Genomic DNA, 243793 nt, shown 5'->3' on the forward strand with positions numbered 1-243793 from the left:
CTTGCTCCATTGCTAGCACATCCTTTCTTCAATATGGGACGCAAAAGTGCATATATTCCAGTCCTTTGGAAGTGAATGTTAACATCGCATTTGTTTTCCTTACTACCTGCAAGTTAACCTTTGGGGGATCCTGCACTAGGACTCAAGTCCCTGATAAGGGTCTTGGCCCAAAACATTGACTATTTTTACCTCTCCATTGATAGTACCCGACTTGCTGAGTTCCTCCAGGTGGGCGGGCAGGCGGGTGTGCGTGTGTGTGTTTCAAAATTTTCAGCATCAGTAGAACCTGTTGTGTTTATGATTTGCTGCTCCATTGCAAAGTATTTTTAAGGTCTGCCTACCCTGAAAAAGTTTAAACCTTTTTGCTTAAGTGTATGAGACTGAAACTTCAGCTGTTCATTTTTCCATAGATGCTGCATGTTCCTCCAGTACTTTGTGCATGTTTCCCAAATTCCTTTGCACCTTCGGTTTCTGAATTTTCTCCTCATTTAGAAAATAGTCCATGCCTTTACTCCTTCTACCAAAGTGCATGATCACACATCTCTCTACCTAGTATTCCATCTGGTGCCACTCATTTGCCCATTCCCTGAATCTGTCTACTGCAAGTCTTTTTGCAGATTCCCAGCTTCCTCAACACTACCTGTCCCTCCACTTATCTTTGTATTGTCTGCAAACTTGGCCACAAAGCCATCAATTCCATCATCCAAATCATTAACATATAACGTGAAAAATGTTCCCAACACAGACCCCTATGGAATAACACTCGTCATTGGTAGCCAACCAGAAGAGGCCCCTTTCTTCCTAGTTTGCCTCCTGACAGTCAGCCAATATCAGAATCAGAATCAGGTTTATTATCACTGGCCTGTGACATGAAATTTGTTAACTTAGCAACAGCAGTTCAATGTAATACATAATCTCGCAGAGAGAGAAAAAATTAAAAATAAGATTTAAAAATAAATAAATCAGTTACATATAGATTTTTTAAAATGTGCAAAAACAGAAATACTTTATATTAAAAAAGAAGTGAGGTAGTGTCCAAAGATTCAATGTCCATTTCAGAATTGGACAGCAGAGGGGAAGAAGCTATTCCTGAATCACTGAGTGTGTGCCTTTATGCTTCTGTACCTCCCACCTGATGGTAACAGTGAGAAAAGTGCATGCCCTGGGTGCTGGAGGTCCTTAATAATGAACGCTGCCTTTCTGAGACACCGCTCCCTAAAAATGTTCTGGGTACTTTGTAGGCTAGTACCCAAGATGGAGCTGACTAGGTTTACAACCTTCTGCAGCTTCTTTCAGTCCTGTGCAGTACCCACTCCATACCAGACATTGATGCAGCCTGTCAGAATGCTCTCCACAGTACAACTATAGAAGTTTTTGAATATTTGTTGATATGCCAAATCTCTTCAAACTCCTAATAAATTAAAGACGCTGTCTTGCCTTCATTATAACTACATTGATATGTTGGGACCAGGTTAGATCCTCAGAGATCCTGACACCCAGGAAATTGAAGCTGCTCACTCTCTCCACTTCTGATCCCTCTGTGAGGATTGGTATGTGTTCCTTCATCTTACCCTTCCTGAAGTCCGCAACCAGCTCTTTCATCTTACTGATGTTGAGTGCTAGGTTGCTGGTGTGGCACCATTCCACTAGTTGGCATATCTCACTCCTGTACGCCCTCTCATCACCATCTGAGATTCTACCAACAATGGTTGTATTGTCTGCAAATTTATAGATGTACTTGTGCTATTCCTAGCCACATAGTCATGTGTATATACAGAGTAGAGCACTGGGCTAAGCACACACCCCTGAAATGTACCAGTGTTGATCGTGAGCAAGGAGGAAGACTGTGGTCTTCTGGTTGGGAAGTCAAGGATCCAATTGCAGAGGGAGGTACAGAGGCCCTGGTTCTGCAACTTTTCAATCAGGATCGTGGAAATGATGGTATTAAATGCTAAGCTGCAGTCAATAAACAGCATTCTGGCATTGGAGAGCCATTGAGATTGCGTCTGCCGTTGACCTATTATGGCAATAGGCAAATTGTAATGGGTCCAGGTCCTTGCTGAGGCAGTCTAGTCATGATCAACCTCTCAAAGCATTTCACCACTGTTGATGTGAATGCTACCGGGCGATAGTCATTTAGGCAGCTCACATTATTCTTCTTAGGCACTGGTATAATTGTTGACTTTTTTGAAGCAAGTGGGAACTTCTGCCCATAGCAGTGAGAAGTTGATAATGTCCTTGAATACTCCCACTAGTTGGTTGACACAGGTTTTCAGAGCTTTACCCAGTACTCCATTGGGACCTTCAGCCTTGCGAGGGTTCACTCTCTTTAAAAACAGTCTAACATTGATTTCTGAGACTGAGATCATAGGGTCATCAGGTGCAGAAAGGATCTTCACAGCTGTAGTTGCGTTCTCCCTTTCAAACCATGCATAGAAGGCGTATCCCAAAACTTCATCCTTAATAATGCATCTACTAACCACTGAAGTCTGGCTAACTGACCTATAATTTCCTAAGTTTTGCCTCCCTCCTTTCTTAAAGAGTGGAGTGACAACTGTGATTTCTAGCTCTCTTGAACCACTCCAGAATCTGTTGATTCTTGAAAGATCACTAGTAATGCCTCCACAATCTCTTCAACTACATCTTTCAGAAGCCTGGAGTGTAGTCCATCAGGTCCAGATGACTTAACTACAGTGCCTTCAGACCTTTCAGCTTCCAAAGCACCTTCTCCTTAATAATAACAACTACACTAACTTCTGCCCCCTGATAGTCTTGAATTTCTAGCACGCTGTTGGTGTCTTCCATAGTGAAGACTGGTGCAAACTATTTATTCAATTTGTCTGTCATTTCTTTGTTCCCCATTGCTATCTCTCTAGCATCATTTTCTAGCAGTCCAGTATCCACTCTTGCCTCTCTTTTATTCTTTATATATCTAACAATACTTCTGGTATCCTGTTTTATATTATTGGTTAGCTTACTTTCATATTTCATCTTTTCTGTCCTTAATGCTTTTTCATTTCCCTTCTGTTTTTTTTAAAGTTTCCCATTAATTTTTGCTCTGTTGTATTTTGCTCTTTTGCTCTTAAGCTGTTTTGACTTCCCTTGTCAGCCACAGTTTCCTCATTCTCCCTTTAGAATGCTTCTTCCTCATTGGAATGAACTGATCCTGTGTCTTTTGAATTATTGCCAGAAACTCCATCAATGCTGCTCTGCCATTATCCTTACTGAATGTCCCCTTCCAATCAACTTTGGCTTACTTAATTAAATAACTAACAATTAGTTGTTATTTGGTATCCTTTTAGTTAACCAAAAAGTCTTACCTGTTCTTATCTGTGCCTCCTTGCCTCAGCCTTGCAAGGCAACACCTCAGGACTCAGGACTCCTACCCTGGCCCAACTCACACAATGGCTGCTCCAAAATGGCCTCTACCTCTTCTTGCCAAAGCCTCAGTTGCCCACTCTAACTATAATAACTTCCACCACGGCTGCTCTACTTAAACCTAACTTCTTTTAGATTGGCCCTTGCCAACCCAAATAATCTCAAACTCAGCAGAAAGTACTGATGGGCCCCGCTTATTTTTTTAAGTTTGGCATTACTTAACAGGTAATGGTCCCCAGCAATCTCCAAATCAGAAGTATTTTGAGTATATGTAAGACTGGGATTGAGTAGACTCAAAAGGAACCCTGTAATATAGGCATTTGGCAGGAAAGTGGCGGAGATGCAGGACGAACAGTTATACTGATTTGCACAACAGCTAGATAGCTATTCTTTGTATCTTCTGGTTCTTATCTAAATAATGCAGAACTGGGAAATTACAAGCCCACACATTATAAATACAACTGCAGACAGCAAAGGCCATAAGACCATAAAGTAAAGGAGCAGAATTAGGCCATTTGGCCCATTGAGCCTGCTCTGCCATTTCATCATGGCTGAACCATTTTTCCCCTCAGCCCCAATCTTTTGCCTTCTCCCCATATCCCTTCATGCCCTGACCAAACAAGAATATATCAACCTCTGCCTTAAGTTTACATAATGACAGCCACCACAGCTGCCTGTGGCAATGAATTCCACAGATTTACCACTCTCAGGCTAAAGGCAAGAGAAGATGGAAGTTATTTGCTTTATCTATTGAGAAATAAAGACCAAAACAGAAGGAGGACTAGGAACTTTAGAAGTTACAAATCACTTGTACATGAAATTTCTCACGTTGACCAGGGATGCTGAACTAAATCCTAGAATAGCTAGAGTGGGTTAACCAATGAAAACTTAGCATTATAATGTTTAATAAAACCTCTTCATTGGTCAATAGCTAGGCGAGAAATTTGGATCATGCTGAACAGGCTGAGATTTACTTCTCAGCAACTTATCAGAAAATTCTTGGGCATAACACTGAGTGAAAACTTTTTTTACACAGATGTCTGGATGAAGTAAAAGAAACATGCACATTAACAATAAACAGCAGCTCATAGGATTTAAGATCATACTAAATCCATTTCCCAAATATTCCAGATCTAAGCTTGATTTCATCACAAGCAAAAAGAATTCAACAGGTCAAGCAGCATCTCTGAAGGAAAAGGAATAGTCATGAGGACTGAATGTGAATAGGGAAAATAGCCAGCATATTGAGGTGAGAAAGAGAGGGGAGTCAGAAGTATGTGTTTAGGTGAAACCAGGTAAGGGATGGATGATGGACTAATGGAATCTGATGAGGAAGGGGGAGGGAATGGGGAAAGCAAACCAAGTGAGATGAAACCCAAGCATCTCTCCCTTATCCTAGACCAGCCTCTCTCTCTACCCCCTCTCACTCTAACTTCCACTCTTTTCACCCTCCCCCATCTGATTCCATTCAGCCTCTGTCTTACTCTTCCTTCTGACTTCTATACAATGATAATTTTTTCTTTCCACTCTCAGTCCTGCTGTAGGGCTTCAACCCCAATCATCAAACACCCATCTGCAGTCTCTTCTATCTACATTTCAGTTAAAAAGAATGTTCTGTACTTAAGAGCCAATGAACCCAGCAACCCAAAGGATAAAATTGATGGGCAGATACTGATGTCAAAACATTATGAAATGCTGCTGATAGTTGCAATGTTGATAAGTGTTCTGTTATGTTAATGTCACATTCCACACAATATAAGCTGCTTTATTCTGCCATTACCTTATTTTCTCCAGGGTATCAATTACATTATCCTCATCAACAAGTTTAACTTGTTTAAGTACTGGCTTTGAAAGAAAATTTCTGGAACTTACCCTAACTATTTCATTCCTATTCAAAACTCTGCAACTGTAAACAAGACTCGGTTCGTTAGCTTTACAGAATAAACTCACTATTGTATTTAAGAACAATACTTCCAAGACCAATATAGAGTGAGACATGACAAGATATATGGAAGGTGATACTTTTTGGCTTGTGGTTAAAAGGCAGATTCCTCGTGTTTTCTTGCAGATACACTATTAAAAAATACCACTACTCTTTTATGCAAATATTGAAAATCTGCAAACTGTAACAAATAAATTGAGCAAACAACAGCAATTGATTGGAAATAATTTCACGCTGAAGTGTCACTTGACAGGTCAAGACCTTTAACAGTACATTAGCTCATCAAATGGTAATTTGTCTAACAATTTGAATTACCTACATTTGATAGTCATAATCAAAGCTTCACAGATTCAAGCCCTTCTGCCCAACAAGTCCCTGCTGACCATCGTGCCCACTGAGCTGGTCCCAGTTTCCAGTGTTTGGCCCATATCCCTCTAAGTCCCACCCCTCTGTGTACCTGTCGAAGGGCTTTTTAAATTATACTACAGAACCTGCTTCTACCAGTTCTTCTGGCAGCTTGTTCCATATACTCACCACCCTCAAAAAGTTGCTCCTTAAATCACTTATAAATCTTTCCCATCTCACCCTAAATCTATGCTCCTGGTTTTGGATTCCAGTACCCTGGGATAAAGACTGTTAACGTCCACTTTATCTATGCATTCCATGATTTGATATATTCCTGTAAGGCCACCCCTCATTCTTCAACGTTTCAAGGAAAAAGGCCCTAGCCTGACCAACGACTCTTTACAACTTAGTCCTGGCAAAATCTTCATAAATCTTTTCTGCACTCTTTCCAGCTGAACTACATTTTTCCCATAAGAATAACCAAATCTGTACACAGTGTAGTCTCACCAACAACTTGCACAAGTTCTAATTCCATCCTGAACAATGAAGGCTAAATGTCTTTTTCACCACCCTGTCTACCTGCGACAGTACTTTCAACAAACTATAAACTTGTACCCCTAAGTGATTCTGATGTGTTACACTCCCAAATGCACTACCATTCATAGTACAAATTCTACAGTGATTTAACTTTCCAATATGCATCATCTTACATTTATTTGTATTGAAATCCATTTGCCTCTCATTGGCTTACTTCCCTAAGTGATCAAGATCCCCTGGTAGTTTATGATAACTTCCTTCACTGTCAACATCTCCTAATTTTGCGTCATCCATGAACGATGAGTGAGAATGCTGAAAACATAAATGATTAATCCACTGTCAAGGTGTATGAATGTTCCACATCACTCTATACATTACTATTTTTCTTTACAGGTTCACAACAGAGAATTGTACTTCATATCCTAATTCACACAGACCAATACCTAACCCATCAAACTGACAGTCAGTGATTGGAATTATATAATCTGTTTCCCATCCAGATACACTGTGGAGACTTGTCATACTGGACTGACAAACTAGATTTTATGTATCAGGCACAAGCTGTTCATGATGTCTTTTACTAAACTTCAGGGTATAGAGATTAGTTTGTCAACAATAAAATCAGTTGCCTAAGTCAGGTGCACTTGAATCAACCTGAAAGCTGTTAATATTTGACAAATAGTTTTGATGAGACTTGGGAGAGATCAAGCTACTCTTAGGAGCTTTCCTCATTGAAAAATCAAAATACTGCAAATGGAGAAAACAAGAGATAAAAACTGAAAAGGCTGAAAACACTCAATAGGTCGGGCAGGATCATGCAAAGAAACAAAGTTCATATTTCGGGTTGAAGACCCATCATCAGAACTGGGGAAGTAAGAAAACTAGTCAGTTTCCAGAAAGGGTGGGGATAGAATAGAAAGATAAAAGTTCATATCTCTAGCGGGGTGAAACCAGGAATGCCAAGGTATTGCCTATGGAGTAACACATACAAAATGCTGGAGGAACCTTGGAGATCAGGCAGCATCTATGGAAGGGAGTAAGCAGTCAGTGTTTCAGATTGAGACCTTTCATCAGGACTGGAAAGGAAGGGGGAAGAAACCAGAATAAGAAGGTGAGGGAGGGGACAGTGTACAAGTTAGAAGGTGATAGGTGAGGCCAGGTGAATGGCAGAGGGGGCATGAAGTGAGAATCTGGGAGGTAATAGCTGGCACTTTAAGGAATCTAATAGGAGAGGATAGTGGACTATGTGAGAAAGGACACCAAGGTAAAAAGAGAAAAGGGAAGAGGGGAGCCAGGGTGGGGAATGGAAGAAGAGGGGAGAGGGAAAAATTACCAGAAAGAAATTAATATTCATACCATCAATTTGGAGGCTACCCAGACAGGATATGAGTTGTTGCTTCTCCAATCTGAGAGTGAACTCATCGTGGGAGTAGAAGAGGCCATAACCGATGTGTTAGAACGGGAATGAGGATTGGAATTAAAATAGTTGGACACTGAGAAATCCTGCTTGCTGAGTATGGAACAAAGGTGCTCAACAAAGCAGTTCCCCCAAACCACATCAGGTCTCACTGATGTAGAGGAGGCCATATTGGGATACAGTAGACAATCTCAACAGATTTGCAAATGAAGTGCTGCATCATCTGGAAGAACTGTTTGGGGCCCTGAATGGAGGTGAGAGAGGAGGTGAATGGGTAGGTGTTGCATTTATTCTGCTTGCAGGGATAAGTGCTATGAGGGAGATTGGTGGGGAAAGGACAAATGGACAAGGGAATTGTGGATAGAGCAATCCCTGTGGAAAGTAGAAACGGGGGGGTGGGGGAGAGCTAAAGATGTGTTTGGTGGTAGGAACCTGTTGAAGATGGCAAAAGTTTGTGGAGAATGATGTGCTGATTGTGGAGGCTCATACATTGGTGAATAAGAACAAGAACTCTATCCTGGTTAAGAAGGTAGGAAGATGGGGTGAGGGTGGATGTCTGGGAAATGGAGGAGATGCAGGTGAGGGCAGCATCAACGGTGAAGGAAGGAAACCCTATTTCTCCAAAAAATGGAGAAATAGAACATCACTGATGTTCTGGAAAGGTTAGCCTCATTCTGGGAACAGATGCGGTGAAGATAAAGGAAATAAGAAAGGGAATGGCATTTATATAGGTGGCAGGGTGGGAAGAAGTACAGTCAAGATAACTGTGCAAGTCAATAGATTTATAAAAGTTATCAGTAGACAGTTTGTCCCTAGAGATGGAGACAGAGATTGAGGAAAAGGGAGTGAGATGTCAGAAATGGACCAAGTGAATTTAAGGGCAGGGTAGAAGTTGGGAGCAAAGTTGATGATATTGACGAGCTCAGGATGGGTGTTTGAACTAGTACCAGTGCAGTCATCAACGCAGAGCAAAAGGAGTTGGGGACCTTGAAGGCTTGAAACATGGACTATTCCATGTAGTTAATGAAAAGGCAAGCATAGCTGAGACCCATGCAGATGCCCATGGCTAAATCTTGGGTTTGGAGAAAATGGAAGGAGATGAAGGAGAAGTTGTTGAGTGTGAGGACAAGTTCTGTCAGACAGAGGAGGATTATGGTGAAGGGGAATTGGTTGGGTCTGTTGTCAGGAAAGAAGTGGAGTGCTTTAAGGCCTTCTTGATGGGGAATAGAAGTGTATAGGGACTAGACATCAATGGTGAAAATGAGATGATCAGGGCCAGGGAATTGAAAGGTGTTGAAGAGATTGAAAGCATGTGAGGTGTTGCAAATGTAGTTGGGAAGGGACTGAACCAAGGGAAATAAAATGGAGTCAAGGTATGTGGGCATGAGTTCTGAGGGCAGGAGCAGGCAGAAATAATGGGCCTACACAGACAGTCAGGTTTATGGATCTTGGATAGGAGGTACAAACAAGTAATGCGAGGTAAGGGAACTATGAAGTTGGTGGTAACTGATGGGGGATCTCCAAAGGTGAGGAGGTTGGTGAGGTCCTATTTGAGAGGTAAGTAAGAGGAGGTGTCTGTGAGTTGCCTATGGATGTGAAGTCAGCTGGTTAAGAGATTAGTGAAAGCAGTAAAGGAGAAAATAAAAAAAACACAAAAGGACAATATGAAAAGCAGGTCAGAGCTGTGGCTGAGACTTGAAAACAGAAGGACTTTGTCTAGGAGGACTCCTGGGTCACTGGATAGTGGGAAGGGAAGAGATAAATGAGTAGGTGCTGCAACTTCCTTAGATGCATGGAATAGTGCCATAAAATAGGGAGTGAATGGTGGGCATAGAAGAGGACCAGAGAGACTTGAAGGGAATAGCCCCTTCGCAGTTCTAAAGGAGACGTATTATTAAAGCTGGGAAAGGTAGGAGAGGATTGTTCCTGACACCAGGAAACCAGGCACTGTGCTTCATCACCTCTCCTCACACAGAATTGCAAGAAATTATTGATGTAACAGAGGTAGGAAAATGTAAGAAAAATTAAAAGCCTGAAATTACTTCTATAAATGTTATTCTCTTGACAGCATTTAATGGAGGGCTTACACTATTTTAAAATTGCACACCTTTTACTACCTTTTACTGTTACATGCTCGAAAGAGGATTCTTGGTTTTCCATGTGCAATATCTGGTACCAGATACGTTAATTGTTTCAGCAAGTTCAGAAAATTGGTAAAATTTATCTTCAGAGCTCTTACCTTGAGAGTAAACCCTTACAGCGGATTGCACACAATAGAAGTTGCACTCATCCAAATAGTGGAAGGATTGCTCTTCAAGTAAGACTGCTGCAGTGATGGAAGGGAGGGAGAGAACTCTCATGAGTGGGCTGCACAAGCTAGTGGAGGGAATTACTCCTGAGACACGAGTCTTTTGCCATTGATAATAGTCTCATATTAGGAGGCTACCAAAATGGTCACCATAAAAACTAAAATCTATAAATGTGCTCTACAAATTAGTGCACTGGTAGCAATCCCTCAATCAGCCTACTGGCATAGTACATTAAGATTTCTCTCCTTGAGAATGAAGCTAGGGTGACCTCCCAAATGCAGCAGCAAGCAGCAAATTGTAACACATGGCAACAGGTCAGTGGCATCAAAAACAGCCTAGATTAATCCTCAGGCTACAAAATTGAAAGCAGCTGTAACCTTAACTTTGACCACAAGAGTAATCCAGGCATGTTTGAGAGCCTGAATTCGTCATTACAGAAGATCACAGATCTCAATGTGGTTTACCTTACTGCAGCTCAGCCTTTGAAATGGCTCCTCAAAAATCCCATCTTTGTGTATCCATGAGCACTGGCTAAATAGGCTTTTGAAATCATTCAACACTAGCATACTAGCCAAGAGCTAGGCCTCAATACCTCCTTTTGCAACTAGATCCTCAATTTCCTCACTTCCACACCCTCATCAGCACAGATTGATTACAACATCTTCTCCATAATCACCACTAACACAGGTGCCCTTATTCTGCTCCCTTTATATTTATGAATGTGCAGCTAGGTACAGCTCCAATGGCATACTTAAGTTTGCTGACAATACCAATGTTGGATATATCAAAGGAGGTACGAATCAGTGTATAGGAAGGAAATGGAAAATCTTGTAGAATGGTACCAACTACCTCACAGTCAATGTTAGCCAAACCAAAGAGCCAATTATTGACTATAAGAAGAAGAAATTGGGAGTCCATGAGACGGTGGATTGAATGTGGAGGGGGTCAGTAACCTTAAATTCCTTGGTGTCATCATTTAAGAGGATCTGTCCTGGGACCAGCATATTCTGAAAGTGCCATCACAAAGAAGGCACAGCAATGCCTCTACTTCCTTAGAAATTTGTGCAGATTTGGAATGTCATCTAAAACTTGGACAATTCTTTACAGATGCACAGTGACAATTATCCTGACTAGTTGGATCATTGCCTGGTTTGGAAACACTAGTGCCCAAGAATGGAACAGCCTGCCATAATTGGTGGGCACAGCTCAGTCCATCACAGCCCTCCCACTATTCAGAACATTTACAAAAAGCACTACCACAATAAAGCAGCATCCATCATCAAGGACCTCCACCATCCAGGCCATACACTCTTCTTGCTGCTGCCACTGGGAAGGAGGTACAGCTCCACAGCACCAGGTTCAGGAACAATTATCCAACCATCAGCTCCTGAACCAGCATGGGTAATTCACTCACCTGAACTCGTAAGTTGATTCTGCAACCTATGGACTTACTTTTAAGGCTTCTATAATTCATGTTCTTCATATTATTTATTTATTTGTACAGTTTGTCTTCTTTTGCACATTGATTGTCTGGCTTTGTGTGTGGTATTTCACTGATTCTATTGTATTTCTCTGTTCTACTGTGAATGCCTGCAAGAAAATGAACCTCAAGGTTCATATACGTACTTTGATAATAAATTACTTTGATTTCAGATGATGAGTGTTTCTACATTTCACCACCTTAGTCCTGTGGCTGTCTTTAATGCCTTTGACTCCTCTGGTCCATCTTTTTTATTTATTATTTATTGAGATACAGCGCAGAATAGACTCTCCTGGCCCTTCAAGCCCCGCTGCCCAGCAATCCCCTGATTTAATCCTGGCCTAATCACAGGACAATTCACAATGCCAATTAATCTACCAACCGGTAGTCTTAGGACTGTGGGAGGAAACCCACACAGTCACCAGGAGAACATACAAACTCCTTACATGTAGCAGTGGAAGTTGAACCCAAGTTCCTGGTACTGTAAAGTGGTGTGCTAACCTCTATGCTACCATACTGCCCCAAGTAAGTTTTGACTGGAAAGAAGATGACTTCTTAAGCATGAGGAGTCTACAGAATAACCAATAAGGCTGAATACTGTAGTATAACTGAGTAAAAAAGATTAGCTTTATTTATCACATGTGCATTGAAATATATGGTGAAATGCATCATTGGCATCAAATCAAATCAGCGAGGATTGTGCTAAGCAGCCTACAACTATCGCCATGCTTCCTTCACCAACATAGAATGCCCACAACTCATTAACCCTAGCTGTACATCTTTGGAATATGGGAAAAAATTGGAAGCGCCCAGAGGAAACCCACATGGTCAGGCCAGAAGGCACTGATATGTGATCAATGTGATTCACTAACTACAAAACTATCATGCCATTCCCATTGGGACTGATGAAGGGTCTTGGCCTGAAATGGTGAATGTTCATTCCCCTCCAGGAATACTGCCTGGCTTGCTGAGTTTTGCCAGCACTTTTTTGTGTGTTTTGCTCAAGGAGCTGTTATTTTTCAGGCCAGGCAGGTTTAAAATCACATTGGAGTTAAAAATCGGGCAGTAAGTTAATACTGATAAGGTTTGGGGGAACTTTAGTCCAGAGCCATTTCCAGCTAGTTTCTCTGTGGCCACAAATGAGACTCTACGATGGTAGGTTGCCTCCTTATGTCAGGACCAAAGATGTTTCAGAATGGGTCCAGAACATTATGAAAGTGGGCAGCCGGTGGACGGATTGAACCTAAACTGGAGGGGTCCACTATCCTTGCAGGGAGGCTTGCTAGTGCTACATGGAACTATTTAAATAAGGGAGGAAGCATGTGGGAAGTCAGAATGATATGCAGAAAAAGGACAAGCCCAGTAGATAGGACTGGCAGAGACAGATAGGCATGACATGTCGATCATATTTCAGAAACACTACCTTTGTATTTCTCTTCAAATATAATGGCTAATCTGCTGAGTATTTCCAGTACTGTTTTATTTCAGGGTAGGAGCTCCTGTCCCAACTAATATCCATTGATCATCCTTCCCATAATGGCTAACTCCCAACACCCACCACAAATGGAATTCCAAGCTTCATCCTGCAACAACCAAAGCACGTCTTCCCCAAAGCTGCATCGGTACTAACCACCCTCTAACGCAGTGCTTACCAGGCCTACAATGATGAAGATCTAGCCTCCTTCCGAAGACCAACAAAACCCTGATGCACCCATTCCACACTACAAACCACAAGAATAGTAATTAAGAACCTTCATCAGAATTGAAAAAGGAAAAAATTATAAGTTGCAAGAAGGAGGGATTGGACAAAGGAACATCACTGTTAGGGTGAAGTCAGAGATGACATGGGAATAATTTGTCGACGACAATAATCTACCTCCACATCAAACATTGGTCTTACCCAATCAGAAATATTCCCCTTGTCTTATCTATTCCTCTCCATCTTCTCCATGTAAAATTAACTTGCATCCTTACATTCCTACTTGAGCTGAAGCATCTTTTGCCTGAAAAATTAACTTCACTTCTCTTTCCATAAATACTGCTGACCTGCTAAACATTTTCAGCATTTTCCATTGTTCTACCTCTTGTTTGTCACAATTGAAAGCCTGTTTGATTGGAAAACCCTGGCCTGCCGGACTAATCTCTACCTTGGAGGAAGCAAAAGACAGGAAGTTATAGGCCAGTTAGCCTCACCTCATAAGTTAGTAAGATTTTGGAGCCCATTATTTAATTTCAGGTAACAAGGTACTTGGAAACACATGATAAAATAGGGTAAGTCAACATGCTTTCCTTAACCACCTTGTCTGACAAACCCGTTGGAATTGTTTGTGGGATTAACTGGACAACGGAAAGTTAATGGGCTTGGATTTTCAAAAGACTTTTGACAAGGTGCCACACATGAGACTGTCAAACAAGGTAAGAGCACATGGTATTAAGTAAATGGTACTAACTACCAACCTGCCCACAAATTTATAAATTCAATTTCTGATACTTTTGTCCCTTTCCTGGATCTCAGTCTCCACCTTAGGGGCTGAGCTATCCACTAACAGTTATCATAAACCCACTGACACTCACAGTTAAACTACTTCCCTTCCCATCCTGACTTACTTCATTATAATCTTGTGCTTATTGTCTACCTGCACTGCACTTTCCCTGTAATCGTAACACTAGAATTCTATGTTCTGTTATAGTTTTAACCTTGTACTGCCTCAATGCACAATGTAGTAATTTGATCTGTATGAGCAGTTTGCAAGACAGACTTTTCACTACACCTTAGTATATGTGACAATAACAGGCCAATTCCCATCCTATATTTTGTAAGGATTACAAGCCTTGTCCTAATGAAGGGTCTCAGCCCAAAACATTGACTACTCATTCATTTCCATAGATACTGCCTTTGCTGATTTTTCCAACATTTTGTGTGCATTTCATCCAGTTCTCCCAATTTATTTGTCACCACCATACAGTATCTACTCTCAAATGAGGCATTCCATTCATCTGAAAAGTCCTCCTTTTTCACAAAATATAGCTACTATTCTACCGTAGTTGACAGGACTCTCAATTGCATTTCCTCCACTTTCTAGATCTCTGCCTTATCTTCCCATCCCTGAGATAAAAGAGTGATAAAGTTATCTTGGTCCTTATTGTTCACCTGACCATCCTTCATCATTTTCACCAGCTGCAATGAGATCCCACCACCCATCACATCTTCCTCTTCTTCAACACTACCCCCACTTCTGCTTTCCAAAGAGACTATACTCTCCATGTATACCTCCTTGTATCCAGCACTTTTCCTTGCAAATGTAAAAGATCCAACGGTTGTCTCTCAACCACCTCTCTTACCATCATCCAGGGATCTAAACAGCCTTTTCAAGTCAGGCAGAGATTCATGTGCAGCTCCTTCAACCTATTCCATTTCACTTGATGTATGGATATGGCCTCCCCTACAGCAGAGAGACCGTGTAGACTAGACAACCATTTTGCAGAGCACCTGCACTCTGCCTGTAAAGACCATCTTCAGCTTCCAGCTGCACTTCCTTTCAACCCTACTTCTCATTTCCACATTGTACTCGAGCTTCTCCACTGCCACAGTGAGGTTAAATGTTAACTAGAAGAACAATATTTCATTATCCACTTGGGTAGTGTACAACCCAATAGTATGAACACTGTTAAATTTTCTGGTAAAGCACACTACATGCTCCTTTCTCAGTCTGACTAATCCACCTAGGTTCTCTATCACTTTGTTCATCCTTTACTTTCTACACTTACTTTTGCTGTCGTTATGCAAATTTGTTACCCTTCCATATTTGGTTCCATCTGCCCACCACCATACATGGATTTCTTCTCCTTTGACCTTTGGGTCCATCAGTCTATTGTTCTTCCCTTATGTGGTTCTACTTATAAACTTCCAGTCTCCGACTCTTCCTTTCCCCTTCCATTCTCCCAGTTGAGTCCTCTGCGTATAACTTTTTTATCAACTATTTCCACCCATCACTCAATCCCCCACCTCACCTAGATCTTACCCCTTCCTATCACCTTTCTATACGGACCAACTTCCCTCTGCACTCTCAGTGCTGATGCAGGGTCTTATCTCAAAACATCATCATTATCCTTTTGCCTTCACAGATGCTACTTGAACTGCTGAATTCCTCCAGTAGTTATTTTTTAATCCAGATTCTAGCATCTCTTTTTGTGCAGAATTTTATTTCTTCACCGATTTCAGTTATTATAAGATGCATTTATACATTGCAGATAGTCCTGTTTATTTTGAAGTCTATCTAACTAATGATGTCATCCTTATCTGTTAACGCCCATCATCAACTGTATCTATGTAATATTAAGACATGAAACATGAACACAAATTACATAGAGAAAAAGCCTATTTCAGGAGATATCAGAATATACAGTAATAAAGACCTCCACTACTGCCAAAATGCTGAAATAATTTACATATAGCCTTTGCAACGATATATCTGTTGTCTCTCCTAGAAAAATAATGCTTTTGGAAGTTCCTAGATGAATCACTTTGTTTTTAAATATATTGTCAGGCAAGGAATGACAGCAATTTCTTTCTTTTTTTTAATCACTAATTTTTATTGCAACACCAACAAATTACATTCAATACAACCAGTTGCCAATTACATTTTGACTGTTTAACCCAGCCACTCCCCAACCCTTATTGCCTTCCCCCCTCCATCCCTCATCCTCATCCCCCCTCCCCCACTCCACCAACTAACTGAATAGCAGTGCATACACAGACAGAGCATTCCTATTTTAACAAAAGATCTTTTAAGTTAGATATCAAATTTGTCCACATTAAGATTGTGCTTGGTTGTGCATCATTTATACTTGCTGATGATAGCTTCAGGTAAGAAATGTCCAAAAAGCCCCGAAGCCAGTGAGTACTTGAAATATCATGGGGAGGTTTCCAACGCTGGACTACATCTTCTTAGCTGCAGTCAGGCCTGACAGCCAGATTTTGCATGTTTTTTCAGTAAGGGAAAGGTGGGAGTCATCATTTAGAAGGTGTACAACGGGGTCCATTGGTAATTGTACCCCCATTAGTTCTGTAAGAGTACTGATAATCTTCCCTCACAAACCAAAAACCCCTGGACATTCCCATACAACATATATAAGCTGCAGAAGATCGTGAACATAGCCCAGCACATCACACAAACCAATCTTCCATCCTTGGACTCACTTTACACCGCACGCTGTCAGAGCAGTACTGCCAGGATAATCAAGGACACGCCCAGCCAACACACTTTTTGTCCCTCTTCCCTCCGGTAGAAGGTTCAGGAGCATGAAGATTCGTACGGCCAGATTTGGGAATAGCTTCTTTCCAACTGTGATAAGACTGCTGAACAGATCCTGACCTGGATCTGGGCCGTACCTTCCAAATATCCGGACCTGACTTGCACTACCTTACTTTCCCTTTTCTATTTTCTAATTATGATTTATAATTTAAATTTTTATTATATTTAATTTGATTTGTATATCAGGGAGCGCGAAGTGCAGAATCAAATATCGCTGTGATGATTGTACGCTCCAGTATCAATTGTTTGGTGACAATACAGTAAAGTATAAAAGAGCCAACAGTTACGTGGGGGCAAAATAAGCAATATGGGTCAGGAACCAGTCCCATTTGATGTCAAATTCTCGGTGTTAAATATGCTCTATGACAAAATTTCAACTGTATATACTGATGATTTGGGTTTTTAGAAGCACCAGCGGCATTATCTCAAATCGCATCCCAGTCTAAGTCTTGTGAATGACAGCAATTTCTAAACTAACAGTAATTAAAGAAAAGTACACTCCTTTTTCCTTCACACTATCACAAAATTCTACCACTCTTTCCATCGTCCAGCTACCTGATTCAATGGTCAGTCTTCATACAGGAAGTGAAAGGACCAATCTATCTGTCTGTGGAGATTTTACAGCTTAACTGATCTAACCTTTGCTTGAAGTCCACATATGAATCCTTAGCAATAGGGTAGTCACAAGGTACAGACATTACTGAAACACAGAGGTAAATGATTAATATTTAAAAATGAGAATACAAATCTGAGTGATGAAATTGCAGTTACTGAGGGGAAAAAAAGATTTTTTTTGGCCAGCTTTTTAAGCTATTCACAAGTTAATGGCCTGAATTGTGATGTCTGAGTGAAGCCTATTTGAATGTAACTGCTGGCTATCGATCAGCTAGTTGCAGGTGAAACCCTCCACAGATCCCTTTTCCCTTTACTTTCAATGCTCTTTCAAAAAAAATTGTTAACATTTTCTTGTCTTCTGATTGAATCACTTCGATAACCCTTTGGAACTTATTTTGATCCATTTTAATAGTTTTTAAGCATCTCTGGCTATCAGAGAGTCTGAAGAGCCTTTTGACAGTTGCTTCTCAAGACATTCAGGGGCGAGACTTCAAGATTCGAAGCTTAAAGCCTATCCAATGTTCAAGCCTGCGCCACAATACTGAACAACTATTGGGTATAGAGGGTCAGCTCATCTGGCCATTGGCATCTGGAGATAGTGATAGAAATTTTCCAAGCATGCCTACACAAAGTGTTAATATGGAGAGACTCTGGACTAGGCACAGGGAGATGATCAGGTTCTTCCTTTCTGGGAGTGCTTTCAGGTGAAGCAATTTCTTCAATGTTGTCATCAAACCAATCTTAGTCTCTATGTTTAATAAAGCTAGGTACTTCTCTGGAGATACTATATTCAGCTTTCTCAGTGTTCAGTGCGTATCTTCAACATCATTCATTTGTTGCTCGAATGTAAGGAATGTAAAGCAGAATAACTGGTTTGACCTGAGGACTTACTTCAGGTTTGCAGCTCGCTTAACACAGATATGGAGATCAGTGAGGGCATGGACATTGAATGATCTGACTCAATGAGACAAAGTCTTAATGAGAGTCATTGTTGATTTCTTCTTTGCTGCATGCTTCAATAAACAAGTGACTGTGGACTAACAGAAGTGGAAGGGATCATTTCCCAGTACAGTTCACGTCAAATCTACAATATTCCCAGTTGGAGAGTGATCCAGCACCTGAAAAAGTCAGTTCTACAAATCATTGAATTTGTTGCCCAGAACTAACACCAAAAGTCAGTATAGCTTGCATGCAGAATTTTAGTTGAGTTTTCCTGTGACATGCTACCTCTGTACATATTACTGCTAGTCAAACACCACTACTCTGGCAGTGCAGTATGAAATCTGTTGCATGGTATCTGAGAACTAGTGAACAGCGTGGATTACTGTGTGGTCAGCAGTCTAGCTGTCACAGTCACTCATTGCCACAAAATTTTGTCCACTGATGAGGAACATCTCAATAGGAATTGTAGGTCTGAGTTCTAGCATGTTGACAGGTGCTCAGATATTCGAACTAAATCAATTAACGATCAAAATGACAGTCAAGTATCCTGGGAAGTTGATACATGATAGTGCCATAATATTTCTATGAGCTACATAAATCTACTGGAATTCCTCTAGAATTAAAACATTGAGACAGGAGCAGGCATTTAGTCCATTGACAATGATCCACCTCGAAAAGAGAATGGCATATTAGAGGCCTAGTGTGATCACCCATACAGGCTCATGAATTCCATTTTCCAAATATCACACTCAACTTTGGAAATGGAAGCAGAAATGATGCTGTTCTAGAGAAGTGGATGCATTGTCTCCCATCCACCAATACCATCAACTCTCATGACTGTAAGCTGCACAAATGGGAAAGATGAGCCTATTCCTTTACTTATAGAGATATTCCAGTGTTACCAATCTTACATTTACATACAATAGCAATGAATCAAACAATTATGCCACACTCAGTCATCCAATATATACATGGTAACTATGATTGTATTTCTCTAAGGTACTATTGATGATTTTCCCCAATGGGTAATGGAAGAGTAAGTATATGAATGTGTTCAAGACAAGAAATATTTCCCTCTTGGCTGTCTAGGACTCTGCAAAGAGAAGCTTTATAATTTTTTGCTAACTATACTCCAAAAGTATATACTTACAATTGACCATGCCTAAAAAAATTAATTGGAGTCACCACCAAATGAGAAGACTTATTGAACTATGTTTTTTTTAGGAAATATTAATCTTAAATATTAAAGTTTACTTATTGGGCTTGGACGTTATCCTTACTACCTCCATAATGCATTTTATTAAACTTTCTCTATATTTATGGAAGGAAATTTGATAATGTTTAGGCAGGAAAGGAGCAAATAGATACAGCAGTACAACTGCAGTGACAACTGCTGTTCAAATTGGAGACACTGTCAGCACACCCTCAAATTATGGGTTACACGGATCACTGGTCTTTAGCATTTGTCAATGTTATTTGATTGTACGTACCGTTCCTGCATAGTTGAGTGATTAATTAACATTCTAGGCCATGGTAGAAGCCAAAATTCATCACCATGGGATCTCTACAAGCAGCACCAGGTCTGCTTACTTGCCCAATATCATTTTAAATAGGATGTAGACAGTTACATCTGAAAATTACAGAAATTACAGAGGCACTTTGCAATTTTATTCCTCTGAGTATTGATCTTCTTTCTTTTAGTTCATAAAACACTACATTCATGCCTATATTCAAGAAAACTTGAATTTATTCAGTGACATAGATAGTGAATGAAACTATTCTTTACCTGGAATTCCTCTCCTCCAATTTGGTTCTTGTTCTTGAGTGAAAGTGACAAAGCCCAAACCACATCACACTTTTTAAAGAACTACCACTTTGTATTTATTTGCAAATAGCCTACCAATAAGAAAACATAGCATATTCCTTCATATTCTGCCTTTTATGACATCAAGGTTCTCATCAGTTATTATATCTGTTGAGATCGTTAAGAGCACCAAATTTCTTGGTGTTCACCTGGCGAAGAATTTCACCTGATCCCTCAACACCAGCTCCATAGCCAAGAAAGCCCAGCAGCGTCTCTACTTTCTGCGAAGGCTGAGGAAAGTCCATCTCCCACCCCCCCCCCCCCCATCCTCACCACATTCTACTGAGGATGTATCAAGAGCATCCTGAGCAGCTGCATTACTACCTGGTTCAGGAATTGCACCGTCTCGGATTGCAAGACCCTGCAGCGGATAGTGAGGTAAGCTGAGAAGATCATCGGTATCTCTCTTCCCGCTATTACAGACATTTACACCACACGCTGCACCCGCAAAGCTAACAGTGTTGTGAAGGACCCCACACACACCTCACAAAAACTCTTCTCCCTCCTGCCATCTGGCAAAAGGTACCGTAGCATTTGGGCTCTCACGACCGGATTGTGCAAGTTTCTTCCCCCAAGCCGTCAGACTCCTCAATACTCAGAGTCTAGACTGACATCTACATCATTTATTATTATATTGAAATTTGTCCTCTATTCTGCCTATTGTCTTGTTTATTAATTATTGTACTGCTCTGCTCTGTTTTGTGTACTTTATGTAGTCCTGTGCATGTCTGTAGTCCAGTGCAGTTTTTATGTTGTTTTACGTAGTTTAGCGTAGCCTTATGCTGTCTCACATAGTCTAGTGTAGTTTTTTGTGTTATTTCATGTAGTACCAGGGTCCTGGAGGAATGTTGTTTCGTTTTTACTGTCTACTGTACCAGTAGTTTATGGTCGAAATGACAATAAACTTCACTTACTGAGAAATTTATGGTAATCTGCTAAACCAATGAAGTCCATATAGTGTAGGCATGCCAAAAGTTGTAGTAACAATACTGCCTTGGTCTGAGAAATGTTACATGAGGAAATCTGCAGATGCTGGAAATTCAAGCAACACACAGAAAATGCTGGTGGAACACAGCAGGCCAAGCAGCATTTTGTGAGTGTTGTCTGAGAAATGTTCCATGTTTTTGGATAGATGACAGATAATGTAACAATGATGAAACAGAAAGACTAGGCAAAGCTTGTTTTCTTTTATTACACCCGCATGATGACAAGTCAAATACAGTCTTGGTATAAAAGACAGTCAATTTCACCTACTTGCAACTGACTTTGAAATGTACAGTATTTCATTCTAGTTTCTGTAAACTCTCATGAAAGGTTAGGTGATAGTGACCACAAGATTATTTTCAGCATTGATGGTTGAAAGATAAATATTGGCCAGGACTTGGTGCAATAGATGTTAAATTATTTGTCAGAACAGATGGTGATTCTGTTAATGCTGTCTCTGAAAAGCAACATCTTTAACTGTGTAGATCTCCTTCAGTACTGCATGAAAAGTAGCAACAAGAAAATCCCATTCATAAACTCCTAATGCTCTTGATTTCGGTTTTATGCTAGACAATTTATACTTTACATACTTAAGAGCACAGATGATGTCATTTGATTCATCAAGTGCATGCCAGCTCCCAGCAAAGCAATCCCATCAGTCCCATTTCTCTACCTTTTTCCCCTGTAGGCTGCAACTTTTTTCTCTCAATACCCTTTTGATTCTTTTATAAGGGACAAATCACAATAAAGAATTAACCTACCAGCACATCCTTGGGATGCAAGAGAAAACTGAGGCACCCAGCAGAAATCCATATGTCACAGGGGGAATGTGCAAATTCCACACAGTCAGCACCCAAGATCATCATGGAACTAGATACCTGGAGCTGCAAGGTGAATATAGAAAATCCTCTAAATCTCAGCAGGTTACACAGTATCTGTTAATTGAGGAAAAAGTCTAACATTTCAGGTCCCTGGTAAGAATTGGAAAATTGACCAAATAGCAGTTCTTATGAAAGGGCACTGATTGGAAACACTAATGGTATTTCTTTCTCTATTTGTATTACTCTGCTCAGAATTTTCTATTTATTGCCCATAACCAGCATCTGCAGTTTTTTGATTTTATCTAACAGTAACCCAATGCAATATCAGAAGACTGTTCAATATTTATCCAGAAAGACTGGGAATTTTATACAACTCTGGAAAACGATCATTAAACCAGTTGATTTAAAGTGAATAGAAAAATTGTTATGTTATATCTTCTACAGATAAATGATGAGGCTTGTTACTATAAAACCATTATTTATGAAAAGCTATATCCACTGGACTGAAGAAATAAAGAGTGAATCTAAAGTGTTCAGTGAGGCAAAAATCAAATGCATTTATACAACAACTTTTGGAAAACATGTAACAATTGCATTGGAGGGCTCCAATGCAGGCTTCTTGCATGTAATCATGCTGTCAGTGGCTGTTGCACTGCCTAGGCTCGAAGTTCAGAAACAAAGTAGAATTTCTTTCTCCTTTTAAGGCATTCCTCAAACTCCAGCTCTTTTAATTAGTCCCTATGTGAGCAACACACATAAAATGCTGGAGGAACTCAGCAGGCCAGGCATCACCAATTCCCCCGGCCTTCACATGCTGCTCCAATCCCTGATCCTCTCCCTTCTACCATGAGTGCAATCCTGATTTCCGATAACAGTCTTCCCCACAAATGTCATCTCACCATCAGCTAAGTCACATCAATGTTCCCTACCCATTCACAACTATAGGCTTGATGTAATTGTACTCAATGTCCTGAACCCAGCTTTAAGACAAGAGGATTTTCTGGCATAACAAATACATGAAATACCTGTTAACTTTCAACTGAAGACACGTTGACATAATGGGACAAAGAACAAAACAGATTCACCTTGAAATTGCAGTATATATGGATAAGTGATCAGTTAATCTATTTCTTGAATTTGCTCTTCACCACTGAAGCTGCTTGACCAGAGCATGTTCTACTTCTTTTTCAGATTTCCAACATCTGCATTATTTTGCTTTAGAACTCTTCCAAATTTTTTTTGTTTGAAGGATAATGCTGGCCTTTTCCAATATTCTTTGAACATGCCACAATCAATTCTACATTAAAAACTGACTTAATTTTACATCCATAACTCAATGCACAGAATAAATACGTGTTGCTTATAATAAGTAGAAAAACTAGATCAGTGGCGTACTGTACAACTCTCCGATTTACATTTCCACAAAGCTAATAGAAATGAAAATACAAAGCAACATTACAGGTAACTGAATCTGGTGCATCTACTTTAACTGTCAAAGGCAAAATCAATCCCAAGGAGTGTTCCATTGATAGAGATATAAACATGTAATTCCATGCTCCCATTAGAAAGCAAATAGTTACACTAGAACGTACCATAAACAAGTTATCCCACTAAACACATAACTAATTTCTTCTAGGAGAAAGGCACATCAAATCTGCATGGACTGGCTCTGACCCAGGCCTTCAAGTTCATTTAAAACACACAAAGTGGGATTGTACACATTTTTGACAAATTGTGGAAAAATCTACAATTACTTCACTCCCAACAATGCAGAGACCTTTCACCCAGCCTCCAAATATAGCCTTATCAGGAGTTTAAGCTGTCCCCTAGGAATACAGTCGTCTGTAAGGAATGACAATATAACATCTTGTCAAGGTTTAATCGCTCCCAGTCAGCCACATTAAAAAAACGCTAAAAAAAGAAATCCATCTGGCACCAAATATTTTCCATCCCAGTACACAGCAGACTGTCAACAACAAACATTTTGTAGAATTTTAACTCATTAGCTTTCATTAAATCGTGCATGTTTCATGGTAGGGGGGAATAGGAGAATTCCATTTGAGAAATGCACATGAACAATTAGTGTAAAGGGCAGGGAAATGAACCCAAAAATGAACTCTAAGAAGCAAACAAGAGAAAACCTGCAGATGCTGGAAATCTAAGCAACACACACAGCATGCTGGAGGGACACAGCAGGCCAGGCAGCATCTATGGAAAAGAGTATAGTCGACATTTCGGGCCTTTTCGGACATTTCAGGAATCATGAAGGGTCTCAGCCCGGAACATCGACTGTACTCTTTTCCATAGAGGCTGTCTGGCCTGCTGAGTTCCTCCAGCATTGTGTGTATGCTGCTCTAAGATGCATCCAGTTTTCTTTACACATATTGAACTCTCCTCTTCATCTGGGAAGGATAGTTCAGAAGCATATCCAATTAAGCTTTCAATTTCCTTGTCAGTCAGGGTAAAGGTCCTATAGAATCAGAATCAGGTTTATTATCACTGGCATGTTACGTGAAATTTGTTTACTTAGCAGTAGCAGATCAATGCAATACATAATCTAGCAGAGAGAGAAAAATAATAAAAAACATAATAAATAAACATGTAAATCAATTACATATATTGAACAGATTTAAAAATGTGCAAAAGCAGAAATACTATACATTAAAAAAGTGAGGTAGTGTCCAAAGCTTCAAAGTCCATTTGGGAATCAGATGGCAGAGGGGAAGAAGCTGTTCCCGAATCACTGAGTATGTGCCTTCAGGCTTCTGTATCTCCTACCTGATGGTGACAGTAAGAAAAGTGCATGTCCTGGGTGCTGGAAGTCTTCAATAATGGACACTGCCTTTCTGAGACACCGCATCCTAAAGACGTCCTGGGTACTTTGTAGGCTAGTGCTCAAGATAGAGCTGACTAGATTTACAACCTTTTGCAGTTTCTTTAGGTTCTGTGCAATAGCCCCTCCATATCAGACAGTGATGCAGCCTGTCAGAATAGCAGGTCATCTGGTTCATTGAGCCTGCTCTAAAATTCAATAAGATCATGGCAGATCTGACCATGACCTCAGCTCCACATACCTGCCTTTTCCTCATAACTCTTAATTCTCTTCCTGTGCAAAAATCTACCTGTGTCTTAAAATATATTTTATGAAGTAGTCTCTACTGCTTTCCACACAGTTACTACTCCCTGAGAAAAGTAGCTTCTGCTCACCCTTACCCTAAATCTATTCCCCTGAATCTTGAGGCTATGTCTCCTTGTTCAGGTCTCACAAATCAGTGGAAATAACTTTCCTGCCACTAGCTTATCTATCTCTTTCTTAATTTTATATGTTACTATAATTTCATATAATTTGACAAAATCCACTCTCATTCTAAATTCCAGTAAGTATAATCCCAAACTCTCCTCATAGGCTAACCCCAGGCATGGGCAAACTACGGCCCGCGGGCCATATGCGGCCCGTTAAGCTTTTTAATCCGGCCCGCTGAACTTGATGAAATTATATTAATAAACCTTGTTAACGTTTTTCCCCGCAATTCTGGCATTTTCCCAATAGATGACGCACTCTATATACCTTTGTGGCGACCCATTTCCTGGCACATCCGAACCAGCTTACAATTAGCCAGCATTCCGGCTAAGGGAGATAGCCTGCGGGGATTTGCGAGCACAGAGCTTTGGAGCCTCTGCGCCACGGGGGGGGCAGGTTGAGGGAGGCTTAAAAGTGAGGCTGGGGATTTTGAATAAAGTTTTTTTCTTCGACTGCAGTTACCGACTCCGTGTCATAATTTTAGCGCTGCATGTAGCACACCACTACACATTGACCTTTGTTGAGGTGCAGCGTATTACACCACATTTGCGCTTTACTCTTTGTTCGGCTCGACCTATTTGTGTGAACAGGCGTTCAGTGTCATGAACATCAACAAAGCCAGCCACAGATCCAAGTTAACTGACCAACACCTCAGATCCATCCTGAGAATCGCCACAACAAAACTAAATCCAGACTTTGATGCGCTGGCTAAAAAGGGAGACCAACAACACTGTTCCCACTGAAATTAAAAATAAGTTTCTTCGTTGTGTTATGTAAAAAATGCATTTGAAAATATTTTTTTCAATAAGCCTTACAAGTTACATGTCATTTCTGATAAGTGATGGACATGAGTAGTGCGCAGGTGCACGTACGTTCTCAAAATAAAAAATGCGCTCCAGATCAAATAACACGCTCCGCATACTGGCGTGCTGTCACTGTTCTGTCCTTGTGCGGGTCGTTGTTGAGTTTTGGCACAGGGGACAATTGGATAAGAAGGAGCAGGACAAGTAGACCTGCATCTCCTACCGTTTTTGAAATAAAGACAGTCAGGAGGAGAGTGATGATGATAATATCTTGAAGGATAACAGAATTTTCAGTGCTTTAAAATAATAACTGTTACTATTTAAAAAAGCTGTATTTTATTCATTTAATTTTCAGTGTTTTAAAAGTCATTTCAATAAATAGCTAAATACCATGGGACTTCAAAGACAGATATTTTGTTGTAATGCATTTGTTCATTTTCAATTGAAATTAAAGCACATGTTTTCTACATATCCCATGATATTTTATTTTCTCTTATGAGGTGTATTACCAAAACACTCCATCCATCTGCTCCTGGTCCGGCCCCCCTGTCAAATTTTAGAACCCTTTGTGGCCCACAAGTCAAAAAGTTTGCCCACCCCTGGGCTAACCCCCTCATCTCTGGAATCAACCTCCTCTGCATCACCTCCAAAGTCAGTATATTTTTGCTCAAGTAAGGAGACCAGACCTGTTAGTAGTACTCCAGGTGCAGTTTCAGCAGTACCCTGTACAGTTGCAGCATAACTTCCCTGCTTTTAAATTCAATTCCTCTGGCAATGAAGGCCAACATTCCATTTGCCTGCTGCACCTGCAAACCATCTTTTAGGATTCATGCACAAGCACTCCCAAGTCCATCTGCACAAAAGTATGCTGTAATATTTCACTACTTAAATAATAGTCAGCCCTCCTATTCCGTGGGGGATTGGGCCCGTGAATACCAAAATTCGCGGATGCTCAAGTCCCTTATTTCACATGCATCAGTGCGGTGGTCTTTAGGACCTAGCGGAACCCCGGACTTTATTTAACATGTCTCCACGCGGTGAACCTTAGGACCTGGCGGCACAGCTCTGAATCTGCAGTGTTTCTGTTCATGAAAACAATCACGATCACGATTGAAATTAAGGTGGAAGTAATAAAGCGATTGGAAAGAGGTGAAACACCTTCGGTCATTGGAAAAGCATTAGGCTACAGTCAGTCAATGATCAGAACAATTTTAATGGAGCATGTGAAAGGCCCTGCCCCGATGAAAGCTACAATTATTACTAAGCAACGCAGCAGTTGAATTATTGAAATACATATGTTTCTTAAGAGCTTTATATGCATAGAAAGGTAAAATATGTACTATATACTAAGAAAAATGTTTGACTAACTGATGCTAAATAATACCAGATGTACCTGTTCCGACTTCAAATCCGACTTAAAGGCAGACTCAGGAATGGAACTCATTCATAACCCGAGGACTGCCTATACTTTTAAGCCATTTCTAGATTACTTATAATACCTAATACAATGTAAATAGTTGTTATATTGTATTGTTTAGGGAATAATGACAAGAAAAAATAGTCTGTACGTGCTCAAGCAATGAATGCTGGAGAGAGAACTTCCGGGTTTTCCCGATCCGCAGTTGGTTGAATCAGCGCAGACAGAATCCACGGATAAGGAGGGCCAACTGTAATCTGATTTGCTATTTTTCTTTCCAAAGTGGATGACCTCACACTTACCAACGTTGTCCTCCATCTGCCAGTCTCTTACCTACTCACTTAACCTAATTATATCTCCCTGCAAAGTCTCCAACTTCTCTGTACTATTTCCTTTTCTACTTAATTTAGCCCCCTCTTCCAAATCATAAATGTATAATCATAATCAGTTGTGTGCCCAGCACCGACCCCTGCTTCACTCTGTGTGGTGAACTACATATACCTGTCTGGACACGCCCGCTGCTGACTGCTCCTGTGGCTCCTCCCACAGACCCCTGTATAAAGGCGATCAAGGCCTGAGCCCGGCCTCTCAGTCTCCAGGATGTAGTATGGTGGTCACTCACTGCTTGTTCCTTCTTCCAGTCAATAAAAGCCGATATCTTGCCTTAAATCTCAGAGTGAGTGATTGATTGTGCATCACTCTGCTCACCACTGACTGACAACCAGAGAAACATCCATTTATCCCTACTCTATGTTTTCTATCGGTTAATCAATTATCTATCCATACTAATACATTACCCCAACTTCATACATTCTCATTTTAAGGACAGGTCCTTTTTGGAGATCCTCATCAAATGCCTTCTGGAAATCCAATTTTACAGCATTTATCTGTTCCCCTCGATCCACTGCACATTATATTCTCAAAGAACTTCAGTAAGTTTGTTAAACTGGACTTGCCCTTCATAACTCCAAAGTTCAAAGTCCAAAGTAACATTTATTATCAGAGTACATACATGTCACCCCATGCAACCTTGAGATTCTTTTTCCAATAGGCATACACAGCAAATCTATAGAGCAGTAACTGTAAACAGGATCGATGAAAGAGCAAGAGCAGAGAAATGCAAATATAAAGATGTAACACTTACCCAACAGGCTGGTATATGTCTAGGGGAAAAGGAGATCCAGCCACTCACCAACCCCACCTCCCGTACACGCAGGTGCTGTGAGAATCAAGTTTATGCCGCGCGTACCACACAATATCAAACTCACACCAGATACCATTACAGAATACACTTTAAATATTTTACTAAAACTAAAAGAGTACTATGCAATACAATATATATGAATGAAAAGAAAATAAAGCAAAAGGCGCCAACTTATCAAAGTTCAGTTTAGTGCACATCGTTGGAGCTCAACCATCGAACCATTCGACCCCTCGTCACTTGCCTCCGACCTCCACGTCCTCGCACCTGGGACCACCCGGTGGTCGACTGAGCAGTGCAGCGCACGTCCACCTTCCTCGGCGTCTCCTTCCCGCCTCTCCTCAAAAGACTGCGAAACCCCCCAAGCTCCCAGCCCCACAAGACAAAATAACATTCCCCATTGGATAACAAATGAATACAATCCCCATATCAGTAAGTCCAAAGCTAAACAACTGCGAGAAAAAAACACTTATCAGACATAAAAGCATTCCTACTCTAGCAAACCAAAGAAGCCATTTTGATTACATACACAGTAACCATATAACAGTCCTTCTCCATAATTATATTGAAGCTAATGCTATTGTGATCACTGGACCCGAAGTGCTCCCCAACACATACATCTGTCAGCTGACCTATCGCATTCCCTAACAGGAGATCCAACACTGCCCCATCTCTAGTTGGTACTTCTATGTATTGTTGCAAAAAACTATCCTGCACACATTTCACAAACTCTAAACCATCCAGCCCTTTTATAGAATGAGCTTCCCAGTCTACGTGTGGAAAATTAAAATCTCCCACAATCACCACCTTGTGTTTACTACAAATATCTGCTATCTCCTTACACATTTGCTCTTCCAACTCACGCTCCCCATTAGGTGGCCTATAATACACTCCTATCAGTGTTACTACACCTTTCCCATTCCTCAATTCCACCCAAATAGTCTCCCTCGAGGAGCTCTCTAATCTATCCTTCCAAAGCACTGCCATAAGATTTTCTCGGACAAGCAATGCAACACCTCCTCCTCTGGCCCCTCCTACTCTATCACACCTGAAGCAACTAAATCCAGGAATATTTAGTTGCCAATCACACCCTTCCTGCAACCATGTTTCACTAATAGCTACATTGTACAAATAAATAGCAATATATAACAAGAGCAAGAAATAACAAAATAAATAGTCCTTAAAGTGAGATCATGGGTTGTGGGAATATCTCAATAGATGAGTGTAGTTATCCTCTCTTGTTCAAGCGCCTGATGGCTAAGAGGTAGTAACTGGCTGCTGTGCTTCGTGTCTGCAAAATTTGCGGTGATTTACCCTGCTAATACGATGGACTGAATACCCAAGCTTTGGGCCTACTCCGGGCTACTCTGTGGATTTGGACCTAAGGACTCAATTTGGTTCGGAATGCTGTTGTTGCATGATTTCTCTTTCTCTATGCCCATGGAGGGTTGTTTGGTTGGTCTTTTTTAAATTGGGTTCCTTTGGGTTTCTTGCTTTGTGGAAGCAAGGTTGTATAATAAATGTACTTTGAATTGCTTGTACCTGGTGGTACAAGTCCCGAGGACCTGTACCTTCTACCTGATGGCAGCAGTGAGAAAAGAACATGACCTAGGAGGTGGATGCTGATTTTCTGCAACAATGTTTCATGTAGATGTGCTCAATAGCTGGGAGGACTTTACCCTTGATACACTGGGCCAAGTCCACTACCTTTTGTAGGATTTTCCACTCAAAGGCACCGGTGTTCCACTCACAGGCCGTAACGAAACCAGTCAATACCCTTTCCACTACACATCTATAGAAGTTTGCCAAAGTTTTTGATGACATGCAAATCTCCGCGGTTTCCTAAGGAAGTAGAGGTGCTGTCGTGCTTTCTTTGCAATTACATTTATATGATGAATCCAGGACAGGTCCTCTGAGATAATGACACCCAGGAATTTAAAGTTCATGATCATCTCTACCTCTGATCCAGTGATGAGTACTGGCTTATGGAACTCTGGTTTCCCTCTCCTGAAGACTAAAATACATACTGTGTCTATTAGAGGAACCACTTCTACGTAGATGTCTCATTATTTCTTCCTTTATGATACTTCAAGCATTTTTCTGACCACAGGTGTTAAGCTAAATAGCCTATAGTTTCCTGCTTTTCGGCGACTTCCTTTCTTTCTTTAAAACATTCGTTATCTTCCAATCCACTGGGACTTGCCCAGAGTCCAGAGAATTTTGGTAAATTATCACAAATATATCTGCTATAAATTCAGCTATTTCTTACTGTACCCTGGAATGTATCCCAGGCAACTTGTCTACCTTTAGGCCACTAGTTTGCTCATAACTACCTCTCTGTTGACAGCAATTATATTGAGGTCCTCACCTCCCATCGCATCCATAACATCTTTCTTAGACATGCTGGACATGCTCTCAAACATGAAGACTCTCACAAAATAGTCATTCAAGGCCTTGGACATTTCCACATAACCCAATATTAATTTCCCCTTCTTATCTTCCAGGGGACCTACATTCACTAGCCACCTTTTCCACTTTAGTAAATATAACAGCTTTTAAGGTATGCCGTTATTTTTTGTTCTAGTTTATTTTCATAATCTATTTTCCCTTTCCTTATTGTTTGCTTAGTTCAGTTTGGGAACGACAGCTAGGATGCACCCAGCTAGTTTCAAAGTGAATCCAGGATGCCTGGGAAATCATTTTCAGATGAAGCCTGGAAGGTACTGTAGATTGTACTGCATCAAAGGAATGTGGACGTCAGCCAAAATGAAGTATTCAAGCTGATGGTGGTTATATCGAAAGAGATGACGGTTATTTAGAAAGTTATGCTGATTATCCTATCAGTCATTATGTGCAGACCATACTTCATCCACCAACTGCACAAACATCATCAATGATAATTAAGGGATAAAAGCAAAATGGTGCAGATTCTGAAAGTTGTATCAGTGGCAGGAAATTTTAAAAGCATTAAGCAAACATGGACAAAGAAGCAGACAACCTAATATTTAAGGAAAGAAGAGAATACCAAAGCACAATTCCTGATAATTTTAGTGGTTTAAACGCTATTATTTTCTTCTATTTCCCAACCAAAACCTGGCCAAACTGATAACCTTGCTGATGGGGAGGAGTGAATGTCAGGTCACAACTGGAGTCTTTTAAGTTGATCAATCTGGAGGGTGTTGTTTGGCCTTCAGGGCATCAGGAGCAGAGAGAGAATATTCAGCTATGTGTGCAGCAGGGAGAGAGCAGGGAGGGGTCAGAAGTTTGGCTACAATCTACCAGTGGTAGAAAAAGGACATTGAGTAAGGATCAGCACTGGCCCATAAGAAATGCTGAAAAGCTTTAATTTGTAGAGATTGCAGTTCCTGGCTCACTTTCATTTCATAGAGATATCTACATATTCATCATTAGAAAATCTAACTGTGTTCCTAAATGAACTTTAGAAACCCAAGTTAAATATTCTAATCAAGTAGCTGACATCTACACAGAAGGAACAGCAATAGAAATGTATTACATCAGCTACAATTGCATTCCCAATCCTTTTCACTCATCATGACTCCTGAAATATCATTCCTCAGAATTCAAAAACCTTACAGATAAACCAGGAAAAGAAACAATGAAAAAACCCAAACAAGAGAGCTGTGCTTTTTTTTTGGTGGGCTAGCATGATTAAGTAACAAAAAGCAATAAAGCAGCTCATAAAAGACAGAAGCAGACAAGTACAAGTCACTCAACTAAGATATTTTTTGAGGGACTTGATGTTGTCTACATAGACTTTAGCAAGGCATTTGACAAGGTCCCACATAGGAAGTTGGTCAAGAAGGTTCAGTATCTCAGCGTACAAGATGAGGTAGTAAATTGGATTAGACATTGGCTTTGTGGAAGAAGTCAACGGAGTGGTATTAGATTTTGATATGCCCCTTATCTCTCTGACTGGAGGCCTGTGACTAGTGGAGTGCCACAGGGAACTGTTGTTGCTTATCATCTATATCAATGATTTGGATGATAAAGTGGTTAACTGGATCAGCAAATTTATAGATGGTGCCAAGATTGGGCTGTAGTGTACAGCGAAGATGACTATTACAGCTTGCAGCAAGATTTGGACCAGCTGGAAAAATGGGCTAAAAAAATGGCAGATGGAATTTAATACAGACAAGTGTGAAGTGTTTCACTTCGGTAGGACCAACCAGGGTAGGTCTTACACAGTGAATTGTAGGGCACTGAGGAGTGCAGTTCAACAAAGGGATCTCGAAATACAGATCCATAATTCTTTGAAAGTGGTGTCACAGGTTGATGGAATTGAAGGCACATTGGCCTTCAAAATATGGATGTTATATTGAAGTTGTATAAGACACTGGTGAGGCCTAATTTGGAATATTGTGTGCAGTTTTGGTCACCTACCTACAGAAAAGATGTAAGTAAGTTTGAAAGAGTACAGAGAAAGTTTACAAGGAAGTTGCTGTGTATGGAGGACCTCAGTTATGTGGAAAGGTTGAATAGATTAGGACTTCATTCCTTTGAAGCTAGATGATTGAGAGGAGATTTGATAAGAGTATACAAAATTATGAGGGGTATAGGTAGGGTAAATTCAAGCAGGCTTCTTCCACTCAGGTGGGTGGGACTACAATTAGAGATTATGGGTTAAGGGAAAAAGGTGAAATGTTTAAGAGGAACATAAGGGGTAACTTCTTCACTCAGAAGGTCGTGAGTGTTTGGAATGAGTTGCCAGTGCAAGCGATGCATGTGAGCTCGATTTCAATGTTTAAGAGAAGTTTGGATAGATACATGGATGGTAGAGGTATGGAGAACTATGGGCCTGGAGCAGATCGATGTGAATAGGCAGTTTAAATATCTTGGCATGACCCAGATTTTTTTTCTGGTCAGGGTGGGGCCAGCAAAAAACAATTCCTCAGGAAACATCTTCCAGAGAAATGTCTTCAATTATTTCACGTTTTCTATGCCTTCTGTTTGTTCTTTTTGTCTTGACTGTGTTTGGAAGACTGTTGGAGCCTGTGATGTGCAGTTGGAGCTCAGTCATGCAATCTGGCACTCTGCTGTCTCCACAGAGGACCAAAAGCACAGGATGCCTCATGCAGAAGACCTGAGACAGGGCATGGAGCCATGATCAACTCCACTTTGAAGCGCCGAGGAAGTTTGAAGCATCAAGAAGGCGGAAGAAGTCAACGGTCACTTTCCACGGACGCCACGCATCAATGGAGGTTGATAGTGGCTGCTCTCCTCAGTTCTGGTGAGAGGATGTTTTTGAAATTCTAAGGTGTATGTGATTATTGGACTGTAGTTTATATTGCTCTCCTTCAGTTTTCTGTGGTGAGCTACGTGTTAGTTTTTGTGCAAGGAAGAGGTTGGGGAGTTAGGGTCTGATGTTCTTGTTGGTTATTCTGTGTTAGCAGTCTGCTGGTTTTTGTGTGTGGGAGAGGGGTTTGACAGTTTGGTGCTGCTGTTGTGGTTCTCTTTTTGTGGGGGAGGGGGTTGAGGGTTTCAGTTTTTTGATGTTCTGGCTGCCATCTTCCATGTAGGTGACCTGTTAGTTTTTTTGTGCGAGGGAGGGGGTGGGGGGGTGGGTTGGGTTTGTGAGTTTTGTTCTTTTTCCTTTTTGTGCAGGGGAGGGGTTGATGTCCTCTCTTTCAATGACTCCCATGGTTTTTCTGTATTTCATGGCTCTCTGGAGAAGACGAATATCAGAGTTGTATTGTACATGCATACTTTGACAATAAAATGAACCTTTCAACCTTTAGAGAGGCTGATGTGCCTGATTCTGCACTGTACTTTTCTAAGACTCTATGACTATCAGCTCAGCATTTCCTCTGCACTCAACTACACCAAACAAGTCCCTGGTATTTGAGAGAAAATGAAAATGATGGTAAAAGCAAAAGTTGTTAAAAAGAAATTAACATTATAAGGGTGCAAACTACCTGACAGAAAAATGAAACATTCCATAAACATGAACTGAGCTTCTTTGGAACCATTAGCAGAATAACAGAAGAAAATAAGAGTTCTTCCTGCCTTTCAATATGATAATGACTGATCTAAAGACGTATATGTTAGCAGGTTAATTGGTCATTGTACATTGTATGGCCATTAAGCTAGGGTTAAATTGGTGGGTTGCTGAGCAGTGCAGCACTCTGTATCTCTAAATAAAAGAGGCCTCAATTCCTCTTCCGTGCCAATTCCCTATTACCTTCAGTTCCTCTACCTTTCAAATATTTACCACCACCTTAAATATATCACCTCCAAGGAGTGCAGAATACCAGAGATTCACTACCCTTTAACAAAGTGTATAAGGACAGAGAGGCGAAAGAAGGAGTGGCATGAAATGACAAGCAATAAGAAGCTCGAGGCCATGCTAACCAACTAAATGGTTACCGTTCAGCAAAGTGATCAGATCACCTCATTACTTCATCTTCCAGGTGATGCAGAGATTCACTTCCTTCAACCTTATCTACTGCATTCAATGCTCTTAATGTAAACTCTTCATCAGTGAGGTCAAATGTAGACTAGGTGACTGTCTTACAGAGGATCTGCACTCTGTCCACAATAACCATCTTGAGCTTCCGGCTGCATGCCATTTCAACACTCCTGAACATTTCCACACCGACATACCCTTGGCCTTATGCACTGTCAAGGTGAGGCCAAATTCAAGATATAAGAACAGTAAAATTCACTTGGAAAGTTAATGAATATTACATTTCTAAACTTCAGGTAACCCATACCTTTGTTTTGCTTTACCAGTCCACCTAGGTTCTCTCCACCTTTTATTCATCTTTCACATTTCTACCCATACCTCCCATTACCCAGAGTTCTTCCACTGCTCCACCTGGTTTCATTAGTCAATCACCCACACACCTATTCACCTGGATTTCTTCTCCCTTAGACTACCTTACCTATCCACTCACCCACCTGGTTCCATGTGCACGTCGTCCCTCCTTTACTGATACCTTCCAGCTGTAGTCTCTACCTTCCCTCTCCCCTACCACCACCTGCTCATTTTATTTCCTTAACGTGTTTCTACCTATCACACCAACCTCTTTTCTCAAGACTTTTCCCATCCTCTCTCATATGGCACTACCTGCTGATCATTCCTCACCTCACCTGATGTCACCAATTATCTATCATCTCATCTCTTTGTATATTCTCAATCTCAGTACAAAATATCACCCATCTTTTTGTCTCCATTGAATACCTGAAATACTCCAGCAGTTTGTTTTTCACCTCCACAGTTACCTTCATTGTAAAAATCACAGTTCATGGAAATCCTTATCTGAGCAAAATTAAGTTATTTGCCAGGAATCATAGCTTTAAGGTCAGATTACTAGCCTAGTATCAAGTAACCAGGAGACCCACACTCAATTTCACTCTAGCAGCTGGAGAGTTACAAACCAATCTGACAAAAATTAACATGAGATATTGTTCTAACAGCACATGTATATTAATACTGTTCTCTAAGAAATCCAATGACCTAACATTGACTCTTGGACAAAAGTCATGTAGCTGACTTGACAGTTCTCTGAAATGTTCAAGTATGTCACTCAGTTACATTGTGCTACTTATCACCGGGTCTGAATTCTGGGACACTCCGAATAGTGTGAATGAATGATGAACTAATGAATTTCAAAAAGATAGAGCACCAGTAAATTTTTTAAAGGATGGTTACGGATGAGTAAAGCTGACCTTACCTCTGTCAAGGATGTCATCATCACACATGAATGACATGAGACAAACTGCTGCAGGGAAGCAGATTTACAGATTTGGTAAAAGGGACAGAAGACATTGTGTTGTATTGTGTTCAATTCTGGTCACCTCATTATAGGAAGGATGTGGAAGCTATGGAGAGAGTGCAGAGGAGATTTACCAGGATGATGCCTGGTTTGGAGAACAAGTCATATGAAGCAAGGTTAGCAGAGCTGGGACTTTTCTCTTTGGAGCGTAAAAGAATGACAGGGGACTTGATAGAGATCTACAAGATTATGAGAGGCATAGATAGGGTGGATAGTCAGGACCTGTTTCCCAGGGCACCAATAGCAAACACCAGAGGGCATATGTACAAATTTAAGGGAGGGAAGTTTAGGGGAGACATCAGGGGTAAGTTTTTTTTTTTACACAGAGGGTAGTGAGCGCCTGGAATGACTTGCCAGGGATGGTGGTGGAGGCTAAACCATTAGGGGTATTTAAGAGCCTCTTGGACAAGCACATGGATGAAAGAAAATGGAGGGCTATGGGATAGTGTGGGTTTAGTACTTTTTTTAAAGGATTATATGTGTCAGCACAACATGGAGGGCTGAAGGGCCTGTACTGTGCTGTAGTGTTCTCTGTTCTATGGTTCTAAACACCAACTACAAGTGAGTATTTTAACAACTTACTAACAACACAGCTCCAAAAGGACCACAACCTTATCAAAGGTTTTGGAGGCTTGTGTGCCTTAATGACCCGGAAAACCATGTTAGCTTGATTCAGGGCTTTATGCCTGGGCTCTTGGTAAGGTCTCCCATGTCAAACAGGTCAAAGCATAGAGGCTAGATTTAGGGTGGTCCACTGGTCCTCCAGGTTTGGGGGTTCAGCTCAGGGCTAACAATCCTGACTAGTAAAACAAAATTGTTATGGAAACAGCAATGAAGAACTGTTCTACATCTGAGTATGATAGTACGTCTCCATCACAAAGGCTATAAGATTCATTTCCCAGGACAGCCTGGCCGTATTGTATTAGGGAAATGCTATCATCCAAAACCTTTCTGCCTCTGCGGTATGCCTTTTACTACTCTGACCATAATGGGCAGGATACTCATTCTGGCCGCTAAGATGATACCACATAACCTAGATATCAGAAGCCATACCACCCAAGGAGAACTATGGGTGGGCCGGGGGCTGCATATCCAATGAGCACCATTTAATGTCTAGGTAGTGCCCACCTTCACAGCACTATCGTTCACAGACACCATAATCCTAAAATACTGTTCCTGTTCACAAACAAAATATCCCGCAGACTGATTGGACCTGTGCTCAACTTTGCAACACAGACAAAGTGCTGGAGGAACTCAGCAGGCCAGGCAGCACCTATGGAAAAAAAAATGTACAGTTGATGTTTCGGGCCGAGACCCTTCGCTGTTCCTTTTTGCGAGGGAGGGTTTGGGGTTTTATGCTTTAGCTGCCATTTTCCATGTGAGCAATCTGTTAGTTTTTTCTGTGAGGGAGGGGTGGGGGGCTTGGGGTTTGTGAGTTTTGTTTCTTTTTCTTTTTCATGTTGGGGCATTTGATGTCTTTTCTTTCAACAACTTAGGTGGTTTTCTGTATTTCATGGCTGTCTGGAGAAGTCGGATATCAGAGTTGAATTGTACATGCATACTTTGACAATAAAATGAATCTTTAATCAAAAGAAGGAAGAAAAATTAACACAATTTTCTGGTTTAGGACAAGAGCTGCTGATATACTTGGAATGTGCTACAAAAGAGAGCAATAAGGTTTATGTTATACAGTATTTTTGGAAAATGGTCAGAGCCTCTAATTTGGAGGAAGTGAATAATATTAAAGGAACTGCATAGTGCAAGACCAAGCTCAACCAGATAGAGGAGTTCATGATGCATCCCTTCAAAGAATAATTAGCATACTTATGGATGAGGAGGATGTGGAAGAACTAAATGGCTGACCATCCATGTTGATAAAGAAATAGGTTGGGCCACAAAGGTAATTAAGTAAAAGTGAAGAACAGCGGAAAAGTTACAAATGTATGAGAGATGATCTTAAAAAATGTTGATTTGAGATGCAAAGAAATGTGTTGCATTAGGCAAGAAACCACCAAATTAATAGTTTAATAGTCCAACATGTGGATCTTGGGAAATAATTCAGCTCCAGGGACTTTTTACTGCAATATGCTAGATAATTCCGCAAAGACAATGGGTCAGTTGGAAAGTTTAACTCTGCTACAGAACCAGTGCTGAGCATGACTGCAAGGTAGAGTCATTCCAAACATATTTTCAACTTCTCCTCAGGGCATTTGATTAGTCTCCCCACCCTGAGAAGCAAATTCACCTCTATGTGGCCAAATTGACTACATGACATTTGTCTAAATGATGTTTGTTTTTATCTCAGATAATACTGTGTCATTCTTTGTTTCTGGATTGTCAGGAATTTCTTGATTACAGACAGAGAATGAGAGGGCTTTTTGTCCCTGGCATCTGGCTTTAAATGCAGCTTTGATCTACGGGATAAAAATCTCCTTCATTCTACCTCCAAGCTCTTCTCTTTTAATCATCTCCTGGCTATCCTCTCACCTTCCATAAACCCAAACTCATTCTGCTGCTAATCCCGCAGGGTCTCATACCACATTAACAATAACCCAATTGCAATTGACATGTACTTTCATACCCTAAACAAGCTGTACAGGAGCCCAGCTTTTTTGCTTTCTCAACCCTGTGCCCAGACATTGACTTGTCTCCCCATCCAATATTCCCTTTGATACCAAAGGAAGATAACATCCTAGATTTTCTCTACTCGCAAGTACTTGCTTTTTCTTCAAAAGCATCATTAAGATCTCAGTACTTGCAAAATAGCATTTCATCCTCAGTTGCCCTATAACATTCTGAATCATACTGATGCCTTTGAAATCTGTGATCATACTTTCTAAAGCTTTTGAACTCTTTGCTTCAGGTGCCCCCTTCCCATTTCAGTGAAATAGAATTATCCAAACCACAGTCTAGATGACTGTGCCAAAAATGTATTGTATTTTTTAGACTGTCTGCACCTTTTCAAACTATACCACCCTTCTGTTGTCTATTTCCAAAAAGCTCTGCTCCCCAGATTTCATCCCTACCAACTTAGTCCCAGTAATGGTCACAATCTTTTGACTTTGCTTCCTGTAGTTCAGTTGTTACTTCAGGAGTGATACCTCTCCTATTATCTTTGAATTTCTTCTATTTCCATTAATATAACCATAGCAATTTCTACATGTTCTCCCTCAGTAACGTGAACATACAGCTATTACTGCTTCTCGAATTTGCAGCATTTTTCAACTAACATTATTTCAGTAATGGGAAGTCCAAAGCTCTGGCATAACTAGCTTCCCTTGTTCCATTTCCATTCTTCTCTCCACCAGTAATATGCAATTCAAACAGACTATTTGAACCACATGGGTACAAACAAAGAAAATGGGTATTGTGGCGACCCATTTCCTGGCACATCCGAACCGGCTCACAATTAGCCAGCGTTCCGGCTAAGGGAGATAGCCTACGGGGGTTTGCGAGCACAGAGCTTTGGAGCTTCTGCGCCACGGGGGGCAGGTTGAGGGAGGCTTAAAAACAAGGCTGGGTATTTCGAATAAAGTTTTCCTTCGACTGCAGTTACCGACTCCGTGTCGTAATTTTAGCGCTGCATGTAGCACACAGCTACAATTGGTGACCCCGACGGTCCAAACGATTTTTGGACCAGAAATGACCAACGCCGCCTCTGTTCATGCGGTTTCGTTGAAACTGCCGGGTTTCTGGACACAGCGACCGAACCTGTGGTTCCAGCAAGCTGAAGCCCAATTCCACGGTCAGCAGATCACCTCAGAAGCCACCCGCGACTACTATGTGGTGAGCTCCCTCAACCAGGACACAGCGGCCCAGGTCGCAAAGTTCGTACAGTCGCCCCCAGCAGACGGCAAGTACACGGGAATTCAAAGCCCTGCTCCTCAGGACTTTCGGACTCTCACGGCGCGAGTGGGCTGCCCGTTTACTGCACCTGGATGGCTTGGGAGACAGACCTCCATCGGCTTTAATGAATGAGATGTTGTCTCTGGCCGACGGACACACACCCTGCCTCATGTTTGAGCAGGCATTCCTGGAGCAGCTGCCCGAGGACATATGCCTGCTGCTGTCCAACGTGGATTTCAGTGACCCCTGGAAGGTGGCAGCCCAGGCAGACTTGCTGTGGAATGCCAAAAAGGTGAGTGGGGCATCCATCGCACAGACCACCCAGCCACGCTCCCAGCAGCAAACCAGTCCAGGCCCGGCCGCAGAGCCCGCCAACCCCAGGGGCAGGGGTGGGGGGCCCAACGAACACTGGTGCTTCTACCACCAGCGGTGGAGCGCAGAAGTCTGCCGTTGTTGCCCGCCCTGCAAGTTCCCGGGAAACGCCAGGGCCAGCCGCCGCTGATGGCTACGGCGGCTGGCCATCGGGATAGCCTCCTGTATGTGTGGGACAGAAGGTCGAGACGCCGGTTTTTGGTCGACACCGGTGCCGAGATCAGCGTTTTACCTCCGACAAGTTTCGACACCTGCAGCAGGGCACCGGGTCCCCCCCTGAGGGCCGTGAATGGCAGCACAGTAAGGACCTATGGCACCCGTCAGGTGCAGCTACAGTTCGGCTCCAGCCAGTTCACGTGGGACTTCACACTGGCCGCCGTAGCCCAACCGCTTCTGGGTGCGGATTTTTTGCCGGCTCACAGCCTACTGGTCGACCTGCCCAGGAAGAGACTGGTACACGCCGAGACCTTTCAGATGTTCTCCCTGGGTGCAGCCCAGTTGCCAGCCCCTCACCTCGGCTCCATCACGCTGTCCGACAACGACTTCACCAGGGTCCTGGCGGATTTCCCATCGGTTCTGGCACCGCAGTTCACAGCGGCCATGCCCCGACACGGCATACAGCACCACATCCCGACCCAGGGACCACCCCTCCACGCCCGCGCTTGGCAGCTTCCCCCGGACAAGCTCCGACTGGCGAAGGAGGAGTTCAAGAGGATGGAGGAATTGGGGATCATCCGGCGGTCCGACAGCCCATGGGCCTCCCCCCTGCACATGGTGCCCAAAGCGACAGGAGGCTGGAGACCGTGCAGCGACTACCGCAGGCTGAACGAGGCTACCGCACCGGACCGCTACCCTGTGCCGCACATTCAGGACTTTGCAGCAAACCTGCACGGCGCATGGATCTTCTCCAAGGTAGACCTCGTCCGAGGGTACCGTCAAATCCCGATGCATCCTGACAACATCCCCAAAATGGCTCTCATCACCCCGTTTGGCCTTTTCAAGTTCCTCTGCATGCCATTCGGCCTGAAGAATGCCGCACAGACGTTCCAGCGGTTAATGGACATGGTGGCACGGGACCTGGACTTCGCGTTCATCTATTTGGACGACATCCTCATAGCCAGCAGCAGTCGTCAGGAGCATCTGTCCCACCTCCGTCAACTCTGCACCCAACTGAGTGAGTACGGTCTAACAATCAACCCTGCCAAATGCCAGTTCGGACTCAATACCATTGACTTCCTGGGCCACAGGATTTCTAAAGACGGGGCAACCCCTCTGCCCGCTAAGGTAGATGCGATCCGCCACTTCCCCCGACCCACCACGATCAAAGGCCTTCAGGAATTCGTAGGTATGGTCAATTTCTACCACCGTTTCCTCCCTTCAGCTGCCCGGATCATGCGCCCCCTATTCGCCCTGCTGTCCGGTCTGGGCAAGGACATTACCTGGGATGAGGAGTCCGCCGCCGCTTTCGTTCAAACGAAGGAAGCTTTGGCGAATGCCGCGATGCTAGTACATTCCAGAATGGACGCCCCTACCGCCCTCACAGTGGACACATCTAACACGGCAGTCGGTGCAGTACTGGAGCAACTCATCACAAGTCGCTGGCAACCCCTGGCATTTTTCAGCAAACACCCGAGCAGCCACCCGAGCTCAAGTACAGTGATTTCGACCGGGAACTGTTGGCGCTCTACCTGGCAATCCGGCATTTCAGGTACTTCTTAGAAGGTAGGCCCTTCACCGTGTTCACGGACCACAAACCACTTACCTTTGCGTTTACGAAAGCGTCCGACCCCTGGTCATCCCGCCAGCAACGCCACCTGTCCTACATCTCTGAATACATGACGGATGTCCGGCACATCTCGGGTAAGGACAATGTCGTGGTGGATGCGCTCTCTCGCCCTACCGTTCATGCCCTTTCCCAAGGAGTAGACTTTGAGGCACTGGCAGAGGCACAGCAGGCAGATGAGGAGATTCCAAGTTACAGAACCGCAGTCTCCGGTTTGCAGCTCCAGGACCTCCCCATAGGCCCAGGTGAGAGGACCCTACTCTGTGACGTCGTCCCGGCACCTTTGCAGCGACACGTTTTCGACTCATTCATAACTTGGCGCATCCCTCCATGGTTTCCAGCAGGTTTGTTTGGCACGGACTCCCCAAGCAGGTCAGTGAATGGGCCAAAAAGTGTATGCACTGCCAAACAGCCAAGGTGCAGCAGCACACCAAAGCCCCACCGCAGCAGTTCCACCCCGCCCACCGGCGTTTTGACCACATTCATGTGGATATCGTGGGCCCCCCGCCAGTGTCACGAGGAGCGCGGCATCTCCTGACTATCGTGGACCGGTTCACAAGATGGCCGGAGGCGATCCTGCTCACCGACACCACCTCCAAATCTTGCGCCCAGGCACTGATCGCCACCTGGATATCTCACTTTGGTGTGCCGGCCCACATTACCTCCGACAGAGGCGCCCAGTTCACCTCCAGCCTGTGGTCAGCCATGGCCAGGCTTTTGGGGACTCAGCTGCACCACACCACTGCCTACCACCCACAGTCGAACGGGCTAGTGGAGCGTTTCCACCGTCACCTGAAGTTGGCTCTCATGGCCTGCCTGCGAGGAGCTAACTGGGTGGACGAGCTTCCCTGGGTCCTACTCGGCATCCGCACGGCGCCCAAAGATGATCTGCACGCCTCGTCGGCCAAGTTGGTGTATGGCGCGCCCCTGGTCGTCCCCGGGGAGTTCATACCAGCCCCAAGGGGGCAAGAGGAAGAACCCACAGCAGTCCTGGGCCGACTACGCAAGAAGCTCGGTAACCTGGCCCCCATACCCACTTCGCAGCATGGGCAGAACCCGACCTGCGTACCCAAAGACCTGCAGAACTGTAAGTTTGTGTTTGTACAAAGGGGCGGGCATCGGCTACCGCTACAGCGGCCCTATGAGGGGCTGTTTACAGTGCTCCGGAACAACGGGTCCACGTTCGTGCTGGACGTTGGGGGGAGAGAGGAGGTTTTCACGGTGGACCGACTCAAACCGGCCCATGTGGACCTGGCGCAACCGGTCGAGTTTCCGGCACCGCGGCACAGAGGCCGACCTCCCAAACAGGTTCCGGCCCAGACTGTGGACATTGGGGGGTGTATCGCCGGTTCTGGGGGGGGTTATGTGGCGACCCATTTCCTGGCACAACCGAACCGGCTCACAATTAGCCAGCGTTCTGGCTAAGGGAGATAGCCTATGGGGTTTGCGAGCACAGAGCTTTGGAGCCTCTGCGCCACGGGGGGCAGGTTGAGGGAGGCTTAAAAGCAAGGCTGGGTATTTCGAATAAAGTTTTCCTTCGACTGCAGTTACCGACTCCGTGTCGTAATTTTAGCGCAGCATGTAGCACACCGCTACAGTATGACTAAAGGGCATTTACAGAGACATGGTTACAGAGGGATCAAGATCCTATCAAGCATTATTTTTAAGTTCATAGGTTGCCAAAAAAAGGGATTTAATTTCATCTCAGCAACACACACAAAATGCTGGAGGATCTCATTTCATTTCATTTTTCAATCTTTTTTATTGATTTTCAAATAAAGAATATACAAATACAAATCGAAAGAGGAGTTTAACAAGTAGGTAATATAAAAGACATATAAACAGCAATATTAAAGACAAAAAGCATATAATATCAAACTCAAATAGGCAATATATTATGCTGTTATATATACAATGGTCAGAGAGAAATTACAACTTCTCATTGCAATCGTAAAAAATAAGATTGGAAATTTTATTGACAGAGAAAGAAAAACCCCACTAACTAAACTAAAACAAAAAAGAGAGAAAGAAAAAAAGAAAAAGAAAGATTGGGCTGTCCAAATGAGGATAAACTTAAAAAAGAAAAAGGGAGAAAAAAAAACACATCCTTCTCGTCATCTCTGAACCTTCATGGACAAGGATATTCTCCAAAAGAGAATAAAGAAAACTAAATAAAGATAAATTAAATCATGTGAAAATATTGAATAAAGGGTCACCAGACTTGTTCAAAATCAAAAGATATATCAAATGTCCAGCTTCTAATTTTCTCCAAGCTTAAACATGACATGATGGAGGAGAGCCAATAGAAAACAGTGGGCGAGTTAGATTCTTTCCAGTGTAGCAAAATAGCTCTCCTAGCCAATAAAGTTGAAAAAGCTATCACATGTTGGGCGGAGGCAGACACTTTGCTTGCTTCCTCTGGGAAAATCCCAAAAATTGCTGTAAGTGGATTAGGTTGAACATCCATATCTATAATTTTAGATAATATTCCAAACACATCCCTCCAAAAATTATTTAAACTTACACATGACCAAAAATATGGGTTAGAGTAGCCACTTCTGCATTACATCTATCACAAATAGGGCATATATTAGGAAAAATATGCACCAATTTTTCTTTGGACATATGGGCCCTATGTACAATCTTAAACTGAATTAAAATATGGCGTGCGCAGATAGATGAATTATTAACTAAATAATAAATTTTACTCCATTGGTTATCTGAGAGTGAATGTTGAAGTTCTACTTCCCAGGAGCGTTGAACCCTATCATTAGGTGATGTGTGAGGTTTCATTAACCATTTATAAATGATAGCTATTAATCGTTTTTGAAAAGGTTTAAACTGAAAATTAACATAAGCCAAATTTGAAGAGCAGATCAAGGGGTAATTTGGTAAAAAATCATGTAAGAAATTTCTAACCAGTAAATACCTGAAAAATGTGTATTGGAGATATCATATTTATCCTTAATTTTCCATGTTAGAAAAGCCTTATCCAAAGTTGATGGTTTAAAAAAGAAATTAGAATAACTATTACTAGAAAGTAAAAAATCATTTAATTCAAAAAATCTACGAAATTGAAATCAAATTTTTAAAGTACGTTTAACAATAGGGTTAAGAGCTTGTTTACCTATTCTGGAGAACGAAAACGGAAGAGGAGCTCCTAATAAAGAAGCTAACGAAAACCCCACTACTGAATTTTCCTCCAGCTGTAACCATGAAGGGCGATCTTGATCGTCTACATCATAAGTCCAAAAAGTAACATAGCGAATATTAATTGCCCAATAATAAAATCTAAAGTTCGGTAAAGCCAGTCCTCCATCTTTTTTTGATTTTTGCAATAAAAGTTTATTCACTCTAGAGCTTTTATTATTCCAAACACAAGACAAAATCAGAGAGTCTATTTTATCAGAAAATGTTTTTGGAACAAAAGAGGGAACTGCTTGAAATATATATACAAATTTCGGTAGAATAACCATGTTTATAGCATTTATTCGACATATCAATGGCATCGACATAGGTGACTATTTGGAAAGTGCCTGTTGAGTATATTCAACTAAAGGGAAAAAATTATACCTATATAGGTCTTTAAAATTTTTTGTAATTTGATACCAAATTTTTTGTAAAATGGTTTCTGGCAATATTAAAAATTTGATCATAATAATCAAAATAATTATTAATAGGAAAAATTCACTTTTATGTAAATTATGTTTATATCCAGAAAAAGTACCAAATTCCATAAATATAGATAACATAGAAGGAATAGATTTCTTAGGATTTGAAATGTTAACTAATAAATCATCTGCGTATAGCAAAACTTTATGTAATTTATCCATTCTCCTAATACCCTGCACAGAATTAGAATCCCTAAGAGCAATAGCAAGTGGTTCTAAAGCCAAATTAAATAATTATGGGCTAAAGGGACAGCCCTGACAGGTACCTCTATATAATCTAAAGTAAGGAGACTTTTGGTTATTAGTGAGAACCGCAGCTACCGGGGCATGATAAATAAATTTAATCTAGGAGATAAATCCTGGACCAAAATTGAACCTCTTCAAAAGCTGAAATAGATAAGGCCACTCCACCCTATCAAAGGCTTTCTCTGCATCCAAAGATACAATACATTCAGATTCTTTGGTTGAGGGGGAATAAATGATTTTTAATCATCTTCAAATATTAAAATGTGAGTACCTATTTTTAATAAATACTGTTTGATCATTTGAGATAGCATTAGGCAAGATACTCTCAAGCCTATTTGCTAGAATCTTAGAGAGGATTTTAAAATCTACATTCAGTAAAGAAATAGGTCTATAGGATACACATTCCAGTGGGTCTTTCCCTTTTTTGGAATCAATGAAATCAGTACTTCATAAAAAGTTTTAGGAAGGTTCCCAGAAGATATAGGATCAGTGAACGTTTGATGAAGATGTGGTATAAGCGTTTCGTGAAAGGTCTTATAAAATTCTACCGTATAACCATCAGGTCCTGGAGCTTTACCTAATTGCATAGAGGATATGGCCTTGGCTATCTCCTCTTGTTTAATAGGTGCATCTAACATATCAACATCTTGAATCGAAATTCGAGGTATGTTAAACCTTTGCAAAAATCTATTCATAGTGATATTACTATCAGAAAATTCAGATTTACAAAGATTAGAATAAAAGTCCATAAATATAACCATATAACAATCACAGCACGGAAACAGGCCATCTTGGCCCTCCTAGTCCGTGCCGAACCCTTAATCTCACCTAGTCCCACCTACCTGTACTCAGCCCATAACCCTCCACTCCTTTCCTGTCCATATACCTATCCAATTTTACCTTAAATGACACAACTGAACTGGCCTCTACTACTTCTACAGGAAGCTCATTCCACACAGCTATCACTCTTTGAGTAAAGAAATACCCCCTCGTGTTTCCCTTGAGCTTCTGCCCCCTAACTCTCAAATCATGTCCTCTAGTTTGAATCTCCCCTACCCTCAATGGAAACAGCCTGTTCATGTCAACTCTATCTATCCCTTTCAAAATTTTAAATACCTCGATCAAATCCCCCCTCAACCTTCTACGCTCCAATGAATAGAGACCTAACTTGTTCAACCTTTCTCTGTAACTTAATTGCTGAAACCCAGGTAACATCCTAGTAAATCGTCTCTGCACTCTCTCTAATTTATGGATATCTTTCCTATAATTCGCTGACCAGAACTGCACACAATATTCCAAATTTGGCCTTACCAATGCCTTGTACAACTTTAGCATTACATCCCAACTTCTGTACTCAATGCTTTGATTTATAAAGGCCAGCGTTCCAAAAGCCCTCTTCACCACCCTATCTACATGAGACTCCACTTTCAGGGAACTATGCACAGTTATTCCTAGATCTCTCTGTTCCTCTGCATTCCTCAATGCCCTACCATTTACTCGGTATGTTCTATTTGGATTATTCCTGCCAAAATGTAGAACCTCACACTTCTCAGCATTAAACTCCATCTGCCAACGTTCAGCCCATTCTTCTAACCGGCATAAATCTCCCTGCAAGCTTTGAAAATCCACCTCATTATCCACAACACCTCCTACCTTAGTATCATCGGCATACTTACTAATCCAATTTACCACCCCATCATCCAGATCATTTATGTATATTACAAACAACATTGGGCCCAAAACAGATCCCTGAGGCACCCCGCTAGTCACCAGCCTCCATCCCGATAAACAATTATCCACCACTACTCTCTGGCATCTCCCATCTAGCCACTGTTGAATCCATTTTTTTACTCCAGCATTAATACCTAACGACTGAACCTTCTTAACCAACCTTCCATGTGGAACTTTGTCAAAGGCTTTGCTGAAGTCCATATAAACTACATCCACTGCCTTACCCTCGTCAACATTCCTCGTAACTTCTTCAAAAAATTCAATAAGGTTTGTCAAACATGACCTTCCACGCACAAATCCATGCTGGCTACTTCTAATCAGATCCCGTCTATCCAGATAATTATAAATACTATCTCTAAGAACACTTTCCATTAATTTACCCACCACTGATGTCAAACTGACAGGTCTATAATTGCTAGGCTTCCTTCTAGAACCCTTTTTAAACAATGGAACCACATGAGCAATACGCCAATCCTCCAGCACAATCCCGTTTCTAATGACATATTAAAGATCTCCGTCAGAGCTCCTGCTATTTCTACACAAACTTCCCTCAAGGTCCTGGGGAATATCCTGTCAGGACCCGGAGATTTATCCACTTTTAAATTTCTTAAAAGCGCCAGTACCTCCACCTCTTTAATTGTCATAGGTTCCATAACTTCCTTACTTGTTTCCCACACCTTAGACAATTCAATATCCTTCTCCCTAGTGAATACCGAAGAGAAGAAATCATTCAAAATCTCCCCCATCTCCTTCGGTTCCACACATAGCTGACCACTCTGATTCTCTAAAGGGCCAATTTTATCCCTCACTATCCTCTTGCTTTTAATATAACTGTAGAAACCTTTCGGATTTACTTTCACCTTATTTGCCAAACCAACCTCGTATCTTCTTTTAGCTTTTCTAATCTCTTTCTTAAGATTCCTTTTACATTCTTTATATTCCTCGAGCAATTCCTTTACTCCATGCTGCCTATATCTATTGTAGACATCCCTCTTTTTCTGAACCAAATTTCTAATATCCCTTGAAAACCATGGAGCTCTCAAACGTTTAACCTTTCCTTTCACCCTAACAGGAACATAAAAATTCTGTACCCTCATAATTTCACCCTTAAATGACCTCCATTTCTCAATTACATCCTTCCCATAAAACAACTTGACCCAATCCACTCTCTCTAAATCCCTTCGCATCCCCTCAAAGTTAGCCTTTCTCCAATCAAAAATCTCAACTCTAGGTCCAGTCCTTTCCTTCTCCATAATTATATTGAAGCTAATGCTATTGTGATCACTGGACCCGAAGTGCTCCCCAACATATACATCTGTCAGCTGACCTATCGCATTCCCTAACAGGAGATCCAACACTGCCCCATCTCTAGTCGGTACTTCTATGTATTGTTGCAAAAAACTATCCTGCACACATTTCACAAACTCTAAGCCATCCAGCCCTTTTACAGAATGAGCTTCCCAGTCTACGTGTGGAAAATTAAAATCTCCCACAATCACCACCTTGTGTTTACTACAAATATCTGCTATCTCCTTACACATTTGCTCTTCCAACTCACGCGCCCCATTAGGTGGCCTATAATACACTCCTATCAGTGTTACTGCACCTTTCCCATTCTTCAATTCCACCCAAATGGCCTCCCTCGAGGAGCTCTCTAATCTATCCTTCCAAAGCACCGCCATAAGATTTTCTCGGACAAGCAATGCAACACCTCCTCCTCTGGCCCCTCCTACTCTATCACACCTGAAGCAACTAAATCCAGGAATATTTAGTTGCCAATCACACCCTTCCTGCAACCATGTTTCACTAATAGCTACAACATCATAATTCCAGGTATCAATCCATGCTTTAAGCTCATCCACCTTTCTTACAAAGCTCCTAGCATTAAAATAGATACATTTAAGATACTCTCCATCTCCTCCTCTCTTTCCATCCCTAACAATGCATTCAAATTTATTATCCTTTTCTTTCTTCTCCCCTACATCTTCGGGCTGAGCGCATCCCTTCTCCATCACCTGCCTTTCCTCTCTCACACACTGTCTATTTACTTGCTCCACTGGTGAACTAACCTCCTCTCCCATAGTCTCCTCAAATAGTCTCCCGCCCCCCCATCTTACTAGTTTAAAGTCCTCCCTGTAGCCCTAGCAAACCTCCCCGCTAGGATATTGGTCCCCCCATGATTCAAGTGTAACCAGTCCTTCTTGAACAGGTCACTCCTGCCCCAGAAGAGGTCCCAATGATCCAGAAACTTGAATCCCTGCCCCCTGCTCCAATCCCACAGCCTCCACCTAATTCATCCTCCACCTAATTCTATTCCTACTCTCACTGTCGCGTGGCACAGGCAGTAATCCCAAGATTACTACCTTTGCGGTCCTTCTTCTTAACTGCCTTCCTATACTCTCGTTTCAGGACCTCTTCCCCTTTCCTTCCTATGTCATTGGTACCTACATGTACCACGACCTCTGGCTCTTCACCCTCCCACTTCAGGATATCTTGGACACGATCAGAAACGTCCCGAACCCTGGCACCAGGGAGGCAAATTACCATCCGGGACTCCCGGTCACCTCCACAGAAACGCCTGTCTGAGCCCCTGACTATTGAGTCCCCTATTACTATGGACCTCTTTCTTCTAACCCTACCCTTCTGAGCTACAGGGCCATCCTCTGTGCCGGAGGCTCAGCTACTGTCACTCCCACCAGGTAGGCTGTCCCCCCCAACATGAGTACTTATTGTCAAGGGGTACAGCCACTGGGGTACTCTCTAGTACCTGCCTCTTCCCCTTCCTGACTGTAACCCACCTATCTGCCTCCCGTGGTCCCGGAGTGACCACCTGCCTGTAACTCCTCTCTATCACCTCCTCACTCTCCCTGACCAGGTGATTAATTAATATCTTATTAATTTCATAAGGATCTAAAGTTTCTGTTCTATCTGGTCGATGAATTTTTTAAATCTGTCTTCTGACCATCCCAGTCTTTAAGTGACCCACTAAAAGTTTAGTAGATTTTTCCCCATGTATATAAAATAAACTTTTAGATTTAAAAATTTGCTGTTCAATGGGAAAGGTCAGAAGTAAATCATACTGTGATTGAAGTTCGACCCTTTCTTTATATAGGTCTTCAGTAGGTTTAACTGAATACGCTTTATCTATCTGTTTAATTTTATTAATAAGCACTGACAATTCCACTTTAGTTTTCTTTCTCAAGGCTGCTGAATATGAGATTATCTGTTCCCTAAGAAAAGATTTCAAGGTGTCCCATATAACCAGATTTGACATTCCTTCAGTTGTATTAAATTCAAAATATATAGAAATTTGCTCCTTAATAAAATTAACAAAAGCTGGATCCTGTAACAAAACTGAGTTCAATCTCCACTGTGAGATTTTCAAAAATCTATCCGGGAGCTTAAGGGTTAACTTTAAAGGCGTGTGATCTGAAAGCGCAATGATGTCATACGCACATTCAACAACGGAGTTTAACTGACGTGTATCTAAAAAAAAAGTAATCAATTCGGGAATATTTGTGATGGACATGTGAAAAAAAGGAGAAATCTTTATCATTGGGGTGTTTATATCTCCAAATATCGACAAGGCCGTATTCTAATAAAAAAGAATTAATACAAGCTGCCGCTTTATTAGGAAGTGATGGATTGGTTGATGACCTGTCAATCACCGGATTTAAGCATCAGATAAAGTCACCACCCATGATCAGCTTATATTCATTGAGATTCGGTAACTCTGAAAAAAGTTTCTTAAAAAAATCAGAATTATCTACATTAGGTGCGTATACACACACCAAAGCTACCTTTTGCTCGCATAATAAACCAGTAACAATTAAATATCTTCCAATCAAATCAGTAGTAGTATTAAGGTGTACAAAAGGGGTTTTGGGACTAAGAAATATAGAAACGCCTCTTGTTTTACTATCCGACAGTGAGTGAAAAAGAGGCCCTTTCCAAAAGCGAAAAAACCTATCCCCATCCTGTTTTCGAATATGATTTTCTTGCGCAAAAATAATATCAGCATTAAGTGTTTTTAATTTCTTAAAAATCTTTTTATGCTTAATGGAATTATTGACACCATTCCAATTCCAAGATATTATATTAATTTTATTAACATCCATGTTTAAAATTGAGTTTAATATTATATAAAAGAAATGTTACGCAAGTCCAGATTAAACCAAAAGGCGCGGGTACAACCAAAAGGAGTGACGCATTTACGAAAGAGAAATCCATCAAAAGAACTACCCAATCAAGAAAAAACCTATTCTAATAGACCCCTCCCCCCCCACCCAATAGATAGAAAGGAAGGAACCAATAGGCTGGTCCCATGCTAACTAATCACCTTTGACCCTGTTCTCCAACTTGCAGCTCCATATATTAAAAAAAAGCAAAATCCCACGGAAAATAGCCATAATAAAAGGCACAAACAGAATTCAACTACTATAATGTTGTGTCTAACATTAATAAAAACATAATCAACAACGGCCATCTTAGAATCAGCTAAAGTAGCTTAAACACATATTCAAAAGAAAGAGTAAATCCGAGCAAATAATGTTACAAAGAATATTCTTTCTCTCGAAAAAGAAAAAGAAATGAATACTGCATATAACAGACCTAAAACTATAAGTATTGAAACAAATAAAAAAAATAAAAAGATTAATACACAACAGGTCCTACACGGACCACTAAAGTACAATACTATAAAGGTTCCCTACAAAACAGTTATATATGTATTAATTATTAATAAGGTAAAAAAAATTAAATCGACCATGTCCCATACCAGAGAGTGGAAAAGTATAACATGTGCTTAACTCAAAAGCTCCATAAACAACTCATACAGCAGATACTTCAAAATTGGCTATTGAATAATCGATGTAACTTTAATATTTTATTCAGTAGGCTTAACTTTAAAATTTTTAATATACTCCCATCCCTCCTGAGGAGAGTAGATTCTCAATGGTTGAGATTTTTCAGGAAAAATTATCAGCTTTGCTGGAAAGCGAAGGGAGGGATTTAAATCTAATTTATACATTTCACTCATAACTTCTCCATATTTCTTTCTGTCGGCAACAATTTCGGGGGGATAATCTTCAACTATAGGAATGTGTGTTGAATTAAAGAGTAATTTCCGTTTCTTTCTGGCTTCTCGAAGAATAGCTTCTTTAGTCATGTAATAATGCAAAGAAAGTACAACTGCTCGAGGATGTAATTCGGCTCAATGCCGAGAGAATGGAATTCTGTGAGCTCTGTCAATTAAGGGGCTAGCTTCGAGGGTCCCATTGAAAAGTGAATACAGTGTATCTGAAAAGAATTTTAAGATTGTCAGTTTCAGTATTTCCAGGCAGTCCCAGAATACACAGATTCCTCCGACGCCCTCTACTATCTAAATCAACCATTCTTTTCTTCGTTTTAGATAGTTCCGAGGTAATTTCATTGATTTTCTTTTCCATCCAAGATACCTTCATTCCTTGCTATTAATAGTTTGTTTGAATAAATCATGCTCACTCTCGATTCGGGTTGTAGTCTGCTGAAGTGTTTGAAGTTGAGAATCCAAGTTTTCCAGCGAGTCTTGAATCGTAGAAATAGCTTTTTCGAGCTTCCCGTTTGAACCAGTCAGCCTATCAATTTTAATATTAAGTGATCCGAATTCCGACTTCATGTCTTGTATTGAAGAAAATATTCCCGCTAGTGTAACAGGTTCCTCTGTTTTCTTGGTTTGTTCCGTTTGCTCCATTTCGGGGAAAGTCTTGCCGCTTCTTAATTCAATACCAGAACGATTTTTTTCAGCCATTGTAATTAAGTCGTAAAATCCTTCAGTAGTAGTAAGTCATTAGAACTAAAAGGGATCCGTTAGTGAGATATAAAATATATTAAAAGAGAGAGAGAGCTGCTAGAAACGCAACCTACTCCATATGCTGCAAAGATGGAAAGGGAGGATCTCAGCAGGCCAGGCAGCATCTATGGAAAAAGAGTATAGTCGATGTTTCAGGACAAGACCCTTCATCAAGTCCTGGCCTGCTGAGTTCCTCCAGCATTTTGTGCGTGTTGCTTCGATTTCCAGTATCTGCAGATTGTCTCTTGTTCGTGATTTAATTTCATCTGTAGCTTTTTGACATACTCCCATTTTTACCTAAGTTTGATTCCAATCTCTGTAATCAGAAAGAGTTTTTCTTTATTTATTTCAGTGATTCCCAATGGGGGTGGCTATGTGTCCTAAAGGAGTGTTAGGGGTGTTATGAATGTACCACAGCTCTGAGGGGCTGAAGGGTGCGGGGTAGCCCCCTCCTTTGTGAGAATCGCAAGAGCATTATTGGGTTGGATCAGAGGACCCAGGAAATGAGAGAGAGACATGGCCATTGTCTCCTGGAGACAACGTTTGTGGATTGGGGACTATGCTACGTGCAAGCCCTCGGGCAAAGTGGGCTGGTTGAGAGAGAGATTGCATCACCCCAACCTGATTGACATCTACTACCCTGCGAGTTAAGATAAAAGAGGGGCTGTAGGCACAGCTCCTCAGACGCACCAGAAGAAACGCTAGCGATCCCGTAATAGTGGGAAGCCATTTGAAGGAAGCCACGAGCGTTCAGTTCCCTTGCCTGGGGACTGGTGGCTGGTACCACAGAAAACGACTTGGAACTAACAACGGGGAACCAACTCCCCCGACTCAACGGATTGGCCTCATAAAAGACCCGGGCAAGTTTAAAACCGTCTCTCTTAAACCCAAAGAGCTGCAGCTTGAAAGGACAGTGACTTTTATCTTTCCATCGGACAATACAATATCCCCTAGACAAACGATAGAGCTACTGCTTAATTGATGATTATTATTATACCCGCATTTTTAGATTGAGTATTGACGACGTATATTATCTGAATGTCTGTATTAATCTTATTTTTGTGCCCCTTTATAAATAAAGACTTTTAAAAATAGTACCTTCAGACTTCTACGGACCTCTCGATCTTTGCTGGTAAGTGACCCAGTTACGAGGTTCGTAACAGGGAAAACATTCAGGGGCTGTGGTGAACTATGTGCCTGTCGGGACACGCCCCTGCTGACTGCTTCTGTGGCTCCTCCCACAGGCCCCTGTATAAAGGAGATCTGCGGCCTGACGCTCGGCCTCAGTCTCCAAGACATTGTATGATAGACACTCACTCCTGGTTCCTTCTTCCAGTCAATAAAAGCCGATATCTCGCCTTATGTCTCAGTGTGAGTTATTGATGGTGCATCAGGGGCTGTACAAGATTCTTGGGTGAGGGTGGTAAGTGGCACCTAACTTGATGCACAACACCTGACCAAACGTTAGTAGAGCAGGAATTTCCAAAACAAAAGGATGAGGTATTGGAACACAGGAAGAACCATTGCTCTGCAGGCGGTGAGCACTCATTATCACAACAAGTCTGAAACATGGCAATCTCATCCAACCTTACGAACCAAACAGACATTATTGGGAATGCATAAATTAACAACCAGTGTGCCCAGAAGTTCCCCCTTGACTTGTGAGATGGAACAAGTTCATGCAATTTAACAATTGATAAGTCAAGTACACCCTCTCAACTTTCTCTACAGATCTTTTTTTTTTGAAAATTTTTTTTATTGCATTTTTAAGTAGTTACAAAATGAAGTATGAAAAAAAATGTATATAACCCTTCCCCCCTCCCCTTAACCCCTCCCCCCTAACTGCCCTATAGAAAAAAAAGAAAGAAAGAAAGATTGTCTGGTTGTTGGAAGATCTCCACATGCTCCATGGAATTCGTAAAAACTTTAATATGTATATTTATTTCTTTCCCCAAATGACCAATTGTTTCATCTTCAGAGCATCTATAGATTTAATCCTCTTTTGTAAATAAGGGCTCCAAATTTTCAGAAATGTTTCATATTTATCTCTTAAATTATAAGTATTTTTTTCTAATGGAATACAACCATAGATTTCTTTCTTCCAAGAGTCTATACTTAAATATGTATCCGATTTCCAAGTAACTGCAATAGCTTTTTTGGCTACTGCCAGTGCAATTTTTATAAATTCTTTCTGGTATTTATTTAGTTTGAGTTTTGGTTTTATCCCTTCAATATCACCTAATAAGAGTAATATTGGATTATGAGGAAATTGTGTTCCTGTAATTTGTTCCAATAAGAGTCTTAAATTTGTCCAAAAAGGTTGAATTTTAGAACAAGACTATGTAGAATGTAAAAAAGTACGTTTCCTGGTTACATCGGAAACACTGATCCGATAAATTTGGATTTAATTTATTTATTTTTTGTGGTGTAATATATAATTGATGTGGAAAATTATACTGCACTAATCTTAACCGAACATTTATTGTATTTGTCATACTATCAAGACATAGTCTTGACCAATTTGTTTCTTCAATTTTAATATTCAAATCACTTTCCCATTTTTGTCTTGACTTATGGATTCCTTGTTTAATTGACTGTTTTTGAATCAAATTATACATACAAGATATAAATTTTTTAATATTTCCTTTTTGAATTAAAATTTCTATTTCATTAGGTTTCGGCAATAACATTGTTTGACCTAATTTTTCTCTTAAACAAGCCCTTAATTGAAAGTAACAAAATAAAGTGTTATTTGATACTTTATATTTATTCTTTAATTGATCAAATGACATTAATATACCTCCTTCAAAACAATTCCCTATATATCTAATCCCTTTTTGAATCCAATTATATAAAAGTTGATTGTCCATTGTGAAAGGAATAAGTCTATTTTGAATTAAAGATCTCTTTGCTAATAAAGATTTTTTTATCTCATCATCAACATTTATCTTATTCCATAAATCAATCAAATGTTTTAATATAGGAGATTCTTTCTTTTCCCGTATCCATTTAGATTCCCATTTATATATAAAATCTTCTGGTACGTTTTCTCCTATTTTATCTAGTTCTATTCTAACCCATGCCGGTTTATCTTTCTCGAAAAAAGATGCAATAAATCTAAGTTGATTTGCTTTATAATAATTCTTAAAATTTGGAAGTTGTAATCCTCCTAGATCAAATTTCCAAGTTAATTTTTCCAACGATATTCTTGACATCTTACCTTTCCAGAGAAATTTCCTCACATATTTGTTTAACTCTTGAAAAAACTTCTAGGGTAATTGTATTGGTAATGATTGAAATAAATATTGTAGTCTAGGGAATATATTCATTTTTATAGTATTTACTCTACCTACTAATGTTATTGGTAATGCCATCCATTTATCAAGATCTTCCTGAATTTTTTTCAAAAGTGGTCAATAATTTAATTTGTATAAGTTTTTCATGTCATTATCAACTCTTATACCTAAGTATTTTATACCATTTGCTGGCCATCTAAATTGAGTTATTAATCGACATTGATTATAATCTCCTTTAGTAAGAGGTAAAATTTCACTTTTATCCCAATTTATTTTATAACCCGATATTTTCCCATATTCTTCTAATCTATAAGATAATTTGCGTAGTGAATGTAATGGATCTGTTAAATAAAGTAGATCATCAGCAAATAAGTTAATCTTGTATTCTTCCTGATTAACTCTGAAACCCTTAATATCTGGGTCCATTCTAATTAATTCAGCTAGTGGTTCTATTGCCAACACAAACAAAGCAGGTGATAATGGACAACCTTGCCTAGTTGATCTTGTTAACTGAAATGATGTTGAAATTTGACCATTTGTCACTACTTTAGCTTTGGGATTAGTATTTAAGGTTTTAATCCATTTTATAAATGATGTTCCTAATCCATATTTTTCCAATACCTTAAATAAAAAATCCCATTCCAATCTATCAAATGCTTTTTCTGCATCTAAAGCAACTGCCACACTCATTTCCTCTCTCTTTTGCGCTAAATGGATTATACTAAATAACCGGGTTACATTATCTGCCGATTGTCTATTTTTGATAAATCCTGTTTGATCCATATGCACTAATTTTGGTAAGCATTTAGATAATCTATTAGATAAGATTTTTGCTATTATTTTATAATCGGGGTTTAATAAAGAAATAGGTCTATATGATGCTGGTTTTAAAAGGTCTCTATCTTTTTTTGGCAATACTATTAAAATAGCTGTTGAAAAAGATTCTGGAAGTTTATGCGTTCTTTCCGCTTGATATATTAACTCCATAAAAGGAGGAATTAATAAATCTTTAAACTTTTTATAAAATTCAGGTGGAAAACCATCTTCTCCTGGAGATTTATTACTTTGAAGTGATCCCAAAGCTTCTTCAACTTCCTTCAATGTAAAAGGCGTATCTAATCCCTTCTGTTCTTCTGTATTTAATTTTGGAAGAGTTATTTGTGATAAAAATTCTTCTATCTTAACATCATCATTCTTTGATTCTGATTTATACAACTCAGAATAAAAATTCTTAAAAGCCTCATTAATTTCTAGAGTCTTATAAGTAATTTCATTCACTTTTGTTCGAATTGCATTTATTGTTTTGGAAATCTGATCTGTTTTTAACTGCCATGCAAGAACTTTATGTGATCTTTCACCTAGTTCATAATATCTCTGTTTAGTTCTCATAATTGCTTTTTCTGTTCGATATGTCTGGAGTGTATTATATTTTAACTTCTTATTAATAAGTTGTCTTCATTTTTCTTCTGTCATATTTCTTTGAGATTCTTTTTCTAATTTTATGATCTCTTTTTCCAATTGATCTATTTCTATCATATATTCCTTCTTAATTTTAGAAGTATAACTTATTATCTGGCCTCTCAAATATGCTTTCATTGCTTCCCACAATATAAATTTATCAACTGAATGTAAATTTGTATCTAAAAAGAACTGAATCTGCGTTTTCATAAAATCACAAAAATCTTGATGTTTTAGTAGAATTGAATTAAATCTCCATCTATAAATTGATTCCTCTTTATCTATCATTATCATTGTCATTATTAAAGGAGAGTGATCAGACAATATTCTTGCTTTATATTCCACATTTTTCACTCTATCTTGAGTATTTGTTGATAATAGGAAAAAATCTATCCTTGAGTATGTTTTATGTCTATTTGAATAGAATGAATAATCCCTTTCTTTTGGATTGATCCTTCTCCATATATCAAATTTAAATCTTTCATCAATGATAGAGTTAATTTTGCTACTTTTGATTTTGTAATAGCCTTTGTTGATCTATCTAAACTTGGATCTAAACAAAAATTAAAATCTCCACCTATTAATATTTTATCATGTGCGTTAGCCAAATTCAAAAAGACCTCTTGTATAAATTTTACATCATTTTCATTTGGTGCATAAATATTCATAAGAGTCCATAGTTCTGAAAAAATTTGACAATGTATAATTAAATATCTTCCTGCCGAATCAGTTAATACATTTTGTATTTTAATTGGTAAATTTTTATTAACCAAAATTGCAACTCCTCTCGCCTTTGAGTTAAATGAAGCTGCAATAACATTTCCAACCCAGTCTCTTTTTAATTTCTGATGTTCTATATCCGTTAAATGAGTTTCTTGTAAGAAAGCTATATCTATTTTCATTTTTTTAATATATGTTAAAATTCTTTTTCTTTTTATTGGTCCATTAATCCCATTAACATTAAAACTTAAAAAATTCAATAGATTAGTCATTATTTTTAATTATGTTACTCCAATCTATAATAATACCTAATCTTTCAACTTTCATTGTATCCTGGGAAATCTTTTTAGAAGTCTCCATGTTGCTATCTGTGTCCCCACCAATCATCCAGACAAAAGAATAGAAGAAAAATAGAAAATAAAGAAAAAAACAAAATACCCCCCTACTAATGCTGTGAAAGAAAAAAAACACAACATTACCCCCCTCTATTGTACAGGTCATGGCAATCGCCATGATTACACACGTGAATCCCGTAGTAACCGATTCAAAGCTCCCCAGCCCCCCCGCAACATAAAAAGTATATATAAAAAAAAACATACTATTCTCAGTTATTATTTCTAAAATTTTACTTTTCTCCCTTATATCATCCTTAAATGTCCATCAGTTCCATTCGCTATCTCTGTCTTCATCTTTAACCATTACATTTAAAAGTCTCTACGTTTAATTAGCGAAGAGATGGGAGTTTTTGTGCGAACACCTCCACTTCTCGATAATCAGGAAAAAATCTTTTTCCCTCCTGCAAAAAAATTATCAGTGTTGCTGGGTGACGCATTAAAAACTTATAACCTTTTTTCCATAAAACATTTTTAGCTGGATTGAATTCTTTCTTTCTCTTCAAAAGGTTATAACTTATATCAGGATAAAAAAGAACTGGTTTCTCTGCTATCATCAATGGACCTTTTCTTCTTTTAGCACCTTGGGCAGCCGCCCTCAAAATCTTTTCTTTATCCTGGTATCTTAAACATCTTATCAAAATTGATCGCGGATTTTGATCATCTTGAGATCTTGGTCTTAAGGCTCTGTGCACCCTTTCAATCTCAATTAAAGTTTCTTCTCCCATTTCCAATTTTTCAGGAATCCATTTTTGAAAAAAATTTATTGGGTCTTCTCCTTCGGTACCTTCTTTAAGTCCAACAATTTTAATATTGTGTCTACTAAAATTTTCGAGCTTATCAATTTTTCCCACGAGTTGTTTTCTTTCTGATGTCCAGGCATCATTATCATCTTCCATCTTCTTCATTCTTCCATCCATTTCTTCCACTTTGACTTCCAAATCTGTAATTTTCTTTTCCATTTTTTCCTGTTTCTTTGTCATTTTATCAAACATAGCCTCCATATTTATTATTTTTTCTTTAATTACTTTTTGGTTACTTTTAATTACTTTTAATGCATTTAATTTATGCATTATTTGCCTCAATGTCTTTTTTGTATTTTCAGAGGAACTTTCATCTCCATCTTCGTCTGATTTTTCCAGAGAGTCCGACTCTCTCTCAGACTCACTTTCACTGTCGGTTTCAGTCGTTGCTGGGTTTTGTAGTTCTGATTGCACTCGTTTGCACATGCTCGTTCCTTTGCGCATGCGCAGTTCTCGTTGATCCTTTCCTTTAGAAATGGCCAATGCTGCCGCGGTCTCCTGTTCTGTTTCACCGGTGGTGTACTGTACCTGAGTCCGCGGTTCTTCGGTAGAAGTAGGCCTTGATTCTGTTCCAACTTGAGCGGTCTTCGCGGAAGTAGTTTTCTTCATCCTCTGTTTATGAGGCATAGCTTAAAACAATCCAGAGTAGTTTATGAGTAACCTTAAAAAAGTATTAATTGACTTTTCTTCACTTAAACATTAATTTATTAACTTTTTTACGGGAGGGCTGAGTTCCAGCGTCTCGATCCTACGTCATCACGTGACGTCCCCAACTTTCTCTACAGATCTACGGGAAACAGGTTGTTCAATGATAAAGCACTGGCCAGGACCAAACGGTGAAATAGAACCAATCAGTAAACCTAACCCTGAGGATTCTTCTTGAGATGTTCGAAGCGACCTTGGCTTCATATGTGTAGTCAAGAACCATCTTTGGGGATTATGAGTCTTTATGTGATTGGTCAATTGTGCTAACTGGAATAGTATAAAAGTAGCTTGCCGAACACCAGCTCTATTCCAACTGACATTTAGTTTCCAATCTGAATCCTTGTCAATGTAATTTTCACTGTTGTGGTTGTCTTCATCTTCACTTCACCAATCCTTTGCATGCCACTACCATCATTCCATCCATGTCAACTCGTTGCCATCATCAACATCCAACAGGCATTCCCAGTTTGTTGAATTTTTGATCTAATGAAGCCATGAAACCATCAGGATTGCAGGAACACTTCCACAAAAGACACCTGAAAAGACTACTTATGGTATTACTCAGTTCCAAAAATGAAAGAAGCATTTGAAAAGCATTGCAAACTCAAGTCATTTGCCAAGAAAGCTAAAAATGACCTTGATAGTGGTCTCGTTGCTTCTTATAACATTTCCAAAATGACAGCGAAATGTGGAAAATCTCATACAATTGGTGAAAGATTAATAATGCCTGCTGTATCAGAAGTACTCAGCACTGTTCTCAAAATGGATACCAATATTTTTAAATCAATTCCTCTCAGTAATAACTCTGTAGTTGGTCATATTGATGAAATGAGTGAAGACATTGAGTATGAACTATGCACAGAGCTGCAAAGAACAGAATTTGGGATATTACTGGATAAGTCAACTGTGTGAGACAATGAGGCATTGCTAATGGTATATGTATGCCTTAACAAAAATGGAAAAATTTATGAGGAGGTTCTCTTTTGTAAAAAGTTATAAACAAATATCAATGGAGAATCAATCTACAAGCTCAAAATGTATATTGAGCATAAAAGTATCCTTTTATGGAACATGATTTCTTGTACAACAGATGGAGCACCATATGTGACAGGTCACCATGCTGGTTTAGTGGCATTAATGGAAAAATAAATTCCAAATTTGTTTGCATCCATTGTGTAATGCATTGTCAATATCTCGCAGCCAAAAACTTCAGCCAGTTACATTTTTCAACCATGACTTTTGTAATATCTGCTATCAACAAAATTAAAGCTCATCCATTAAAGGGCAGAATATTTTATCAGTTATGCCAAGATTATGATGAAGAGTTTGAACACTTGCTTCTTTACATTGAAATGCATTGGCTGTCAAAAGGCTGCTGCTTAAAACATTGCTTTGATCTTTTTGACACGGTTGTTAAGTTTTTGCTTAAATTCGATAAGAGCTTGGGAAACAAGATTGAACTTCTACATGGAGATGTGACATACCTAGTCAACCTGTATGACAAGATGAACATCGCAAATATGAAACTGCAGGGTGAAAATTTCAATTTAATCCAGACAAAAAGTGCTTTGTCCACTGTTATCAGAAAATTGGAAATATATAAGCAAAATATTGGGAGAAGAATGTTCTCACAGTTTTCCTGCATGGAAAGTACTGCATTCCCTTTCACAGACAGCAATTTGCAAGAGTGCTGCTTATACCTGCAGTCACTGAAGAAGGATCTTCAGAATCGATTCAATAATTTGAACTAACTGGAAATTCCAGATTGGGTAACTAACCCATTTCATTGCAAGATGGAAGAACAGAAAGAGAGCTTGCATGAAGAAATTATCAAAATTGGGAATGATGATGAAGCAAAAATGCTTTGCAAAAATGTCGGCTTTTGTGGTATGTAGTTACACTGAGATACAAAGCTTCCTGGTCTTTGGAGAAGAGGCTAGCTGCTCTTCATTGCATTTCCATTCTCCTTGTGGAAAGAGGCTTCAGTGTAGTGAACTATATACTCACAAAAAACAGAAACCGCTTGGACATTGTGATACGTGGGGACTTATTGCTGTCACAACTTGAACCATATATTTCAACTCTTGCTAAAAACCATTAAGGTTAAGGATCATATTGATAACAAAGCTGCTGCACAGTGCACAGGTACTGTGTAAGCTAAGTTTAAAGAGAAATAAAAAATTAAAGTAGAATCATTTTTCTCATGTTAACATATGGCAGACAAGTTTTACACAATGGGGGTGCCAGAAAGTTTATTGTGCCTAAGAGGGGCATTGGCAAGTATGCAGGTGATTTAAGAGGGCTTTGGGAAGTATAAAAGTACTTTAGGGGGTGTTGAGCTAAAAAGGTTGGGAAACCTATTCTGAGATCTACCATGATGAAGTTCTTCAAGAGGCTGGTCTTGGCCAAGCATCCCTAAACAGGTTCACAGTGGACACCATCTCCTCTAGCCACCTGTCACTACACTTATCTCCGGAGCATTGTACAGTAAAGACACCAATGTTAGACTATTGGTCATTGACTGCAGTTCTGCCTTCTATACAAAAACTCCAAGCAAACTCATCACCATTCTCTGGACCCTGGGAGTTAATGCTTCCTGCGCAATTAGATGCTTGACTTTCTGACCAACAGACCATAATTAGTAAGGAAGGCAATAACATCTCTGCCGTGTTTACAGTGGTGCTCTACAAGGTTGTGTCCTCAGCCCCTATAATCTAGTCCCTATAAACTCACAACTACATGGCCAGTTTCTGCTCTAACTCCATCTGCAAGTTTGCAGATGATACCATTTGTAGTGGGCCACATCTCAAATAATGATGAGTTGGAGTACAGGAAAAAGAAAGAGAACTTAATGACGTGGTGTCATAAAAACATCCTTTCCCTCAATGTCAACAAAAGACCTAGTAATTTGCTTCAGAAAGAGGGATGATGCACATGCTACTGAATACTGTATGTCAATGGTGTTAAGGTTGAGAGGGCTGAAGGCTTCAAGTTTCTAGGCGCAAACATTACCAATATCTTGCCCTAGTCCAATCACATTGATGTCACAGCCAAGAAAGCTACCAGCACCTCTACTCAGGAGAAATTCAGCATGCCCTCGTCAACTCTTACCAACTTTTATCAATGCACCATATAAAGCAATCTGTCTGGATCCATAATGGCTTGGTACGGCACTGCTCTGCACATGACTGTAATGAAACTGTAGAGTTGTAGACACAGCTTCACAAAGAAACCAGTCTCTCTTCTATGAACGCTGATATACTTCACGCTAACCCAGTAAAGCAGCCAGCATAATAAAAGACCCCACTCAGCCAAGGCATTCTTTCTTCTTCCATCTCCCCTTGGGCAGAAGATACAAAAGCCTGAAAGCATATAGCTCTAGTCTCAGGGACAGCTTCTATCCCACTGTTATCAGACTCCTGAATGGACATCTTGAATGATAAGATGGACTCATGACCATACAATCTACCATGTTATGATATTGCACTTCATCTAAAGCCTCCAGTGCCAAAATTTGCTTCTTTCCCCTTCCTTCAACCAATAAAGAACAATATATTAGAAAGAATTTTTGAACACAAATTGCCTACTCCAAAATAAACAGTTTAAACTTCCTACTTTTCTAAATCCCAAAGAAGACCAGTTCCCACTCCTGCAGACAGCTCCCAACCCCTTAGAGTTGGCTGTGACCATCCTCCAAAGCAAGCTATTTTCAGAGGCTGTGTCTAAAAGTAGAAGCAGACCGGAAAGAATCCAGGACTAGAAATCGTGGGAAAGAACTACAAATAGAAAGAGTTTTATTAATAGAATCTATATACAGAACTTAAAAGGTGGAAAATATGTGGCTCGATAATGATCTTTGTGATGTTTAAAGGTTTTGTGAAATGCACATATAATGCTCTTACAGACTGTGTTAGAAATGCTAAATATAAGTTTATTCTTTTGATGAGGACATGGCAGTGAATGTACAAATAATAGAAGTAACAATAGGTAATGAGACTTACCATGCAATAAGATCAAGTCTTACCACCATTTAAAAGTTTTCTCCAAGCCACAAACCACCCTGACTTGGAAATAAATTGCTATCCTGTCAAAATCCTGAAACTTCCTCCCTAACATCATGACGGTATATCTACACCTCCAGGACTGTAGTAGATCAAGAAGAAAGCTTACCAAAACCTTTTAGGACAATTAGGTAAAGATAATTAAAGGTTGACTTAGCCTGCAAAGCCCACACACCTTGAATTAAAAAAATACAATTTATTTCTAAATCCCCCCCTAAACTCATGGTTCTTACTGCTCAAAACTATTCAAATTTAACTTAAGAAGTCAGCAAAGTACATATCACATTCATTGAGGAGCAGGCAGTGGAGGAAGCGACCAGCTTCAAGTTAAGACCTTAAAATATAGGAGCAGAATTAGACCATTTGGCCCTTTGAGTCTACTCTACCATTTCATCAAGGCTGACACAATTTTCCTCTCAATACCAATCTCCTACCTTCTCCCCATATTCCTTCATGCCTTGACCAATCAAGAATCTATCAACCTCTGCCTTAATTATACATAAAGGCTTGGCCTCCACAGTGGTCTGAAGCAAAGAATTCCAGAGATTCACCACTCTCTGGCTAGAGAAATTTTTCATCTCTAATCTAAAAAGACACCCCTCCATTCTGAGGCTATGTTTCTGGTCTTAGACTCTCCACAATAGGAAACATCCTCTCTACATTCACTCTATCAAGGCCTTCCACCATTCACAAAGTTTCAATAAGGCCACCCCTTATTCTTCGGAATTCTAGTGAATACAGGTCCAGATCCATCAAAAGCTCTTCATATGTCAAGCCATTCAATCCTGGAATCATTTTTGCGAATGTCTTTTTAATCCTCTCCAGTTTTAGCACATCTGTTCTAAGATAAGGGGCCCAAAACTGCTCATGATACTGCAAGTGAGGCCTCAGAAGTGCTTTTTAAAGACTCAACATTACAACTTTGCATTTATATTCTAGTTCTTTTGAAATGAATGCTAGAATTGCATTTGCCACGGACTCAACCTACAAACTAACCTTCAGGGAATCCTGCACAAGGAATCCCAAGTCTCTTTGCACCACTGTTTTCTTTTGTATTTTCTCTTCATTCAGAAAATAGTCAACTCTTTCATTTCTTCTACCAAAGTGCATAACCGATCACTTCCCAACACTGAATTTCATGTCACTTCTTTGTCCATTCTCATAATCTGCCCAAGTCCTACTGTAGCCTATCTCCTCAAAACTACCTGCCCCTCCACCTACCTTCCTATTATCTGCAAACTTTGCAACAAAACCATCAATTCCATCAACCAAATCACTGATATATAATATAGAATGAATAGCTCCCAACACAGACACCTGTGGGATATGACTAGTGATCAGCAGCCAACCAGCAAGCCTCCTTTGTTCCTATTTTTTGCCTCCTGCCAAACAGCCACTGCTTTATCCATGCTAGAATCTTTCCTGTAATACCACAGGCTGGTAGCTTGTGAAGTAGCCTCAGCTGTGGCACCTTGTCAAAGGCCTTCTGAAAATCCAAGTACACAATATTAACTGTCCTTTGTATATCTTGCTTGTTTTTCCTTCAAATAATTCCAACAAATTTGTCTGACAAGACTTTCCCTGAAGTAAAACCATGATAACTACAGTCAATTTTATCATATGCCTCCAAGTACCCTGAGACCTCACCCTTAGTAATCAACTCCAACATCTTCCTAACCACTGAGATCAGACTAACTGGCCTATATTTTCCTGTCTTCTGCTCTTCTCCCTTCTTGAAGAGTGGAGTGACATTTGCAATTTTCCCGTCTTCAGGAACCATTCCAGAATCTAGTGATTCTTGAAAGGTCTTTACTAATGCCTCCATAATCTCTTCAGCCACCTCTCAGAACTCTGGGGTGTACACTATCTGGTCCAGTTGGCTTATCTACCTTCAGACCTTTCAGTTTCCCTAAGAACCTTCTCCCTAGTAATGGCAACTTTACACACATGACCCTTGACACCTGGAACATCCACCATACTGCTAGTGAAGACTGACACAAAATACTCATTCAGTTCATTTGCTATTTCGTTGTCCCCCTATACTACCTCTCCAGCATCGTATTCTAGTGGTCCAATATCTACTCTTGCCTCTGTTACACTTTATGTATCTGAAGAGACTTTTGGAATCCTTTAATATTATTGATTAACTTACTTTTGTATTCCATCTTTACCTTCTCAGTGACTTTTTAGTTGCCTTCTGTTGGTTTTTAAAAGCTTCCCAATCCTCTAACTTCCCACTAATTTTCGCTTTATTATACGCCTTCTCTTTAGCTTTTATGTTGGCTTTGACCTCACTTGTTAGCCATGGTTGTGTCATCTTTCCTTTAGTATACTTCTTCCTCTTTGGGATGTATATATCCTCTGCCTTTCAAATGGCTGCCAGAAATTCCAGCCATTGTTGCTCTACCATCATCCCTGCTAGTAATTCTTTTCTAATCAATTCTAACCAACTCTTTTACCGTAAGCTCTCCGATAGATTCTAGTTCACTGTGCAACACCCAATCCAGAATAGCTAATCCCCTAGAAGGCTCAACCATGACCTACTCTAAAAAGCCACCTCATATGCATTCTAGGAACTCCCCCTCCTTGAATCCAGCACCAACCTGATTTTTCCAACCTACCTGCATATTGAAGTCTCCCATGACTTCATTGCCCTTTTAGCATGTACTGTGTATCTCCTATTGTAATTTGTAGGCCACATCCTGACTACTCTTTGGGGGTCTGTATTCTGACCCCATGTCACCTTTCTAATGATTTGATTTCCATTTTTACCAACAGAGCAATGCCACTCCTTCTCCCTTCCTGCCTGTACTTTCAATACAATGTGCATCACTGGACATTAAGCTTCCAGCTATAATCTTCTTTCAGCCATGATTCAGTGATGCCTGCATCATACCTGCCAATCTGCAACTGTGCTAGAAATTCATCTACCTTATTTGGTGTACTGTGCACATTCAAATACACCTTCAGTCCTGTTTTCACCCTTTTCAATTTTGTCTGCCTTTTACATTGCAATTCATCCTGTGGACTGCAATGTTGCCGATCATCAGCCTCTCCTCACTACACATTGCTTCAGATTGTAAACCAGCTACTTCACCTTCAGCTCTATTATCCGCCTTTCCTACGATACTTCAGGACACTAATCACACCATGCTTAACCTTTTGATTCCTAACTTTGTCAGAGGTCTTACCAACATCTGCCTCCACAACCTCACCACTAACTGTTGTGGCACTCAGGTTCCCATCCCCCTGCATCTCTAGTTTAAACCCCACCGTGCAGCACTCACCACCTTCCCACTGGGATACTAGTCCCCATTCAATAATCTAAAAATCTTATGTCCTCCCTCCTATACCAACTCCTTAGCAATGTATTAAACTGTATAATTTTCCTGGTTCTGGTCTTACTAGCATGTGGCATGGGTAGCAATCCTGAGATCACAACCCTGGAGGTCCTGCTCTTTAACTTAGCACGTAACTCCCTCAATTCGCTATGCAGAACATTGTCACTTATCCTACCCATGTCATTGGTACCTACATGGACCACAACTCTGGCTGTTCACCCTCCTACTTAAGTTCTTGGGTATCGTATCTCAGAGGATCTATCCTGAGCCCAACATATCGACATAATCATGAAGAAGGCATGTGAGCAGCCTTCATTAGGAGCTTGAAGATATTTGATATGTCACCAAAGACTCCAGAAAATTTCTATAGATGCACTATGTAGAACACTCTTGACTGGTGCATCACCGCCTGGTATGGAGGTTCCAATGTACAGGAATGAAAGAGGCTGCAGAGGGTTTTAGACTTAGCCACCTCTATCACAGGCACAAACCTCTCCACCACTGGTACCTCAAGAAGGCAGCATCCATCATTCAGGACACTCACTTAGAGGGACATGCATTCTTTCATCAATATTGTAATGTATGGATCTACTTCTTTTAGAGCATTGACACCCCCTCCCCCACTCACACAACATTATGATCTGTTGTTTCCACATGTGCTGTTCTTTACGCATACACATTGTTCCCTCCCACTGCAATGTGAATGCACCAGTTAAAGCCATCTCCCGCATGACTGCTTTTACTTAATATATATGTAGTTGTGCAGACACAACAAATTGGAGACAAGTACAAACCTGAATGTCAGAGAATATAACAAACTGCACTAACAGTTACGTACAAAACAGCAAGAGTTAAACAGCATGAGAAAGCCGAAGGACACACGAGTAATAGTGAAAGATGAGCTGAATTTAAAGTGGAAATAATATGGCGATGTCTTTGGTCAGGAAAGTTGACAAATTTGATTGTGCTAATGAAGGCTGGAAGTGTCATGTTGAGAGGGTTGAACTGTATTGTAACGTGAACAACATGAAGGAACAAAAAATAAGTTCTCTGCATTACTTAGTTTAATAAGTCCAAGGATGGCCCGTCTCTCACACATCTTAGTAACCCCTGAAGAGCCAGTAAGCAAGACGTTCGACAAAATTGTTACAATTTTATAAAAGGAACCAATCAAAAGATGAAAACATTTCTGAACACACTGCTGAACTGTGCAAATTTTCCCAGTACTGTGACTTCAGAGATGGACTTCCTGATGCATTAAGGGACAAGCTTGTAAGTAACATGCATAATCCAAGCACTCAGAAGAGGCTACTGATAAAAAGAGACCTAACCTTAGAATGAACATTGACCATTGCAATATCATTAGAGACTGCAGCAAAGGATGCAGTAGAACTACAGAAAAGGAAGTTTGAATGTCAAATGCAGGAAATGTCTCTGAATGGTGCAAAAAGCCAAAAATATTATCAACGTGACAAATACTCCCAATGGAAGAAGAAAAGGCTTCATACTGTGACCCAGCAGAACCGTCCCACACCACGTTAGTGGACCCATTGCCAGTAAATAATTCTGAAATACAAAGGAAACAAGGGATGATCCAACAATGCCAAAAGTCTATGAAATCACCATGCATGGATGGCCAGGTCATAGTAGCCCTGTTTCCAGAGTTCTCAGTGAGATGAGACCAATTGTCAGTATGTCAAAGAATACTGATATGTGGATCTTGTGTTGTGGTTCCCTCTAAACTGAGCACCAGAGCGTTAGAAAATCTGCATAAAGGACACTTGGGTACAGTCAATATGAAGAGTCTCACCCGGAGCTACTTGTGGTTGCCAGGAAGAGATAAACAGATTGAAGATTTGGCCAAAAGCTGTTCAGACACCAAAATTTCAAAATGCACCCACAAAAGCACTGTAACACCTTAGGAGTAGCATCCTCATCTTGGCAAAGAATGTATATTGACTTTGCTGAGCCATTCATAGACTCCGTGTTCCTGACTGGTGTGGATGCTCATTTGAAGTGGCTGGAGGTTACACCAATGAAGTCAACCACCTCAGCAAAGACCATCTCCATCGAGGACTATCTTCACTAGAAACTGCTTACCAGAACAAATTGTGAGTGACAACAGACTACAATGCATGTCAGAAGAACTCAGACTGTTCATGAAGAAAATGGCTTCATATTTCAAGTCAGCTTCTCACTACCCAGCAACAAAAGGGTTAGCTGAAAGACTTATCCAAACCTTGAAGAAATCCATTAAAGCTATGGACAAGAAGGGCATTTCTCTACAGCACAAGGTGGACAACTTCCTTCTTGTGTATTGGAACTCAGTTCATGCGATAACAAATCAAACACCAGCAATGCTGTTCATGAACAGGAATCTGAGATATCCTGAAACCAGATCTAAGGAGGGAAGTACAGAATAAACAGAGCAGCCAGTTGCCAAGTGAAGCAGCAAGGAGCTTCAAGTCCTAGCACGTGATTAGTAAGTAGACACCCAGTAGGATAGCTACAACAATTGGACTGCTGACATACATAGTGGATGTTGGAGATGTCTTGTGGACCAGATACTGGATGCTCAACCGAAGAACACACCTGAGTCAACTGCAGCCAACAAGATGGGCACAGTACAATCACAGTACTGCTGCTACAAAACAAATTTCAAAAATATGTCAGTGATAATAAACCTCATTTTAATTCAAATTAACAACCAAGCATCATTGGCTCTGTGGAATAAAGAATACCACAGATAGTCAATTCTGAGTGAAGGAACTTCTTGTCTCATCAACCCAAAATGGCTAACCACTTATCTTGAAACAATGACCATGATTTTTATACCTTCTACACATGGCATTGCAAATCTTCTTAAGAATTTTTAATTTTCTAATGTGGGTATCTCTCTTTCTTCAAATCTACAGCTAAGTTAGACCCATTGCACTTGTTCTCCCCTTATAGAATAAACCTTTCATATCAGTAATCAATTTAGAGAACAATTGTTTAACCTTCTCTAAATAAATGTATCTTCCTTATTCAAGTCCAAACTCAGAATCATTACACCTAGTTTGCTCTCATCAAAATTCCATACAATGACAATTAGGCTGGAGCTCAGAATCCTTATGTTTACTACTTAATTCCACAGGGACTTTATTTTATGAATATGAAAACCACAAGGAGCTACCCTTATTGCAAGATGGGTAAGTTGGGTATCTGTGTAATAGCTCAGGATCAGAGGCAGCAGATGGGAGTTAGATTTGTTCCCTTAACTGCAAAGATAGATGAGCTGAAATACATTGCAATCAAGTATATATACTCCTTCGAAGACATAAAGATTATTAAACTATTGTGTGATGAACACCTTAAAATGTTTTCCATAATAAAGGAATGCACAAGTTCTCTTTTTAGAGGCATCGTAACAAGAGACATTCACCTGCATATTCACAAGATACTTGTTATCTTTGGTAACCTATTGACCTGTCCAGCACCATTATTAAGAAATTCATATTCATGTTTGACACACCTTCCACATTCCAGAAAAGGTTTACAATGATGGTATGTAGAGTACAAACTGTACTCTTACTGGGGAGACACAGAAGCCAAAGACAGCAATGAAGGGCAGAAGAAAGAGTGAGCATTTAATTTCTTCACATATTTTCTCAATACAGAGAAAAAGCTTACTGAAAGGTAGAACCTAACATTTATATTACATGCTTTACATCTTCCTGACTATCTAAATTTCTTCAGTGCCAATGAAGTACTTTGAAGCTGTATTTACTGAAGTACTTTGCAACTATTATATAGCCAAAAACAGCACAGTAAGCTCCTGAAAACAAGAACGTGATTTTTTTTTTGTTTTAATTATGTCTGAATGGGGGATAAATACTGTTAAGAACAACACAGGAACAATAAAAAAGAACTCTGAAATTTCCATACCACTTCTCAATATTAGGAGTTATAACAGCGAGACCAGATCATTTCATCTATTTTAACATTGATTACTCCAATTGCACAAAAAAATCCTGTAATTTTGTAGAGACCACTAGCAAAAGTTTCTCTAAATCAAACTGAAGCCAGCATTTTTTTTTTTTTTTGAGGACAACGGTACTGAGACAGAATCAGATTTTAACAAATAAACTCTGCTTGGGTTTTTAGCATGTTAAACAGCCTCTTGTGTGGCAAAGGCCTTCTGAAATCCAAGAACACAATATTCACTGATTCTACTTTGTCTGTCTTCCTTGTTATTTTTTGAAATAATTCCATCAGATTTGTCAGGAAAAATTTTCCCTTAAGGAAACCATGCTGAACATGGCGTATTTTATCATGTGCCTCCAAGTACCCCAAAACCACATCCTTAGCAATTGACTCCAACATCTTCCCAACCACTGAGATCAAACTAACTGGCCTATAATTTCCTTTCATATTATGATCATTGAATCCAAAAGGTTCCTTTACCTTAAGCTCTGTAATCAATTCTGGTTCACTGCATAACACCCAATCCAAAATAGCTGACCCTCTAGCATGAGCTGCTCTAGTAGGTATTCTAGAAATTCCCCCTCTTTCGATCCAGAACCAACCTGATTTTCCTAATCCACCTGAATATTGAAATCCCCCTTAACTCATAACATTGCCCTTCTGACATACATTTTCTATCTCTCATTGTAATTTGTAGACTTTACTACTGTTAAGGGGTCTAAATATAACTCCCAAAAGGGTCTTTTTACCCTTTCAGTTTCTTAACTCTACCCATAATGATTCAACACCTTCTGTCACCTCCTTCTAATTATTTGATTTTTTTTTAACCAACAGAGCCATGCCACCCCCTCTGTATTCCATATATAGTGCACATTCAATACAGCACCTTCAATCCTGTATTCACCATTTCAATTTTGACCACCTTTTACACTGCAACTCATCCTGTTGACTGCAATGTTTCCCTGTCATCAGCCTCTCCTTGCTAAGTGTCTCACTACACACTGCCTGTTTGTAAACCAACTACCTATCTTCAGCACTATCACTCAGGCTCCTATCCAGAATGATGAGCCTTTTCATTTTACTGTTGGGTTCTCAGCAATACTATTGCACCAAGCAAACTCCCTCAAGCAACAATTTATAATGACTAGATAATTACTCTCAGTGATACTTATTAAAGGGTAAATACTCCAGATCTAACTCTTCCTTTTCTTTGAAATAGAGCCAAGGGATTTAGCCCTCACTAATGGACTGTGGTATCAGTTTAGATCCATGTGCACCCTCTCTGGAGTGGAATTTAACCTCTTAAATCAAGCAAAGAATGCTACTCACTAATCTATAGCCAGCACAAGAGTCAACCTGCATAGACCAGTTCCGAGACTTAGCTTTTACTCCTTTGACTTCTAAAAAGGCTTTTAATATGGTTAAAGAAATGACTTGAGCAGCTGGAGGGACAATTTACTCACAACAGTGAGATAAGAAAGTGCTGAGACATTCAGGGGTTATTTCGGTTTGCATTTCTTCATCCAATGAGCACTAAAGGTCTGGAATTCTCACCTCCTCCCCACAAGGAACTACTGGGGCTAGGTCCAATTATCAATTTCTAAATTATGGTCTAGGGTAAAGGAACTAAGACTGACAGATGGTGACATTAAAGGTTGGCTCTAATGTGACTAAACTGTGGGAGAAGCTTGGAGGCTTAGCAGGCTTTACTTATTCCAATGGGAGATCAAACAAGTAATGAGTTAAGGCACCATAGGATTTACATAGATTGTCTCATTCCATTCTTTTCATTTTTCTCGTGATTCTGCAAAAACAGTACTATCATGTTAAAATATTGGTCTGTGATCACAAAAGGCTAACAAGCTGAGTCAGACTTTCTTCATTTAGCCAGACCAAGAAAAGTTAGAATATTTTACAGCTAAGTCACAAATCTAGGTTCCAAAGGTGAATAGACAGTTTCCACAGCCCAAAACTCTTCCAATGTTGCATTTTTCCTTTTTGTTAAAATATACTGATTCAAGATAAGTACCTCAATTGTTTGAAAAGCAATTTGTTTCAGAGAAAAGATTTTTTAACTAGTTTTGCAACATTCATTCAATAGCTGAGACAAAATATGTTGAAAGAAAGCACTTAAAACATCTACTATACAATTCAACTTTAAAATCTGCTTTGGCCTCAAGGCTATTTTACGGTTTTGTAATGTTGAGGCTATGTTTAAAGAATGTATAACGTGACACATAAACATTTCTGTTTCATAACCTTCAGCTCAAATTAGATCAGTTATCAATTATTTTAATATAAGCAATAAAATAATAAATGAAATCCATTATACCTAAAGAAAAACTAGACTTCCTGCATGTGAATTCCATGCTATGCCCTCACACATTAACAGCCAAAAGGATAAATGCTGTCCTGGGAAATGTTTATTTAATGTATGTTTGTAGTACAGAGGAATATTTTATTTGAAAGAAGTGATTGGGAAGAAGTTTTGCCTGTTTGTATTCTAAGAGAAGGGAAGATCTTAAGAACAAACATTGTTTATCAAAAAAATTTTGGAGAGGCTTTGTCCAGTAGAGAAATAACTAATGAGAAAATGCTTGAGTTACAGTAAATCTACAGAGGACGGTTGGTGCAATACTGCATAACAGTGAAAATGTACATATATTATACAAAGGAAGTGAAGGAGTGAAATTGCAATTCCTTTTTGATAGATATAAGCCCAAGTTCATTATTGCCCAGATTGATTAATTGCTCTAACCTCTACACCTGTGCCATCTTGTGGTTAGTATCTGATTACACACAATAATTGGCCTCTTTCTCAGTGTTTTCTGCTTATGATACCTAAGCAAAGAGTTGATACTCTCTCATTTGACCACACTTCCATCTAAAGATACCCATCTTAACATCCATTATAAGCTATGCTAAGCATTGTAAGCTATGCTTTGTAAGATGCTACATTTAATTTTTCTTCTTTTATCAATATCTTCAATGTCAGTTGATAACATCCCTGTCCAAGTCCAAAGCAATAATGAATGGTTTGCCATAATCTGTTTTGTGTTGGGGGGTGTCTAAACAGGTCAAGCCTGGTGCAAAGCTGTCTCTTTATCAGTGCAGTGGCTGGAACCATTTTGATGGTGGCATGAGATGCTGAGTACTGTTTGCTTCCATAAAAGCCTTTAACTTTTCAGACAGGAGTTGTGGGTGATTGTCACTTACAAGCTGTTGAGAAAGTCCAAAACAGCTGAAGATGGAATGTAGCTCCTCAATACATTTTTCAGATGTAGTGCTCTTCATGATGGCAACCTCAAGCCATTTGCTGTATGCGCCCACTATGAACAAGAACATTTGGCCTTCTACAGGTCTTGAAAAATTATGTGAATTCTTTGCATGGTTCTTCAGGCCATTCCCATGGTACAAAGGACAAATAGTTCTCACTCCCTGACAATGTGGCATGTTTTGGTTTTCTCTTCCATCATTACATTGTCCTAATCACCAGAAGTAGCTGCAATGCAAGTTCTTTCATACGCATTATGCCACAGAGTCCTGCATGTAGCTTGTCAAGCACTTGCCTTCTTAGTTGTGGAGGAATGACATACAGTAGCTCCATAGCAAGCACCCTGCCTGAACTGCGAGCTCCTTCCATTGAGTCCGGTAAAGTTTCAATTCTATGGTGGCTCTCTTTTATATTTGTGTTACCATGTTCAGCATTTTAGATTGAACAGGGTCAGTATGTGTGTGTTTCAGGTCTTGAGCCACAGCTATCAGAGCTGTAGGTACTTCCTTGAAGAAAAAGATCTCTTACAGGGATGGCTCTGGAGCTGTAACAGTTAAAGGAAGTCTAGATAGTCCATCAGCATTCAAACGGTGCTCAGACCTCCTGTGCTTTATATCACACTGAGATAGTAACAGAGCCAAATGTTGCATTTGACTAGCAGCCAGGGAAGAAATGCCCACCTGTGGACCAAAAGTTGACTTCAAGAAGTGTAAATCATCAACCAAAGAGGAACCAGTGGAATTTCTTAATTCCAAAGACAACTGCGAGTGCTTCCCACTCCATCGGGGCACAGTAGCTTTCTGCCTTGCTTAAGCTGCTTGATTTGAAAGTAATTGCATGGTCTTCACCTGTACAACAGGATGGTCCACATAACACAGAAATACAGTTGCGTCAGCATGAATTAATCAGTCTGATGACCTGGTGGAAGAAGTTGTCCCAGAGCCTGTTGGTCCTGGCTTTTATGCTGCGGTACCATTTCCCAAATGGTAGCAGCTGAAACAGTTTGTGGTTCGGGTGACTCAACTCCCCAATGACCCTTTGGGCCCTTTTTACACACTTGTCTTTCCGATTCAGATTCAGATTAATGTCATTTAGAAACCACAAATGCAATGCAGTTAAAAAAATGACACAACGTTCCTCCAGAATGATATCACAAAAGCACATGACAAAACAGACTACACCAGAAAATCCACATAATGTTTGGCAATCCCCAATCCAGAGTCCGGAGAGGCTGCTGCATATTAATATCGCGCTACCATCTTAGCGCGTTTCCCGGAAAGGAGCTCCATTCCCACCAGTCAGAACAAGACCAAAAACTAAAGCTACATGACCTACACAAAACCACATTGTTACAACAGTGCAAACAATAGCATAATTGATTAAAAAAAAACAGACCATGGGCACGGTAAAAATAGTTCACAGATGTTAAAAGACTATAAGTTCAAAAGAAACCACCACACAGTTTCCACAAGTCCTCAGGGCCCTGATACACTCGTCATCTCATGCTGATGACGGCAGAAGGGAATACCCCCGCTATGGGCTTCCACGGCGCTGCCCAACTCAGCCTCGCAGACACAGCACACAATGAAAGCTCTGTCGAACCCAGCCTTGCAGACACAGTGAAAGCGATCTGACTGCAGCAGACTCCGAGTCCGTTGAACCTCCATGCCTCCGACCATCCCCTCAGGCACAGCTTCTCCAAGCACCATCCTCTGCCAAGCGTATTAAGATGCCCCCGCCAACGGCCATCGGCAACGCAACCCCGAGGACTGGGGGCCTGTTCTTCCCAGCAGAGACCCGGACCTCACAGCAGCAACAAAGAAGATCTTCCTGGAGATTTCCAGATGTTCCTCCATGCTCCCACATCCGCTTTTCATCCAATTATGATTGCCCACGGCACCCCGCTTCACAAATAACAGATAATCAGCTCCAGAGTGACCGCTGCAAGCTGCGTCACGCCGCCATCTTGGATAAGAAGAAATGTCCTTAATAGTGGGAAGTTCACATGTCCAGATGCGCTGGGCTGTCCACACCACTCTCTGCAGAGTCCTGTGATTGAGGGAAGAACAGATCACATATCAAGACAGTGATGCAGCCAGACAGGGTGCCCCTGTAGCAAGTTCTTAGGATTTGGGGGCCCATACCAAACGCCACCTTTGGTTTGAAGGCATATAGAACAGGTTTTGCCTTCAGGCATTTAGGTATGGTGTTGGGCATAACAGCCAACTTAACAGTGATTCCTATTACCCAGTTCTTTGTTGAATACTTTTCTTCAATGTTTTCATTAATACCTCACCAATCAAGTGAACTTCTTGCCAGTTGAGTTTGAGCTGTTCCAACCACAAGCAGCCCAGAAGTGCTGGATAACTGCCTTTAACAATGTACAACATAAGCTTATTTCTCTGTTTGCTAATCTGTACTGTAACATGTATTACTCCCCCTCACTGGCAAAACCTCACCAGAGTAAGCCTTTAAAGTCAACCTTACCCATTCTGGGGTGAGATTTTAATTTCTCTTTATTAAATACAATTTCTCCTTGTAAACTGTCTCTGGCACCAGTGATACGACAGCAGCCATGTCCACCTGCTTCCTCACTGTGACTCTCTCCAACCATGAGGGCCATCCAATAGCTGTCTTTGTATCCTAAAACAGATCAAACATGCAAGGCTTCTTCAACCACGGAGTGAGAATCACTCAGTCCATCCTCAGTATGCTCCATCTTTGTTCATGTTTTTCTTTTTCCAAAAAGTTATTTTTCTTTATTACAGTGTTTTTGCTTGACAGTGTCATTTAACTTTTACAGCTTCAGCAAACTAAATCCTTATACCAACATTCTTTTGCTGAATGTCCAGTTTTGCACAACAGTAACAGCTATTGCCATTAAGTACTGTAACTTATTCTCAAAGTCAGTAGAAGTTTTATGAACGTGGGAAAATGTGCTTAATAGCTGAGCTTCTTTAGCTATCTTTTCCATAGATGTACTAATCTCAATTACCTTATAAAATTTCAGATTATTTTCTGTAACAGGTGTTTCTGAATTGCCTCACTACACAGACTATTCAAGTCTATTGCAAAATGTCATTCAGCGCTGCCCAAAATCAAAGTGATCAGACAATTGCTTCAGCACCGCCACAAATTGTGAAATAGATTTGCCTTCCTCATGATTCCTTTTATGCAACATAAACCTCTCAGCAATAATCAAAAATATAGGTAAATAGTGGTCCTTTAAGACTTTGACTGTGTCCTCATAAGACTTATTGCCAAGCTTAGCAATTTGCACTGGACTGTGTAGTAAATTAAATGTTTTTGCACCCATCAGTCAGAAAAGTTGGACCATGAATATTATCTGAAATTCGATTTGCCAATTCAAAATATTCAAATACAAACTCCATTGCTTTGTTCATTCTGCCCATACTTCCAAACATTGTTGCCATTTTCAAACACAATCATGTTTCAGAAAAGTTAACTTGTCTTATCTGTCTGTGTGTGTGTCTCTCTATTTAACCATCCAGTTCTCTCCCCTTGGATTCTTCATTCACCACACTTCCTGCGGCCATCTTATTTTCATTCGCTCTCATTCCACAACCATCAATGCTGCACATTGACTTTTCTTGCTGAAGAAAACAAAACAATAAAGATCACGTGAGGACTTGACACCTCACTACCAATTGATATGTTTGAGGTACTGGAAAGCCAGGTGGTCATGAATAACAAACATGAAAGCTGGAGAGGTGAGGAAATATGTGCTGCTGTTTATTTTACTCGTAAGTCATCCACCCTTCACATGATGTTCAGTACAAACACACAGGGAAGTATGACAGCAACCCATAAAGGTCAAAATATACAAGAATACATAACAAAAACTTAAAGGAGATCTGAGGGGCAGATTTCCCTCCCATACAAAGGGTACTGAATATCTGGAATGGGCTGTCAATTAATTGACAGAGGCAAATACAATTGCTGTGTTCAAAAGGCAATTGTATGAGTACTTGGCCAGGAAAGGCAAAGGGGATATAGGCCTAAATCACACAAACAGAATTATGTTCAAGTTCAGTTTTAATTATCATTCAACTATACAATTATTTTTGCCAAACAAGTGTTCCTCCATAGGTATGTGTTAGCACAGATAGTATGAACAAGGTGGGCAAATGTGATACATTTTAATGATTAGCCATAATAGACAATTGACAGTAGGTGCAGGAGTCGGCCATTCGGCCCTTCTAGCCAGCACTGCCATTCACTGTGATCATGGCTGATCATACACAAACCCTGTTCCTGCCCTCTCTCCATATCCCTTGACCCCGCTATCTATAAGAGCTCTATCTAACTCTCTCTTGAATGCATCCAGAGACTTGGTCTCCACTGCCTTCTGGGGCAGAGCATTCCACATATCCACCACTCTCTGGGTGAAAAAGTTTTTCCGCATCTCTGTTCTAAATGGCCTACCCCTTATTCTTAAACTGTGGCCTCTAGTACTGGGCTCACCCATCAGCAGGAACATGCTTCCTGCCTCCAGTGTGTCCAATCCCTTAATAATCTTATATGTTTCAATCAGATCCTTCTAAATTCCAGTGTATACAAGCCCAGTCACTCCAATCTGTCAACATATGACAGTCCTGCCATTCCGGGAATTAACCTTGTGAACCTATGCTGCACTCCCTCAATAGCAAGAATGTCCTTCCTCAAATTTGGAGACCAAAACTACACACAATACTCCAGGTGGGGTCTCAGCAGGGCCCTGTAAAGCTGCAGAAGGACCTCCTTACTCCTATGCTCAATTCCTCTTGTTATAAAAGCCAGCATGCCATTAGCTTTCTTCACTGCCTGCTGTACCTGCATGCTTGCTTTCATTGACTAATGTACAAGAACACCTGGATCTCATTGTACTCCCCTTTCCTAACTTGACTCCACTTAGATAGTAATCTGCCTTCCTGTTCTTGCCACCAAAGTGGATAACCTCACATTTATCCACATTAAACTGCATCTGCCATACATTTGCCCACTCTCCCAACCTGTCCAAGTCACCCCGCATTCTCATTAACATCCTCCTGACATTCCACACTGCCACCCAGCTTTGTGTCATCAGCAAATTTGCTAATGTTACTTTTAATCCCTTCATCTAAATCATTAATGTATATTGTAAATAGCTGCGGTCCCAGCACTGAACCTTGCGGTACCCCACTGGTCACAGCCTGCCATTCTGAAAGGGACCCATTAATCACTACTCTTTGTTTCCTGTCAGCCAGCCAATTTTCAATCCATGTCAGTACTCTGCCCCCAATACCATGTGCCCTAATTTTGCCCACTAATCTCCTATGTGGGACTTTATCAAAACCTTTCTAGAAGTCCAGGTACACTACATCCACTGGCTCTCCCTTGTCAATTTTCATAATCTTACTGAACGTGGCTGAGTAAGTACGGGGGGGGGGGTGAATGGCCCAATCCTGCTTCTATTAAATGTTTTACCTCCTTTAGAAGCTAAAATCCTTTAACTCATCAAGTTATTGCTCACCCTTTAACAGTCTGGACAAACTACCTTACATTTTTCCACTGTTTCTGTACCAAGAGTGATCTACTTGCAAGTGCATGGAAACAAAATACAACTTAATTTGAATACACAATCTTGAATACCAAATATAACTGCTTCAATGTATTTGTTCTGGTAACAAATCCTGTTCACCCCAGGTTATAGGGATGCTGAGGAACAATTTAACCAATATCACTTCGAAATTAGGAAAAAGGCAAGGGCTTAGGCGTGATAAGATTGCCAATTGAACATGATACTGCATATTTAAACACCTAGTTTTTTGACAAGACATCCACGATGTTGCTTCATTAACCTTTTAACAGCTGGATCCCTTCAGGTGAGTATGTTCTTTCGTGATCTCCATCAAAGTTTCTCCCTCTCTCGTCCCGGCTCGTCCCCAGCAGAAACACTGCAAAGGTGACCTGTTTCTAGTATTTTCTCATCGTTGCACGTGATATTTGGCGGGAGAATACGCCGTCACCGCTATTTTGCAATGTGTTATGGGAGTTGTAGTCACAAGTCCCTCAGTACCCGGTGGTAACCTGCTGCGCAGAGCATGTTGGATGTTGTAGTCCACTTTGCTGGAACTCTCCATTTTCATCGTTTGGTCTCCATTTCCCGGCGTACCCTGGGACCCTGCCTGCCCTGACGGCTGCCGGTGGTGTGTTGTTGGTGAGGGTTCTGGTGTTTCCTTGAAAGGAAGTCGGAAGTGGCGGGCACAGAGCTTGTTATCGATACCTCTGGGGCCATGGAGGGGAAGTCGAAGGTGGCCCCCAGTGTGGATTTCGACCACAGCTGCTCGGACAGTGTCGAATATTTGACCCTGAACTTCGGGCCTTTTGAGACTGTGCATCGCTGGAGGAGGCTGCCGCCCTGCGATGAGTTCGTTGGAGCCAGGTAACGAGAGGCGGCGGCACTGGCAATAGTCGGCTTAATTCATTCAATCAGTGGTTTATTCCATGTTCCTCACCTAATTCTGTCCCTTCCGTACACCCGAACCCGACTGTCAGTGCCTGCACATCCACTGAAATCCAGCAATAACTCCACAGAAACCTCTCGAAAAGGACATGTAAACCTATCTTTAAACTTGCAATACTGCTCGTTACCAAGGAACAACCTATGTGGACATCAAACAGACCGAGGAATGCGTATATCCTTGAAACATAGGCCATTCAGCCCATCGAGTTAAGGAAGCCCCATTTCTATTATTTTTTCCCTCTAACCTAATCCTCCAACATTTCCATCAGCTCTCCCCAGATTCTACAGTTTACCTATACACAATGGACAATTTACAATGGCTAATTAGCCTACATTTTATGTACTTGCGAACTTCATACAGATAGCATTGGAGGTCAAGATCAACTGCGCTGTCCATAGGATACAGTGAGATGTGACTTATACTAATTGAATCAGGAACATAATGTAAAGCGCAAAGATAGTTAAGAATTTTGACATACTGCAGTCAATTACTTGATTAGCTTTTTGCTGCAACATTAGGGTACAGTGCCAGATCTGGTACTAGAAAATTAAAAGCTGCTGCAAATGATAAGAATTTTTAAGGAGTAAACATATGTGAAACAGTAACGATCATATTAAACACAGTAGGTATGGTGCAGATAGGAAGCAAAATACTTCTCTGCAGAAGAGGCCATTTTAGTGAGTTGACAAGTGTCCAGGAGAGCTTGTATTTTAAAAATTAGCATGTATTGTAAAATAGTAGGGAATTACTTAGAAGTAGAGTTTTAATAAATTTGGATAGTTTTCACTGAAGCATTGTAAGCTGAGGAATGACCTGATAGAAGTACATAAAGTTATGAGAGGTACATATAGCATTAATAGTGTTTTTTTTCTATGGTGGAAGTGTCAATTACTGGAGGGTGTTAAGGAGATAGAGGAAAGTTTAAAGGAGATTTAGGAGGGAAGATTTATTATTTTTACAGAGAATAGCAGGTGCCTGAAATATGCCACCAGGGAAAGTGATGGATTTAGGAATTATAACAACATTTAAGAGGTAAGACCATAAAACATAGGAGCAAAATTAGGTCATTTGGCACAATGAGTCTGCTCCGGTATTCAATAATGGCTGATCCTTTCTTCTCCTCAACCCTATTCCCAGCCTTCTTCCTGAATCCTTTGATGCCATGTCTAATCAAGAACCTATCAATCTCTGCCTTAAATACACCCAATGACCTGGCCTTCACAGCTGCCTGCCGTAACAAATTCTACAATTTCACTACCCTCTGACTAAAGAAATTTCTCTGCATCTCTGTTTTAAATGGACATCCCTCTAAACTGAGGCTGTGCCCCTTTGTCCGAGACTCCCCCACCATAGGAAACATCTTGTCCACATCTACTCTGTCTAGGCCTTTTAACATTCAGTAGGTTTCAATGCAATCCGCTCCCCCCCCCCCCCAATCCTTCTAAAATTCCAGCAAGTACAGACCCAGAGCCATCGTATGGTTCCTCGTATGGTAACCCTTTCAGACAGACATACTTTATTGATCCCGAGGGAAACTGGGTTTCATTACATTCGCACCAACCAAGAATGGTGTAGAAATATAGCAATAAATTCATTTGCGGAATTATCCTTGTGAACCACCACCCCTGGACCCTCACCAATGCCAGCACATCTTTTCTTAGATGAGCTCAAAACTGTTCACAATATTCAAGGGGCAGCCTCATGCATGCCTTTATAAAACCTCAGCATCACATCCCTGGTCTTGTATCCCAGACCTCTTGAAATGAATGCTAACGTGCATTTGCCTTCCTGACTACTGACTGTACCTGCAAGTTAACCTTTAGAGTATTCTGCACAAGGACTCCCAAGTGCCCTTGCATCTCAGATTTTTGGATTTTCTCCCCATTTAGAAAATAATCTGCACATTTACTTCTATACCAAAGTGCATGACCATGCAGTTTCCAACGTTATATTTCATTTGCCACTTTGTTGCCCATTTTCCTAATCTAAGTGATTCTGCAGTCTCCCTGTTTCATCAATACTACCTGCCCCTCCACCCAATCTTTCTATTATTTTCAAACTTGGCAACAAAGCCATCTATTCCATCAGCTAAATCAATGATTAAACAGCATAAAAAGAACACAGACCCCTGCGCAACACCACTAGTCACTGGCAGCCAACTAGAAAAGGATCCTTTTATTCCCACTTTCTGCCTCCTATCAATCAGGCAATGTTCTATAATACCTTGGGCTCTTAACTTGGTAAGCAGCCTCATGTGGCCTTCTAAAAGTTCAAATATACAACATTCACTACGTCCCCCTTATCTATCCTACTTGTAATCTCTTCACAGAATTCCAGCAGGTTCGTCAGGTAAGATTTTCCCTGAAGGAAACCATGCTGACTTTGTCTTATCCTGTGTCACCAAGTACTCCATAACCCCATCTTTACCAATTGACTCCAACATCTTCCCAACCACTGAGGTCAGGCTAACTGGTCTATAATTTCCTTTCTGCTGCCTTCCTCCTTTCTTAAAGAGTGGAGTGACATTTGCAATTTTCCAGTCCTCTAGCACCATGCCAGAGTCCAATGATTTTTGAGAGATCATTTCTAATACCTCCATAATCTCAACCACTACCTTTTTTAGAACGCTAGGGTGCAGTTCATCTGGTCTGGTTGACTTGTGTAGCTTTAAGAGGCATGAGAGCAATGTATTAATGAGCACAGATACAGATGCAGATGGGATTAGTTTAGACTGGTATCATGGTCAGTACAGATACAGTCATAAAGTAATGCAGCATGGGAACATGCCCTTTGGCCCAATTAGTCAATGTCGACCACTGCATCCTCCCCGCTAGTCCTAGTTGTAGTATTCAACCCATGACTCTCTTAACCCCTTCCCCTTCATGTAACGATCCAAATGCCTCTACCACTTCTTGCAGCTTATTCCAGGTACTCACTACCCTTTGTGTAAAGAACTCATCTCTCAGGTCTGTTTTAAATCTCCCCTTTTGTATCTGTGCCCTTTAGTTTTAGACTCTTCAGCCCTGATTCATGCTCCTCATCATTTTATGAATTTCTGTGAGATTACTTCTCTTTCTCCTATGCTCCAAAAAATAAAGATCCTGTGTGACCCTCTAGTCCAGGGCAGCATTGTCATAAATCTCTTCTGCACCCTCTCCAGCTTGACAACATATTTCCCATAATTGTTCTATAGTTGTGCGGTGACCAATCAACAGGGATGCATCATTAGAAAGGGCGAACTAAAGTAATACAGGTGCAAGCAGAGCAGCCATTCTTTGATTGGCCACTCTTTTAGCTGGTCTTTAGAGTGGCTTTGACCCATCAGGCTCGGGCGAGATCATGCTTCAGTGAATTAATATGCCAACTTTTTCTTTTTGTTCTTATTTCTTCATTCCTGGACTGCTAGGGCATAGTAGCACAGTGTGAAAGGCTCCAAGGGCAGTATTTTGTAATGTGTGTGGGATGTGGGAAGTTGGGAGACCTTCAGTCTCCCAGATAAACACATCTGCACAAGGTGCACCAAGATGCAGCTCCTCAGAGAATGTAAAGAAATCGGTACTGCAGCTTGACCTTCAATTCATAATAGATGGGAGCTACAGGGAGGTAGCCACCCCTAGATTGTAGGAATCAGTGACTGTCAGGAGAAGGAAGGGAAATGCACAGCCAGTGCAGAGGAAACCGTTGGCAGTTCACCTCAATTATTAGTATACAACTTTAGATATTGTTGAGGGAGATGATCTACCAGGAGAGAGCTACGGTGACCGAGTCTCTGGCACTGAATCTGGTGCTGTGGCTCAGAAGAGCAAAGAGGTGAAAAGTACTGCAGTGCTGATAGAAGATTCCATAGTCAGAGGAACAGGGATGAGATTCTGTAGGCATGATAGAGACGCCTGAATAGTATGTTGCCTCCCTGGTGCCAGGGTCAGGAATGTCTCAGATCGGGTCCATGGCATTCTTGAGGGTGAGCAAGTGGGTCTTTGGCACCAATGAGGTAGGTAGATAAGGTGAGGAAGTCCAAAGGAGAGATTTTCGGGAGCTAGGTAGAAAGCTGAGGAACAGGACCTCCAGGATAGTTATCTCTGGATTGCTGCCTGTGCCATGTGCCAGTGGGGGTAAGAATAGGATGATTTGACAGGTGAATGTGTGGCTGAGGAACTGGTGCAAGGGGCAGGGGTTCAGATTTATGGATCATTGGATCACTCCAGGGGAAGGTATGACCTGTGCAAAAAGGGGCAGATGGCACCTAAACCCGAGGGGATCCAATATCCTTGTAGGCAGCTTCGCTAGAGTTGTTTGGGAGGGTTTAAACAAATTTGGCAGTGGGATGAAAACCAGAGTGACAGTGCTGAGGATAAAGGCAATCTGTAATAAGATTTCCTAGCAAGGTGAGGCTGATGACAGGACTCGATTACAGTCAATAAATGAGTTGCAATGTAAAAGCCAGACAAAACTGGAAAGGGTGAATACAGGACTGAAGGTGATACATTTGAATGCACACAGTATACAGAATAAGATAGATGAACTTGTAGGATAGTTACAGATTTGCAAATATGATATTGTAGGCATCACTGAATCATGGCTGAAAGAAGATTATAGCTCAGAACTTAACGTCCAAGGATACACATTGCATCGAAAGAACAGGCAGGAAGGTAGAGGGGATGGCATAGCTCTGTTAGTTAAAAAATGCAATCAAATCATTAGAAAAAGATAATATAGGGTTGGAAGATACTGAATCATTGTGAGTAGAGCTAAGGAACTGCAAGGATAAAAAGACCCTGATGGTAGTTATGTACAGATCACTAAACAATAGTAAGGATGTGGTCTACAATGGGAGATAGATAATGCATGCCAAAAGGGCAATCTTACAATAGTCATGGGGGATTTGAAAATGCAGGTTGGTACTGAATCCCAAAAGGGGGATTTTTTTTAGAACAGCTCATGGTTGAGCCCACTAGGGGAGCAGCTATTCGGATTTGGGTGTTGGGCAATGAACTGCAATTGATTAGAGAGCTAAAGGTAAAAGAGCCTTCCAATCATAATATGATCAAGTTCACACTGAGATTCAAGAAGCAGCTAAAGTCAGATGTATCAGTATTATAGTAGAATAAAGGAAATTATAGAGGCATGAGAAAGGAGTTGGCCAGAATTGATTGGAAAAGAACACTGGTGAGGGATGACTGCAGAGCAGCAATGGCTGAAATTTCTGGAAGTGATTCGGAAGGCATAGGATGTATGCATCCAAAAAAGGAAGAAGTATTTTAAAGACAAGATGACTCAACCATGGCTAACAAGAGAAGTCAAAGCTAACATAAAAGCCAAAGAGAAGGTGAGTAATAGAGCAAAAATTAATTGGAAGATAGAGGATTGGGAAGCTTTTAAAAACCAACAGAAGGCAACTTAAAAGTCATTAAGAAGGAAAAGATAGAATGCAAAGTAGGCTAGTCAACAATATTAAAAGAGGATACCAAGAGTCTCTTCAGAGACAAAGTGTGAAAGAGAGGTGACAATAGATATTGGAGCACTGAAAAGTGATGCTGGAGAAGTAGTAATGGGGCAGGGGGGACAAGGAAATGGCTGAAGAACTGAATAAGTATTTTACATCAGTCTTCACTGTGGAAGATGCTAGCAGAATGGTAGAAGTTCCAGAGTGTTTGGGGTCAGAGGTGTGTGGAATTGCTACTACTAGACACAAGGTGTTTAGAAACTGAAAGATCTGAAGAATGATAAATCACAAGGACCAGATGGTGTTACACCCCAGGGTTCTGAAAGAGATTGTAGAAGCATTTGTATTGATCTTTCAAGAATCACTAGATTTTGAAATGGTTCTGGAAAACTGAAAAAATTGCATATGTCACTCCACTCTTCAAGAAAAGAGAGAGGCAGAAGAAAGTAAACTCTAGTTAATCTGACGTCAGTGGTTGGGAAGATGTTAAAATCAGTTGTTAAATATGTGACTTCAGGGTACTTGGAGGCACGTGATACAATAGGCCGTGGTCAGCTTGGTTTCCTCAAGGGAAAGTCTTGCCTGACAAATCTGTTGGAATTTCTTGAAGAAATAACAAGCAGGAAAGACAGAGGAAAATTGGTTGACGTTGTGTAATTGGATTTTCAGAAGGACTTTGACAAGGTGCCACGCATAAGACTGGTTTAGAGCCCATGGTATTACAGGAAAGATACTAGCATGGATAAAGCAGTAGCTGATTGGTGGGAGGCAAAGAGTAGGAATGAAGGCAGCCTTTTCTGGCTGGCTGTCGGTGAGTAGTGGTATTCCTTAGGGGTCTGTGTTGGGACTGCTTCTTTTCACGTTACATGTCAATGACTTGGATGATGGAATTGATAGTTGCAAAGTTTGTAGATGATACGAAGATAGGAGGAGGGGCTGGTAGTTTTGAGGAGTAGAGAGGCTACAGAAGGACTTGAATGAGAAGAATGGGCAAAGAAGTGACAGATGGAATATGGTGTTGGGAAGTGTATGGTCATTCACTTTGGCAGAAGAAATAAAAGGGTAGACTATTTCTAAATGGAGAGAAAATGCAAAAATCTGAGACAAAAAGGGGCTTGGGAATCCTTGTACAGGATCCTGCAAAATTAATTTGCAGTTTGAGTCTGTGGTGAGAAAGGCAAAGGTCTGGTAAGCATTCATGTCACAAGAACTAGAATATGAAAGCAAGGATGTAATGTTAGATTTTATAAAGCACTGGTGAGGCCTCACTTGAAGTATTGTGAGCAGTTTTGGGCCCCTTATCTTAGAAAGAATGTGTTGACACTGGAGAGAGTTCATAGGAGGTTTGCCAGAATGATTCCAGGATCGAATGTCCTGTCATATGAAGAGCATTTGATGGTTCTGTGTCTGTATTCTCTGGAATTCAGAAGAATGAGGGGAAAACCTAATTGAAACCTATCAAATGGTGAAACAGCTTGATAGAGTGGATGTGGAGAGGATGTTTCCTTTGGTGAGAGAGTCAAGGACCAGAGGATACAACCTCAGAATAGATGGGTCATCCTTTTAGAACGGAGAAGAGGAGGAATTACTTTAGCCAAGAGTGAAACTGTGGAATTTGTTTCATAGGCAGCTGTGGAGGCCAAATCTCTATGTACATGTAAGCAGAGATTGACACATTCTTGAATGGTCAGGGCATAAAGGGATATAGGGAGAATGGAGGAAACTGGGGCTGAGAGGGATAATGGATCAGCTGGGCCAAATGGCTTAATTAGGTGTGGCCAAAACACTACACAATGCTCCAAATATTGCCTCACCAACATCTTTATGTGCCATGCATTATGACAGCAGAGGAGGCCATAAACAGACATGTCGAAATGGGAAGTAGAATTGAAGTGGGAGGCCACCAGGAGATCCTGCTTTTTCTAGCAGACAGAGTGTAGGTGCTCAGCAAAGCGGTCTCCCAATCTTCGTCTGGTTTCACTGATATACAGGAGGCCACTCCGGGAGCACTGCAGACAGTAGATGACCCAAACAGACTCACAGGTGAAGTGTTGCCTCACCTGGAAAGACTGGGGCTCTGAATGGCAGTGAGGGAAAATATGTGCTAGACGTGGAGGCTAGTGGGATGGTAGGTGAGGACAAGAGGAATCCTTTTCCTGGTGGAGTGGCGGGAGAATGGAGTGAGGGTAGATGCGCATGAAATGGAAGAGATGTGGGTGAGGGCAGCATTGATGGTGGAGGAGGGGAAACCCTTTGAAGAAGCAGGACATCTCAATAGTTCTGGAACAAAAGGTCTTATCTTGAGAGCTGATGCAGCAGAGACGGAGGAACTAAGTTCTGGAATGAAAAGTCTCATCCTGAGAACAGATAGTGAAATGTAATTGGTTGCATAAAATTGAGGGTCCCGAACAGCACGGGAAGAAGGATCCTTTACCTTTTGCTGAAGTTGAAAACCAGTTGATGTAGATTTGCTAATTGGTAGAAAATTTGAGGGGCTTTAAGCAAAATATATTTTGTCAAAAAATGACAGATCTTTGGAGCCCAATCTGCAAAGATGATGGAGACAGAACCCTTCATCACTTTAAGAATGTGGATGACCATTGTCACCTACCAGGGAAGTGAGAGGAATGCTCAGATATAATGAGGAAAATTATGCCCTCTGCATACATTTTTGATTTGATGAAACCCTATACTATATACAAATCCATCAATAATTCCTTATAAATCCATCTTCATATGCATATCCTCTGTGTAAGCCAGGCACATGCTGAAATCAAGCAGTCTGCTGAAAGAACTGTGTAGCCTTATCAGGGTTTTGGCCCATGAGTCAACAGTTCCTTCCCCAACACCCCACAGGTGCTGCTCCACTAGCTAAATTTCTCCAGCAGACTCTCTGTTGTTTCACATAAATTTCTTTTTTTTTTACACACACCAAGCTTCCAATAACACTTAAGTACTTTCTCTCTTATGTTTTAAAAAAAAACACTCAGAAATCTCTCCCTATTTTGTAAAAGATCATATGTGCAATATATTAAAATGGTTATCCAGTACCTTACATATGCAACAGATCAAAGTTTATCATAAAATGTTGTAGACATCAATCAAATAAAGTTGTTGATGTGTATTTCCTTTTTCCATAGGCGAAGTAAGCATACTGTTGTGGCCTATAAGGATGCAATCTATGTGTTTGGAGGAGACAATGGGTATGTACTGAAATAAGTCCTTTAAGGTATCTAAACTAATCATTATATTGCATTGTGATTTCCACAGGATCTCTCCAACAACAAAATGCACAAGGGCCATTCTAAGACTTAAGGCTAAATCTTTGTAAATAAAGCCATTGTAGTGTAAGCCTAGGCTCACTGAGGAGGATGGAATAAGCTTTAGTTTGTCAGTAGTTCCATGCAGAGGAATCGATACTTGTCAGCGCTAGTACTGTTACTTTACATTGCAGTTTCATTATGCAAAATCTATTAAATGAAGATACTTCTTTTCATGTTTGATGCAACGGTCGGACATCCTGACTTACTGTTTGAACTCCACCAGTGAGTTCCTGTCTGTATTTCACTGGAGTTCAGTACTGAGACCTGAACTTGCTCCAATTGCCCCTCCCTTGCACTTTCATACTCTACAATCTGATGAATGGGGATAGCATGGCTGTCGGAAGAAAGGTATTTTTAAAAAAAAATTATTTGGGTCTTGTGTTTTTGATTTCTTTGAACAGCAATCTTTTTTTTGTTTGCTTTTCCCCAATTCATTGTGATGGATGACAAATTACTGCTCCATCTGCTACAGATTTTTGGAAAGGTTTTGTGAGCAGGTTACTATTATTAGAGGTCCTGTCGCTGTCTAGGCCTTCACTGCCTTGCTGCTGAGCTACATGAGGTGGCAAGACTGGGATCGGATTAAGACAGGTTAAAGTAAAGGGCAAGTGGCAAGTTCTGGAGGCAGGCTCACCTCAGGAAAGGTCCCTTGTGATTTTCCCTTCATATACCATGTAGTTGAAACCATTTTGTAGAATGTATAATTTGAAATAAACATAATAAGATCATAAGATATAGGAGCGATATTAGGCCATTTGACCCATCAAGTCTGCGTTGCCACTCTGTAATGGCTGATTGATTTTCCTCCTCATTGATTTTCGTGCCTCCTCCAAGGAACCTTTGATGCCCTACTAATGAAAAACCTATTGACCTCTGCTTTAAATACCCACATCATATCACTCAGTGTACATTTGCTATAACACTTTAATTTCACTTGAATACTCCATAACTAAATATATACTGTATACCATTAAGTATTTCATTATTACCAGTTTGAAAAACCTTTTAAATAGTATAGGAGAAAGTATTTTTTTTACAAATGGATTCTAATAGTTCTTGTTTTAATAAAGCTACAATGTAAAAATGTTTATATATGAATAAATACATTTTCTAGAAACTTTCCAGCTAATTCTGGAGGCTCAGTATCTGTTCTAAATTGGCCGGAGTGCACATAACCATAATGTTTTGGTATTAAGTCATTAAGAGATGTATACCTTGTTGCAGTGCAACATTATTTTATATTGTGGGTATATGAAAGTGGTATATACTTCAATTAATCATGATTCTTCCTATAGGAGATGAATAAAATATGAATAAAATGTGTATGCGCACATTCCACAGTGATTCACCACATTGTGTTATGGATGCACAGCTACCAGAGGGAAAAATGCCAGTCATTTCACATTTTGCTGACTTCAGAAAGGAACATGGGATTTATAACAAATTCTCAAATTGTTGAAGATAAAACACTATAGCACAGGAACAGGTCCTTTTACCTACAATGTTGTGTCAACAGACAGACATACTTTATTGATCCCAAGGGAAATTGGGTTTCATTTCAACCAAGAATAGAGAAGAAATATAGCAATATAAAACCATAAATAATTAAATAATAATAAGTTAATCATGCCAAGTGGAAATAAGTCCAGGGCCAGCCTATTGGCTCAGGGTGTCCAACACTCTGAGGGAGGAGTTGTAAAGTTTGATGGCCACAGGTAGGAATGACTTCCTTTGACGCTCAGTGATACATCTCGGTGGAATGAGTCTCTGGCTGAATGCACTCCTGTGCCTAACCAGTACATTATGGAGTGGATGGGAGTCATTGTCCAAGATGGCATGCAACTTGGACAGCATCCTCTTTTCAGACACCACCGTCAGAGAGTCCAGTTCCACCCCCACAACATCACTGGCCTTACGAATGAGTTTGTTGATTCTGTTGGTGTCTGCTACCCTCAGCCTGCTGCCCCAGCACACAAAAGCAAACATGATAGCACTGGCCACCACAGGCTCATAGAACATCCTCAGCATCGTCCGGCAGATGTTAAAGGACCTCAGTCTCCTCAGGAAATAGAGACTGCTCTGACCCTTCTTGTAGACAGCCTCAGTGTTCTTTGACCAGTCCAGTTTATTGTCCATTCGTATCCCCAGGTATTTGTAATCCTCCACTATGTCCACACTGACCCTTGGGTGGAAACAGGGGTCACCAGTGCCTTCGCCCTCCTCAGGTCCACCACCAGCTCCTTAGTCTTTTTCACATTAAGCTGCAGATGATTCTGCTCGCACCATGTGACAAAGTTTCCCACCGTAGCCCTGTACTCAGCCTCATCTCCCTTGCTGATGCATCCAACTATGGTAGAGTCATCAGAAAACTTCTGAAGATGGCAAGATTCTGTGCAGTAGTTGAAGTCCAAGGTGTAGATGGTGAAGAGAAAGGGAGACAGGACAGTCCCCTGTGGAGCCCCAGTGCTGCTGACCACTCTGTCTGACACACAGTGTTGCAAGCACATGTACTGTGTTCTGCCAGTCAGGTAATCACCTGCATCACTGTCAGCTTCTCACCCAGCAGAGCAGTGCGGATGGTGTTGAACGCACTGGAGAAGTCAAAAAACATGACCCTCACAGTGCTCGCCGGCTTGTCCAGGTGGGCATATACACGGTTCAGCAGGTAGACGATGGCATCCTCAACTCCTAGTCGGGGCTGATAGGCGAACTGGAGGGGGTCTAAGTGTGGCCTAACCAAAGGCTGGAGCTGCTCTAGAACAAGTCTCTCCAGGGTCTTCATGATGTGGGAGGTCAATGCTACTGGTTTGTAGTCATTGGGGCGCTGGGGCAAAGCGTCTTCAATACAGGAACGAGGCAGGACATCTTCCACAGCACAGGAACCCTCTGGAGACTCAGGCTCAGGTTGAAAACATGGTGAAGTATTCCACATAACTGGGGGGCACAGGCTTTGAGCACCCTGGGGCTGACACCATCCGGACCTGCAGCCTTGCTTGGATGGAGACATTTCAGCTGTCTTCTCACCTGTTCAGCTGTGAAGCCCACCGTGGTGGTTTCAAGTGAGTGAAGGGTGTAGTCACAAGAGCAGAGTGGGGGGCTGTGAGGAGGGGTAGGAGGGGAAAGTGGAGTATGTGTTGGTTGGGGGCTGACAACAGATGAATCATGTGGGGGATGACCAGGGGCTACAGTGTCAAATCTATTGAAGAACAGGTTAAGTTCGTTGGCCCTGTCCACACTGCCTTCAGCTGCTCTGTTGCTGGTTTGCCGGAACCCAGTGATGATCCTCATCCCACTCCAGACCTCTCTCATTATATGCCTAATTAAACCAATCCCATCAAGCTTATGTTTGCCTATCTGCTCTTGCGAACTGATTCTCAACTAATCAATGTAATATTCCTAACTTGATGGAGCATTTTCCTTTGCCATGAGCAAAATTAGATAAAGGTGTAATAGTGCTTGTTGCTGACAACAAATATTGTATTCTATTATTTTATGATGAATGTTGATCAGTGACATTTTAGGTAGCAACAATATCAGCAGCAATATACGATCCACTCGCTCTCCTCTTCTATCAGCTTCTTTCCTCTGTAGCTCTTTATCTTTCCTAACCACCTGGCTTTCTTCCTCCACCTTTGTAATCTGGCATCTTCCCCCACCCTTTCCATTCCTGAAGAAGGGTCTTGGCCAAAATGTTGACTATTTATGTATTTCCATAGATGCTGCTTCACCTCCCGAGTACTTCCAGCATTTTGTATATCTTTCTATGATAACAATGGTCATTTAAGTTCAATATTTTATGGCTGCTTGGCTTGAGAAATGCATTGTTTTGTTTCCTACTTTTATCTCACTTCTAAATGTTCTCTACTTTTTTGAGGGTATGCCATGATTTTTGTGCAAAACGAGTAAATGTCCACTCTTACCCACTATAATTTTGTAAGAAAAACAATACAACTTGGATTGCAATAATTACTATGGCATCAACAGCTGTTTGTTGACCACTTAAAATGTTAGATAATATTTCCTGTCTCTTTCAGGGAAAAAAAAGATCGTTTTCAAGCTGTTGCCATTCTGTTGAACCTGAAATAGATTTGTGGTATATACTATGTGCATGAGCAAAGTCTCCTGAGTACGCTGCCTGATTGAGATTTGAATAGCTCAAGAATCCTGTAGGTTTTTGCATTATGTTGAATTACTGGAGAGTACTGGGAATTAAATATTTGCCAACAAAAATGAGGTGAATACAAATTGAATGTTTCAACTCAAGATGTACATGGGCATTAGCAGACTGTTATATGGATCCTTGGCAAAATTCAGTGATGATTTTTGTGTCTTGGCCACAGGTGTCAACGAATTCTTTAGATGCCCAAAATATATATTGCATAAAAAGGGGAAATGCAATGACAGCAAATTAATCTTCCATGAATGATGCACCAACTTTGTTTTTCTGCAGGAAGAACATGTTAAATGACCTGTTAAGATTTGATGTGAAGGACTGCTCTTGGTGCAGGTATGTACAAAGACAAAGTTATTAGAACAATTGGAATGAAAAAACAAACTCCAAAGTGCTTTATGGAAACAATTTCTGACCCAGGACTTGAAGGATACAGAGGGATGATCAGTGATGTAGAAGAATAAATGGGCTTTGGTTAAATTCTATTACAATGGGTGATTGATAAGTTGGTGGTCTAAGGTAGAAGGAGTCAATTTTAGAAAACCTAGCACATTTATTTTTCAACATAGTTTCCTCCTACATGTACGCACTTAGTCCAGCGGTCGTGGAGCATATGGATCTTGGACCTCCAGAAAGTGTCCACAAGCAGGGGTAATTGATAAGTTTGTGGCCTAAGGTAGAAGGAGATGAGTTATTAACTTAAAACTCTTGAAAAATAAATGTGCTAGTTTACCCCTCGTAAGTGGGAATGTAGGACTAGTATGAATGACAGTTATGCTGTGATTGTTATGAGAAATGGGAGCACACAAATAATAGATGATGTATTCTGTGATCCTTGAATTAAAATAACAAGTATAAATATTTTGGTGCTGGTCTCATCTTCCTTATTTACCCAGTCATATTCCACTTGTACTTTTTTTTTTAATAAGTCCTTTGGTCCCATATTGAAGGCATGACCATTTCCTCACTTTGTCTAATACATTTTGAACATTATGCAAGACTGTTGGTCATGTTCTAGTGTAAAATTCAATCTTTAACTATGTGGAGATAGTGACTTGACTAGGATATTTTCACAAACTAATTTTAGATTTTTAACTTAATTGTGCATTTAGTGGAGGGAAAAACAATATTGTTGATGGAATTCTATTAATCTTGATTGACTACAACTGACAGGTGCTTTAATGGTCCTTGTCTGAAAACCTCCTGTTTCATAGTGGTTAAACCCATCAGACTTTCTGCACAGAGCACAGAAGTTTGATCGGTGTTTTCCACTTCTGTCATATATTGGTGAACATGCTTGAGGCATAACAGTGTATCCATATCCTTTACTCTACAGTGTATAATTTAGGAGGCTGGCTTCATACAGACGATTTTTATTTTACAAAAGAGTGACAACAAAAATAATCTTTGTTTCTAATTTTCTTGATCAGAGCTTTTACAACAGGGTCTCCACCTGCGCCCAGGTACCATCACTCTGCTGTTGTGTATGGAAGCAGCATGTTTGTGTTTGGTAAGTCATGGCAGAGTTCTGAAGATGATTCCATTCATTTGTGCATTTATCTTTTATTTATATTCAATTATAAACTCTAATAACTGTTTGAAAGCTAGAGAATATGATCTAATTAGTACCATGTTACAGTCTACATTTTTATTTAACTACTTTCTTTCTGAGGAGGAATTTCCTTTGGCAGAGGGTGGTGAATCTGTGCAGGCCAAATGATTGAATGTATTTAAGGCAAGGATTGATCAGTTCTTGATCGGTAGAATGGTTAAGGATTAGCGGGTTGTGAAAATAATCAGCCATCTTTGAATGGCAGAGCAGAGACAACAGGTCAAATTATCTAATCTGCTACACTTTATTGCCTTCTTTCATGTCCCATTCTACATTAGAGAATGCACAACTCTGAGCAATTGATGGAAAGTAGATGTGCTTATTTATTGTGGTCATTAAGTTATTTTGCACCAGATACATTTTAGGTAAATTTCAGTCCAAGTTCATCCCCTCTCTGAGAGTACCTTTTTTAAAGCTTAATTTCTTGTACAAGTAAATGCCGATGAAATTGGGCTCTTATATCCTTATTCCTGAACTGTGGAAGGATTGCATTAATTTATTTTTTGTGAAGTTCTAAACCTTTGTTGTTACAGTGGCATGCAAAAGTTTGGGTACCCCTGGTCAAAATTTCTATTGCTGTGAATAGTTAAGTGAGTAGAAGATGAACTGATCTCCAAAGGTCATAAAGTTGAAGATGAAACATTCTTTTCAACATTTTAAGCAAGATTTGTGTATTTTTGTTTTGTACAATTTTAGAGTGGGGAAAAAAGGAAAGGAGGACTGTGCAAAAGTTTGGGCACCCCAAGAGATTTGAGCTCTCAGATAACTTTTACCAAGGTCTCAGATCTGAATTAGCTTGTTAGGGCTATGGCTTGTTCACAGTCATCATTAAGAAAGGCCAGGTGATGCAACTTTCAAAGCTTTATAAATACCCTGACTCCTCAAACCTTGTCCCAACAATCAGCAGCTATGGGCTCCTCTAAGCAGCTGCCTAGCTCTCTGAAAATTAAAATAAATGATGCCCACAAAGACTATAAGAAGATAGCAAACAGTTTTCAGGTAGTGGTTTCCTCAGTTCATAATGTAATAACCAAGGAGTAATCCTTTTTTGTTTGAAACTGTAAACGATAGAAATAAAAAAAGTAATCTTGCTTAAAATATTAAAGGAATGTGTCATCTTTAACTTTATGCCTTTTGGAAATCAGGTCATTTGTTACACTGGCTTAGCTATTCACAGTAACAGAAATTTTTACCAGGGGTGCCCAAACTTGCTACTGCATGTCACACTATCAACAAACCAAATAAAGTCCTAACTGTACATTGAATAACTTGGTCAAATTGGGTTTGTGATCTGACATTTCAACAATTTGTTTTTTATGTAATTGGGACTGGACTTTTGATTAAACTAATATTACAGGGCAGCAATGAATTGAAACCCTCAACACCAAATCCATAACCAAGAAAGCCCAGCAGCGTCTCTACTTTCTACAAAGGCTGAGAAAAGTCTATCTCCCACCCCGCATCCTCACCACATTCTACAGAGGATGTATCGAGGGCATCCTGAGCAGTTGCATCACTGCCTGGTTTGGAAATTGCACCATCTCGGATTGCAAGACCCTACAGCGGATCGTGAGGTCAGCTGAGAAGATCATCAGGGTCTCTCTTCCCGCCATTACAGACATTTACACCACACACTACACCTGCAAAGCTAACAGCATTGTGAAGGACCCCACGCACCCCTCATATAAACACTTCTCCCTCCTGCTATCTAGCAAAAGGTACCAAAGCATTCAGGCTCTCACGACCAGACTCTGCAACAGTTTCTTCCCCCAAGCCATCAGATTCCTCAATACCCAGAGTCTAGACTGACACCTACATCATTTATTATTATATTGAAATTTGTCCTCTGCTCTGCCTAATGTCTTGTTTGTTAATTAATTATTGTAATGCACTGTTTTGATGCACTTCATGTAGTCCTGTGTAGGTCTGTAGTCTAGTGTAGTTTCTGTGTTGTTTTACATAGTCTAGTGTAGCCTTAAGTTGTCTCACATAGTCTGGTGTAGTTTTGTGTTGTTTCATATAGCACCATGGTCCTCCTGGAGGAACATTGTTTTGTTTTTACTGTGTACTGTACCAGCAGTTTTTGGTTGAAATGACAATAAAAAGCAACTTGACTTGAAAAGAGACAAATAGTTTCTTTTGGATTTGGATCTTATGTACCTGTAGCTTAAGAGCAGAGATTGATTAAAGGAAAGAGTTTTCACTTTTATGGTCTACGTGCATGAATTCAATGAAATCTTGATTTTAATAAACACAGAATATAAGTTCTGAAAGTATACCTGTACACTTGCTGTTAAATAGCTAATCTGCCAATCACGTAGTATCAACTCAATGCATAAAAGCATCAGACGTGGTCAAGAGATTCAGTTATTAAGACCAAACATCAGAATGGGGAAGAAATGTGATCTAAGTGACTGTGGAAGGATTGTTTTTGCCCAACAGGGTGGTTTGAATATCTCAGAAACTGATGCTCTTCTGTGATTTTCATGCACAGAAGTCTATAGAATTTACAGAGAATGGTGCTAACAACAAAAAAATCCATTGAGTGGAAGTTTTGTGGGCAGCTTGTTAATGAGATCAGAGGAGAATGGTTCAAGCTAGCAGAAAAACAACAGTAAGTAAAATAACCACATGTTACAACAATGGCGTGCAGAAGAACATTTCTGAGTGCACAACATGTTGAACCTTGAAGTAAATGGGCTGCAGCAACAGAAGACCACACTGGGTTCCACTCCTGTGTGTATAAAATGCTATAATTGCTGAATGAGAAACAACTGAGAGCAAAATACACCTGAATCCTCCCTTTACTTGCTAATTAACAAAGTAGTGATTTTTGGTAGGCTATCAATTGCTTGTACATTTGTGTAAATGTAGTAATGTGAGTTGAGATGATTCATTGCTTTGAATGATAGAAACCCTTACAATTGCTTGCTCTGCTGAGATTTTCAGTAACCCAACAATAGACTCACAAAAACTAAAAATCTCCTGCCAAGAAAAATCCAGATATAAAATATGCTGTTTTAATGACTACAACAAATCAAAAAATTGCATAATGCTTATTGTGATGATGCTTTCAATGAAGTGTAGGCACTATCATCATGTGGAGTAAAGTTGTGGGATCATCCTTTGTCAGGATACCAGGAAAGCTCTTTTGCACTCCCTCACATAATACAAGGATATCATTTGTATCAACATGAAAGTGCAAAGAGCAACTTGAGACTATATGCTCTCATCTTTGGAGTTTATCTTGGCTCATAACCACTTGGGTGTTATTCCTAAACCAAATATATAGCTAGATTTAGAAAATCTAAATGAAGAGTAACATGTAGCCCAGAGAAGGAAGCTATGATATGTTGCAGGTGGAGTAGTCAGGGTTATGAGGTCTACTTTGCCTGTTGGTTAGTGAACGCAAGTTACCTTGCCTTTTATAGGTGGCTACACTGGAGATATTTATTCCAATTCCAACTTACAAAACAAGAATGATCTGTTTGAATATAAGTTTGCCACAGGCCAGTGGACAGAATGGAAAGTAGAAGGCAGGTAAGCTTCGTCCATTAGGTTGAAGATTAATATTTGGCACTACATTTTGTGTTTGTGATGGGCTGCATGGTAAAATAATGTATTGATGCTTTATTTTTCTGTTCTGTGCCAAGTTTTGCTCTGGATAAGCTCTCAGAGATCTTTAAAACCTCTTTTATTACCTACCGATAATCTAATATACAAGGGCATGAACATATTGACACCCTTGGAACATAATGAAAAGTGATATGACTTCAGCCAATTTTTGCAGATGATATTCTCACAGGTGCTTTTTTTTTAAAAAAAAAAAATTGAGTATAAATTATTTTTTAATTTGCAAAACTATTTTCATTCCAGTGCATCCTGTTTCCAAACCCAGAGGCTATTTTACCATATTCTGACATTGGCATTGTGTAATTAATTCCTTATATTCTTGCCCCAGTCTTTATAGCTGAAATTGAAAATAATGTAATGCAAATCCAAGCTTTCATTATGTATTTCTCATTGAATTTTGAATTTTTTATCAAATAAATATGCCTTTTATAATTAACTGTAAAGGCAGGTAATATTCCACATCTAATATATGGAGTAGTCTTGTCATTTTTTTTGTCTGCCTGGGCACACGGAATTTCAAAATAGAATAAAGGAACCCACAAGGAAAAACGCATATTCAATATTTTTCATGTTTCTAATGTCTATTCAAGCCTCTTGTCATCATATGTTGTCTATTAGACTCTCAGCTTGTAGCCTACACTTTAATAATTATTGTCCCATTGGAACCCTCTGAGCTCCTCAGTTGATTAAATAGTCCATTAATGGAAGTTTCTCACATTCTGTACATTCTACTAAAACTAGATTACTATAATTAGCTATGTAAAATTTTTAGTTGCAAAATGTATTTGTAACGCAGGTTGCCAGTTGCAAGGTCAGCTCACGGAGCCACGGTTTACAGTGATAAGCTATGGATCTTTGCCGGCTATGATGGTAATGCAAGGTAAAGTGAATATTTAATGAAAATAGTTTATTATCTTGCTAACTATTAGTTCAATTGCAATGTTGACCAGAAATTGGAGTCAAATGTTCAACTACAGATTATTCTTGTCAGCTGATAAATTAAAGTGGTATGCAGATCCACCACATGCAGACTAAGGTTAACTAGTGACCCAATGATGTCATATTATCCTTATTAATGTATGTGGACAATAACACTTTAATAGTGTAATTGCCTTTAATTGTAGACCAGACGTTCTGTGGAGATGTAAAAAAAAAGGGGGGGGCTTTATTAAAAGCATAAGAGATTTTCTAGATGTTGGTTATCCTAAGTTACACACACAAAGTGCTGGAGGAACTCAGCAGATTAGACTGCATCTACGAAGATAAATAAACAGGTGACTTTTCAGGCTGATGAAAGGTTCTGATGAAGGGTCTTGGCCCAAAATGTTGATTGTTTATTCCTCTTCAGAGATGCTACCTGACCTGCTGAGTTCCTCCTTTATTAAATGTGCAGGTTGGTAGGAACTTTCTTGCATCAGATTCTGTGTATTACATTATATGAAATGATAGGTTACTCCTTGGTTTTTAGGCTAAAAAAAGTAAGAAACAAAAATACATGTTTTAGCTTGAAAGGAGTTGAATAAAAGAGTATCTTTTTAGAAATACTTGATTACAGTACAGTCACCAGTTTGAAAAACCACATTGTGGTGATATTATAGAACATAAAATAGTACAACACATTACAGGCCCTTCGGCCCACAATGTTGTGCCGACCCTCAAACCCTGCCTCCCATATACCTGTCTAGTAGTCTCTTAAACTTCACTAGTGTATCTGCCTGCACCACTGACTCAGACAGTGCATTCCATGCACCAACCACTCTGAGTGAAAAACCTTCCTCTAATATCCCCCTTGAACTTCCCTCCCTTTACCTTAAAGCCATGTCCTCTTGTACTGAGCAGTGGTGCCCTGGGGAAGAGGCGCTGGCTGTCCACTCGTGTCTATTCCTCTTAATATCTTGTACACCTCTATCATGTTTCCTCTCATCCTCCTTCTCTCCAAAGAGTAAAGCCCCAGCTCCTTTAATCTCTGATCATAATCCATACTCTCTAAACCAGGCAGCATCCTGGTAAATCTCCTCTGTACCCTTTCCAATGCTTCCACATCTTTCCTATAGTGAGACGACCAGAACTGGACAGTATTCCAAGCAACACACACACAATGCTGGTGGAACACAGCAGGCTAGGCAGCATCAACAGGAAGAAGCACTGTCGATGTTTTGGGCCGAGACCCTTCGTCAGGACTGTGGTAGCAGAGGAATACCCTGGAGTTATCAAAGCAGTGCAGTTAAATACCTAAGTTCATGTTCTTTATCTTTTTTGTAGATGAATGGCTGAAATAGGGCAACATTGTTCTGCTCAATACATCACAGGATATAGATTGCACTGGAGAGGGGCCCGTGGAGACTTGCCAAAATTGGCAAGTTATTAGTTACAAAGGAATATTGGATAGGCTGGCAAGAGGAAGCTGAGGGGTTGTTTCAGATATAAAAATGTCATGAGGAACTGGGAAAAATAAAGAGTTATTTTAAAAACTGGTGGTAAAGATTTGTAGTAATTGATGAAAGGATAAGAGGAGAAATGGACAGAGTGTGATAGGGCTCTGAAGGTGTAGATAATTGCACAGTGATCATACTCTATGGGTGCAGTCATTTTCCACATACACACTTTGGGTTGCTCTTGACCTCTTAATTTCTTTATTTTCCTCAAATGTGTAGTAAATCTAACCAGTGTTTTTATTTTTATTTTGCCTAAGCAATCAGAGTGTGACAATTTAGCATATTCTCAGCAGATTACTTGCCAAATTTACATTATATTGGTCCAGTCATCTGTGGAGGGAAGGGGATAGAAAGTTAAAATTTAAGGTCAGGTCTTCCATCATCATTATCCTACTTTGTTTTTAAGTTTGCAACTTTATTTTACCTATGGGGTTTGTTCAGTTTACTGCCTTCCCTTCTTGATAGCTGTATTTAATTTTTAAGGGCACTTCATGTTTTTTTTTGGCTTTTTATTTGCTTTCATAAAATTATATGGCCATGAAACAGGCCCTCCAGCTCAAATTGTCCATGTTGACCAAAACAGCTAACTAACTTCATCCAATTTTCCTACATTTGCCCCATATACCTCTGAATTTTTCCTATCCATGTACCTGTCAAAAATACCTCTGACACCTCTCCTGGCAGTTCAGTGTACTGTATATACCCACTGTCCTCTGTATGGAAAACCATTCCAATCTTTTCCCACTCATCTTTAACTATGCCCTTTTAATATTATATTCCCCTACCCTTGAAAAAAGACTGATTATCTTCACTATCTATGCCTGTCATAATTTTATTGAACTTGCTCCTCATTCTCCACTGTCTTGCTTGAGTGAGTCTAATTTCCTTACAATGATTCATTAGAAACTTGTCATTTTAAAATTCTTTCATATGCAGTTTCAGAATTGGATTTAATATCACGGGCAAATGTTATGAAATTTGTATTTTTGCAATAGATAATCATTTTTTTAAATGGCAGAAAATAAGCTATCCCTAAAATGTTGAGTATGTGTCTTCAGGCTCCTGTATCACCTCCTTAATGATAACAATGAGAAGAAGGCATTTCTTGGGTGATGGGGGGGGTCCATAATGACAGATGTCAATGTTCTCAGACCCATGATGGAGCTGGCTGAGTTTACAACTTTCTGCAGTTTTTTTCACCCCCCAATCCTCTGTAGTGGCCCCTCCATATCAGATGATGATGCAACCAGTTAGAATGCTTTTCACAGTACATCTGTAGAAATTTGTTTGAGTCTTCAATGACATAGCATGTCTCCTCAAATTCTTAATGAAACATAGCTGTTGCTGTGTCGTCTTTGTAATTGCATGTTGGGCCCGGGATAGATCTTTAGAGATGCAGTTTTTAATTGACTTACAGAATGTGAGTACCACAAGCATAGCTAGTATTCATTAATGGTGAATTGCATTCTTCAGCTGCTACCTTCTTTTAGTGAAGGCACTCCCTCTCTGCTGTTGGATGAAAAGTTTATGATTTGACCTCTGCCATGAAGAAAGAATAGTGGCATATTCTCAAGTCAGAGTGGTGTATGACTTGGAGGGGAACTTGCAGATTGTTATGTTTCCCATGCACCTGGTCACCCTGTTTCTTTAAGTGATAGAAGTCCTGAGGTTGGGAACTGCTGTCTAGCTAGCTGAATCAAGTAACCATAAAGCATTTTGTAGATGGTGCACAGTGAAACCAGTAATGCAGAGAATGAATGTATAATGTGGTCGATGGGTTATAAGTCATGATGACTACTTCATTTCAGATGGTCTTGAGCTTCTTGAACATTCGTGGAACTTTACATCCAGGAAAGTGGACAATATATCATTACATTCCTGAAATACATTGTAGTTGGTAGAAAGGCTTTGTGGAGATGAATAGTGAGCTGGAGGCCATGGGATACCACCTTCAATAGCTACTGTATTTATGTGAATGGTCTAGTTAACTTTCATATCAATGGCTAGTTTTTTTTTTCCAGAAAATGTAGAATCCATCTTTTCAATATCTTAACTTTAGTTTTGCTTTAATAATCAGAACTAAATATTAGTGCCGAGGTTTGAAGACTGATCAATCCAATTTAAATGTCAAAGTGGTGGTTTTACTTTGTCTCATTGCAGATGGTCATTGCCTGGCACTCTTGTTGTATACATTTTATGATTTGCCAACCCACTTAATATTGCTAAATGCAGATATTGGCTGGTTCATTCCCCTAGGAGTTGTGAATGGAGCTTGGTTATGCATTCACCAGCGGAAATCCCCAGTTCTGACATTGATTCCAAAAATATTTGCCTTATCCCCAAACTTAAGTTTTCTTTCTCTTGTGTGGCTTAATAGCACTGTGCATCACTTGGATGGAGAGCAGACTACTGTTAATTAACTGAATTGGATTTATTCAGCTTTTTGTGAACCTGGGCATTTTTCCACACTGTTGGATGGATCTCAATGTCCTAACTGTACAGAAACCAAATTTTGGACAGCATATTCAGAATGATATTGAGGTGCTGTGTGTTTATGAAATTGTTAAATGTGATACTTTTCCTTTCAGACTGAATGATATGTGGACCATAGGTCTCAATGACAGAGAGATGGCATGCTGGGACGAGGTAAGAAGTTGCAAATGTGGCAAAATCAAAACTGTTGTGAAAGCTTGAAATAAATGTTGTTGTTTTGTTTGGTTTTTGAAATAAGTTTCATACTGTTGTATGAATTGGGAAGTGTTTGCTCTTCATTAGAAGGGTCAGAGGCGTGTGTGTATGCCTTGCATGGTGTACATTATGTTTAGAAATTGTGAAGTGTAATATTTTGCAATCGCCAATGAGAGCCAAGGGTGAATCTAAGAAGATTTGATTTGTTGAATTGAATCATAGAACATTTCACAACTTTTCCTCATCCACAGCATGGAGAAGTAGACGTTTCCTAGCATTTGGTTCTATGGACACAAGCTGTTCTTGTATCTTTATTCCGCAACTCTTAGTCTGATTGGTGTAGTTTGTGCATTAGCTATATAATCCCTGGAGGCATCATATGATCATAATCCACTTCACTTTTGCTAAATTTTCCAGAAGGATGGAAAATCCTTTCATTTTCAAGTTTCAGGACCATGGTGCTACATGAAACAGTACAAAAACTACACTGAACTACATAACAACAACACAGAAAAATACTACACAAGACTACAGACCTACCCAGGACTGCATAAAGTGCACAAAACAGTGCAGGCATTACAATAAATAATAAACAAGACAATAGGCACAGTAGAAGGCAGTAAGTTGGTGTCAGTGCAGGCTCTGGGTATTGACAAGTCTTTTGGCTTGGGGGAAGAAACTGTTAAATAGTCTGGTCGTGATGCCTTTTCCCAGAATGTGATGAGGATAGGGGGTGGGAGATGGACTTTCCTCAGCCTTCACAGAAGGTAGAGATGCTGCTGGGTTTTCGTTGCTATAGAGCTGGTGTTGAGGGACCAGGTGATATTCTCCGCCAAGTGAACACCAAGAAATTTGGTGCTCTTAATGATCTCTACTGAGAAGCCATCGATGTTCAGCGGGGAGTGGTCGCTCCATGCCCTCCTGAAGTCAACAACCATCGCTTTTGTTTTGTTCACTCTCAGAGACAGGTTGTTGGCTCTGCACCAGTCTGTTAGCTGCTGCACCTCCTCTCTGTATGCTGACTCGTCGTTCTTACTGATGAGACCCACCATGGTCGTGTCATCGGCGAAATTTATGATGCGATTCAAGCTGTGTATTGCTGCTCATGGGTCAGCAGAGTGAACAGCAGTGGACTGAGCACACAGCTGTGGGGTGGGGGGGGATTCCGTGCTGAGTGTGATGGTGTTGGAGATGCTGCCTCCGATCTGGACTGACTAAGGTCTCCCAGTCAGGAAGTCTAGTATCCAGTTGCAGAGGGAGGTGTTCAGGCCCAGTAGGCTCAGCTTTCCAATCAGCTTCTGAGGAATGATTGTGTTGAATGCTGAACTGAAGTCTATGAACAGCATTCGAAAATACGTGTCTTTTTTGTCCAGGTGGAGGATGATGGCAATGGCGCTATCTGTTGAACGGTTGGGACGGTACACGAACTGCAGGGGGTCCATAGAAGATTGAGGGGGGATCTTATTGAAATGTATAAAATTCTAAAGGGATTGGACAGGCTAGATGCAGGAAGATTGTTTCTGATGTTGGGGAAGTCCAGAACTAGGGGTCACAGTTTAAGAATAAAAGGGGAAGCCTTTTAGGACCGAGATGAGGAAAAACTTCTTCACAGAGAGAGTGGTGAATCTGTGGAATTCTCTGCCACAGGAAATAGTTGAGGCCGGTTCATTGGCGATATTTAAGAGGAAGTTAGATATGGCCCTTGTGGCTAAAGGGATCGGGAGTATGGAGAGAAAGCAGGTACAGGGTTCTGAGTTGGATGATCAGCCATGATCATACTGAATGGCAGTGCAGGCTCAAAGGGCCGAATGGCCTACTCCTGCACCTATTTTCTATGTTTCTATAGAGTAACATAGCATAGAAAGCCCTTTGGCCCAACATCCATGACCAACCTAGATGCCCATTTAAACTAGCTCTTTTGCCTGTATTTAGTCCTTATCTCTCCGAACCTTCCCTATCTACCTATCCAAGTGCCCTTTAAATGTTGTCAGTATATCTATCTCAACCATATTCTCTGGCAGCTTGTTCCACATATGTATTACCCAATGTGAAGAAGCTACCCTTGGGTCCCTTTTTAAATCTTTCTCTTCTCACCATAAACCTATGCCCTCTATTTTTGATTCCCTTTCCCTGGAGCAAAAATGTGTGCATTCACTCTACCTATATCCCTCAGGATATAATGAAAAGGGTCCCTCAGTAAGTCAGAATGCCTCCCACCTAGGCTAGGTACGTTTTCTACTTTGAAAATTGCCTGTCTTCTATATGCCTGTGGCTTTTCATTTTTAATCCTTTTCAGTGTAATTGATACTCTCCTTGCTGCAACATTGACCTCATCTTCATAATAAATATGCAAAATATTCATTTAATATGTTAAATCTACCTTTTGCTTCTTTGGATCTTGTTTATGGCTTTTAAAAGTCTGTCCTTTTATCTTTATGAACCTTTTCCTATCATCTTATAAAGCTAGGCTCTTTTTCTTTTGTGTTCATCTATATTCCTACTGAATTCTTCCACTGATTGCTCTGCGTAAATTCTCCTCTGTACTCTTGGTATTCATTTTCACATCTCCTCGATCAGCTGTGTAGTTGTCTAAGCGGTTCGGTTTCAAAAACACTTCTGAAGGCTGTAATCGCTAATAAAATCTGCTGTATGTGTATTTTCTTTTTAGATTGAGCAGAGTGGCGAGATCCCTCCATCATGTTGTAACTTCCCTGTGGCTGTCTGCAAAGACAAGATGTTTGTTTTCTCAGGACAGAGTGGAGCAAAGATCACCAATAATCTTTTTCAATTTGAATTCAAGGAAAAAGTGTACGTGCTCTATCATTATTCTTTCTAATCACTGTCATCCTTAATAAACTAATGTAATTCTTATTAGAGTGCCAGAGGTCCTGAGGAAAGGAAACTCTGCTCAGGAAAGATGTGATTTGGAGAAGGAACCATTGTTTTCTCATCAAATGCTGATGTAGAAGTTCTCTGCCTTACTCAACAATGTGTGTTCTGTGATGATGGCCACTTGGGAGTTATTTTTTTTTAAATTGTGAGCACACAGCATTTCACCACAATACTACATCAATGTAAGACATAAGAGCAGAATTGAGCCATTCAGCCCATTAAGGCCTGCTCCACCATTCCATCATTACTAATTTATTAACTCTCTCAATCCCATCCTCCTGCCTTCTCTCCGTAACCTTTGATGCCCCAACTAATCATGAACCTATCAACCTTTGTTTTAAATATTCTGAACGACTTGGCCTCCACAGCCGTCTGTGGTAATGAATTCCACAGATTCAACACCCTCTGAGTAAAGAACTTCTTCCTCATCTGTCCTCAGTGGATGTCCTTCTATTTTGAGGCTTTGTCCTCTGGTCCTAGACAACCTCACTATCGGAAACATCTTCAACACATTGAAACTTTTCAATGTTCAATAGGTTGAATGTGATTTCACCCCCCCCCCCCCCGTTCTTCTAAACTACAGTAAATACAATCCCAGACCCCCCAGACCATCAAATGCTCTTCATGTGTAACCTTTCCATTCCCGGAATCATTCTTGTGAATCTCCTTTGGACCCACTCCACTGTTAACACAAGAGGACCAAATTGCTCACAATATTCCAAATGTGGTTGGATGAAAGCCTCAATGTTAATCCTTCCTCTGGTATTCTAGTCCCCTTGAAATGAATGCTAACATTGCAGTTGCCTTCCTTGCCACTGACTCAACTTGTACTGAATTAGCAGCTTTACACTTTACTAATTCGGTTCTCCCTCTGAAATTTAGAAGTAATTATATGATGACATGATCCAGATATTCTGAACCACTTTAGAGATACAGCACTGTAATAGCCCCTTCTGGCCCAACAAGCCCCCTCTGCCCAGTTACACCTATGTGACTAATTAACCTACTAACCCATACGTCTTTGGAATGTGGGAGGAAACACATGCGATCACGGGGAGAATGTTCAAATTCCTTAGACAGCGGTGGGAATTGAACCCCAGTCTGGCACTGTGAAGCAATTGCTAATGTCAACATCATGCAGACAATTGAAATTATTAATGCTGTCAGAACGCAGATAGGCAACTGTCTTGTGATGTCTGATTCGGTGAGTTAAAACCTGCTTTGCTCCTTTATCAAATGTTCCTTCTCCAGCTATTCCAACATAAGCAATTTTTTTTGTGCTTTTCATAAGGTGTCCTACAAATAGAATAGCTTACTACTTTCTAGTTTAGATTGTCTTTGAAGTGTTTCTAGAATAAATATAAACCAGGTCTTAATATCTTGACATTTTCCAGAAAGTCTTCAGTAGCTGCTTCAATCCTTGAGCTACAATTGGATGCTAATCAATTCTGAATCAACTAATTAGAACTTGACAAGAGGATTGGGTCAGTGATTAGCCACCTAATTGATGTACACCCATGATGATAAACAGTAACATGTAATTGGTAATCAACCTGTTAATGAGCCTCTGAGCAGCTGTTCCAAAATCAAACTTAATTTGTTTTTGCATTGGTGTCTTGGGCAGGCTAAATTAGCTTTCCAACTGTATCCCCTGTGTAGCATCAAAAGGCACCTGATCAAATTATAATCACTGTACCTAAAGACTGTGATCATGATGTGATAGAATTCACCCTGCAAATTGAGAAGGAGAAATTAAAATCAGATATATCACTAATACAGTTGAATAAAAGTAAGGACAGAAGCTGGCCAAAGTTGATTGGAAGGGGCCTAAGCAGCAATGGCTAGAGTTTCTGGGAGTAATTCAGAAGATGCAGATCACTTCAGCCAAGGTAAGGAGAAGCATTCTGAAGGGAGGTTCAGTAACCATGATTGACAAGGTAAGTCAAAATGCAAAAGAGAGGGCATAAAATATTTCAAAAACTATGTGAAATCTAGAGGATTGGGAAGCTTTAAAAAAAAAGCAGAAGAGCAATAAAGGAAGAAAAGATTAAATATAACAGTAAGCTAGCCGACAATGCAAATTAGAATATCAGAAATGTTTTCGGATACACATTCAGTGGCCACTTTATTAGGTACACCTTGTTGATGCAAATATCTAATCAGTCAATTGGGTTGCAGCAACTCTGTATCACAATTGGTCAAGAAGTTCAGACCAAGTACCAGAATGGGGAAGAAATGTGATCTAAGTAACTTTAACCATGGAATATTTGTTGGTGCCAGACAGGGTGCTTTGAGTATCTCAAATTGCTAAAATCCTGGGATTTTCACACAGAACAGTTTCAAATGTTTACAGAGAAAAGTGTGAAAACAACAAAAAAAATTGTAGTTCTGTGGGCAAATATGCCTTGTCAATAAGAGGGGTCAGAGGAGAATGGCCAGACTGGTTCAAGCTGACAGGAAAGTGACAGTAATTCAAATAACCATGTATTACAACATTTCTGTGCAAAGGAGTATATCTGAATGCACAACACATCAAACCTTGAACTAGATGGGCTACAGCAGCAAAAGGCCACATCTGGGTTCAGCTCCTGTACCTAATAAAGTGGCCTCAATGTATATATGGCAGGCCTGATCATTTTGAAGTTTTTAGCACAAGAAGTATGTAAGGGGGCAGAAGTGAGTGTAGTTGTTATTACTAAGAAGGATGTACTTGGGAATCTGAAACATCTGAAGGTAGTAGTCACTAGTCTTGGACAGATGATCCCCATGGTTCTAAAATAGGTAGCTGAAAAAGCTGTGGGGGCATTGGTAGTAATCTTTCAAGCATTGATGATTTCAGAGGGCTGGAAAATCACAAATGTAAGGGGAGAGGCAGCATCAGACATGAAATTACAGGTTGGTTAGCCTACTTCAGTGGTTGGTAAGATTATAGAACCATTATTAAGATTGAGGTTCCAGAGTACTTGGAAGCACAGGATAAATAGGCTGAAGTCAACATGGTTTCCTCAAGGGGAAATCTTGCCTGACAAATCTGTTGGAATTCTGAGTAAGTAACAAGCAGGTAGCCAAAGGAGAGCCAATGTATGCTTACATGTATTTTCAGAAGGTCTTTGGCAAGGTGCTGCATTCAAGGCTGCTAAGCAAGATGGGAACCTGTGGTATATTACAGGATAGGTACTAACATAGATAAAAGATTGCCTTCTGCCAGTCAGCCAATTACCTGAAATAAAGGGGGCCTTTTCTGGTTGGTTACCGGTGACTAGTGGTGTTCCCCAGGAGTCAGTGTTGGATATGCTAATTTTCACATTGTATGTTAATCTGGATGATGGATTTGATGACTCTATGGCCAGGTTTGTGGATGATAGATGAGTGAAGGGGCAATTAGTGCTGAGGAAGCAGGGTATCTGCAGAAAAACTTGGACAGGAAGGCAAATGCAATGGTAGCATTTGTTTAGAGAGGACTAGAACATAAAAGCAAGGATGCAATGCTGAGCTTCATTAGGCATTGGTCAGACCACATTTGGAGAATCAAAAGCAGTTCTGGGTCCCACATCTAAGCAAAGATATTTGGTAAGGGAAAAGGTCCAGAAGAGGTTTTAAGAATGATCTTGGAAATGAACAGAATAATGTACGAAGAGAGTTTGATGGCTCTGGGCCTGCACCACTGATATTTAGAAAGATAAGGCGGGATCCCATTGAAACATATCATATACTGAAAAGTCTGGATAAAGTGGAGGTGGAGAGAATGTCCTCAATAGTGGGAGAGTCTATGAAAAGAGCATAGGTTCAGAATAAAAGGACATCCCTTTAGAACAGGTGAGGTGGAATCTATGATGGCAGTGAATCTATGGAATTAATTGCTACAGACAGCTAGGGAGGCCAAGTTACTGGGTATATTTAAAGTAGACATTGATCTTGATGAGTAGAGAAGGCCGGAGAATAGGGTTGAGTTATAAGAATAAATGAGCCATCAAATGGCATTTATGATCTTAAGTATGCCCAGATCTTTGGTTAAATTAGTTTTCTTTATTTTTAACTGTACAATATATACAGTGGATTCTGGTTAATTGGGCCATTGGTTAATCAGGGTAGCTGCTTTTTTGGGACAACTCATAAAGTACAAAAACTAATTGAGAAAGTTGACAGGATTCCCTTCACTTATTGGGACACTTTGCCACTTAATTGGAGAAGGAGACTGTTGTTGAACAGGTTTTAACTAGCATCAGTTGTACACACTACTGTGGCTGTTAGAATGTGCACCATGCTTGGAGAGAATCTGAAGTGAGGAGTCTGCAAGTGAGGAAATCGTGAATCCAATTATGAAAGGAGGTATTGGGACCAAGATCTTGAAACTTACTGGTTAGGAACTAATCAATATTATTCAGTATTATTAATTGGGAACTAATATACATTTCTATAGTACCGTTGGTAGTCTAATTTGTTCTGTATTTCATTTAAGGACAGAATTTGATATTCAGTTTGTCCTTTTTATCACGAAACTTCTGCTAATTGGGGCAGCCGCATAATTGAGCCAAAATATACTGGTCCTGATGTGTTCCAATTAAATGGAATCCACTGTGTTTGGAATAAAGCTACTTTTCTCTCTACACTCTCCTTTCCCATTAAGAGGAATATACTAGTATAAATAAAAATGACTTTTTATTACATTGGCTTAATGTTCTAAGGCTGTTCAAACATTTTGCTACTTGAATTTATTTTTATTTAAATTATAATCATTTAAATCTGTTTTGCATTCTTGTATAGTTGGACAAGGATTCCCACCGAACACTTGCTCCGAGGTTCTCCTCCCCCACCTCAGAGGCGGTATGGCCACACCATGGTAGCATTTGATCGACATCTATATGTATTTGGAGGTGCTGCAGATAATACATTGCCTAATGAATTACATTGCTATGATGTGGACTCCCAGACGTGGGAGGTCATTCAGCCCAGCCCTGACAGTGTGGTGAGTTCAGTTCTGTACACTGCTAAGCATGCATGTTATAGAAATTAAATAATTTTCATAGCATTTTGACATTTCATTGACATACAGTAGCTTCATTTCATTGATTTTTTTTAATTGGCTTGATAAATATTGAACTCAAAGAATTTCAAATGGGAAAAGATACTCTATGAAAGTTAAAATAATTAGAATGGCTTTTAGCAATCATTTGAATAGAACCTTACCACCCCTACATTTGTTTCTTTTCCTCCTAATAGTTTTTTTTGTATAAGTAAGAGCATATTGAGTGCTAAAAGATGCAGAAGGTAACAGGAATGACTGCTTCACTATTGTCATTATGGGGTATTTGTTCTCTCAGCCTTTGAGGTCTGTAACAGTGGGAGCTTTATTTTCAACATTAACCTCTGATCAAGTTCACTTTGTTAAATTGTGACCCTTTTTCAAGAGGTTTCACTTTAATTCATAAATCATGATTAACACAGAAATTTTACATTGTCTCATAATGTCATTTCTAAAGAAAAAAATACTGCTGAGATGTCAAACAAGAGATTCTGCAGATGCAGGAACTCAGCAGATCAGGCAGCATCTACGTAGAGGAATAAAGAGCCAATGTTTCAAGCTCTTTATTCCTCTCCATAGATGCTACCAGGCCCGCGGAGGTCCTCTGGTATTTGGTGTGTTACTCCTGAAACATCAGTGGCTTTTGCATAGGTTGTTCCTCTGTCCAATTCTGTCCAGTTACTCAAGTTGTTTGCTATTACCTGAAGGATGCTTTGCTGAGATAGTTATTAATGAGATTTTATAGTTTACTCGAAACCATATCGCAAGAAGTCCAATGGAAGTTAATGCAGGAATGACACGTAAATAAAAATGCAGTATGTCCATTTCATCAGAAGAAAATTAATATGCAAGATGTTTTCTCCCTTTTTAAAGAACTGACTTATCAATGTATCTCGAGCATTTCATTTTGCAGCACACTAATTGGTGTAGTTGTTGAATCAGCTAAATTAAATAGCATTCACCCCCTGCAGAATATTTCCTGTTCTGTAGTCAGAAGCTCCTCACTGTGATTGTTCTGTAGTATGTGTGCATCTATGCTACAAGGTTGCAAAGATCTAAACTATAGTTCAAAAAAGTTTCCAACATTTGTGTACCTGCAAACTGATTATAATATCACATAGAAACTACACCACATAAGCAAGTAATTCAACGTGTTCAAAGTCAAGGTTCTTACAGGTGTTCAACACGCCTAGTCCTTAAGTTTTCAGTGTCCTCTCATTCTTTTGATGAAGGGTCTTGACTGTTTATTTCCTTCCATAGATGCTGCCTGACCTGCTGAGTTCCTCCAGCAGATGTGTGTTGTTGCTCTGAATTTTGTTGGTGTTGCTGTGGATTTTCAGCATCTGCAAGATCACTTGTGTTTTTGATTTGCTCCTCGTATTCTATTTGTCTGAAATATTTTATCTATTGTGCTCTGTACTTTGTGCCATTTTTTAAAGTACTGTTTGTTATCGGTGAATTAATCTCACCTTCATTCAGTCTTATTGCTTTCAAAATAGGGGAGCAATTTGTACACAGAGGCAACGTATGATCCTGATTTTATGGTAAGTTTAATCTATTACTTCCACCTTTCATTTTGTATAAAATTTGAATTTGTGTTTGATTCACATTTCCCAAGGAAGTTACACAATTTGAACAGATTAAGTGATAGCAAAGGGAATCATTTTGTGCTACCAGTTTGCAAATTGAGAAAGGTTTGCATCTTGGGAACATGGTACACCTTTCCCACAGGTAAAGGAAGTTTGTTCACTTATTGGGTGCCAGTATTGTCGACCTTTTACCAAGTACTTCCTCTAGAAGAGGAAGAGCAGCTATTATCTGTAACCAGCAAAGAAACCTTTGTTTTAGGTTGCCACTTTCATTAACAATGGGCCGTTCCTTGAGTGTGGAGAGACAGAAAGCTTGCAAATGTGTTTATTTTTGCCTTGTGTCTGGGGCACCCTGTGTAATTACAGTACAGAATATTTATTCAAAATTTTTGGATTTGAGGCTATGATTTCATTCATCAGTTACTTTATTGCATGGCATTTAACAAAAGTTAACACAATATTTAAAAAGAAATTAACCAGTGATTTCACTGTTCTTAAAAATTTTGGTATTTTAAAGTGTGTGCAAATTGGATAAGGGAAATTGAAGTTGAATATGGATGGCAATGAGTTCAAATGGTAATGGTTCAGAAAGTGTACATCATAGAGTGTATATGCACCTAATACAAATGTATTTATTACTGCAATGTGTTTGCTTTTTAAGCCAAATTTAATTTTTTTTACTAGTTTTACTGATCTCATAATGTTCACTCAAAAACAAACCAAAATAGAGAATTCAAAGGTTTCAAAGGTACATTTAATGTCAGAAATATATACAATATACATCCTGAAATGCTTTTTCTCACAACCATCCACGTAAACAGAGGAGTGCCCCAAAGAATGAACAACAGTTAAACGTTAGAACCCCAAAGTCCTCCCTAGCTCCCCTTCCTCCCACACATAAGCAGCAGCAACCAACAATTCCCCCCTCCCCTTACCAGTACCTGCCACCAGGCACTCAAGCATGAGCAAAGCCACAGTAAAGATACAGACTTGCAGTTACCCCAAAGACTACATTGTTCATCCGGCATTTGACATACCACTCCCTCCTGAATAAAGGAGAAAGAGGTGTCTCCGTTTTCACAACAAGCAGGGAGACATAACAAACAACTTGCTGGTTTACAATGTTAAAAGTCCATTATATCACTGTTTTTGAGCTCTGTGCCCAAAGATTTCAAGTCTGTGGGCACACAGCCGAAAATATTCCAACTCCCTTGACGATACACAGCTCTCCTACCATGACACTGACCTTCCATCCGCCGGTCTCCAGAGCCTCAGATCCTAGGCCTCCAAAGCCGAGCTCGACTCTTAGGCCAAGCCCTTGTGTGCCAAACAGCGGCCAGTTATGAAACCCCGAGAGTGGGTCCCATTCCTGCAAAGAACTATAGTCAGCGTGTGACTCCAGGTCAGGGTCTTCAAAAGAACCCTGAAAGGGAAAAATAAAGATATTGAAGATGGAAATCGAGCTGTTTCCTGAAGATGCAAGCAAAAGAGTTGCCATTTAGCGTCATCATCACTTCAATTAATTCCACTGAGTGTAAGTGATCCTGCAGTTTGGATTTTTACAGAAGCAGTCTATCCATTGCTTTCTGAAATACGGAATATCATAAATCATTCAGAAATTTCAGTGGTGGAATAAGCCTACAATCCACTGTATCTTCTGCATTTCTCCATCCAAATGTGGACACAACTGTGAAGTGCAATAAATCTAGTTAAATTGTATAGCTTTCAGAACTTTGGTATTTTCATAATTAAACAGTAACCCAGAAAGAATCAAACTTAGAAGGTTTTTTTTACATAAGCGGGTTGAGGTTAATCACTAAAACTAATTGCCAAAAGCAACAACTATTAAGAGGTTTTATAAAACTTCCTCTTTGAAGGTCGAGGTTCAACAAACTGCTTTGAGACAATCTCTGGGAATAATGATGAGAAAGTATTATGATGTATTCAGATTAGATTATTGTTTTGGCACATTACAGCTTCATTTGGCAGGATCTTAGATCGCTGTCTTTGCTGTTTTCAACACTGATTTTTGATCTGTGACCTTTCATAAAAGGAAGGCAAAATGTAATTAATGTGCTATTAACTGCTGCTCCCCAGTCCACACACAGTGGCACAGCTTTGTTTCAGGTCCAATTTAAAGCTTAGCTCTGGACCTGTAGATGATTCAGAGAATCCTTTAAGATAAGATTAGCTTTATTTGTGTCATGTACATTGAAACATACAGTGAGATATTTCTGTCAATGACTAACAGTCCACGGGTATGTTGGGGCCAGCCCACAAGTGTTTACATGCTTTCAGTGCTGACGTAGCATGCCCACAACTCACTAACACTAACCCAAGTGTCTTTCTGAATAGCAAAGGTGCATACATCAGGATGTTCTTTATCTACTACAGGTCACATTCAATACTATCAATACCTCAATAACTCCTTTTGCGATTGGATCCTCCATTTCTACACTTGCAACAACATCTCCTCCACAATTTCCATCACAGGTGCAATACAAGGCTCTATACTTAGCCCATGCTCTACACACTTAATACTTCTGGCTGAGAAGCTAAACACAGCTCCAATGTTGTGTTTTAAGTTTGCTGACTGTCATTGACTGAATCAAAGATGGTGATGAATCAGCATCAAGGAGGGAGATTGAAAATCTGGCTAAGTGGTGCCACAACAATAACTACTCAGTCAATGTCAGCAAGACCAAGGAGGTGATTATTGTCTTCAGGAGGAGGAAACAGGAGATCCGTGAGCCAGTCCTCATAAGGGAATCAGAGGAGGAGAAGGTCAGCAACTTTAAACTCCTCTGTGTTAGCATTTAAAAGGATCTGTCCTGGGTCCAGTGCAATTACAAAGAAAGCATGGGAGCACCTCTGCTTCCTCAGGAGTTTGTGACAATTCGACATGGCATCTAAAACTTTGACAGACCTCTAGAGATGCGTTGAAGAGTAAAGTAAGTGGTCGCATCATGGCCTAATAGGGAAATGCCAATGCCCTTAAATGGAAAATCCTACAAAAGGTAATGGATAAAGCCAAGTCCATAATGGGTAAAGCCGTCCTCACCATTGAGTACATCTACACACAGCAGAAAAGTAAGCATACATCATACTTTCTTCTCAGTGCTGCCATCAGGAAGAAGGTACAGGAGCTTCAGGACCTACACCACCAGGTTCAGGAACAGTTACTACCCTGCAAACATCAGGCTCTTGAACCGCAGACCATAACCAGTCAACTTCACTTTTCCCATCACGGAAATGTTCCCACAACCTTTGAGCTCACTTTCGAGGACTCTTCACCTCATGTTCTTGATATTTATTGCTTATTTATTATTATTTCTCTTTTAATTTTATTTTTGCAGTTTATCTTTTGCACATTGGTTGTTTATCCTTTTGGATGCAGTCTTTCATTGATTCTATTGTGTTTCTTAGATTTACTGAGTATACCCACATGAAGATGAATCTCAGTGTTATATGTGGGAGGGAACTGGAGCACCTGGAGGAAGCCAATGTGGTCATGGAGAATATGTAAATTTCTAGCAGGCAATGGTGGGAATCGCTGTAAAGCACTACATTAACTGCTAAGCTACTGTGCCACTCCATATTTACCATGCTGCCTCATTATATTATCTAGGCTTAATTTTTAAATCATCTGTTTAAAGATTAATTCCAATAGATCTTGATCTCTTTGGCATGCTGCTATGTGGAAAGCTTCAGCATTTCTATCCCTGCTTTACTTGGACTCCACAATCAAGTCTGGGTTAAAATTACTGATGAATTGGGATAGATGCCCCTGAATTTTCCATTCAGCAGTTTCAATTCTCTGAAATGTGCAATGGCACGAAAATATTAGACTCGAAACAGTAATATTTGACTGGTTAGCTCTTTGTGTAAGATGATTGATGTGTCAGGACTGCTGTTTCATCAGCAAAAAGAAACAACATAATATTTTCATAAACAGCTTTATCAAAAAAGCCAAATTTGTTCCTTGCTGTGCTATTTCTCATAAATGAAGAGAATGCATTAAGCATTCTCCCATATTAGTCATTCAAGAAAGATAGGTTGAATCTTCAATCTACGTTGTAATGGATCTTTGATCAATAGTTCATATCCCAGGTTTTAAAAGGTAATAAAAATTTGCTTTTACCCAACTACTGGCCATACATTTGCAGTTACCTTATCAGAATGATTGAAACCTTAGAATATTTGAATGTCTGCACATGTTATTTGCTTATGGATTAAGGTCTCAGACCAGGAGCAAGTGCAACAACAACGTAGCCATCAGTATCACCACAAGGGACCCCACAGTGTGTACCTGAGCCCAAAAATAGTTCACCGTAGCCATGAGCAGGGAGGGCTCAGATTGTTAATCCCTGAACTCAAATTAGCTACGGAGATGAGACTGACATCTCTAAACATTTGTGTTGTGAAGGGCATTGTTCGATGTGATAATGCCTTGCAATACTTCGCCAAGGTCATGGCAGAGATGACTTTTTCCACAAGAGTGTGTGCTGTCACACCACCACAACCATCAAAGAATGTCATGGTGTTGTTTCCAGGGATTGTCTTTAGGACTGGGATGGAATGATGGTCATGCACTTGGTCTGGGAATTCTACTGCAGGGAGGGAAATTCTCTATCACTGAAGTCAAAGAAGTGGTGGGAGGGAATCTCCTTATGGCCTTCACAAGCGCTGGAACAATATGCTTCAGTTAATCAATGCATATGCCTTATCCATGCTGAATGAACAGCTAGCTATTGTCCAGAATCTCCCACTGTTGCTGGTGAAGTCTATCGGTCTCTCTGGCTTGTTACTTCAACTGTATTATTGATGGCACTGCAGCAAGAAAACTAGACACCAGCTCCAGACTCCTGATGGAAACAGTTAAATATGCAAAGCTGTGCAACACCTTCAACACCCCTGCAGGTGAAGCTAAGTCACAATATACTTATGGGCAGTAGAGTAGCACAGTGGTTGGCCTAACACTATTACAATGCCAACAGCACTGGTTCAATTCCTGCTGCTGCGTGTAAGGAGTTTGTATGTTTTTCCTTGCATGGGTTTCCTCTGGGTGCTTCAGTTTCCTCCTGCATTCCAAAGACATACAGGTTAGTAGGCTAAGTGGTCACGTGGGTGTAATATGGCAGCGCAGGCTCATTGGGTTGGAAGGACTTGTTACTGTGCTGTATCTTTAAATAAAATTAAAATTAAATACTTGGACCACAATGGACAGCTCAATATGGTCCTCTTCATATTCAAGACCGTCACAGTCAGAACCACCTGCGTTATGCCAGTGTTCTTTTCTGACACTAGAAGCCTCCTGTCACCTACCGGAGGACCAAAAGGCGACAGGAGGATATGGATGTTGAATGTCAAGCTGTTGATTCTAGATGACATCAGGGAACTAAAGAGGAATTACACAGGTTGGAGAACCATGAAGCAGTTAATTTAAGAGCCTTGCACTGCTCTGTGATACATTGCCCAGATTCAGGACAAAGGGATGGATGATCAGCTTGGACCAAGACAAGGGCTTCAATAAAATATCTCACACGTATGTGATTGACGTGTTCTCTAAAATGGATTTTGGGGAGGTAATAAAAAATTGGGCCCAGCTGCTCTACACAGATATCTGTAACAAAATCCAAATTAATAGATGAGAGATAGTTTCCCCAACAAGTGTAGAGTCAGGCAGTGTTGTCCACTCTCCCCTGTCTTGTTTGTATGCTGTGTCAAACCCTTTGCTGAATCCATCAAGAAGGATGAGGGCATAAGGGAGATGACATTTTGTGGTAGAACCTTCCTGTACGTGGATGACATGCCTGTCATCTGCTCAGATCCATGATCAGTTCACAAATTGATTAGCATTTGAGTTCCAGTCAGGGACCAGAGTCAACAACAGGAAAAGTGAGGCCCTGCTCTTTGGCAGCTGACTCAATTGTAACAATGTCCCTTTCACTATATAGTCTGACTCCTGAGGTGCTGGGGATCTGGCTAAAGCATTTAGCAAGAATTGAATGGACTGAATTGGGAAGGTCAATTGGTCTGTGGCAATGCTGTTCTCTGCCAATAAATGGGATGAACTTGGTCATCAGGTGCAATATACTCTGAGAACTGCCTCACTAGGCAGAGGTGTGGCCTGTTCCTCACATCTCTGCTTTGGCAATAACCTGGGACATCTTTCTGTTTATCTGGGGGTTCAAAATGGTGCAAATTTGACCAATCAGGCAGCACAAGTCACTGGAGGATGGAGCAAAACTGTACCTAACATTGCTTTTGTCCTGATGACCACCTTCATTTGTGGCTGCATCAGATGGAGTGTGCCTTATTCCCAGAATTGATTTCCCCCACCAACAAATACCCAGACTGAACTGGAGATCCTGTTTTTTCCCTCCTGAGATCTCATTCATCTGAGAGCCTCCTATCACTCCACTCTTAAACATTCAGCTGGGTTGTCGAATGGTAGGAGCTTCCTATCATAAATGCAGGGAAGGTCTGCCTCCCATAGGTAGAGGCTAGTCAAAAGATTCCCAGTGCACCAAATGACAAACCACTCTGCCTGTCCAAACAACACCTAACTGAAAATGGGGATTCCCATAACAGATAAACTGTTACTTTTCCCCAGCAGTAAGACTGATCAATACCTCCACCCACGAACTCCATCACTACTTGATTATTTCCTGTCAGTCACCATATATACTGCATGCCGTCACTTTATGGACATAAAATAAATATATGTATATAATCTACCATATGTACTTGTATTTATTGTGTTCTTTATCTTGTGTTTTTTTTTGTGCTGAATCTGAGTAACAATTATTTCATTCCCCTCTACACTTGTGTACTGGAAATGACATTAAACAATCTTGAATCTTGATGGAGAGTAGGTCAGATGATCATGCCCAGTAAGTGTTATACAATCTGCAGTGAATTTCTGACCCTGTTGATGAATATTTTCTCTGAATGCAATAATTCTGCTTAATAATTTTATATAATAATAAAACTCCTGTATGCACTATATGAGAGCAAAATCTGCTGCCCAGACTGAGAGACTTTATGATGCCGTTCCATAGGGGCTTCAAGGGCGAAAGCAATTAAAGATTCATTCCTTCTGGTTTGTCTTCTAATATAATCGAAGGCTATTCTCTTGATGTGAAGACAGCTAAGCTTTTCCTCAAAATAAGATACCTGTGTCAAAGAAAAGTGAACTAGAATAGGACACAAAGTGATCATATTCTTTGTGTTTTCTTACCCTACCCCAAACTCAAAATGTTAGATTTAGGTAGTATTATTAGTTGTGTCATTTAAAGCCATTTGTTGTCCTTTGTTTTGATTAAACTCAACCTTGTAGTCCATATTGGATAATAGACTGCATGTTATTTCATGTATTTCCTTCCAGCATTGGAGGGAGGCCTTTGGCCTATTGAGTATAGGCTTGCTCTTAGAGCCATTCCATTTCCTTCGTATGTCTTTCCTTAATCTAAAAATGAGCCAGTTGATTGCAGATTGTTTCCCAGAAATCTATATCGATTCCTATTAGTGCATTTTAGTATTTATTTATTTACAGAAGTTCCTCATAATAACCACCTTTCCATGTGAAGCATGTTGGCACTATCTAGTGGCAGGAAAGTAACACAGCATTTATATTATCGCAGCTAGCCTCAGCATTGTGTAGTTTTCTTGACCAAATAGGAAAGTGTTTTTCGCAAGCATACCCGAAATCACATTCAGTAGTGTGCTTGTTGGTTAAGCAGGAGCAAAGATTTATCTGCTGTGGGTACAGTGGAGACTTTTGATCTACAGAGTCTGTGATCAGTTTCTGAAAAGGAGGTTGTTTCTAGGACTGCACATAATGGACAAACTCACCTGGTCCCTCAATACTACCTCCTTGGTCAAGAAAACACAGCAGTGTCTCCACTGTCTAAGGAGATTGAGGCAAGTGATACTTTCCCCCCCCCCCCAACCCCCACTCCCATTCTAGCCATTTTTTTTACAGGATCAGTATTGAGAGTGTCCAGGCCAGCTGTATCATTCTCTGGTATGGAAATTGAAAGGCATCTCTCTGCAACACCCTACAGAGGATTGTGAGGATGCTGAGAGGATCATTGGGTATATTTATCAGGAATGCAGGAGACACAGGGTCCTTAGCATTGTCAATGATCCCTCCCATCTGTCCAATATTTTCCAACTCCTCCTACCATCAGGCAAGAGGTACTGCAGCATTAAGACAAGAACCGTTAGTATGGGAAATAGGTTCTTCCCGCAGGCCATAAGACTACTAAACTCCCTCCCACCACCCAGGTCTCATCATGTGTGACATGCCAGTAGTGTAATACTGTTTACTTTTTAACATGTGTTGTAAGTGTATCTCATTAACTTATTTGTGATAATTTTACTTTGTGGTGTGTGTGTGTGTACTTTGTTCTTGAGAAACATTTTTCTTTTTGGTATACGTGTACAGTTGAATGATAGTAAACTGAACTTGGGTGGAGTATGTGAAGTATCGGCTTGGTAATTTCATCCACACTGCTTCCTTATCCAGAATGCTTGTATGGACAGGCAATGTGTTCAAACAGCAGGCAAGATCCAATGCAGTTATACCTATTAAGTTTTTGAATGAAGGACCTGACTGACCATTGTGGTCACAGGCGGAGGGTGACCTTTATTCATTAGTAAAGCGGCTCATTTTCATAGCTGAGCAAGTGCACATTTATTAGAGTTCTTATCGTAATAAGCATATACTTTTGTAATTGAAAATGTGTTAAATTAAGGACAAAACTGAGGTAAGTTATTTACACCCAGAATTTCAATGTACTTTTATTTCATAATATTACTTCACTATCTTTTGTTTCTTAGTTAAGAAAGTTTCTGTGCAGATCACTATTATTATTTACTGGTGCAGTAATTAGTTTATTATTACCATGTGTATTGCGATACAGTCAAAAGCCTCTGTCTAACCTAAGGACCAGTAACTAATCAGTTTGTCTCCATTACTGACTGAAATTGATTTGCCATTTTCGAAAATAGATTCTGCATGGGGCATCATGGGTGCAAAATGAATCTTATTTCTTTATAGCAATGAGTCTTTTAATAATGTAATTGTGCTCAGAATTGCATAATAGGACTGAGCTCATCGAAAGCACCCAATCCTAACTTTTCAGTTTTAGGTGGAAGGGTACTTGCATGTACAATTGTGTATGTGTACTTGATAATCCAGGACTATTCTTTACTGCATTCACGGCATCATTTAAAAGTCTTTGCATCACAAAAAACAAGCGACATATGTGACAACAGCATTTCACTCCCAGTTGAGCCTTTTATGCTCACTTTGATCATTAAAACATGAAATCACCTTTATGAAATCCCACAACCGTTTAAGGCCAACGTAAAAGCTTCCTTCAGAAAGGTGAACCCATTGAAAGCATACACCATAGACAGGGTACCTGGCCACGTACTAAAGACCTGTGCTGATTACTGGAGTGTTCACCAATATCTTTAACATCTTGCTTCAACTGTCTGAAGCAGCCTTCAATTATACCAGTGCCTAAGAAGAACATGATATCCTGCTTCAATGACTATCGTCCAGTAGCACTTACATCCACTGTGATTAAGTGCTTTGAGAGGTTGGTGATGAAACATCAACTCCTACCTGAGAAGCAACTTGGATCTGCTCCAATTTGCCTACCATTACAACAGGTCAACAGCAGATCCCAGTTCAATGGCTCTTCGCTCAACCCTAGAACACCTGGACAGCGAAGGTGTATACATCAGAATGCTCTTCATTGACTACAGTTCAGCATTTAATACCATCGTCCCCTCAAAATTAATCAATAAGCACCAAAATCTGGACCTCAATACTTCTTTGTGAAACTGGATCCTCAATTTCCTCACTTACAGACCTAAGTCGATTCAGATTGGCAACATCTCCACAATCTCCATTGGCACAGTTGCGCCACAAGGCTGTGCGCATAGCCCTTTGCTCTACTCACTTTATACTTCTGACTGTGAAGCTAAGCACAGCTCCAATGCCATATTTAAGTGCCGACATCATTGTTGGCTGAATCAAAGGTGCTGATTAATTAGCATTTAGGAGGGAGAGTGGTGCCACAACAACAACTTCTCACTCAGTGTTAGCAAGACCAAGGAGCTGATTATTGACCTCAGGAGAAGGAAACTGGAAGTCCATGAGCCAATCTTCATTGGGGGATCAGAGGTGAAGAGGGTCAGCAACTTTAAATTCTTTGGTGCTATCATTTCAGAGGATCTGTCCTGGGTCCAGCACATAAGTGCCATTATGAAGAAACCATGGCAGCATCTCTACTTTCTTAGAAGCTTGCAAAAATTCAGCATATTATCTAAAACTTTGACAAATTTTTGTGGATGTGTAGTAGAGTATATATTGACTGGTTGCATCACAGCCTGGTGTGAAAACACCAATGCTCTTGAATGGAAATGCCTACGTAGTGGATTCAGCCTGGTCCGTCACAGGTAAAGCCTTGCCCACTTTTGAACACGCCTACATGGAGTGCTGTTGCAGGAAAGCAGCATCCATCATCAGTGAGCCCCACTGTCCAGGACATGTTCTCATCTTGCTGCTGTTATCAGGAACAAAGTACAGGAGCATCAAAACCCATATCACTAGCTTCAGCAATAGTTACTGACCCTCAATCATAGGCTCTTGAACCAGAGGGAATAACTTCACTCAGCTGCCCCCATCACTGAACTGTTCCCACAACTTATGGACTCATTTTCAAGGACTCTTCATTTCATGTTCTTGATATGTACTGCTTGCTTGTTTGTTTGCTTGCTTGTTTGTTTGCTTGCTTGTTTATTTGTCTGTCTTTTTGTATTTGCATAGTTTGTTGTCGTTTGCACATTGGTTGTATCATGGACTTCATGGTAGCGTAGAAGTTAGCATAACATGATAACAGTGCCTCCTTTTGTCTATTTTTGGGTTTTTTTCATATATAATTATATAGACTTGATTGATTAATGTACTTTTTTTTGTTGATGTTTAATAGGATATTATTATCCTATTACTAATGCAATTTCAAGTCTATTGTATTTATAACCTATTCATTATTATGTTATGTTTTTTCTTATATATATATATGAAACTCAATAAAAAGATTGAAAAAGAACAGTGCCAGCAATCTGGGATAAATTATGCCCTGTGTGTAAAGAGTTCACATATTCTTCCATGACCACGATCTTCCCTGCCATAATGGTTCTCTGATTCTCTGATGGTGTTCACTGAACACTAGGCCTCAAATTCTAAACTCGCTGATGTCTGAAACTTGGTCTTCCAGGGTGACAAGATGTCCACAGGATACTGCCAACCTGCATATTCCTAAGGGGCAGCAGTTAGGTGCGATGGGATGCACTGAAGCTCAATGCAGCCACTATAAATAGTTTGTGGGGAAGCTTCCTGCCACCACTGAAAATGAAGGAATCTTAAATTTCTTAACACTAGCATTGTTTAAGAGGAAATATGACTGAAACTGGCATGTTCTTGGAAAATGTGTTGTTACTGATATAGCAAACGAAAAGAGAGATGGTACATATCACAAGTAGTGTATAATCCATTCATGGTTTACCTGACGTTTAACTGAATAGAGAAAACTTTATCTTTTATCTGAATGGGGTATTTGTTGAAACTGACAGAATGAATAAAATTAAATGCTTTTTATTTCCATTTGCACCAGGTGCAATCCTCTTTCACATGTATTTCAAAGATCTAGGATCAGCTTACTCGCTATAAACACTTACATGCATTAGAAAATTGCTGTAGTGTGTTTGTGCTACATGCAACAAAAAATAACATTCAACAATTGTGCAGAATAAACAATTACATAAAACTGAAGTTAAAACTGATATGGAATAAAATGTGCATAAATACAATACCAGGATGTATTTACAATATAAACAGCATAAATTAAAGTGCTAACAGTGCAGTGAAGTTAATAATAAACACAGGAGGGTGGGATGGGGGGTGTTAAATGGTTAATCAAATTAACTGCCTGGTGGAAGAAACTTTTAAGATGGGTTTTTGTTTTAATAGCCCTATAGCACTTCCCAGAAATGGGATTTTGGAAAAGGCAGTTTGCTGGGTAGGTAAATCCTGCAATGATTTCCATAACCACTTCTTTGCCCTGGGTACATATAAGTCCTACAGTGAAGGGAGACAGCAGCCAAATGACCTTTTCTGCTGGCCTGACAGTTTGCTGTAGTTTTTTGTATATTGTGACAGGATCTTGTACTAAACCAGACAGTAATGGCTGATGTTAAGATGCTCTCTCTGTGATGGCAGTGTAGAGTTGCACCAGTATACTCTAGTTTTTCAATCCTAGTTTAAAAATAAAATCATCCACAACTGAAATGTATTTAAGTTACTTCAGCACTAAAATACTTAAATTTTTTTCAGATGCCTAGTGGAAGACTTTTCCATGCTGCAGCAGTTATTTCTGATGCAATGTATATCTTTGGTGGAACAGTGGACAACAATGTAAGAAGTGGAGAAATGTATCGGTTTCAGGTAACAAATCTTTTATTTGTGCAGTATATGCACAGTTACACATGTCAAAGACTATTTTATTCATAGGTGATGCCAGCAATACAAACTAAATCCTGAAGAATATCCAGTCAGGAATCTACAAGTAGGCTAAAACGCCAAAGTTGATTGCAACTTTAATTTGAAAAATGAAGCTACAGATGTTTTGGCATATGGATAGAAGTTCATCTTTTAACACTGTTTTTGATTACACTTTGTGTAATATTTATCTCTAAAGAAAATTGCCTATGAATCCCCAACAATTCCACAAAGTAAAAACTCGAGTGTAATTCCTGAATCATTTCTCTCTTTACATGATGGTAGGGGGTTTGGATCTCCCTGCCTGAGAGGGTGGGAGAGACAGAAATCTTTGCCCCATTTTCAAAGTGTCTGGATGTACACTTGAACAGAATGAAAAATTGAGCTAGTATATACTTATGGACACAAACATCATGGCTTAAATTTTTATTAAATAGTGTGGAGGAAAATATTGAGAGTTAAAAATTTTGACAAAGAGTTAATGTTGGCTTTTTTGAGTATGGAAATCAGTTTTGCAGTTTGGGGTGTAAAAGATATGGCCTTGGCTTTTAGCAAAGACATTTCTTTGAATAAAACAACACACACAAAATGCTGAAGGAACTCAGCAGGCTGGGCAGCATCTATGGAAAAGAGTACAGTTGACTTTTCAGCTGAGACCCTTCATCAGGACTGGAGAAAAAAAGAGGAGGAGTCAGAGTTAGAAGGAGGGAGGAGGGGAGAGAGAAACAAGGTGATAGGTGAATGTGGGGGTGTGGTGAGGTACAGATCTGGGAAGTTGATTGGTGAAAGAGGTAAAGGGTTGAAGGGGGAATCTGATAGGAAAGGGCAGAAGGCCATGGAGGAAAAGGAAGGGGGAGGAGATGAGCAGGTAAGGAGATAAGGTGTGAGGCGGAATGGGGAATGGTGTGGTGCGGGGGGGGGGGAAGTGGCATTACTGCAAGTTTGAGAAATTGATGTTTATGCCACCTGGTTGAAGGCTATCTAGACGGAATATAAGGTGTTGCATCTCCAATATTAGAGTGACTTCATTACAACAGTAGATGAAGCCATAGACTGCCATGTCACAATGGGAATGGGTGGCCACGTGGAGATCCCACTTTTTCTGGCAGTAGGTGCTTAGTGAAGCGGTCTCCCAATCCACATCAGGTCTCTCCAGTATACAGGAAGCCACACCTGGAGCATTGGATACAGGAGATGACCTCAATGGACTCACAGGTGAAGTGTCACCTCATCTGGAAGGACTGTTTGGAGCCCTGAATGGTAGTGAAGATGGAGGTGTAGGGGAAGGTGTAGAACTTGTTCTGCTTGCAAGTATAAGTGCCAGGAGGGAGATCAGTGGGGAGGGACAAATGGATAAGGGAGTTTCATAGGGAGTAATCCCTGCAGAAAGTTGGGGAGAGAGAAAGATGTGCTTGGTGGTGGGATCCCGTTGGAGATGGTGGAAGTTACAGAGAATTATATGCTGGATGTGGAGGCCGGTGGGGTGGTAGATGAAGACAAAAGGAACCCTATCCTTGGTGGGGTGACAGGAGGATGGGGTGAGAACAGATGTACGTGAAATGGAAGAGATGAGGTTGAGGGCAGTGTTGATGGTGTAGTAAATACTCAAAATAAATACTTGCAGTAGCTTAACTTGTAAGAATTGGCCTCAAGGATATGAGACAAACTGTCTGTTAATACGAAGTTGTACACAGGACTGAATTTTTAATTTTGGCTGTGCTTTGGGTCTCGCTTATCATAAGAAAAATGCATGTGAACCTAGCTTATCATTTGTAGTTCACAATGTTAATCAAACCAACTTTGCTTTTGCAGTTGTTTTGTACAAAAAAGGAGCTGTGCTCTCTGTATTATTCGGAGTTCGAAACTTACTGTTAGTGATTGATTCCATTCCCTGCGATCTCGTGAATAAAGCTCTCCTTACTTCGAAGTCCATGTCTAATTTATTTGCTATCAACTTTAATCATATTTCCGTAGCAAATTAATTTCCTTAACTAATAGCAATACAGTGCAATCTTAGCATAAAACTGATGTTGTAGGCAACCTTCATTCCCATATTATAAGCATTTTACACTTGATATATATGAAACTTGGAGAAGATGGAAAGGTTTTGAAAAGCACATAAGAGATCTGTTTAAATGATTATAGGGATGAGAGACTTTAGTTGTGAGGATGGACTGGAGAATGTGCTTGTTCTCCTTGCTACCTCCACTGTATAAAAGAGACCCGATAGATGTATTTTAAATAATAAGTAATGGTCGAGTTGCTGGAGAGAAAATACTCCTTCTTGCAGAGGGTCAAAAACTAAGTGACATAGAAGGAAAAAGATTAGCAAAAGACCCAAAGCTAAAATAAAGGTTTTATTTTGTGAATAATAAGTGTTTAGGGTCTAGAATGCCTGGTCGAGGGTTATTTTTTTTTGGAAGTTCAAAGGCTTCATTGTATTTGTCTTCTCACAAATATTATCCTTAGATAGGGAAATCAGAACTGTATTTATTTCACGTAGTTCCTCTTGGGGCCTATGTGAATGAAGCAAACTGGTTCTATCCTTGTACTCAAGGATAGGGGAAAAATTGAATTAAAGTAAGTGTATCTGGATGTATATTCAATTAAGACAGGTAGTGCAAAAACAAATTTTAAAAAGTAATAAAGTCGTGTTCATGTGTTTAATGTCCAAATAGAAATTGGATGGCTGAAGGGAAGAAATTGTTCTTGAATCACTGAGTGTGTGCCTTCACTCTTCCGTGCCTCCTTCCTGATAGTAACAACGAGAAGAGGGCATGTCCTGGGTGATGGGAGTCCTTGACGATGAAAGCCACTTTTCTGAGGCACCACTCCTTAAAGATATTTTGGGTACTGCAAAGGCTAATACCCATGATGGATTTGACTAATGACTAATTTTATAACTCTCCACAGCTTACTTCGATCCTATGCAGTAGCCCCTCACCCCCCACCAATACCAGATAGTGATGCAGCCAGTCGGTTTGCTCTCCACAGTACATCTGTAGAAATTTTCAAATGTTTTAGGTAACAAACCAAATCATCTCAAACTCCTGATGAAATATAGCTGCTATCTTGCCTTTTTTATAGTTGCATCGATATGTTAGGACCAGGTTAGATCCTCAGAGGTACTGATACCCAGGAACTTGAAACTGCTCACTCTCTCCACTTCTGAAACCTCTGAAGAATGGGTTGTGTTCCCTCACTGTGACACCATTCAATTATCCGGTATATCTTGCTCCTGTATGGCCTCTTGTCAACATTTGAGATTCTGCCCAATAATGGTTGTATCATCAGCAAATTTATAGATAGCATTTGAGCCTAGCCACACAGTCATGGGTATAGAGAGGGTAGAGCAGTGAACTAATCACACGTCGGAGTTGCACCAGTGTTGATTATCTGTGAGGTGGAGATGTTATTGACCATCTGCAAAAATTGTGTCTTCCAATTAGGAAGATGAGAATCTGGTTGCAGAGGGAGGCATAGAGGCTTTTCCATCAGGACTCTAGGAATGATGGTGTTAAATGCTGAGCTATAGTCAATGAACAGCATTCTGACATGGGTATTTCTATTGCCCGGGAGATCCAACACCGTGTGGAGATCCATTGAGATCACGTCGGGTGTTGACTATCGTGGTGATGAGCAAATTGTAGTGAGTCCAGGTCCTTGCTGAGACTCTTGAGTGGTCTTTGGATATACCACGCTCAGAATGAACAGTTTTTAAATAGCATCAGTTGTGTCTGTTTGTGTTCAAAAAGCAGTGATAGTTTTGTCACTGATAGTTGGTAAGAAATAGGCAGTAAAACAGTTTGCAACGGTTTTGCTCACTGTGGTTTCAACCATTCAGGCTTAGAAATGCCAGAATGGCCAGGAGTGAAAATGAAATGATTTCACTACTTCAGCAAGTTAGGAACTACGATGAATTTGAGGTTATTGACAATCATCTTGAATGTTACGATGAAAATGAAAATTTGGAGGATGCAATTGTCAAAAGGATTTTATGAAGACAGTTCAGTACCTGCATTAGGTGTCTGTGCCGATCTTGTTCATTTACAGTCAATCAAAAGAACACAGCAGTGTACATTGGATGAATTCCTCCGACAACCGTTAGTACTGTAATAACATAGGTTGTATTCTAATTTGTTCTGATTTCATTTGAATACATAATTCATTACTCAGTTAAATGGTAGTTTGTCTTTTTATACCTTTTCTAGCTATTTCCATGAAACAGGCTAATTGGGGTAGCCACTTAATTGGGCCAAAATGTACTGGTCCTGATGTGTCCCAATTAACCGAATCCACTGTACTTGGAATGGGAGGAGACATTTAAGCGAAAACACAACATGGGCTCGTGTGTATGTTGTCTGCCTGCAGCATCACATAACATATATGTACATCTGTTTTTCAATTCCAGTTTTCATGCTATCCTAAATGTACTTTACATGAAGATTATGGGAGGCTATGGGAAAACAGGCAGTTCTGTGATGTGGAATTCATTCTTGGTGAGGTAAGAAATTTAACATCAATCTCCTGATTGGCTTTCTGATGGTCAGAAGGGTCACAAACATTTAGAGAAACTTCCAGATTAATGCCAAATTCATGATTTTCTGTGTTGTTGCAATTTTGTTAATGTGGGAGGGCATGACTTAAAATAGGTAGCACTGTCATCTGAAAATGTTATTCATTTAAGTAATGGAGTGCACTTTGGTGATTCATATGACCTGTTGTCATTTTAGACTTAATTTACCCAAGTTAATAATCTGTCTTCAGTTGAAATATTGATTGTCATCATATTTGATTATGCACCAGAAAGAAGAGCATGTTAAAGGGCATATAGCGGTTGTCACAGCTCGAAGCAAATGGTTAAGGAAGAAGATTGCTCAGGCTAGAGATTGGCTGAAGCAGGTGGGTAACCTGTGAATGAATATAAATTCTACAACACTGCCGAAAAGCCACTGTTCTTGCTATGTTTTGCAGAACAAGTCTTCTTTTAGTTTAAGATTGCAACATTTGAAAGAGAAATGGGGATGTAACACATTAAATCTTGAGTAACGTTGAAGCCAATAGATGGAGAAAATAGGGTATAAAAATGAACTGCCTAAATTACTGAGCCTATTTCACACTAGTGGTGAATCAACTTTACCTCCACATTGTCAATGTCACCAGTTTACCACAGGGATTATACAGTATATTTTAATTGCTTTTCTATATTGTCTGGATATTGATGCAAATTTTTCATTGAACTCTGTTTTCACTGCTTGCTTCCCTTTTGAATATTTCTTCCGGGTATACAGTGTATTCCTTTGCTGTTTTATCTTAGTGACAGTTATACATGGTTATTATCTTAATACCAATTAACATTGCCAATATTTTCCAATATCATAAATTTAGCATTGATCTGAATATTTTCCCTAAATTTATACCTTCTTGACTACCAGAAAGCCAAGCAGGAGATGGGGGTTGAAGCAGAGACAGCAGGGACAAACCTAAACCTGACTGGTTCCTTGCTTCAGCTGGAGGTCGTGATCCGTGAGGCTGAGGCACAACCATTTGAGATACTGATGCAGTTTCTCTACACAGACAAAATCAAGTACCCACGGAAAGGTAACATTCCTATAACGTATTGGTAAATAAACGACCATCTAACATGCTGGGTTTTTTTTAATGCATGATTAATTTTGTGATTGCTTCAGAACTACCACACTTATCCTTCTAAATGAAGGCAAGCCTGGAATTTCCATGCACCCAATGTCAAGGAAAGGGGTGGGGATGGAGGAAACAACCAAATTGAAACTGTAGGTTTAAAAGTATTATTTATACTATGTTCCAAATGGGTAAAAATTTGCTTACATTGCCTACATTCTTAAATGTGTCCGGTTTTTAAAGCCTTTACCTCTGAGAATATTAAAGTTCACAGTGTTATAGTTTCTTTTCTTATACAGATACGTTGAAAAATAAGTTAACAATTGAGTGATTATCATTATGGGCTGTGTTGGTTGTGACTGGCATTTTCCCCTTTATATTTTTTTATGATGACTGTAAAAGCTTGGGCAAGAAACTGTATGGGTGAGTCACCAACCATGATTATACTGTTTAGACAAAGTGTTAAAATACTTGCACTGAATTACTCTGGTAGGTCACGTGCAGGATGTCTTATTGATAATGGATGTTTACAAGCTTGCCCTAAGCTTTCACCTGGCTCGACTGGAACAGCTGTGCTTACAGTACATAGAGGCCTCAGTCGACCTTCAGAATGTACTCACTGTGTGTGAGAATGCCAACAAATTACAGCTGGATCAACTAAAGGTAGGCAAATACAGAGTGAAGACAGAACAACCAAATAGGCTTTCATAAATGTGTTGTTTGCCATTTTAAAGTGGCCTGGAACTTGAAGTTAGTGACCACTAAACAGGAAGATCTGGTGATCTTTGGACTTTCCCTTTTGCTGATTCGAAGATATCATTCAGAGCTAATAACGGTGTCAAGTTGACTGAGTTGCAATTCAGAAAGTAAAATCGACATCTTTTACCTAATACCAAACATTTTATAGCTAATAAAGATTGGGACATACAAATCAGACAAACAGAGGTGAAATGTGTCTTTAAAATGTTTATTTTTTGACATTTGTCATCAGCGATCAATTATACTCTGAAAAGTTGCACTCAATTCTCAATCACACTTTATTTACTTGTGCATAAGAAGAACAGTATGAGTCCTGTCACTTCTCTCGCTCTCTTGCTGTCCTCTTGCAAGATGACCAATGTCTACTGAGCTATTTTAACCCTTTGCTTAACAGGACACCTTTGTTTTATTTGTTATTAATCCTGCTCTTTCTTTCTCAATCTCAGCTACCCTAGATAGGAACCTTTCCAATATTCACTTTGTCACAGGTATCATTGCTCCACTCATACCTTAGGTCCCATACCACTGGATTCAGTTATTACCCTTTAACCATCAGGCTCCTGAATTAGTGTGGATAGCTTTATTAACCTCAAATCTGAACTGATTCCACAACCTGTGGACTCATTTTCAATGATTATATAACTCATTCCTCGGTTTTATTTATTTATTTATTTATTGTATTCGCGCAGTTTTTTGTATATTGCTTGTCTTTGTGTATAGTTTTTCATTGATTCTATCACATTTCTTTGTTCCACTGTGAATGCCTGCTAGAAGATTAATTTCAAAGCAGTATATGGTGGTATATATGTACTTTGATAATAAATTTACTTGGAATGTAATTTAGCTTATTTTTCTCCAATTCCAAATTAGCTCTTGAGAACCACCCTGCGTCCTGTTCCCAACCCATTTTCTGACTTTCACACTGCAAGAGATGTACACATTTCAGCTTTGTTCTTTATCTGCAGTCCACAGTGTTTGTAATTTAATTGGCCATCATTCTCTTCTTGGCCTTAATCCATGTTAATACTGAGTTAATGTATTTTGTCATTGTTTACAATACTTGCATATTGAGTTATAGATTAGATTAAATATATACCATAGTTGAGTTAACAATACATTTAGAATGTTACACTTTGACCATAATGACTAAAGTATTTAGATTAGCTTTATTTGTCACCTATACATCAAATCACAGCAAAATGTGTCATTTATGTCAAATCAAATTAGTACGGATTGGGCTGGATAGCCCACAAGTGTCACTCCACTTCTGCCACCAACATAGCATGCCCACAACTCACCAACCCTAACAGTGTAGAATGTGGGAGGAAACCCTTGTGGTCATTGAGAAAATGTACAAACTCCCAACAGACGGTCAAACTCTGATCTTACAGTTGGTACTGTGAAGTGTTACGCTAACTGCTATACTACTGTTTCACACACATTATTTACCGTGCTGTATTTAGATACTCTGCAAATGTGTTTACTTAAGCTAATGAATTCAAAGTATTATACCATCAGTTCAGGCTACTTTCTACAATTTCCTAATATGGGGGAACAAAAAATAGCTTCTGGATCTCCAGACAGTTTCATTGTCATTGCAACGACAAAATTCCTTTAATTTCACTGTTCTTACCACTAAATTAATATTTTCACCCACCATATTGAATTTAATTTATCTTAATTGGCTTTGGTTCAGTTAGCATATTCAGCTCCTGAATCAAGTTTCACCCGTAAGACCAGCACCAGTTAACACTTCAGTTTTATGAACCACATCTCTCTTGGTGGATATTAGCTCTTAGGAGCTGACAGCACAGTAGTGTAGTGTGTAATGCTCCTACAGTGCCAGCTGTAAGATCAGGATTCAATTTCATTGTTGTCTGTAAGAAGTTTGTACATTCTCCTGTGATCACGTGGTGTTTCCTGCAGGTGCTCCAGCTTCTTCCCATGCCCAAAGACGCATGGATAAGGTTTAGTGAGTTTGTGTGCATGCTATGTTGGTGCCACAAGCGTGGTGACACTTGCAGACTTCCCAGAACAAACCTTGCTGATTTGATGCAAATAACGCATTTCACTATGTGTTGATGTCTGTATGACAAATTAAGCCTATCTTAAAATCTTTTTGTGCTTTTGCAGTATTTCAAAAAAGAGCAGAGGAGAAATTTTCACTATGCAGGCTAATTTTTCTTCTTGGGCCATCAGAGAGGGTGAGAATGTGAATGTATTTGTAAATTAAAGGTTTGTCACCACCTTCCTTCATTGAACTCGCTCCTAGTAATGAAGATTTATTATTAGGGCTTCCACAACCCTTTCAGTAAGCTGGTGGTGCACTTGGATGCAGCGGCCTCTCCGGGTCCAATTAAGAGTGTAATTGTTCGTCTTTTTTATGATTGAAAGGCACTGCTGGTTATTAGGAACATCAGGTACTACAGGTCGATCCCACTAGTGAGTTGCTCAATGTGGTGGAGCTGGACTTGTTGCACATTGTGTTGCAGTCTTCTTCAGCTACCCAGGAAACAGGTGTCAGAGACTGTGTGTGATCCAGCAAATTGTGAAGAGTTGTGTGGATGTTTTTCTTGTGATTGCAAGACCCTGTTGGACATTGGAAATATAGAATACTGCAAATTCGTGTCACTGGTTCATTGGCGAGACCAACATTGGGCTATAACAGCTAGGTTATAGAACAGACCAAGGCCCCGTACCGCAGAGATGCTTTTGCAAGTGCTCAGGGAGGTAATATGACATGGTGACCCATCCTGGTTTTGGGACCAGCCCCTCCCGTCAGTGCTGCACTCCCGTGTTTGCTCACTGGAGGGCAAGTGGATTTCATTTGTCTGTGGCTGAACTAGTGCCTGATGATTAGGCTGCTGCAGTCTTGTTCTTGCCAACAACATCCCACACACCATCAATCTGCACAGCATAACACTCAGGGACTTGAGCTATATAATTTTTTGCTGTGACTGTATAATGTATTTACTGCTATCTTATGTGTGCTAGATTTGCCTTGAACTGTGTCCGAATGTTGGTATTGTGTTTTGTGCCTCAGCTCCAGAGGAACATTTTTTCATTTGGCAGTATCAGTGTTTGGTTGAGTGACAAATTTAAATCTTGAACTTGAAGATTCACAGCAAATCTCTGGAAGCCTTGAATCACTTCCATACCTTGGTAGTCACCTCTCAGGAAAAAAAGGGCATCAATAGTAGGATTCGCCATTGCTTTCAAGAGTGTCAGTAAAGCATTTGACTATCTGAGAAAAAAAGGCATTGACAAGATGGAGTCAAAGATCAAAGTAAATTTATTATCAAAGTACATATTTGTCAACATATACTACCCTGTGACTTGTTTTCTTTCATTTTTCATTTTCAATCTTTTTTTATTGATTTTAAACAAAAAAATACAAATCAGAGGAGAAGTTATAGCAAACACAATATAAAAAACGTACAAACAACAAAAGGGATGTATACTGTCAAAGTCATATAAATATAATATTAAGCTATTGTATATAAACAAGAAACCAGAACTCCTCTTGTTGGCAAATCATATATAAAAAAAAAAGACTGGGAATTTTTGTAATAGAGGGAGAAAAAAAACCCACTGAACTAACCTAAAACAAAAAAGAAGAAAGACTGGGCAGTCCATTTGAGAATAAAATTAGAAAAGAAAAAAGAAAACATCCTTCTGGTCAGTTCTGAACCTTCGCGGATAAAGAGGAACAAAAAGAGAAAAAAAATTAAATCATATGAAAATATTGAATAAAAGGTCGTCAGGTTTGCTCAGAATTAAAAGATGTGTCAAATGCCCGGCATCTAATTTTCTTCAAACTTAAACAGGACGTAATGGAAGAGAGCCAATGAAAAACAGTAAGTGGATTAGAATCTTTCCAGTATAACAAAATAGCTGTCCTAGCCAGTAAAGTTGAAAAGGCTATCACTTGTTGAGCGGAAGCAGGAACACTTCCTGTTTCCTCTGGAAGAATCCCAAAGATTGCCATAAGTGAGTTAGGTTGTAAATCCACATGACTTTTGATAACGTTCTAAAAACATCCCTGCAAAAATTGTTTAACTTTGTACAGGACCAAAACATATGAGTTAGAGTAGCCACCTCAGCATTGCATCTGTCACAGGTGGGGCTTATATTAGAAGAAATATGCACTAGTTTATCTTTTGACATATGTAGCCTGTGTATTATCTTAAACTGAATTAGGGAGTGATGTGCGCAGATAGATGAATTATTAACTGGATAATAAATTTTACTCCGTTGATCATCTGCAAGTGAATGCTGAAGTTTCATTTCCCATGCACGTTTAACCTTATCATTAGGCATCAAATGTGCATTCATTAACTGTTTATATATAATGGCTATCAATTGTTTTTGAAGTGGTTTAAGCTGAAAAATAGCATGTATCATATTTGGTAAATGAACAAATGGATAATTCAGTAAAAAGATCCATGTAAAAATTCATAACGTAAGTATCTAAAAAAAAATGTGCATTAGATATATTTATCCACTAACTTCAAGAAAGATATTTAATGGTTCTCTAAAAACAAATCTAAAAAAGATTTTATTTCCTTGGTTTTCCATATTAAAAAAGCCTTATCCAGAGTTGATGGTTTTAAAAAAAAAGTTAAAATGGATATTACTAGAGTACAAAGTTATTTAATTCAAAAAATCTACGAAACTGAAAATAAATTTTTAAAGTATGTTTAACAATAGGACCTTGTCTACCTATCCTGGAAAACAAAAAAGGAAAAGGAGCTCCCAATAAAGAAGCTAAAGAAAACCCCCTTACCAAATTCCCCTCCAAATGTAATCATGAAGGACAGTCCTGGTTATCTATAACCATGAATCCTAAAGGTGATATAACGAATATTAATTGCCCAATAATAAAATCTAAAGTTTGGTAGCACCAGTCCTCCATCTTATTTTGATTTTTGCAATAAAGATTTTTTTTATATAAAATTAAATTTTTTTTATAATATTCACTCTGGAGCTTTTATTATTCCAAATGTAAGACAAGATCATAGAATCTATTTTATCAAAAAATATTTCCGGAACAAAAGATGAAACCTCTTGAAATGTATTTAAAAATTTCGGTAGAGTAACCATTTTTATTCATTTATTCGACCAATTAATTACATCGACATAGGCGACCATTTAGTTTGTTGTGTATATTCAATTAGAGGAGAGAAATTATACTTATATAGGTCTTTAAAATTTTTAGTAGTTTAATACCAAGGTTAGTAAAATAGTTTTTAGCAATATTAAAAGATACTTGATCATAATAATTAGAGTAATTATTAATAGGAAGTAATTCACTTTTATGTAAGTTTAGTTTATATCCAGAGAAAATACTAATACAACAACGCAATGATGTCATATGCACACTCAATAACGGAGTGTAGCAAGCGTGTAAAAAGAAAAAAGTAATCAATTCTAGAGTATTTATGATGAACGTGTGAAAAAAATGAAAAATCTTTGTCATCAGGATGTTTATATCTCCAGATATCAACCAGGCCATATTCTAGTAGAAAAGAATGAATACCAGCCGCCGCTTTATTTGGAAGCGGTGGATTGGTTCATGACCTGTCAATCGCCAGATTCAGACAGCAATTAAAGGCACCGCCCATGATCAACTTATATTCATTCAGATTTGGTAGCTCAGAAAAAAAGCTTCTTAAAAAATTCAGGACTGTCTAAATTAGGTGCATATACACACACCAAAGCTACCTTTTGACCGCATAATAAACCAGTAACAATTAAATATCCTCCAGTCGAATCAGTAATAGTATTTAAATGTACAAAAGAGATTTTAGAGTTAACAAAAATAGGTCCCCTCTAACTTTATTAGTCGATAAAGTATGAAATAAAGGTCCTTTCCAAAATTTAAAAAACAGTCCTCATCCTGTCGTTTTCTTGCAAGCACAAGAAACATAATAACATCAATGAAGAAGCTACAAACAATGCAAATACAAAACATAAAATAATAACAGCAAATAAGCAATAAATATCGAGAGCATGAGATGAGTTCTGGCAAGTAAGTCCATAGGTTAGTCCATAGTTCATTTTTTGGGTTAAGTGAATTTATTCCCCCTGCTTCAAGAGCCGAATGGTTGAGGATATTAACTGTTCTTGAAACTGGTGGTGTGGGTCCTGAGGCTACAACAGTGCCTGTATCTCCAAAGCAAAAAGTACATGAGTGGCGAAGAACTTTGGAATTAGCCAAACCTATAAAATGTGCCATAATCAACACAAAACTTATTTCCCTTATTTAATTGATTTTCCTATCTTAGTTATTACAGTTGAACCAGACACTGTTTGATTTTGGTTTTTGCTGCATAGACATCTCTTCCACTAATATTTGGTATTAGCTGAAGTGAGTTCCCTGACCATGCAGTTTTCATTAGAAATTTTTTTTGTTCTTTCTGTTATCCGTATGGGCGGGATTATTAAAAGGTTTTTACATAGGGTGTACTGGTGGATGGAACACCTTGCCAGGAGGTGGTAGAGCCAGGTGTATTATCACTGCCTCTTTAGCCAAGTAAGCTCAGCAATATCTCCACATCCTGGGGAGATTGAGATGAGCGAGTTTCACCCCCTCTCTTCCCCCCGTCCCCAGCATTGTAACTGATTTTTTTTTGCAGGAGCACCATTGGAAGTATCCTGATCAGCTGCATCACCATATATCTGACCAAAAAACCCTACAAAGGTTTGCCAGGATTGATGAGAGTATCATTGAGGTCTCTATTCCACCCATCAGAGATATTTATCAGGAGTGTTGCGTACACAGAAACCCTAACGTTGTCAGTGGTCCCTCACCTCCGTACAACAATCTCTGTGACCCCTACCAGTAGGTACGGGGTACAATAACAAGACAAGGATGTAAAACAGCTTCTTCCCTGAGGCCAATGGAGACTACTGAACTCCCTGCCACCATCCAGGTCTCATCAATAGTGTATGCTGTTTGCTTTTTGAGTTGTGTCATAAATGCACTTTATTTATTAATCTATTTGTGGTAATATTACCATCGTGTTATGTGTGAGTTATATGTACTGTGTTGTGCACCTGGTCCAGAGGAATGTTGCTTCATTTGGTGGTGTGTGTATATATGTATGGTTGAATGACAATGAACTTGAGCTTGATTAGGTACATTTAAGAAACTCTTGGATAGGGATAGAAAAAAATGAAAGGTTATGTAGGAGGGAAGGGTTATATTGACCTTAAAGTAGGTTTCATCAAGGGCCATAGGGCCTGTGCTGTGCTGTAATGTGATTTTTCAACTTAAGGGAAACTAAAGTTATTTCTTTTTGTTACAGGAGTACTGTTTGAATTTTGTGGTGAAAGAATCACACTTTAACCATGTAATAATGACTAAAGAATTTGAGCATCTTTCCACTTGCTTAATTGTGGAGATTATAAGAAGGAAGCATCAACCCCCAACACGGATGCATTCTGATCAGCCTGTTGACATAGGTAAAAATAAACTTTTCTTATACTTAGTTCTTTCTAATGGTTGCTCAATAGAATTATAATTCTCTTCCTTTGCTCTTCACCATTCCCCATTGTAAAGGTTAACAAAACATTAAACAGGCAGTGCGTGAGACCATTTGCATTCAGCAGCCCATAACTGGTATAATTGTTTCCAGGTTAAGCAGTTCATTTGCATACTGCATTGATAAGAGATACTTTACATTACCTCTTCATATTTCTTTCTTACTGTCTATCTTAGTATAGGTTGGAAAGACTTGGTAAGAAAGACATTAGGAGAGAGAAAATGGAATGGGAGATATGGTAGTCAGGAAGAGTGAACTTTGGTTCTAAGCATGAATGGACGGGAAGTAATAAAACATGAGACAAGCACAATTTGACTAAAAGCACGTTGAAACTCTGGCACTATTTAGACTGGTTGGAAGCAGAAGTAGAGTGTTTCTATTCCATTATATAGTGCACTTACTGGTAAAGCAGCCAGTCATTCCTACATAAAACTATTATGGGTTTTGTTTTAATATCTGAAACTATTAAAATAGTCGAGTATTTGAAAAGATACATTTCCTATTCAAATAGTCTACTATATTAAGGCTGTGCCCAATTCCTGGAATTTTGGAGTGTCTTCACCAGAGCATAAAAACAGCTCCAGAAAGCCGCTTGCTACTTTCTACAAGGGCAGTTGGGGAAGGACAATATTTTAAAAAACTGGCAAGGGCCAGAGACACTCAGATCCTGGAACTAGTACGATGTAAGTTGTATAAATAAAGGTAGACCCTTACATGTTGCATCCTCCCCTAATATGAACACATAGATTTTCTCCAGGTGCTCCCACAGTCCAAAGGTGCACCAGTTAGTAAATGATTTGGTGGTTGTAAATTGTCCTATGATTAAGCTGGAGTTGGATCAGTGGGTTGCTGACTCAAAGGGCCAGAAGGGCCTGATCCGCACTGTATCTCTAAGTAAATAAAGAAAGAGATTTCAAAGGAAATTATGAAGAAACCTTTTGGTAGGAGAGCGGGATATGGAATTTGCTGCCACAAGGAGTGAATAAAACTGAACTTATAATGCTAGAAATTTAAAATGCAAAAAAAAAACATTTAGCAGGTCAATATGGAAAACGAAACAACTAACATTCCAAATTGAAGACCTTTCTTCAAAATTAGGATAGAGGAAATGTGTTACTTCTAGATTGCAGAAAGGATGGGGAGAAGTGGCTAAGACAAAGGAAATATCTGTGATAGGATGAGCCCAGAATTACTAAGGGAATACATTCGGTGGTCACTTTATTAGGTACACCTGTTCATTACTGCAAGTATCTAATCAGCCAATCACGTACAGCAACTCAATGCATAAAAGCATACTGGCATGGTCAAGAGGTTCAGTTGTTGTTCAGACAAAATATCAGAATGAAAAATAAGTGTCATTGTGGAATGATTGTTGGTGACAAGGTGGTCTGAGTATCTCAGAAACTGCTGATCTCCTAGGATTTTCACACAAAACAGTCTCTATTAAAGTTTATAGAGATTGGTGTTAAAAACAAAAAACATCCAGTGAATGGCAGTTTTGTAGGTGAAAGTACCTTATTAATGAGCGAGATCAGAGGAGAAATAGGCAAACCTGTATCAAATGTCTTACAGATAAAATCATGCTCATGGGGAGAGGAGAGCTGAGCCAATATTACAGGTGGATGGTCTGAGAGAATTGGCCAGTTCTGATAAAAACAGGAGTACTTCAGTGAGTGTAGTTACTGGGGGAATCTAGTTAAGCACATGGGGGTAAATGGAATAAAATGTTCTGTTGATGAGTTAGATGAGGAAGGATAGAAACTTGTGTAGAGCATTAGCAATGAACCATTTGGACCATATGAACTGCTGTGTGCATTAAGTACAAAGTTCAAAATAAATTTATTATCGAAGTACATATATGTCATCATATACAATGCTGAGAATCATTTTCTTGCGGGTATTCACAGTAAATATAGAGAAACGCCATAGAATCAATGAAAAACTGCACACAAGACAGACAACAACCAATGTGCATAAGCCAACTGTGCAAATGCATAAACAGAAATATAAAAAGAGAGAGAGAACATGGGATGAAGAGTGCTTGAAATTGAGTCCATAGCTTATGAGAATAGTTCAGTGAGTGAAGTCATCCCCTCTGGTTCAAGAACCTGATGTTTGAGGGGTAATAACTGTTCATGAACTTGGTGATATGGGTCCTGAGCCTCCTGTACCTCCCTAATGGGAGCAGTGAGAAACGAGGATGACCTGGTTGGTGGAGGTCCTTAATGATGGATGCTGCTTTCCTGCAATGCTGCATTTTGTATTTGTGCTCAGTGGTGGGGAGAGCTTTACCTGTGACAGACTGGGCTGTATCACTACATTTTGTAGGCTTTTCTGTTCAAGGGCATTGGTGTTTCTATACCAGGCTACAATGCAACCAGTCAATGTACTCTCCACTACACAGGTATAGAAATTTGTCAAAAGTACAGATGTTATGTCAAACATTTGCAAACTCCTAAAGAAGGAGAGGCGCTAGCATGCTTTCTTTGTAATTGCACTCATAATGGGTCCACGACAGATCTTCAGAAATGCTAATGCTGAGGAATTTAAAGTTGTTGACCCTCTCCACCTCTGACCCCGATGAGGATCATGGACTTATGGTTTCCTCCTCCTGTAGTCAATAATCAGCTCCTTGGTTTTGGCTGACATTGAGTGAGAGGTTGTTGTTGTGGTACCACTCAGCCAGATCTTCAGTCTCCCTCCAAAATGCTGATTTGTCACCACCTTTGCCAATGATAGTGGTGTCAGCAAACTTAAGTATAGCATTCAAGGTATATTTAACGATATATTACTCACTGTTATCAAAATCAGGTTTATTATCACTGACATGTCTTGAAATTTGTGATTTTTGAACAGCAGTACAGTGTACTATATACTATAAATTATAATAAGAAATATACATATGAAAGTAACTAGTTCAAAAATAATGAGCTAGTGTTCATGGGTTTATTGTCCTTTCAGAAATCTAATGGCTGAGGGGAAGAAACTGTTCCTAAAACATTGAGTGTGTGTCCACAGGCCCCTGTACCAGGTGATAGTTATGAGAAGAGGGATCCTTAATGATAGGTGCCACCTTTTTGAAGCATTATCCTTTGAGTGAAGTGCTTGTGGCTTATTACATTCATTTTTGGATGACGAGACAGCCTACAGGGATGAGGTCCAGCACCTGGCCGCTTGGTGTGCTGACAACAACCTAGCCCTTAACACCCAGAAGACCAAGGAGATCATTGTAGACTTCAGGCATGCTAGGAGCCACACTCACATCCCCATCTACATCAATGGAGCTGTAGCGGAGCGTGTATCAAGCTTCAAATTCCGTAGTGTCTACATTTCCGAGGATCTCACCTGGTTACCTGGATGAACTCCTCCATCCTGATCAAAATAGCGCAACGGCGCCGTTATTTCCTGAGGAGCATCAAGAGAGCTCACCTCTGTCCCAGGATACTGACGGACTTTACCGCCGTACCATTGAAACCATACTCACACTGCATCTCAGTGTGGTATGGCAATTGTCCCGTATCGGACCGCAAAGCACTCCAGCATGTGGTGAAAACTGCTCAGCGGATTATTGGCACCCAATTGCCCACCATTGAGAACATCTACCATAAACACTGTCTGGGCAGGGTGAAAAGCATTATCAAGGATGCATTTCGCCCTAACCATGGACTTTTTGCTCTCCTCCCATCCGGTAGGCGCTACAGGAGCATCCGCTCCCACACCAGCAGGTACAGGAAGAGCTTCTTCCTTGAGGCTATGACCCTGCTGAACCTCACATCACAGCGCTAAGCAGTATTTCACCCATATTGTACTGTCTCAGTACTTTTATATTTGTGTGTGTAGCACTTAACTTTCTATTCGCAGTTATTTTGTAAATAACAATATTCTTTGCATTTCTGGTTAGATGCTAACTGCATTTTATTCGGCTTTGTATCTGTACTCAGCACAATGACAATAAAGTTGAATCTAATCTAATCCTTAATGGGGTAGGTGCCACCTTTTTGAAGCATCATCCTTTGAGTGAAGTGCTTGTGGCTTATTACATTCATTTTTGGTAGACCAATTTTTTATTACATATGTCAGAATTCACTAATTATTGTCTCTTGACCTTTTTATCTTTTATTTTACCATTAGGCACATCTCTAGTCCAGGACATGAAGAGCTATTTGGAAGGGGCAGGCATGGAGTTCTGTGACATAACACTGCTGTTGGATGGTCACCCCAGGCCAGCCCATAAAGCAATACTAGCTGCCCGGTCCAGGTCAGTAATAACTGACATATTAAAACCATTTCTTCCTTTGCTGGTCGCACCTCCTCTTAGATGTTGTTCAGAACTGAGGCTGGATCTGTTTGAATTTTGTATCAGTAAGTCATAAGATATTTTGGATATATTTTTAAAATTTACAGCACAATTTTTGAAATTTTGCTTCTGCAATTCCTATTCCTACCCCACAAACGAAGTTTCCCTGCCTCTATCAGAAATTCTTTATTTTTCCCAGCATGTGTCACTATGTTGAAACATTTTTCCCCACTGAGCACAGCTGATTTCACGACCCATCCGCATGTTCTTCATGTTGGGAATAATGACTGGCACCAATGTTACTTGCATTACCTCAGTTAACCATGTGCCTCTGAAGAAGGCTGGACTGTGTGATCTAAATATTAAGCAGTGCTGTCTATTTAAACTAGATAAATCCCCAAACATAAGCTCAATTTTGATTGAATTATATCAAAATTGATTATTTAACTTTTCAATCACTTGCCAGACTTAATGATACAATTAAACTTTTAACATTTTTCCAAACACAATGTGCTCTCAAAATATTCTTACTATTTCAATTCAAGTCTATTATCTGACTTAGTGTCTTGTACTGGATCGGTTGATTACTGTTATTTATGCATTTATATTTATTAGTTATTTTGAAGCCATGTTTCGGTCTTTCATGCCTGAAGATGGACAAGTTAATATTTCTATTGGAGAAATGGTACCAAGTCGACAAGCTTTTGAGTCACTCCTTCGCTATGTGTACTATGGTGAAGTCAATATGCCTCCAGAGGACTCTTTGTATCCTTTAGTCCTAATTTTGCTTACATAGCAGCAATTCCATCTTCTGTCTGCACTACTAAGCAAGCAGTGGCAATATACACTTTTGCTAATTTAGTCATAGTAACAATACTGATTCAAATCTGTTATTCATCATACGGAAAAACTGATTACGCTGGTCACGTTCTCAGTTGTTTTGAAAAGGTATGCACAGAAAATTTGAGTAAATATTGGATTACAGTTATTAGGCTTGTGGGATAATGGGAGAGAGGTGAAATTATATGGATAATATATTTTTACTATAGTAATTTATAACATTTTTGTGCATTGCACTGTATTGCTGTGGCAAAAACAACAAATTTCACAACATATGTTAGTGATATTAAACCTAATTCTGAATAATAAGGAACTCAACAAGTTAGGCAGCATCCATGGAGGGGAATAAACAGTCAACGTTTTGATTCAAGGTACTTCATCAGTTCTGGAAAGGAAGAGGGCAGAAGTCAGAATAATGGGTGGGGCGGGCAAACGGAGGCAAAGGAGTGCAAACTGGAAGATGATAGAGTCCAAGCGAGGAGGAAGGTAGGTGGGTGAAGTAAGAAGCTGGGAGGGGCTAGATAGAAGAGGCAAAGAGCTAAATTTTAAAGTTTAAACTACATTTATTATCAAAATATATATACAAAATACAACTCTGAGATTCATCCTCCCACAGGCAGCCACAAAACAATGAAACACTATGGAACCCCTTCCTAAAAAAAAAAAATCAGACATCCAACATGCAAAAGAGGAAGAATAAATGTGCAAATGACAAAATGTGAGCAAACAACACATAGAATATCAACATCAAACCAGAAATTCAGGAGTATTCAGTTCAGCTCAGCTCAGCGCCACTAACTGGCTACAGAGCCAGACTTGCCCAAAGCACTCCAGTTCACACCAATCACTCCAATCAAATTGCCCAAGAACAGCACAAGACAGTAACCAGAATCCAGTAACACATGAAACATTAACCTCAAAGTCCCCCAAAATGAGTCCATAGCCACGAGCCTCACTGATCAATCCCTACAATGTGTAACACAAGACTCCTGCACTTTCCTCTGACAGCAGCTAGAGAGAAGGAGAGGAAGACCGGTCAGACACAAGCAGACAGCACCTGTCCATCTTTCGATCTCGTCTTCGTCAACTTCAACCTTGCTCAACACCTCAATCAGAGAGAAACAACGGAGTTGATCATGGGTTTGCAGATTTCCAGGCCATGCACTCTGTTTCCAACCTCCCTGAGCTCACTTAGAGACAGAAAAGTGCTAGATCGCTCAGTCAACCCAAAAATACACCATCAAAATGTTAATCAGAGGTTCCAATTGCACACAGCTCAGTAGTAGAATCATAAATGAAGAAGAAAGAATCTAATAGGAGAGGACAGTGATCCATGGAAGAGAGGGAGATGATAGGCAGGGGATGATGGTTAAAGGGTACCTAGTGGCATTGTACTTGCAGTAGCAATACAGATCAATTCCATCAAGCAGGTCAAAGACAGCAAGCTGATGGGAGCAACACCACCTTTCCTTAGATTACTGGAAATATATCACTGTCCTTTCATCCTCATCAAGTGTACCCCAGCAATGAGAAAGCACCTTCTCCACGAACAGTTTAAGAATATCTTACTACCAACTTCTCAAGGGTAACTAGGTATGAACAATAAACGTTTTTTTTCATTGAAGCCAAGGTCTCAAAAAAGAGAAATCCAAAGAGCAAGGATGACTGATTGACTAATTGTGGCAGGAGTTTAACATGTAGGTATATATCTACATTTAATTGTGAGTTAAGTTTCCTTGACATCAGTTTTACAGATACTTGTTTTCAGCACCTTATTATTATGGCTTCACAAATAATAGACTGCAAGCATATTGTAAACAGAACCTGGAAATGAATGTGACAGTGGAAAATGTACTGCAGGTGATTTGTCTTTTAAGTTCATTGCAAATGTGCCATCAGGTCCTATTTGGAAAGTCATCTTCACACTTCAGATGATTTTTTACTGGACTCTTCTGGTGATATTGCAAGTTAACAATGCTTTTATCTAGATGAGATTATCTAAGGTTTGTCTGTTTATTTTCTAATGAAAAGTTATTATTCCTGTGTGCAGAGATGAACTATTTTAAGTGTTTTAGCAAAGTGTCTGAATTCAGAGTAGTAAATATAAAGCAGCAGATCTGCTTATCAAAATACAGAAAATTTTCTTTTTTTCTTAAAGGACAATTTTTATATTTTCCTCAATTAACTTCAGAATTTCTATTCTCGCAGTGTATTCAATGAAAGTTTTATTTGAAGTAGGTGCCAAGTATATACAAAATATTACTGTACCACTTAGTGTGTCCTTCTTTGATTTAAAATCATATCTCTGCAGAAAAACATCCTGACTACACTCCAGAAATTAACTACAATTCAAACAAGATGCTTATGTCGATCATTATCATAGTTAAAACCTTCAATTAAAAATACTTTCCTTCGTGATCACAAAACCTCTGCCTTGGTGCTTTTTTTTCACCTCTATTATCAGAAGGCCATGGTATTACTCTTTAATATTTTACTCTGCCCATAGTCTCCAATGCCCTCTTATTTCTCAAGATTTAGTTTCTTATCGTTCATGTACAGCATTTGCATTTGCTTTTAGTTATCCTGGTTTTCCATTATCTCCCTAAATTCTAACTTCAAAGATTATGCCTTTAAAACCCATCTGTTCAACAATTTTTTTTGATTATGGGAGGAAATGTCTTTAATATTTTCTTAAACAGTACCTTAATGTTCAGTCAATAACATTACAAATAATCATAATTAATAAATTAAACAGTTCCCCTTTCCCTACAGATTCTGGAAGCAGCTGATAAGACTCAGGCCTTGGATATGAAGAAGCACTGTCTTCACATTATTGTACATCACTTTACCAAGGTAGGTAGGGTCCTGTTTGACTCAATGAGAGTCTGTTGTCCTTTTATACCATCTTGACTATAGCTGGAGAAGTCTTATCCTTTCATTTGAGGTTAAGACTAAGAAATTCTTAAACAAATTTGTAATGGATATTACTGTGTTATGATTGCTGTATAGATTATCTTGTGATTGCAATATAGTTTTAAGGTTTGTTTTATATATTCCCCTTCATCTTTCTTTTGTGCTTTTCCAACTGCCTGCTCTGTATCAGTTTTTGAAACTTAATATAACTTGAGTGCAAATTATTGGGCTTCCACCAATTTCTGGGAATGAATCCTGTCGATGTTGGCTGGTTACTAAGTTTGAGTTCAGTTGTTCATATTCTCATGGTTTTTGACACTCAGCATTTTACTGCACTATCAATCTGGCAATGACACCATCTTTAGCGTACTAATGTTACCAGCTTACCTTCCAATCTATCCTACTTTCCTCGCTGCACTATGAAAATGAGAGCTTCGTCATCTCAAGGATTGATTTCTCCACCATTGTCTTTGGCACTCTCTTTGTATCTGCGCTTTGCTAACTACAGCTGATGCAGAGCTCCATGACTAAATTTCTGTGGGCTTTCAAAGCCCATTGCCATCGAGGAAGATTCTTTATGAAACTCAACAGCACTTGTAAAAGGAAAGAAATGGTCGCATTTGTGTTGTTCAAGCATGCCTTCATGCAGCCCAAAGATGAAGTTCCTTCCTTTTTCTGCACAGACGCACAGAGGAAAGACTTGTGATCACAAAACATCACTATTGTTTTATTCAGGTGAATGCAGCAAAGATTAATTGAATATTAATAAAAATCTGTTAACTTGGAGGTAAATGGTTTACACTAATTCCTCGTACTGGAAAGGAATGTGAGGGATATACATGGTACATGGTGCAAATACATAGTTCTGTTCAGCACAATTTAGTCAATATTGAAATTTTGTAAGTTTTCTTTTTGTGCTAATGCCTGATCAAAGAACCTTGTTGCGCGAATGCAATGACAATGTATTCTAGATGTTTTTGTCTATTTCATGTGATATTGTAATATCTGCACTTAATGTGAAATAAAACATCAATTATAAAAGCTGAAAGCTTCAACAATGCATAAAAACCTGCCTTGTTACATGATCGAGCAATCTGAATTTTTGACCAGTGAAATGCTGTAATTAATTTCTATATCTTCATAGGGTGTGTGTCTATGTGATGTAAACCTTAAACTGTTTAATTTAAATTGATTTGAGAGCATATTATTTTGGCATGATTAGTAATTTTTCTTAATCTTTGGATCTTTGCAATTCTGTTTTTTTTTTAAAAAGTATATCATCCAGGCAGAATCTGGCAATAATGCTATTCTTCCCTGATGAAAGGAAACCCTATTTTTATTTGTGGCCTCTTGTGTTTGTTCTTTCATTATCACTAGATTCTAGTGGTAGAAGTTCAATGCAACTTTTCCAGGAAGTACTGAACATGCCTGCCAGATTCACAGCCTATTACATCAAAATAAAAATATACTTTTACATGCAATAATATGTTGTAAGAAAACAAAGCAGTTAACATTTCTCTTAAATCACTTATGGCTTTGAAATGATGTCCTTGTTTTGATCAAATGTGTCCCAGCCAGGGAATAAAACCAAGTGGGGCATTACAGTAATCACTCAGCAATTTGAGACAGGATAGAAATATTAAAGGTGATATGGTTGAGTAAAGAGAAGGAGGTTATAAAAAACTAGTTTGCCAAAGGAGAATATATATGTAACGTACACTCAATGGCCACTTTATTAGGTAAACCCACTGCTTACTGCAAATATCTGATCAGCCAATTATGTGGCAGCAACTCAATGCGTAACAGCATGCAGACATGGTCAAGAGTTTCAGTTGTTCAGCCCAAATATTAGAATGGGGAAGAAATGTGACTTTGGCACCAACAATCATTCCATGGTCACACAGGGTGGTTTGTGTATCTCAGAAGTTGCTGATCTCCTGGGATTTGCACATAACAATCTCTAGAGTTTACAGAGAATGGTGCAAAAAGCAAAAAAACATCCAATGAGCAGCAGTTCTGTGGGGGAAAAATGCTTTGCTAATGAGAGATATCAGAGGAGAATGGCCAGACTGGTTCAAGCAGACAGGAAAGCAATGATAACTCAAATAACCATGCATTACAAGTCGTGTGCAGAAGATCTCTAAATGCACAATGCTTCAAAACTTGCAGTGGAAGGGCTACAGCAGCAGAAGACGACACTAGGTTCCATTCATATACCTAAGGAAGTGGCCACTGTGTGTACATTTGTTCTGCTGCTGGATACTTATCTAGCCTTGACCCCCTAACCCCCCCATCTAAAATGTTCAATTTCTAGTCACTTCTTGTTTCACAATGTATAATTTTTACCCAAATCAGTGTGCAACTTCCTTGCTATCCCAGGTATGAATCTTTGCTACAAAATTTGAAATCACAGATTTATTGAAACTTCCTTTAAGATTGCATTCAGGGCTTGAGGAATGATTATAGCCTTTGTGTCATTTGCCATACCATCCTATATCAGTTTCTATCTGCTGTCAGTTTGATGAGTAGGATGGTGCTCAGGTGAGTTACAGCTACTATTCCCACTCATGTAGTTAATTTTGAACTCTCTCCAGAATCTAACCTTACTGTCCTTCTACTTAAAGAAAAATGGTGACTGCTTTCATGTAGTTTTGTCTTCTACTGTGTAGCTACTAGCCGTAGAATTCTTTCCCTCAATCTGGGGAGATCCGGAGTGTAGTGGTTAGAGTAACTCCATTACAGCGCCAGGAACAATTCCTGCTGCTGTTTGAGAGGATTTTGTACATTCTCCCCATGAGTTGTATGGTTTCCTTCCGGTGCTATTGTTTCCTCCCACATTCCAAAAACTATGCACATTAGTAGGTTAATAATTTACATAGGTGTAATTGGGCAGTGTGGGCTTGTTAGCCAGAAGAGCCTGTTACTGTGCTTTTGCTGTAAAAAAAAAGTTTAAAAATCTCACTATCTCTCATCTTTAAGAAACCCTTTAAAATATACCTCTGACCAAGTTGTAGATCATTTTCATTATATCAGCATGCTTTGATGTCAATTTCTATTTAAAGGTATGGTATGCATACTGTATAAATGGAAAGTATTAACCACAGAAGTTAAGCATCTGAATCACTGACGACTTTCAATTGTTCATATTACTGTATCATGAATAATAAATGTTATGTCTTGTTAACAAATTCTTGGCATTAAAGATTTTACAAGTTTTTTTAATAGTCTAGATCATACAGAAGTTGTACGCTGTAGTCTTACAGTTATGTAAATTATTACATCATTCCAGTACTGTGGTAGGCAATAATGGCTATTTGAAGTCTCATTTCTATGAAGCAAATTAACAAACTATTATGTCTCTTTCTAAAAGTGTTGCATTGAATCATAATGAAACTTCATATCACATCTATACAATACCATTGTCTACAGTGAATGATTATTGCACACCATTTGCTGCACTAATGAGCCATCAGATTCTCAGTTTAACATTTTCCTCTATGGCTCAAGTATTCCTTGAAGGAATCTTCCTCTACCTAACCCAATGCCCCAATCCCGAATAGGAGACAGGGACTTTCACTTGTGTGTTGTGGTCTGATGGATTTCTGTTGCATTTTGTACTTTCTTGACAAGGGGTGTTGGCCCAAAACATCAATGGTTTACTCTACTCCATAGATGCTGCCTAACTTGAATTGAATTGATTTTATTCCTTGAATCCTTCATATACATGTGTAAAAATCTTTGTTATGTCTCCATCTGAATGTGCAGTGTGAAAGTTATAGCAATTTGTAATTGTACGTACAGCAAGATACTCAACAGAATGGTCAATATAGCTTAAAACTTGCAGAGTTCCATCATTGTTTTGAGTGTGTAAAAATTTTTGCAGGTTTTGTGTTGACAAACCAATGAACAGTCATCATGTTAACTTCTGTTCTTTAAGAACCCTCAATCTTGACCCCTGCCCAACAGGCAAGGGATTCTTGCAGCATGCATGGATTAGAGCAGGATCAGCAGGGAGGAGAAGCTAGCTGATTTTGGCATTTTTTTAAACATAAAGAGCTTCTATAAGGTTCTGAAACCTGTTTTGACATTGGATTATTCAATGATATGCACCAATTTTACATCTGAATTTGTTATTCTTCTAAAAATTAACTGCTGTACTGCAGTTTAGTAGTGAATTTTGCTGATATTGCTTTAAGATTAATTTAATTTAAAAGCTTGCTAACCTTTATGCAAGTCCCTTATATGTTAAATTCATTTTTTTTCTTCCATCTAAGGTCTCCAAGTTGCCCAACCTACGATCTCTAAGCCAAGCCTTACTTCTCGACATCATCGAATCATTAGCCAATCATATTTCAGACAAGCAATGTGCAGAGCTGGGCTCGGATATGTGACAATTAATTTTAAACACTGATTCTCAAATTGTCTTAGCAACTTTGTTGTCTGATGCAGATGAGTAATAATTTATTTATTGAAGTAATTAATTTTATTTTAAGTTAGACAGCTCGATATTATGCTAAGGCTATTTTGAATTACTATATTTAAATCAAGCCTTTTGTTAAGAGTAGAATATATTGCTGTCTGTCTTTTGTTTGCTGGTTCAAGCAGAATAAGGGAGTAAGCAATAGTATTATTTTCAAAAGATAAAGCACTTAGTAAATGACTATTGGAGAAATATCAGCATCACCTATACAAAGACTTGTAAAGTTTAATCATGAGGTTTAAAACTAACAATATTATTTTACTTATTCTTCTTCACTTCCTGATTTTAAAAATGAATAGTATGAATGACTGCATTTCCACAGTAACTTAGTGATCACAGGTTTGGGAATTTGTTTCTGTGGCTTAATTGGCCAGCATTCCTGAGTTTATCTAGTTCTCTACTGTTGTGTGATAACAAGAGACAGTATGTGGGACTGCATGTTATTCATTGATATTAATGAGGCACACAATAAATATGTTAATACTTTCTAAATAGTCTTAGTAAAATTTGATATTTATATTTATCTCATCAGGCATTACAGTTATTGAATATTTTAATCAAAACATAAAAATTGAATGAGCCATGGCATTGATTATCATGACTGTTGTAGTAGAAACCTTGTGCAAACACATGTAAATGCTACATATATAATATGATAGAATTCTAAGTATAGAATTAATGTATGAAGGGATTTGTGAACAATGAACACTAGGTTTGCCTAATATTCTCCGAGCTGCAAATTGCTTTGAATCTTTTGTCTAGATTTTATTTCTATTATTATTGTCAGTTTGCATCCGTATTGAATGCAATGTTAGATGAAAAGATTTATTTATTGTTCACCATGTGGAAGATAGATACTATTATCACTAATTGTAAAAAAAAATGCAGCAGTTACTTGTGTAATCAGAGCAAATAGTCTGTACCACATCTTGAATTTAATGCATATGCATAATCATTAGGCTATGAATCACAGCGTAAATGTTCTCATTGAATCTTGCTCTTTTCAGTTCTGAGTGAAGTTCACTAAAATTTCTAGGGCTTTGTTAATGAGCGATAGTTTTAATTGTGCTTTGCTGTTGTACTTGGAGAGGAGTGAAAGGGGAGATAAGTTGACCAGTACCTTCTATTTATGATTTTCAGGTTGCTGTTAGATGCATTTACAACATGGTTTGATGGTGTTATATAATTCTAAGATAGATTCTGAACTAAATGAAGAATAGCCAGTTAGTACAATATTACTTGGAGACGCTCATGAAGTGATTGCAGCCATACCAGTCTTTGCTGAGCCTGCAATTGCCGAGAGTAATAGATGTGGGAGAGAGGATGGAAGTTTGAACTGAAGCAAATTCTATTCCAAAGCTTACAATGATTAAACCCCACCTTGTTCAATATACAGAATGTCAATTTTTTTTTTAATTGTGCAACTCATGAATTGTAATAGTTAATCTGTGTATAAAGTGAACTATGAAAGCTTGTGTATACATTATTCTGTTTATTGTAACTTAGCCATATAGTATTCATGAAATCACAAAGTAAGCTGCTATTGGTTTATATATGATCTGTTACGTTGTTTCCTGCCCCAAGCTGTTTAAGCTAAGGACCAAATGTATGACTTCTGGCAAAAATACATGAGCAGCTGAAGGAACTCAGGCAGCATGTGTGGAGAAAAACAGACAGTAGATATTTCAGGTTTAGACCCTTCAGCCAGACTGGAAGAGCAAAGGGAAGATAGCTAAAGAAGTGAGTTTTGACAACAGCTAGCTAGCAATTGCTGGATCCCTGTTGAGGAGGTGATGATTGGCAGATGGAGTCAAAGAGGGGAGGGAGAGGTTGAGAAGCAGTAGTTGGAAACAACAAAGGTTTGCAGATTATGAAAATGATGAATGTCCACTACCCTCCAAAGATGCTGCCAGACATGCTAAGTTCCTTCAAATGGCTCATTTATTTGCTCCAGGTTCCAGCATCTGCAGTCTTTTTATGTATCCAGGTATGATTTTGGTTTGTAAAGCTGTAATGAACTGAGCAAAGTTTCAACTACTAACTTGTTCTGCACCGTCCAATATAGTGACTTCATTTTGCAATTATTCTGTCATCTTATCTCAGTTGCACCTTTTAAATGTATTAAACAAAGAAAATCCAGCTTCTATGCCAGAGAAAAGGAAGGCAACACAGAAGTTGCATCTCATTTGAGCATGACCGCCAAGGAAGAAAAGTTATCAGTTGAGTATCTAAACCCAGGATGTTGACAGCCCAATTATGTCTCATCAATTGATAAACTACCTATTATGGAAGCAGTTCCCACTTTTGCTGTGTCTTAAGGTAGAATTTTTGGCATAATATGCAACAGAAATCCTAGATTCCACCTAGCATTGGAATCTATGAAGAAAACTGGTATTTAGTAGAGATACATACATACGTACATTTCTTCCATACATAATTTGCAGTTAGACAAGATTGAGTAGCTTGAGTAAGTATATATATATTGATCTGTAGGGATGCAGATCAGATGCAACACAAAATAGGGAATAGGTTAAGAAAGGCAAAAATGTGATTCAATTACCCGAGGTAAATTTTAAAAAGAAATGTGTGCCAGTACAATGTGTTGATGCTGATCATCTGATAACTAAAGGACAATGAATCAGAATTCTTTACTCTGGACTGCAGTGAGTTTATTCAAAACAGAGATTACTTTAATATACAGTATACTAGATATATCGATCGATTAATAATACATGAAAATGGCACTAAGGTAGAAGCTGTGATCTTGATGAATGGAGAAAGCTTGAATGACTGCTTGGCCTGCTCCAGCTTCTGTGTTTTTTCCCCACAAATGGGAGAATCTGGAGATGCTGGAAATCTGAGCAACACACACAGAATGCTGGAGGAACTCAAGCCAGGCAGCATCTGTGTGGGGGGGGGGGGGGGTGGAATACTCTTTCCCATAATTGCTGCTTGGCCTGCTGAGTTCCGCCAACATTTTGTGTGTGTTGTTCAGGGTTTTTTTTTTGTTGTTAGAAAGGATGGAGCAGAGAAATAAAGATGACAGAAAGAGCTTCAATAATATGAGAATAGAATTCAATCTTATCTCTTCACATAATTGTCTGATAGGATAGTGATGCGATTTTGAAATTTTCATTATTAAATGATGGAAAAAAGTTGTATGTACACAATGGAAATTTTGAACTGCTCTGGCCAGAATTGAGTAATGATAAGGTACGATCTATAAACATTCTTACCATAGATTTTAAAGATTAGCTACTCCAGTTCAAAAGGAGTGGTGAAAGGCACAGTCCATGATAAAGGCAAGCTCGTTGTCAAAATGGCAGTTATCATAGGTGTCATGGATGCAGGTGGAAAGAGGCTGGACAAGGGGAGAAAAACTAGAATCAAGCTTGGAAGTCACTAGTTTTGAAGGACAACAGCAGATTGCAAAAATGCTAGGACAGTCTTGCTCACTGCCTGTGAACTGAAGCAAACAGTGGCACCAGTACATACTGCCTACAAAATACATCAGCTCACTAAAACTCCTTAGACAGCACTTTCCAAACCCATGGCTTCTACCAGCTAGATGCACATCACCATCAAAAGCTTGAGAACAAAACCACCTATAAGTTGCCTTCCCAGCCACATGCCATCCTGACTTGGAAATATATTGTCATTCCCTCGCCATTACAGGGTTAAAATCTTGGAACTCCTCTCATAAAAGCATTGTGGGTATACCCACGATTGGACGTGTAATGAATCGATTGGGCCTCTTACATGCAGAAGACCCTCACTTAATGTGTGGGCTTTTGAGAGCGTGTACAGTGCTGATATGACTCAGTAAAAAAAAATTTAATCTTACTACTAAGATGGTCTTCATTCATCCTCATTCATGGTTTTCGTTCTGAGGATTGATCAAAGCAGAATAGAGGATGTTGTCCATATGACCTTACATAAGGCTTTTGTCAAGGTTCCACATGGTAGGCAAGTCCAGAAGGTTCATTGTATCCAAGTTGAACTGGCTTGGCAATAAGAGCCAAAGAGGTGCTTATTGGAAATCTGTGGCTAGTACATGGATCTATTTTTTTGTAAAGTATATTAATAACTTGGATATGAATGTGGGAGGTATTATTAAATTTACATGAAAATTAGTGTCATTGATAGCAAAGGCTTTCTAAGGCTACAGCAGGGTAGAGGTGAGTTGAAAAGTTATGCTGAGCGCTGGCAGGTGGAATTTAATTTTGACAAATGCAAGGTGATGCATTTTGGGTGTCAGAGGTAGAATATGTACAGTACATGAAAGAGCACTAAATGTCAATGAACAGAGAGACCTTGGGCTTCAATTCCATAGTTATCTTAAAGTGGTTACACAGCTTTAAAGGGTGGTGAAGAGGGCATTTGGCATGCTTGTCTTCATAGGTCAGGGCACAATAATACACGCATAAGGATATTATAATGCAAATTTCCACGACACATGTTAGGCTGCACTGGAGTATTGGTGCAATTTTGCTTGCTACACTATAGGAAGGAAATGATTACCCAGGAGAATCTGCAAGGGAGATTCACTAGGATAATGCCCGGACTGGAGGACTTTAGCTTTAAAGAGAGATTGGATAGGCTGGGTTTGTTTTCAGTGGGTCAGGCATCACCTATGAAAGAAAGTTGACAGTCAACATTTCAGGTAGAGGCCTTCCTCTTGATCTGAAACATTGACGGTCATTTCCCTCTGTAGATGTTGCCTAATCTGCTTGAGTTCCTCCAACATCTTTTATGTTGCTCCAGATTCCAGCATCTGCAGTCTCTTGCGTCAACATAAATAAATGTCTAAATCCAGATGAAAATAGGATTGCAATGAGGTAGCCAGGTCAAAATTATGGTTAGCAGAAGTGTTATAACAGTAATATTAAATAAATACTTTGATATTTACCAAGGAGATTTATCAGATGGATCCATCATCAAAAAATAAGATTAGCACGATGAAATACTAAAGTAACTGAATTCAAGAAGGATAATGCTTTTGTTTGGATTATGTCTGTGCATTTTGAAATGAATCTGGAGAAGAGAGTATATTTCACTTTTAATATTAACTAAATTTAATAATTTAATATTAATTGCCAGAGGACAAAGGGATAGCTTAGATCAACCCTAGCTTTCTTTGGCATTTTTTAGAATCTAAGCATTATAAATCTCACCTTTGCACAGACTTGACTGCCAAGTCCTTGCTGAGGCACACTGCACTTCAAGTTGTGAAGGAATGAAGAGAATGGAAGTTTCCAAATTTCAACTCCCAATTGGTACCCTCAGCACTATCAAGACAAAAACGTGATGGTAATCTTTATTCTTTAGATAGGCAATGAGCCTTTAGTTAGGTTCGTTTGACATAAAAGGATTCATATTCATTTCCTGAATTCTAACTGTGGTGTAAAATCAAATTGTTTGTCTTTAGATATGATAATTTGTGATCTGTTAGCAAACTATTAGCCAAAGAGAATTTAAGCCATGGCATGAAATGTGATCACAAAGTATACTGCAGATGCTGTGGTCAAATCAACACGTACAAACAAGCTGGATGAACTCAGCAGGTCGAGCAGCGTCCGTTGACTGCTCATTTCAATGAAATGTGATGGCTGGCTCCCTCTACTGCTGAATCTTGGCTCTGAGGTAGCTGTACTGCATAAGAATTCTTAAGATTAAAGTAACATTGTAATTATTTTATTTGCAAACTGAACAAAGCCTTCACTTATCACAACTACACACTTTAAAATGTTTTTCAATAACAAACCTTTTTTCACTGTGCGAAATGCATTTATGTGCAGAGATTCTTGGAGAGACTAGTTCATCGTTAGTAAGTTAATGCCATTTAAAGTTTATGATCATTTCATAAGCAGCCGGTAGCAATTTTCAATTGTTTTGAAAACGTATATATTTTCATCCCCGATCTGTTTTAAATGATGTTGACAATGGAGTTCTGTGTCTCAATTAATTACTCAATGATTGAAAAACAAAAAAATTGAAGACATTAGAAATCTGAAATGAAAACAGAAAATGTTGGAAATACTCAGCAGTTCAAGCAGTATCAGTAAAAGAGTGAAATAATTAATATTACAGGTCAAAGACTGGGTGTCCATTGACAGTGCATGTTTTGCAAAATGCTAGCATTCGGGTACAACTAATACTGGAAGTTAACCAATTAAATTGCTTATTGCAAGTGTAATGGAGGGAATGTTATGCCTTAGATGTGAAGAATATTATCCAAACTACAGCTGGAGCACTGTGTGCTGCTTAGGTTTTCTTATTAGGATGCTAATGTATCGGAATAAATCCAGGAAGGTTTAGATTTGGGGTGGTTGTTTAAAAGCCAAAAAGTATCTAGTAGCTAAAAGATCAGTAGCCAGAGGGAGCAGCTTTAAAGTGGATGTTAACATATTACAGTGGATTCTGGTTAATTGGGCCATCGGTTAAATAGCATGAATTATGTGTGTGTTCAAAAAGCAGTGTTTTTTTTAATCACTTGATAGTTGGTGAGAAATAAGCAGTAAGACAATTCTGAACTGTCTTACTCACTGCTGTTTCAAGCATTCAGACTTGGAGATTCCAGAAATGGCCACGAATAAAACTAAAAATAAAAATGAGCCTCAACAATTTAGGAACTACAAAGAATTTGGAAGTATCGATAATCATCTTAAATGTTACAATGAAAATGAAACCTTGGACGATGCAATCACCAAAAACATTGCATGAAGGCAGTCCTTATCTGCACTAGGGGACTGTATGAATATTGTTCACTTAGAGGCAGTCAAAAGAACACGGCAGTGTACACTGGATTCTTTCCTCTGTTGAGAACTATTAAGAACAAATACACAATTTTATAGTATTGTAGGGTTCTAATTTGTTCTGTATTTTATTTAAATACATAAAGTGTTACTCAGTTAAACAGTACTTGGTCTTTTTTTAATAACTTTTAACTTAATTGGGCCAAAATGTACTTGCCCCCAATGTGTCCTAATTAACCAAATCTACTGCTAACACCGTGCCTATAAAACGTGGTTATCCCGCTTAGAAGTTTTCATGTTTTACAACATCAAATCACAGTCAATTTAATTTGGCTTTTTTGACTCTGATCACAGAAAAGACTCCTTTGTCTCAAAGTGAAAACAAATTTCTACAAATTGGTCTAAATTTATTACAATTAATACAGAAAATAATTAATTCCATAATTACAGTCCCTTCATGTCAGTATTTAGTAGATGTCCTTTTGGCAGCAATTGCAGCCTTGAGAGTGTGTGGATAGGTCTCTGTCAGCTTTGCACATCTGGACACTGCAATTTTTCCCATTCTTTACAAAACAGCTCATGCTGTCAGATTGCACTGGGATTGTGAGTGAACAGCTTTTTTCAACTCCAGCCACAAATTCTCATTTGGATTGAGATATGGACATGGCCACTCCAGCACATTAACTTTATTGTTTTTAAGCCATTCCTGTGTAACTTTGGCTTTATGCTTGGGTTCATTGTCCTGCTGGAAAACAAATCTTCTCCCAAGTCATAGTTCTCTTACAGACTGTATTGGTATTCCCCTATATTTTGCTGCATTCATTTTATCCTCCACCTTCACAAGTCTTCCAGGGCCTGCAGCAATGAAGTATCCCCACAGCATGATGCAGCCACCACCATACTTCACAATAGCGATGTAGGGATGGTGCATTTTTGATTATGTGCAGTGTTTAGTATAATGGCCAAAAAGCTCAATGTTGGTTTCATCAGACCATCAAACCTACTTCCAAACCCTAGCCAAGATTTCAAGTGATATTTTTTCAACAGTGGCTTTCTCTTTGCCACTGTCCCTTAGAACTGCAACTGGTGAAGCACCCAGGCAACAGTTGTTGTATGCACAATCTCTCCCATCTAGCCACTGAAGCTTTTAACTCCTCCAGAGTTGTTATGGTGGTCTCCCACACTATTCCCCTTTTTGCACATTTCTCAGTGTTTGAGGATGGCCTGCTGTAAGCAGGTTTATAGCTGTGCCATATTCTTTCCATTTCTTAATGATTGACTTAGCTGTACTCCAAGGGATATTCAGTGACTTGGCAATTTACGTGTGTCCATCTCTTGACTTGTGCTTTTCAATCATCTTTTTGCATTGTTTGGAGTGTTCTTTTGTCTTCATGGTATAGTTTTTGCCAGGATACTGACTCACCAGCAGTTGGACCTTATAGATTGAGGTGTATTTTACTACAATCAATTGAAACACCTTGACTGCACAGAGTGGACCTCCATGTAACTAACCACGTGACTTCTAAAACCAATTGACTCTACCAGTGATGATTTGATGTGTCATATTAAAGAGAGTGAATACTTATACAGTCAATTATTTTGGGTTTTATATTTGTAATTAACTTAGATCTCTTTGTAGAGATCTGTTTTCACTTAGACACAAGTCTTTTTCTGTTGATCAATGTCAAAAAAAATTAAGTCTACTGTGATTCAATGTGTAAAACAATAAAACATGAAAACTTCCACATAGGGTGCATACTTTTTATAGACACTGGATATATTATAATCAGCTTAATGTTCTAGGATGTAGAAGTTTCAGACATGACAGAAGTGGTGCAAAAGGGGGGGGGAGTTGCATTACTGATTAGGAAGAACATCAGGACAGAGAGGATATCCTGGAGAAATTATCCATTGGAACTTTATGGTAAGAATCCAGGAATAAAAGAGAAGCAATCACTATGTTGCGGTCACTAGTAGGCCTTAAGTTAGCAGGATTTAGCGGAACAAATATGTAACAGACTCAGAGCAATATAAGTGGGTTATAACATTCCTAATATTGAAATCAAAGCAGTTTATTGTCATATGCACAATTAACTGTGTGCACAGGTGCAATGAAAGCGTGCATTACAAGCATACAAGGAAAAATATCAAATATAACTTACACAAATATATGAGAAAGTGTACAAATAAACAGTCCATTGTAATGCACAGTGGTCATAATATTGCTATAATGAGGTGGTGATTAGGGTTGTGTAGGTGGTTTTAGAAGAAAATGGTTGAAGGGAAGCAGGTGTTCTTGAACCTGGAGGATGGAACTTCAGGGTTCTGTAACTCCTGCTCAATGGTAGCCTCAAGAAGATAGCATAGCCCAGATGCTAGGAATATTTGATAGATTGACTGCAACTGCATAGTGCAATGGGCTTAGATGGAACAACAGTTATTAAAAGCATCCATGATAGTTTTTGAGACAGTATGTATGCTGACGGTTCAGTAAGGGTTCAAAGCCTAATTTTCTAATAAGGGTGGAAGACAAAGTTGTCAGGATGAGAACCTTAAATGCTAAAGGTTTGATCAAGGAGAAAAAAGATACAGCAACTGTTACTGAGTGACTCCTTTGAAGAATATAGAGACTGTAAGAGAACTTAAGAAAGAAATTAGTATGGCAATAAAGTACTATGAATTATTGGAGGCAAGATTTAAGGAAAATCGCAATTCATTCTGTAAGCATGTTAGAAGCAAAAGGGTAGCTGGGGAAGGAGTGAGGACCAAAGGGAGCCAGAGAATGTGGGTCAGGTCCTGAATGAATACATAATACCTGCTTCACCAAGAAGAAAAATGTGGAAGATACGGTATTAAGTCTGGGGAGCAGGTACGTTGATAGTCTGGAGCATCTTGGTATTAACAAGGTGGGGCTGTTAGATGTCTTCAGTGCTTTAAGGTTAAATCCCCAGGGCAGAATGAAATCCGTCACAGGATGCTACGCAGAGCAAGGGAGGAGATTGTTAAGGCCTTAGTAGAGATGTTTGCAATTTTTTTTAGCTTAGAATGGAGGCCATCTAACATTTTTCTTTATTTTAGAAGAGCAGCAGGGATAAGTGAGTCGTAGGAGGGAGATTATTTGGGAAAAAAATTCAAGGGATAGGATAGGATTTATGTGTACTTGGAAAGGTAGGAGCAAAGCAGGGGTAGACTGCATGGCTTTGTGTGAGGGAAATCCTGATGATAATTTGATTTTTTTTCAAGGAGGTTCTGCTGTAGGCTGGTTCCACAGCTCAGCCACAGGGGGTCCAGAGTGAGCTAGCTAGATTTAAAATTAGCTTAGTGATAGGAGGCAGAGCATAGATAGTCAGCAGAGCATGCAGCATCTATGGAAGGGAATACAGTCAATGTTTCATACCAAGACCTCATCAGGACTGGAAAGGAAAGAGCAATACACAGGTTGGAGGAACAACACATCATGTTCCATTTGGGTAGCCTCCAACCTGAGCCTCCAAAACATCAATTTACTTTCACTTTGGGTTTAAGAGGAAGGATGTTTAATGGAATTTAAGGCTAAAAATGGTTAATATCAGTGAAGAGGGGAAAATGGTAGAGTCATATAGTCACTGCATTTCAGGCAGGAATTTGAATAAACACGAAGAATATGTGTGAAAATGGGATGAGTGTAGTTGGGCAAAATGGTAAGTATGAACATGATGGGCTGAATGGCTTCTTTCTGTGTACACAACTCTATAGCTGTCAGACACCCCACCTCTCCCGGAAGTTCCAGGAGTCTCCCGCATATTGATAGCAGCTCCCTGATGCCCGCAAATTATATACAATGTCCTGGAAATCGATTTTTTGAGTTGGAGGGGGGGAGAGAGAACGAGTGAAAGACATAGCGAGAGAGTGACAGAGGAAGCATCCTGATTGGTCTCTCTTTGTGCTAAGTAGACCTATCAGTTTTCTTTGTGGGCCGGCTTTACAGTCGACCTCTCTCTCTCTCTCTTTCATTGTCCATCAGTTCAGTTTAGTGTCCTGCAGTGCCATGGAGTTCCAAAAAAAAAAGAAAAAAGAAAATATACTTCACCCCAGACTATACTAAAGTGTACCCCTGCCTAATAGAGGTAAAAAAATAAGACAATTCAGAAGTCAGCTGTCTCACAAAACACTTGTGAATCTGATGTCTTGCAAAATTAACATATTCATTGATACAGACTGCTATGAGGTTGAGACTTAAGGCAAAATGCTCAAATCTGCCAAGCAAGCCACATCACAGTACAGGGAAAGTTTGCAAAAGAAACAGAAAAGCTATTTGCATTAGCACTTACCTATTAGCATTGAGACTGCCAACAAAGTGCTCAACAAGTGTATATATATGTGTGTGTGTAAATAGTTTTAATATGTGATCAAATAAATGGTGTTTTTTCATAACCAAATGTCCTGTATACATACACCCTTGGATGGTCGACCGGCTTGGGGGGGGGGGTGGTGCTACCCCACTGAAATGAGTTTTTGCAGGGTGGGATGTCTGAGCTGTACCCCAGCCAGATGTGCCAAAGTACAAACTGCATGGTTCCCAGTGATCTGCCTATGTTCACAGTTGTGAACTCCCTAGGAGAGGCAAACAACACAACAGACACACGACTTGCAGATATTGCTGGAATATGGAACAGTAACAAAAAAATAACGTTAGGGTGGGGAAAGGAAATGTCGAAATTTGGGGTCGAAACCCTGCATCGGGAATTAGTTGTGAGGAAGGCCCTGCAGCCACTGTATAGAGTGTCTGGACTTTGTGTAACTGCGTCTTTTGAACACGCGGCGTACAACATTTTGGAAGAAAATGCATTTATCTGAAGCCACATTAAATGTAACGAAAGACGTGTATTTCCTGTATTTTAATTTCACAAAATAACAAAACATATGACGTGTACCACATGTTGGGAGGCGGGATCAGCATGAGACGCAACGCTTTCCGATTAGTCACTTTCTGTGTCAATTGCCTCGGATTACCCCCCCCCCCGGAAAACTCTCAGTCAATTGGTTGATTTGCGAGCAGGCGGCAGATGACTGGCTCGATGAATTGCCGACAAGCCGGATTGGTTCGTTTGATTTTTCTACCGTTTGTCCGGAAGCAGAGCCAGGCTGCTGGAGTGGTGAACCTGCGGATGGGAGGCTGCTCCCGCTTTCCGGGTGGTGGTTGGCTCTCCTTCCCTCTTGAGGCCGGAGAGCAATAGGAACCGTAGTCCTGCGATTGCCTCGAACTCCAGGAAACCCTCTCCCGACAGCGGAGTCTCCACGGCTGCCTCAGACTCGCGGCGGACTTTACGTATTTGTAAGTGAAATAGTAAAGATGCAACTGCAAACTTCATGTCCAATGAAATGTTTGGCGTTCAAAACATCGAAGTGATTGGGCCTACTGCATGTATTGTTTTCTGCCACCTATTTCCGCTACCTTGGTGGTTTATGTTGAACCTGTGTCCTTGAGCAACAGTGTTGTATGATACTTTGGCCGCGTAATCTGACTGCTGTCACATTTATCTGCAGCATAATTATCTTCATGGCTCCCTATCTCAGCATTGACACAGTATAGTCTCTCAAAATTCTGCTCGCCTCCAAACATTTTGATCTGGAGTAGGAACCGGGTGGTTGTTTCCCAAGATGTAAAATGATGTTGTTTCAAAAAGAGCACACGCACAACAGTAATTTATACATACATAGCAACTTCAACATATCCCAAGATGCTACACAATGCTATTATTAAAATTTAACATTGAGTCACCTATGGGCATAATATGCCAACTTTGAAACTGCTGGTAACAGTCACTCCTGCAATCCCGCAGTCCCTCCCACCGATAAATCATGCACTATGGTGGTCTTTCTAACGCGAAAATTACATTTGATTCGATTTAAGTTAACATTTGTTTCGAAGATGAACAAGGAGAAACTTCATGCAGTGTACAGTATTAATTCGGATAATTCCAGGGTACACCAAAAGTCATCGGAATACTTGTATTAAAATTTGTTGTCAAAGACTCTCCTAGTCCCCACTTCAGAGTCCCGGAATGAAGCAGAGATCCCATTTCTTCGTGGAGTGTTACTCAAGCTAGAAGCGTGTTGCTATTCAGTGAGACAGAAAATCTCTGTCAAAGTTAGAAGTTGCTCACTGCTGCAAAGTCCTAGAAATTACCATCAGTAAGATGACCTGGCCGTTTGGGCAAAGCTTAATCAAAAGAATAGATTTTTTAAAAGTAGATGAAGAGAGACACTTACTCATGATCATGAACTTCCAAATTCAACGATCCCAGCAGAGCAGGCAGAAATTAAGTCTGGATTTCAAAGGCAATCTGAACGAAACACAAACTGGAGCCAAAACTCTCAAAGCTATAACCTAGTGACAACTTTGAAGCTTAAAATGAGACTAGCAATGGTTGGAGGCTAACAATCTTGTGAAGCATCTGTTCCCACCCATTCATTTGTAGGTACAGTTTAATCTCCAGGCAAAGTTTCTAACTCACGTCAACTCACTGTGGAGTAGGAAATCAGTGCATTCCACCTCATCTTAATTCACCAGAGTGTATTTTGTACTGTCCTTTTAACATGTTCATGTTTTGAGATTGTGCTATTTTTTCTGCAAAGCTTGCCACAGCTGCACACTCTGCTTTCCCCGGAGTTTGCATTCTTCAACATTTCCAATCAAATCACAGACTGAACATCCTCCAGACTTGAGCATTGTTCAATTTATCTGTTGCAAAGTTGCTGGGCTCATTGGATTGAAATTGAAATATACCCCAGCTTGCACATTACAAAACTTCATCCAATCAGGAACAGTGATTTTACTCACCTCTCCTCATCCACTCCATGGGACCTAGCACATACATTACTGTATCACTACCTATGAATCTGGCAATTTATGTTTTGAAAATTCCTCATGGCTGAATATTCTAAACGTCATCTTCAGTTATTTTCAGTTACATTCTGCAGTTGGAGGGTGAGCTTTTGTTAATCACACTCTGTTTCAATGATATTTTCTACAACTATTTTAATCTCTAGGTTTCAGAAACTTCCTTTTAAAATGTTATTAATTCCACGTGCAAATCTCTCAAGCCTTGTCAGGAATGGTTTCAATCATACACAGTAAATTCTGCAGATGCTGGACATCCAAGCAACACACACAAAATGCTGGAGGAACTCAGCTCAACAGGCAGCATCTGTGGAAGAGAGCTGGGCTGAGACACTTCATCAGGATGTAGATAATTTTGTTTTCGCAAGTAATGAACAATAGTTCACTGGAATTGTGTTTTTTTTTCCCCTTCCGGAGACCCGTGGTATGTTGGAACCACCACTTCCAACAGATGTACCAACTGGTCAAATGCTCTCACCCTCCTGGCCCTTTAAGTTACCATAATTTAGAGAAGCTTGATGCAAAACTGAATCTATGAGAATGTGTAAAGGTAATGTGCAAACAATCATTTTAATGTTCTTTTTCTTTGACCTGCATCCCCACAGGCCTACGATGGAAACTCTGGAAGAATTTGACAAAGAGTACCCTCTGAGTAAGATGTTTTGTAAACGCCTGAGTAAAGAAGAATTTGAGGTTGAAGGACTGACTTACACAGAAAAGGCACTGGAAGACTTGTTTTACACCATGGATCAGAACCCATCGCTGTGTGAGAAGGTGGTGCGCAAACACAAACAAGCTGAACTGGAGAAGGCTGGATTGAAATCTTTTATTAAGGTAAGATGGAGATCAGAATCCGGTTGGCATGTTGTTCTGCTTACACCAGAAGCCACAGAAAGAATTATTATTCTAAAATGTGGCTGAGAACCCCCTCCTTTCTATCTCTCCTGCCTTTATCGACAGTCTGATTCACTACCTTCCAAAATATAGTCAGAGTTCTAGAACCTTAACAATTTTAGAAGATCCATTATATCCATAGCTATGACTTTTTAAATCCCTTTGGTACAGACCATGAGATTTTAGTCATAAAAGCGTCTGCAGATGCTAGAGATCTTAAGTAACACACCTGGGGGAGCTCAGCAGGTCGGGCAGGATCTATGAAGGGAAATGGACAGTCAAAGTTTCTGACTGAGACTCTTCATCAGGGTTTGAAAGGAAGAGGGCAGAAGCCGGAATAAAAAGGCAGGGGAGGGGAGGAGTTTAAGCTGATAGATGAATCCAGGTGAAGGGAAAGGCAGGATGGAGGTGGAGGAAGAATGAGCATTTAGGAGGTGAGAGGTGGAAGCAGTAAAGGGCTGAAGAAGAAGGAAACTAATATGAGAATGTAGTAGATCATGGGGAACCAGAGGGAGATGATGGGCAGGTCATCATGAGGGTTGACAGGGCCAACGGAATAAGGGAACATAAAGTTGGTGGTGTGGGGGATGTGGAGAAACAGAGGGGAATGGTTACCAGAATTTAGAGAAATCAATATTCATGTCGTCGGATTGAAGACTACTAATACAGAATATGAGGTGTTGCTCCTCCTGCATCTGGCCTTATTGTAAGTGAAACTGTGAACAGATATGTTGATGGGGGAATGGGAAATGGAATTGAAATGGGTATTCACCTGGAAATCAAGTTTGTTATGGCAGACAGAGTTAAAGCGTTTGACAAGGGGTCTCCAACCTTTATTGGATCTCGCTGATTTAGAGGAAACCCCATTGGGAACACTGGATGCAACAAATGACCCAACAGATTTAAGGTGAAGCACTTGTTTAAGGACTGTTTAAGACCCTGAATGCTGGTGAAAGAGGTGTTCGGGCAAGCATTTATTATGACGGAAGAGATAAGTGCTAGAAGGGAGATTGGTGGTGAGGGATGAGTAGACAAGGGAGTCGCCAAGAGAGTGATCCATAAAGGAAGTGGAGGTGAGGGATGTGAAAGATGTGCCTGGCAATGGGATCCTGTTGAAGTTGCAGAAAATGATATGTTAGTTGCAGATGCCTCTGAGGTTGTAGATGAGAACAATCCCTGTCCCTGTTATGTCTTGGGGGTGGGGGTATACATGTGGACAATGGAGGAGATACAGGTGAGGCAGCATCATAGTGGCAGATTTTAGTAATATCTTCTTCTGCCTTGATCTTCCATGACTTGTTTTCTGTAACCTAATCAAATTATCTGCTTCTGCACTTTCCTATTATATTTTCAATTATCAGCTTCTTGTAAATCTTTTTTTGATATTTTAAAAAACTACTTGGCAACATTATAAGTCTCTTAATTGAATGCTATTTTGACCTTTTCTAGGCAGGCACAGTGCACATATAAAACTAAAACCTCTCATCCGCGTCCCATGTCAGCATGAGCATTCCAAGGACTTCAATATATGCAGTAGTATCAGATGTTCAAAGTACCAACGAAGCTCCAATGAGGTGCCTTGAGACATCTTACTGTAATAAAAGCTGCTTAAATATATTATTATTGCTATTTATCCCTTTTATTACCCTTTTCTATCTAATTATTACCCTTTGGAACAGTTTTATTGACTGTGGTTTGAAGCATTTGGGCTTGGAGATGCCAGAGTTGGCCAGGAATAAAAATTAAATTATTCCACTGCCTCAGCAAATTAGGAACATGAAGAATTTGAAAGTATTGACAATCATCTTGAATGTTACAGTGAAAATGAAGAATTTGCTGAAAGCGTTGTAGGAACATAGTCCACTGTCTACACTAGGTGCCCCACTGATTTTTTGCTTTACACTCGAACAAAGCAACACAGCAGTGTACACTGGATGAATTCCTCCAATAACTATTAGGAACTATTAAACAGTTTTATAGCACTGTAGTACTATTGTTAGTGCTCTAATTTGTCACTCAGTTAAATGGTAGTTTGTCTTTTTTTATACCTGTTTAACTATTTCTGTGAAACTTCAGCTAATTGGGGCATTCACTTAACTGGGCCAAAATGTACCGGTCTCGCTGTGTCCCAATTAACTGGAATCTACTTTATATATTTCCTTATTGTATTTTATAGTATGTTTAATGTATTGACAACAAATTTCATGGCATGTGTAGGTGGTAATGGGATGTCAGGGTAGCATTGCAGTTTGCTCAACATTATTACTGCTCAGGCCATTGGAGTTTGTAGTACAATTCTGGCGCTGTCCCTGTACGTTCTCCCTGTGATTGGGTGGGTTTAAACCACAGTTCAAAGATGTACCAGCTAGTAGGTTAATTAAACATTGTAAATTGGCCTGTGATTAGACTGGTGTTAAATAGGTGGGTTGCTAGGCAGTGTGGCTTGTTGGGCCAGATAGGCCATTTCCACACTGTATCACTAAGTAAATAGAAATAAAATAAATAATCAACCTTGTACTGTTTGTAACTTCAAAACACTAAATGAATTCAAATGAAGATGTGGGCAGACTGAAATACGGCTGTAGTTCATGTTTAAGCAAGGCACGCATCTATCATGTGGTAGCATGATGATGTATGTATTTTTGCGTGTGCGTGTATGCGCGCCCTTATCTTTTGGTGGAGTCATTGGGGTGCCATCATGACAAGCTTTTTGCACCAATCTTTTTAGTGATTGCTCATCGCACGGTGTGTCTTGGGCATCTGAAACCTGGCAGAGCCCATCCCTCTCCAGGTTTCTTTTTTACGAGGTTGAGTTGCTAGCTTGACACTAAACCCAAGCACGGATGGAAAGTGTGCAAGGGAGCTGGCCGGATTCAAACGTGGGACCTCTCGCCCCAAAGTCCAGCGCTGATGCCACTAAGCCACCAGCTGGCATATTTTGCATATAACCTGTAATTAGTTAGTCAAACAACAGGAATGTTTAATCTATATATATATATATATATATCTATTACTCAATAATTGAAATTAAATACACAACAAGTAATGTACTATTAAATGTTTTATTTGCAGGCTAAGTTCTTTTCAGCAATAGATGGTCGGATGAATCGCTGTAATGCTGTTGAGATGGATGAGTTGCGAGGCAGACTCCAGTGTTTGAAGAATGAGATGATGAAAGTGCAGACTTATGCATGTGGTAAGTCCATTGTCAAATTTTCAACCCTGTCAGTCAAATATTCCTGTGAAGGTGTGGTTTTCCTCTAGATACTCTGGTTTCCTCCAACAGTCCAAAGATGTACTGGTTAGTAGGTTAATTGGTCATTGTAAATTGTCCTGTGATTAGGCTACTGTTAAATAGATGCTTTGCTGGGCAGTGAGCTCATTGGGCTGGAAGGGTCTGTTCTGTGCTGTATTTCTAATTAAATAAATGAGGAAATATGCAGGTAATTCAGGAATATGTTTGGACGAACAGTTTGTTTCAACTGGCATCTAGGCTAGTTAATTTCTCCGCCCCCACCACCACCCCCTTGAGGTTTGCCAAAGCTTACTGTGTATACAGATATCCCCCGCTTTTTGAAGGTTCGTTTTACACCACTTCGCTTTTACGAAAGACCTACATTAGTACCTGCTTTTGCTAACCGAAAGAAATCTGAAGAGGATTTTCGCTTTTACAAAAAAAGGCGAAAAGCGAAAATAGCGTCCAGCGTTTGTTTTGCAGCGAGCCGTTATAGAGGCAGCGTGCACCCCAAGCAGCGAGAGTGGCGCCACCAAGCTCCTTCCCCAGGAACTACACTCAGCATCAAGCCACCGTAACTTTGAACTGTGTCTGTGAGCATCTCTGCTTATTCGGCTGATACAGAAGCTACCAAAAAGTTCCCAGAAGAACGGAAGAAAATAATTACAGAAGGTGGTTATTCATCTAAGCATGTGTTTAACCGTGACAAAACTGCAATTTATTGGAATTGCTGAGCAAGACATTTATTTCAATAGAAGAAAAGTAGGCTAAGGGACACAAGGCATCGAAGGACAGGTTTACCCTAATGCCTACTATTAATGCCACTGGTGATGCTGTGTATTTATATAGGCTGTGTATTTATCATATCATTCCTGCTTTTACTATATGTTAGTGTTATTTTAGATTTTATGTGTTATTTGGTATGATTTGGTAAGTTATTTTTTGGGTCTGGGGACGCTCAAAAATTTTTCCCATATAAATTAATGGTAATTGCTTCTTCGCTTTACGACATTTCAGCTTACAGAAGATTTCATAGGAATGCTCTACTTTTGGATAGCGGGGGAAGCCTGTATAACTAATACTGTATCTTTTGTTTCAGGACTGATATAGGGTTACAATATAGTCTGTTCGTGCCTGTCCTTTCTAACCCCTGGCTGCTCATCAGCTGGGCATCATGCTCTGGAATACGTGCTGCTCTGATCTTCCAGCTGCCCTGTGTCTCTTTCAGACAGGCTGAAGGTGGATTATTTCTCCACATGATCATTTATGTCATTGCAGGTTGACATTTTTGGAGAACCTCTCACAACAAATAGAGTTGCCAGTGAGGAGAAGGTTTGCAGACTATCTTGGCTGTTGAACAGTGTTTGTTGTAGAGAAGTGCGGTATTACTGTTCAAATGTCAGTCTGTCTGAATCAGTTACTATCACTGCCACAGGCAATCTTCTACTCAAAAAAAAAATGGGTCCTGCTTATAGGAGCCTTTGAAACAAAAGAAAAGAAGTGAATTTAGAGTCTACACTCGCATAGCTGAAGCTGGCGATTCAAATTAGTATCTCCTCTTTTTCTTTGTCTATGATAGTCATCGTCTTCAGTTGATAGGCAAAAAGTCACAGGAAACCTACTGAGTCTGGCAATCAAACCCTGTTTCTACAATTTACTTCGCCCTGACACTTGATTGATTGGTGGGATTTTGATGTGCTGAAGTTGCAACCCTCACTACCCAGTAATGAAATGACAATGATACTTCCCTGCACTTTCTATAGGATGAACATTATACCATGACTTAGTGGAGAAAACTGACAGGCCAGTGACCACATGTTGCTTTTTGCCTTTAAATTAGCTCAACTTCCAATTACTCCAATACGTAAAGGATGTGCAAAGCCCGTGGCAGATCACTTCCTTTCCAGATACTGTTATTGATAGACTAATTGCAGAGAGGAAATATTGTTCAAAGTAATGGAGGAAGAGGTCAAGTGTGCACTCTCTTATAGCTTATTGCCAGCAATATGGAGAGAAATATGTCAAACCTTGAAATTTATCTCCTTACAGGCAGCCACAAAACAAAGAACCCCAATAGAACCTATTTAAAAAAAAACATTGTACACCCAATGCAGGAAAAAAAACTAATGATGTAATCATGAGCCAATAACATTCAGAACTGAAGTTCACAAAAGTGAGGTCACAGCCGCTCTAGGAGCCCATTAGTTGCAGGCCACGCAGAGAGGACAAACCCTCACCGGCTGGTCCCTTGCCTCCAGCCCCAACACACAGACCTTTTCAATCTGGCCTGGTGTTTAAGATGGCCAAATGGCAGCTAATTCTTCACTCTCAAACCTAGCCTCTGCTGTTTCAATACTGTTGGGCCCAGGACCCGCCTTCTTGAATTGACCTGTACTTGACTTTACAATCTAGCCCGCTGCTTTAATCGGTCAAACATCAGCTTGTTTCTTGCTCTTGGGCCTGGGCCCTGCAATTTCAAATCGCTTCCAAGTCCTCGCCAGCAGCTAAACATTGGCTCATTCCCTGCTTTTGAGCCTGGGCCCCACCACCTCGATTCATCATGCAGGTACCATGCTGCAACTGTGCTGGACCTTCTAGGCTTCTGCTCATGTCAAAAAATACCAGGTTGTACAGGCATTCAAAAGCTCAGATCTGAAAGGGAAGCTACAGGCTATTGATTGCAGTTATCTTTTTTGAGAAAAAGTATGATTAATAAAGCAATTTATTAAACTGTTGTAAGTCTAGATAGTGAGGGGAAAGAAAGGTTGACAATGGAACGCTGTCACACTTCTCCATAATGGCTCAGACAACTTCTCTCAGAAGATTTATAGACAACAGACAATAGGTGCAGAAGTAGACCATTCGGCCCTTCGAGCCTGCACCGCCATTTTGAGATCATGGCTGATCATCTACTATCAATACCCGGTTCCTGCCTTGTCCCCATATCCCTTGATTCCCCTATCCATAAGATACCTATCTAGCTCCTTCTTGAAAACATCCAGAGAATTGGCCTCCACTGCCTTCCGAGGCAGTGCATTCCAGACCCCCACAACTCTGGGAGAAGAAGTTTTTCCTTAACTCTGTCCAAAATGACCTACCCCTTATTTTCAAACCATGCCCTCTGGTACTGGACTCTCCCAGCATCTGGAACATATTTCCTGCCTCTATCTTGTCCAATCCCATAATAATCTTATATGTTGCAATCAGATCCCCTCTCAATCTCCTTAATTCCAGCGTGTACAAGCCCAGTCTCTCTAACCTCTCTGCGTAAGACAGTCCAGACATCCCAGGAATTAACCTCGTGAATCTACGCTGCACTTCCTCTACAGCCAGCTTGTCCTTCCTTAACCCTGGAGACCAAAACTGTACACAATACTCCAGGTGTGGTCTCACCAGGGCCCTATACAAATGCAAAAGGATTTCCTTGCTCTGGTACTCAATTCCCTTTGTAATAAAGGCCAACATTCCATTAGCCTTCTTCACTGCCTGTTGCACTTGCTCATTCACCTTCAGTGACTGATGAACAAAGTCTCCTAGACCTCTTTGTGTTACTCCCTTACCTAACTCTACACCGTTCAGATAATAATCTGCCTTCCTGTTCTTACTCCCAAAGTGGATAACCTCACACTTATTCACATTAAACGTCATCTGCCAAGTATCTGCCCACTCACCCAGCCTATCCAAGTCACCCTGAATTCTCCTAACATCCTCATCACATGTCACACTGCCACCCAGCTTAGTATCATCAGCAAAGTTGCTGATGTTATTCTCAATGCCTTCATCTAAATCATTGACGATGTTTACAATCGTTTACAAAGTGGTGACAATGTTTTGTATTTATGTTGTTGGGCAACTATGTTAAACAATAAGAGACTGAGTGAGAGTGTTCCATTTTTCCCATTTGTAAGGAAGCACTTGAAATTTTTTTTTTAGAAATTATTAGCACTCTTAATGAGAGTGAGCCTTAACTAATCATGGTTCCTGAACTGACTTTACAGTTTCACTTTATTTGAGAAACTCTTCTCATTTGTCTATCATCTCTCTATGATGCCCCTCCCTTCCTTTCTCCCATGGTCCACTGTCCTCTCCTATCAGATGCCACCTTCTTCAGCCCTTTGCCTTTTCCACCAATCAACTCCCAGTTTCCCCCTTCATCTCCCCCTGCCCCCCCCCACCCGGTTACAACAATCACCTGCCGGCTTGTACTCCTTACCTCCCTCCCCCCAGCCCACCACTTCTTATTCTGGCTTCTTTCCCCTTCCTTTCCAGTCCTGGTAAAAGGTCTCTGCCTGAAATGTCAACCGTGTCCTCTTTTCCAAAGATGCTGCCTGGCGTGCTGAGTTCCTCCAGCATGTTATGTATATTGCTCTGGATAAACTTACTGATTAGTGCCTGCTCTTTTGAGGGTGTTGTAAGATAATTTTAGCTAAGAGGATGAGAGACATTTAACTCAGATAGGCATTCCGTACTTTAAATAATATTGAATTCTTTCTTACCCCAGACCACGCCACCCCTCCACTGCTTCTGTAATTCATGAGAAGGCAAGTTACTTGTTGCTAATGTGAACTGTAAAAATAATAATTCACTTACTCTTCTATTGTCCCCTGGCCAAAATGATGGAGCATTTATGGGATAGTTGCCCCTTGAGTTTGTATCTTCACACTTCTGCCTGACCTCCTCAGAGTCGAGGCCACCATTAGTGATTTAAGCACTAGTTAAAAGAGTTCATTGGGATGTTTGTGTTTCCTAGAGGCTAAAGGACAAAGAACTTCCAAACGACTTGCTGAAAAAAGGCTGAAGGAGCAGGGTGAGAATTCTAAAACGACCAGTTCCTCTCCATCTGTGTTTACATCTGTTGTACCTCCACCACCACCTCCACTACCACCACCACTTCCATCTTCCAGTAAACTGCCTCTTAAAACCCCTCTGAAAGACAAGTCCAACCTCTGCACAGTAAGTAGCTGAACTGCAGGTTTGTGTTTTTCTGTGCTGGGTGGTGGGTGAAGGTCTGCTCTGCAGGGAGAGATGCATTCTACCTGCTGTTATGGGGGAGGAGGTGTTACTTTCCTAAGAAATGGTCCCAATCACGATATTGTGCTATGCAAAACTACATCATCTGTGCATAGATCAAAGAAAAAGTAGTTTTATTTTATTTTCCCCAAAAAATACAGTGCAAATAAACTCTATTTAATATCTCAAATTTTTGGACAGTGATTTGTGAATTCTGTAGGAGACAATTTCCATCACCCAAATGGCCACTTAGCACAGGTTGCCAATACTGACAAACTGAAGTTTCTAGTATGTTCAGGGAAAACAAACCCATTGAAGAGGAATGTACAAGTTACCAAAAGTAGTGAGAAGATTGTGTATTTTGTGCCTTTTCTAAAGAAAAAATAGAAATATGTACTTTGAAACAAGCATTTCACAATTACTTCAGTAAATTTCAAGTGCCTTCCCTGTTGTGGAGCAGACTCGATGGGCCAGATAGCATGATACTGCTCCTGTGTCTTATGGTCAAAATTCATGATGCCTTTCCCTAATCTTGCAGAAAGAACAAATGGTCTTGGCAACCCCCGATCTGCTGGAGAGTTATGGACTGGCCAGACTGAATCGACGTTCAAAAAGGTGAGAGAGTGAAACTTCAATTTGAAGCAACGTACATGTGAATTTTGATGCCGAACGTTGTAAGCATTTCTCACTGCTGTCTCCAGATTGCCCAGTGTTTAGATATATTAGTGTATGTGGGCCATCTAACACAGTTGACTAGTTCTAGCTGCCTGGAAGCACTGAGTGGAGCGAGCTGCACGAGTGCATCCAATAGAGCCACGATAGCTATGTGCAAACTTTAAAAGAAACTTTAGAAAGTGTTCACATTCACTTTCCATGCTAGTGGTCACCAACCCATCGATAGCGATCAACTGGTCAATCTTTGAGACTTTCCCAGTAGATCCTGGAAAAAAAGAAAAATAAATACACAAATGCTGTTGAGAGATTGTTTTTGGGTTGCGGGGTTTTAGTTCCGTTCTTTCTGCCCAGTACGCATGTGTGTAGCTCCCCCGCCATGCACTACACAGTGTACTTCAGTGGTCCCCAACCACCGGGCCACAAGGAAACGATTTGGCAATGTGAGTCAGCTGCACCTTTCTTCATTCCGTCACGTCCACTGTTGAACTTGAACATGTGCGAGGTCATCAGTCGCCTAATCGCAGTGATATCCTCGTGCCAGGGATCACTGGTTGGCCTTGGGTAACTGGCTGCCTTGCGCGGCCGGCAGGAAGTGACGTTGGTACTGGCCTGGAGCGCCGCCTCTAAACCTGTTTAGCACACTGAATGTTCGTGGGGAACCCGGTGCTAAAATATTTGCAGACCTCATTCATAAGTAGCAGAGCAGCTACCTCGCTGCGATCTACTGAAAGTCATCCCTCGGGTCAAACTTTTGTCGGCCGATAGATGCTACAAGGGGGGCGGGCGTGCGCCCTGTCACACTCCTCACTCAGTCGCTCTATCCAGACTGCAACCGCCACGGCCCCAGCATGGGGACCTCCTGCTCTGACCTTGACCTCTCACCCCACCCACGACCAGCTGCACCTGGCCAAGGCGTCTGGCAGCGGGCGAGCAGGAGGCTGGAGCTCAGACCCGGAGGCTGTCTAATGAAGCAGTGAAGCTCTCAAAACTGCTTCGGTACCCTTAAGCACCCAGCACTTAAAGACAAACCCGTTGAGATTTTTAAACGAAAAAAACGTGAGCAAGTGGGACAGAAGCTAAGTGCTGATAGCCACATAAACTAAATTGAGGAATAGACTGGACATAAGGAACTTGCTTCGAGTATAGCGCTATTCCAGTCATGTTTAACACCCCCCCTCCCCCCATCGGCTGGTCTGCAAGAATATTGTCAATATTAAACCAGTCCACGGTGCAAAAAAGGGTGGTGATCCCTGGTGTACATATATTATTTCTACTCCCAGGTTTTCTGCATGCATGTGACTAACCGATTTAGTAGGGTCAATCTTGCCTTTCACTAAGGCCAAGGTAGGGGATCTTGGGCTTAAAAAGGTTGGTGACCACTATTCTATGCCATCAGATCTTGGCACTCTGAACACAGGGTTTTCTTTCACCAGTGAGCCAATACTTACAATTCAGTTTTAGTAAAAGAACCTGGGGGCAGTGCATTATGGTACAAAACAAACAAACAAATTAATAAATATATTCACCTACTTTGAATCAGAAGCAAATTTTTTGTGTTAGATATTCTGTATCAATAAAGGGATGGGCAGTAAAGGAATACTATCATTCCCTCAAAACTAATCAGTAAACTTCAAGACCTGGTCCTCAATAATACCTTGTGCAATTGGATCCTGGATTTCCTCTCTTGCAGACCCCAGTCATTTCAGATTGTCAAAAATATCTCCTCCACAATCCCCATTCACACAGCTGAACCACAGGGATGTATGCTTAGCCCACTGCTCTACTTGTTTACACCTATGACTGTGTGGCTAAGTACAGCTCCAACACCATATACAAGTTTGCTGATGACACCACTGTTGTGGGCTGTATCAAAGATGGTGATTAATCAGCATGCAGGAGGGAGATTGAAAATTTGGCTGAGTGGTGCCATAACAACAACCTCTCACTCAATGTCAGCAAGCCCAAGACTTCAGGAAAGGGAAACCAGAGGTCCATGAGCCAAGACTCATCAAAGGTAGAGTGGTTAGTAACTTTAAATTCCTGGGTGTCGCTATCTCAGAGGACCTGTCCTGGACCCATCATATAAATGTAATTGCAAAGAAAGTAAGTTAGCGCCTCTACTTCCTCAGTCTGTGGAGGTTCAGCATATCATCAAAAACTTTGAGAAGTTTGGTGGAAAGTGCGCTGACTGGCTGCATTACAGCCTGGTATGGGAACACCAATGCCTTTCGGCGGAAAATCTTACAAAAGGTAGTGGTGGGTTTGGCCCCCTACATCACAGGTAAAGCAGTCCCACATCTACATGAAACACTGTTGTAGAAATGCAGCATCCATCATCAAAGATCCTGACCACCTAGGCCATGCTCTCTTCTGGCTGTTGCCATCAAGTAGAAGGTACAAGTGCCTCAGGACTCACACCATCAGGTTCAAGAACAGTTACTATCTCTCAACCATCAGGCTCTTTGAACAAAAGAGCATAACTACACTCATCTAATGAGATGCTCCCACAAGCCGTAATCTCACTTCCTGGACTCTTTATCTTGATGTTTCATGCTCTCATTACTTATTGCTATTTATTTATATTAGTATTTCAGTGGTTTGTCTTCTAGGCTCTTGCTCTTTCACTGATCTTGTTTACAGTTACTGTTCTATAGATTTGCTGAGAATGCCCGCAGGAAAAAGAATCTTATGTGGTGACATGTATGTACTCTGATAATAAACTTTACTTTGAACTTTGAGTAGTCTTCAGCAAAGAATTTGGAGAGTACAGTTATGTAGAGGGAAGAATTTGGAGATTAGATTGTGGTATTGAGCACTGTAATTGGATGTGAGGCATCAAGATTATACTGTATATCCGAATTTTTCAGAAGAAAACGAGACTCAAACTTCAGCTCAGCTTTTAATATAATCATTCCTCAGAAGCTGGTAGGTAAACTGTTCTTGTTGGTTCTCAACACTTCTCTCTGTAACTGAATCCTGGACTTCTTGTAAGGCCACAGTCAGTGCATGTTGGCAGAAATATCTCTGATGCTGACCAGGGCTCTGTGCTCAGTCAGCTGCTGATGCGTGACTGCACCACTAGGTCCAGTGCAAACCGAACCAACAAGCTCGCTGATGACACTATAGTGGTTGGCCTTATCAACAATGAGGAAGAGAAGAATGATGTGAGCACAACAACTTGAGTCTCAACACGGGCAAGACCAAAGAGATGAATGTGGACTTCAGGAAGGTGCGGGCTCGCCACTCCTCACTGCACATTCTCAGCTTCTCTGTAGGGAGAGTTAGGAGCACCAAGTTTCTGGGAGTGCTCATATGGATGATCTCACCTGGTCCCTCAGTCCCTTTCTTTGGTCAAGAAAGCACAGCAGCATTTCCAATTCCTAAGGCTCCCCCACCCCCCCTTAACAGATTTTTACAGGAGCACCATCGAGAATGTCCTGACCAGCTACATCACTGTCTAGCAAGGGTAACTGCAAGTCCCTACAAAGGATTGTGAGGGCTGCTGAGAGGATCATCAGAGTCCCTCTTCCACCCATCAGACCTATATATCAGGAGTGGTGCATCTGCAGGGCCCTTAGCATCGTCAATGATCTCTCCCATCAGTCTATCAATCTCTTTGACCCCCTCCCCCCCCCAAACAAACAACCATATTAAGAACTGTTAGGATGGGAAATAGCTTTGTCCCCCAGACCGTAGTTACTGCCCGTTACGCAGCTGTCATTTAGGTCAGCAATATCCATCTCTGTCAGTCCTCAGCCATCTTATCTATTGTACATCAGGTGCGGTCAGGGTCTTTGGTCTTGATTTTGGTGGTGTTCAGGTCTTCCTTCATTGCACCAGCATCTTCCTCTCAATGTTCACTACTGTCAGTCGTACAAATCGCAGGTGGACACTTAGGAATACTATCACACACAGATACAGGATTCTTCATTGCTGATTCCGTGACAATTTTTTTTTAACCAGTCAGGGGTGTTAGTCCTGAGCTGAACCCCGAACCTGGAGGACCAGTGGACTGCCATTAGTCTGGCCTCTACCAGATCAAAGCACAAGACTGCATCCAACATAGTTCTCCAGGTCATTGAGGTATGCAAGCTTCCAAACCCAAACAACAGGGTTGTGGTTCTCTTGGAGGTCCCCCAGGCCATAAGACTACTGAACTCACTGCCACTACCTAGGTTTCATCACGCATGAAGCGCAGGTAGCATTATACTGTTTACTTTTTAACTTGTGTTGTAGATACACTTTGTTATTTGTTAATTTACTAGTGGTAATAGATGTAAATGTGATGAGATATGATAGAAGTTTTCAAAATCACTAAGGGGTGTAAGTAAAGTAGATGCCAGCTGCTCTTCAGAATGAATCCATCATCAAGGACATGGGGCCATTGGTGGAGACTGGTCAAAGGGAGGTTTCAGACCAACATCAGAAAGCATTTCTTTACATGGCAAGTTGTGGACACCTGGAACAAACTATCTAGTTGTGTAGTTGAGAGTAGTACTTTGGAGACTTTCCAATCTAAATTTTATTGTTACTTCAATGCACTTTGTGAATAGGAATTTGGCAAGCTTTATTGGGCTGAATGGCCTGTTAATGTCAAAAACTTTCTAATGTTCTAATGATAAATCCATATCACATGGAAAGGTTGGATCCTCAGATACTCTGAAGATCTTGCAGACTGAATTGGATCAGTATTTCCAAGATTCCTGATTCCTATGGGAGGTTCACCAAATTCCAGCATACTGGGGAGTAAACTTCTATTAATAGTATTTGGAACCTTTTGAATAATATAATCTGGAGTCCTTTACTGCCAGGTGAACTTGTATAAGTTTCAGGTGGAGATTTGCTCTGCTGTAATTACCTCTTTTTCAGGTCCTCTTGGATTGTGAATTCTAAAAACTTTGTGGATTCCTTCTCACCTCCATGATGATATGCCAACACTTTGAGACTGTGACACATGATCCTAGAAACACTGGCCAGGGAAACATCAGCTCTCAAAATCTTGCACGCTTTTTATATATTTCAATGAAATCCCCTCTCATTGTTCTGAACTCTAGAATCTAGGCACTGTCTCCTCATTTGATATACAAGTCAGTTTGTGTGGGAAGTAAATAATTTGACATAGTAGTGTTGAGGTTTACTTTGTTTCTCATTGCACCTGATCTGAAAATTGTTGCTGCTGACCATGAGTTTGCATTTTCTTGTCCAAAACAATAAGGATTAAAATACAAGTTTCTAAAATGAATTATCAATATTTGATCCACTAATGATAATACTAGCTGCTCTAATTTACTTTGTTAACTGATCTGTTTGTAGTATTGGCGATCTGAGAGACTCTGGAAGTCTGCACAATCCTCATCCTGTCAAAAGCATTCACTCTGAGCTACTGGCTGCAAACCATTTTAAGAGGCTTCGTTCAACAGGGGTTGACAGGTATTTAAAAGCATTTCTGTGTAAACAGAGGCATGAACGTATACTCTACATTCTTTCCTTTTTAAAAAGGGAATAGAACTGTCCACTGAAATACATGTTGCTGTTTTCTTAAGATATGTAAAGCCCTGATGAAATCACATTAGAGAATCAGAATCAGGTTTACCATCCCTTTCATGTTGTTAAAATTGCTTTTTTGGGGCGGCAGTATAGTGCAAGACTTTTTTAAAAAAAGTTACTATACAGTGGTGCTAGGAAGTTTGTGAACCCTGTTGAATTTTCTCTATTTCTGCATAAATATGACCTAAACTGTGACCAGAGCTTTGTGTAAGTCCTAAAACTAGATAAAGAAACCCAATTAAAAAAGTAACACCACTTGTTCATTTATTTATTGAGAAAAATGATCCAATATCACATGCATTTGTTGTAAAAAGTATGTGAACCTTTACTTTCAGTAACTGGTGTGACTCCCTTCTAGAGCAATAACTTCAACCAAATGTTTCCAGTAGCTGTTGATCAGTCCTGCACATTGGCTTCATAGTGTTTTATGCCATTCCTCCTTACAAAACTGCTTCAACTCTGGGATGTTGGTGGGCTTCCTTCTATGAACTGTTTCCTTCGGGTCCTTTCACAACATCACTTTAGGATTAAGGTCAGGACTTTGACTTGACTAATCCAAAACACAAATTTTCTTCTTTTTAAATAATTATGTTCTTGATTTCCTCTTCTCTTTCAGATCATTGTCTTGTTGCATTAAACAACTTCAATTAAGCTTCAGATGACAGATCGCTATCCTGACATTCTCCTATAAAATGTCTTGATACAATTTTGAATTCATTGTTTCCTCAACAATTGCAAGCTGTCCAGGCCCTGAGGCAGCAAAGTAGCCCCAAACCATGATGCTCCTTCCAACATGCTTCACATTTGGGATAAGGTTTTGCTGTTGACGTGCAGTGCCCCTTTTCCTCCAAACATATGTGCATTTCTGCAAAAAAGTTCACCTTTTGTCCCACCTATTGAAACATTTTCCCAGAAGCGTTGTAGAACATTCAAGTGGCCTTTTGCAAAATTGAGATGAGCAGCAATTTTTTTTTTTGGAAGAGCAGTGGTTTCCTCCACGGTGTCCTTCCAGGAACACCATTCTTATTCAGTGTTTTTCTTATAGCGGACACATGAACAGAGACTTTCGTAAGTTGTAGAGATTTCCCTCTCTTACACCTCCTTCAGAATTGCACGTTGTGCTCTTGGTGTGATCGTTGAAGGATGCCCATTCCTAGGGAGAGTAGCAACAGTGCCGAGTTTCCTTCATTTGTAGACAATTTTCCTTACTGAGAACTGATGAACACTCTGCTCTTTAGAAATGCTTTTGTAGCCTTTTCCAGCTTCATGTATCTCTACAATTCTTCTAAGGTCCTCTGAAAGTTGTTTTGATCAAAGCATGGTGCACATAAACAGGTCTTTCTTAAAAGTACAGGCTCTGTCAGCAACCTGATTTTGTGTGTCTTTTTATAGGGCAGGGCACCTCTAAACATTACCTCAGAGATTCACATTTTTTTTCCAACAAATACATTGGATCAATTTTCTCAATAAATAAATGAACAAGTATAATGTTTTGTGTTATTTAATTGGGTTCTCTTTATCTTGTTTATAGGTGTAAAAATCTGATCAGATTTTAGGTCATATTTATGCAGAAATAGAGAAAATTCTACAGGGTTCACAAACTTTCTAGCACCTCTAAGTTACAATAAAAAATAAATGGTGCAAAAAAATTGAGTTAGTGTTCATGGGTTTATGAACTGTTCAGAAACCTGATGGTGGAGAGGAAGAAGCTTTTCCAAAAAATGTGGTTCTTCAGATTCCTGTACCTTCTCTCTGATGGTAGTAATGAAAAGAGGGTATTAGGGACCTTAATGATGGACAGTGCCTTCTTGCACTGCCTTTGAAAGATGTCCTACCTGGTGCAGAGGATTGAGACCATCAAGAATGACTACTGTACCATCCCTCGGCTGCATTTTGGGAAATCTGATCATCTAGCTGTCCTCTTTCTACCTGAATATAGGCAGAAATAAAGAGCAAGGCACCAGAGGTAAGGACAACAAAAAGATGGTTGTGGGAGGTTGTGGAGCGATTACAGGATTGTTTCGAGTCGGTGGACTGAGCTATAATCAAGGACTCATCTGAAAACCTGAATGAATACACCACAGTTGTCATGACCTTATAAATATGCCCATGGACAAGTATATCCCCACAAAATCGTGCAGAGTCTTCCCCAGTCAGAAGCCCTGGATGAAGTGAGAGACTCAATCTCCTGAAGACTAGATTAGTGTCGTTCTGGACTGGCATTTCAGGAAAGTACAAGAGGTCCAGGCTTGACACCAAGAAAGCAATCTCATATGAAAAGTGGCAATTCAGTCTAAACTTGAATCACAGAGAGATGCTTGACAGCTGTGGAAGGGCTTTAGTGTCATTGCCTTTACAAAGCAAACCCAAGCAAAAGAAATGCTTTCAATGCCTCAGCAAAACTGAAGAGCAGATCGTCAACCAAAGGAGGAAGAAACCAGAGGTCCATGAACCAGTCTTCTCTTAAAGAAAATGGCAGTAGCTATAAATTTCTTGCTGTTATCATATCAGTGGATCTATCTTGAGACCAGCACATAAGTGCCATCACAAAGAAGGCATGACAGTGTGTCTTTGTTCTTAGAAGTTTGCATAAATTAATAGATGTCACCAAAAACATTTAACAAACTTCTACGGATGCACAGTAGAGAGAATCCTAACTGGTATGGAAATCAGGAGGGGAAAAGGCTACAGACAGTAGTGCACGTAGCCCGGTTCATCACACCCTCCCCCCACCATTGAGTATATTTACATAAAGCATTACCACAAGAAAACAGCAGTCATCATCAGAGATCCCTGCTATCGGGGGGACGTCACGTGATGACGTAGGATCGAGACGCTGGAACCCAGCCCTCCCGTAAAAAAAGTTAATAAATTAATGTTTAAGTGAAGAAAAGTTAATCAATACTTTTTTAAGGTTACTTATAAACTACTCCGGATTGTTTTAAGCTATGCCTCATAAACAGAGGACGAAGAAAACTGCTACCGCGAAGACCGCTCAAGTTGGAACAGAATCAAGGCCTACTTCTACTGAAGAACCGCGGACTCAGGTACAACACACCACCGGTGAAACAGAAAAGGAGACCGTGGCAGCATCGGCCATTTCTAAAGGGAAAGATCAACGAGAACTGCGCAAGCGTAAAGGAACGAGCATGCGCAAAAGAGAGCAACTAGAACTACAAAACCCAGCAACGACTGAAACCGACAGTGAAAGTGAGTCTGAGAGAGAGCCGGACTCTCTGGAAAAATCAGACGAAGATGGAGAAGAAGAAGATGAAGGTTCCTCTGAAAATACAAAAAAGGCTTTGAGGCAAATAATGCATAAATTAAATGCATTAAAAGTAATTAAAAGTAACCAAAAAGTAATTAAAGAAAAAATAACAAATATGGAGGCTATGTTTGATAAAATGACAAAGAAACAGGAAAAAATGGAAAAGAAAATTACAGATTTGGAAGTCAAAGTGGAAGAAATGGATGGAAGAATGAAGAAGATGGAAGATGATAATGATGCCTGGACATCAGAAAGAAAACAACTCGTGGGAAAAATTGATGAGCTCGAAAATTTTAGTAGACGCAACAATATTAAAATTGTTGGACTTAAAGAAGGTACCGAAGGAGAAGACCCAATAAATTTTTTTCAAAATGGATTCCTGAAAAATTGGAAATGGGAGAAGAAACTTTAATTGAGATTGAAAGGGTGCACAGAGCCTTAAGACCAAGATCTCAAGATGATCAAAATCCGCGATCAATTTTGATAAGATGTTTAAGATACCAGGATAAAGAAAAGATTTTGAGGGCGGCTGCCCAAGGTGCTAAAAGAAGAAAAGGTCCATTGATGATAGCAGAGAAACCAGTTCTTTTTTATCCTGATATAAGTTATAACCTTTTGAAGAGAAAGAAAGAATTCAATCCAGCTAAAAATGTTTTATGGAAAAAAGGTTATAAGTTTTTAATGCGTCACCCAGCAACACTGATAATTTTTTTGCAGGAGGGAAAAAGATTTTTTCCTGATTATCGAGAAGTGGAGGTGTTCGCACAAAAACTTCCATCTCTTCGTTAATTAAACATAGAGATTTCTAAATGTAATGATAAAATGACAAAGAAGACAGAGAAAGCAAATGGAACTGATGGACATTTAAGGACGATATAAGGGAGAAAAGTAAAATTTTAGAAATATTAATTGAGAATAGTATGTTTCTTTATATATATACTTTTTATGTTGCAGGGGGGCTGGGGAGCTTTGAATCGGTTACTACGGGATTCACGTGTGTAATCATGGCGATTGCCATGACCTGTACAATAGAGGGGGGTAATGTTGTGTTTTTTTTCTTTCACAACATTAGTAGGGGGGTATTTTGTTTTTTTCTTTATTTTCTATTTTTCTTCTATTCTTTTGCCTGGATGATTGGTGGGGACACACATAGCAACATGGAGACTTTTAAAGATTTCCCAGGATACAATGAAAGTTGAAAGATTAGGTATTATTATAGATTGGAGTAACATAAATAAAAATAATGACTAATTTATTGAATTTTTTAAGTTTTAATGTTAATGGGCTTAATGGACCAATAAAAAGAAAAAGAATCTTAACATATATTAAAAAAATGAAAATAGATATAGCTTTCTTACAAGAAACTCATTTAACGGATATAGAACATCAGAAATTAAAAAGAGACTGGGTTGGAAATGTTATTGCAGCTTCATTTAACTCAAAGGCAAGAGGAGTTGCAATTTTGGTTAATAAAAATTTACCAATTAAAATGCAAAATGTATTAATTGATTCGGCAGGAAGATATTTAATCATACATTGTCAAATTTTTTCAGAACTATGGACTCTTATGAATATTTATGCACCAAATGAAAATGATGTAAAATTTATACAGGAGGTCTTTTTGAATTTGGCTAATGCACATGATAAAATATTAATAGGTGGAGATTTTAATTTTTGTTTAGATCCAGTTTTAGATAGATCAACAAAGGCTATTACAAAATCAAAAGTAGCAAAATTAACTCTATCATTGATGAAAGATTTAAATTTGATTGATATATGGAGAAGAATCAATCCAAAAGAAAGGGATTATTCATTTTATTCAAATAGACTTAAAACATTCAAGGATAGATTTTTTCCTATTATCAACAAATACTCAAGATAGAGTGAAAAATGTGGAATATAAAGCAAGAATGTCTGATCACTCTCCTTTAATAATGACAATGATAATGATAGATAAAGAGGAATCAATTTATAGATGGAGATTTAATTCAATTCTACTAAAACGTCAAGATTTTTGTGATTTTATGAAAAAGCAGATTCAGTTTTTTTAGATACAAATTTACATTCAGTTGATGATAAATTTATATTGTGGGAAGCAATGAAAGCATATTTGAGAGCCCAGATAATAAGTTATACTTCTAAAATTAAGAAGGAATATATGATAGAAATAGATCAATTGGAAAAAGAGATCATAAAATTAGAAAAAGAATCTCAAAGAAATATGACAGAAGAAAAACGAAGACAACTTATTAATAAGAAGTTAAAATATAATACACTCCAGACATATCGAACAGAAAAAGCAATTATGAGAACTAAACAGAGATATTATGAACTAGGTGAAAGATCACATAAAGTTCTTGCATGGCAGTTAAAAACAGATCAGATTTCTAAAACAATAAATGCAATTCGAACAAAAGTGAATGAAATTACTTATAAACCTCTAGAAATTAATGAGGCTTTTAAGAATTTTTATTCTGAGTTGTATAAATCAGAATCAAAGAATGATGACGTTAAGATAGAAGAATTTTTATCACAAATAACTCTTCCAAAATTAAATACAGAACAGAAGGGATTAGGTATGCCTTTTACATTGAAGGAAGTTGAAGAAGCTTTGGGATCACTTCAAAGTAATAAATCTCCAGGAGAAGATGGTTTTCCACCTGAATTTTATAAAAAGTTTAAAGATTTATTAATTCCTCCTTTTATGGAGTTAATATATCAAGCGGAAAGAACGCATAAACTTCCAGAATCTTTTTCAACAGCTATTTTGATAGTATTGCCAAAAAAAGATAGAGACCTTTTAAAACCAACATCATATAGACCTATTTCTTTATTAAACACCGATTATAAAATAATAGCAAAAATCTTATCTAATAGATTATCTAAATGCTTACCAAAATTAGTGCATATGGATCAAACAGGATTTATCAAAAATAGACAATCGGCAGATAATGTAACTCGGTTATTTAGTATAATCCATTTAGCACAAAAGAGGGAGGAAATGAGTGTGGCAGTTGCCTTAGATGCAGAAAAAGCATTTGATAGATTGGAATGGGATTTTTTATTTAAGGTATTGGAAAAATATGGACTAGGAATATCATTTATAAAATGGATTAAAACCTTGAATACTAATGCCAAAGCTGAAGTAGTGACAAATGGTCAAATTTCAACATCATTTCAGTTAACAAGATCAACTAGGCAAGGTTGCCCACTATCACCTGCTTTATTTGTGTTGGCAATAGAACCACTAGCTGAATTAATTAGAATGGACCCAGATATTAAGGGTTTTAGAGTTAATCAGGAAGAATACAAGATTAACTTATTTGCTGATGATGTTCTACTTTATTTAACAGATCCATTACATTCACTACGCAAATTATCTTATAGACTAGAAGAATATGGGAAAATATCGGGTTATAAAATAAATTGGGATAAAAGTGAAATTTTACCTCTTACTAAAGGAGATTATAATCAATGTCGAATAATAACTCAATTTAGATGGCCAGCAAATGGTATAAAATATTTAGGTATAAGAGTTGATAATGATATAAAAAACTTATACAAATTAAATTATTTACCACTTTTGAAAAAAATTCAGGAAGATCTTGAAAAATGGATGGCATTACCAATAACGTTAGTAGGTAGAGTAAATACTATAAAAATGAATATATTCCCTAGATTACAATATTTATTTCAATCATTACCAATACAATTACCCCAGAAGTTTTTTCAAGAGTTAAACAAATATGTGAGGAAATTCCTCTGGAAAGGTAAGATGTCAAGAATATCGTTGGAAAAATTGACATGGAAATTTGATCTAGGAGGATTACAACTTCCAAATTTTAAGAATTATTATAAGGCAAATCAACTTAGATTTATTGCATCTTTTTTCGAGAAAGATAAACCGGCATGGATTAGAATAGAATTAGATAAAATAGGAGAAAACGTACCAGAAGATTTTATATACAAATGGGAATCTAAATGGATACGGGAAAAGAAAGAATCTCCTATATTAAAACATTTGATTGATTTATGGAATAAGATAAATGTTGATGATGAGACAAAAAAATCTTTATTAGCAAAGAGATCTTTAATTCAAAATAGACTTATTCCTTTCACAATGGACAATCAACTTTTATATAATTGGATTCAAAATGGGATTAGATATATAGGGAATTGTTTTGGAGGAGGTATATTAATGTCATTTGATCAATTAAAGAATAAATATAAAATATCAAATAACACTTTATTTTGTTACTTTCAATTAAGGGCTTATTTAAGAGAAAAATTAGGTCAAACAATGTTATTGCCGAAATCTAATGAAATAGAAATTTTAATTCAAAAAGGAAATATTAAAAAATTTATATCTTGTATGTATAATTTGATTCAAAGACAGGTAATTAAACAAGGAGTCCATAAGTCAAGACAAAAATGGGAAAGTGATTTGAATATTAAAATTGAAGAAACAAATTGGTCAAGACTATGTCTTGATAGTATGACAAATACAATAAATGTTCGGTTAAGATTAGTGCAGTATAATTTTCTACATCAATTATATATTACACCACAAAAAATAACAAAATTAAATCCAAATTTATCGGATCAGTGTTTCCGATGTAACCAGGAAACTGGTACTTTTTTACATTTGACATGGTCTTACTCTAAAATTCAACCTTTTTGGACAAATTTAAGACTTTTACTGGAACAAATTACAGGAATACAATTTCCTCATAATCCAATATTATTTTTACTAGGTGATATTGAAGAGATAAAACTGAAACTTAAACTAAATAAGTATCAGAAAGAATTTATAAAAATTGCACTGGCAGTAGCCAAAAAAGCTATTGCAGTTACTTGGAAATGGGATACACATTTAAGTATAGACTCTTGGAAGAAAGAAATCTATGGTTGTATTCCATTAGAAAAAATTACTTATAATTTAAGAGATAAATATGAAACATTTCTGAAAATTTGGAGCCCTTATTTACAAAAGACAGGATTAAATATATAGATGCTCTGAAGATGAAACAATTGGTTATTAGGGGAAAGAAATAAATATACATATTAAAGTTATTACGAACTCCATGGAGCATGTGGAGATCTTCCAACAACCAGGCATTCTTTCTTTCTTTCTTTTTTTTTCTTTCTTTCTCTTTTTTTTCTATAGGGCAGTTAGGGGGGAGGGGTTAAGGGGAGGGGGTAAGGGTTATATACATTGTTTTTTCATACTTTACTTTGTAACCTTTTAAAAATGCAATAAAAAAAAGTTTTAAAAAAAAGAGATCCCTGCTATCTACTCAGTGAGCTTGTCTCACTCCTACCATCAGGTAGGAGATACAGGAGCCTGTGGTCCCACACCACCAGGTTCAGGAACAGTTACTACCTGACAATCACAGAATGACTTCAGTCACCACTTTCCTGAACTGATTTTGCATACAGACTCATTTTCATGGACTCTTTACAACTCATATTTTTAGTATTTTTTTATTAATTGCAGAGTTTATCTTATTTTTCACATGGACTGTTTGTCCATCTTTATTTATGTAGAGTCATAAAATTCTGTTTCTTTTTTTCCTGTAAATGCCTGCAAGAAAATTAGTTGGAGTCTGATACAGAAAACCACAGGCCGTCGCTACAAGGCAGGTGAAGTGCTGGCTCTTGGAAGCCATTGAACAGACCGTGTACATTTTTTTATGCTGCACATCTCTTGTGCTGAATTCCATTGTGCACACAAGGGTCATGAGGGCACTAAAGTTGATCCTAACTGAAGAACGGAGGCCTGCTTTGATATTAATTTAACAGCTCATCCATCCACCTTGGTTCGCCAATGGAAATAAAGGGGTATTCATCCGCATTCCTCTGGGAAGATGCAGTCTTTAACTTTCCATGGATACTGGTCGCTTTCACGCACTGCTGCTGTTATCCTCACCACCCCTTTCTCGCCTGCCTCCTCCACCTCAGCCCACACAATTGTCTTCCCCAGTTCACTTCCTCTACACCCCTCACAATGGCAGGAGATTGTGGAATATCACAGCTTCCTTTCCAGTGGGCTAAGTGCAGTTGCCATGAGTTAGATTTGATCTGTAGCTCTGTTTTAAAATAGCTATTAATTTGGAATTAGCTACATCAAGTGAGTCACCAGGCTGGACTGAGTCAATAAGCTTGCCTCCCCTGGTGTTTAATGACTGTGTGGGGTCAGAATTGCTTTTATGCACGCATCTTATCAGTAAATACTCCCCATTCCTAACTGTTCTTCCCTAAATTCCAATTCCTCCTCTTCTAGATCTCCAGGTGGGACTCCATCCAAAACCCCCAAGGTCAAGGCAGAACAAGAGGAAATGAGTTCTCCTGCATCTTCTTTCAACATGACTTTATTAAATAAATTTCGAAATACAAAGAGTCCTGATGAGAGTGCTCCACAATCACCAACGCCCAGTGACAGTGATAGCTCTGGATTTGCCACCCCTCCAGGGAGCCCGTGACAGGGACATCGTCTCTAACTTCTCTGAAATAACTGCCTCTGACCAAAGAATTCTGCTGAACCACTGTGAAATCATGTTTGGTTTGATGTTTGCATTAAGCTGCTGTGAGTACACATCATGGAACCAATTATTACTGCAGAAAGTCCAAAAAGTAAGGGAAAAATCCTTATTTTTAGTACAGTATCATCTACAGGTAGTACAGCAACATCTGTACTTAACAAAAGACAATGGTTTCATATCTCAGCGAGCATTGCTATATTTCAGATCTGTCTCATTACAGTGTCTTATCTAGTTCCAATATATTTGTCTACAATGCTTGATATTTACTAGATTTGTTTTTTGAGAATCTGGCAGCCATGTAAAGAAATGGATTGCATCTGGAAACATCACTATTTAAGCTTTTGACTGTTTATTGTAGATATAATAATCCAGAGATACAGAGTATAAGAGAAAATTTGGATTTTGAAAATAACAAAACTGGAAATGTTCTAATTAAATCTGAAAAATCACTCCGTGCATATCTCAAATCACATGGTTTCCAAACAAATGTAAAAGCAATGATCTTCACATTTTGCTATGCGGGGATCCAGCTTGTATTTGAAACACTTTCCTGCATCAGTTGAAGTATGAGAAATACTGTGATGCCCTTCAGTGATGAATGTAATGTAGGAAGAGGGTCAAATGTACCTGAAGTGCTTGTACCCAATTCTCACTTCAATCCCATACATTGCGAAATTGGACCAGACACAACTCCTGTTACAATTCTTCCTGTGCTGGTATCACATCACATCAATATTTCACACAAATTGTGATGCCACCTGATGTGGCTCACTTTAATTACTTGGTGACAGAAATTGCATCAGTAAGTGACAAATTATGATCTTTGCATCAACCCATGATTAAAAACAAGGCCGTCATCACACTTACAGTGAACTATGAATGATTTAAAAGTGACACAGAGTCCCAAGGACTTCCTTTTTAATGTAAAGTAAGAAGTATCCCTAACTGGCAGATGGCAAAGGCTGAGGTTTCTGTGAGCTGGGAGATAGAGTATGCAGATCTCACACAACATGCTGGAGCAACTCAGCAGGTCAAGCAGCATCCGTGGAAACAAACAGTTAACATTTTGGGCCGAGATCCTTTGTCAGGACTCAGCCCAAAACGTTGACTGTTCATTTCCACAGATGCTGTCTGACCTGCTGAGTTCCTCCAGCATGTTGCTGTGACCCCAGCATCTGCAGAGTATTTTGTGTTTAGTATGTAGATCTGTTGATTTGTGGCCCTGATCCTAATCCTAATTGCTGCACAGTTGTGATTTGTAGAGGATGCCTCCACAGAGAGATTTGTTCAGAAGTGTTAACCCACTTCCTATCTAATAAGCTTCTGCTCCCAATATGTACAAGTCGACTTTTAATGATCTAAAAAGGGGAAAAAAAAGTGTGCCCCAATTTTGAACATGATTTTGGTGATTAACATTTGTAAAAGTGACAGGGTCATTTTGTTTGCTGATGAGCTGTAATTATAAAAGAAAAGCTGGCAGTCTCTCTGAAGCAGGTCTTCAGTTTAGAAAATTGATTGTACAGGCAAGCCTTGTACTTCACAAAAACCACTGCGAATTTTAAGGAGAACAGAACATTTTCATTATGTCAGCCCTGATTTTATTCTCTTACGTCATGGTCAGTAACAAAGGATTTACTGGAGTTACAGTAATAATCTAATTTGTTACAATGAAACTTTGATTTGGGTTGATGGGGAAATGATCAAAGGTTTTGAATGAAATACAGACAGAGGCAAATGTATGTAGGTTTTCAGTAGGGTCTTGGTAAGCTGTCAGTTCAGATTCTGTGGTTATTATTCTTTCTGGAGTACATGTTGAACACAGAAAAGATAAGGATATAATGGAGACATTAAAGCTCAATGGGGATGTTAAAGTACAGTATTTAGAAAATTAATACAACAAGGAAACCAAAGCACAAATGGCGTTTGATGCAAAGAAAATTACTAAAGAGAATAACATACCTGGATATCTGAATTAAAAAAATATGGTAATTCTCGGGATTAAAGTTGCATTTTGCTGTTGGAATTAAGGAAGCACAACAGTAACTGGGAAAATGTTTTTCAGAAGAGATGTTAAAATGAGCCCTTGCTCCCCCTCCATTTACCTGTCAAGATTTGCATGAAAGGTTTCCCATAGTGGTTTTAAAGGGACTATAGTTTTGCAGTTGCCTTTAACAATTTTAATTATCATCACCAAAATTAAAACTACTGGTCACTTATCCCATTTGTCATCTGTAAATCCTTTCTGCACAACTACAGGTCCTTCCTCAGGTTAGGACAGGATTTCATTCCTGTGAATATACACCAGTCAGAAATGTGGCCTCAAACTGAATTCCCAGGCAGCAGAAAGTGCCCGCAGCCCCACAGCAGCTGACAAATCTGTCCCACCAGTCTCCCCAGTGCCAATTCACATATATGGGTTATACACATTAGGTGTTTGTAAGCTTGTCAAGGCCTCTATTAGTTTCCATATTTGCTTACAAAATAACAGTTAAGTGCTGACTAAGTACAAGTCAAATTCTACTGTTATAAGATTATTATTTTTATTCAATTTTTGAAAAGTGGAATCGGATCGTTTTAATTCTGTAAAAGCTTCAATCAATTGTCTTATGAGATGTAGGTGCTTTCCATAACAAGGCATTTGCTCATCACTGTATATGGGTCAGTTTGCTGGGTAGCATCGGCAATTTTTGAACAAGTTTCTTTTGTTTACCTTTGGCTATACAAACGATTCCAGTGACTGAAACTTTGTGTTGACTACATAATGTTGAAATTTAAGTTTCTATTTTGTTACATTCTTTCAGCAGTGCATTGCCTTAATCTATGCTGGGTTTAGTATCCAGTTTAGTGTATAATGAAAGAGGCAAAATTATATATTTAGTTTTTATTTTATATTAAGCAAGTGGACTAGGTATGAATTTGGTGACTGAATGTGCTTTTTTCATTAATGTTATTTTGATATTAAAATTTGTTAAATTTTTAAAGCCAACTTATTTCTTTAACTCAATAATAGAAGCAGCATTTCAATTGTAGAGACAAACAAGACTGGTGTGTAGTTTTTCCTCTTCCTCACACCCAAGCACTTATCAAAGCATTTTGAACATGCTGCAAGAACAACCTTTAATTTTAATCTTTTAGATTTTGGGTTTGATAGGTTTGTATATGAACTATGCAAACAACCGCATGAAATGTCTCTGTTCTGCTAGCTGGTAATGTTGTACAAGTCCCATGATTCAAACAAAATCTCTCCTAATGTATATTTTCAGGCAATTTAGAATTTTGCTTTATCTAACTTTCTCAGAATAAATAATTTTATATTTTAATATTTTATGTGAATGTCTATTGTAATTATAATTGAACAGAACACACTAAATGGCTTTTAATGGACTTGCCCAATGGACCATAACCACTGCACATCTTAGGATACTACCTGTGTCTCAATATCACCAAGACCAAGGAGATGGTGGTGGACTTTAGGAGACCTAGGCCTCACCATCCAGAGACAGAGAAGCAGCTTCAGCGGCAGGTTGTTGTCAATGCATTGCCTCTCAGACAGGATGAAGAGATCATTACTCCCCAACGCCATTCGGCTCTACAATTCAACCACCAGGGGCAAGACATGTTAAAGTGCCGGGGTTAGAACTGAGCTTAAGTTACCACTCAATGCACTTTAGTAAACTATTTAAGAACTTTTTAAAAGCTATTTATTAATGCTTTTTGGGAGGGTGATTTTAGATGCATATCATATTTATACTAAGTTAAATACTGTATGCAATTAGTTTTGCTATAATAAGTGTATGGGACACTGGAAAAATGTTGAATTTCCCCTTGGGGATGAATAAAGTATCTATCTATCTATCTACTTAAAGGACAATGTTAATGTCAAAACCTAACTCTGGTTAGGCCACACTTGGAGTATTGTGTCCAGTTCTGGTCGCCTCACTATAGGAAGGATGCAGAAGCACTGGAAAGGGTACAGAGGAGATTTACCAGGATGCTGACTGGTTTAGAGAGTATGGATTATGATCAGAGATTAAGGGAACTAGGGCTTTACTCTTTGGAGAGGAGGATGAGAGGAGACATGATAGAAGTGTACAAGATATTAAGAGGAATAGACAGAGTGGACAGACAGCGCCTCTTCCCCAGGGCACCACTGCTCAGTACAAGAGTACGTGGCTTTAAGGTAAGAGGTGGGAAGTTCAAGGGGGATATTAGAGGAAGGATTTTTACTGAGGGAGTAGTTGGTGCGTGGAATGCACTGCCTGAGTCAGTGGTGGAGGCAGATACAGTAGTGAAATTTAAGACACTACTAGACAGGTATATGCAGGAATTTAAGGTGGGGGGTTATATGGGAGGTAGGGTTTAAGGGTCGGCACTGTGCTGTACTATTCTATGTTCTAATGTTCTCAAACGTGTGACCATAGGTTCGTAAAAAACAGAGGGAGGCCCATGTCATGCCCTGATCTAAATGATCTAAAATTCATGGCACTGTTTCATGAAAAAATATTTGTAACACCTACCCAACAGGCTGGTATATGTCTAGGGGAAAAGGAGATCCAGCCACTCACCAACCCCACCTCCCGTACACGCAGGTGCTGTGAGAATCAAGTTTATGCCGCGCGTACCACACAATATCAAACTCACACCAGATACCATTACAGAATACACTTTAAAGATTTTACTAAAACTAAAATCCTACTATGCAATACAGTATATACGAAGAAAAAGAAAATAAAGCAAAAGGTGCCAACTTATCAAAGTTCAGTCAGTTTAGTGCACATCGTTGGAGCTCAACCATCGAACCATTCGACCCCTCGTCACTTGCCTCCGACCTCCACGTCCTCGCACCTGGGACCACCCCGGTGGTTGACCGAGCAGTGCAGCACACGTCCACCTTCCTCGGTGTCTCCTTCCTGCCTCTCCTCAAAAGACCGTGAAACCCCCAAGCTCCCAGCCCCACAAGACAAAATAACATTCCCCATTGGTTAACAAATGAACACAATCCCCATATCAGCAAGTCCAAAGCTAAACAGCTGCGAGAGAAAAACACTTTAAATTAGACATAAAAGCATTCCTACTTTAGCAAACCAAAGAAGCCATTTTGATTACATACACAATACATTGTACATATTAAATAATCCTACTGAGGAAATGAAAGACTTGACATGATTTTTTTTCTATGGTTTTTCTTTGGCACCTGAACATACATGAAAGATTTGCATTCTCAGCTGACTGTTTGCTTTTATTTAGATCTTAGACCCTTATTTCAGATTAAACTAAAATATTTTCAATCTTTATGTAAAGTTCTACCACATTGTTATCATTCTTTCCTAAAATCTGCCTTAACACTTGTTTTCTCATTGCAAGTTGCTGGGACTAAAATAGGCCTTACCTCAGTGAATCCTCAAAATATTGATCTGGGTAACTATCTATTATCCATTCCTGTTTGCAGCTCACACTGTTATTGATAATTGATAGTTTGTATAATCTACAGGTAGATGAAAGTCCCTATTGGTTACTGCATTATCCTTGCTATAAGAGTCTCCAATTTCCTAATTTATATCATCCCCCACATTACGACTACATCAGAACCTACAGCAAGCTCCCTCCAATTTTCTCTGCCTGTTTTAACTCTACCCAAATTGATTCTGCTTAATAATTTTTTGAGCCCAATCTTTACTCTCAACTGTTTTTATCTCATTGTTTATCAATCCAGTGCTCTTTTTGCAATTTGCTGATCTTAATTAAAAGTTAATAACTCCTTTGTTCCTCTTGACAAATCAGGTACTATATACTGTGTGTGTGGCTGAACTCCAAATTACACAACTTGGCCCAATCCTTTCAAAATCGATCTTCACTGAATCATTGATTAAATTATGTCGGATGTAGAACATGCTCAAGGGCAACTGTATCATTTATTTGTGTCTTCTGTGTGTTTAATCACAGCAAAAGAACATTGTTTTTTCCAAGAGAATTATTTAAAACAAAAATAATATTTCCATAACAATGTGCTATGAATAAAATAGATCACAGGTATGACATAGGGTTGATAGCCTTCCTCTATGTTTGTATGAATATGTGGAGACATATTTAACATTTGGGAGCAGTTGAAAGATTTTTATATGAACTGTTCTGAAGTATCCCAAGCTTTGCTGTAGTTCAGTTCTCCAGGTTACCAATGACATGAAAATTATTTGCTCTTTCTGCACACATTAAGGATTATTTCTGGATGATTTAGACAATTCTATCATTACATATTGGGTAATATTATTGAAAATGAAAAGCAGAATTTGATCAAGTACTTTTCAGGATAGTAACATTACTGTCAGGAGAAATTGTAGGCCTGTGATTGGTGAAATGCAACAAGTAAATAAGTGTTGTTTCTGTTTTGCCCTTCAGGACCACTAAGAAATTTAAATTTTTTCCTCTTTGAAAAAGTGTTTAAGATTATTTAAGTACATATTGTTCTTTTGAATGCAGGAGACCATACATGATGTGAGTCAAAGGTGATTTCTTGAAATAATAGCCTTTATGAGGCACACATTTTTTGTAAACATTCCTTTGAGTAGAATATATCTGGATAGTGGTTGCATTCCCTTTCTCTGGAAAAGCATTGAAGATATAATTTCTCAATAAAGTTTTTTTTTTGGATCTTCACAGACATTCTATGCAGCCTACATATATAAAAACATACCAGTGAATGAGAAATAAGAGATAAAAGCAGTTACATTATTATTAATCTACTTATACATAGAATCACATTTTACCAACACCAGGAGTTTCCTCATTTACAATGTCACAATGTTAAAAGGGAAGAATGCTTGGCAGAATCTCCCCACATCGAGCACTGATTTTCAGAGTGGCCAGTTTATCTGCTCTTGTCTCCCCAATATTCAGTATTGCAACTGGCAACTTCTTCTCATAGGCTTCAATGATGAATCTATATCCTGAATACACCTATTAATGGAAAACATAAATAGTTAAATATTTTAATTGATAAACTGCCCAGACAGGTATAATCCATTATGTATTTGAACCCAACACTAAGGCAGGAGCTTAATGCCTTTCACGACCCCCCCCCCCCCCCCCCCGGGAACAGAGACTGTCCTTCCAGAGGATTCATGTACATTTTGCTGGGCCATTCATGGGCACAAAATTCTTGGTATAGTAGGAGCATCTACAAAATTGCCTGAAGTGTTTCCAATAGCCTCCTACAGCTTTGTAAACAGCTGATGTGTTGAGAATCCTCTTCTCTAGGACTGGTGTTCCAGAACACTTTGTCAGTGACAATGGACCACAGTTTGTTTGGGAACAATTTCAATCATTACTGAAATTGAATGGAATAAGACATATTAGATCTGCACTATACCACCCAGTTACAAATGACTTGGCTGAAAGGTTTGTCCAGAGTCTGAAGAATACATTGCAAACAACATCAGCACAGCACACCAATTTCCTCCATGCATAACACAATGCAGCATACTGCACAACCAACAATTCACCAGTCATGCTGTTCCTGGTTTGTCCCTTCCACTCGCCCTCCGAACTGCGCAAACTCAATCTCAGAAGGCATATGCAGGACTGTTACGAAGGATGAACAACTCTGATGGGCAGAAGGGTACAGAGTCGCCCATGCCTCCTCCCCTTTTGGAAAATCGCAAATCACTACTATTTCGATGCTGCTAACAAGGAAGTAAGAGAGACAAAAGGAAATCTGCCCGGGCAGTTGTTATTGATAACAGCTCATGAAAGTTAATGAGAGAGAGGCACAGCTAGGGTGGAATGTCTCCTACTAACAAAAGAAGAACGGAACCATTGATTACTGCTATTGTCTTTTGGAGAAGGATTGTTTACTTAGTACTGTTCTATTCATTGAAACCTCTCAGGGGGCAACCTGAGTGGGCTGGTTTGATGGGTTACATCACCCTAACCTGATTGACACCTGAGACCCCGTGAGTGGGGATAAAAGTAAGGTCTGAGGTAACACCCCTCAGACGCACCAGGAGAAACGCTAGTGAGCATCAGAACCCCCACGAGACAGGGTGGGAGACCGGAGACCGAACGAAGGGTCGGTAAATTTTAACTCGCAGTGTCTTGTAGCGAGACCGGTGGGGGCTTGTGTGTGCGTCCACCCTTGCCTGGGTGACGAGTCCACCACGGAAGAACGGTCTAGCTAAAGGACAGAGGGGTCGTACGTGAATGGCCACAACAACAATGCATCGACGGATCAAAATCGTAAAGGAAGGTTGGCAAGATAATAGCTGTTATTGTTCACCCGTTTTCTCTCTCCAACAATTGAAACACCGCGACCAACAACGACCGCAGCCTGCATGAACTGAACTGAACTTTATATTTCCATCTGACAATTCATTATCCCCAGACAATGATAGAGCTTATTTCTTATTGATTATTATTATATCCGCACTTTTAGGTTTAGTATTATCTATATATTTGCATTGATATTATTTTTGTGTATTTTTACTAATAAATACTGTTGAAAATAGTATCACCAGACTCCAACGGACCTTCTATCTTTGCTGGTAAGACACCCAGTTACGGGGTTCGTAACAGGACAAACAACTGAAACAAATTGAGGGCTCCTCAAACAAAGAGGTTTGAGGTTTCACCCCTGGACAAAGGACTATTTGGCAAAATTAAGGACCAAACTGAACCACTCTCCTACACAGCGCAGGCTGTGTCTGATGAGATAACACCTCGATCAGTTGAGGAGAGCAGTGTCAATTGTTAGAGAAGAAAGCTGTCCAGAGCTGCCAAAACCACTTCCTGCACTTAGAGTCAACTCCTAGACACACTCGAATTTGTTTTGCAGACGTAAGTCTAACCTGCCGAGCAGAGTGCCCTCGCCGGTAAGGAAAGCCTTTATCTCACTACATTAATAAATCCTCCACAGTGATTAAATCCTTAGGCCTGAATGGGACAATTTTAAATTTGCTGTGCTGTGGATGTGTATATAATAGTTGAGCTGCAGATTGTAGCTACACAGGGAGTAGTGTTGTGAATTTAAATATTTCAGTAATATTTGACCAGGTACTTTATCAGGACCCACAGCTTCACTTTGATTGATCTGGGCTAGGGTCTTCCTCACATCTGCTGCAGCCAAAAAGAGTGCCTGCTCCTCAGGGAAAGAGGGGTCCTTCCTAATTTCCTGAATTTTAGAATGCTCAAATATAAAAGGCACTATGTCCATTCTGTTTTTAAGCATTACCTCAGAGACTGAGTCTGAAACATGTATAAAAAATGGCATGTTGCTCTGAATTACTTGGAAGAGGAAATAACATTGTGAGAACTAACATATCCTCTAGACACATTACTATAAACATAATGCAGCATATATGGACATCACTGGACCTTTCTGAGCTAACCAATTAGTTCCACTCTGCTTAACTTTAAACCCTTAAAAATATCTTGCTATAGTTTTGAAAGTTTTCATGAATAGTTGGCTACCATCACCTTTTTAGGCTGTGCCTTACAAAACACAACTCGGTATGCAAAATAAAATCACCCATTTTCCTCATAGTTCTGTAAGAATTCCTTAATTTTGGACACCTCTAATAAAGCTCTTCGTAGTCTTTGCAGCTCTAAGGAAAGTTTTCTTATTCTTCCAAGTGACTATTTTGTCTTATTCCTGATATAATTCTAGAAGATAATCTTCTGCATGTTATCCAAGTTTTGGACATGCTTCCTAAAATATGGTGTCCATAATATGACCTAATATTCTAACCCAGTTAGTATATTATGTTTCATTGGCAATCCTACAAGCCTTTTGATAAGAATTATTTGATGGGAAATGTGTACAAGGAATACTGCCTGATAACTGCAGAGCAGTATTCTGGATGTGTAATTGTTCTGGTATTATGGAATGTGGTGTATAACACAAAATTGGTGCAGTTTAGTATTTTCTGCTTTTGTATCTTTTGGTGCAGGGTGAGTGCTCCCTGGAAGTATACTCCTTTTTAGTCCTTTCCCCTCCTCTCCATTTTATTCTACCTTTATCCTCCTTTCCAGTCCTGGTGAAGGGTCTTGGCCCGAAATATCACTTCTTTATTCCTCTCCATAGATGATGCTTGACCTACTGAGTTCCTCCAGCATTATGTGTGTGTCACTTCAGATTTCCAGCATCTGCAGAATCTCATGTTTCATAAAGTATGCAGTGGTTTTTATAAAATTCAGAACTGAGTAAATTGAGAATATAAATGTAGTATTTTACTACATTTACTTTACTTTGTCAGTAAACAATTGATACTAGAGTGTACAATCATCACAGTGATATTTGTTTCTGCACTTTGCGCTCCCTGAAGTACAAATCAAAGTAAATATAATCAAAATTTAAATTATAAATCATAATTAGAAAATAGAAAAGGGAGTGAGGTAGTGCAAGTCAGGTCCGGATATTTGGAAGGTACGGCCCAGATCCGGGTCAGGATCTGTTCAGCAGTCTTATCACAGTTGGAAAGAAGCTGTTCCCAAATCTGGCCGTACGAATCTTCATGCTCCTGAACCTTCTCCCGGAGGGAAGTGGGACAAAAAGTGTGTTGGCTGGGTGGGTCTTGTCCTTGATTATCCTGGCAGCACTGCTCCGACAGTGTGGGGTGTAGAGTGAGTCCAAGGATGTAAGATTGGTTTGTGTGATGTGCTGGGGTATGTTCACAATCTTCTGCAGCTTCTTCCAGTCTTGGACAGGACAACTTCCATACCAGGTTGTGATGCACCCTAGAGGAATGCTTTCTATGGTGCACCTATAAAAATTAGTGAGGGTTTTAGGGGACAGGCCAAATTTCTTCAGCTTTCTCAGGAGGTAAGGGCACTGGTGGGCCTTCTTGGCAGTGGACTCTGCTTGGTTAGACCAAGTCAGGTTATTTGTGATATTCACCCTGAGGAACTTGAAGCTTTTTAAAGATTTGGGAAAGTCTTAAGGACAGAAATATGAAGATATCAATCACACAGTTAGATTTCACATGATTTGGTCTCCAACAAATTACAGTAAAAAACATTTCAGTTGGGATGACACAAATGCTTACTCTTGGAAACTTAATATTTTGTCTAATTACCTGCCCTTCCCCACCCTCTTTTTAAAGCAGAGGGCATTGAGAGAAGATGTGATAAAGGTGTTTAAAATGAGGAGTCCATTAACCAGGTAGAGAGAAACTGAGTCAAGAGCTAAAGAACAGAGATTTGAAGTGTTTGGCAAAAGAAACAATATCTATATGCAGAAAAGCTTCCTTTTATAGAATGGCTGGTCAGCTCCTAGAATGCATTACCTGCTGGGGTCACAGCGACAGATTCAAATGTGATTTTCACAAAAGCCCCCATCTCAGTAATTTTGATGATCCTATTAATGGTTACTCAATGCAAAATAGAGCTCTGTTCTTTGTTTTTCTCATAATGATAAAGATTTTCACAGATCTCTGTAAATTCTAAACTGGGTTTCCTTCCACTGCCCTGCAATTTAAATTGCGATGACTACATTAATGTAAACAATAGTTACTTAGATAGTTAGCAGCTAACCACACCTGATGTCTGCAGGGTGAAAAGATGCAAAAAAAGTGAAAAATCTGACAATTCTATCTGCCACTTTTAATCCTGATCGAGTGACAACCCCTTTGATAATCTCCGCCACTCACCTGTAGTGAAGAGCCAACGACTAGAACTGCATCAGACTCAGCCACACGTTCATGGACAAAATTCACTTTCTCTTTGTTCACTGTGTCTCCAAAAAAGGTGACATCAGGTTTCAGGATTCCACCACAGTTCTTGCATGTCGGAACATTAAAGTGTTTGACTTGCTCATTGGCAAAGAAAACATTTCCATCTGGAGCTATTTGATGTACTTCTTCAAGCCAAGCTGGATTCAGAGCTGCAAATTCTTCTTGAAGGCGACTCCTAGCGGTTGTCTCCCCACAGCCAAGACAAATCACTCTGTGAGTACAGCCGTGAAGTTCTATCAGGTTCCGGCTTCCCGCCTTTGTATGCAATGCATCCACATTCTGGGTCACCAACCAATGCAGTTTTCCCATTGTCTCCCATTTACTTAGAGCTCTGTGTGCATCATTTACCTGGCGAGAACTAAATTGTGGCCAGCCAACATAATTTTGTGCCCAGTATCTCTGTCTGCCCTCAGCACTGCGGACAAATTCAGAGTGTTGAATGGGGCGTCTTGCCTTCCGAGCATAAAGTCCTACATTTTCAGAGCGATAATCGGGAATACCTGACTCCGTCGACACTCCTGCTCCAGTTAGCACAAACAGTTTCTTGGACCGTAAGAGAAATTCCTGAAGATCCTCAAACTCAATGGCATCCAAAGGAAGGCAAGAAGGAACAAATGAAAAATTAGAAGCAATGGCAGAACAGTAGTTCTTGCAGATTTGTTTCAAGAAGCAGCATTTCTCTACAGCTGGGAAAGTGGTCAGAAACCGCATCTAGAAATAAACGCATGCAGAATCACTTTTTTTCTAAATAGTTTCTAAAAAAAAGAATAAATATCTGTGTATTTAGGACAAAGAATCAAAGTTAAGGCCTCAAAAGCCAGGAGAAATTTATACAAAGCGATGTCTCAGTGCAAAGGAAGAATTTGATTGATCAGTAGCTGGGATCTTTTTTTGTTGTTTGAATCAGGATATGTCTCAGCCCAATATGTCAACTGAACTAATTTCTATAGATGCTGCCAGGCCTGCTGAGTTCATTCAGCATTTTGTGTGTACTGCTCAGGGTAAATCCTACTTATTTCATCCACATGTTATTTTTGATCTGATAAGACTCTCCTAATCGCTGTTGCCTTAATTCTAATAGCTCTTTTAAAGGTTTTGTATTTAACTAAATTAGTTTATAGTTTTGGGGTTTTAATTTAAATAATTTATTGCTTGATGAAGTTTACATTAAAGCTTGAAAACATTTACGTATAATGCAAGCCCTCCAGAACATATAAAGTCACTTTGCACCATCCCTTATCTCTATTGTCCTTTTAAGCACTTCCATCCTTTATTCTGATAGCTGCATCAGCTGAATTGAATTGTACAGCTTTAAATGAAGACCATAATCAGCCACAATGGCTTCAGGAGAGATACATTAAGAAAAAATCCTCATGATCTCAATGGAAAGGAAGGGATGGTGATTTCATATTTTCCTTGTCATTCAGATTAAAGAACCTTATTTATTCTAGCTACTGTCATTTTGGAAAATTGGACTAAAGCGATATTCCTAAAATGCAATTGTTTTATTTTTGTTCTTTAACTTTACTCATATTGACATGGGAGGGCACTCCACCTTGTCCAATGCACTTCCTGTGACATATAATAGCACAAGATGTTTCTACTTTTGAAAAACCACAATATTGTCAGCTGGAAGAGATCAAACTCTGGTTTCACGGCTTGAGCAGGAATTGGCACCCCTCCAATGCACACACGAGGCTATGAGTCTGTAGTCTGAGGGACAACTGCTGAGTGACTACCACACAGACAAGGAGATCTAAGCTGGTGGTGTGGAATCCTTCCAGTGCAACTCATGCAGGTGGTGATTATTCTTCAAACACAGAAAATGGATGGATATGGGTATGTGCAGGCAGAAGAGATTATTTAGTTGAGTATTTAAATACTAGTTGAATCAGTTTCTCAACATCATGGTTGAAGGACCTGTTCCTGTGATTGGTGGTTTGCAATCGGAAGCAAGGGTGTGCCCAAAATGGAGGCCATCAATATTTACAGCAGTAGATGGTGTGCAAGTCAACTGGGTTTTATCCTTGATCATGTTAAGCAGCTTCACGTTCACTAGTGTAGTGGAGAATATTCTGGCATCCCTGATATGCCTGAAAGGTCCTGGGAGGCAGGAGTTAAATCACTTTCCAGTACATAACTTGATTCCAAAGATGCTCCCGCAGACACACTATTTATTTTAGGACACACACAAAATGCTGGAGGAACTCAGCAGGCCAGGCAGCATCTATGAAACAGACGACATTTTATAGACAGTAGGTGCAGGAGTAGGCCATTTGGCATTTCGAGCCAGCACCGCCATTCACTGTGATCATGGCTGATCATACACAATCAGTACCCCGTTCCTGCCCTCTCCACATATCCTTTGACTCTGCTATCTTTAACAGCTCTATCTAATTTTCTTGAAAGCATCCAGAGAATTGGTCTCCACTGCCTTCTGAGGCAGAGCATTCCACAGATCCACAACTCTCCGGGCGAAAAAGTTTTTCCTCAACTCCGTTTTAAATGGCCTACCCCTTATTCTTAAACTGTGGCCTCTGGTTCTGGACTCCCCCAACATCGGGCGGGAACATGTTTCCTGCCTCTAGTGTGTCCAATCCCTTAATAATCTTATATGTTTCAATCAGATCCCCTCTCATCCTTCTAAATTCCAGTGTATACAAGCCTAGTCACTCCAATCTTTCAACATATGACAGTCCTGCCATCCCGGGAATTAACCTCATGAACATACGCTGCATTCCCTCAATGTCTTTCCTCAAATTTGGAGATCAAAACTGCACATAATACTCCAGGTGTAGTCTTACCAGGGCTCGGTACAACTCCAGAAGGACCTCTTTGCTCCTATACTCAACTCCCCTTGTTATGAAGGCCAACATGCCATTAGCTTTCATCACTACCTGCTGTACGGGCATGCTTACTTTCAGTGACTGAAGAACAAGGACACCTAGATCTCGTTGTACTTCCCCTTTTCCTAACTTGACACCATTCAGACAGTAATCTGCCTTCCTGTTCTTGCCACCAAAGTGGATAACCTCAAATTTATCCACATTAAACTGCATCTGCCCACTCACCCTACCTGTCCAAGTCACCCTGCATTCTCATAACATCCTCCTGACATTTCACACTGCCACCCAGCTTTGTGTCATCTGCAAATTTGCTAATGTTACTTTTATCCCTTCATCTAAATCATTAATGTATATTGTAGATAGCTATGGTCCCAATACCAAGTCTTGCACTACCCTACTAGTCACAGCCTGCCATTCTGAAAGGGAGCCATTAATCCCTACTCTGTTTCCTGTCTGCCAACCAATTTTCTATCCATGTCAGTACCCTTACCCCCAATACCATGTGCTCTAATTTTGCCCACTAATCTCCTATGTGGGACCTTATCAAAGGCTTTCTGAAAGTCCAGGTACACTACACCCACTGGCTCTCCCTTGTCCATTTTCATTGTTACATATTCAAAAAATTCCAAGATTAGTCAAGCATGGTTTCCCCTTCGTAAGTCCATGCCGACTCAGACTGATTCTGTTACTGCTATCCAAATGCACCGTTATTTCATCTTTTATCATTGACTCCAGCATCTTTCCCACCACTGATGTCAGGCTAACTGGTCTATAATTCCCTGTTTTCTCTCTCCCTCCTTTCTTTAAGTGGGAAAACATTAGCTACCCTCCAATTCACAGGAACTGATCCTGAATCTATAGAACATTGGAAAAAGATTATTAATGCGTCCACTATTTCTGGAACCACCCAGCCACACTGGGATGCAGACCGGATATCTGGGGATTTATCAGCCTTCAGTCCCATCAGTCTACCCAACACCATTTTCTGCCTAATGTGAATTTCCTTCAGTTCCTCCGTTGTCCTCTGGCCACTATTACACCTGGGAGATTGTTTGTGTCTTCCCTAATGAAGACAAATCCAAAGTACCTGTTCAACTCGTCTGCCATTTCCTTGTTCCCCATAATAAATTGACCCAACTTCCTTCACCAGGACTGGAAAACACTATTTGTGCAGCCAACCTCTGGTGTCCAGAACAATTTCCTTGGCTGTTCAAGGCGGAGTGATTCAGTGGTGATAATGCTATTAAATGGGAGCGATGATTAAGTGAGCGGCCTTTGCCTGTCTCTCCGGGATTGCTTGCTTGCTTGTAAATTTTACAGGTTCTACCGTGGCTGGTGAACTCAATCCGCGAACTCTTCCACAGATGGCAGCTGGCTAGTTTGTGAGGTGTTGTGTTCCTTTCTGAGACCTATTTGCCCTCCCAATGCATGCCTTCAAATTCTCATTGCCACCCCAAATGATTGCTAGCAGCCCCTTCCCCTAAACTCATCCATCGTAAACCTATGACCAAGCCTTGTCGGTTCTGATTACATAACCAAAATATATTCTTTCTGACCGCTGTAACAACAGCTTTAAAGTCAGATTAAGTGACATGCTCTCTCCCTCTCTCTCTCCAGAGACCGATGAGCAGCACAACCCTTCTCCACAACCGTTAGAAACTGACCTTCGCGAGTGGCGACCTCCGACCAGCTGAGAACCGAAGCTGCAAGACCATAAACACTACAACTTCCAGCATCCACCGCGACGTCGAGCTCGCTCGGCCGTTGTCATTCGCCGAATGGTTTGAATCACGTGACGTCCTGCCAACCAGTGGAAGGTCACCCTCTGGAGGGGCCGCTGGGAAATCTGAGGTATGGCGCCTGCGGTTGCCGGTTGCTGATGAGGCCGGCAGATCGTTGAAAGCGCCTCAGAAGAATCGAGGAAATCTGAGGACGCGGGACTGGGTGAGTAAGTAGGGGTCACAAACAAGAGAAGATCTGCAGATCTGGAAATCCGAGCAGCACACACGAAATGCTGAAGGAACTTAGCAGGCCAGACAGCATCTATGGAAAAGAGTATAGCCGGCATTTCGGGCCGTGACCCTTCAGCAGGATTCGGCCCAACACATCGACTGTACTCTTTTCCATAGATGCTCCCTGGTCTGCTGAGTTTCTCTAGCATTTTGAGTAAGTAGGGAGCCTAGATTTGTAAATTTGTGATCCTTTCATCTCTAAATGTTAAATAAAGTTGATGTTGCATCCAATTTGCCACGTGGAAACGCTAAGAAAGGTTTAACATGACTACTCAGTCATTGAGAGCGCCTCACGTGTGTATTCCCAGCCATCAGGAACCACGGTTCCAGATTGGCCTACTGTTGGCTTCTTTACTAGAAAGAACCATGCCTGTCTTGGCCAGAAGAGACAGGTATTAGTTAATTGTAACAAAACGTTACATGGCCTTCATTTCAATGGGAATTTGAAGAGATTTAATATGTCACCAAAGGCTAGCAAATTTCTGCTGATGTACCGTGGAAAGCATTTTAACTGATTGGGCCCTCCATAGTGGATGATGATGCAGTGGACAGAATGGGAAAAATCTGCTAATCACAGGCACTAGCCTCCCCAGCATCAAGAATATATTCAAAAGACAGTGTCTCATAAAGATGGCATCATCATGAAGGACTCCCTGCCCCCATTCTCATGGCTTCATTACAACCGTCAGAGATTAGCTGAGGTTTCATGGAAATAGTTTTTAAAAAAGTATTAAAAGACACTATCATTTTGGTGAGTAACTGGCTATAAGATGTAGGAGCAGAATTAGACCATTTGACCCATCAAGTCTTCTCTACCATTTCATCATGGCTGATACATTTTCCACAGCTACCTGTGGCAACAATTCCTCATAGACCTGATTTTATTCTCACAAATCAATGAATATGTTGTATTTTTAAAAATCACTCCCTACTTGTACATAGTTTTCTCCTTTTGCTTGTTCTTTCTTTCCTCTCTTTTCTATAAGTGTATACCTCAGAAAAACATTATGTGGAGATTAGTGGCAAATGTGAATATATGATATATATGTACAGTATTGAAATACATCTTGTGGAAATGTTTGATGATGAACTTCAATAAAAAATAAATTACAAAAAAATACAGATAAATTCCACAGATTCACCACTCTGTCTAAAGTTCTATTCTGCGGCTGGGTCCTCTGGCCTTAGACACTCCCACCACAGGAAACATCCACTCCTATCAATGCCATTTGATAGGCTTCAATGAGGTCACCCCTCATTTTTCTGAATTCCAGTGAATGCAGGCCCAGAGTCATCAAACACTCTTCATATGACAGGCCATTCAATCCTGGAATCATTTTCATGAATTTCCTCCAGTTTCAGCACTTCCTTTCTAAGATAAGGGGCCCAAAACTGCTTACAATACTCCAAGTGAGGCCACACCAGTACTTTATAAAGTTTAAACATAACATCCTTGTTTTTATATTCTGGTCCTTTCGAAATGAATGCTAACATTGCATTTCCCTTCCTTATCACAGACTCGATCTGCAAATTAATCTTTAGCGAATCCTGCAAAAGAACTCCTAAGTCCCTTTGTACCTCAGCTTTTTCTATTTTCTCTCCATTTAGAAAATAGTCAATCCTTTCATTTCTTCTAGCAAAGTACACTTCCTGACACTGTTTCCATCTGCCATTTCTTTGCCCATTATCCTAGTCCAAATCCTTCTATAGCCTCTCTACTTCCTCAAAATTACCTGCCCTCGACCTCAGAGCTATCAGTTCCACCATTCAAATCATTGACATGTAACGTAAAAAGAATCAGTCCCAACACAGACCCCTGTGGAACACCTCTAGTCACCAGCAGCCAACCAGAAATGGCTCCCTTTATTCCCAATCATTGCCTTTGCCAATCAGCTACTTGCTTTATCCATGCTAGAATATTTCCTGTAATACCATGGGCTCATAGCTTGTAAGCAGCCTCGTGTGGCACATTCTCAAAGGCCTTCGGGAAATCCAAGTACACAACATCAACCAGTTCTCCTTTGTCTATCCTGCTTGTTATTTCTTCAAAGAATTCCAAGAGATTTGTCGCATGATTTTCCCTTGAGGAAACCATGCTAACTATGGCCTATTTTATCATGTGCCTTCAAGTACCCTGAGACCTCATCATGCCTCTCTCCCTTCTTGAAGAGCGGAGTGACATTTAAAAATTTCCAGTCTTCTGGACCCATTCCAGAATCTAATGATTCTTGAAAGATCATTACTTCTGCTACTTCTTTCAGAACTCCTTACTGTACACCAAGTGATTTATCTACCTTTAGACCTTTCAGTTTCCCAAGAACCTTCTCTAGTTATGGTAACTTCACACATTTCATGCCCTCTGGTATCTGGAACTTCCACTATACTGCTAGTGTCTTCCACCATGAAGACTGTTCATCCACCATTCTGTTGTCTCCCCCCCCCCCCCCCCCCCCGATTACTACCTATCCGGCATTGTTTTCCAGAGGTCTGATGTCCACTCTCGTCTCTCTTTTACATTTTATGTACTTGAACAAACTTCTTGTATCCTCTTTAATATTGTTGGCTAACTTACTTTTGTATTCCATCTTTACCTTAATTACTTTTAGTTGTCTTCTGAACTTTCTTTAAAATACTCTTCCCTTTCCTCTTTCCTTTAAAATACTTATCCCTCTTTAAGATGTATATATCCTGTACCTTCTAAATTGCTTCTAGAAATTCCAGCCATTGCTGCTCTGTCATCATCCTTGTCAGTGTCATTTTCCAGTCATTTCTAGCCTAATCCTATCTCGTGCCTCTGTTGTTCCCCTTACTCCATTATAATACTCATACGTCTGACTTTGGCTGTTCCTTCTGGAATTTCAGAGTGAATTCAATCATATTATGAACACGTCCCACTGAGGGTTCTTTTCCCTGAAGCTCTCTGATCAATTCTGGTACATTGCACAATGCTCAATCCAGAATAGCTGATCCCCTAGTGGGCTCATCTACAAGCTGCTCTAAAATGCCATCTTGTAGGTACTCTAGAAATGTCCCCTCCTGTAATCCAGCACCAACCTGATTTTCCCAAACTACCTGCATATTGAAATCCCCATGACTATTGTAGCATTGCCCTTTTGGCCTGTGTTTTCTATCTCCTGTTGCAATTTGGAGACCACATCCTTACGACTGATTGCAGATCTGTATACAGCTCCCATCAGGATATTTTTACCCTTGCAGTTCCTTAGCTCTATCCACAATGATTCAACATCTTCTGATCCTATTTCAACTCTTTCTAATGATATGATTTCATTTTTTACCAACAGAGTAACACTGCGCCCGCTGCCTTCCTGTCTATCCTTTCGATACAGACAGACAGACATACTTTATTGATACTGAGGGAAATTGGGTTTCGTTACAGTCACACCAACCAAGAATAGTGTAGAAATATAGCAATATAAAACAATAAATAATTAAATAATAAGTAAATATTGCCAAGTGGAAAACTGCCCACTCGCAGTTCTAGGCAGGGGACCCACAATGTCCACAATGACTTGGGAAAAAGGTTCCCCAAAAGCAGTTGAAGGGGTGCCATAGGGATAACCTGATTTGGCTTTCCTACCACCTGACACGTGTGACACCTTCTACAATAGTCGATAATATCCTTCCTCATGTTAGGCCAGTAAAAGTCTCTCATAACTCTATCTACTGTTTTCCTCACTCCAAATGTCCACCTAGGGGTATCTTATGGGCCAGGTTCAAAATTTTGTCCTGATAAACCTTCGGAACCACCACCTGGTGTACCACTGCCCAGTCCTCATCTGCCGGTACGGTGATCGGCCTCCACTTTCTCATTAATACTCCGTCCTTCATATAGTAGCCCACTGGTTCCTTCTTAATTCCCACTTCAGAGAGAGCTGTCTCCTTCAACGCCACAAGCTCCTCATCCCGTCTCTGCTCCTTTATAAGTTCCTTCCTCGCTAATGGTAAGTCCACCTCCTCTTCCTTACTTCCCTTAGCTCCACAATCCTCTTTCTTCTCATCCTTTAACCCCTCCTGGTGCAAGGCTGGGAAAAATATCTCCGCTAAATCAACGCCGGACTCAGTTAAATTTGTGCCTGTCTCAGCCGCTTTTCTCGACATGCTGCTAGTTACTGCGCAGGCAGGATAATGGGCGGGTCCTCAGCACTTACAGGCTTGCTCGTCAGCTTCACTGCTGAGTACACATCCCCACCTGCAAGATCATTACTGAGTAAGACATTCACATCACGTATCGGGAGTGCAGACCGCACTCTGATCGTGACTGGTCTGGATACCAACTCACACTTCAAAAAGATTTTATGCACCGGCACTGCCTCAGTCCCTTTTCCAACCCCTTCTATCATACGTCACTGGTCTCAGTCTCAGCACTAAAGTCCAACACACTGCTTAGGATTAGGGACTGAAAAGCCCCAGTATCTCTCCAGATTTTCACTGGCACTGGGGTTGACCCCTCCTTCACAGATACCAACCCAGTCAAAAGAAAATTCTCCCATCCCTCCTGAACTCAGCTTGGCTCCTCCTCCTTCTTCTTTAGTGACATTTCAGTTGGCTTAATGCAGGTGGTTGGGGTTGGTGCCTTTCCTTTCCATGTCTCTTTCTTCGGAGCCAGGTACTTAGATGCTATGTGACCAGCTTTCCCACAATTTTAACATGTAAAGCTGGGAAACTTCCTGCCAGCCTGCTTTTCCTCCTCCTTACCCTTTCCACTAGTCCCGGACTTATTCTCTGATTTTGCCGGTGGGCTTTCTCAACCAACCCTACTACCCCTCTGGTAGCTCTTATTTGGGGGAAATTTTATCTTATGGGTTAAGGCATACTCGTCTGCTAACTTGGCAGTCGCAGACAGAGTCACTGCCTCCTTCTTGTCCAAATATGTCTTCATACCCTCAGGGACGCAACTTTTAAACTGCTCAATCAGCATCAGCTGTTTTAATTTGTCCAGATCCTCACTGGCACCTTTTGAAGCGCACCAACGCTCAAAATACATGTGCATTTCACGGGCAAACTCTAAATATGTGCGCCCCACGGCTTTCTCAAATTCCGGAACTTCTGCCGGTATGCCTCTGGAACCAACTCGTAACTCCTCATTATAGCCCTTTTTACTTCATCATAATCTTTGGCCTCATCCATAGACAATGCTGAATAGGCTTGCTGAGCCTTTCCCTTTAAGAACACTCTGTAACAGAACAGCCCACTTCTCCTTAGGCCAGTCCTGATTCATAGCAACTTTCTCAAAATAGAGGAAGTACCTATCGACATCCATCTCCTCGAATGGGGGTACCAACTTAACCTCCTGATCAATCTTGAACCCCCTGTTTGGGTCCACCACGTGTCTCCCTGCCTGCAATGCTCGTAACCTATCCATCTCATACTGCCTTTCTTTCTCCCTTTCCTCAGCCTCCAGCTTCCATACTCGGAATTCATGCTCCCTTTTCCTTTCCTCCTCCTCCTTTAATCTCTCCATCTGAAGCTGAAGATCAACCCCACTAGGTTTACTCTCGGGAAACATCTGCTCCTCTTCAGAAAACATCCCCTCAGATACATAGGGGTCAACTATGGCTCTCTGTATCTCCGACTTCCTCATTGCCGGTTTCACCCTCACAAGTTTCAACTGTTCCGCAATATTTAACAATTCCAACTTTATGGCATCCCCAATGTCTCCGAAGTTGGTTCCCTCTGAACTTGTCAATCTCTATTTCTGCTGTTTACCTGTATTTCCCACACACCAAATCAGATAAGGGAATTTACCCTGATCAATTCAACAACCTCCCAGTTTGACGTTCAAAATCCCAGATAGAGGCCCCAATATGTTACGTACCCCATGACTGGGTTATCAAACTAGCAGGATTGGAATGATACATTGGAGTCTGGTGGTACTGTAACTAAAGGTGTTTATTAGTAAACTAAGTAATACAGTATCAAAAATGCAAATATACGTATAAAACAGGTTAGCAATGATAAATACAGAAGTGTAGGAATAAGAATCAAAACCAAGCTCTATCGTAGTCTAGGGGTAAATGAATAGTCTTAAGATAATGTAGAGTTCAGTTCAGTTTGGGTTGAGGTAGTTGCTGTTGTTGTAAAGGGGGTTTCTTCTTTGTTCTTTGTTACTGTGTATGTAATCAAAAGGGCTTCTTTGTTTTGTTAAAAGCAGGAATGCTGCTTTGTTGCGAGGGAGTGCTGGAAGCTTGTTTGGGTTAAAATTTATTGATAACGAGAATTGTATTCCTTTGTAAACCAAATGGGGATTAATGTTCTTCTGAGTCTGTAAGCTTTTATTGACGGGCTTTTGGGCAGATCGGCGCGAGGGGGTGGAGAGAGAGGACGCAATGCCGTAAACTGGGCGAGGAACGGACCCTAAGCGGGGGTCTGAGGCCAGGAGGTACTCCGAGGGGGGGGATGAAGCTAGATGTGCTTGGTTGACCACTCGGAGGGTCCTGAGCTGCGAGTCGAGGAGTTCGGAGGGGATCGAATGGTGGCCAGAAGACTTCAGTAATTGAGCTCCAACGGTTGTGCACGAAGTGGTTTGGACTTTGATAAGTTTGGCGCCTTTTCTTTATTTTTTCTCTTCATATATACTGTATCGTTATTAATCACTTAGTTATAGTAACCTTTATAAATTGTACTCATTTAATCGCTTATGGTATACTGTCTGTTTTTGGGCGAGGCGGGGACATCACACAGCATCCACACCAGCTGATTACTCAGTTTGGCGGGGCCGAAGGCTGCTCCCCCCTAGACGAGAACGAGCTGAGCGAGCCTGAGGTGACCCAGGGGGTTACATTGTGATGTTGGAGAGGGAGAGAGAGAGAGTGAGCGAGGGATGAGCAGCTGCAGCCAGCAAACCTACCGTTGTCGTCTTGTTCCGTTGTACTGTTGTGGTCATCGATTATGACCCTTCCGTTCTCGGCTAGACTGTTCTTCAGTGGTGGACCTGTCACCCAGGCAAACACAAGCCCCCACCGGCCTGCCTTCACACACTGTGATCTTCGGACCGATTCCCCCGAATTAATCCTCCAAGCCCCCATCTTCCTGTGGGTGCACAACACTCTTACAGTTCCCAGTGGCGTGTCTGCCTGTGTCTCAGCAGACCCGTCCTTTATCTCCCCTGCCGGGGTACCAGCCATCCATCAACTGATTATGTCCATCAAACTGGGCCACTCCCTTCTGTCTCCGCAAGCACCTGACATCACTCTGCTGTGTCAGCAAGGATTCACGTAAGCAGGCAAAGTCCTTAGAAGTAAAGTCAACAAACAGCAAAGAAGCCATAATTTTAAATCCTTGTGTCTCTCTCATTATCAGCATGTGCAGCATGGCGCCTCTTTCCCTCTTTATCTCTCTCGTTAGCAACATAGTTCACTGGGGGTTCAACTCTGGACCCCATCTCCCCATGGTTTTCTCATCATACATAACAATACCATCTGGAAATCTTGTTCTTGGCCACAGAAACTCCTGCCTGTTCCCCTAACTAATGAATCCCCTATCACCACAGCTTGCCTCTTCTTCTCTTCCCCCCACCCCCTTCCCTCTGAGTCACAGAGGCAAACTCACCAACTGCAACTTTTCTCTGTTAAGCCACTCCCCCCCCCCCCCCAACCTCCTCCCGATAGTATTCAAAGTGATGGCCACAAGGGTCCTTAACTCTGCACTGGCTCCTTAACCACTTCCCCCTTCCTGACTGTCACCCATTTTCCTGTGTCTTGCACTTTGGGTGTAACTAACTTTCTATAGGTCCTATCTATCACGCCATCAGCTCCCTGAATGATTTGTTCATTAACGTCATTTGTTAGAATCTGCAGCTGGATGCACTTCTTGAAGTTCTAGTCATCAGAGAGACTGGAGGTCTCCCTGCCTTCCCACATCCTGCAAGCAGAGCATTGCACTGTCCTTCCTGACATCTCTATTGTCCTAGCTGAGCAGATAGGAAGAAGAGAATGGGGAAAAGAGAGGTTTTCTTTCCTTTGCTTTCTCTGAGTGAAGCCTTTCTTCACAGAGGCCTTGTAAAGCTAAAGCCTTAAGCACACCACTCTGACTACGTCCACTCGATGGGCGGTGCGCCGATTGGTCACTGGTCAAAACTCTTTGACGCTGTTGCGACCTGCTTCTATCTTTTATCCTTCTACAGTGGACCTGATAAAGTCCCCTCCTCTCTAAACTTCCTATGTCTGTATTGGCCACTAGTCAAAGCTCTGTTTAAGTAAAATACAAAACAAATTAGATGCTATCAATATTACTGCAGTACTGTATAATTGTATTAGTTAATAGTTTTTGACTGAGAAATTCCTCCAATCTATGCTGTCATGTTCTTTTGACTGTAAATGAATAAAATCAGCACAGAAACCTAGTGGACCAATGCTAACATTAATTTCAAAATAAGATCATTGGGTGTATTTAAGGTGGAAATTAAGGGGTTCTTGATTGGTCACAGCATCGAAGGTTACGGGGAGAAGGGCGGGGGGGGGGTGGAGGATCAGCCATGATTGATTGTTGGAACAGACTTGATGGGCCAAAAGGCTTAATTCTGCTCCTATGTCTTATGGAATTCCGGTTCTTACTTAGAGGGAGACTTTCCTCTTTGTTAAAATTCTTTTCCTCTAGTTTTATTTCAATGGCTTCCTTCATCAGGCAGTTCCAAAGGCCATTGGCATGGCACAGTAGTTTTGTGATGCCATTTTCATTTAATTATGGACCTATATTCCCAAATCCATTTGTTCTACCACATTCTCATTGCCCTACTCCTCACTGTGTAAGATCTATCCTGGCTGGTCTTACCTAAGTGCAAAACCTCGCAACTGTCTACATTAAATTCCTTCTGCCATTTTTCCAGTTGATGCAAATCCCTCTGCAAGCCATGATAGCCTTCCTCTCTGTCCAGTTCACCCCAAGTGTTGGTGTCATCAGCAAATTTGCTGATACAGTTATCCTCATTATCATCCAAATCATTGATATAGATGCCAAACAACAAAGGATCCAGCACCCATCCCTGCAGCACACTGCTTGTCACAGACCTCCAGTCAGAAAGGCAATCATCTACCACAAAGTCAATGTCTAGTCCATTTTACTACCTCAGCTTGAATGCCACGTGACTGAACATTCTTGACCAGCCCCCCCCATGTGGTACCTTGTCAAATGCCTTGCTAAAGTCCATGTAGACAACATCCACTGCCTTGCCTTCATCTCCTTTCCTGGTAACTCACTCAAAACACTCTATAAGGTTGGTTAGACATAACCTACAATGCACAAAGCTGTGCTGACTATTCTTAATGTCATTACAAATATATCTGGTCCCTTAGAATACCTTCCAATAACTTTCCCACAGCTGATGTCAGACTCACTGGCCTATAATTTCCTGGTTATGTTGGAGCCTTTTTTAAATAGCTGAATGACATTGGCTATCCTCCAATTCTCTGGTACTTCTCCCTTTGCTAAGTATGTTGTAAGTATCTCTTCTCAAGCCCCAGCAATTTCTATACTTGCCTCTCATCGGGTCTAAGAGAACACCTTGTCAGGCTCTGGGGATTTATCCACCCTGATTTTCCTCAGGTAAGAAACACCTCCTCTTCTGTAATCTGAAGTTGATGCCACTTTGCCTCACTTCTATAGACTCTGTGTCTGTCTCCTGAGTAAATATAGATTCAAAAAAATTATTTATGATCTCCCTTCATCTGTTTTGGCTCACATGTGGATTATCATACTGATCTTCCAGAGAACCAATTTCGTCCCTTGCAGTCCTTTTGCTCTTAACATATCTGTAGAATCCCTTAGGATTCTCCTTCACCTTGTTTGCTAGATTAAATTCATGCCTTCTTTTAGCCCTCCTGATTTCTTTATTAATTGTTCTCTTGTATTTCTTATACTTCATAAGCACCTCATTTGTTCCTGTGTTCCTGTCTGCCTACATCTGCTATGCACTTCCTCTTTTTTGTCTTAGCCAGGGCTTAAATATTTCTTGAAAACCAAGGTTCCCTACACTCGTTATCTTTACCTTTTATTCTGACAGGCACATACAAGCTTTGTACTCTCAAAATTTCAGTTTTGAAGGCCTCCCACTTACCAAGTATACCTTTGCAAGAAAACACCCAATCCACAGTTGCTAGATCATTTCTGATACCATCAAAATTGGCCTTTCTCCAATTTAAAATCTGACCAGACATTTTTTTTTAGCATATTTACTTTAAAACTAATGACATTGTGTTCCCTAGGTGAAAAATGTTCCCCTACACTAAATTCTGTCACCTGCCCCATGTCAGTCCCTCATAACAGATCCAGTATTGCGCACTCTCTCATTGGGACTTCTATGTACTGATTTTAAAACTTTCCTGAACACATTTGACAAACTATCCCTTCTAGTCCTTTTATCGTATGGGAGTCCCAGTCAATATGTGGAAAGTTAAGATCACCTACTATAACAACGTTATGTTTCTTGCAACAGTCTGCAAGCTCTGTACAAATTTGTTCTTCTAAATCCCTCAGACTATAGGGTGATCTATAATATAGCCCCATTAACATGGTCATACCTTTCTTATTTCAGTTCTGCCCATAACGTCTCACGAGACGAGTTCTCCAGTCTGTCCTGACAGAGTGCAGCAGTAACTGACTAATGGAACTCTGGGATATTGAGCTGCCAGTCCTGCCTCTCCTGCAACCAAGTCTCACTAATGGCTACAATATCATAATTCCAAATGTTGATCCGTGCTCTGAGCTCATCCACCTTTCCTACAATACTTATGCAGCTCAGGACACTACTTGCACCATACTAAACTTTTTGACTCCTGAATTTGTCTGATGTCTTAGCAACATCTGTCTCCACAACTTCTCCACTATCTGTTCTGGCACTCTGGTTCCCATTCCCCTGCAACTATAATTTAAACCCCACCATGCAGCATTAACAAACCTTCCCACTAGGATATTTGTCCCCTTCCAGTTCAGGTACAGGTCTCACCTTCCCTGGAAGAGAGCACAGTGATCCAAAAATCTTCTGCCCTCCCTCCTACACCAAATCTTTAGCCATATGTTATACTGTATAATCTTTCCTATTTCTGGACTCAGCATGTGACATGGGTAGCAATCCTAAAATCAGAACTCTAGAGGTTCTGTTCTTTAACTTAACACCTAACTCTCTGAACTCCCTTTATAGAACCTCATCACTTGTCCTATCCATGTCATTGGTACCTACATGTTCACCTTCTACTTGAGAATGCTGAGGACTCAGTCCAAAATATCCTAGACCCTGGTACCTGGGAGGCAACATACCATCTGCGAATCTCGTTCTCGCCCGTAGAACCTCCTTTCTGCTTTCCTAATGAATGAATCCCCTATCACCACAGCTTGCTGTCCCCCATCCCTTCTGAGTCACACAGCCAGACTCAGTGTCAGAGACCCAACAGCTGTTAGATAATTCATGCCCACCCCCAACAGTATCCAAAGTGATATAAAATTATTGAGGGAGATGGCCACAGGGGTACTCTGCTCTACTCCTTAACCTCTTTCCTCTTCCTAACTGTCACCCTGTTTCTTGTATCCTGCCCCTTGGGTGGAACAACCTTTTTCTTCCAGATGTGCTCCTTTGAACTCCACATTGAACCAAGATATAGTAATGGTAGGTTTTGGGTTTTGTGAGGCCTTGAGTTTGCACTTATCCCGCTGACCAGTGAATTCCCAGTTTCAAACTGCCAAATCTGTTCTAAATGTTTTTCCTTTAATATGATAGTAATGCAACACAATACAATGAAGGACATCCTCAGTGTGAAGATTGGACTTTCCCTACACTTATTGCTACGCCAACCAACATGTGTAGTTACCGCAGCTATGTTGGTGAGGGGAGTGTTTGCCATGTTTATCCCTTGAGTTGGTTCTCTCATCCCTTGCCTGCAGCCCAGACTGGGCTGATTGTTGTTCAGGTCCAGGCCACTTGGTGCTGCTGAATGTTGGAGGAGCTCAGCAAGTCAGGCAGTACCTACAGAGAGGAACAAACAGTCATCATTTCAAGCTGACACACTTCATCAAGTTTACAGTCGTGATGCAGGGTTGCAGCCCAAATCATTGGCTCTTTATCCATAGATGTTGCCTGCCTGAATTTTTTCCAATATTTTGTGTATGTTGTTCTGGATTTCCAGCATCTACAGTATCTCTTGTGTTTATGGTGTTACTGTACCCTATTAGGTCTGCCATCCAAATGGCAGTTCTGTGTCCTTACTGCTTTCAGTGCTTCCTTCAACATGGAGTACCAGTACATCAGCTGAAGGAAGAAGAGTGGTAATCAGCTAAAATTTCCTTTGATGTGTCTAACACAATACTTTGAACCTTCAGAGTTGATACTGAGGGCTGTATGAATACCTTTAATTCTGACATGCAGTAGACAGGATGAATGCAGGGGTCACAATGGAGCTGACGAAGCTGCTGCTTTTCCAGTCTGTGAGATCGTTCTCCTAATTTAGATGGCAGTCTAAATTGAGTTAGGCGTGCCTTTGTGTTTCCAAATTTGGTGCCTCGGCTCTTGCTGGGATATCTGTTCTGTTTTATTTTTATTTTTCAACTGAGTGGCTTGTGCAGACATTTTGGAGGGCAGTTAAATGTCATCCAGATTGCAGGACTGATTGAAATAAGGACAACTGATTAGAACAATGCTGTTTGTGTGTGTGGCCATGTATTTGCAATAGTGGTCAAAAGTAGAGGTGTAAATGTACAAGTGAATGTGAGACTTTCATGGGTCCACCTAAAATTGATGAAATGCTGAGTTTAGAGCATGAGGAGGCTATGAAACCTGAAGATCTTTTAAATTGTGTAGCCAAAGGGTTCTTTTTAAAAAAAATACCGAGCCCCTTAATAAAGCCTCATGGCCTGACAATATATTCCCTCGCAGTTTGTGAGAGGCCAGTGCAGAATCTGCAGCGACCCTAGCAGAGATCTTTAAAACGTCCTTAGCCATGGGTGAGGTGCCAGTGGACTAGAGTACAGTTCGTGTAGTTCCATTGTTTAAGAAAGGCTTTGTATATCTGTAGTTTAAAATGGGAAATTATAGGCTTTTAATGGTTAAGTTAGTGGAAAGTATTCTCAGGGACTGGATATTTAATTATTTGGGTAGACAGGGACTGATTGAGGATAGTCAACATGGCTTTGGGAGTGGTGTCTTACCAATCTGAAAAGTTTTTTGAAGAAGTTACCAAAAAAGTTGAAGAAGGCAAGGCAGTGGATATTGTTTACATGGACTTTTGCAGGGCAAAATGACAAGGTCCTGCATGGGAGGTTAGTCAAGAAATTTCAATCATTTGGCATTCAAGCTGAGGTAGTAAATTGTATTGGGCATTAGCTCCAGAAGCCTGACTGTGGTAGTTGATCATTGCCTCTCTGGAGGCCTGTGAACAGTGAGGTGCTTCAGGGATCTGTGCTTGGTCCATTGTTCGTTATCTAAATCAACGATCTGGATGATAATGTGGTAAACCTGATCAGCAAATTTGAGGATGAAACAAAGACTGGGGGCAAAGTGGGCAAAAAAGAAGGCTATCAAAGTCTGCAGCAGGATCTAGGCCAGTTGGAAAAAGTAGCAGATAGAACTTAATGTAGCCAAGTGTTGAAGTACAGTATTGCACTTTGTTGTGGGGGAGAGGGGTTATCAAACGAGGATAGGCTTGCACAGTGAGCAGTAGGGCACTGAGTGGTGTGGTAGAAGAGGGACCTAGGAATATTGATCCTTATTTCTTTGAAAATGGTGTCACATGTAGAGAGGGTAGTAAAGAGAGCTTTTGGCTCATTGGCCTTCATAAATCAAAGTATTAAGTATAGGAGTTAGGATGTTATGTTGAAGTACTATAGAACATTGTTGAAGCCTAATTTGGAGTATCTGGTCATCTACCTACAGAAAAGATACCATTAAGATTACAGGAAAGATATCATTAAGATTGAAAGAATACAGAGAAAATTTACAAGGATATTGCTAGGATTTGAGCACCTGATTTATAGAGGAAGATTGAATAGATTAGGACTTTATTCCCCACAGTGTAGAAGATTTGAGAGAGCTATGCAAAATTAGAAGGACTAATAAATAAGAAAAATGTAAGCAGGCTTTTTCCACTGTGGTTAGGTGACTGGAGGTCATTAGTTAAGGTTGAGAGGTGAAATGTTTAAGGTGAACATGAAGAGGATCTTCGTTCTGAGAGTGGTAAGAGTGTGGAATGAGCATTTAAGAGAAATGGAAGGGAGGGATATGAAGGGCTATAGGCATGCTATGAAGGTGCATGTTAATGGGACTAGGCATATTAATTGTGCAAAGGGCTTGTCTCTGTGCTAGTGTTCCATAACTCTGACTAAATGTTTCTGTAGAAAAAGTATGTATAAAACTGAAGAATTAATGATTGGAAAATAAAGAAATAACAGATTTTGTACAAAAATTTATATTCTGTTCATGTGAGAATATACAGGTGGCCCCCCGTTTTTCGAACGTTTGCTTTTCAACAGCTCACTTTATACGTGTGTTTATCCCAAGAAAGACTACCATGACCATGAAGCCTTGTGCGGGCAGTTGTATGCGCATGCGTGTACGTGCTGTTTTTTTTTCTCCAAGTTGATTTTGGCTTGCTGTCTTCCCGATTTTGATAAGTGAAACTACACTGTACATACATTATTTCTACTTTATAAAGGCTGTATATTTATCATGTCATTCCTGCTTTTACTATATGTTTGTGTTACTTTAGGTTTTATGTGTTGTTTGGTATGCTTTGATAGGTTATTTTTTGGGTCTGGGAACGCTCAAAAATTTTTCCCATATAAATTAATGGTAATTGCTTCTTCACTTTACGACATTTCAGCTTACAAACGGTTTCATAGGATCTCTCTACTTTCGGATAGCGAGGGAAACCTGTACTTGAGTATTCCAACAATAGAAAGTCCAGGACCAAGAAAAAGTGGGGAGGACAACAGGGAAACAATTTAAAACAACCAAGACTTAACAGTTTGTAGGTTAATTGGTCATTGTAAATTATCCCATGATTAAGTGTTTTCCAATCTTTTTTAGCCCAACGCCCCCTGAAGCACCTTCATATTTGCCAATGCCCCTCTTAGGCACAATATACTTTCCAGCACTTCCGTTGTGTAAAAACATGTCTACCAAATGCTAACATGATAAAAATGGTCCTACTTTAAATTTTTATTTGTCTTTAAACTAGTTTACACAGTACCTGTATGCTGTACAGCAGCTTTGATATCAATATGATCCTTGAGCTTGATGGATTTCAGCAAGAGATCTGATTCAAATTGTGATAGCAAAAGCCTTAAGTCCTCACATATAATAATGTCCAAGCGGTTTCTGTTTCTTGTGAGTATGTGATTCACTGCACTGAAGCCTATTTCAACAAGGTAGGAGAATGGAAATGCAATGAAGAGCATTTGGCTCTTCTCTAAAGACCAAGAAGCTTAGTATGACAGTGTAACCACATACCACAAAAGCCAACATTTTTGAAAAGCATTTTTGATAATTTTTTGTAAGCTCTCTTCCTGTTCTTCCACCTTGCAAAGAAATGGGGTAATTACCCAGTCCGGAATTTCCAGATTGTTCAAATCCTTGAATCGATTCTGAAAATCCTTCAGTGATAGCAGGTGTATGGAGCACTCTTACAAATCACTATATGTGAAAGAGAGTGCCATACTTTCCATGCAGTGAGAACATTCTTCTCCTAATGTTTTGTTATATATTTCCAGCTTTCCGATAAAAGTGGACACTGCGCTTTATGCCTGGATTAAATTGAAATTCTCATCTTGCGGTTTCATATTTAGAGTGTTCACTTTGTCGTACAGATAGGCTAGGTATGCCACATCTCCATGTAGAAGTTCAATCTTGTTTCCCAAGCTCTTGTTGCCTTTGGGCAAAAATTCACCATCTGTGTCTAAAGATCCAATAAATGTTTTAAGCAGCAGCCTTTTGACAGCTGCTGTCAAGTGATCAAGTGTTCGAATTCTTCATCATTATCTTGGCATAACTGACAAAATAATATGCTCTTTTAGGGATGTGCTTTAATTTTGTTGATAGCAGATATTATAAGTCATGCTTGGAAAAGTCTCTGGCTGTGGTTTTTGGCAGCAAGATGTTGACGATGAATTACACAATGGATTACAAACAGTCTTGGCATTTATGGAAAAAAGAAATTCCACTAAACCAGTATATATATGTCATATATGGTGCTCCATCTGTTGCACGAGAAATCATGTTCCTAGTCAGAATACTTTTATCCTCAACTTACATTCTAAGCTCATCATAGATTGATTCTCTGTTAATACTTGTTTTTAGCTTTTTACAAAAGGAAATTTCTTCATAAACTTCTGTTTTTGATAAACCATACATATGCCTTTAGCACTACTTCGACTCATCCAGTTGTATCCCAAATTCTGTTTTTTGTAGCTCTGTGCATAGTTGATACTCAATGTCTTCACTCATTTCCTCAATAAGACCAGCTATAGAGTTATTACTCAGATGAATTGATTTTAAAGTACTGGTTTCCATTTTGAGAACAGTGTTGAGCATTTCTGATACAGCAGGCATTATTAATCTTACGCCAATTGTATGAGATTTCCACACTTTGCTATCATTTTGGAAATATAAGAAGCAGTGAGACCACTATCAATGTATTTTTAACTTTCTTGGCAAATGACTCAAATGTGCAACACTTTTCAAATGCTTCTTCCCTCTTCTGGAACTGAGTAACATTGTAAGTAGTCTTTTCAGGGTGTCTTTTACAGAAGAGTTCCTGCAATCTTGATAGTTTTAGACAGCACAGTACTACAAATAAGAAACGTGGGGCGTCGCTGATCAGGCGGGAACAGAATAAAACCATACTCCAGGAGTGTAATATTGTATTGACGCACTTTCTGTAGTTTCTTTTTCTTAACAAGATTAGAATTCTAGGCTTCACTGCCTTCAGGCTTGCAGAGATTGTGCTGTACATATTAACAGAGCTAAATTAAGATAAAAAATTAACACAAACTGGGAATGCCTATCAGATGTTGACGACAGCAGCAAGTTCACATGGATAGAACAATGGTGGCAAAGGAACAGCGAGGCAAAGATGAAGACTATCACAACAGCAAAAATTATGTTAACAAGGACTCAGATTAGAATCTGAATGTCCATTGAGATAGAGCTGGTGTTCAACAAGCTACCTTTATACTATTCCAATTAGTGTGATTGAACAATCACGTAAGGTCTCATAATCCCCAAAGATGGTTCTTGACTGCAGATCTGAAGCCAACGTCGCTTTGAACACCTGAAGAAGAATCCTCGAGGTTGGCAGGTTCACTGGCAATGTTCCACCATTTGGTTTTGTATCATTGTGTGACCTGTTTTCTGTAGATCTATAGAGAAAGTTGAGAGTGTGTAATCAACCTACCAACTGTTAAATTGCATGAACTTGTTCTGTGCCACGAGTGATGGGGAACTGTTGAGCACCCTGGTTGTCTATTGGTTGGTAAGGTCAGATGAAATTGCTGAGTTTCAGGTGCATTTGACAACGAGAACTCACCGCCTGCAGAGCAATGGTTTTTTCTGTGTTTCAGTTGGCTCTTTCCCTTTTTTTGGGAAGTCCCTGCTGTACTAATGGTCAGATAGGTCTCATGCCTTAGTTAGAGTACCGCTTACCACCCCCACCCTCCCCGTCCCCCAAGAATATTGAACACATCCCAAAGACTTCTTTTTCCCCTAATGCCCCATTGGGAGATCATCGAACTAGATTAAATAGGGGGAATGCTGGATGCCACAGCTTGAAGGGCCTATTCTGTGTTGTATCTCAATAAATAAATAAAATGACTGTCATTACTGTAAAGGGTAATGGGATTGAAAGATAAAAATATAAAAATAACGGGGTGAGTCCTTCTGAACCAGTGATCCACATCCTTGGGCATTAATGGCTTCAGAGACAGTAGATGCAATTATCATGATCTTCCAATTCTCAAAGTTTGAATGAGTTGAAAGATTGTGAATGTAAGCACTCACGAATGATGAAGTAGAAAAGATAGAGAGCAAGAAACTATAGACTACCTAGCTTGGCATTATAATAGGGTAAATGTTGAAATTCATTATTTTTAAAGTGATCATGGGGTATTTTAGAAAATTATAGTACTGTGAAGCAGCACTTTCATGGAAAGAAATTGTTTTGATAAATTTTGTTGTAGCTCGTATAAACATGCACAAATTAAAAACAGGGCTCTGTCTGCTTCCTCATTTACGTAATGATTTCATGGCTGATCTCTTTGTAACCTCAATTTGCATTCCTGTCCATCCACAGCAACCTTTCATCACCTTGCTTATCATTAATTTATTTCTTTAAAATTAGTCAAAGGTTCTGCTTCCTCTACCTTTTGCAGAAGCGGAATTGCAAAGGCTCATGATCTCAGGAAAAAAAATGTTCCATCTGTATTTAAAGAGAAACTTGGGCAAACTTCAGAAATAAGAGGTTTGTTATGACACAAGATAGGATGATGAAGGATTAGCAAATTAACAAAGTAGAGTTAGTTATAATCCACGTTGAGTATTTACAATTTATATTAATGATGGTAGAAGAGACTAAATGTATTAAAGCCATATTTGCTGCTGATATAACGATGGATAGGAATGCAAATTAAGGAAATGGAGAATGTATGGTTAGTGTTGGCAAAGAGTAGGCAGATGGAGTGTAATACAGAAAATACAAGTACTTAACTTTGAAAGGAAGAATAAAAAAAGTAAAATATAGTTTTTTTAAATGGAGAGATTGTAAAACATTTATGGAAAGACATTAGTGACTTTATTTGTATAAGAAACACAAAGTTCAGATGGCAAAATGTAATGTTGGCACTTATTGTAACATGGAGTTTAAAACTGTGGAGGTTTGCTCTGTACGTTGATGAGACTACACATGGACTCTATGTAGAGTTTTGGCCTTATTTATACTCTTACTGAAGGCACTTTTAAAAGTTTATGAAAACACAAAATGCTGGCAGAACTCAGCGGCCCAGACGGCATCTATGGAGGAGGTAGTGACGACGTTTCGGACTGAAACCCTTCATCAGGAGTGAAGTAACATGGGATGGTCGGGGGGGTGGGGGGAGGGATGAAGTAGAGAGCTGGGAAATGATAGGCTGAAGGGAAATGGGCTAGGGGGAAGGTGGAGAATTATGGGAAATAAAAGAGAAAGAAAGGTAGGACTGGGGGGAGATTATAGTGAGGGGGGGAAAAGAGAAAGAGAACCAGACTAAAATTATAGATAGGGATGGGGTGAGGGGGGCAGGGGTATTGGTTGATTTCTGGAGTGAATGGGTTGAATTGAGCAGAAAACTTGAGCAGATTAAGTTTACACTTAATAGAGTTAAGAAAAGTAAGGAGTGATCTTATTGAAACAATAAGATTCTGTTTGATAAGTGCTGACAGTGTTTCCCCTCGTAAAGGAACCAAGAACTAGGGAGTGTTGTTTCAGAATAACAAATTGCCTATTTGATGGAGGCAAGAAGGAATTCGTTCTGAAGTTTGTGGATCTTTGGAATTTCATGCAGTTGTATATCCCCAGCATACAGCAGTAAATGTTGATTTTAGTATGTAAATCAAATTAGGAATTCTTGAGAATGAGTTTTGGTGCCCATAATATGGAGCTTATTCCAAGGTTCTTCGTTTATTAATTACTCTCATCCTGAGGATGAGCACTGATAGTGAATTCCAAAACAGAGGGTTATTTCCTCTTTGTATCAATTGCATAGTTATCCTCGCCTTTTAGTATGAAAAATGCAAATTTATTCCAAAGTATATTTTAAACTGTGATTTGCAAGAAAACTGCTTCCATTAAAAGTATTCACTACTAGTCTATTCCTTAGTCTATATTCATTTCTTTATAATATCACAAATTGAGGCAGAATTTTGGAAAATGAGAAATCATTGTAGGCAGTAGTAACTTTAATCTAAAGTGTTTTCCCATTTTCTCATATCCCTTTAACATTAATAAACACTTTGCAGGATTTGATGGGCATCCTAGCCTTGACTAAAGATTCAATGATGTAAGCAGAAAATGCTGGAAGTAATCAGCATGTCAGGGAGAAAGTTTGGAAGCAGTTAATATTTTTTTAAAATATTTTACAAATTTTAGCTGCTTCCAGTATTGTATTGATTTTTGATCAATTAGTTATCCAAGATCTCTTCAAGGAGTGGTCCCTCAGAGACATCCATTATTAAGGATCCCTGACACCCAGGGCAAGCCCTCTTCTCATTGTTACAGTCATGAAGGAGGTGCAGAAGTCAGAAGGCATGCTCTCAGCAATTCAGGAACAGCTTCTTCCCCGCTGCTGTACAATTCCTAAAGTGGACATTGAGCCCTTGAACAGTACCTTACTTTTTTAATATATATTATTTCTGTTTCTGCACTATTTTAATCTATTCATATACATATATATACTTTTACTTTTTCTCATTATTATTATTACATTGTACTGCTGCTAATAAGTTAACAAATTGTATGACACATGCCAATGATAATGAACCTGATTCTGAAGTTGTCAAAAACTAGTCAATGTTGTAGGTTATGTGTTTGGATTTTTTATATATTTGTATATGTTATTGCTGCTCTCTGCAGCATCTAGGATTGTTGGTTACCAGTGGTAAAATGAGATTTCTTGCAGTGTTGATAAGAATGCATTTCCTTCATTTTGATACCAATTGTTATGTCATTTAGATCTGATGATTTTTGGTTTTTTAGAGCTTAGTTTTCCTGACAGATTTTCCAGTAAAATCAGTTTCTTTCAAAAAGTTATGATTTAGGTCTAGATTATGTCATTTAATTGGTTATGTAGTTCATTCATAAAAATACTGAATATTAAAATGCCTACACATTAGGGTTGTGCTTTTGAGTGGCAGTGGTTTTGAAGAAATAAAGAAAAACTAGAAAGCAGTTCAGACAATATCTTTGGAAAGAAAAATCAAGTTAACATTTCAGATCAAAGGCCCTTGGTCAGAACTGTGAAAAGAGAAAATAAATTCTAAATAAGTTCTAAATGAAACCATCTGGTTGATAGGTTAGAGAGTAGTTTGTGAGAACACAAAATGAAAATTAAAGCTGGAAAATACTGAAGTTTAGCTGCTTTTAGACTTAAACATGTTAAATTATAATGTGGAATGTGCTACCATTTTGCTATTGAGTGCAAGATTTGGTCTGATGTTTCAAAGTTCCAAGTACATTTATTATCAAAGTGTATATATACTAAATACAACCTTGACTCCGCTCCTTGCAGGCAGCTATAGAATAAAGAAACCCAACAGAACCCATTATAAAAAGAAAACTCAAATACCCAACATGCAGGGAAAGAAACATGAAAGTAAGCAAATAACATTCAGAACTGAAGTTCACGAAAGTGAACACCATACCAAAAAAATAAAATTTTAGTCCAGCATTTTGGAAAGCAAGCCTCTTTTGGTTTTCCTTGGATCAAAATGCAAGAATGGATAAATTGTTTCGTTTGGTTTCCCAGCCTTTGCCTTAATCTGAAGTTTAAAGAATACTGGGACCACAATCCAGATTTGTATCACTTTAGTTATTATAGTTTGCAATAAAAATAGTGCTGGTAATAGAACAGGAAATGATTGTGTTTGCAATCCACCTGAATTTTACTTTGGTAAGTTTTTTTTGTTTGTTCTTTCAGATCAGCTTCAATATGCCTGTTTACTGCAACAGTTGTGGAAAGAAGGCAGCAGTCCTTAGGCGTCCCAAAACAGGGCATTCTCTTTGCAAAGAATGCTTTTTCTGGGCTTTTGAAGAGGAGATTCATCAGACAATCATATCTGCAAAGCTTTTCCAGAAGGGAGAGACTATTGGAATTGGGGCTTCTGGTGGGAAGGACTCAACTGTTTTGGCTCATATTTTGAAAGTCTTAAATGATCGATATAATTATGGGTTAAATCTGATGTTGCTTTCTGTGGACGAAGGTATTAGTGGCTATCGTGATGACTCCTTAGAGACGGTAAAGAGAAACCAGCAACAGTATGATCTGCCACTCAAGATCATTTCCTATGAAGAGCTATATGGCTGGACAATGGATCAGATTGTGAAGAAAGTTGGTTTGAAGAACAACTGCACATTCTGCGGGGTCTTCAGACGGCAAGCTCTTGATCGTGGTGCCATGATGCTGAAAGTGGACAAGGTCTGCACAGGTAATGCAGAACTAACTATATTTACCTCAGCCTATTCATACAAACTTATATACATTGTAAATTACTTCAAAATATTCACTGTAAAAGAAATGCAATATTCCATCCATCTCTACCTCTCAAATGTTTTGAGCAAATCCACTTCTCTGTTTAGAAGATTCAGCCCAGAATAATTGATTTAATATACATTTTCTCCTCCATCTGTGTTCCAAAGCGTTTATATTTTCTTATTAGTTCAGACCTACTTGTTTTTAATGTAATCAGCTACATTTCTTATGGCTTCCACTTTTTATGCTAGCTACTCAATGTGTAGAGTTATTTTATTTACTCGCAAGCTCATTAGAAAAATCATTCTCATCCTTTGTCTTGCACTTTGCTTACTCTTTCCCCACATAAGTGAATGGAAACCAGCTGTTCGGAAGCTTTTTGGTATAAATCCAACACCCAATGACCATTGATTAACAATGGTATCTTGCACTTGATTTACTTTGGAAAATCGTTCATGATATTGAATAAGGATTAAATCTGGATGAGAGAAAATAGTGTTATAAGAATAAATGGGAATAATATAAAGCATTGTAAATGTTTCTGCATTAATGGACAAACTTAGAAAATTGTCAAAGGTTAATCAAGTTTTTCCACAGTTAACTTTTAACATAGCCACAACAAAAGTTATTCGAGCAAATAGGCTTTTGAGAATTTTTTTAAATGATTTTGGACACATTCAATTAATCTGGCAATCCTCAGCTAATTCAGTGTTTTGCACCAACACTGCTTTCTCTTAAGTTCTACTTAACCTTCCATGTTGATGTGATAATGTGGTTGTCTGGCTGGTCTTAATTCAAGGATGAGCCTGTGGACTTCTGACATGCACATTCATTCAGTAACAAGTATGTCTGTGTGTTGAAGATAACCTTTTTATTCCCTTCACACCCAGGTCACAATGCAGATGATATTGCTGAGACAGTCTTGATGAATTTCCTGCGTGGAGATATTGCTCGCCTACGTCGCTGTACTGCGATTACTACAGGTAGTGAAGGGGCAATTCCTCGTTGCAAACCACTCAAGTATGCTTATGAGAAAGAGATTGTGCTGTATGCTTACTTCAAGAAACTGGACTACTTCTCCACTGAATGTGTGTATTCTCCTAATGCATATCGGGGCTATGCCCGTACTTTCCTGAAAGACCTGGAGTCAATCCGACCAAGTGCTATTATGGATGTGATTCACTCTGGTGAAAACCTCTCTGTGAAAGAGGATGTGAAGATGCCCAAGCAGGGCACTTGTGTACGCTGTGGTTACATTTCTAGCCAAGGGCTCTGCAAGGCTTGTGTTCTTTTGGAGGGGCTGAACCGTGGGCTTCCCAAACTTGGTATTGGCAAGCATGCAAAATTGCATAGCCGACTTCTAAACAAAGAACCACTCACTGAAGCAGAGAAGAAGAAGTTAAGAGTAGTTGATTTATGAATACTTGCAGCTACTTTGACATCTAGGTTTAAGTTATATATCTTGGCCAAAGCTGCCTTAAAGTGTTAAGTGGCCATTTTCTGATGAAGGTGCTTTTACCAATCTGAATAGAATTGCTGGCACGAAGCATTTTTATCATGTTCATGTCTGCCAGCATAGCAATATTATGAAGTAACATTTAAATTAAGTTAAATTGCAAGGACAGTGAATTTATCGTTAAAACATTTGGAGTAATCTTTGTAAGAGAGGTGGAATCTGCTGCTGAGGACCCAACACCAATCTGTTCTTTACCTAAAATTCTTACAATGGAACAGTAAAACTAATGTACAGGGTTTCTTTTTTTGAAAAGCAGAGATTTTTGAGTATTAGATAAAGGTCAAGTGCAATAGTTGATCCATAGGTAATGTATGATTTGCACCATGTTAAGAAAATCTGTGTTTATGAATGCCTTTGTATATCAAGTTTAAGGTAATTAAAGGAAGAAAAAAATATATAACCGAGATGATGAAATTTCCTCTTCTAGGAAGAGAATTCTATTTAAACTTGGTTAATCTGAATGTTGTTCCTGTTTTAGTAAAACCAGAACGTTAATCTCTTTGGTTTTGGTTTAGGTAGAATGGAGTTTGCAGATTTGCTCAGAGGTGGAACTATAAATCGTATAGTTGGTGGGGAAAAGAACCCAGAACAAATAGTGCCATGAAGTTAGATATGGCCCTTGTGGCTAAATGGATCAGGGGGTATGGAGAGAAAACAGGTACAGTTCTGAGTTGGATGATCATCCATGATCATACTGAATGGCAGTGCAAGCTCAAAGGGCCGAATGGCCTACTCCTGCACCTATTTTCTATGTTTCTATGTTTTTTTTCTATGACTACTGGTACCCAGGGTGCCTAACGTTAGCATTTGTTCTTCTAAAAAAAATGGCTCAAAGATTACACTGTTGGCACTAAGATCCTTCACCTTGCTGAGATTTGTGGTTAGATTTATAGAACCCTACAGCACAGTCTCTGAGCCTTCAGCTCAAATAGTCCATGCCAAACCATCAATTTGCCTAGTTCCATTGATTTGCACTGGGACCATAGCCCTCCATACACCTCCCATCCATGTACCTCTCCAAATTTTTCTTAAATGTTGAAATCGGCCCAGCATCCACCATTTGTGCTGAAAGCTTATTCCACATTCTCACCATCCTCTGAGTGAAGGAGTTTCCCCTCATGTTCCCTTAAACATTTCAACTTCCACATTTAATCCATGACCTTTAGTTCTAGTCTCACCCAATCTCAATGGAAAAAGCCTACTTGTATTTACCCAATCTATACCCCTCATAATTTTGTATATCTGTATCAAGTCTCACGTCCATCTTCCAGTCAGAGAGGCAACCATCTACAACTCTCTGGCTTCTTCCGCAAAGCCAATGTCTAATCCAATTTACTATCTCATCTTGAATTCCAAGTGACTGAACCTACTTGACCAACCTCCCATGCAGGACTTTGTCAAAGGCCTTGCTAAAGCCCATGTAGACAACATTCACAGCCTTGCCTTCATCAACTTTTCTGGTAACTTCCTCATAGAATACTATATGATTGGTTAAACATGACTTGCCGCGCATAAAGCCATGTTGACTATCCCTAATCAGTCCCTGTCTTTTCAAATACTTGTATACTCAGTCTTTTAGAATACCTTCCAATAACTTTGCCACAATTGATGTCAGGCTCATTGGCCAATAATTTCCTGCATATTCTTAGAGCTTTTCTTAAGCAATTGAACAACATTATCCTTCAGCATCCCACCTGTGGCTAAGGATGTTTTAGATATCTGCTAGAGCCCCTGCAGTTTCTGCACTAGTCTTCTGCAGGATCTTGGGGAGACACATTGTCAGGCCTTGTGGATTTATCCACTCTAATTTGTCTCGAAACAGCAGACTCCTCTCTGAAATCGGTATAGGGTCCATGACCTCACTGCTGTAATTGCCTCACATCAATAGACTTTGTGTCCATTTCCAGAGTAAATACAGAATGCAAAAAATTCATTTAAGATCACGCACATCTGTTTTGGCTCCACACATAGATTACCACTCTGATCTTTCAGAAGACCAATTTTGTCCCCTACTGTCCTTCTATTCTTAATATATCTGTAAAAGCCTTTAGGATTCTCCTTCAACTTGTCTGCTGGAGCAACCTCATGTTTTCTTCTAGCCCTCCTGATTTCTTCAAGTGTTCTCTTGCATTTCTTCTTCTGCTCAAGTACCTGCTATGCACCTCCTTTTTTTCAACTAGGGCCTCAAATGTTCCCTAAATCTGTTATCCTTGCCTTTTATTTTGACAGGAACATACAAACTGTACTATTAAAATATTACTTTTGAGGGCCTCCCACTTACTAAGAACATCTTTGCTGGAAAACAACCTATCCAAATTCACACTTGCCAGATCTTTTCTGATACCATCTAAGTTGGCCTTTCCAATTTAGAATCTCAACCTGCAGACCAGACCTATCTTTTTGCATATTTACTTTAACACTAATGGCATTGTGATCACTAGATGCAAAACGTTTCCCTATACAAACTTATGTTACCTGCCCTGTCTCATTCCTTGTAATAGACAAAGTATTGCACACACTCTCATTGGGACTTCTATGTACTGATTAAGGAAACTTAGCTGAACACATTTGACAAACTCTATCCCATCTGGTCCGTTTTATAGTATGGGAATACCAGTCAATATGTGCAAAGTATAAAATCACCTATTATCACAATGTTATATTTCTTGATCCTCTAAATCCTGTGGAATGTTGTTTGGTCTATAATATCTTATTATTGCAGTCATGCCTTTCTTATTCCTCATTTCTACTCATAAAGCCTCTAGATGAACTCTCCAGTCTGCCCTGTCTGAGCACTGCTATTTTTCTTGACTAGTAGTGCCATCCCTCCCACTCTCTCAGGTTTAAAACAACAGAACCATGAAACACAGCTGCCAGTCCTTCCCCTCCTGCAACCAAGTCTCATTAATGGCTACAATGTCTTAATTCCACATGCTGATCCATGCCCTAAGCTTGTCAGCCTTTCCTACAATACTCCTTGCATTTAAATATATGTGGCTCAGAATATTTGTTCCACCATGCTCAACCTTTTGATACCCGACTGTGTATGTAGGCTTAACAACATCTTTCTCCACAACCTCTTCACTATCTGTTCTGGTGCTCTGTTTCCCTCATCCCACCCCCCAATCTCTAGTTTAAGTCCCCCTCCCTCCACTGTGCAGCATTAGCAAACCTTCCTGCAAGGATATTAGCCCCCTCCAGTTCAGGTGCAAACCATCCATTCTGTACACGTCCCACCTTCCCAGGAAAAGAGCCCAATGATTCAAAAAGAAAACTGAAGCCCTCCTTCCTGCACCAACTCCTTAGCCACATGTTAAACTGTATGATCTTCCTATTTCTGGCCTCACTAGCACAAGGCATGGATAGCAATCCTAAAATCGCAATCCTTTAACTTCGTACCTAACTCCCTGAACTCAGTTTGCAGCACCTTGTTACCCATCCTACGCATGTCATTGGTACCGATATGGACCACAATCTCTGGGTGCTCACCCTCCCACTTGCTGAGAATGCTGAAGACTGGATCCAAGATGTTGCTGACCCGGGAGACGACAAACCATCCAGGAAGTTCATTCTTGTCCATAGAACCGCCTTTCTATTCCCCTAACAAACAAATCTCCTATCACTACTCCTATCATTTCTTCTCTCCCCACCCACTTCCCTTCTGAGCCATTAGTGTGTTATGCAATTCATTCTATGCACATTAGACCTCAAGCATGGTTTGAATTGATTTGGAGTAAGACTGCTTTTGGAGGGAAGGTAGATTAATCTGAATGCGGGTCGGTCTAGGCTATTTACTGAAATTTAAAACTGTCAGTGGCAGAGATCTGAAATAAAACATGAAATGTTGGAAACACTATAGAAGTTGGCAATGTCTTGTGAAAAGACAAGCAGATTTTAACCCTGACTTTCCAAGGTTCATTTTGGCCTTTCCTTATCAGAAATATTCCCTTTGTCTTATTTACCCTTTACCATCCTCTCTGCAGATGTAAACTATTGTGTTTTTTCATACCTTGCCAGTTCTGATGAAGGGTCTTCAACATGAAACGTTAGTTTCTTTTCTACAGATGCTGACAGACCAGATGACTTTTCCACTGTTTTCTGTTGATTTCTTTGGTTATGTACTGCATTAGCTGAGCAAGTATTGGATGGCAGTTTGACTGGCTGTTTTACCAACTCAGTATATAAGATTCTCATAACTTCTATTTTTCTCCTTGATAACCATGTATTCCTTCTAGTCCTCTCTCTTGACTGGTACTGGAACATCATAGACTGCAGAATATGGTTTGGAAGTGCTTTAGCGAAGAACTGTCAGTCCTTTCCATACTTGGACATATGGGCAAATTAAAATTAGATCGATGTTCATAACTAGATAAATGAGGGTAAAACCTTTAATTTTTAAGGTCTTTTCTGTTTTTGTAGAAATAACCCAATTGAAATGTTTTCGCTCTGGTATAAAAGAGTAGGATGTGGTGGTTTAGTGATTTGGGGATTAGTGGTTTACAATGATATCCATACTGAACACTACCCTGGCAAGACAGCCTGGTATGATTCTACATTGTGTGTTTAACTCAGTACAAAGTTTACCAATTTAGTTTTGTATTATGCTAATTGACATCTGGATTTATTTTAATAAAATAATTTAATAAATTGATTCAAGTATTTTATGTTGCCTACATTTCAAACCAGCCTCTACATCTACATGACATCAAAGCAAACCTAGTCAGTACTGCTAGTAATCAACTGATACCATAAACTTACCATTTGTGATGTTTGAAAAAACGCACTGCTCCTCTGATGGTAGCTCAATATTTGTTCATATATTTGTACTGGTTTAGTAAAGTAATTACAAAACCATTGAGAAGGTCAGTGTAGTTGGTTGGGAAATACAGATGGATTTTATTCTCAGTTAGTTGCAGGCAAGTATTTTTTTAACAAGTTGTACCTAAGCTGCTAGTGGCGGGTGCCAATTTGTGTTGCCGCCGGCATGTGTGAGCTGCCCCCAGCGTATCCTTGAAGTGTGTTGGTTGTTAATGCAAATGACACATTTCACTGTATATACATTGATAAATAAACTTAAATCTCGAATGTTCATCTGTTTTAAATGTCTTGTTCTGCAAAAAAAGGACTGTGTAAAAAGGAGTGAACTGCATGATTGCAGTATTACTTTATTTCATCTCCATAATGACCTAAAACTTAAAACTACATATAGTTCTGTGATGTAATACAAAGATACACATGGCTGTGTACGAAGATACGCATTTTTAGACAACACTTTCAATAAACCTTGGGAATCATACAGCAGTAACCACTGATGTTTACAAACTGATACTGTCACAGTAATTCACATTTTAAGCAGTGTGAAAGTCATACTGTGTTCAAGGCTGTTATTCTACACTAATTATCACACTTCTTCGTGAAATTAGAATAGATGCCAGTTTTAGAGTAAGAAAAGAGCTTGCTCCTGTCTGATCTTTACTGGTAGGCTACATTTGAGGTGCTGATATCAAACTGAATGTAGAAGGTGTGCCAGTTTTTTCTTAATATATAATACCACTACACATTCAGCAGCTTGATTCTGGCCTCAGTCAACCTTTGCGTGTCATCTTAATGTTTATCACTGCCATAAGAATAGGGAAGTCCTGACCTGTTCAGTTTCTGCTTGCTCTGTCAAGTGTAATTCCTTGTTCCTGTTTGCACAGCAGTTGTGTTAAACGTCCCCTCCCTAAGTCTGTAGTGTAATAGCAACTGGTAAATTTGTTTGTCAAAACAACTGACTCACTGCTGCCTTCCTGACATTGTAGGCTGAATGGTCAAGTGTAGCAGAAAGCCACCGGATTAACTGTGTATGCACATTCTATGTTTCAGGTTGAATTGTTCCATCTAAAGATTAGATTAGCTTTATTTATCAAGTGTACACTGAAATATAGTGAAACGGGTTGTTTGTACCAAGGATATGCTGGGGGGGGGGGGGCAGCCCACATGCTGCCAGCAACTACATTGCATGCCCAGAACTTGCTTACCCTAACTCTAGAATGTGGAAGTAAACTGGAGCACTTGGAGAAAATCAGTACAGTTACGGAGTCCTCATAGACAGTGGTGGGAATTGAACCTCAATCTTACAGGTGGCAATGTAAAGAATTATGCTAACTGCTATGCTACCATACTACCTCACATGTGGACTGAAAGATGGAGGAGAGATAGCAAGATGAGGAGAAGGTGGATCCAGGTAAGAAGGTGTGATAGACAAATGGAGGAGGGAAGGGTAGACCTATCAGAGCCTGGGAGATATGTTGAGGCAAAAGAGGAATGATAAAATCTGATAGGAAAGTGGAGCTTGGAACTAAATAAGGAAGTTGGGATGGGCAGATGGGACAGTAAGGGGAGAGACCTAGTAGAAATAGTGATTAAATTCCAGTAGTCACTGGAAAGTCTAATATCTAGTTTCTGTTCAGAGAAAATTGCTTTCTGCAAAAACCTTTTTCATGAAGTTGCTCTCTGCTCTGCAGCATCTCAAGTAATTTGATCTCATAATTTTCATCACATGAGAAAACATTGAACACAGGTTCAGTGTTGGGAAATACCTTGTGATGGCAGAGACAGATATTGAAATAATAGAGGTCATGTGTGCATTGCATAAAATCTCTGCTCCAAACAGAACATCACAAAAAAAATCTAGCCATTCTGACTTTTGAATTTATCTTTACAGCCATTCAGTTTTTGGACTTGCCTATATTTTAGAGCAGTTAATTCAGTGTTAATCACTATGGCATTGCATATCTGAAATTGATATTCATTACATTGAGGATTAGAAGAGTGGGGGTAAATGATTGGGAAGGAAGCTAGTAATGAGGTAGACAGAAGTAGGTGATAAAGAGTAGTGTTAGATGAATAGGGAAGTTAGTACAAGGAAGGAGGAGGGATGGAAAAGAGGAATGGGAAAGTGATTAGAGAATGGAAGGAGAACAAAGCTTAGGGCAGAAGTGGAAGGGAGGAAAAACTTGGGTAAGGGTGGGAATATATGTTAGGATGACATTGTGTAAAGTGAACTATTCCCTGAGGCTCAATTGGTATTACTGGTGGTAGAGTAGTAGGTCAGGATCAATTTCAATTTTCCTGCAGAAGTAGGAGGGTGGGGAATGAATGGAAGTGCTGCTGTAGAGAGATAAATGGTCATTAGTCTAGAACAGATTATATGAGCAAAAAAATTGTATGGTATGTTCTTTAAAAGGTGCATCATGAGGATGATAGGTTAAGCAAGCAAGAAAACAGGTAGGAACAAGCGGGACAGCTAGGCGTACATGATTCGTCTGCCAACTGCACTAAGGCAGGGATATGGTAAGCCCATTTATATTTAGAATTCATATCCTTCGCTCAAACCCCTATAGAAAAAAAATTACAATATTTCACAATCTTTTGGGTACCATTTTGTTTTGGACAACTGAGAGGAAAGGTGGCCTGGAATATATTGAATGAACGCTAGATCATGAGCCAAAAGACTTGGCACAGAGACAGAAATAAACTTTCTGTCATAATCCCACATCTGTGACAGAAAACGTGGAATCCTGGGCAGCCCAGCAGTGCAACTAATACAGAACTGCTGTTTCACATCTCCGGTGACCCGGGTTTAATCCCGGTCCGCAACACAGGCTCTGTAGGTTTTGTATGTTTTCCATGAGACAGCATTGTCTTCCTTTGGCTGCTCCAGTTTCCTCACAGATAGGTCGAGAGGCTAATTGGCCATAGCAATTTGCCCCTAGTGTGCAGCTAGAGTAGAATTAGAGGGGAATGTAGTGAGAATAAAGAGAATTATTGTAGGATTAATGTAGGAAGGCTTTTGATGATTGGTACAGACTTGGCAGACCAAACGGCCACTTTCTTACTTCTTGACTCCCTGACTCTTAATAAACTGCTTTGGGATAGTGATTAAAGGTGTGCTTACACCATAACAAGCCAACTTCAGATTTTCAGTGAGAACAAATCTACAAAGGGGCTGAGCTTGCTCTAAGTTGAACACTGAAACCCCTTAGAAAAACAAATCTCACATTACTCACACAATGTGCAAATCCACTTTACCACCAGGCACATGACAAGTCTTCAGAGCTGTCTGAAGATTTATATGTGGAACTGTTAGGAAAGGGCTCAGTTCGTGTCTGTGTCCGGTTACATGCAGAGCTTTCGTTTGGGCAGGACTGTTCAGGTTTAGACAGGCAGCAGCTAGGTCATATGAATGCACATGAAACCTGAGCAGAATCTGAAATCTTAGACACTTGATTTTAAGTGTAAAGGAACCCTCAGTGAACTAAAGGTAAGCAGATCTTTACAAGCTTAATTGTTGATATGTTTGTGAGACACAGAGGAAACAGCATGGTCACTACAAAAAAGTATAACAGCACATATTTGAAAAACCATAGGTATACTTTCCAAGTATAAAATACTTCAATCATAATTAGTTGATGGAAAGGGCCGAAACGGGCTCAAAAATAAACAGTAGCCTCAATTCACAGCAAGTGATACTAATGGTGGCTAATAATGATTTTTACAAAATTATCTCTGATGCCTCCAGGAAATCTGCATCAGATTATATCAGTAGATTGAATCCTCCATATTCTCATTATTCATGAGGGGCATTGTACAAAGCCCCTCTTCTGTCATATCAGATCACATTTCAAGTGAGTCATGTTACAATAGCCTTAGGTCAAATTTGTTCATTTGACATTCATTATGAAGTTTCCTAAAAATAAGAGTCCCTATAGATCCCCAATGAATGAATGAATGCTCACTTAGCTGTATGGAATCATTGATCTGGGTGTCAGACAGCAGGACTGGGGTGGGGGGGGGGGGGGGTGGAAGGCAGCTACAATTGACCACAGTGATTCAGGACTGGAAAGATAAAGAAAAGTTATACTTGTTTTGCACTCCCTGTAAATATGTCTAAATATTATAAGACCATAAGATATAGGAGCAGATTCAGGCCATTTGGCCCATTGAGTCTGATCTGCCATTTCATCATGGTTGATCCAATTTTTCTCTCAGCCCCAATCTCCTTACTTCTCCCTGTATCCCTTCATGCCTTGACCAATCAAGAATCTATCAACCTCTACCTTAAACATACATAAGACTTGGCCTTCACAACAAAGAATTCCACAGATTCACCACTCTCTGGCTAAAGAAATTCCTCTTCATCACTGTTCTAAGAGGACACCCTTCTATTCTGAGGCTGTGTCCTTTGTTCTTAGACTCTTTCGCCATAGTAAATATCCTCTCCACATCCACACTATCGAGGCCTTCCACCATTCCAATGAAAACCGGCCCAGAGCCATCAAAAGCTCTTCATATGACAAGCCATTTAATACTGGAATAATTTTTGTAAATCTCCTTTGCACCCCCTCTGGTTTCAGCATATCCTTTTGAAGGGGCCCAAAACTGCCTTATAATACTCCAAGTGAGGCCTCACCAGTGCTTTATAAAGTCTCATAATAACATTCTTCCTTTTACATTCTAGCCCTCTTGAAGTGAATGTGAACATTTGCCTTCATCACCACAGACTCAAACTGCTTCACTATTTCCCTGCACAAGTACTTCCAAGTCTCTTTGCACCTCAATTTTTTGAATTTTCTCTCCAATTAGAAAATAGTCAACCCTTTCATTTCTTCCACCAAAGTTCATGACCATACTCTTCCCGACACTGAATTCAATTTGCCATTTCTTTTCCCATTCTCCTAATCTAAGTCCTTCTGTAACCTCTCTAGTTCCTCAAAACTACCTGTCACTCCACCTATCTTCATATTGTCTGCAAACTTTGCAACAAAGCCATCAATTCCATCATCCAAATCATTGATATATAACGTAAAAAGAATCGGTCCCAAAACAGACCCCTGTGGAGCACCACTAGTCACAGGCAACCAACCAGAAAAGGCTTCCTTTCTTCCCACTCTTTGCCTCCTGATAATCAGCCACTGCCCTATCCATGCTAGAATCTTTCCTGTCATACTATATAGGCTCATAGCTTGTTAAGCAGACCCATGTATGGCACCTTGTCAAAGATCTTCTGAAAATCCAAGTACACAACATCAGCCAATTCTCCTTTGTCTATCCTGCTTAATATTTGTCCAAAGAAATTCCAACAGATTTGTCAGGGAAGATTTTCTCTAGAGAAAACCATGCTGCCTATGACCTAATTCATCATGTGCCTCCAAGTACCCTGAAACCTCATCCTTAATAAATGGCACCAACATCTTCCTAACTGCTGAAGTTAGACTATCTGGCCTATAGTTTCCTTCCTTCTGCCTCTCTCCCTTGTTGAAGAATAGAGTAACTTTCCAGTCTTCTGGAACCATTCCAG

General features: G+C 39.8%; 4 protein-coding genes across 4 annotated transcripts; 3 read left to right on the forward strand and 1 right to left on the reverse strand.

Annotated features, from left to right (window-relative positions):
• The first annotated feature begins 82101 nt into the window (after window positions 1-82101).
• On the forward strand, window positions 82102-154825 carry lztr1 (leucine zipper like post translational regulator 1). Its single transcript, XM_059988438.1, has 21 exons — window positions 82102-82386; window positions 91052-91114; window positions 95685-95741; window positions 96836-96915; window positions 100449-100557; window positions 101447-101530; window positions 105674-105731; window positions 108442-108581; window positions 113430-113631; window positions 115188-115232; window positions 127693-127803; window positions 132269-132361; window positions 132664-132759; window positions 133293-133458; window positions 133991-134160; window positions 141567-141723; window positions 145935-146061; window positions 146716-146865; window positions 148695-148800; window positions 149713-149793; window positions 154128-154825. The coding sequence occupies exons 1-21, from the start codon at window positions 82238-82240 to the stop codon at window positions 154242-154244; spliced, it is 2361 nt and encodes a 786-aa protein (XP_059844421.1). The 5' UTR covers window positions 82102-82237; the 3' UTR covers window positions 154245-154825.
• Window positions 154826-166125: 11300 nt separating this feature from the next.
• On the forward strand, window positions 166126-196462 carry LOC132404282 (uncharacterized). The gene is made up of 7 exons (XM_059988440.1): window positions 166126-166402; window positions 168577-168805; window positions 171938-172061; window positions 176851-177053; window positions 177649-177725; window positions 183099-183215; window positions 192884-196462. The coding sequence occupies exons 2-7, from the start codon at window positions 168584-168586 to the stop codon at window positions 193080-193082; spliced, it is 942 nt and encodes a 313-aa protein (XP_059844423.1). The 5' UTR covers window positions 166126-166402; window positions 168577-168583; the 3' UTR covers window positions 193083-196462.
• A 1340-nt stretch (window positions 196463-197802) lies between these two features.
• On the reverse strand, window positions 197803-209439 carry sirt4 (sirtuin 4). The gene is made up of 3 exons (XM_059988439.1): window positions 209376-209439; window positions 204782-205576; window positions 197803-200096 (listed from the first exon to the last, which is right to left on the reverse strand). The coding sequence occupies exons 1-3, from the start codon at window positions 209424-209426 to the stop codon at window positions 199944-199946; spliced, it is 999 nt and encodes a 332-aa protein (XP_059844422.1). The 5' UTR covers window positions 209427-209439; the 3' UTR covers window positions 197803-199943.
• Window positions 209440-209556: 117 nt separating this feature from the next.
• On the forward strand, window positions 209557-238168 carry ctu1 (cytosolic thiouridylase subunit 1 homolog (S. pombe)). Its single transcript, XM_059988458.1, has 3 exons — window positions 209557-209655; window positions 231384-231891; window positions 232826-238168. The coding sequence occupies exons 2-3, from the start codon at window positions 231396-231398 to the stop codon at window positions 233353-233355; spliced, it is 1026 nt and encodes a 341-aa protein (XP_059844441.1). The 5' UTR covers window positions 209557-209655; window positions 231384-231395; the 3' UTR covers window positions 233356-238168.
• Window positions 238169-243793: the final 5625 nt, after the last annotated feature.

The sequence above is a fragment of the Hypanus sabinus genome, chromosome 13 (genome assembly GCF_030144855.1).
Source record: "Hypanus sabinus isolate sHypSab1 chromosome 13, sHypSab1.hap1, whole genome shotgun sequence".
Taxonomy (NCBI): Eukaryota; Metazoa; Chordata; class Chondrichthyes; order Myliobatiformes; family Dasyatidae; genus Hypanus; species Hypanus sabinus.

Coding starts and splice junctions, on each gene's coding strand:
- lztr1 (XM_059988438.1), top strand. CDS start 82,238: ATGGAGGGGAAGTCGAAGGTGGCCCCCAGTGTGGATTTCGACCACAGC. Junction 108,582..113,429: donor TTTGAATTCAAGGAAAAAGT/GTACGTGCTCTA, acceptor ATTCTTGTATAG/TTGGACAAGGATTCCCACCG. Junction 148,801..149,712: donor CAGTGGAAAATGTACTGCAG/GTGATTTGTCTT, acceptor CTTTCCCTACAG/ATTCTGGAAGCAGCTGATAA.
- LOC132404282 (XM_059988440.1), top strand. CDS start 168,584: ATGGAAACTCTGGAAGAATTTGACAAAGAGTACCCTCTGAGTAAGATG. Junction 168,806..171,937: donor GATTGAAATCTTTTATTAAG/GTAAGATGGAGA, acceptor TTTTATTTGCAG/GCTAAGTTCTTTTCAGCAAT. Junction 172,062..176,850: donor AGTGCAGACTTATGCATGTG/GTAAGTCCATTG, acceptor TGTGTTTCCTAG/AGGCTAAAGGACAAAGAACT.
- sirt4 (XM_059988439.1), bottom strand. CDS start 209,426: ATGGTCTTGCAGCTTCGGTTCTCAGCTGGTCGGAGGTCGCCACTCGCG. Junction 205,577..209,375: donor GGAGGTCGCCACTCGCGAAG/GTCAGTTTCTAA, acceptor GTTTATTTCTAG/ATGCGGTTTCTGACCACTTT. Junction 200,097..204,781: donor TCGTTGGCTCTTCACTACAG/GTGAGTGGCGGA, acceptor TTCCATTAATAG/GTGTATTCAGGATATAGATT.
- ctu1 (XM_059988458.1), top strand. CDS start 231,396: ATGCCTGTTTACTGCAACAGTTGTGGAAAGAAGGCAGCAGTCCTTAGG. Junction 231,892..232,825: donor AGTGGACAAGGTCTGCACAG/GTAATGCAGAAC, acceptor CTTCACACCCAG/GTCACAATGCAGATGATATT.